This window comes from Gopherus flavomarginatus, chromosome 2 (assembly GCF_025201925.1).
Source record: "Gopherus flavomarginatus isolate rGopFla2 chromosome 2, rGopFla2.mat.asm, whole genome shotgun sequence".
NCBI classification, from domain to species: domain Eukaryota; kingdom Metazoa; phylum Chordata; order Testudines; family Testudinidae; genus Gopherus; species Gopherus flavomarginatus.
The window spans coordinates 14,275,632-14,563,989 of record NC_066618.1 but is presented as its reverse complement, the minus strand read 5'-3'; the positions used below and the strand labels follow the sequence as shown (position 1 = coordinate 14,563,989).

Here is a 288,358-nt window from a genome sequence, read left to right as displayed (position 1 = left end):
TACAAGGAGCTTGCTTCTGATCTTATTTGCACTAAAGTATAAATCCAGTGTAACTCTGTTGTATTCTCTATGGAATTACTCTGGATTTACATAGTGTGTTTTTATATGTGTGAAAGATTTCTCACTGTCCTTAGCCCTGATGCTACTCTGTGCAAAGGCAGATACCCACTGCATATTCACTTAACATCAGGAAAGTGAAAAGGTGGTTTAAAGCCACCTTTGCATCACCATCCCATCACCATCATAATAATTAGAGGATTGGGCCAAAAGAAATCTGATGAGGTTCAACAAGGACAAGCGCAGAGTCCTGCACTTAGGACAGAAGAATCCCATGCACTGCTACAGACTAGGAACCGAGTGGCTAGACAGCAATTCTGCAGAAAAGGACCTAGGGGTTATAGTGGATGAGAAACTGGATATGAGTCAACAGTGTGCCCTTGTTGCCAAGAAGGCTAACAGCATTTTGGGCTGTATAAGTAGGGCATTGCCAGCAGATCGAGGGACGTGATCATTCCCCTCTATTCGGCATTGGCGAGGCCTCTTCTGGAGTCCTGTGTCCAGTTTTGGGCCCCACACTACAAGAAGGATGTGGAATAATTGGAAAGAGTCCAGTGGAGGGCAACAAAAATGATTAGGGGGCTGGAGGACATGACTTATGAGAAGAGGCTGAGGGAACTGGGCGTATTTAGTGTGCAGAAGAGAAGAATGAGGCAGGATTTAATAGCTGCTTTCAGCTACTTAAAAGGGGATTTCAAAGAGGATGGATCTAGACTGTTCCCAGTGGTAGCAGATGACAGAACAAGGAGTAAAGGTCTCAAGTTGCAGAGGGGGAGGTTTAGGCTGTATATTAGGAAAATCTTTTTCACTAGGAGGGTGGTGAAGCACTGGAATGGGTTACCTAGGGAGGTGGTGGAATCTCCTCCCTTAGAGGTTTTTAAGGACAGGTTTGGCAAAGCTCTGGCTGGGGTGATTTAGTTGGGGATTGGTCCCCACCCAGAGGGGTGGATTAGATGACCTTCTGAGGTCCCTTCCAACCCTAATATTCTAGGATTCTAGGATTCTATGATCCCCCTTCTGACTTGAACTGTGCCAAGCACTACTTGGATGTTCAGAATCTTCCAGATGTAACCACTTGAAGTGACACAACAGTGGTTCAAAGAATATTCCATTGAAGGCACTGGATGAGTAAGAGGGTTGGTAATAGTATTTGGAACATTTTGGATCTAGCAAAGCAGTTTTAATACAGTCCCAGTTAGTAGTGACTAAAAGTTATTACCACTTGATGGTTGTTCAGCGCCTTATTTGAAATTCATTGGTGGTCTGAGTCCAATTCCAAGTGAACTGCTGCCTAAATCGCAAAGACATCATCACAATTGGGACCATTGTTGATGGTCTTAGTACAGAGACTAAATGTGTATGGAAGCAAATTACACTCTTGCTACTAGCTGTGCTCCCGTTGAGACAGGTTTGAAGAACACTGGCAGGTTGGTATGAGGATGCTTAAACCTCCAATTCCTTAATGCTTATGCTGTAATTTTAACGAGGACAGGACTTCAGTCTCTGACACGCTCAATTATTTATCATGCAATTATAGTTTTTCATTGTTTAAGGCTACACAAATCCTTTGGACTAGACAAAGTGGTTAAAATCATAAACTGTAAAAGACAGTGAGGAGCAATCTTTGCAAAATTAAAGGCCACATTGGCAAATGACCAGAAAACTTAGGGATGCAGTAAATTTACGTATGCATTTATTTACTTTAATTTTGTTTCAGTCTGAACAAAATAGAATAAATATTATCAAGCTAAAATATAACCATCTTTCTAGGTTAATTAGAAAATCACAAACTGCTCCTAAGATTCAATTTTTAAGCAGTATGTTTAGACAGAATAATGTATTGAAAATTATAATTAAGATCAATATGAATGTATGTATGTTTCTAGCCCAAAAATTAGCAACATTTTAAATTAGAAACTGGTTATATTTCTACTGTCTATTTAGAAGTTTTGGTTGAAACTGATAAAACTAGATAAAAATCCCACTGAATCAAAAATTTAAGATGAGGGTTTCTTAAATAACATACACACTGAAAATACCACAAATTTGTCACTTTTGAAGTGCTGAAAGTTGCTTGGAGATGGTATCTTTCTACACAGAACAGGAGTTCACACCTAGAGTACAATGTTTAGGAGTAACAAACTTTATGTATAATTTAAAGGAAAACATTTTTCTCACTGCCAACAAAATCTTAATTGTTACTTCTAAAAATGATTCATGCATTTCTTAGAATAAATGCAAAAAGCAAAAACCTAATAAAACATGAGAAAATTTTAAGCATATAGGAGTTCGATGCCTTGGTCTCAAATAAATAATCTTAGCATTAACTTTGGACACTTATAAAACGATTATTAAAAATCATCCAAAGTCTGAAAATTTTGACATCCAAATCTAAAAAAAAATCACAGTTTGTATCAAATTCTAGCCTAAAAGCATTTAATCACAGAAAGAAGCTGAAACTCATATGCGCAGAATGCAGCTCTGAAGGTCCCATTTTGCATTAAAGTAATCTGAAAAGGCTATCTAGACAATAAAAGTTTCCAGTTTGCCATAATCTGCATCTTCACCTAGCAAGGAGCCAAGATTAAAAAAATAAGCATTTTAACTCATAAAATAGTTTCTGTTAAAATCCGACAATTTCAAAAGAAAATTCAACAGTACAAAACACTTAAAACTATGAAACAAGCTACTGGAATGCATACCAGGACCATGGACTGAGCTCCAAAAATGCTCAGAGCTGGGTACATCTACAGGTTTACTTGTGAGGATTGACAAAGTGTATGTATGGCTTCTATTTCATTGTATAGCATCTTTCCAGAGATTTACCCCTAATGCAATCTTTAGGACCTTTCACCATCCTAACTGGTCAAAACAAACAGACCTCTGACTGCCATCTAGGTGTCTTTAAAAAGTTTATCTTCATTTCCTCAGTCAAATGCCCAACAAATATTTAATCTCAGACCCTTTCCCATTGGCTACATCATTCTTTAATTTATTTTCCCGCCAACTCTCTCTCATTGGAGTCATTGCCCTGGTCTTGATAAAACCATGATCACCAAATATCACCTTCCAAGTTTCCTACTGAATTATTTTGGTTTCAAATACAAAACAGAGACCTGATTAAGTCTCTAATTTAAAAAAAATCCACTTTAAAATAACATCTATTCTTTTCTTGTTTTCAGAGTATAAAGGTTAGTCACAGTCAGCATGTGGTGTTCTTAAATAAAACAAACATTTTCACTTTCTGATAAAATAATGAGGTGTTAAACTTTAATTTATTGAAATAATGCCAGATTCTAGGGGACCCTTTGGTTTTGAAGAAAAAAAATATAACTAAACAATCTTTATTTTTAACAGTCTTATCTCCAGCATCTCAACATCAAAGCAGATCAAATTTTACTGAACCATATACTCTGCCTTTTAAATATTATTTTGACCCTATCTTAAATCATAGGGATAGAATATACTAAAATTGGAGTGAGAGAAACTCCATTTCACTTCTCAAAGAAATAAACATTCACATTTTCTTTAACTCCTGCCCAATTTTAATGTTCTGTTTAAACCACTCACCTAGACGAAAGAGTTTGCTTAGCTTCTTGAATGTCTTTTAAGCAGGTAATACATCACTGAAGTAAGTAAAAATTCCCAACATTAATATTCCTATTCCCAAGAAGAAAGAGAAAGCATTAGGTACATAAAACTTACATTTTTTCCCAGTCCTTCTAAAGGAAGGCTCCAGAATTCATTTCATTGTTTCAAAGAGAAACAAGTTTCAGGCCAGTTACCTCCCAAGGGTTAGAAAATTCTCCTCCTTGTATCACCATCTTTATCTCCCCCTTAAGCAATTCCTCTCCACCCTGGCTAAGCTCTTAGTATTCCAGAGACAGTGTTATTTGTATGTGGGGTGTGTATATGGAGGGAAGGGAGGGAATGAAGGAGGAGTGTGTGTTTGTTTAGATGTGAAAGTAACTAATGTGATTTTACAAGATCTCATGGGAAAGGTTGTAACTGAAGTAAGCAAAGACTGGGGGAGGCTGGTAGCTGAGTATTCCTTTACAATTTTATTCTATCTCTGCAGAAATAAAAGTATCTTTGACAAAAAAACATTGTTTGCACTGAATCTGAACAAAGCAGATAGGAAATACAAAGGCAAAATCTGTTTTACAACCTCTTCTCTTCATGTAGTGGACTCTCCTCCCTGTCTGTATGGCAAAAACTTTCACCATAAATACTTTCATATTATTTGAATATTTTTCCATCTCCTTCCAATAGCAAAATAGTGCAAAATATATGGTGTTGAGTCTGAAAACTATATTGAAAGGATAAGGTCGAAATTAGAGGGGAAGAAAAGAAGAAAGGATGTTAATGGAAAAATATGTATAGCTTTTGCATTCGTGAAAGATTGCAATTCACCTTCAGTAATATGTTGTTGATATTCAGTTACTAGCCCAAAAATCATTAACAAATTCTAATTTTGAGGGCATAACTTTGTAGCAAATTCAGAATGAATGTTAGAAAGCACAGATTAATCAGCTGAAACCATAAAGTGTGTATGGCAGTGGTGGAAGGCTTCTCCTGCTCATGAAGTCTTGCCAGTTCTCCAGTGACTGAATACAGCTGTTGAATGAGACTGGAGAAAGAATTGATCTTGTGGGGCTCTACAAATAAGGGAGTCTGGTGGGGGAGGTATTGTTTCCTATAACTACCCTACGGAAATGTCCTTCCAGGAAGTATTTAAGCTATTTTAGTGCATTCCTCTGGGCTCCAACACCCCCCTCTTCTGTAATCAGCCATGTTGAATGCTGTGTAGAAGTTCAGGAGGATGAGACTGGAGATCTGACCTCTATCCATCATCATCAAAGGACTGTCCATCAGTCTATCACTGTTTCTGCTGTGTCTTCTTGGCCTGAATTTGGTTTCTGCAGGGTTTAGGATATTGGCTTTAGCTAAATAAGCTTGTTGCTACTTTTGGCCAGTTTCTCAATAAGCTTGATCATCAAAGGAAGGTTTGATAGTGGGCAATAGTTAGTCAGGTCCAGTGTATCCAAAATAGCTTATTTCAGAATTGGTTACTCTGTGACATGTTTTAAGGGGGAAGGAAGATTTCTTCTCCAAATGAAGCATTTTCTGTCTAAGTCAGAAGAGGCCCCAGTTGCTCATGACTCTCTTGTACCAAAAATGACAGGAAGGGGGCTGATTCACAGGTTTTGGCTCGTGTCTCATCCAGGGTGTCTGATAATATTTCCTCTGGTCAGGAAAGGCTGACCTCAAGGGATGAAAGCAATCTGGTAATTGGATATCATCATAAGGGATTGTATCTGCAGATCCCTAGAAGCTTTTCAAATATGAGTAATATTTTTAACTACAGAGGATGATAGCTCTTTGCAATGCTTGCTGCTAAGTTCTGCTGTGGACTACAGGCAGTCAGGGCTAATGACACAATTTACCAGAATTTATAGTTCCTTAGAGTGTATTTTGGCAGCTTCTGTGGAAGTGGAGAAGAAAGCTCTCAGGGCTTCTAATATAGCTTTGCAATAGGCTGGGAGAAATTCTATTTCAATTCCTATTTAAGCCTTAGTTTTCTGTCACTCATGCTCTGTCCTTCCTTCTTAGCCCTGGTCTACACTATGAGTTTAGGTTGAATTTAACAGCATTAGATCCATTTAACCCTGCACCCGTCCACACAACAAAGCCATTTTTGTCGACTTAAAGGGCTCTTAAAATTGATTTCTGTACTCCTCCCCAATGAGGGGATTAGCGCTGAAATCGACCCTGCTGGGTCAAATTTGGGGTAGTGTGGATGCAATTCGATGGTATTGGCCTCCAGGAGCTATCCCAGAGTGCTCCATTGTGACCGCTCTAGACAGCACTCTAGACTCAGATGCACTGGTCAGGTAGACAGGAAAAGCCCCGGGAACTTTTGAATTTCATTTCCTGTTTGGCCAGCGTGGCGAGCTGCTCAGCACAGGTGACCATGCAGAGCTCATCAGCACAGGTGACCATGGAGTCCCAGAATCGCAAAAGAGCTCCAGCATGGACCAAACGGGAGGCACTGGAACTGATCGCTGTATGGGGAGATGAATCTGTGCTATCAGAACTCTTTTCCAAAAGACAAAATGCCAAAACATTTGAAAAAATCTCCAAGAGCATGAAGGACAGAGGCTATAATAGTGCCGTATGAAACTTAAGGAGCTCAGTCAAGCCTACCAAAGAGCCAGAGAGGCAAATGGCCATGCCAGGTCACAGCCCCAGACATGCTGCTTCTATGAAGAGCTGCATGCCATTCTAGGAGGTGCCCCTACAACTACCCCAGCCCTGTGCTTGGACTCCGTCAATGGATTCACACGCAACAGGGATGTGGATTTTGGGGAAGAGGAAGATGATGAGGAGGAGGAGGTTGAAGATAGTGCACAGCAAGCAAGTGGAGAAACTGTTTTCCTCGACAACCAGAAACTGTTTTTCACCTTGGATCTAGTACTCTCCCAACCCACCAAAGGTGGACTTCGGGACCTAGAAGGCGGAGAATGGACCTCTGGTGAGTTTGCCTTTGTAAATATAATCCATGGTTTAAAAGCAAGCCTGTTTAATGATTAATTTGCCCTGAAGACTTGGGCTACATTCGCGGCTAGTACAGCTACTGGAAAAGTCTGTTAATGTGTATGGGAGAAAATCCTCCAGGGACATCTCAGTGAAGCTCTCCTGGATGTACTCCCAAAGCCTGTTAGCCATGCGGTGTGGGGAGGGGTGAAGTGATCATCCCAGAGAATTGAGTGTGTATGTGGGGGGGGTTAGTTGGGTTTATGCTGCACGTTAACCCGAAAACTGCAGCCCCTCCTTTTTAAATGGCCAACCCAACGGGTGCTTGGTATGTGACATGAGGGTGCTGCTGTTTGAAACCATTCCCATATCTTATAAAGGTTAAAGAAACCAAAAGACTGTGGCTTACCCTGGCTGCCTGCAAGACGAATTCTGTTGCCCGCCGGCCCTGCATGTGTGATCTCTCACATCAAACTGGCAGGCCCTCAATATAAGAGGCAAAATGCAACCTTGTAAAGAAAGCACACATGCTATGTAATGTTAACAGCTTGGTTCACCGTGAAAGAGTTTACCTATTGTTCTCTAAAATGTGTCTTTTAAAAGACCACTCTCCCTTTTTTTCCTCCTGCAGCTGCAAATGTTTTAATGCTCCCCGTATCATCTCTATCCCAGAGGCTAGTGAAGATTAGAAGGTAAAAAAAATGCACTTGCGATGAAATGTTCTCTGAGCTCATGCAGTCCTCCCTCACCGAAAGAGCCCAGCAGAATGCATGGAGGCAGACACTGTCAGAGTTCAGGAAAGCACAAAATGAATGCGAGGACATGTGATGAGATAAAGATGATAGGTGGCGTCAGCGTGATGAGAGGAGGCAGGATGCAATGCTGAGGTTACTAGAAGATCAAACTAATATTCTCCGGTGTATTGTTCAGGTGCAGGAAAGGCAGCGGGAGCACAGACCACCACTGCAGCCCCTGTGTAACTAACCGCCCTCCTCCTCAATTTCCACAGTCTCCTCACCCAGACGCCCAAGAACGCGGTGGGAGGGCCTCTGGGCACCCAACTATTCCACCCCAGAGGACTGCCCAAGTAACTGAAAGCTGGCATTCAATAAATAAGTTTTGAAGTGCAGTGTGGCCTTGTCCTTCCCTCCTCCCCTCTTCCACCACCTCACCTGATGCTTCCCTCCTTCCCCATCCCTTCCGGGCTACCTTTGCAGTTATCCCCCCATTTGTGTGATGAATTAATAAAGAATGCATGAATTTGAAACAACGACTGTATTGCTTCTGCAAGCGGTGATCGGGGCGGGAAGGCAGTTGGCTTACAGGGAAGTAGAGTGAACCAAGGGGGTGGGTTTTCATCAAGGAGAAACAAACAGAACTTTCACACCGTAGCCTGGCCAGTCATGAAATTGGTTTTCAAAATTTCTCTGATGCGCACTGCTCCCTGCTATGTTCTTCTAACACCCTGGTGCCTGGCTGTGTGTAATTGGCGGCCAGGCGATTTGCCTCAACCTCCCACCCCGCCACAAACGTTTCCCCCTTACTCGCACAGATACTGTGGAGCACACAGCAAGCAGTAATAACAATGGGAATATTGGTTTTGCTGAGGTCTAACCGAGTCAGCAAACTGTGCCAGCATGCTTTTAAACATCCAAATGCACATTCTACCACCATTCTGCACTTACTCAGCCTATAGTTGAACAGCTCCTGACTACTGTCCAGGCTGCCTGTGTATGGCTTCATGAGTCCTAGTATTAAGGGGTAGGCTGGGTCCCCAAGGATAACTATAGGCATTTCAACATCCCCAGTGGTTATTTTCTGGTCTGGAAAGTAAGTCCCTTTCTCCAGCTGTTCAAACAGACCAGAGGTCTTGAAGACAGGAGCGTCATGTACCTTTCCCTACCATCCCAGGTTGATGTTGGTGATATGTCCCTTGTGATCCCCCAGTGCTTGCAGCGCCATTGAAAAGTACCCCTTGCGGTTTATGTACTGTCTGCCTTGGTGCTCCAGTACCAAGATAGGGATATGTGTTCCATCTATTGCCCCACTACAGTTAGGGAATCCCATTGCAGCAAAGCTGTCCACTATGACCTGAATATTCTCCAGAGTCACTACCCTTGATATCGGCAGCTCAGTGATCACGTTGGCTACTTGGATCACAGCAGCTCCCACAGTAGATCTGCCCACTCCAAATTGATTCCCGACTGACCGGCAGCCATCTGGCATTGCAGGCTTCCAGAGGGCTATTGACACTCGCTTGTGAACTGTGAGGGCTGCTCTCATCTTGGTATTCTTGTGCTTCAGGGCAAGGGAAAGGAAGTCACAAAGTTCCATGAAAGTGCCCTTATGCATGTGAAAGTTTTGCAGCCACTGGGAATTATCCCAGACCTGCAACACTATGTGGTCCCACCAGTCTGTGCTTGTTTCCCGGGCTCAGAATCAGCATTCAATGGCATGAACCTGCCCCACTACCACCATGATGTCCAAATTGCCAGGGCCCATGCTTTGAGATAAGTCTGTGTCCATGTCCTCATCATGCTCATGTCCAGGGGCAGCTCCAGGCACTAGCATGCCAAGCGTGTGCCTGGCGCAGCAAGCCACGGGGGGTGTGCTCTGCCGGTTGCCGCAAGGGCGGCAGGCAGGTTGCCTTTGGTGGCATGCCTGCGGAGGGTCTGCTGGTTCTGTGGCTTCGGCGGACCTCCCGCAGGCTGCCGGCGAATTCGCAGGACCGGGGACCTCCCGCAGGCAAGCCGCCGAAGGGAGACTGTCTGCCGTGCTTGGGGCAGCAAAATACCTAGAGCTGCCTCTACTCGTCACACTGCCGTCGCCTCCTCACCTGCTTTTACAGGTTCTGGTTCTGGATATACTGCAGGATAATGTGTGAGGTGTTTACAGTGCTCATAACTGCTGTGGTGATCTGAACAGGATCCATGCTTGCCGTGCTATGGCATCTACGTGAAATGATAGTCTGCCATTGCTCTCATGGAGGGAAGGGTGACTCACAACATGGCAGCATTGGCTTACAGGGAATTCATATCAACAAAGGGGGCAGGTTTGCGAAGAAGAAACACACACAACTGTCACACCGAAGCCTGGCCAGTCATGAAACTGGTTTTCAAAGCCTCTGTGATGCGCAGCACGCCTTGCTGAGCTCTTCTGATTGAAACAGCCTAGTCAGCAAGCACCACCAGAGGGATTTTAAACTCCAAAGGCACATTCTACCACCATTCTGAACTGCTCCTTACTACTGTCCAGATTCATGGGAGCAAGGGGTAAGCTGGGGTAGGTGCAACCACACAGTGCTGCCACATGAGAGAGCAGCCTGAGGCAAAAGCATCCAGCTCACATGATATACCAGGCAGGACTGAATCTCCATTAGACGAAACCTAAAGAAGAGAATGACCTGGAGTCACTCACATTTATGTCCAGGTGCTCCTGACCGACTTTGCCGAGGCCCGTCAGGAGCACCCATATCTGTCCAGGTGTCCCCGATTGACCTCACCAAGGTCGGCCAGGAGCAACCAGGAGACAGCAGCAGACGGTATAATACGACTGCTAACTGTCTTTGCTAACTTGCAAAGGCAAGGAGCTGCTGCTATGTAGCACTGCAGTACCACATCTGCCAGTAGCACCCACGAGACATATGGTGGTGGTGAGCTGAGCGGGCTCCATGCTTGCCGTGGTATGGCGTCTGCACAGGTAACCCAGGAAAAAAAGGTGAGGAATGATTTTTTGCCGCTGCTTTCACAGAGAGAGGGCGGCCTGATGACATGTACCTAGAACCACCCGCGACAATGTTTTTGCCCCATCAGGCATTGGGAGCTCAACCCAGAATTCCAATGGGCGGCAGAGACTGTGGGAACTGTGGGCTAGCTACCACACTGCAACACTCCGAAAGTTGACGTTAGCCTCGGTACTATGGACGCACACCACCGACTTAATGAGCTTAGTGGAGAGGTTTCCAGGGCCTTTTATATTCTCTCTCTTGTGGGTGGAAAACCCTTTGTTCTTCTGTGCAAAGTCACAACAACAAGATGGAGTCTATAGTCACCTGGGCAAGTCACATGTCCATGAATTAGTCACCTTTTTGCAGGCAGATGCCATTGTTTACATGTTAGTTTGAACGTTTCCAGGAAAGCTCAGGTGTGGATTGGCATCTCCCAAAGTCCATTGTCAGTTAAGTGGTTCTTGATTGGGCACTTACTGAGAATTGTCCCTTCTCAAGAAGCTGATCAAATGCTTCACCGCGGCTACTTAGCATCAAACACATTGAGATACAAGCACATAGCCAATATTCATAACTTCAAATAGAAAAATGACACACACATACATACAGTATAATCATAACCAGCAAACTATAACCGTTCCATAGACACCCCACTTGATCTCCTCTCTATAAGGCCTGATGCAACCATAGGACCCTGGTTGCAATAATGATCTATAGGTTCACAGTTCATGTCAATAACCTCACACTGGGTTTTGGTTGTCTAGAACTCAAAGAAAAGGATGCTATATTAACTATTTAATTCCATGGGCAAAACATATACTTCTAAAATAGGTCAGCGTGGAAATCCAGGAACAGTTAAAGGAAGTCTCATGGTGCTGCTGAACTAGCCACACACATTGCATTTAGAGAGAAACAGCCAAAAGATTTATCCGGCCATTTGGTTTCACTTCCTTCACTATTATTTTCAATTAACAGCATAAAATAGGAGCAGATTGCACAGATCAATCAAACAAATCTCAGACTTCATAATATAAACTCAAATTATATTTGTTCCTTTCAATGTCTTATGCTATCAATTTACCTTTGTCCTTACATGGCCCTCATCATCACAGTATCTGACACATCTATTTACTGAATGGTGATTTTGTTCTCTTAGGGCTAGATTGTAACTTGGATTAGATGCCCATGTAGGAGAGTAAAAACCACCTTTTCCTCCCTGCATAGGCCAGCTAGACCTGGGTCCAGACACACAGGAGTAAAAAAGCATTGAAGGACAGATTTTAAAGGTATTTAGTTTTCTAATCATGCAGATAGGTGCCTAGTGGGATTTCAAAAGTGCACAACTCCCACTGAAAAAAATAGCATTTAGGTCATGTGCTGGGGTATTTACCCCACACTTGCCCTGAAAGGGTTAATGAAGACAAAGAAGACCCAACAGGCCACAGCTGAGAGGAATCAGATGACTAAGTAACCCCCTGATGCTGAGGTAAAGGAGATGAAAGCGCAAGTTGTGGATGTGCATATGAAAAACACATCACAAAGAACTCCAGTACTGTACACTGTGAGTAACTTCTCATTCTCCAGTCCACACCACTGGAGCCTTCAAAAGCAAAGACTCCTCCCCTATGCTTTTGGACTCTGAATGTCCCCACACAGCAGGGTCTAGCAAGCCCCATCTGAAGCAGGTCTCATGATGTGGTCATCAGAAAGACCCAAAGCCAGGCCTCCCTGTCCTTCCTCTTGTGAGAGCTGAAAGACTTACAGATTGCACTATTGCTGGGAACGTGTGAGTCTCCCAGACAACTGAGGCACTTTGAGTGTGAATCTGAGGCTGGGAAAGCTCCCTTGCATGACGGGCAGAGTTTGAATCTGAGAGAACCAGATAAAGCCATTCAGAAGGTGAGTCAGAAACTCTCTGAAGAACCCAGGGTTGCAACAGGCAGCCAAATAACTATAACTACTAACTAAACTATCAATAAAAGCTAACAACGATGTAGTAAAGAAAGGACTGGCAGTCTCTAGGACAGTCAGAGCTATGTCCCTAAACCAGGAGGCAATGAGTTGAACTGGGTGGCAGCTGCTGCGCTTTGCCATTATATAGCCTTGCTATGGAGCATGAGGATAGAAGACTACATGCATGCTGTATGGATACTGCTGGCTCAAAAAGGCTCCAATCTCTGGCACGTGAGCCAGATGTGTATCCATTAGTGGAATGTGCCTATGGAGAAGCACTCAAAAGATAATGCTGGCTCCACCCCATGCCCCCTCACAGGTCAGTGCTGGTGAAGTGGTGTTGGAATTTGCCGCTGGTAGAGACAGCAGATATAAAGGTCCACGTCTGAATCACGCTCCCTCCCTGAGTACTCTTGGGGTGACACAAGTTACTCAGCACCTCTTGATCAGGGCTGTGCCTAAAGACACAACCTAACTCTTGATAATTAAAAGTTTTAAAAAAATGTAAAAGAACATATTCTTTATCATGTTCCACTCAATCTGTATTTCATTACTCGTGTATATTTTGAAGGAAATAAATAGGTGCTGAAAAATCCATCCCTAGAAACTATCCATGAGAAAGAGAAAAGGAAACTACTTCAAGATGTCTGTCAGTTTCACCTCAAAAAGTAAGAGCCATGTGATCCTCTCAAAGAGGAAAATGTTTAAAGTCTTGTGGGAAGAACAGGGCCTGTGGGCCACAATCTCCCATTGAACCTCAGGATCAGTGTGAAAAGCAGAGCAGCAAGCTGAACAATCCTGGTCCATCTCAAGGCAAACTTTTCTCTTCTGCAATATTCCTTGGCCTTTCCCTAACACTTGGTAGCATTGCTCCCTCAAGAACTATAATGCCATTTGCTCTCCTCACTGCACCTGTGCCCTATCTCCCTCTGTCTCACCCACCTCCGAGGGGATTAGAAGTGTGGAGGAAGAGTTAATGCTACTTGGTGCAGAATTAATTCCAGTGCAGTTCCCTATTGAAAATCCATCATGTTCGGAGGAGGACATAATTTAGACAGCAACTGTTACTTGACTCAACCCTTTCCCATCTCCACTTGATTCACTCAACCTCTCCTTTTGAATCCCCAACCATGGTGTGAGAGGTATTTATCTGTTTATTTCTATGCTCCCCACTCTACTTTCACCTTGTTTTTCTCCACTCCAGTGCAAAGAAGAGAAGAACTTCAAATAAATAAGGTAATTGTGATAGTAACTGAAGGGAAGAAACAAAACTGGAGGAAATTTATGCTTGCTTGGGTTAAAGACATCTGGAAAGGGGGAAGGGTAAATGCTGCTTTCATAAACTGTAGTCTTTGCAAAAACAAGAAGTGGCAAACAAAATTCCACAATGGCAAGAAACCATTTAGATATGTTTTGCAAAATAATGAATGCAGAGTGCAAATGCATAAAGGTGATCCAGAGGTGCTAAAAGGCTAAGCAATACACCTGAGAATGGATATAGTTTTGAAAATGGCTTAATCTAAATGGACAAAGTAAATATTGGATGGATCTTAATGGATATTTGAATCTAAGATAAATTAATACTTAAAGACAAGAGAAACATTTCAGTATATATATTTGCTATCTGAAAAGAACAGCACTCATTAAACGTCAAGTAACATGATTTACAAGAAAGTTACATTTGGTTGAATTTACTGGATTCAACAACCTCCTAATTATTGCTCTCTCTAATGCAGCAAGAACCTTGGAATACTAAACTGAGATTTTAAAAAGCATTTATTCTAGTATCAGGACATTTCAGTTCCTAGTTTTCTTTAAACTGCCAGCTTAATTACTTGTGTTTGCTGATGATTGTATATACAGTTTATCTGTTGTATTATATTATTTTACAGAAATGTAGACACTTTGCAGTATGGATAGAAAGCCACAGTCCCTCCTATGAAGAATTTACAATTTAATTTAGAAGTAACAAGGAGTGGAAATAACAAGACAAGAGGAATTACACATATATTGCAGCTCCATGCAGTATCTATATAGCTTCTTATATGGCTGTCATCCCTGTAGTAGCCATGTCTAACTGGTCATTTGCTCATGCAATTACCACATTTGTGAATGCAATTGTCCTAACTGTGAGAGCAAATTAGATATCTATCTCACTGAACATCTGTGCATGCAGTTCTGAAAAGCTGGTATCATCAAAAATATTAAAGATAAACATTTGGTCCTGCCACATAGTCAAGACCAGTGGTTCTCAAACTGTGGGTTGGGACTTCAAAGTGGGTCGGGACCCCATTTTAATGGGGTCTCCAAGCTGACACAGACTTGCTGGAGCCCGGGACTAAAGCTGAAGCCTGAGCCGCACCACCCAGTGCTGAAGCCAAAGCCCAAGCGCTTCTGTACTGGGGGGTGAGACTTGGGTTACAGGCCTCCTGCCTGGGGCTGAAGACCTTGGGCTTTGGTTTTGCGTGCCCTCCTCCCCCCCCCCACGTGGGATGGTGGGGCTTGGGCTTTGGCCCTGCCACCTGGGGCAGCTGGGCTCAGGCTTCACACCCCTTCCTGGGGTCATGTAATAATTTTTATTGTCAGAAAGGGGTTGCAGTGCAATGAAGTTTGAGAACCCCTGGTCTAGACGTTAGTCAGAAACATCATAGTAAGTTCCATTCCCATTTCAATACAATCTGTTTTTAATGATATACAGTGGGGTTGGTAGCACAAACTGTATCTGGAAAGATGTGAACTTTTTGATAATGAAATAAAAATACCAAACCACAATTATGTCATGTTCTTTGTCTCACAAAAATGCAACGGTCGTAATTAGTGAAATTAGAAATTGTGAGTAAGGGGATCTTGTAACATTTGAGAAATGAGATATAGATGGAAAGTTTTAGTAATATGAAAGGTAGGGTTGAATTTCTATAGTAACATGCACTCAGAAATAGGAGATTTTCAATACGATGTTCTTTCGCTTCCACTGTTAAGACAAACATTTCAACTTACAATTCTCTGACAGATTTCAAGCTTTCAATGTTGAACTGTATAATCCTTAATCAAAAAAACCCTTGTATGCTGTAATGGGTTAAACTTAAAATAAAAATGAAGAGCTTCTTAACTGCAAACAATAGAATTTCTAGTTACAAAAAGATATAAGCTGCAAAAACAGGATTTTGCAATTTCTGCAGACGTATATAGGACAGTAGTTGAAATGAACTAGAAAATATTTCAAACAGTGTTTAATTCACATTTAAAGCAAAGCAAATAAAGGACCAAACTTTCCCCCATGTGGATTATTCCTTTGTAGGAAGAAGAGAACTCAGTGTGTTCAGTATCAGAGAGGTTCCACCTTATTGTTCTATGCAGTTGTTCTCAAATTATGTACTGGTGACCCCTTTCACATAGGAAGCCCCTGAGTACGACTCCCCCTTATCAATTAAAAACACATTTTTAGATATTTAACACCATTATAAATACTGGAGGCAAAGTGGGATTTAAGGTAGAGGCTGACAGCTCATGTCCCCCCCTCCCCATATATTAACCTTGCAATCCCCTGAGGGGTCCTGACCCCCAGTTTGAGAACCCCTGTTCTATTGGATGTTGTTGCAGGATTTGCTTTCATTTCCATAGAAACAGATGGGGGTTGCCCCCGAAACACAGTTCTCACATTGAAGGGTGGGGTCTATCCATTCATAGATGCAACTTCTAGCCTCTTCAATGGCCTCTGCTGACAATCCAACCCCATGGGGAGAGAGGGCTGCTGCACAGTGAGGAAACTCATAAATCAAAGCGGATGCAGTAAACATTAACTTATATAGAGATTTCTTACCCAGTGTAAAGGCTGGGGAATGATCTGAAGTAGCATTTAGTGATTTGCAGTGCTTTGTAATAACATAGAGATTAGAATAGCTCTTACGTTCTATTGTATTCAGCTTTCCTTTAAGAGGAAAACCTAAGCCATTTTCTAGTCTACATAATAGTGGAGTCTAATTATACAAAGTAGTTAATTGGCATCTCTGTCAAAATAAAGAGCTCGTATAAAGGATTCCCATTTCCTTCTATCAGAGAATGAAATAAGAAATCCAAACTCTTTTAAATGGATAATTGGTATTACAGAACAAGAGGAAATGACTTTCATTTTAAGAACATACTGAAACCATTCTGTGGCATACAGAAATTTTCAGTTTTCTAATGCACATTTCAAACAGTAGGAAAATGTATTTAAGTACTTAAGTAGAGTACTCTGCATTGCTCCATTTTTCTCCTCTGGGTGGTCTAACTACACAATATTAAGAGTTACAGTATTGAGTCAAAGTCAAGTTAAAAAGTAAGCATCACTAGTACTACTTATACAAACCAAGATTAGGTATATCTAGGGGTTTGCCCTGACAATACCAAGCACTTTACCACACAAAAACACATACAGAAACAAGAAAAAACATGTTTCAGAGTAGCAGCCGTGTTAGTCTGTATCCGCAAAAAGAACAGGAGTACTTGTGGCACCTTAGACACTAACAAATTTATTTGAGCATAAGCTTTTGTGGGCTACAGCCCACTTCTTCGGATGCATAGAATGGAACCTTATAACCAAAAAAAAACATATAACCAAACTGTAGAATCATTTTATTAATACTCTCCTTGAAGAAGCAAAAAGCAGAAACCTGATTTTTTTCTCACATGCATGGAAATCAGGAGTAACTTCAATTAAGTCAAAGGTCTTATATGCCTTTATGATCTTTGTGAGAAGAGAACTGGCTCACAGTATATAATATATGACTTTCATAAAAATGTGTGTGGACTTTGATCTTTCTATGAAGTGAGGAGAAGGTGAGAAGAGAAAACGCTGTTTGAACTTCACAGACTGTGGAACTGTTTCACTACTCTCATAATTCAAGAACTAGGGGTCACCAAATGAAATTAATAGGCAGCAAGTTTAAAACAAATAAAAGGAAGTTCTTCTTCACACAGCGCACAGTCAACTTGTGGAACTCCTTACCTGAGGAGGTTGTGAAGGCTAGGACTATAACAGGGTTTAAAAGAGAACTGGATAAATTCATGAAGGTTAGTCCATTAATGGCTATTAGCCAGGATGGGTAAGGAATGGTGTCCCTAGACTCTGTTTGTCAGGTGGTGGAGATGGATGGCAGGAAAGAAATCACTTGATCATTGCCTGTTAGGTTCACTCCTTCTGGGGCACCTGGCATTGGCCACCGTCAGTAGACAGGATACTGGGCTAGATGGACCTTTGGTCTGACCCAGTACGGCCGTTCTGATGGTCTTTTGCACTGCGTTACTACGGTTTTCCACCAATGTAATTTAGATGAAATTGACATAAACCTGAAGTAAATAAGTGATGAGGTAAGCACTGTATATTTAAATTACATGATTTATTCATTCTCTATTGCATACATGAGGGAAGAATGGGTCCTTCACTTAATAAAATAATGGATTTGATTCGCTTCTCAATTTCACTAGTTTTACAAGGGTGTAACTCCATTACTTAAACTGAGTTAATCTTAATGTACAATGAGAGGAAAATAAAGCCAAATAACTCTGAATTACAAAGAATTTTAATCAAGAGTGTGGAACCTGGTACAAAAAGTGCCTGATTCATGTTTCAAAGATAGGGAGGTCAAATCTTCTAGTCCTGTTTATGCTGTAAATTGTATTAACATTTCTGAAAAGACATCTGACTCAGGTGAGGAGGAGAGGGAATTTATAGACAGTGTGACAGGGTCAGGCCAGATGGCTACAGGAAAGTGTTCCTATTGGGAACCAAGAATACAGGAGAGTGTTAGACAGTAGATATATTAGTCCCTGATTAAGTAGATCCCTTTTCCCTGGGTAAGCTAATAGAGGCAGTTCCAGAACAAGCAGGAACTTGCTGGAACCAATTAAGGCAGGCAGGCTAATTAGGATACCTGGAGCTAATCAAGAAAAAACTGCTAGAATCAATTTAAAAAGGATCTCACTTCAGTTTGTAGCATGCATGTGAAGAGCTGGGAGCAAGAGGTACAAGGAGCTGAGAGTGAGAAGGCTTATTGCTAGAGGACTGAGGAGTATAAGCATTATCAGACACCTGTAGAAAGGTCCTGTGGTGAGGATAAAGAAGGTGTTGGGAGGAGGCTATCACTCTAGACAGCTGCAGTCCACAGGGCCCTGGGCTGGAACCCGGAGTAGAGGGTGGGCCTGGGTTCCCCCCAAACCTCCCAACTCCTGATCAGACACAGGAAGAGTTGACCTGGACTGTGGCTTCTACCAGAGGGGAAGGTCTCTGAGCTGTTTCCAGACCCACAAGGTGAATCTCTGAGGTGAGCAAATCTGCCAATAAGCACAGGACCCACCAAGCTAGAGGAGGAACTTTGTCACAAGAGGAAAAGCAGATTTAAGAAGAGGAAACAGATGCCTTCATGATCTTATCTAATGGAAGAAGGAATACTGCTTATGTTATATAAGGGTGATAAATTGCTTTTCACTTATGATAACCAGCCATGAAAGTAGGTCTCCTCCCTCCTTGAAATACTTTAATTTGTATTAGTGTTTTGCTGTCAGTGTTTTGCGGTTTGATTTAGAACTAAATAAAGACATATTCTGTATGCCCTCCTCCCACTCAAATGGAAGGACAGTGCTAACATGAGAGAATTGGATGGCATTCAGTATGCTTCTACACCTCTTCATTGCTTGGGGTTTTGCTCACCTTGAGTAAAATCTTTCAACTTCTCACCTGTGCACTTTGGACGTTTTTAAAGCTGACCATATAATAAAGTTAAATAATTATACTGCAGTTGCACCCATGCATTCTAAGATGAATGTATTTTGGGAACCACAGTAAGTTCCAATGGAATAGGTAATTAGCTGCATTCAAACATCCAGCCATATCTTTTCAGTTCATGTCATAAATATAAAAGGAAGGGTAACAACCTTTACCTATGCAGTAATATAAAGTCCCTCTTGGCCAGAGGTACAGAATCACTTATCTGTAAGGGGTTAATTGGTTCAATTAGCCTGGTTGTCACCAGACCAGAAGGACCAATGGGGAAAGAAGATACTTTCAAATCGGGGGAGGGGGGAGGTTGTTTTGTTTGTGCTCTCTTTGTGTTCCCTTTAAAGACAAAGGGAGAGACCAAGCAGGTAATCCAACTCCTACTGAATGATGCATCTAAAATTACTGAAATTGTAAGTAATAGCAAAGAAATGCATTAGATTATCTTTTGTTTTAGCTTGTGAATTTTCCCTATGCCAAGAGGGAGGTTTATTCCTGTTTTGGAACTTTGAAGTTGAGAATAGAGGGGAATCCTCTGTGTTTTTTAAACATTTTATTACCCTATAAAATTACCTTCCATCCTGATTTTACGGAGGTGCTTCTTTATTTTTTTATAATAAAGTTCTTCTTTTAAGAACCTGATTGGTTGTAGTGTCCTAAAAAATCAACAGTCTGGCCTGTGCTTACCTTGTTAACCTATTTGATTGGTATATTATTCTCAAGCCTCCCCAGAAAAGGGGGTGAAGGGACATGGGGGATATTTTTTGGGGGGGAGTAGGGCTCCAAGTGTCCCCTCCCTGAATGTTTGTTTAAATCACTTGGTGATGGCAGCAATACAGTGTAAGGACAAGGAAAGAACTTGTGCCCTGGGGAAGTTTTTAACCTAAGCTGGTGGAATATAAGCTTAGGGGGTCTTTCATGCAGGTCCCCACATCTGTACACCAGAGTTCAGAGTGGGGAGGGAACACTGACCGTTCAAGTATTTCTCTGTTTCATATAAACATTGACCAGATCCTGCTACCATTGAAATCAATGGCAAATCTCTCATTGACTTCACTTTTGCCAGGAGTACTACTAGGCAGCACACATGCCCCTGCTGTCCTCATGCACCCAGGTGAGGGCATAAAAAGGAGGTGTCCACTGCTTCCCTTTCAGTTCCTTCTCCTTGCTTATGAAACGTTGCCGAAGTATCAGGGAAGGCGGGAGGGTTGTGGAATGTATATGTACACAACACATCTCAAAGAACACATCTGCTGCAGGTGAATAACCACTTTTTCTCCTTCAAGTGATTATGCACATTAGATTCCACTTTCAGTGACTCTGTAGCAGTTCTCAAAGACTGGGTGGGACTTTGAGGCATGTGATGAGAGGCTGCAGTACTGACTTGCTGAGGTTGCAAGAGGCTTGAGTATGGCATAATGTCTTGAAAAAATATGAACAGATGACCATATTGCTACTTTGCAAATGTTCCTAATGGGTATGTTACTCAGAAAGGCTGAAGAAACAGACTGAGCCCTGGTAGAGTGAGCCTTTATTCTCTGTGGAAGAAGGGCTTTCACAAGATCATAATGGTTGACAGATCCAGTGTGAGATACACTAAGCTGACACTGGGTGGCTCTGGATTCTTTTGGTATAAGATAAAATGACTCTGGTAGAGGTTCTGAATGACTTAGTGTGTTTGATACAGAATGCCAAAGCTCTATGCATGTCTAAGATCTGAAATTTTTATTGACTTTAGACGTGGTTTTAGAAAGAAGACAGGAAGCTGAATAAATAGGTTCATGTGGAAAGCCTACACCACTTTTGGCATGAACCTACGATGTGGCCGAAGAAAAACCTTGTCCTTATAAAAGACTGTATTGGGAAGGTCAACTAGCAGAACTTGTAGCACCAGAACTTTTATGGCAGAAGTAATTGCTACCAAACATGCAATTTTCAAAGATAACAAACAGTGACGTAGTCACCAGGAGTTCAAATAGGGGCCCTATCAATTAGAATAGGACTAGGTTAAGATTTCATACTCATACCGGAAGGTAGAGATTGACTAAGCCTTTAAAACATCGGGGCACCAGAGGGTAAGAAAAAACAGAAACTCTCTAACAGGGGCTGTACTGTAGATATGAATGCTAGATGAACTCTTACAGAGCTAATCAAAAGGCCAGATGACTTCAAATGCAATGTGACGTTCTAGATGACTAATCTCCATCCAATGAGGTGACAAATGCTGAGATCATATTCAACAGAAAATCCTAGAAGAACCTTTCCTGATGCTTAGCAGGATAACCTGGGCATCTCTAGAGCACAGTTTATCATGATCATTTAGCCAGATATCACCCATGCAGTAAAGTGGTGAGATTGAAGATTAGGATGCAGCAACTGTCCCTAGTTCTGATATAGGAGATCCTTGATCAAGGGAATGGTATCAGAGGGCTGACGGAGGGTTGATGCAGGTCTGTGAACCAGGAGTCTCCCACCCATGTTGGACCTGCTAAAATGAATGTTGTTTTGTTTTTTATCAGCTTCCTGATTACCCTGGCATAAGAGGAACTGGAGAGAATGCATATAGTAGCCAACCAGACCACAAGAGGAAAAAGGTGTCCAGCATTGAACCTGGACTGCGGCCTGCCCAGGAGCAGGACTTCTTCTATTTGTTGTTGAGGTTGGTCACAAACAAATCTATGATTGGGTATCCCCACTGTTAAAAGTTCGAAGGAGGATGTCTTTTCCCACTCATGATAGTCCACAAAAACCTGCCGAGGGAGTCTGCAATGGTGTTTTTCACTCCCGGAGATGAACGACTTTCCTGATGCACAGTATCCAAAGGTGAAGAGCTTCCTGACATAAATGATTGGCTCTTGCACCCCTTCTCTGTTGTGGTAAAACATGGCCAGTGTTGTTGCATGTAAGCATTTGCACTACCTGATTCCTGAGGGTGGGTGTGATAAGAACATAAGAACGGCCATACTGGGTCAGACCAAGGTCCATCTAGTGCAGTATGCTGTCTTCCAGCAGTGGCTAGTGCCAGGTGCCCCAGAAGGAATGAACAGAACAGGTAATCATCAAGTGACTCATCCCCTGTCGCCCATTCTCAGCTTCTGGCAAAAGTGATGCTGTCTAACAGATTGCCAGAGTAGGCTAGAGCAACGGGGCAATTCAGTTGTGTTTGAATACCAAAGGAATGCTAAAAGGTCATAGTGATTCAAGCCACTTCCCTTGTTAGAATAGAACAAAGGAGGATGCTATCACAGTACATTTATATGGTATATGCTCCAGCAATTACATTTGCTCTAAATTATGAAAACGAGTGAAATGCTAAAGTGACCATTTTCACTTATCTGTAGCCTGTTGAATGCTGTTGCATTACTTTATGTATATCCCTGTACTTAATTAACCCTAGATCACTGTGCATATATTCAGGTGTTAAAGTTTCATGAATACTAATAAATGATACTTGTAGTATTTCACTTATCTATCCTTATTATAATGTAATGTCAGGCAATTGCATTATGTATATTACTGTAAATAAATTACTTGTGAATGCCAGGAAATAGAATGCTAACTTCAAAACAAAGGTTGTTGTGTTCAACAATGGAAATTCACAGACTCAATCTGCAATTGCTACTCATTAAAACCCACGTGGGTGAACACACTATTCAGATTGTGTTCCGTGAACAGGATCTATAAATACTGGCTTAAGGGAATGATCCTGCATCTCTAACCTGATGGATTCTGAAAGGGTGGAATACTGAGCAATTGGACAGAGATAGCCAAAATTATTTTGGGGAACCCTGAAAGACCTATGGAAAACTAGCAGATCGCTACATCTCTCTTATCATATTGGATTTACAAACTTTGACTCACCTGTTAAAATATTTTACCTGCTTTAACCTCTCAATAACTCTCATTTCTTTTTCTAAGCTAATAAACCCTTACTTAGTTTACTAGAGAAATTGGCTGTCAGTGTTGTCCAGAGTACCAATTTGACCTGGGGTAAGTGACTGCCCTTTGGGGTTAGGAGTAGTCTAATGTGATGTGGCATTTGGCATGGTGACCAATATCATAAAATCTAGTTTGTCTGGATGGCAAGTTAGGTTGGAAAGTCTAAGGGGACTGTCTGTGACTCCATGGTAATACTGGTATAGTGATCCAGGAGTGCACATATCGCCAGTTTGGTGTGTCTGCCAGTTTTCTGACAGTCTGATCTGAGATTAGCTCTCACAATTGTAAGACATACCAGATAGCGTGACAGTGGGCATAAACATTTCACATACTTAGTGACTCACCTGCAGCTCCAGCACATTAATGTGCAGAGAGACTTCTTGGGGTGACTAAAGAACTTGTGCCCACAGTGTGCCAAGGTTGGCATCCCAACCTGTCATGGATACATCTGTTGCTGGCAGCATGGTTGATTCTGGGGGTAGAAAGAGAACCCCTTTGCAAACATTGTGTGGTTGTACACACCTGCCCAAGCATTGAAGCACTTATGCAGGTATGCAAATGCACAAGTCCAGAGAGTGTCTTGATGGATGATAAACAAAATGGAGCCAGAGCTGAAAATAACTTAGGTGAAATTTGACATGAGAATCATGTACATTCATAAGGCCATGTGCCTGAGAAGCTGAAGGCAGGAATATACTATTTTGACTGGATTGGACTTTATAGTTTCAGCCAGAGATAGTATGGCTTGAAACCTGTCCATTGGTAGATAGGCTGGGGCAATAAGGACTGCTCCTATTCATGTTCTGTGTGGTATCAGTTGTAACTTTGACTTGCCGAAATTCAGTTTCAGCCTAAGACAAGTGAACAGCTGTCTGATAATGAGGATATTGTGCTGTACTTGGGGCTTGTCTACATTACCCGCAGGATCGACGGGCAGCAATCGATCCAGTGGGGTCAATTTATCATATCTAGTCTAGATGTGATAAATCGATTGCCAAGTGCTCTCCCATCAACTACGGTACTCCACCGGAGTGAGAGGTGCAGAGAGAGTCAATGGGGGAGCATCGGCTGTTGACTTACTGCAGTGAAGACACCACAGTGAGTAGATCTAAGGATGTCGACTTACATTATTCACATAGCTGAAGTTGCGTAACTTAGATCAATTTCCCCCCCTGCCCCAGTGTAGACCAGGCCTTGGACACATGAGGCCCTGCATGCCAGCCAATCATCCAGGTAAGTGAAAATTTGGATGCTAAGGTGGCACAAATGAGCCATTGCTGGCACCATGCACTTTGTGAAGACCGTTGGGGCCAATGACTGGCCAAAGAGAAGCACTGTATATTGGTAAGAAATGTCCTGTGGGATGGATATATTGCTACCTGAAAGTATGTGTCCCGCCAGGCGAGGGTAGCATACCAAAGATCTTGTAACTCTCTGGGGGAGGAGAGGCAGACTGCCTCATCTGGAAACAATGATATATGTGGAAGGACAACTATGAGTTCCTCCACTATTTCTCTTTCTTCAACAGGGTCCAAACCTGTTGGAGGAAAGACTGGTTGAGGAACTGGTTCAAGAGCTTCTCAGGATGAAAGGGCTTAAAGTGCTTGAATGAGATAAGGGAGAAGATGACGAATGATGTTTCTCATCTCATCCAACTGATGTTTAGAGCCCTGTGTAAAAGAAATGGCAGTCCTGATAGATTCTGGATCTGTCAGTTCACGGCAGGATCCAGTGCTTACAACAGATGCACAGGTCTCATAGCCTCCTTCATCAGATGAACTTTTAAATTACAGTCTCTCTGCTTTTATGGAGGTACAAATTGTGCATTTGTCTCTCAGATGCCCTGTGCAGATTGTCTTTCCTGTCTATCTGTGACAGGGAATACAACCCTGCAGGTGCCACATTTTTGGAAACGAAGAGACTTCATCATAACAAACCCCCAAAATTTAGTTTACCTAGTTTAGTTTTAGACTAACACTAAGATCTAACTAAATTATCAATAGTCTAAAGAATTGCATATAAAAAGAAATTCTTAGAAAGTTGGCTGAATTGTTAGCAAAGCTACGGGGAGCTCCAGCTCTCACCACGAGTGATGAGAAGGAATAGAGAGGGCAGCAAACATGCTCCTTTTATGTCCTTGGCTGAGCACACAATGAGAGTAGGGGCATGTGTGCTGCCTAGTGGTACTGCTGGCAAATGGCTCTGACTTGAGTGCATTGGGCACACAAATACCTAAATGACAGAGATGACCAAGACTACTTAGATCAGTGAGACCCAGATTGAGGCTTGTAACCCACAGGTGGCTCTTTACTCCTAGGGGAATTCTGTGCCCTGTGGGGAGTGCAGAATTCAGACCTGCTGCAGATTTCTTGGCTCCCCTGCAGAAAAATGGAGGAGCAAAGAAATGTGTGGGGAACACACACCCCTTTCACGGCAGCCTGGACACATCTGCTGGAAACAGCCAGCAGCAGACAGTAGAGTAGAGGGAGGCTGCCCTGCATGCTTGCAGCCATGGAGAGACGTTCAGGGGGTGGGGATGGGTACCTGCCTGAATGAGACTGAATGAGACAGATTCATTCTGACCCTCTCTTCACTGTTGCTGCATTCTGGGCTTGGAGGTGTAGGGCTGTGTGAAACAGGCTCTGTCCCTGAGGCAGAGCAGAAATGTAACAACTGAACAGACAGGCTGCTAATGTTCCCACTGTTAGTTAATTGATGCCATTCTTAGTCAATTAAGGCTCCTTTACCTTGCCAGAGTGGTGTAACGGAGCCTTATTGTAAATGACAGTAACGGAATCATCAGCTAGGAAGGTTTATGTGCTTTCTCCCTTTTTTCCTGTGCCAGAGAGGCACAATGGGGTTAGATTACAGCTCAGGATCTATTTTACTTATCCATTTTAAAAAAATGCAGGACAATGATTAGCAAAACTGTATAACTTTCTTGTGTGAAACTCTGAGCAATTTAAAGTGACATTCTACTTTACAGAACACCAAACACCAAAATAAAAGTAATGTAATTTAAATGAAAATCCAGGATTATAACTGGAATGCCAGGTCTTGGTTACTAGCATTTGTAACTTAATTTTCATGTGTTTAGGAAATGCTGAACAGTTATTGTGATTTTCTTTTTCTGTATGGAAGTTAAAATAAATTACCAAAATAAGTGAAACTGATGTGATTATATTGCATATTTTATTTGTCAAAGAATGCAGAATTTTTGGATATTTTTGGTGCAGAATTCCTTCAGGAGTAGCTCTTTAATGTGTTTCCTACAGCTCTTTGCAGAATATGATATTAACGTTATTAAACAACCAGGTGCTTTTACTATGTTATTAACCAAGTAAGTTATCAACTTTCACTAAGTTATTAACTTAGTTGCTATGATAAATTATATATATATATATATATATATATATATATATATATATATATATATATATATAAAATATAAAAACTAAATATTTTCCCTGTCATACTGTTTAATTATGAATAGTATTGTAGTAAACAAAACAATGAATTCACACTACTGTGGCTTTTTTGGGTAATGTTGATTGCTAATTTGGCTCCTGAACCACTGAGGTCTGCATATCACTGCCTTAGAAGTCATGTGCATCCTGTCCTTTTCTCAAAGCAGGATTGTTCTAAAATTAAAATAAAGAAAGATGTTCTCATTATTTTTTTTGTAAATAAGGAACTAAATCCATTACGAGAAAGCTACCCAGAATGTTAATAAATTAAGAGAAAAACAAAGTCCTTCAAATCACTGTGTAATTGTATTTAATGTTATTAATTACAGTTAATTACTTTGCCAAATATAAGAGAATGTTTGCTTTATCAATGATTTTTTACAGTTACGGTCCTGTAAGAACTCAGATCTTTTTAATAAAAAGTAATAAGAACTTTATGGAATAACAGGAAATGACTAGTATAAGTACACACTGAAATCATTTGATTACACAAAGGAATTTTCATCTCTTTAATGGACTAATGCATGCCGAAACGTAATGGGATAATTTGCTCAACACATACTTAAGTGGAAAACTCTGTGATGCCTGAATCTTCCCTTCTCTGGGGTCTGACGAAGCAATATATTGCATATATGAAAGCATCTGTGACACTTTGATAGATACTGTTAGGCTGAAGCCAATGCATAATTGGTCTCTGCTAAAAGAAATGTCTCCAACTGCCTCTTGGAAAACATACCTAAATATCTTTTTTTTTTAATGTAACTACAATTTGTTCATCTTACCCTCGTTTTTTATGATACCCCAGAACTTTACTTTCTCCTTTGACTGGTTGCATACATGTATCCCACTCCTGTGTGTGGGCGTGCGCCCAGAATGTTAAAACTGGAGAGTTTTCTGTAGCAATACTTGTTGAGGTGGGCCAGCATTGTGGCCCTTGCTGAGGAAATATAAAGGTGGCGCTGCCCGGTCCCCGATCATTTCCTTCTCATCACGTGTGGCCCAAGTTTGCACTCCCTGTTCAGTTTACTTCACATATGTTTTCCTCTGTGCAATCTGTGAGTTTAGCTTTCTACTTACCTGTAAATAGTTAAGTATGAGAGGGGTAGCCGTGTTAGTCTGGGTCTGTAAAAGCAGCAAAGAGTCCTGTGGCACCTTATAGACTAACAGACGTTTTGGAGCATGAGCTTTCGTGGGTGAATACCCACTTCGTCAGATGCATGTAGTGGAAATTTCCAGGGGAAGGTATATATATGCAAGCAAGAAGCAGGCTAGAGATAACGAGGTTAGTTCAATCAGGGAGGATGAGGCCCTCTTCTAGCAATTGAGGTGTGAAAACCAAGGGAGGAGAAACTGGTTTTGTAGTTGGCAAGCCATTCACAGTCTTTGTTTAATCCTGAGCTAATGGTGTCAAATTTGCAGATGAACTGAAGCTCAGCAGTTTCTCTTTGAAGTCTGGTCCGTGAAGTTTTTTTGCTGCAGGATGGCCACCTTAAGATCTGCTATTGTGTGGCCAGGGAGGTTGAAGTGTTCTCCTACAGGTTTTTGTATATTGCCGTTCCTAATATCTGATTTGTGTCCATTTATCCTTTTCCGTAGAGACTGTCCAGTTTGGCCGATGTACATACAGAGGGGCATTGCTGGCCTATGATAGCGTATACTACATTGGTGGGCGTGCAGGTGAATGAACTGGTGATGGTGTGGCTGATCTGGTTAGGTCCTGTGATGGTGTCTCTGGTGTAGATATGTAGGCAGAGTTGGCATCGAGTTTGTTGCATGGATTGGTTCCTGAGTTAGTTACTATGGTGCGGTGTGCACTTACTGGTGAGAATATGCTTCAGGATCGTGTGGTGTACCCGGGATGGAAGCTGGAGGCATGAAGGTAGGCATAGTGGGCAGTAGGTTTTCAGTGTAGGGTGGTATTAATGTGACCATCACTTATTTGCACTGTGGTGTCTAGGAAGTGGACCTCCCCTGTAGATTGGTCCATGCTGAGGTTGATGGTGGGGTGGAAGCTGTTGAAATCGTGGTGGAATTTTTCCAGAGTCTTCTTCCCATGAAGATGTCATCAATGTAGTGTAGGTAGAGAAGAGGCGTGAGTGGACGAGAGCTGAGGAAGCGTTGCTCCAGGTCAGCCATAAAAATGTTGGCATATTATGGGGCCATGCGGGTGCCCATAGCGGTGCCACTGATCTGGAGATATATATTGTCATCAAATTTGAAATAGTTGTGTGTGAGGATAGAGGCACAGAGTTCAGCAACCAGTTGTGCTGTGGCATCATCAGGGATACTGTTCCTGACAGCTTGTATTCCATCTGTGTGTGGGATGTTTGTGTAGAGAGCCTCTACATCCATGGTGGCTAGAATGGTGTTTTCTAGTTTTCCTAGACAATTTGACACCATCAGCTCAGGATTAAACAAAGACTGTGAATGGCTTGCCAACTATAAAACCAGTTTCTCTTCCCTTGGTTTTCACACCTCAACTGCTAGAAGAGGGCCTCATCCTCCCTGATTGAACTAACCTCTTTATCTCTAGCCTGCTCCTTGCTTGCATATATATACCTGCCCCTGGAAATTTCCACTCTATGCATCCCATGATGTGGGTATTCTCCCACGAAAGCTCATGCTCCAATACATCTGTTAGTCTATAAGTGCCACAGGACTCTTTGCTGTAAATAGTTAGCAGCTAGTACCCATTAGCAAGGTTTTTTTTTTTTGTATTTTAAGTTATTTTAATACTTTTTGGTGTAGTCACCAATGGCATGCAGCATTCATTGGGCTTTAAGCACTGCCTGTCATATCTATCCTGAATAGTGACCCCCATGTGCACTGCCTTTGTGCCTCAGCAAGGTACACATGCAGGTGAGGTGTAGTAGCTGCCATTAGGGTGTCCAGACAGCAAGTGTGAAAAATCAGGATGGGGGTGGGGGGGTAATAGGAGCCTATATTAAAAAAGACCCCAAAATCAGGACTGTCCCTATGAAATCGGGACATCCGGTCACCATAGCTGCCATTCTTTCAAGAAAAGGATGGTGATTTCCAGAGACTTGTGGCCTCAAACACCACCACAGGGAGCAGGCAAAAAGGCCTTAAGTGAGCACCCTGCCACGACAGACTGTGACTGTACCTGTTATTGTCTTTGACAGACCCCTGGACTTGGATTCTTCTCCATGAAAAAAGAAGGGAAGTTCTTCCCCTTCAGCCCCCACCCCACCCACCCCCGAAAGAGGACTCAGAGGACAGACTGGAGACTCCTGAAGTCAAAAGAAGAGCTCTTCTTCTTCCTTGAAAAAAGACTTGAAACATCATTGAGATTCTTCAGGTATTTAGTAAAACTGGGACATCTACCCATGTCTCCTGGATATCACGGCAGGAAGATATTAGTTCCACGCCATTGACTCTGGTACCGTCAGCAGAACAGCTGTTGAGTCTGGTAACAATGGACACTGTTTCAGCACTAATGTTATGGTACTAACTACACCACAAGCGTATAAAGCAGCAAACGACTCACTTTGCCTCTCCGTTCCAGACTTTATTGTGGTGCATGAGTCCATTGCATTGGTGGTGCATCCTCCTTTAGGGGCCTGTCGGTCTCAGCTCAGCTGCAGAGACTGTTAGCTGTATTAGTGTTGGCACCAGCTATAAAATACGGCAAGGACTTAGTGCCTTCCACAGTGCCCTCTTTGGCACTAGCACACACAGTGTCATCATAGATTCGCCCATCAGTGTTTGTACTAGTCTTTTTACCTGTCTCAATACCAACAACCTCAGTACCAGAACAGCCGTCAGAATGAGTCCTGACTACATTTTGCACTGTAGCACCAACTAAGAAAGACATGCCTTCAGTGTCTCTGTGAACCACTGTAATACCAGCTACCATAACTACCTAGGTACCAATGTTAGTATCTTCACAAAGGGCTCTAGATACAACAGATCACCTACTGTCTCCATCAGGCTTTGCACTCCAGATACCCATGGACTACTCAGATGGTTCTTCTCAGTCGAGCTCAGAATCTTATAGTATCTCACCATCCTCTCCTAGATGCAGTCACTCAGCTAATCATCTAGACTGCCCCCAGGAGAACATCAGTATTGGGGGCAGGACCAATCATTCAGCAGGAACAAGTCATCAGGGCCTAATACTTTTTGGCTGCCCATTGCCTTATGGTCTCCCTCCATGGCCTTATTGGAACCCTTTGGTGTTTCATGGTTCCCCATGTCTCAATCACTGGCCCAGTCTAGAGGAAGGTTGTCACTGCCTTTGGCAAAACAGCTTCCAGAACCATCTAAATTGGAAGCACACAGAGATTCTATTTGCCCCTGAGCTCCAGGCCTTACAAAGCCTTGGCTGGGATGATTTAGTTAGGGATTGGTCCTGCTTTGAGCAGGGGAGTGGACAAAATGACCTCCTGAGGTCTATTCCAACCCTGATATTCTATGTGCTGCAGGAGGAACCACTGCTGATGAACCAGTTCTATCACATAAGCATCCATTGGCTCTGATTACCCCTTCCTCCTTCTAACCCAAAGATTCCATGATCCTGGACTCTTCTTCTCTGGTTGCAGAGGATTTTAAGTCTTATCAGGCACTGCTGACAAGAATGTCTGGGGCTTTGAGCATAGAAGCTGAGCTTGTGCAAGAGGACACTTACATTTCAGCTGCCCTCCAAAATAATGAGGTTTTTCTAGAACTGACAAAGACCTTGTGGCATACACAAGTCTCCTTAGCTCCTACAACTAAGTGCATAGATAAATATCATATCCCAGTGCAAGGCTTTGAGTGCTTTTATTCCCATCCCGCCTCACTTGTAGTTACATCCACCAATGAGAGATTACACCAGGGGAGATTTAAATCAACTCCCACAGAAAAAAGAGCCCAAAAGTCTTGATCCATTTGGGAGAAAAAAATCATTCCATTTCTTCTCTCCAGGTGCATTCTCCAAGTGAATCAGAAGACAGCGTTAGCTAAATGTAACTTTGTAAACTGTGATGCAATGTCCAAGTTTTTGACAAAAAATGCAAGGGAGGAAATTAAAGCTTTTCTGGCAGAAGGCTCCATGGTGGCCAAGGTGTTGCTTCACTTCATGCTTGATGTGGCTGATGTTACTTCTATGGTGAGAGCCTCTGCACTAACAGTGAGGAGACCCTCATAATTACAGAACTTGGGCATAGCTTCTGATATCCAGCAAACTACAAAGGTCATCCTGTTTGATTAACTTTTATTTTCAGATAAAACCAGAGAAATTTTACATTATTTAAAGACTCTCATACTACCCTTTGTTCATTAGAAATCTATACCCCAGCCATCCACCATCATTACAGATCCAATAACAGCAATATCAACATCAGTATAATAGACAGCCTGCACACCCATCAAGATAGTAAAACATTTTGAAGAGAGAGCACAAATCACAGAGAAAGAGGCATTCTAACTTCAGCTCAACTGCATCCTCAGTTGTTAAGAAGCAGCCCATTTGATTTCTTCAAAGACAGCAATATAGTCAGTGATCTTCAGTCATCTCTTCTCTAGGGACAGATTGTCCCATTTCCTCACTGTTTGGGACTCTGTACCTACAGACAAATGGATCCTAAGCACTGTGAGACTGGGATATTCTAACCTATTTTTCTCCATCTCCCATCCCCACTCACCTGCACCATTGCTATTCAGGGACCAATCTCACAGGTCAATGCTCCATCAAGAAGTTCAGACACTGTTCACTCTAGGGCCCCTAGAGGAAGTTCCCCTTCAACATCAGGGAAAGGAGTTTAACTGACAATACTTTCTGATCCCCAAGTATAAGGAGTGTGGGGAAGATCTGAAACCCAGGGCGGACCTTTGAAATCACAGCAAGTTCATCAAGTACATAAGACTTCGTGTGGTTTCCCTAGCATCAATCATTCTTTCCCTAGACTGCAATGACTAGTTTGCTGCCCTCCATCTGCAGGATGCCTATCTCCATGTGACAATACTGCCAACTCAGGAAATTACTAAGATTTCTAATAGCAGCCCAAAACTATCGGCCTGTTGTCAACCCCATGTCTATTCACCAAGTACGTGGTGATCTACTTGAGGAGAAAGGGAATGCTTGTCTCCCCCGACCTGGATGTATGGTTAATGTAGGGCAGATCCAGACATCAGATTCTCCATCATATCCAGTTCATAGTTCATTCCTTCAACCATCTGAGATTAATGCTGAACTGGGGAAAATCCACATGAGTCCTGCCATGGAAAACCAAGTTTAGTGGAGCCCTACTCAACTCTAGGAATTCAAGGCTTTTCTCCTTCTGGAGAGATTTCAGACCAATCATCAACTATGCCTCTTTCTCAAGTCACACACCACCATCACAGTCTTGATGTGTCTAAAGATATTAGGCAGAACAGCCTTATGTACTTACATGACCCACAATGTCAGGCTTTGCCTGTGTATCCTTCAAGGGTCACCGAAGTCAGTCTGTTGACCAAACAGTCATCCTACAGACAAGTTCGTCTGGGTTCATCCTGCAGTCCTACAATCTTAACAGTGGTAGACTGATCAGAACATCATATGCAGGAGTGTACCCTTTTCTTGCCCACTTCCATCCAGGACAACCATTACTGATGACTCTGTGAAATGGTGAGGTGCTAGAGAACCTGAAAACACAAGCATTATGAATGGAGCTCTAAGAAACTCTTCATATTAATGTCTTTTAACTCCAGGTACTTCATGGGGCATGCTATACTTTGATTCCTTGCATCAGAGGCTTGTCGGTCCAGACACTGATGGACAATACAACGGCGATGTAGTAAACAGACAGGGAGGGGCAAAGTCCAATCAACTTTGTCAAGAAGAAATTAAGTGGTGGAACTTTTGTATCAAAGAACACATTACTCCCATTGCCATGTATTTATCAAGTTCCCAGAATCAGTTGGCCAATCACCTTAGAAAGAGATTTTCCCAAAATCATGAGCAGTTCCTGAAGAAGTGTGTGCTCGGAAACATTTTTGAGGTCTGGTGCATTCCATTAGTCAATACATTTGTGACAAAGGATAACAGAAAATGTCAACTTTGTTCCCAAGTGTGTCTTAGTCCAGCCTCACTAACCACAGCCTTTTCCTGTGGTGGGGACCAAGTCTCATGTATGCATCTCCCCTCCATTCCTCTCATCCTGAAGGTTGTCATCAGATTGAAATGAGAGAACGCCAAGATAAGTATTATTGCATAGTTGATACAATGCTAGTTCTTGGACTTTCACTGTCTCTTGATTCCACCTCTATGGCCTCTGCCTCCTCTCCCAGACCTGCTATCTCAGCAGCATGGGTAAATATTGCACCTGGGTCCAAACAGTCTGCACTTCATGACATGTTGGTTGAGTGGTTAGATAAAGCTGAGAGAGACTGCTCAGCGGCAATTCAGGAAATATTACTTACCAGTAGAAAACAGTCCACTAAAGCCACTTATTGAGCTAAGTGGATGTGTTTCACCAATTGGTCCATTCTCCAGGGAACATAGCCAACAGAAGCTAAGATTCAAGACATTTGAGTAGTTGTTACATCTCAAATCCTCGGGCCTTTCTCTAAGCTCCCTGATAGTTCACTTAGCAATGATCTCAGCTATCCATCCTCCCATTCACGGGAGACTTTTTCCTCCTGTTATAGATACAGTACCACTTTGGAATCTTAACATTGTATTATCTGCCTTGATGGGCCCTCAATGTAAGCCTATTGCCACCTGTTCTTGGCCTCACCTGTATCAGAAGGTATCTTTTCTCATTGCCATCATATCAGCCAGAAGAATGAGTAAGCTGCTGGTTCCCATGGCAGGACGTCCACATATGCTATTTTTTAAAGATAAAGTAACTTTGAGGCTACATCCAACATTTTTATCTAAAGTGGTATTGGCTTTTCATTTAAACCAGACAATATACTTACCTGTTTTCTCTCCCAAAGCCGCACTCAAATAGGGATGAGGGTTGTCTACATACTTTGGATGTGAGGTGAGCTTTAGCCTTCCATCTTGACAGAACTAAGCCTTTTGGGCTACAACCTCAGCTCTTCATTTTGTATGCAAGACAGAATAAGAGGGCAAGCACTTTCAGCCCAGATAGTTTCCGGATTGATTACTTCCTGTATCATGATAGCTTAGGGGGTAGGCCTCCAGAAAACCATGTCAGATGCTAGCGGACTGCTTGTCACTCCAGAAGACTCTGACAATGCTCTTCATCCCTGCTTATATTTAACAGCTAAATTTTAATTAAGTATTAAAAATTGAAGTATTCAGCTGAATTCAGTATTCAACAGTGCTCAGCTGAAGAGGAGTTAAAAATTGAACCATGGAAAAAGCAATAAGTAATAAAATGTTATCTATTATTTTATCCTTTACTGTAGCAGCATGTTAATAATCAAATCCAATGACCAACATCATATAACAGAATATATAAGCTCCTTCCTTCTTAGATAGAAAAGCTTCCTTTGCTTTCTTTCTTTTTCTGAATGCTGCAGAGGGGCATTTCTTCCTTCACTCATGACTGCTGTTCTGTGCCAGCTATAGTGGTTCTCAACACTCAGTTGAAGGGGACAAATAAGCAGGCTGGTAGCAGGGCCTGAGTGAGGGAAGATATCAGCGTCTTAAGGGCCTAACTGGCTCCTACTACTTCAGCTGACTGCCTGGTCTCCTCAAGTGGGTTCAGGGAAGCAGCAGGAAACAGGAAGCTCCCTGAGAAGCTGGTGTTAATCAGTCCAGGCTCCTGGGGGTGTTAGTGAGGTACATAAGAGACTCCTCCTCCTCTCTCCCTGCAGCTCCTGCTGCTTTCCGTTATTCCCTCTCACCTTTTCTCCTGCCTGCCTGTTATGTCTCTTGTGCCCTCCTTCCTCCAGGACAGCACTCTACCATCTCTGTGCACCTAGAGCAGAGAGAATACATATGCACCAGCTGCAGACACAATTTTCTACACTCTGGGTCCTAGTGGCGCCCACCCACAGTCTGGCACCTGAGGCGGCTGCCTCAGGTCGCCTCATGGTAAGGCCAGCCCTGGGCAGAATGACACACTAATAGCTAAAGTTAGTTACAGGTGGGGAATTGGTAGGAAAGGAACAACAGTAAGATTGTCTTATATAAACTGGTCATAAAAGAAGATTCATCTGGGTTTACATGGAGAGGCCAGAGAGAGAGGCTCCTGTCTCTGGATTACCCTAAGCCACCATCAAAACTGGCTTTCAGAAAAAAAGAGGAGAAGCACATGAGCTTACCAGGTCACATATATCATGGGAAGGGAACTGTGCCTCCTAACTATTCAGCTTTGATACAGGAGATGCCATTTAAAAATGCACCGTAGCTGACTATCACAGTATTTGTGGTATTTCCCATTCTAAGTATGGAAAATACTGTATGTTCTGTAGTAAAAGTAAATAACATTGTGATACATTTTCTTTCTTAAAATGATTTCCATCTTATTTAAAAAATATTTGGCTAAGGAAGAATATTAGAGATTTAGCAATACTTACATGAAGCCTGAAGTTTTGAACATTAGTTAATAGTAACATCTTACAAAACTGTAAACTTGGTGTCTTTTGGTGCTGATTTTGGACCAACACAGTAACCAAGGGGATAGTGACAGAGAATTTGGGCCTTTTAAAAAAAAAATATATGGACAGTGAAACCAGAGTTCATTGCTGCTATATTAAAATGTGTAGCCATTTCTTGTAGCTCCTGTTCAGTGGTTTGAGCATTGGCCTGCTAAACCCAAGGTTATGAGTTCAATTCTTGAGGGGGCCATTTGGGGCAAAAATATGTCTGGGGATTGGTCCTGCTTTGAGCAGGGGGTTGGACTAGATGACCTCCTGAGGTCTCTTCCAACCCTGATATTCTATGATTGTCCTGACTGGGACATCAACTGTTATTTCATCAATTTCGGTATTTGGGGTCCCAGCTTCTCTTCTGACCCTTCAAGAGCTTTTCCCAATACAACAGATAAAGCTATTGGTGAATTAGATGCTATTAATTTTCTTTACAAAATAGTTAGTCTTGGAACCTTCTGGTAAATCTAATGGCCAGATTCTTTGGTCTGGCTAAACTGTGCTTAGTACAGAACCACAAAGCTGAGGGGGAGAAAGGTGAGTTCCTGCCACTGTTGCAGCTATCCAGTCTTGGGACCACTTCAGCCACTGGTGGAACTTAGAGCAGCCTTAAGACTGCTATCAGTTGTGCCTGGCTGCCTATGACCCTTAAAGGCTAATGTGGGCAGCTGGGGAAAACTGAAGTGCAGAAATACTAAAGCCATGCTCTTTCTTCTCTGGTCATCCCACCTTCACAAGGGGCTAGGAAAGGGAAGTAACATAAAGCCACTAAAATGACCCAAAAATTATTCTTATGCAGGACAGGTCTGACTCCCAAGATCTGTGGGAGTGAGGGATCATCTTTCAGGATAGGTTGTAGATCTTTAATGATTCGCTGGAGAGGTTTTAGTTGGGGGCTGAAGGTGACTGCTAGTGGTGTTCTGTTATTTTCTTAGTTGGGTCTGTCCTGTAGTAGGTGACTTCTGGGTACTCTTCTGGCTATGTCAATCTGTTTTTTCAGATTTTTTTTCAGAAAGATGATCCCTCACTCTCACAGATCTTGGGCGACAGACCAGTCCTCGCTTACACACAGCCCCCCAATCTGAAGCAAATAGTCCCCAGCAACCACATACCACAAAACAAAAACACTAACCCACGAACCTATCCTTGCAACAAAGCCTCATATCTATTCAAGTGACATCATCATAGGACCTAATTACATCAGCAAAGCCATCAGGGGCTCATTCACCTGCACATCTACCAATGTGATATATGCCATCATGTGCCAGCAATGTACATGTACATTGGCCAAACCAGACAGTCTCTACGCAAAAGAATAAATGGACACAAATCTGACAGCAGGAATCATAACATTCAAAAACCAGTAGGAGAGCACTTCAACCTCTCTGGTCACTCAGTAATAGACTTAAAGGTGGCAATTTGGCAACAGAAAAGCTTCAAAAACAGACCTCAAAGAGAAACTGCTGAACTTGAATTAATATGCAAACTAGATACCATTAATTTAGGCATGAATAGAGACTAGGAATGGCTGAGTCATTGAATCTATTTCCCCATGTTAAGTACCCTCACACCTCTTGTGAACTGTCTGAAATGGGCCATCTTGATTATCGCTACAAAAGTTTTTTTTGTCCTGCTGATTATAACTCATCTTAATTAATTAGATGTTGGTATGGCTACTCCCACCTTTTCATGTTTTGTATGTATATATATTGTCTCACTATCGGTAGCGTAGCTGGGGGGGGAGCAGTGGAGCAGCTGCTCCCTCACTCAGCACGTTCCCTCAAGGTGGAGCCTTTTTAATTTTTACACTCACGTGGGGACGACGTTGCTGGCTGAGACCTTGTGTTCTGGAATCGCCTCCTTGTTCGCGCCTGTCAGCTTGCGGCGCAGTGAGCAAGCCTGTCCCTTTAAACCGGGCAGGAGGGGGAGTTCCCATGGTGCCTAGCAGCGGGCGCCTTGGATTTTAAATCCTAGCGGCCGGTGGTGAGAGCGGGGTGAGGTCAGCGCAGGGCGGGGCTCAGGAGCCGCGGGCAGGGGCAGGATCACGAGCGCGGTGGCCGGGAAGGGGTTGTGAAGCTGCTGGGCGCAATGGAGCCCAGGAGGGCAGCTGGGGCTGGGGCTGGGGCTGGGGCCGGGGCACTCACTGACAGCAGCTCAGGAAGTGGAGCAATGTGGCCCCAGCCTGCTCCACTCCACCAGCTCCCAGCCATGGCACTCCACTTCCCGCTGCCAGTGACTGCAGTGTGTGGGGAAGTTGGGGAAAGGATGCCCCCCGCACTCACCTGCAGCGGGAAGCAGAGCAACGCAGCCCCAGCCTATTCCGCTTCCCTTGTTCCTGCCTCTACCCTAGCCGTGTTGGTGGGGGGAAGGGAAAGGGGGTTAGGAAAAAAGGTTCCCCACCCCCACTCACCGGTGGCGGGAAGCAGAGAAACGCAGCCCCAGCCTGCTCCGCTTCCCTTGCCTGGGCCCCAGCCGCGTCACTGGGTAGGGGTGGGGATGGGGGGGGAATTGGGGAAACGTCCCTCCACACACACACACTCACCTGCAGTGGCGGGAAGTGGAGCAGCCCAGCCCCAGCCCGCTCCACTCTGCCAGCTCCCAGCCACAGTGCTCCGCTTCCCACCACCGGTGAGTGCGGGGAGGTTGGGGAAAGGACATCCCCCTGCATTCACCAGCGGCGGGAAGCGGAGTGACGTGGCCCCATCCCATTCTGCTTCCCTTGCCCCTGCCCCTACCCCAGCCGTGTTGCTGCGGGGCTGGGGAAAGGTCCCCCCTCCCCTGCACATACCAGTGGCGGGAAGCAGAGCGCGGCGGCTGGGAGCTGGTGGAGTAGAGCTGGCTGGGGCCAGGCTGCTCCGCTGCTGCTACTGCCAGTGAGTGCAGGGGAGATCCCTTCCCCAAAGCTCCCTCCCCTGAGCGACACGGCTGGGACTGGGGCGAGGGAAGCGGAGTGGGCTGCTCCCTGTCTCCCGCTAATCCCTTGGGCCACTCTGGGCCTGTGGGCCCCCAAAAGTGCCCCCCACAGTTCCTGCCTCCCAGATCCTCTGGGTTTTTGGCGGTGGGACCTTCAGTGCTGCCGAAGAAACCTGGAGTGAGTGAAGGGCCTGCCACCGAAGACCCGGAGCGCTGCCAAGTGAGTAAAAGCGCTGCAGTGGGTGGCACCTTTTTTTTTTTTATTGCTCCCCCTACTCCCTCCACCTGGCTACTCTGCTGCTTACTATGTTCCATTCTATGCATCTGATGACGTGGGCTGTAGCTCAGAAAGCTTATGCTCAAATGAATTTGTTAGTCTCTAAGGTGCCACAAGTACTCCTGTTCTTTTTGTGGATACAGACTAACACGACTGCTACTCTGCAACCTGTCATTAACCACAATATCATCCTTCCTCTGATGCTGGGACATAATTCAATGTGGACCAAAGCCACTTTAATACTGACATGAGAAGGAGGAGGAGAATATACAATTAGGTCAGACTTTTAAGTACACTATGGAATTTCTCATTGAAATTCTTTTCTATTACTAGAATTACGAATGTAATTTTGTCCAAAGCCACTGAATTGGCAGCCTCTACTAAATGAAAAAGTATTTATTACCTCTCATGTATTTCTACCTCAACAGCAGCAGATATCAGCCTCTGCTAGTTTAAAGTGTAGTTGTACTCAATAAACTCAAACTGTGACAGGTTCCCCCCAGGGTGCCACCTGGAACTGGGATATCACTGAGCCCTCTGATCTACTAGCCTGGGCTCCCTCTCACACCGTGCTGCTGTGACAAGCTGCAAAGCCCCCAGCCTGCACTTTCACCAGCATTCACACAGGTAGGGACACACCCAGCTGCAGTTACATGCAGGCTCTCTAACCACCAGCCTCCCAGCCTAGGGCCCCAAAGCAGTACCGTCCTGCCCTGCTGGGGTCAAATCTGACCAGTATATGGGTTTGATACATGGTCTACCTGTCCCTCAATGTGAAGAGAACAATACACACTTCTGGTAACCAAGAAGAGATTTTCCCCAAGCACTCCAGTCAAAGCTCACTGGTTTGGATTAAAACATAAAATATATTTAACTACAAAAGATAGATTTTAAGTGATTATAAGTGATAGTAAACAGATCAAAGCAGATTACCTTGTAAATAAACAACACGTAAACTAAGTCAAAGATACTAAAAGTTAGGATATGAATTAGCAGATTCTCATCCTGAGAAATTATACAAGCAGGATGCAGATTCTTAAGGGACAAACTGCACTTGCTTTACATCTTGGAATCTCTAGGTCTTTCATACACAGGACAGAAATCTGTTTAGCTTGGGTCTAGTACTTCCCCCAGTTCAGTCTTTGTTCCTCAGGTGTTTCCAGGTGTCTGCTTGTGTGGGGAGTGAAGAACCACAGATGATGTCACTCCCTGCCTTAGATAGCTTTAGCAGATGGCAGGAAAAGATGGTTACTCTCCTTTGTAACTGTTGTTCTTCAAGATGTGTTGCTCATATCCATTCCAGGTAGGTGTGTGCGCGCCGCGTGCACATTCGTCGGAAGATTTTTACCCTAGCAACACTTGGTGGATCTGCTGGGCGCCCCCTGGAGTGGCGCCGCTATGGCGCCGGATATATACCCCTGCCGACCCAGCCACCCTTCAGTTCCTTCTTGCCGGCTACTCCGACAAAGGGGAAGGAGGGTGGGTTTGGAATGGATATGAGCAACACATCTCGAAGAACAACAGTTACAAAGGTGAGTAACCGTCTTTTCTTCTTCAAGTGCTTGCTCATATCCATTCCAGTTAGGTGAATCCCAAGCCTTACGTAGGCGGCGGGGTTGGAGTGAGATGTGGCAGAATGAAAACTGCTGAGCCAGAGGCTACAGCATCTCTTGACTGTTGAACCAGAGCATAATGCGAAGCAAGGGTATGGATCGAGGACCATGGAGCTGCGCAACAGATCTCGTGGGTTGGTACATGAGCCAGCAAGGCGGCAGATGAAGCCTGAGCCCTGGTAGAATGCATGGTGATGTGGCTTGGGGAAATATGAGCCAAATCATAGCAAGTGCGGATGCACGCCATCACCCAAGATGAGATCCTCTGAGAGGAAACAGGTAGGCCTTCCCTTCGGTCTGCTACCGCGACAGAGAGTTGGGGCATTTTACGAAATGGTTCTGTCCGCGCAATATAAATGCGAGCGCTCTACAGACGTCCAGGGAGTGCAATTGTTGCTCCCATTGCGTTGAGTGTGGGTAACATGAAAGGCCGAAACCACCTTAGGGAGGAAAGCCGGGTGTGGTCGTAACTGCACCTTGTCTTTGTGAAACACAGTGTACGGTGGAACCACCGTAAGAGCCCTGAGCTCGGAGAGTCGTCTGGCCGATGTAACGGCTACGAGGAAAGCTGTCTTCCAAGACAGGTATAGCAGTGAGCAGGTCGCTAATGGCTCGAATGGGGGAGACATAAGTCTAGTTAAAACTAGGTTGAGGTCCCCGGTTGGGGCTGGGCGGCGTACTTGAGGGTGTAAGCGCTCCAAGCCCTTGAGAGACCTCGAACCCATAGAGTGTGAGAACACGGAATGACGACCTTAGCCTGGGAGGAAGGTAGAGATGGCTGCCAAGTGTACCCTCAGTGATGACACCGCTAGGTCCTGCTGTTGAAGGCCAGAGGTAGGCCAAATAGAGGGGATCGAGACCTCAGCAGGAGTAAGATCAAGCGTTTCACACCTGTAGGAGAAACGCTTCCACTCGGCCAGGTACGTTGACCAGGTGGAAGGCTTCCTGCCACCCCGGTTTAATCACGCAGCAGCCACACCGTGAGGTGAAGAGACTGCAGGTCCGGGTGACGAAGCCTGTTGTGGCTCTGAGTTATAAAGTCTGGGTGGAGTGACAGGGTAATTAGGTTGGTTATTGACAGATCGAGCAACGTGGTGTATCAGTGCTGCCTGGACCACGCTGGAGTGATCATGATGATGCGCGCTCTGCCCCTGCAGAGTTTGAGCAGGACCTAATGAACCAGCGGGAACAGTGGGAAGGCATAAAGGAGTTGGCCCTTCTACGGCATCAGGAATATGTCCGAGATCGATCCCGAGGAGAGACCTTGGAAGGAGCAGAACATCTGGCATTTCCTGATCTCGCAGTAAGCGAACAGGTCTATGTGGGGAAAAGTCTCCACTTCTGGAAAACAGAATGCATCACATCGGGGCAGAGCGACCACTCGTGAGACAGGAAAGACCTGCTGAGTCGAAGCGCCAAGGTGTTCCGAACGCCTGGGAGAAAGGACGCTACCAGATTCATCGAGTAGGCCATGCAAAAGTCCCAGAGATGGATGGCCTCCTGACAAAAGGGGGAGGACCATGTCCCTCCCTGGTTGTTTATGTAGCACATGGCCGTTATGTTGGCTGTAAACACTGAGACACCATGGCCTCGCAGCTGCTGCTGGAACTCCTGGCACGCCAGGCGGACTGCTCTCATTTTTGGGCATTGATGTGGAATGCCAGCTCCCGAGAAGACCAAAGGCCTTAAGCTCGAAGGTGACTGAGATGAGCACCCGAGCCGAGAGATGACGCGTCCGTCGTCAGGGGCAGTGAGGGCTGGGGCCGATGGAACGGCATTCCTGCCCACACCAGGGAGGGAGTTAGCCACCATTCTAGGGAGCCTAGGGTGCTCGAGGGAACGGTGACTATCATGACCATTGGGTCCGTGTCCGAGCGGTACGCCGAGGTGAGCCAGACTTGGAGAGGACGGAGGCGGAGCTTGGCATGTTTGGTTACAAACTTGCAGGCAGCTATGGACCCAGGAGACCGAGACAAGTGTGAGCCGAGGTCGTTGGGAAAGTCTGCTGACCTTGGATGATTGTTGCCATCGCTGAAACCGTGGCTGTGGTAAGCAGGCTCCGGCTAGGTCGGAGACCAGGATAGCCCCTAGGAAGTCCAACCTCTGCGTGGGAACCAGAGTGGATTGCTCTATAGTAATCATCAGGCCTAGACGTGTGAATAGGTCCGTGATGATGCCCACGTGCTGAGTGATTTGTGTCTCGGAGTCTCCTCGGATAAGCCAATCGGCCAGATATGGAAAAACGCATATCTGACATCGGCGAAGGTAGGTGGCGACTACGGCCATACACTTGGACAATACCCGTGGGGCTGTAGAAAGCCCAAACAGCAGGACCATAAACCAGAAGTATTGACGGTTGGCTAGAAAGCGGAGGTAACTCCTGTGCGGAGGGAAGATGGCGATGTGAAAGTACGTATCCTTCATATCGAGGTTGGCATACCAGTCCCAGGATCCAAGGATGGGATAATGGTTCCCAGGGATACCATGCGGAACTTCAACCTTATCATAAACTGGTTGAGTCCTCGCAGGTCTAGGAAGGTCTGAGACCTCCGTTCGAGTGGGGGACTAGGGCATAACGGGAGTAAAACTCCTTACCCCTTTCGTCCATCGGCGTCTGCACCTCTTGTAAGAGGAATTGCTCGTGAGGGGGTCCCCGAAGGGGGACAGGGTTGGAACAAATTGGAGGTGGTACCCATGCTCCACCATGCGCAGGACCCAGCGATCTGAAGTTAACTGGGGCCACGCCAGGAAAAAGTAGGAGTGGGATCCCGGCCTATGACTGGTACACCGCCCTTGGGCGCATCTTGGAAGGTTCGTCTTTGGTCCCGGTGGTGATTGCGAGGGACCTTGACCTTGGCCCTCTAGGGGTCCTGACGTTTGTCTGCGACCATCTCGGCCACGCCATCTGCCAAAGTCCTGTCTCTGGCTAGGCACAGAGTACGGCGGGGTGGCCGGGGACGGAAAGGCCTGCGTTTGCTGAGAGAGCGCATTAGGACCCTGTTGTCCTTCAGGCTTTGCAGCCTGGGGCTGTCTTTGCCGCGAAGAGGCCTTTACCATCAAATGGTAAGTCCTGAATGGCATACTGCAGCTCCGGCCGGAGGTTTGAAACCTGAAGCCATGAGATGCGCCTCATGGCAACACCCCGAGGCCAGAGTCCTGGCTGCTGAGTCTGCTGCGTCCAATGAGGCCTGGAGGGACGCTCTGGGCACCTTTTTCCCTTCCTCCAAGAGGGCAGCAAACTCTTGGCGGGAGTTTTGAGGGAGAAACTCCATAAACTAAACTACCACCACCCAGGTGTTATAATTATAGCGGCTAAGCAAGGCTTGTTGCTTTGCCACTCAGAGCTGTAAGGCCTCTGCAGAGTACACCTGGTGGCCGAGTAGGTTCATTCGCCTAGCCTCCTTCGATTTCGGGGCTGGCGCCTGCTGGCCATGCCATTCTCTCTCCTTAACGGACTGAACGACTAGTGAGCAGAGAGGATGGACAGACAAGTAGTCGTACCCCTTAGAGGGCACCATACCAGGTCCTCTACCTCTGGGACCTCCTCTACCTGGAAGTCCATATGGCGTGGTACCCTCCTTAGAAGGTCCTGAGGGGCTCTCAGGTTGTTGGTGGGCACATCAGAATCGCGGTCCTGAGCATAAGATCTGCCCACGTGGGATGACACGGATGCGTGTCTGGATGGCCATGGAGGTGCTAAAAAAGCATGGGCAGAGTCTCTGACTCTATCTGACCTTGCCCAACTCGGCACCAGGGACCGGTACTGGGAGGCGTACCGGTACCAGGAACGAGATCCAGACCTGCAACCAGAGCGGTGCCAGGAGGTCGACCGAGATCTCGAGGCTCGAGGTCGGGAGAGGCTACGGGAGTCATGGTACCTGTAGCGGTGCTGGGAGTTGGAACGGTGCCGATAGTAGCGGGTCGGCGAATGGGATATCGACCGGTGCAGCGAGTGCGACCGGTACAGAGGAGGAGAACAGCACCGGGAGTGCAAGTGGTGTCGGGTGTGCCGACGGGACCTGGAGCATCTGCAGGACTGTGATCATGAACGGTGCTGCTCTGCTGTGCTGACAGAGGATGGTCATATCAAGGGAGGCTTGCCAAGAGACTGTATTACCCGAACCGGAGGTGCCGGGGTCAGGCAGCATCGACTCTGTCATGGCAATGAGATCCCTCGCCATTGGGAATGTCTCTGGTGTGGAGGGAACAGTAGGCTCAACCACAGTGCATACTGGGGAGCTGTCAGGCACCGGATTCGAGGGCTCCCGTGGGACTGGGATCAACGGTACCAACGTCGTCAGAGCCTCGGCAGGTGTCGGTGCTGGGCGATCCAACTTAGACGAGCTCTCTGGCTGCGGTGCAGTTGGCACGGAAGCAGCAGGAGCAGGGAGCTCAACCACAGCGCGTGCCGGGGAGCCGTCAGGCACTGGATTCGACGGCCCTCGTGGGACCAGGATCGATGGCGCCGACGTCGTTGGTGCCTCGGCAGGTGTCAGTGCCGGGCGATCTGACTTAGACGAGCTCTCTGGCTGCAGTGCAGTTGGCACGGAAGCAGCAGGAGCAGGGAGCTCAACCACGGCGCATGCCGGGGAGCAGTCAGGCACTGGATTCGACGGCCCCGTGGGACTGGAACCGACGGTGCAGACGTTGTCAGTGCCTCTGCAGGCGTCGGTGCCAGGCGATCCGACTTAGACGAGCTCTCTGGCTGCGGTGCAGTTGGCACGGAAGCAGCAGGAGCAGGGAGCTCAACCACGGCGCGTGCCGGGGAGCCGTCAGGCACCAGCAGGAGTCGTAGGCTTTCTCGACCTCGGAGAGAGGGAGTGGTGCCGAGTCGACTTCGGTGCCGGCGATGGCCGGTGCCGAAATGCCCTGGCAGTACTGGCGGGGTCCGGTGCCGAGGAGGCACTTCCGCCCACCGCTTGATCATCGCTCGGTGCCAAAGGCGGAGGGGTAAGTGAAAGTCCGGCTCCTTTTTGTTCTCGGCTTAAAGGCCTTGCAAATGGGGCACTTAGCTGTCAAGTGTGATTCCCCAAGGCACTTCAAACAGGAGTCGTACGGATCTCCCATTGGCATCGGCTTGTGGCAGGCCGAGCCCGTTTTAAAACCTGGTGAGCCGGGCATGGGCTCTGGCACTGGGTGAGGGGAAGGGGCTACTTCCCGAACCCCGTTAACTATTACTAAACTAACTATGTTAGTAAAGAAAAAACGTATAACTATACAAATATATATATATAAAAGGATTATAACTACATAACTATATACACGAGAACTACGAGTAGCTAGGGAAGTGGAGGTCAGCTAAGCCACGCTCCACTGTTCCAACGACCGACACGGGCGGTAAGAAGGAACTGAAGGGTGGCTGGGTTGGCAGGGGTATGTATCCGGCACCATAGCAGTGCCACTCCAGGGGGCGCCCAGCCGACCCACCGAGTGTTGCTAGGGTAAAAATCTTCCGACGAACGTGCACGAGGCGCGTGCACACCTAACTGGAATGGATATGAGCAAGCACTCGAAGAAGAACTCTTTGTTTCAAAATGTGGTTCTGTCAAGGCAGAAGAGAAAGGAAAACAGTAAAAGGCAGCACTGGTGGCTGAAGAAATATGATCTTTGCATACAAAAGATACGCCAAATTGAGGGGACAAGCACCTGCAAAGATTTGCAGCTGGCTTGGGAGCATGTGTGGGAGGAGAGAGACTCATTAGCAAGACTCATACCGATCATGAGTTCATTTTCATATTTATTAGGCAAATAATTTTAATACCTCCAAACGAAGATTACAAGTTTTGCATTTTTTTCAATTAAGATTAACCACATTTTAAACATGGTAGATGCTGCCATCTAATGGTGTTTGGATGTTGAACAAAAGCTGGAGTAATCATGTAAACACCAAGTAAATAAAACAACTTCACTTAAAAAGTATTAGTTCTTTTTTCCACTTAGAAGAAATATAAAGTTGACATTTTTGATACAAATACCTTAATGTGTCCTGCAGTGTCTGTGAGGTTAACCAACCAGTGGAACAATTTACCAAGGAATGTGTTGGATTTTCTGTTACTTGAAGTCTTTAAATCAGAACTGGCTGTCTTTCTAACATATATCCTCTAGCTCAATTGGAAGTTATGCACTTGATTCAGGAATTACTGGATGAATTCTATAACCTATAATATTCAGAATGTGAGGCTAGACCGTCACAAGTGTCCTTTCTAGCCTTAAAATCTATGAGCCTATGAATCCACTGATCTTTTCTTGCTGTTTGTTATTTTTAATTCTTTATTCTGTCACCTTTAATAAATCAGTCAGGAGAAAACTGCTGCATCTATCATGCTTTCAGGCTGGCATTTTCAAAAGATTGTAAAGGAGAGATATACCCAAGTCTCTTTGAATTTCAATGTAATTTGGGCACCTAGCTCCCCTAATGCTCTTTACAAAATCCACCTTTAGATAGTAAGCAAATATTTTAAACAAGGAGGCAAAGTCATCAGTGGGGGGGAGGGCTGCATGGGATGTAATTCAGGGCAAAATTTAGCTTAATATCAGTGTACTTGGAGGTTACACCACTGACATACTGTTATAAGTATTTCCTTTAATAAAGACTTGCATAGAAAGTTACCTGAGGTTATATGGAAGTTCCAAATACTTCTGCGCTGCTGTCAGAGCTGGGCAGTCATAGAATGGCAGCTGCTGGCTGAGCACCCAGCCCTGAAGGCAGTTCTGTTGCCAACAGCAATGTAGAAGTAAGCGTGGCATGGTGTGGGGTGGGGGGAATCATCACAGCCTGAAAAAAAAAGTTTTGAGAACTCCTGGTGAAGTGATTGTACTCCTTCTCTAATAAAATGAAAGACAGAAATAGGGGATAGGATAGATTCTGACAAAATAGAAAAAGACACCTAGACATCTGAGCTTTTAAATAGAAAATCTTAAGATTCTCTTATCAATAATTTTATGGCAACCATCTTACTTCAGCTAACTAGCTTTATCACAACAAAGCATTCAAAGCAATGTTGATACGTACAGCCTACAAGTAAACAAGCTTATTGTGACGGTACCTCCCAAGGGGCTTTGTGGAAATGTGTCTGGAATGCGTTTTGTGGAGGTGAGCTTGAAGTGTGTTTTGTGCTACACGTGCCATGTGGCATATAAGAACATAAGAACGGCCGTACCGGGTCAGACCAAAGGCCCATCTAGCCCAGTATCTGTCTACCGAAAGTGGCCAATGCCAGGTGCCCCAGAGGGAGTGAGGCTAACAGGCAATGATCAAGTGATCTCTCTCCTGTCATCCATCTCCATCCTCTGATGGACAGAGGCTAGGGACACCAGTCCGCCATTTATGGACTTAGCCACCATGAATTTATCCAGTTCCCTCTTAAACGTTGTTATAGTCCCAGCCTTCACAACCTCCTCAGGTACGGAGTTCCACAAGTTGACTGTGCACTGCATGAAGAAGAACTTCCTTTTATTTGTTTTAAACCTGCTACCTATTAATTTCATTTGGTGACCGCTAGTTCTTGTATTATGGGAATAAGTAAATAACTTTTCCTTATCCACTTTCTCTACATCACTCATGATTTTATATACCTCTAGCATATCCCCCCTTAGTCTCCTCTTTTCCAAGCTGAAGAGACCTAGCCTTTTTAATCTTTCCTCATATGGGACCCTCTCCAAACCCCTAATCATTTTGGTTGCCCTTTTCTGAACCTTTTCTAGTGCCAGAATATCTTTTTTGAGGTGAGGAGACCATATCTGTACACAGTATTAGAGATGTGGACGTACCATGGATTTATATAAGGGCAATAATATATTCTCAGTCTTATTCCCTATCCCCTTTTTAATGATTCCTAACATCTTGTTTGCTTTTTTGACCGCCTCTGCACACTGCATGGACATCTTCAGAGAACTACCCACGATGACGCCAAGATTTTTTTCCTGACTCATTGTAGCTATATTAATTCCTACCCTTTGTTCCCTGTTTTTAGCCACTTCTCAATCCATGAAAGGACCTTCCTTTTTATCCCATGACAGCTTAATTTATGTAAGAGCTTTTGGTGAGGGACCTTGTCAAAGGCTTTCTGGAAATCTAAGTATACTAAGTCCACTGGATCCCCCTTGTCCACATGTTTGTTGACCCCTTCAAAGAACTCTAATAGATTAGTAAGACACAATTTCCCTTTACAGAAATCATGTTGACTATTGCTCAACAGTTTATGTTTTTCTACGTGTCTGACAATTTTATTCTTACCTATTGTTTCGACTAATTTGCCCGGTACCTATGTTAGACTTACCAGTCTGTAATTGCCGGGATCACCTCTAGAGCCCTTTTTAAATATTGGCGTTACATTAGCTAACTTCCAGTCATTGGGTACCAAAGCCGATTTAAAGGACAGGTTACAAACCTTAGTTAAAAGTTCCGCAACTTCATATTTGAGTTCTTTCAGAACTCTTGGGTGAATGCCCTCTGATCCCGGTGACTTGTTAATGTTGAGTTTATCAATTAATTCCAAAACCTCCTCTAATGACACTTCAATCTGTGACAGTTCCTCAGATTTGTCACCTACAAAAGCCAGTTCAGGTTTGGGAATCTCCCTAACATCCTCAGCCATGAAGACTGAAGCAAAGAATCCATTTAGTTTCTCCGCAATGACTTTATCATCTTTAAGCACACCTTTTGTATTTCGATCGTCAAGGGGCCCCACTGGTTGTTTAGCAAGCTTCCTGCTTCTGATGTACTTAAAAAACATTTTATTACCTTTGGAGTCTTTGGCTAGCCATTCTTCAAACTCCTCTTTGGCTTTTCTTATTACACTCTTGCACTTAAGCTGGCAGTGTTTGTATTCCTTTCTATTTGCCTCACTAGGATTTGACTTCCACTTCGTAAAGGAAGTCTTTTTATCTCTCACTGCTTCTTTTACATGGTTGTTAAGCCACGGTGGCTCTTTTTTAGTTCTTTTACTGTGTTTCTTAATTTGTGGTATACATTGAAGTTGGGCCTCTATTATGGTGTCTTTAAAAAGGGCCCATGCAACTTGCAGGGATTTCACTTTAGTCACTGTACCTTTTAACTTTTGTTTAACTAACCCCCTCATTTTTGTATAGTTCCCCCTTTTGAAATTAAATGCCACAGTGTTGGGCTGTTGAGGTGTTCTTCCCATCACAGGGATGTTGAATGTTATTATATTATGGTCACTATTTCCAAGCGGTCCTGCTATAGTTACCTCTTGGACCAGCTCCTGCGCTCCACTCAGGATTAAATCTAGAGTTGCCTCTCCCCTTGTGGGTTCCCGTACCAGCTGCTTCATAAAGCAGTCATTTAAAGTATCGAGAAATTTAATCTCTGCATTTCGTCCTGAAGTGAAATGTTCCCAGTCAATATGGGGATAATTGAAATCCTCCACTATAATTGGGTTCTTAATTTTGATAGCCTCTTTAATTTCCCTTAGCATTTCATCATCACTATTAGTGTCCTGGTCAGGTGGTCGATAATAGATCCCTAATGTTATATTTTTATTAGAGCATGAAATTTCTATCCATAGCAATTCTATGGAACATGTGGATTCGCTTAAGATTTTTACTTCATTTGAATTTACATTTTCTTTCACATATAGTGCCACTCCCTCCCCCCGCACGACCTGTTCTGTCCTTCTGATATATTTTGTACCCTGGAATGATTGTGTCCCATTGATTGCTCTCAGTCCACCAGGTTTCTGTGATGCCTATTATATCAATATCCTCCTTTATCACAAGGCACTCTAGTTCACCCATCTTATTATTTAGACTTCTAGCATTTGAGTACAAGCACTTTAAAAACTTGTCCTTGTTTATTTGTCTGCCCTTTTCTGATGTGCCAGATTCTTTTTTATGTGACTGTTTATCATCTGATCCGGTCCTTACATTATCCTCTTCCGTCCTCTGTTCCTGACTATAACCTGGAGATTCTCTATCATCAGACTCTACCCTAAGAGAAGTCTGTGTCCAATCCACATGCTCCTCTGCAGCAGTCGGCTTTCCCCCATCTCCTAGTTTAAAAACTGCTCTACAACCTTTTTAATGTTTAGTGCCAGCAGCCTGGTTCCACTTTGGTTTAGGTGGAGCCCATCTCTCCTGTACAGGGTCCTCCCATCCCCAAAGTTTCCCCAGTTCCTAATGAACGTAAACCCCTCCTCTCTACACCATCGTCTCATCCACGCATTGAGACTCTGAAGCTCTGCCTGCCTACCTGACCCTGCACGTGGAACTGGGAGCATTTCTGAGAATGCCACCATAGAGGTCCTGGATTTCAGTCTCTTCCCTAGCAACTTAAATTTGGCTTCCAGGACATCTCTCCTACCCTTCCCTATGTCATTGGTACCTACATGTACCACGACCACCGGCTCCTCCCCAGCACTGCACATAAGTCTGTCTAGATGCCTCGAGAGATCTGCAACCTTCGCACCAGGCAGGCAAGTCACCATACGGTTCTCCCGATCATCACAAACCCAGCTATCTACGTTTCTAATGATCGAATCTCCCATTACTAACACCTGCCTTTTCCTAGCAACTGGAGTTCCCTCCCCCGGAGAGGTAATCTCAGTGTGAGAGGTAACCCCAGCACCATCTGGAAGGAGGGTCCCAACTATGGGAAGGTTTCCCTCTGCTCCCATTGACTGCTCTGCTTCCCTGGGCCTTTCTTCCTCCTCAACAGCACAGAGGCTGTCTGAGCTGAGGTGGACAATTCTACAGTGTCCCGGAAAGCCTCATCAACATACCTCTCTGCCTGTCTTAGCTCCTCCAGTTCTGCCACTCTGGCCTCCAAAGTCCATACGTGGTCTCTGAGGGCTAAGAGCTCCTTGCACTGACTGCACACATACGCCACCCACCCACAGGGCAGGTAATCATACATGCTACACTCAGTGCAATAAACTGGATAGCCCCCACTCTGCTGCTGGGCTTCTGCCTGCATTGTCTCCTAATTAATAAAAGGGTGGGTTTAAAGAAAGGGGTTTTGGAATATGGTTTGGAGTATAGTTTTTAAGGGGTCTACAGGGGAACAGGTAAGACCGACAAGGGACCTCCCCCTCCCTTCCCAACTCCCTTGCGAAACTCCCTGTTAGCAGCCTCTGGTCGCTTGTGCACGGCTTTATAAAGCCCTGGCCTGAGTGAATGCCTGCCCACTGATTAAGGCTCAGCCAATTACCAGAGGCTTCGAGCTTTCAAACCTTCCTTTGAAGCTCACGGCCTCCAACTGCCAGCCACAGCACATGGTCCTTCAAACAACCAAACAAACAAATGAACAAACAGACTGACAAACACAAGCTCAGCACACAGCAAGTAACCCCCAAACACAAACACACACACACACACACTACAGACAGTCACTTACCCCACAGATGCTGTATTTGCTCCTCCTTCACCTGGAGAACTCCCTTGTGAAACTCCCTGTTATCTCCATAAAGGTTATGATCCACTGAATGTATTAATCCTATTTGTATGCATGTATCATTTTTGTATTCGAAGTTATGAATGTTGGCTGTGTACTGGCTTAATTTCTAAATAACCTTATTAGAGCATTGGTCAGTTCCTGGAGAAAGGAATGTTGAAATTAAGTACCTAATCAAGAAACACTTAAAGGACAATGGATCTTGGAATGCTCCAATCAACATAGGAAGTCTACTTGAGGACATTCAAGGTAGCATGTGAACAATGGGTGCTACCTGTAAAAACTGTAAGTCATGCATGGACATGTGACTTGCCCAGGTGACTCCTAAACTCCATCTTGGAGCTGGACTTTGCATAGAAGAGCGGAAGGGGTCTCCATGCACAAGAAAGAGTCTATTTAAACCCCTGGGAAACCCCTCTATTTTGTTTTTCAGCTGGCTAAAGAGAGAGCTTCTCCACCCCCCAGGATACTTGGAAGAAACTGGAACAAAGGGCAGTGACTGCAAGGAGTACAAGTGATTGCTGGACCCATGCTAAAAGGAGATTAGTTTTAAAGGGGAGCATTCTGGAACTGGTGAGGATCTTATCTGTATTCGATTTGGTTAGACATAGATTTGCGCATTTTATTTTATTTTGCTTGGTGACTTACTTTGTTCTGTTTGTTACTTCTTGGAACCACTTAAATCCTACTTTCTGTATTTAATAAAATCACTTTTTACTTATTAATTAAGTCAGAGTATGTATTAATACCTGGGGGAGCAAACAACTGTGCATCTCTCTCTCTCAGTGTTATAGAGGGCAAACAATTTATGAGTTTACCCTGTATAAGCTTTATACAGGGGAAAATGGATTTATTTACGTTTAGACCCCATTGGGAGTTGGGCAACTGAGTGTTAAAGACAGGAATACTTCTGTTAGCTGCTTTCAGGTAAACCTGCAGCTTTGGGGCAAGTAATTCAGACCCTGGTTCTTTGTTGGAGCAGACACAAGTGTCTGGCTCAACAAGACAGGCTGCTGGGGCCCCGAGCTGGCAGGGGTAGAAGTAGTCTTGGCACATCAGGTGGCAGCTCCCAAGAGGGTTTCTGTGATCCAACCCATCACACTTATCTCACAGCCAGTAGGGAAAAACAGCTACTCCCAAAATCTTCTGTCTAGATACACGTCTTGAATTTGCATCAGATTACCAGGTAACATTTTCTGTGACAGGTTGGTTGCAGTATGATGATGAACATAAGAACACAAGAACGGCCATACTGGGTCAGACCAAAGGTCCATCTAGCCCAGTATCTGTCAACCGAAAGTGGCAAATGCCAGGTGCCCCAGAGGGAGTGAAGCTAACAGGCAATGATCAAGTGATCTCTCTCCTGCCATCCATCTTGTTTACGAGGGGGGGTGCCGGGGCTCAACCCTCCCTGGGGAGGAGGGGAGCCACACCAGCCTCGTCTCGTCGTCTGAGGGCCTCTGCCCTCGGGATCACAGTCCACTCTGGCGGTTTGGACCCTGTGTGCTGGACCGAACAGCTACACAGTTAAATACTAGGGGCCCAGCCCTTGGTTCGGGCGGGGCACCAAACACAGTTATCAGCTCTGGCCCTTTGGAGCGGGGCAGAGCAGTGGTGAGTCAACAGGGGCCCAGCCCTTTGTTCGGGCGGGGCACCAACAAACACAATAACAGTTAGCTCTGGCCCTTTGGAGCAGGCAGAGCAGTGGCAAAGTCAAAGGGGGCCCAGCCCTTGGTTCGGGCGGGGCACCAACAAACACAGTAACAAGCAGCTCTGGCCCTGTGGAGCAGGGCAGAGCAGTGGCAAAGTCAAAGGGGGCCCAGCCCTTGGTTCAGGCGGGGCACCAACAAACACAGTTATCAGCTCTGGCCCTTTGGAGCAGGGTAGAGCAGTGGCAGCGGGAGGGGGGGAGTCTGCCACCCGGTTACGGGTGGCAGGGGGAACGCAGGCCCACCCACCCCTCTGCGTTCCAGCCCGGGGCCCTAATAGCGGCTGACGCCGCTAGTGGCGGTCAGTGGGGAAGGGGGTCCTGACCAAAACACACTGACATAGGCGCAGGGCCTTCTGCAGCCTGACTACAATCAGCTGCCCGCGGGCTACTTCCAGCCTCTCCCCTGGTTCCTACCTGGTCCGTCAGGGTGTCCAGTACCATGGGCTCCTCCCAGTCCCGGCAGGGCGGTAGGTCCGGGAATACCTCCGGGACAGCGGACCAGGTCTGGTCTAGCGGCTCCTCGGGGCCGTAGTGGGGATGGGGCAGCTCCAGCAGCTCCTGGTCGTAGCGACTGCGGGGCAGCTCCGGCAGCTCCTCGTCGCAGCGACTGTGGGGCAGTTCCCACCGGCCTCAGGCCTCAGCGGCTTCCCGGTGAGGAGGGTCAGCGGGCACGTCTGCTCGTGCTGGCAGCCGGGCCCTGACTGAGGGCTGAGGCCCGGCTTTTATCCTTCCGGGGCGCCGCCTGACCCTTTGAGGGGCGGGACTTCCTTCCAGCGGTTTCGCCCTGGGTGGTGATTGACGGGGCTCAACCCTCCCTGGGGAGGAGGGGAGCCACACCGCCTCACTACAATCTCCATCCTCTGATGAACAGAGGCTAGGGATACCATTCTTTATCCTTCCTGGCTAATAGCCTTTTATGGACTTAGCCACCATGAATTTATCCAGTTCCCTTTTAAACATTGTTATAGTCCCTCAGCCTTCACAACCTCCTCAGGTAAGGAGTTCCACAAACTGACTGTGCACTGTGTGAAGAAGAACTTCCTTTTATTTGTTTTAAACCTGCTACCTATTAAATTAATTTGGTGACCCCTAGTTCTTGTATTATGGAAATAAGTAAATAACTTTTCCTTTTCCTACATCACTCATGATTTTATATACCTCTATCATATCGCCCCTTAGTCTCCTCTTTTCCAAGCTGAAGAGGCCTAGCCTCTTTAATCTTTCCTCGTATGGGACCCTCTCCAAACCCCTAATCATTTTAGTTGCCCTTTTCTGAACCTTTTCTAGTGCTAGAATATCTTTTTTGAGGTGAGGAGACCACATCTGTACACAGTATTCGAGATGTGGGCGTACCAGGGATTTATATAAGGGCAATATTATATTCTCAGTCTTATTCTCTATCCCCTTTTTAATGATACCTAACATCCTGTTTGCTTTTTTGACCGCCTCTGCATACCGCGTGGACATCTTCAGAGAACTATCCACAATGACGCCAAGATCTTTTTCCTGAAAAATCGTATATATCACTTTTTATTTCCAAAGCACTTTAAAAACTTTAATGAATCCACACAACATCCTATAGCCTTCTCCCCTGCCCCTATGTCCCCCCTCACACACACCTTTTCTAACAAATTGGGATACAGATGGGTTAAGGGCAAATTTTCAAATCTAGATGCCTAAAGCGAGGCACCTAAATAAATACAGTCTGATCTTCAAAATGTTCTGAGCACCAATAACTCTCTGAAATGAGTGGAAGATGCATGTGTTCTGCAATCTGAAAACCAGGCCACTTTTACTTAGGTGCCTAAACATAAAAATTAGGCAATACCATTCAACATATACAGTAAATTTTGCCTTTTATGTGCGATAAACCATGTTTTTTAAACAAACACAAGGTCATATAATGCTATTAACAAACATACTTGTATTACTCACAATAAATGTATACAGCCAGACTTTATCTGTGGATAGATATAACCACATTTATTGTTTTACAGTCTAATATGTTTAGATGCAACCACTGATATAACTGGTATGATCTTGTATAATAGTAAGTTGAAAACTTTACTTCGGTAGCTAAAGATAAAATTGCCATTGTTTGATTTGCAACTAATATTTAGGACTCAGTTGCGTAACTCCTGCTCATGTTGGGGAGAACTCGCAAAGGTAAAAATTCATCATTGTAAGGATTAGGCAATCATTAACTCTTAATAAAGACTATTATAATTGTTAAGTTATAGTATTATATTCTGAAATCAAAAGGTTATTTCCATTTAAGTTAATTGGCTTTGCTTGACTCTGTAATTGTCACCTGCAAGTTATCATTAGTGGCCTCAGCGACACTATCATAAGATGGAGGGAAAGAAATGGAAGATGCAGTTTGTGATTTATCTGACTGACTACTTTCCTTCTCAGATACATCTTCTTCAAAGATGCTACTGTCACATGTTCTGTGTTGGTATGAAAAAGAACCCTGTTTCATAGAACACTGAATCAAATAGGACCGGAAAGCCCTTTGGATAATAATGGCAGAAAGCTCCTCTCGTCTTCTTCTAAGGGTAGTTGTGATTGGTTTATAAGCAAGCTTGGATGGAATGGCAATCTTAAGCTTATTCTCCATCATTAGTTTGTCCATTTCCCCAGATTCTCCTAACACTCTTTTGATAAAAGCAAGCAAAATATCCCAGTAGTAGATCCTATCTCCACTAAATAAAGGAAGATCCATTGCTATAAGCTGAATTTTGTTGGGTTTTGATACACGTAAGGGTTTTTCCAAAGCATCTGCAAAGTCTGAAAGTGCAGAATACTCAATAAACTGAGTCGCCTCAGAATCAAACTTCCCCCATATTTCATAAAACATATCAAAGTCATCTTCACATAAAGGCTCTCTACTTTCCTCAGTAGCAACATTCAAGTTCTCTAAAATAACAGCTATATACAAGTTTATAACAATAAGAAATGATATAATGATATAACTTACAAAATATATAATTGCTACAGAGCTAGGTACACAAGAAGTATCGTTTGTACGTTGTATATTTAAATTTGGAGTGCGAGAGTCAGATCTTGTCCCTAAGAAATGGTTAAGAAGGTCGTGCCAGCCAGCTGACGTTGTGATCTGGAAGAGACAGAGCATGCTGCCACCGAAGGTTTGGAAGTTGAAAATGTCATCAATCTTATCATCCAAATCAGTATAGGCAAAGAAAGCCATGCCCAAAATAGCATAAATATACATGATCAGAAAAAGCAGGAGACCAATATTGAACAGAGCAGGAAGGGACATCAATAATGTAAAAAGGAGAGTTCTAATTCTTTGGGCTTGCCGTATTAGTCTGAGGATTCGGCAAACCCGCACCAAACGAACGATTCTCAACAGTGACGGAGACTTTAAAACAACATCAACTCCAACACCTTTAAAATGAAAGAAAAAGAAATGTTTTATTGTTAAATGTTCAGTGTTAAATTATCAAATCAAGAAAACTAGATATACATATGTACGTTTGATTATCTTTTATGAAATTGCCAGATGACGTCAGAAAATGTTTAACGCTTATTTCTGTGTTATAAGGGAGAATGATAATGTTCTGTCAATGCCAGCAAAACTGCTAGCGTCCTTGGCACTTAAAGAGAAAGTTACACTGTTAAAAAGGTTATATTATACCTGCAAAAGTTTAGAAACAAGCAAACAAACAAAAGACCCTTTTAAATGTTACAAAATTAAAGTTCCTAGATAAGTAACATGCATATGTTTCATTGTGCTGATAAAGGTTGTGCCTAAGACTCATGTCATTGTGCCTAAGACTCACGTGACTTGTTGAAATATACTTCTGTGTTGGATGCAAGATACCTCACTGGATGTAGTACTACAGCAATTGTTGATGTAAATATTTGCAGTTTGAAGAAATCTCTGGACAACAGTTTTAAATCTGTGTGCCTACCAAGTGCCCTTTTTTGCATCACAATGATTTTTTTTAAAGGAGGTCTAAAAGGCTTTGCCTTTTCCTTGCAGAGAAAAAAGTTTATCAAAAATGCTAAGCCTTGTCCTTCCTTTTCTGTTTGGGGGATAAGGAAAGGATCTAACATAGTCTGGTTTTGGCCAGGATATAGAACAGAATCAGTACAGTTACTGCTAATGGAAAATCTCTTACTATATATAAAGAACAAATGTCAATTGTCTCCCTTCTGGACCTCTCCATAATATTCACTATGGCTGTTGCAAGCTATTATTATCCCATCTAATTCCCATCTAAGGGAAATGACAGTGGTCCAAATAAATGCTCTCTAATTATATGAATCCTTTCTTCAGAATCACACAAAGAAGCTACCTTTGCTACCAGATTTCTCATTTGTGGAGACCCACATGGATTAATTCTCTCCCCAACTTCAATCAGTATTTACATTTAGCCAATGGGAGAAATGGGGAGACTTCATAGGCTCTAATGTCAACAATATGAAAATGACCCACATTTGTCATTTTCAACCTAGGATAACAAAATGGTCACCCTGTTTTCCCAGTGACTGGCCAACATCAGCACATGGCTCAGGTAGAGCTTATTAAAATTTAATCCCAAGCAGACAGAAGTTAACACTTCAAACAGCTAGCCATCAAGTTGCAGCTCTCTTCAGTCGACAATGCATACCCACAGAACATCAAGACAGTCCACATCTTGGCAGTTTTTCAAGCCTCCTTCCTAACACAAAGTTCTTGCCCAAAAAAAAAAAAAAAAAAAAAAAAAAAAAAAAGGATGGATGGCACTTTTTCTATCACCACCAAACAATTAGGAAGATTTTGTCCCATTCTTGCTACCATTGACCTGGTTATAAGAATACCTTCCCAACTGAATTATAGTAATGCAATTTACTTGAGCTCAAAAACATAAGCCTTGAAAAAACTGCAGTGGGTGCAGAATGCAACAGCACGCCTCACTGAGGGCACAGATTACCACCAATACAATATCCTGGTGCTTCGCTCTCTTCACTGGCTTCCCATAGAGTATCACATTAAATTTATGGACTTGGTCCTTATTTCACAGTACTGTGTGACCTGATCCCAGGATAATATGAGAGGATGTATGGTTGTGATTGGTTTATAAGCAAGCTTGGATGGAACGGCAATCTTAAGCTTATTCTCTATCATTAGTTTGTCCATCTCCCCAGATTCTCAGAGTGCTAGTCTGAAACTTAGGAGATCTGAGTTCAATTCCTTGCTCTGACACAGGCTTCCTGTGTGACCAGGGGAAAGTAACTTGGTATCTTTGTGCCTATCTTTAAAATGGGGATAATAACACTTTCTTATCTCTCAGAGATGTTGTGACAATGAATACATTAACAGTTGCAAGATGCTCAGATGTTACAGTAATGAGCAACATGTAAGTACTCAAGATACATGGAACCTAAAAGATTGCCTTACTACCACAAGTCCCCCTATGTTTCAGTGCAAATGCAAAGCATGCTTCAATATTGTCTTCCCTAAGAACAGTACACTGCATATTAATTTACCACTTCTAACCCTCTCAAATAAAAAAAAATTCCTCTGTGACATTACCCAGGATACAATCTGGACTGCTGAACAGCTGTATCCTCTCAAGTCTTGAGCCTGGGGTGCCTTTTACACTGCACTGTGGGAGCAACCATTCCTGTTCTGCTCACACACCACCTCCAGAATGTAAGTTACTCCCAGCTATGGTGTATGAGTTCTATAACCAGCCACTCTTGAATTACACTGCAGAGCAACACCAGCAAACTTCCAGTCCTAGATTTTCCTCCAGAAATGTATGTCTTATATTGTCCTGTCTTCTCCTGGACAATATAAGCTCATATAAAGTCTCTCATTTTATTAATAGAAAATGATATGCACAAAAATTGTTATCTCAAATGGAGTTTCCCAAATACATCAATCAGATAAAACAAGTTTATTAACTACAGAAAGATAGATTTTAAGTGATTAATGTCAGAACTGGTTACAAGAAAATAAAAAGATAACACACAATATCTAACTTAGCAAGCTAAATGCTTTCAAAGCAAAGGCCTTTCTCGCCACATGCTTCGGCAGTCTTACTGTCTGGGTTCCATTCAAGCTGACTCTGGCTGAGTCAGACACAGTCTGTATGTGAAATAAAAACAAAGCAGACCCCTTCCGGGTTACAATAGGTGCCTCTCTCAGCGCCCTCTGTAATGTTTCTGGCAAGCTGTCCCTGCTCCAATATAAAGCAGTGTCCCAGGGCTCCCTCCCAGGAGGCAATGTTTTCACCCTCTCAGGCTGCAGCTCTCCAGCTGGGCTACTACAGTTCAGTCCCCCTTCTGGGGTGTCTCAAAGTCCAGGCCACTTTCCCAGTGGCTGGTGGTGGGAACCCAGGCCCACCCTCTACTCTGGGTCCCAGCCCAGGGACCCTATAAGATAGCAGCCATCTGCCATGTCCCTTTAAATAAACTGCATTGCTGCTACAATTCCCTGGGACACTCCCCCAGGGCTCCAGAACATTTTCCACCCTTACCTCAGCGCCTTGTCCTGGTGGCATTCCAGCAGCCAGCCCATAGCACCATCCATTCTCATTCAGCTTTAGCAAGGAGCTGAACTCACTCTGGCCCTGCAGCGTTTATTATACTAGCCTGCTGGGTACTGATTGGCTGCTTCCCACACAGCCGCTCTAGGAAGCATGGAGGAACTCTCAAAGGCCCTTTTCTGGGAAGGAGTGTGGCAGGGCCATAAGGGTGAACATAAGGGTAAAGATTGTCACACTCTCTCATTCAATTTCCCTCCAGTGAGAGTGGAATGGAAAGGAACCACATTTGATAGTCTTTTATTTAATCTCCTTACTCTGGAAAGTGCACAGATGTCACAAAGGTGGGCACTGTCAAATGAGCTAAGTAGAACAGAACAGAACATAATTTCTTTTTTTTAAGAAGCAACTGTAGGAGTAAACTTCAACATTGAGTCAAAAATAGTGATTGATTAAAGTATTATACAATTTATTCAACTCCTTGCCAAAATCCATGATATACATGGCTTTTTTAATGCAGTTAAAACCATTTATGTCCTGTGCATCTGGAGGTAAACCTGAGAGGAGTTGATCAAAGAAATGGAAGCTGTCAATGCACACAGGAAGGAACGTTTCAAAGATCTCCTCAATTGGGACTCTGCTGTTGATGACTGTGTCTTCACCCTCATCCCACAACACCCGATCAGAGCTAAACTCAGAATACCTCCAACCATGGAAGAAGTGTGTAGAGCTGTTAAACAGATGAAGAACAACAAGGCATCTGGAGTCGATGGAATTACTGCAGAAATCTAAAAGCAGTGGGGAAAGGATCTCACCTTACAGCTTATTCTGAAAATCTGGAACCATGATAAAATTCCAGATGAACTTAGAGATGCTATGATTGCGATGATCTTTAAGAAAGGAGATAAATCTGACTGTGGAAATTATAGAGGAATCTCTCTGCTGGCAATTTCATCAAAAGTCCTTGCTAGATTTTTCATGAACTGTCTTCTTCCTCTTGCCAAAGACATTCTTCCTGAATCTCAGTGTGGGTTTAGACCATCTAGAGGCACTACTGACATGATCTTTACTACTTGCTAGCTGCAGGAAAAATGTAGAGAACAACACAGACGTATTTGGCATTCATTGACCTGACAAATACCTTTGATGCTACAAACAGGAAATCCTTCTGAAGTATGGATGTCCACTAAAATTTGTCAGTACTCTTCATCTCCTTCATGATGACCTGCAAGCAGTGATCCTTTATAATGAGTCTACTACAGCTCCTTTTAAGGTGAAGACAGGCATTAAGCAGGGCCGTGTCACTGCCCTGAGTCTCTTCTTCATCTTCCTCACTGTGATGCTCTATTTCAGCAATTCTCAAACTGTGGGTCATGACCCCATTTTAATGAGGTCACCAGGGCTGGCTCAGATATGCTGGTACTCTGTTCAACCTGGGCTGCTTCCGATCCAGAACCAAAACGTCACCGACCTTAGTCATTGAGCCTCGGTATGCTGATAACACTGTAGTGTGTGTTCACTCAGAAACAGATCTTCAGACGACTATCATCTTTGCTGATGCATACCAGAAAATGGGAATAACACTCAACATCCAGAAGACAAAGGTCCTCTGTCTGCAAGCTCCTGGTGCACAACTCCCAGAACCAGCAACACAGATCCATGATAGCCTTCTAGAGAGCATTGTGCATTTCCCGTATCTTGGAAGCCATCTCTCACGGACAGCTGACATTGACCAAGAAATCCAGTACCAGCTCAAATGTGTTAGCCGAGATTTTGGACTCTGAGCTAAAGAGTGTTTGAAGATTGCGACATCAGAATTAAAACCAAACTTATGGTTTACAAAGCTGTTGTGACCCCCACCCTATGGTGATGGGCTGAAATCAGGACAACATATAAGGGACATCTTAAGTCACTGGAGAAATACCATCAATGCTGTATGCATAAGATTCTTCTAATTAAATGGGCTGATAGACACATTAGCATTGGTATTCTCTCACAAGCCAATATCACAAGCATTGAGGCGATGATTATCTATCATCAACTTCACTGGGAAGGTCATTTTCTTCAGATGCCTGATTCCAGACTGCCAAAACAAGTTTTCTGTTCTCAATTCAGCCAAGGCAAACATGCTAGACAAGGGCAGAAAAAACACTACAGAGATGTTCTCAAGCCTAATATAAAAGTGAATGATACCATATCTCCCAGGAGCCTGAGGCAGTTCCTTACTGTGATTCAGGGTTGGCCCTTGAATGGTGCACAGAGATCTCATATAGCTAGAAACCTGTGTTGGGGCAGAAAAGCCCCAAAGTTTGAGTCCAGGATCACCCCAATAAACTAGTCTCTGTAGATGTGGAGGTGTTCACTTCCAGGCTTAGGCACTGGGACAGAGCATCCGATGAATACTGCTTTCCACCTACTGAGAGGAATGACCCCACACCAACCAATCAGGGCTCAGGTCAGTGTAATGCCCTCAGGCACACCATGTAGACAAGCTAGTGTTTATCCCAGACAAAGACTTGTCATCTCTGGTTTGGTGGACCAACCAAGACAATATTCACTTATGTGACACCCCCTAGACGCTGATCTTGCTCTGCTGATGAAGATGATAGGTCTGAGGCAGGTTGTGAAAGGTTTCAGCAGCTGCTCAGTACTGACCATGAGCAACCTCTCTGTACTGTGTGGGAAACCTTATCTTCTCAGCAATCTACTTCAGTAGGTTAGCAGCAAAGTGGATCTTGAGTGTGGCCAGTGGTGGGGCTGGTATGGTACTGAAGGCCAGTTATGCCTAGACCAGGCACTCCAGTCTGTAGATCTGCTCTTGTCAGAGTGTCATCTGTGAGAGAAGGAATAAGTCCTGGAGGACACTCTGGATATTCTGAACTGGGTGACATAACAACCCACTTCACCCTCTGATGAGGAATAGCATCCTTTGAAGGCCCAGGTGGTGTGGTACTGAGCCACATCATCAGAATCATGGAGTCATAGACATTGGTACTGTAACAGACCCCAACATCAGTGCCAAAGTCTGCATTGCATAGGGTTGGAAGAGACCTCAGGAGGTCATTTAGCCCAACCCCCTGCTCAAAGCAGGACCAACCCCAACTAAATCATCCCAGCCAGGGCTTTGTCAAGCCAGGCCTTAAAAACCTCTAGGGATGGAAATTCCACCACCTCCCTAGCTAACCCACTCCAGTGCTTCACCACCCTGCTAGTGAAATAGTGTTTCCTAATATCCAACCTAAACCTCCCCCACTGCAACTTGAGACCACTGCTCCTTGTTCTGTCATCTGCCACCACTGAGAACAGCCTAACTCCATCCTCTTTGGAACGCCCCTTCAGCAATCAGAGACTAGGGCTGTGGGCAGGTCTACAATACAGCAGGGATCGACACGCTGAAATCAATCCACTGGTGGTCGATTTAGAGGGCCTAGTAAAGACCCACCAAAACAACTGCAGATCACTCTCCAATCGACCCCTGTACTCTACCCCCAAAGAGAAGAGTAAGGGAAGTCAATGGGAGATTTTCTCCCGTTGACCCCCAGCGGTGTAGACCCTGTGGTAACTCGATCTAAGGTACGTCAACTCCAGCTACTTTACTCACATAGCTGGAGTTGCGTAGCGTAGGTCGACTTACCGCAGTAATGTAGCCATAGCCTGTGATCTACATAGAAACTGTAGTACTGGTGGTAGCAACAGGGGCTTTCTATCTATTTGTACTGTGAACTGCGGTGGAACAAGGGACTGGAAATCCAGGTGCCAGCATTGAGGAAGCTGAGGAAGATGCTACTAGATCTTAAGTTGTGGGTTCTGTAACAGACCCTAATATCGGTGTCAAAGTCTATACTGCATGTGATGGCCCCAGTAGGGCATTGTCAGCCTTAATGTGTGGTGAAGGCAGTTCCAAGCGGCACAACAGATCCTTCATGGCTGCATAGGCCTCTGGTGTTGTCTGCACCAATAAGATCCGTTACCCTGCAGAAATCAAGGGTGATGGCTCCTCAGTTGCCACTGATGAAATAGCCAGTCTCAGCAAGCCCAGGATGGGTACCAGAGTCAATGGTTCTGTCCTATGAGAGGCCCTATGTGGTGGTTCTGGGGAGCAGTGAGCCAAAAGGTGTGCTCTGCGTTTGGTACTAGAGCGGCTAACATCTGTGGCAGAGGTGTCCCACATCAAAGACTCTGAGAAAATCAAAACTGTCTTTGATCTCTGTCCTCAGGCAACACCAGGGAAGCATTTCTACAAGGAATAATCAAGGAACTCCTGCGTTCTGACCAAGCAGGCTTCAATGCTGGGTGAAGAGTGGTTTCCCTGTGGATGTATATAAGTCACTCTTCTCTCTGCTGCTTTGTTCTAGTTTTGAAGCCTCAGAAAACTGGACACCTGTCTCTGATGTAAACCTCACTCAAACACTTCAAGAGCAAGAATGATGATCATTTATGGGCATCGGCTTATGACACCTGGAGCAAGGAATGTAACCAGGTGTCCTTAGCATATGCTCCCCCAGTACTCGGCAAAGCTTAAAGAGGACACTTTGGTCTGATAAGGACTGGTAAGAAGAAAGGACAATAATTTACTTGATGACTATTCAAATTTAAAGACTTCATAATTTATGTTTTAAAAGATTATTTTAAGAGCTGAAACCCCTTTCTATAGGGAATAGTGGTGTTGAGATGAATTTGAAACAGAATTTTAAACCCTATTAATTCCTGAGCTGAAAACAATGACCAGAACAACTCCAGGAGGGTGTTGAGCCAATGAGAGGGTGACAGTGGCTGATATTTGAATCTAGTCACACTTCTAAAAGAGGTGTGTTTTCCTCCTTCAATGAGATTATAAATAGAATATTATAAATCTCTCTGAATTGAGCAAGAAAGTAGCAACACTTGGTCCCATCTCTCAATTTCAACAGCAACACACTTCACAGCACCCTTATCTAAGCTCAGCAGCTCATCTCAGCTCTCTAAGAAAACTGCAATATTAACCAGATAGAGAAGAAGAACAGAGAACTAAATAAACCAAGATGCAGCATAAAAAAGAGGCAACTTCCCAGTCCAGCATTGATTTTGCAACATATACTGATGAGATAGAGTTTGCAAAAGCACTGCCAAGGGATTAGATTCAATTTTCCTTGTAATTATTTTAATGGGCTATTGAAATGCTATTGCAATGTAAAGTATTAACTACTTGTCCTGGCACACCAGGTCATTTGGACTACATATTCCTAGAGAGGACACATCAGCTAACCTTGATAAAGTGAGAAAAATAATGGGATTTTATTCAAGTTTAAGATTCTTAATATTTATTAATTTTCCTTTCTCAAGACAGCTCTTTGAATAACTTCTTTTAAATAACTGCCTAAAATATTGGTTTCATGATACATAGGGCTTGTCTATGCTTGAAATGCTACAGAGGCACAGCTGCACTATCTCCCCGAAAGGCGTAGTTAGGTCCATGGAAGAATTCTTTTATCGACCTAGGGCTGTCTACACCAGTTGTCAGCACTTAGACTTAGGTTGACTTAACTACAACACTTAGGGTTGTACTGTAGACCACCCTTAGTTAAGAGTACTCAACTTTATCTGTGATAAACTAAACAGGATTCACCTACCTTTAAATGAAATTGTTTTGCCCCTCTGTAAACTGTGCTAGTTACCTATGCTACATTGAGTCAATAATCAATACTGATATTGGGAACCACATACTTTGGTTTATGTTTACCTAAAGAAGAACATCTCCACTCAGGGAAGCGCAACTCTCAAAGATGTAATCTCTGTTGTAAATTCTCCCCAGACATGCATTAAGAAGAGATTGTAACTGAAATAACCATTATCTGAGGCTTGTTTATGATTTGTTTTTTCTTTCGTTAATAATAAAATGGTCATAGTTAATAATTATGATTACTTTGTCTTTAATCGTGATGTACTCTCAGTCATGGAAAGAACCCCAAGTAACTAAAATATTGGGAGTCATGTCCCTGAATTGACAGTGAGAGAGACCATTATCAAGATTTGGCTTACCATTTCTTGTTTCTCTGTTTAGACTACAATATTTTAATGATTCTAGAGATAAAATTAATTGGCACTCAACCAGTTAAAACACCCACTTTCTGCCCCTCAGGCCTCATGTGCAGGAAGCCGGCCATATGGCTTGCACCTCACTTTCAATATTTTATCTGAAACTGTGACCCATGACTCCTTCGCCAGGCCCACCTAGATGCTAACTGAGGGACATCCATTAATTCCTGGTATAGCTGGTAATTCCTGATGGAATTAGCAAGCAGTAAATATAAAAATAAAAAAGAGCAGCAGATTAACCCTTTCATTTCTAATCCCCCACCACGCATGACTATGCTTCTATCACTCACTGAATTTAAAATGAAATTAATGGCATATTAGGATTTAGAGTAACTGGTACATTCAGCTACACAGCAGGGGTATAAATGTCAGATGTCATGTAGCTACTCATCAGAGAACTAGACATTTTTTTGAGGTTTGTGGGATAGCTTAGTGTGCTATGCAGAAACAAGGAAGGAAGTTGAGAGCAAGTGTTTTGTCTGTCAGTTCTGGTGAACGATCCATTATACAATCTGTGACTGGGTAGAAAGCATACACAAACCAGAGGACTGGTGAGGAAACCAGAGACAGGGAGAAAGTGGAAGCAGCACAGATAAAAGCAGAAAGGATTGGCCCAGCAGAAGGGGAAGATTGTAGTGCTTCACAAAAAGTTGTGGAAGATTTTAAGAGGTGGGTGGTTCACTGTTGTGGAAAGAAAAAGGGATGGTTTAAGCAACTAGAAACATAGCGGGAATTCTCTTTAGATGGGACAGGCAAGGAAGAACTGAAAATAAGTATATCCACCTTGAGTTCTCTAATAGTAATTATCTACCTTCATCTGCTAATACTATATTTTACTGTCACCCAGTTTTATTTGAAAAGACCAAGTACAATTATATTCTCAACATTCACAAATAACGGGCCAAATCCAGAGAGCTGCTGAGCAACTCCAACTCTCGTGAACTTCATGGTTCAGTACCTGTCAGGAGGTAGCTTGATTTTTTAAACAGAAATTAAATAAATATCTGAATTTTCTTATAAAATTCACACAGTGGCTATCATTAATATCTTCACATATGTATCTTTTTGTCTAACTGGCATTACTGTGATATTTCTTATACTTTATACTGGGAAAAATGCAGTAAAATTAATTATTTGCTAGCTGAGAAAGTAAAGATTTTTAAGGTCAGCCACTGTTTTAGTACTAATAACTATATGAAAGAGTTACTCTAATATAACAGACCAGAACTGCTGCTTACCATATTATTTACTCAATAAAACCCAACTTGTTCTTTTCCCAAAAAGCATTTATGGGTAGATTGAAAACTATACCCGTTAGTATATCTCTGCTCTTTTCCAAAGACACTAGTGAAAGCAATGTGGTGGATTTTTTTGTTTGTTTGTTTCTTGGGCGGGAGATGAGGTGGGAATTATTTGCTTTTTTATTTGCTTGCTTTGTTCATTTGGAACGAATTGCCTGCACCTGGAATAGAACAACTCCAAAGAAACCAGAGTTTGTCTATGTGATTTACATGAACATTTACTACTGGTCAAACAAATCTCCATTTTAACCTTTTCTTTGCTTGGTGCTGGCAAAACAAAATTCTTGACCTAACAGCAAATTTTACTTACCAACTAATGAAAGGATCACAACCAGTAAATCAAATCTATTCCAGCAATCAGTGAAGAAGTAGTGTCTTAGAGCCAGTATTTTCATGATGCACTCTCCAGTAAATATGGCAACAAAGACCTTGTTGATGATGTCAAGAATATCTCTGGTTTTTTCATCTTGGTCTTCACTGGTCAACATCAGAATGATCATGTTAAGGCAGATGAGAGTCACAATGGTAATCTCAAAAGCTTTGCTTGATACAATGTCAAAAAAAAATCCTTGGTATTTGTTCTGATAACAAGAAAATAGTCATTAGTGCTAGTTATAAGAATCAAGCAACACAAAAGTGGTAATATAATTAAATCTCTACCTTCAGGAAAGTAACTCAAAGGAAAATAAATATCACAATAATGTTCCTGAAACATATTTTTAGGTGACACTATAGACATCCAAGATTGAAAGCTGCACCTAGTATTTCCACCTATCACACAATCCTGGTTCTTTAATGGAAATTACACAGCAGAGAATTTCCAGAGTGTATTATAACTTATATTTATAAACATTGTTTTAACAAACATTATTAGTGTAAACAGTTCTTATTAGAGCTAGTAAAACAGCAAAAACCTGATTTACTAATTAATTTATGAAACCAAACTCCAAGTTCAATTTTGCTACTACTTGTGGGTATTGTTATGGATAAGTATTCAGACAACCATCCATTCATGAAAATGTTAATGAATCCTGAAATTTTCAAAAATTTGAACATAGAACAATTACCTGCCTTTACAATAACTGGAATTCTTTAAGATATGCTGTCCATATACAAATACCACTCTTGGTAGTGCGCATGTACTTTGTGACCTTGAGATTTTGTTCAGCAGTGCCTGTTGGCAGGGCTGGCTCCAGGCCACAGCGCGCCAAGTGCGTGCTTGGGGCGGCACGCCGTGGGGGGCGCTCTGCCAGTTGCTGCCAGGGCGGCAGGCGGCTCCAGTGGACCTGCAGCAGGCGTGCCTGTGGACGGTTCGCTGGTCCTGCGACTCCGGTGGACCTCCCGCAGACACGCCTGCGGCAGCTCCACGGGAGCCGCGGGACCATCGGACCCTCCGCAGGGCCGCCTGCGGGAGGTCCACCAGAGCCGCGGGACCAGCGAGCGGCAGAGCGCCCCCTGTGGCGTGCCGCCGTGCTTGGGGCGGCGAAATTGCTAGAGCCAGCCCTGCCTGTTGGTCCACATAGGCACGCTGGATGCCCTTGTACTCATGTTCCGAGGGCCTAAAGGGCAGTGTGGGATCAACCACCACTTAGTTCCTGATCTACAACAAAATCCAATTTACGATGGGATTCTGTAATAGTGAGGAATGACTGTGTAATGTGTGTGTACCTCTGTGTGTGTGTATACCTGGTACCTGAACCAGGCTGTGGAGTGGATTTAGATGAGGAATGAAGGGAAGAGGCAACTGTGACCAATTTTTTGCAAAAGCTGTATGAAGAGGTGTGCTTCTGATTTTAGAGGAATACAAAACATAAGAATGGCTATACTGGATCACACCAATAGTCCATCTAGCCCAGCATTCTGTCTTCCGACAGTGGTCAATGTCAGATGTGTCAGAGGGAGTGAACAGAACAGGAAAATTATTGAATGATTCATCCCATCATCTGGTTCCAGCTTCCTGCAGTCAGATATTTAAGGATACCTGGAACCTGAGGTTGCATCCCTAACCATCTTAGCTAGAAGAAGCAAAGAGTCCTGTGGCACCTTATAGACTAACAGACGTATTGGAGCATGAGCTTTCGTGGGTGAATACCCACTTCGTCAGATGCATGTTATCTTAGCTAGTAATCACTTATGGACCTTTCCTCTATGAATGTATCTAATTCTTTTTTTGAACCCAGTTATACTTCTGGTTATACTTCACAACATCCTCTGGCAATAAGTTCCACAAGTTGACTGTGTGTTGTGTGAAGAAATACTTCCTAGTTTTAAACCTGCTGCTTATTAATTTCATTGAGTGACTTCTGGTTCTTGTGTAATGTAAAGGGATAAATAACTAGGGCTGTCAAGCAATTTAAAAAATTAATCGTGATTAATCACACTGTTAAACAATAATAGAATACCATTTATTTAAATATTTTTTGATTTTTTCTACATTTTTAAATATATTGATTTCATTTACAACACAGAATATGAAGTGTACAGTGCTCATTTAATTTTTATTTTTGATTACAAATATTTGCACTGTAAAAAAACAGAAATAGTATTTTTCAATTCATCTAATACAAGTACTGTAGTGAAAACTCTTTATCATGAAAGTTGAACTTACAAATGTAGAATTATGTACAAAAAATGGATTCAAAAATAAAACAATGTAAAATTGTAGAGCCTGCCAGTCCACTCAGTCCTACTTCTTGTTAAGCCAATCGCTCAGACAAACAAGCTTGTTTACATTTGCAGGAGATAATACTGCCCAGTTCTTGTTTACAATGTCTCCTGAAAGAGAGAACAGGAGTTCTCATGGCACTGTTGTAGCTGGAATCAAGATATTTATGTGCCAGATGCACTAAAGATTAATATGTCCCTTCATACTTCAACCACCAAAGCAGTGTGTACCGACGCATGTTTATTTTCATTATCTGAAACAGATGCCACCAGCACAAGGTTGATTTTCTTTTTTAGTGGTTTGGGTTCTGTAGTTTCTGCATTGGAGTGTTGCTCTTTTAAGACTTCTGAAAGCCTGGTGCACAGATTTTGGAAGGCACTTCAGAATTTTTAACCTTGGGTCAAGTGCTGTAGCTATGTTTAGAAATCTCACTTTAGTACCTTCTTTGCATTTTGTGAAATCTGCGGTGAAAATATTCTTAAAATGAACATGTACTGCTGGGTCATCATCTGAGACTGCTATAACATGAAATATATGGCAGAATGTGGGTAAAACGGAGCAGGAGACATACAATTCTCCCCAAAGAGTTCAGTCACAAATTAACATATTTTTTTAACGAGCATCATCAGCACGGGGAAGCATGTCCTCTGGAATGATGACTGAAACATGAAGTGTCATTCAAATGTTTAGCATATCTGGCATGTAAATACCTTGCAGTGCTGTCTACAAAAGTGCCATCCAAATGCCTGTTCTTACTTTCTGGTGACATTGTAAATAAGAACAGCGCATCATTATCTCCTATAAATGTAAACAAAGTTGTTTGTCTTAGTGATTGGCTGAACAAGAAACAGGACTGAGTGGACTTGTAGGCTCTAAAGTTTTACATTGTTTTGTTTTTGAGTGCAGTTATGTAACAAAAAAATCTACATTTGTAAGTTGCACTTTCACGACAAAGAGATTACATTACAGTACTTGTATGAAAAGAATTGAAAAATACTATTTCTTTTGTTTATTGTTTTTACAATGCAAATATTTGTAATAAAAAATAATATATACTTTGATTTCAATTACAACACAGAATACAATATATATGAAAATGTAGAAAAACATCTAAAATATTTAATAAATTTCAATCGGCATTTTATTAACAATACAATTAAAACTGCGATTAATCGAGATTGTTTTTAATCATGATTATTTTTTAGTTAATCAAGTGAGTTAACTGTGATTAATCAACAGCCCTATAAATAACACTTCCTTATTCACTTTCTCCACATCATTCATGATTTTATAGACCTCTATCATATCCCCTCTTACTTGTCTCTTTTGCAAGCTGAACATGCCCAGTCTTTTCAATCTCTATCCCTATGGAAGTTGTTCCATATCTGTATTCATTTTTTCTGCCCTTCTCTGTATTTTTTCAAATTCTAATATATCATTTTGAGATGAGGTGACCAGAACTGCATGCAGTATTCAAGGTGTTGCATACCATGGGTTTATATAGTGGCATTATGATATTTTCTGTCTTATCATCTATCCCTTTCCAAGTGATTTCTGATGGGTCTGTTGGCTTTTTTGGCTGCTGCTGCACACTGAGCTGGTGTTTTCAGAGAACTCCTTCCCTTCAAAATCTTTTTAGCAAATATGAACAACAAAGGCCTAGCCTGAGACTATTGTATTTAACGTTATGAATGTTATCTGAATGTTTGAGTCAGCCTTGAAAGCATGAAAACTTCAAAGACCATTATATTGAGGTGGGCCAGATGATATAAGACCACAGAATATTAATAGCCCTTTGTATCAATATATGTTATATGTATGTGTGTGTTATGGTTTACTAGCAGGTGATTAATACCAAATCTCAAAGCTGGTTATGTAGATATGACTGTGCATTGTGTGAAGTAGTACTTCCTTAAGTTAGTCTTAAACAGGCTGCCTATTAATTTTAAGGCTTGACCTCCCAGGGAGAAGGGCAGAGACTGGTTGAACCTGTTTTCAGGAGACTAGGAGATAAAGCAAGAGTTTTGGTATAAAAGGCTGAGTTTATCCTGACAGAGAAGCTTTCTTTTTAATTCAACAAATGGACGTAATCCATTGCTTAAAGAGGAGATAGGTTAGAAGGACCTGAACCTGTCATCAAACTGAAGGCTGATTTCTGGAAAATTTAGTGTGTGTTTACACTTTTTCATTATTTTATATGTTTTCTCTGTATGCTTTTGTCTTTAAATAAATGTACTAGGCTTTGGAAGAGCTGTTCAGTTCCTGATAAATTACTGTCATTGTCCTTCTGAGAGAAAGCAAAGAGGAGGGGCCAGGTGTTAGTCAGACCTTATTGGGATAATCACAGTGGATTGCAGGGGATCTGCAGCTCTCTGGTTAAGAGGAAGTGGAACGTGGGTCCTTGCCTAGAGAGAGGTGATGGCTAGAGGCCTGAGATGGCATTCCTTGAGCAGACCTCAGAAGGCAGATTAAAGGAGCAATTGCCCCAGAACTGTGACAGTCTTCTTAGAACTGTCCCACCAGAATCCCTGCAAGTCTGTGGCTTAGTCAGTGGCACCCTGGAGCTAACTGAAGCTGAGCTCACAGGCGCATCTCTGGACACAACAGGCATGTGTGTGTCAGTCAATCAGTCAGTATGACCTGGATCTGAGGCAGGCTGCATAGTGTGGTCAAGCAGAAACATTTTAAGCTTCACCTCTCTGGCTTTTAAAGTTCTTTTTGAAAAGGGCTTGTACACAGTGTATTTACTCAGGATATGGGTCTTCCTCAAACCAAAAAGGGACCTATTGTGCTCATCATTAATAGAAAGTACAACTCACAAAAGGGGCAATATTTAAATCCAGGAGACTTTGAATGCGACAACCTCATACCCTGATGCTGGCAAGATCCTGATCAAGAAATATTTACAAGGGAAGGTACAAGTACTAAAATCTTCCACCCAAAAAATGAAATCTATTAAAACAGAGGTATCAACAGGCAACTAAGTATATGAACTATATTTTTATCAAAAAGAAACAGTGTGGTACATGGATACTGGAATCCTGTCTCAAAGCTATAGGTGGTGAGAAAGAACAGAATAGTGGTTAGTCCTTCATGGCCTCTCAGTAGCTGAGCACAAGCGGGCACAGGGTGTATGCAAGCCCTATCAGACACTGCTGGCCAAAAGACCTCAGTGTCGAGTACATGTGCACTCCCCAAAAATGGACTATATATATGGACAAGCAGTCAAGGGCATGAGTTATTTGTTAATCACTATTCACCTGTTTTAAAAGTTGCAGTAACTTAATCAAGGAACACAAATCATATTTGTGATTTAGGACAGAGGTCCTCAAACTGTCGTCCGTGGACCACCAGTGGTCCACAAGCTCCATTCAGGTGGTTCGCAGAGAGATCCCTCTAAGCTGCGTGCCTGGACGGCCGCACACAAAAGAACGAAGGGTCACCCACTTAATTAGTGGAGCTGCGCAGGTGTGGCTCCACTAATTAGGTGCCTGGACCTGGAGAAGATGCACACATAAGGTGAGGTGGTGTCCTTGGGGAAAATAGGGAGTAGGTGGGAGGGCACAGTGGGATGAGAAGAGAGCGGGGAGGGGGGGAATTTGGGATGTGCAGGGCTGTAGTGGCCAGAAAAAGATGTGACTTTCCCCAGTTCCAGAGCTGGGGCTGCCGGGGAGAGACAGTCCTCCTTCCCAGCCTCAGCTCTGTGGCTGCTATGGTGTGGGAGAGATCCCCTCCTTCCCAGCCCCAGCGTAGGGGCTGCCGTGGCAGGGGAGAGAGGGCACATCCATCGCATTAGAAAGGTAAGACTACTGATATTAAAATATGAGTTGTGTGCTTTTATTTGTAGAACAAAAAAAGTTAATTATAAAGTTTTTTTATATAGTGCTCTTATCCAAAGCACTTTATAATAGTTAGCTAATGGTAAAAACACCATTTGGAAAAATCATTAAGTGGTCCGCCAAGACCCTCAGCAATTTTCAAATGGTCCATGGAAAAAAAGTTTGAGAACCACTGATTTAGGGTATGTCTTAGCTGGAGCTAGAATTTCTAGCTCGAGCAGATATATTCTGCTAAAAATAAGAGGGTAGCTGCAGCAGTGCAGGTGGCAGGATGGGCTAACTCCCACGAGTTTGTAGCTAGGGTTCAAAACAGGATTGCACTTGGGGTGGCTACACAGCTATTTTTAGCACACTAGCTTAGTCAGAGTTAGTGCAGGTGTGTCTACCCATGCTGGAAATTACATCTCCAGCTCCAGTGTAGACATACCTTTAGGTGACCATCATCATACTGTGAGCAACAAATAGTCAACCCAAACAGTTCACAAACCCCTGATATGATGCCAATATTTTCCCTATGTATTTGGTGAACACTTAGAAATAAAAATGTTAGAGGAAATTAGGATCAGTTTGCAACTGAGTCACAAATAGAAATAGGTCTGAATTAGTGAAGAATATTAATCACAATGCATAATTTCATCAGATCTCATTTTGAATGTATGTTTCCAGCTGATATATAGGTCTAAAATAGTCACTGATTATGCAAATTTGTATTAAAGTGATTCAGGATGGACTTACCAATGGCCGTGGGATGGGTTTTTGGGGTTTCTTGGATCCAAGTTTCTTCAGGGCATTATAATACTTTTTCTGTTCCTTTGTCAAAAAGAGATGATCTCCGCCTAAGTACAGGAAAATCATACTGCTATTCATTTTAACTGAAGACAGTTAACTGGGGGGGAAATGCACTTTTGCAAGAAAATATTTACTTAGTATTGTTATAAATAGTACCTAAGAGAGATTAGAGAAAAATATGGTTTTCTGCCTATTTTTTCAGTTGGTTACATTTTGCTTTGGACAGTTTATTGTCAGAATAGTCAGCTAGGGCTTGATGTTAAAACTCTTACTCATTTGAGTTGCTCTTACTTACATAAGCAAGGGTTTGTTTGCAAGCTCAAGCCCTTAGTCAGTTTCCCTTGTTATTTGTGAGAGTCTTTTTTGAAAACAAATGATGGAAGCAGGGTCTGAATGAGTTCTCTCCTGACATCTTGTGAGACATATGCTGGGAGAAAAGATTTCACGTGCAGACTGTGTTTGCATAAACATGCCCACTCTACCTAGGTGTGCAGCAAATGGAGCTGCTTTGCCAAAATGATCAGTTTTGACTGGTTTGGGTTACAATCAGAGATGAAAGTGAGCTGGTACGGGCCGGTACAGTATACCAGTAAGAAGCCGGTACTGGCCTGTACGCAGCCCACATTAAAGCACTGCCCTTTTGCTTCCCCTGTCGGCGGCCCTGCCAGTATGGTCTGTACCAGCAGGGCCGCCAACAGGGAGGTGGGGAAGGGACAACAACGTTTAAGTGTTGTTGCGGCAAAGGACCATCCTTAAGGCAGTGCTTTAACGTCATTGCTCCTCCACCCCCCGGCTGCCGACAGGGGGGGAGGCAAAGGGAGCTGTTGCCCCAGGACTGGCGATTTATAAGGGCCCGAGGCTCCAGCCGCCACTGCTGCCATTTAAATCACTGCTGAAGGGCTGGCTGGGAGATGCTCACCCACCAGCCCTGCCCCTTCTGCCTGAAGCCCCGCCCCTTCCATGGGACGGAGCCGGCCCCGCCATGGTAAGTCTTCAGAGTTACTTTCACCCCTGGTTACAATCACTCTAGTATTTGAATGCAGAGATAACGAAATGTTGTTATCCTTACTGTATGAGCAAAGAGCAGCAGAACTGTGCTTAGCATGCCCTGATTGAAGGGATCACCCTAACTTAACCTCACTTGCTAGCAGGGGGTAAGGATTCCAAATCCCAGTGGAGAAGGGAGTGAGTGAGGAGTGGTTTTTCTACCTGGTGGTGTGGCCTCTGCCTACAGTGAACTAGATACCATTTGACCTGCCCCTCTCCAGCATTTAATGACAAAGCTGATTGGACTCATTTAAGAGTTCTGTTTGGTGATTCCTAGAGTGGTTCTCACTGCTAAGCAAGTCTAAGGGCTATATTTTAGACTTTATGTGGGAAAAGTGAAAGGCAACAAAAAAATTGCACTGCCATTGGAGGTTTCCCACTGCCTGCTGAAATCACAGAGAGTTGGGTTAAGCAGTGAAACCTCAGAATATGACACTGCAGTAGCACCTGGTGGTGGTGGTAGAAAGTGGCAGCAGATGCTGTGAGCTAGTTGCAGTGGCGGCAGCAGCAGAGGCATTGTTCAACATGCCCCCCTCTCGAGCTGGGAGATGAGCCCCCTCCCTGTGAATGCAGCTCTGAACTCTGGGTCTTCACTGACCATGGACTGCCAACTGTGGGAGTGGTGCCATGCAGGGAAAGGGGAGTGGTGTATTAAAGGACATTAGTTTGTTGGACTTTCACACCACAAGATGAGAAACTGCAGCAAAGAACACTGTCCACCACACTGTGGGTAGGTGTTTGCCTATTGTCACATCCATTTGAATTGAGGTTGTGATGTCTTCCCAAATTAATGGCTTACTCAAAATGTGCTTGCAAAGCATATTGTCCCAGGTATCCTGGACAAGCCCCCCAAAATGTAACCCTTCTGCCAGGTGGTCAGCAGCAACAAGGGCTGAGTAAGATGTTCCTCTAAACAACAGAAAATAGAACTAGCTCGAGCTCCCACCCAGTAATCTGGGAAAACTAAGCACAACTCCTGGGCACCTCTAAGGGTATGTCTATATTGCAATTAAAAACCTGCCACTAGCCCATGCCAGCTGATAGGCTCATGGGATTGGGCTAAGGGGTTATTTAATTGCAGTGTAGATGTTTGGACTTGGGCTGGAGCCCAGGCTCTAGGACCCTGCAAGGTGGGAGGGTGAGTGTGTATGGGGGGTGGGAATGGTAGTGATAGAGGAAACAGGAACCTGGAGGTTGTTTTGGAGGGAGAACTAGGAACCTGAATGAAAGTGCGGGGTGGAATAGTGGTGATGAAGGAAGCAGGGATCTGGAACAGGTGGGGAATGGAGTCGTGGGGGGAAAGGCGGGACCCAGATTGGGGGAAGGGACTGTTTATAACAAAATGCTAGGTTTCTCAGCTCAGCCTTTACAAATATTGACCCTGGAAGGTGTTAGTAAATAAAGTAAACAAACATAACCCTTTGATTCTTTGTAGATGAGCCAAAGTCCTACCATGACTTGTGTTTATAATTCAACAGTATTCAACAGTCACAGGACTGATGGGCTTATTTAGGGCTATGAAACACAGTTGATATGCAATACTTATCTTTTCCCTTTGTTCGTTAAAATTTTTGATAACAACTCCAACGAAGAGATTCAACATGAAAAAAGATCCAATCATGATAAAACACACAAAATACAAGTACATGTATAAACGGTGTTCATATTTTGGCTGCTGGTCTACCTATAACAAATAAATAAACAGAAAAAACTGTCAGAAAAATTGCTGTCATTTCAACTTTGTAATAATTGATCCTTTTATCATCAGGAAGGCCCGATTGTTTAAAAGCATTTATACACTTACATTTGCAAGCACAAGTATAACAGGTCTGCACAAATGAAGACGTAGACAGATACAGATATAACATAAAATCCTGATCTAAACAAAAAAATATTAATGCTGACCTGAAGTTATGCTTTCGTTACACTCAATCCAAGTATGTTATCTGCTGGGAACCCAATAACAATGTTTGTCTCTCGATACCTGTTGCATTATTTTGCTAGGAATAAAAAACTAATCTTAAATGACAAAAGTTGCCAAAACCACTCTTCTTTCCTTTTTGAAGGTTAGCACTACAATTGCAATTTTCTATTCTTCTGATACCTAAATAGTTTTCCATTATTTTTCAAAAATAATTGACAGTAAATACATTAGTCAGTTCCTATGGATTAGTCAGTGCCTAGGATGCATATCATCAGGGCAGATAGATACTATGTGTTCAGATAAATGCACAGAAGTTCAATATTATCTTCCTAGAATTTCCTTAATACCCAACATCCCAACCAGTCAATATATGACACAATGTAGGAAGAAATGCCACAGGAGGATATTTTAAAGGCACAAATGCAGCTAGGCATTCATATCCAATGAAAGTCAACAGGAGTTATGCACCAAAATGATATTTGTGCCTTTGAAAATCTCATTCTCCATGTCCATTTTTTCAAAGGTGTATAAAATGACTGTTTCATTAAAGATAATTCATACTTTAATTGAATTAATTAAATAGTTTTATCATCTTACACCTGGTTTTGGCTCATTTTTGTTCCTTTTCTCCTTATATATTTTCTCTAACACATTTTTAAAATATCCTTAAGTTGTTCTTCATTATTGTCTAACTACATGGCACCCATCTCTTTCCAGTTATGGATTTTTTTTTCTTCTGTGATCCTGGTTTTGCTTGAGTTTTTTAAATCTACTTCTTGCTCCTTAGCAGCTTCTTTTCATTAAGCAATTTTACTTCAGTTTATTATTATGTATCTTCTTAATTTTCTTCTCTTCCTCTTCCCTGTGCACTCTGCTCTCCTACTTCTTACTTTCCTTTCACCCACCCATGTTGGGTTCTAAAAAGTGGAAGTTAAATTACAAAGTGGAAGTTAAATTCTAGTGAGGAAAATAGAAAGGAGCATAAACACTGGCAAATGAAGTGTAAAAATACAATTAGGAAGGCCAATAAAGAATTTGAGGAACAGTTAGCCAAAGACTCAAAAAGTAATAGCAAAAAATTTTTTAAGTACATCAGAAGCAGGAAGCCTGCTAAACAACCAGTGGGGCCACTGGATGATCCCAGTGCTAAAGGAGCACTCAAGAACGATAAGGTCATTATAGAGAAACTAAATGAATTCTTTGCATCAGTCTTCACAGCTGAGGATGTGAGAGAGATTCCCAAACCTAAGCCATTCTTTTTAGGTGACAGATCTGAGGAACTGTCCCAGATTGAGGTATTATTAGAGGAGATTTGGGGAAAAAATGATAAATTAAACAGCAATAAGTCACCTGGACCAGATGGTATTCACCCAAGAGTTCTGAAGGAACTCAGATGTGAAATTGCAGAACTACTAACTGTAGTCTGTAACCTATCATTTAAATCAGCTTCTGTACCAGATGACTGGAGGATAGCTAATGTGATGCCAATTTTTAAAAAGAGCTCCAGAGGTGATCCTGGCAATTACAGGCCTGCCATCTTGACTTCAATACCAGGCAAACTGGTTGAAACTATAATAAAGAACTATATTGTCAGACATATTTGTTGAGGAAGAGTCAACATGGTTTATTAAAGGGAAATCATGCCTCACCAATCTACTAGAATTCTTTGAGGGGGTCAACAAGCATGTGGACCAAGGGGATCCAGTGAATATAACGTACTTAGATTTTCAGAAAGCCTTTGACAAGGTCCCTCACCAAAGGCTCTTACACAAAGTAAGCTGCCATGGGATAAGAGGGAAGGTGCTCTCATGGACTGGTAACTGGTTAAAAGATAGGAAACAAAGGGTAGGTATAAATGGTCAGTTTTCAGGATGGAGAGAGATAAATAGTGGTGTCCCATAAAGGTCTGTTCTGGGACCAGTCCTATTCAACATATTCATAAATGATCTGGAAAAGGGGGTAAACAGTGAGGTGGCAAAATTTGCAGATGATACAAAATTACTAAAGATAGTTAAGACCCAGGCAGACTGCAAAGAGCTACAAAGGGATCTCTCAAAACTGGGTGACTGGGCAACAAAATGGCAGATGAAATTTAATGTTGATAAATGCAAAGTAATGCACATTGGAAAGCATAATCTCAACTATACATATAAAATGATGGGATCTAAATTAGCTGTTACCACTCAAGAAAGAGATCTTGGAGTCATTGTGGATAGTTCTCTGAAAACATCCACTCAATGAGCAGCAGCAGCAGTCAAAAAAGCAAACAGAATGCTGGGGATAATTAAGAAGGGGATAGATAATAGGACAGAAAATATCATGTTGCCTCTATATAAATCCATGGTACGCCCACAGCTTGAATACTGTGTGCAGATGTGGTTGCCCCATTTCAAAAAAGATATACTGGAATTGGAAAAGGTTCAGAAAAAGGCAACAAAAATGATTAGGGGTATAGAACGGCTTTTGTATGAGGAGAGATTAATAAGACTGAGATTTTTCAGCTTGGAAAAGAGATGGCTAAGGGAAGATATGATTGAGGTCTATAAAATAATGACTGGTGTAGAGAAACTAGATAAGGAAGTGTTCTTTACTACTTCTCATAACACAAGAACCAGGGGTCACCAAATGAAATTAATAGGCAGCAGGTTTAAAAACAAATAAAAGGAAGTACTTCTTTGCCAGAGGATTTTGTGAAGGCCAAGACTATAACAGGGCTCAAAAAAGAGCTAGATAAATTCATAGAGGATAGGTCCATCAATGACTATTAGCCAGGATGGGCAGGAATGGTGTCCCTAGCCTCTGTTTGCCAGAAGCTGGGAATGTGCAACAGGGGACGGATCACTTGACGATCACCTGTTCTGTTCATTCCCTCTGGGGCACCTGGCACTGACCACTGTCTGAAGACAGGATATTGGGCGAGGTGGACCTTTGGTGTGACCCAGTAGGGCCATTCTTATGTATTGATTTCCTGAAACATCCCACCCTGCTATCAGGTACTGGTCCTGCTGAGATTAAGTGGGTTTTGCAGACTCATTGAGGCAAGTTACTAAAGAAAGGATATAGGGCACTGAGACAGGCAGTGCTGATGGAAGAACTAAAGGAAGCAATCAAGGCTGGGAAGAAGGTTTGGGTTATTCTTTGTTCTCTTTTTTAATAAAATCAAATCCCAGGAAGGGGGAAAGTTTGGACTTTATTAAACTGTTCTACAAACACAGTGCACATGTAAAGGCATGTTTCTGACAAGGCCCCTATTTCAGTTCATTTCTCCACCCTTTCTATTCTCCTCTGGCTCTTCCCACTCAACTTTCCCTCTCTTTCACAGGCACCAGTTATATCCTTTGTCACCTCTACCAGCTCCACATTTGACCCATTTTCTCTTTGCCCAACCAATTCCTGGGTCAGCTCCCTCTCCTCAGATAAATTTCTGTTAGCAACTTCTGTCCTCATTCATCACTAATGGGTAATGCTTGAATCTGTGGAATCTGGAGGAGCTCCAATACTGTAGAATTCAGGACAAAGCCCTGGCTTTCAGCTCAGGCCATCAGAAGTTTTTTAAAAGATTTAGAAACAGTTCAGCAAGTGATTATTAGCATTAAGACAATACCTTGATATAAAATATTAATTTACCTTAATGACATTTATATGTCTAAGTCTCCCCTTAGAGAAAAAATTCCATTCATTACAAATTGTATTCTAGTCATTTATCAAACTACCAGGGTGAGTTGAATAAGGAGAGAAGCTGCTAACCAAAAGAAAATTATTAAGTAAGATATTTCTCATTCTGCTGCACAGCTTCTCTGCTCACTCATCACTAATGGGAAATGGTGAGGAATGAATCACAGCAGTAATGTGGAAAGGTTAAGCAGAGTTTTAATTATTATTGGAGTAGAATAATAGACAGAAGTAGAATTCTCCCCATATAAACCAACAGTTTTGGGATTTAATAAATTATGTATCATAAATTAATAACACCTTCCTATCAGTGGATGCCTCAGTGAAGTGTAGCTTCCTCATGAATAGGGGAACTAATTCCAAACCCCGTCTTCGGAGGTAATGGCAACAATAAAGTCCAGCCCAGGCTTCTCTCATCTGTCATTCTGATTAATCTTGACACCTGAGTATACTCAGATGTGGTGCTTGATGTGCCTACCTAAAGAATTCTACTAGGGCTGTTTATTTCTCCTTGTTTTATGGTACTTAGTTGTAGGACTCCAATCAACCATCCTCAAGAAACTGTAGTGTAGCTGAGATCACCAAAGCTTTGCGGTCAGGTTATTTATTATTAATTATTATTATTATTTATTATGATATTTTAACAGAGTAGCATTTAGAGGTCAGAGTTCCGTTGTGCTGGGCACTTTACAAAGAGAGAAATCCCTACCCCAGACAGCTTTCTGTTTCCCCTCATATCAGAAACTTAATTTGACCAGCTCAATGAATGAAATTTTCTGGTTGAGTTCTGTCTGGATACTAAAAAGTATCAGTAAGGTTAATGGAGAATCCCTGCTGAAGTACACTTCTCTTCCAATGCCTGGGGTGTTAACTGTAGGTGTTCCAGATCCAGATGATGATGTCCCTGCTTCAAAAAGACTTGGTCTTTTCTAGAGGTGCAACAGGTGCCTTCTGGGCCAGTGGAGGACTAGAAAGGAGACTTTAAATCTCATTTATCCTTTTTCTGTATCCTTTCTGTGAACTGTCCTAAAAGGGAGCAGATTCTTCTCTGGCCAGGACATTATTTTCATTGTCACAGAGAAGCTTTGACCTTTTGCTTTGGAGGAGATATAAAACACTCATGCTCCAGTCATAAGCCAATCTCTTAATGGTTGGTAGGAGGAAACTTCCCCTGTGAGCACCATAATTGCCTAATATGTGGTGCCCTGCACCTTCTTCTGGAGCAGCTTATACTGTCAGAGATTGGATACTGGATTCAATGGACCACTGATTCAATCCCATATGGCTATGTTGATGATTGTGTTCAGATACATCACTGATAGAGCTGACAAAGTTAACTAAATCAGATTTTGGAAATCTATCTTCCAGGAATGCTCCCCACCCTGCAAGGCTTGCTTCCATAATGAGCATGCAGTGACAAAAGGGTTGGTTTTCAGCATGTTTGTACTTATCTCCCCACAGAAGTAAATTTGGATGTCATCCAGGAACAACATCTAATTTTGCATTGCCTCAGGTGACTATTTCCATGTCCTCACAAGTAATTTCTGGAGGTACATTTTAGGAAATCTCACTCAGGATGAAAAAGATTCCAGACATCAGCAATCCTAACCACTGGAGATAACTAGCTATGGATTGGCAACTTCCAGGAAATGGCTGATGCAATAAAGTTTTGGATCTTTGCATATTTTTACCAGGATGTTAAAATTATAGCCACAGCCATGCCTCCTTTGATCTCTGGGTGAGCAATTCTCCGTATTGAGTTTTAAAAGTTCTTGATTTTGAACAATGGTGAGTATAAATCTTTTCCAGCAGCTGGACAGTTATGTATAGATCTCTTTCTCTAGACAGGGCACTGATTGGCATATTGTCCATGAATGCATATAGATGCATAACTTTCAACCTGAACCTTGCTGTGACTCTACCAGCTATTTCATAAGATTCTGGATGTAAAGGACAGATCAGAAGGAAGAGTCTTGCATACACATTGTAAGCCCTCAAACATAAATGCTCATTTTGTCTTTATCATGCTGAGAAATTTGTTGATCTGTAAAGAAAATTTATCTAGGTTTCCTTGTCAGCTACTGCTCCAAATATTTTCTTTGCTAAGGCATCAATCCTTTCTTGAATGCCGTTGGTAATGGTAGTGGCCAGCAGACTGCTATGCTGGCTTTAATAGTAAGGGTTTAGATCTCTCTATTTCAGCTACTGATTTCTCTAATGTTTCCCCAAACAGCTCATCACCTGTACCTTTGAATGCACAAGATATCTGTTTGGGATGACTGATTGCTTTTCATAGGTGTAGCATGGCTTCCTAGTCACCACTTTAGAAGCCATCGCTCATCACAAATCACATCAAGGATTTTACTGGGACAAAAGCCCATGGATGGAGCATGCTCAGTCACTCTCTGGGCTTGGCAAATGCACAGTCTGGTCTGTCAGAATTGGAGTAGAGAAGTCAAGGGCTGTTGGCTTCTTGAGGAGAAGGAAAGTGTGGATGTAGAGTAGTGTGGTGCAGGAGCTATTCTTTTACAGTAAGCAGTACAGAAGCCAGATGTTTTCATGCTCATGAGTGAATGGCTACTTGTGAGAGGGAGTGAGACTGGGAGAGTCTTTATGCATGTCTAGACTAAGAATATAAATTGTGTTTAAAAACATTTTTAGTGTAGACAGGGCTTAACGCCTTTAAAAATATATTGGCTCCTGTAGGGTTGACCACAAACAGCTAACATGTTTTTAAATACTATGTATTTTGCTAGACAGGGCTTGAGAGAATGAAAGAGGGGAAGTAAATGAGAGTCAAAAAGAAGAGAGTGCGAATGAGGTCAGCTGGACTGAATTTAGGTCAGAGAGTGGGAAACAACACAGGAGAATAAGGAATAAAAAGGAAGTGTATGAATGTAGGTGGTGAAGAGCTGCAAACATATGTGTTAAACATGTACCAGTAATACTCTTATTGTACACACACAAAAGAGAGAGAGAGAAGGAACTTGGTGCAATTCCTCCAGGACCTTTCCCTGGAGGGGCTGCACTCTGTTACTACCACAGGACCATACATCATTTTACACAACCTGGCCCTTAAAATTCTCTTAATGTAGAAGGGGTTTTGTATGACAGTACTCAAATTTGACAATGTTGTCGCTAATCTATCCTCTGAGTATTTACTCTTCCAATGTCTATTAATTCCTTATCTTTTTTAGAGTGTCCACATACTGGTATTTTCATCTTGATACATCTAACTAGACTGAAAAGTGCAACACACAGCTAAAAAGGGGACAATGGCTATAATACAGAAAATTTTCATTTTGATTATATACCTCACGTGAATCCACTGCGGCATACATAATGTCCATCCAGCCTTTAAAAGTTGCCTAGAAAAAATAACAAGCACATGATTATGAAAAATGTATTATATTTATTCTCATTAAAGTCAAAAGCACAGTGTTTTAAAATTAAATCATGGGTTCAAGTGAGTTTAAATGAGCTGAAAGAATTCTACAATGTTAAGGTGAAATGTTATTCACATACACAAAATTAAAGAGTTCAGGTTGGAAGTATGTTTCAGTGGAATTCACGAATACCTAAAATCAATATTATCTGTAACAAAAAATGCTGCACATTTAATAAAACCCCAAACATTAGAATATCTGGAAATTAACAATTATGGAAGCCCATGAAACAAGCTTTCAACCTCAAATATTTTAAAACTAAGTTATTTATTTACAAATTTCCCATTTTTAGAATTAGCACTAAAAATGTAAGCCAGGTTAGTGTATAAAAGAGGGAAGAACAACTCTGACAGAGATAATGAGGCCAACAGATCAAAGAATGCCACTCCCCTCCTGAAGACTATAGCAACTCTGTAAGAACTATGGAAGGGTTGTGGGGGCCGGAGTGAGTTATACCTGGGTGAGATACAGAGGTAGAAAACACTGAAGGGTATACTTTAAATGTTTTAAATGGTTTCAGTTTTAGATCTATGAACTTTCTAAAAATTTAAAGTTTAAAAGGGTAAGAGTCTCATTTACTAGTTACTAGTACCACTAATGTCTTTTACTGGAATATTGGGTAATAATGGCACACTGGGAGGATGGATAATCTTGTGATTAAGGCATCGGATTGGGACTCAAGAAACTTGGATTCAGTTCTCAGTTCTATCACTGACTTCTTTTGTGACCCTGGGCAGGTCACTAAATCTTTGTGCTTCAGTTCCTCATCTGTACAGTGATGATGATAATTCCCGACCTCACTGGGGTACTGTTTGTGAAGTGTTCAGATGCTACAATAGTCAGAACCGTATTAATACAACTAGGTAGAAAACATAGGTTATGCTACATTTTTTCTGATCTGTGCTAAATTTAACATTAGAATACAGAAAACAAAAGTGGATTCAGACCCACTAAAATACAAACTGTCTCAGGTTTAGCACTCTTGTTAGAAGATTAAAACACATTTGATAAAATATGGCCCTGGGAATGCCTACACTCAACACAAAACATGCAGTTACAATGCAGGGTTTTTAAATGGTTGTAGCGGCTCAAATAGACATCATTTTCACAGTTAAACATTCTGACTTTTGGTTATCAGGATAAATAAAAGTACAACTATGACTGGGATGCCTGCCTAACACATCTCCCTGCAAAAGAAGGTGTTTGTAATAGAACTTACCACCTGCAGAAGAGCTAAGTACCCCATTCCAACATGATCAAAGTTGACTTTAGCATTCTCCCATTTTAAGGATTGCCTGTGACTATGGATTTCACAGTCATTTCTGTTATTAATTTGATCAATCAAATCACTTGATAGGGGAGTGCATTTCCAAAACTTTCCACAAAATTCTTTCACTCCAAAGATGTTAAATGGGAGCCAGACAACAAGGCAGACAAGCATAACGTTCATGATGGAAGGAATAGCTCCTACCAGGGCATACACAACTACCTGAAATAAATTAAATGAAGGGAGTGGAAAAGAAATGTAGTTATAAGCAATCACCAAAACATGTTCCCGAAAAAATGATTTTTGAGAACTTTTTTTTCATCTTTGCATCTATCAACTTCTCACTATTCATAAATTAGGTCTTTATAGTGGCTGGCATCTTTAAAGCCAATTTGGATCTGTTAAATATTCCTTTTAAAATAATTTATATATTTAATTTAAGTAGGATTCTTTTTTTAAAAAAAATTTGATTTGGTTTTAGAAAAGAAGAATCAACTACATTTTCTGTAAAGAAAGTTTGACTGTGATCAGCATGAAAGACATACACATTGCAAAGGCACATAGTGTACAGAGGACTGGACTAGATGACCTCTCAAGGTCCCTTCCAGTCCTATGGTTCTTTGAAAATAGTTATCTATACCTTTATTCCTTCCAATCTGGATAAGGCTCGGAGGGGCCTCAATGCCCTCAGGGTTCTGAAAGACTTGATGTTTAGGGTGGCACATAATTCTGTTCTTTTAAATTCTTCCTCATTGCTAACATTTACCAATGAAACCTGTGTAGATTGAATTGAAATTAAGATTAGTAATCACATCAGAAATGGTAAATGGAATAAAGGGGTTTACTGAATAGATGATAGTAGATATGGCCTGAATGTTATATTTTTTTCTTAGGGAATGAAATGGAGTATACATGCCTGTTCTTACTGAACCATAATTACTCTCTAACCCAGGGGTGGGAAAATGTTGGAATTTGCATGGTGGGCCATGAATGCTCATAAAATTGATGGTTAGGGTGCAGGAGGGAGTGAGGGCCTCCAACTGGGGTTGCGGGATCTGGAGTGGGGCCAGAAATTTGGAGTTCAGGGTGTGGAAGGGGGCTCTGGGCAGAGGCAGGGGTGTGCGTGTTTGGGCTTCAGCCAGGGCTGTGGGCTCTGGGGTGCAGGAGGATGGGACCAAGGGGTTTGGAGGGTGGGAGGGGGATCAGGGCCAGGGCAGGGGGTTGGGGCGCTGGAGGGGGTCAGGGTGCAGGGTCTGGGCAGCACTTACCTCAAGCAGCTCCCGAAGCAGGAACATGTCCCCACTCCAGCTCCTACATGAAGGCAAGACCAGGCAGCTCTGCACTCTGTCTGGTCCACAGGTGCCACCCCTGCAGTTCCCATTGGCCATGGTTGCCAGCCAATGGGAGCTGTGGGGGCAGCGTGCAGAGCCCTCTGGCTACCCCTACTCATAGGAGGCAGAGGGGGGACATGTTGCTGCTTCCAGGAGCTGCACAGAGCCATGGCACACGTGGAATGGGGCAGACCCCACTCCATGGAAGGAGCTGGAGGACCGGATTAAAACACGTGAAGGGTCAGATGTGGCCCCCGGGCCGTAGTTTGCCCACCTCTCCTCTAACCCTTTCTCATATTCATCTACAAATAATAATTCTGAACTGTAGAATAAATCTAAAATTAGAGAATTGAATTAGCTTGAATTTGGTTAAAGAAATCTGTGTTGCAAAGAAAGGCCCTAACTAGATTGGTACCAGGAGGCTTTGTATCTCCTGTCTCCTGTCCTGAGGAGATGATGGTTCCTCAGGTGGTTCAGATTCTCTTGAGGAAGAGAAAATTGAGTCCATATCTGTCAGCAGTACTCACAGTTCTGATGGAGGAAAAACACAACTGCTAGATGGAAGAGGGGATAGACCTCTGTCATAGGTAACAGCTCCTGGTGGAGTCAAAATCTCTCCAGTGAGAGAAGACAGGAGAAACTGAGGCTTGGGAAAAGGAAAAAATATCCTCTAGGGTTGTTTAAGTTTCTGTCCTCCCTAGCTTGTGAGGGGTCCAAACTGCTCATGCTGACAGAATCAGCGGAGGGAGACTCTGTGCTGACAGTAGATGAGACAGTGACGGCACCATTGGCAGCTGACTCTCTAGCTGTGCTGGAACTGATGGATCCTGGTGTTTTGGGCTTGGACAGTACAAGTGATAGTGTCACTGGTACAGGGTCCAGTACTGATAAAGCCCTGGTTTTACGGGCTTTTAAGTCACAGCCCTAGGACTTAGGATGTGCTAAGTTATCAGGTGCTGAATGAGCAGATTTGCTTTATTTAGGCAGAGTCCTATAGATCATCTTCAAAGCAGGCTTAGAGGGAGACCTGTTCTCTGCCTTCCCAATGAGATGCTGACAGAGGGTCTGTGGGTATGGATTCCCTTGCACCAGAGCCAGTCCTCATGGTGGGAAGTGCACTCTCTGTTTCAGGCCAATGTACAAGAGGGGATCATTCAGCCTTGGTCTGACTGTGGCCTCATGGCCTTCTCCATGAGATGCTTTTTAAGTCAAAATTCTCATGCCTCATGGGTGTTTCTAGGGAGAGAGTGGCAAATATTGCACCTAACTGCAACGTGTGTCTCCCAAGACAGTACAAACAGCACTGATGGTTGTCACTGACTGAGAAGGAGTTGAGGCAGGACACAATTTTTTGAAGCTCAGCATTCTGGAAATAGTCCAATACCTGTAATGGGGGTTGGGGTGCAAAGTGTTCCCAAAGCAGGTAATCAATCTAACTAGAAAACTGTGATAAAAATATTTAAAAATACTAAAATGATTAAGAATTATGTAATACTAAAATGATTAAGAATTATGTATAACAGGGGTTGGCAACCTACGGCACATGTGCCGAAGGTGGCACACGAGCCGATTTTTGATGGCACGTGGGGCAGGCTGAGCCACTCAGCCCGCTGCAGCCCTGGGGTTCCCGCTGTTGGCCCCTTGCCAGCTGGGGTCTCACCACCGATCTCACTCAGCACCCGCTGCTGGGCTGGGTGAAGGAACCTCAGATTGGCAGCGGGCTTTGATCCCAGCTGGCTGGAGCCAGCAGCCGGAACCCCAGAGCAACGGCGGGCGGAGATGCTCAGTCTACCCCCAAAACCCCAGAGATGGGTGGGCTGACCCGCTCAGCCTGCTGCTGTTCTGGGGTTCTGGCTGCTGGCCCCTTGCCAGCCAGGGTCTCCGCCACAGCCCCACTCACCTTGTTTCCAGTTGGCGTTCCAGCACAGGCCCCCTGCCAGACAGCGTCCAGACTTCCGGCCCTGCTCAGCCCTACCAGCCACCAGCTCCACTCACCTCAGCTGCCAATCTGGGGTTCCAGCCGCTGGCCTCCTGCCAGCTGGTTATCAACTGATCACTGAGAAGCCTGTGTGCAGCTTAAAGTATCCAAATACGTGCCACCAGACACTGGAGAACTCAGCAAGGAAAAGCAAGAGCAAGGATCACACTAAACTAATAAGATCTGCATTTTAATTTAATTTTAAATAAAGCTTCTGAAACATTTTGAAAATCTTGTTTACTTTACATATAACAGTAGTTTGGTTATATATTATAGACTTATAGAGAGACCTAAAAAAACTTAAAAAGCATTACGGGCATGCAAAGCCTTACATTAGAGTGTATACATGAAGACTTGGCACACCACTGCTGAAATGTTGCCGACCCCTGATGTATAATGTGCACTAAAGGCAATCTTTGAAATATTTACAACTTGAAGAAAAATGATGAAAAAGTAGCTCTGGACACTGGAACTTCCAACCCAGGCCATGTAGCAGTAAGAAGGAGCTGTAGTTTCCTTCAGGAGGAAACATGAGGAGGGCAAGGGCAAGGGCGAGGGTGAACCAATGGATACTGCTTGCAAGAATTCTCTGACTCTGGGCACATGGAGCATATGTGCACTTAGGGACCAGAACTCAGAAGCATTGATGCTTTGCAATACTAACACAAATCAGCATGAGAAGTATATGACTAGCAGCAACTCTGGTCAGGTTTATAGATTCCAAAGCCAGGAGGAACCATTGTAATACATTAAATTGACTTCCTGCATAAGAAAGACCACAGAATTTCACCCAGTAGTTCCTGCAGTAAGACTAAATCTTGTGACTGAGATAGAGCAGTTTTTTTCCAGAAAGACATCCAATCTTGACTTAAAGACTTCATGTGATACAGACCACACCACAACCTTTGATTAACTGTTGCAAAGATTAACTGCCCTCTTCAAAATTTGCACCTTAATTCCAGTGTGATAGACTAAACAGATTGAACTCCTAAAGTCTCATGAAATAAGACATATTTTCCAGTTCTGGAATCATTCTTGTGGCTCTTTGAATTTTTCAACATCCTTTTTGAAGTAAAAACACCAGAATGTGATAGAATATTTCAGTAGTGGTCTCATTAGTGAAGAGGGAGCCTCCCAAAAGTCTGGTGATGGTGATCTAAAGACCCATTTCCAATTATGAGCATGGATGTCTCTTCGCTTCTAGCCTTTCTGGTTTGTTCTTCACTGCGGTGCCAAAGGAAGCTCTCCATGGCATCTTTTCATGCTTTTGCATGGGCATCCTTTTTAATCTCTTTCATCTATGTGCAAATACAAGGTGGTTGCAGCACTGATCCAGGAATTGCTCTATTCCTATGACTCTGCCTTGGTGGCACACTCTGAAGCAGCACTGTGAGATCTTACAAACCATTGTGCTGTGGTAGCTTGGAACTTTGGCTTTACCATCAAAACTGAGGCTATGTTCCAGCCTGTTCCTCAAAAACTTTACCAAGATTCATCAGTAAGCCTGGAAGTTACCATGCTCCAAACCATCAAACAGTATACTTATCTCAACAGCATGTTTAATAATGGAGCAACAATTGATCACAAAACAGATGCACAAATTAAGAAAGCCAAAGCCGCACATGGTCATCTTTATCACTGAATCTGGAAGCAACACAGAATCTGTCTACAGATAAATATCAAAGTGTATAATGCTGTTGTCCTAATGACATTGCTCTATAAGTGTGAAACATGGACCTGTTATCAATGGCACATTAAAAAGCTTGAGAATTTCCACTTGTGATACTTGCAACAACTTCTGGGCATAAATGGCAGGACCGGGTGTCCAACACAGAAGTCTTGGCAAAAGCTGGTTTGGTTGGTATTGAGGCTCATTTGATTTGTGACAAATCGAGATGGACTAGTCATGTAATTTGTATGCCTTAGACCTATCCACCAAAATAAATTCTATATTCTGAATCGAGTTCCAAGAACTAGAAGTATGGAGGGCAAATAAAACACTTCAAAGATACTTTGAAACAAAATCTGCACAAGATGACTATTTCCAACTTAATCTTCGAGCAATTGGCAACTGACTGCATTGCAAGGTGCCATGCCGTAAGGGTGGGTTTCCAAAACTTTGAGAGGAACAGTAGAGAAGCTGGAAGCACAGAAACTACATGCAGCTCAATCAACAAAACCAGTCAAATGGCTTTGTGGTCAGGTCAGTGTGGTAAATGGAGCCATGCGAACGGGTCTATGGAGCCATGCGAACACCTATTAATATAAACTGTAACTGTCAATGTCCTCAAAATCAGGGTGACTAATAGTAGTAGTAGTATACAGAGTTAATATAACCTCCCTACTTCTTCTCAGTATTCCACTGTTTATACATCTAAGGATTTCATTAGTCTCTTAATCTGGGACCAATCCTATTCAACATATTCATAGATGATCTGGAAAAAGGGGTAAACAGTGAGGTGACAAAATTTGCAGATGATACAAAATTACTAAAGGTAGTTAAGACCCAGGTGACCTCAAAGGGCTGCAAAAGGAGCTCTCAAAACTGGGTGATTGGGCAACAAAATGGCAGCTGAGAGATAATGGGGGGGAGGGATAGCTCAGTGGTTTGAGCACTGGCCTGCTAAACCCAGGGTTGTGAGTTCAATCCTTAAGGGGGCCATTTGGGGGAACTGGGGTAAAAATCTGGGGCTTGGTCCTGCTTTGAGCAGGGGGTTGGACTAGATGACCTCCTGAGGTCCCTTCCAACCCTGATGTTCTATGAAATTTAATGTTGATAAATGCAAAGTAATGCACATTGGAAAGCATAATCCCAACTACACATATAAAATGGTGGGGTCTAAATTAGCTGTTACCACTCAAGAAAGTGATCTTGGGAGTCATTGCAGATAGTTCTCTAAAAACATCCACTCAATGAGCAGCAGCAGTCAATAAAGCAAACAGAATGCTGGGAATAATTAAGAAAGGGATAGAAACAGGACAGAAAATATCATATTGCTTCTATATAAATCCATGGTACACCCACATCTTCAACACTGTGTGCAGATGTGGTCACCCCATCTCAAAAGAGATGAATTGGAAAAGGTTCAGAAAAGGGCAACAAAAATGATTAGGGGTATGGAATGGCTTTCATATGAGGAGAGATCAAAAAAACTGGGACTTTCAGCTTGCAAAAGAGATTGCTAAGGGGAGATATGATTGAGGTCTATAAAATCATGACTGATGTAGAGAAAGTAGATAAGCAAGTGTTGTTTACTGCTTCTCATAACACAAGAACCAGGGGTCACCAAATAAAATTAGTAGGCAGCAGGTTTAAAACAAATAAAGGGTAGTATTTCTTCACACAACACACAGTCAACCTGTGGAACTCCTTGCCAGAGGATGTTGTGAAGGCCAAGACCATAACAGAGTTCAAAAAAGAACAAGATAAATTCATGGAGGATGGGTCCATTATTAGCCAGGATGGGCAGGAATGGTGTCCCTAGTCTCTGTTTGCCAGAAGCTGGGAATGAGTGACAGGGGATGGATCACTTGAGGATTACCTGTTCTGTTCATTCGCTCTGGGCACCTGGCACTGGCCACTGTCAGAAGACAGGATACTGGGCAAGATGGACCTTTGGTCTGATTCAGTAGGGCCATTCTTATATTCTTAAAGAGGGAATCCCAGCCCTGCATTAGGAGTTCATGTTCAATTAGTCATCCACTATAACCCCTAAGTCCCAGTCTGAGTCTCTATTTACCAAGATACAGCTCTCATCCCAAAACTATGGCCTATACATTCTTTTTTTCTAGATTTATGACCTTGAGTTTGGTTGTATCAAAATACACCTTGATTGATTGCACTCATTACCAAGCAATCCAGATTTCTCTGTCACAGTGACCAGTCTTCATTATTTACTACTCCATCTGCACATTTTCTTAACTATGATTTTATATTTTCTTCTACACCATAGATAAAAATATTTAACCGTGTTGGGATAAGAACCAAGTTCTATGGGACTCCACTAGAAACAATCCGCCAGATGATGATTTCTCATTTACAGTTATATTTTTAAATCTATCATTTAGGTAGTTTTTAACCCATTTAATAGATGTACACTGGACCCCCGCTTGAATGCGAGGGTTTGGATCCATGAGCAGTCCCGCATTAATGTGGGGACTGTGTTATAGCGGGGACCGTGTTACCATGGATCCCAATGTAATTAATTAAATTCGGGATCCATGCGCTGGGATCCACACCATGGATCCTAATGTAATTAACTGAATTTGGGATCCATGCGTGATCCTGCGCTATAAGCGAAATTGCGCTATACAGACGTGCATTCAATATTGTATTATGCTAATTTTAAATCCGAATGTTTTGTGGTACTAGGTCAAATGCGTTTCAGAAATCCAAATATATCATATTACCGCAGTTATCTTTATCAACTAAACTTGTAATCTCATAAAAAATATCAATTTCATTTGACAATTCCTAAGTTCAATAAAACCAAGTTGACTGGTGTGAAAGTAGAATGAATTATATTGTAAGAATAGAAAGGATTAAAGAAATGTTGTCTGTACCTTTAAGCAAAATTGTTGGAATGTTGCAATCCAGGTATCAGGAATACAGACATTAACATAGAACAATTGCACCGTTTAAGGGCAATTGGTGAAGTATTAGCCTTAGATCCATAACAGTTAGTAAGGAAATAGGATATGCATGCTGTGCCCCAGGTGAATTTTATTGTTTTGCTTTCTTTGTCCCTTTGTCTAATTCCTGCTCTTTTATCTGTATAAATAAGACTGTTTGGGCCTTGCATGGCCACTTACATTATCTGGGTGTTATTTGCGGAGTGCTGCGCTAATAAACAGAGTGGTCTGACAAATTGTGAGTCCTGATTCTAACTTTGACAATTTGGAGGTTCCACTGAGATGGCAACCGTCTTCACTGGGGCTGTGTGATTCCTGACCATTTTTGTAAGACGACCGTGGCAGCCAGCACCTGGGCACTTGGCCCAAGCGGTCCTCCACTAGAATGGAAAGGCGCACGACCACAGTGAAGTCTACGCCATCGAACCTGTTGGTTCCCACTCTGTTCTGGTAGGGATCCCGGGATCTGACATCTGGAATCTGGTCAGGTAATTATTTCTGTGTTTTGTCCGGACTAAGGACTGTCCTGTCTTTGTGTCTATCCGTCCTCCCTGTGGAGTGTTTGAGTCTGGGTGCCGTTTCCATCCGGGGATCGGCCGACCAAGGGGTTCCTGTCCCCACGGTCTGAGTGAGTGAAATCTGCACAATTGCAGCCGCACCGCACCTTGGGTAAAACCCTTAGTGTGAAAGCAAGGGCGATTGAGGCAGTAGCCTGTGGGCTCCTTTTGTGTGTTGCACTGGGCATCGCTCTGACGAACCCTAATTTCCTTCTTGTGTGATTGGTGTGTGAAGTCGTCCTGTGTGGCTAACCAGACGTCTAAGCCGGAGCAGTTCCCTAAAGGACCTCTGGCTCATTTTATGTATTTTAAGAAGGGTCTGGACTCCTGTAAGTTTCTGGAAAAATGGTCTAGGCTAACTCAGAGAGACCCCAAAACTCAGTGGCCACTGTTAGGATCTTGGGACAAGGATTGAGTAGATGTCTTAAAAGACAAACTCGGCCAATATAAAACTAAATTGGCAAAAGGAGAGGTCAATTGTTTCATGCAATGGTGGGAAGAGGCAAATCGTAGATGGACAGAATCGAAACTCGACTCTCTCAAAGATTCAAATGATAAGTTAAAAGCTTTATTGGAAACCTCCTCTCCCACCACTAGACCGAGCACTCACCTTTACCCTGTTCTCCAAGCAGACCCCCCTTCATACTCCTGTCTCCGTGTGGGAAAAGATGAAGAAAATCCCTTGCTGGATTCCGGGGACGAGGATGAAGAAGACGCATTAATTAGCCTGGCAGCCTTGCATCGAATCAATAGATGGCCACCCACGCCCCCAGCTCAGGAACAACTGTTACCAGGTCTCCCAGATCAGGAACAATTCCCAGAGATCTCCAGTTCAGACCCGTCCGGATCATCCGGTACTGCTGAGGCCCATTCCTCTGGACTCACCCTGCCTCGTAAAAGCTCGCGCTTGGGCCTTAAAAATATCCAGGCTCCCCTCCGAATCCTGCATACTGGCGGCCAGGACGGGGGTCCCACTTGGAGCTATAAACCCTGGACTCACACTCAGCTCCTTTCAATTGTAAAAAGCTTTCCAAAGCCCCGAGAAAATCCTACCAAATTTGCAGAGGAATTTTTGTTAGTGTGTGATACCTATGAACCCTCTGAGGCAGACCTCCTGCAGCTGTGCAAGCTACTTGTAACAGCCTCTAGTGAGCATGAAAAATGGCTCACAGCAGCAGATTGGCTCGCTGCTGACTGCCACTCTACTTTGCCAGACACTGGTCCTAATGCTGAATACCGAAAAAAGTGTAAGGAACGAGCTAAAAATCTATTTGAAGCCATCCCTCGGGTATGGAGTCCTAAAACCAACTGGACGGCCATAAATGGCTGTAAGCAACGACAGGGAGAAAACCCGGGTGACTATTGCACCCGGCTAACTGACATTTTTCTGCAACATTCTGGTATACAGCAACCAGATGCAAATGGACAGGGCGCCCTGTCTAGTGCATTTGTTAATGGCCTCCTGCCTGCTATTAGCAATTTGCTAAAACAAATAAGTGTTGGATGGGAGACCGAAACCATGGACAAATTGCAAACAGTGGCAGAGCACTGCCAACGTACTTTAAAAGGAAAGGAAGAAAAATCAGCTCAGCAGTTAATGGCCTTGCAAATACAGCATTATTCAGGGCAGGGCAAACAGTACCAGGGATGGGGAAAATACCAGGGACAGGGACGTGGCCGTGGGAGGGGCCAGGGAACTGGATTTTCGGGTTATGGGGATGTTTGTAATTACTGTAAACAGCCGGGACATTGCAAAAATGAGTGTCCAAGCCGGCCTGGTAACTCTGTGAACAACCAGTTAAACCCCCTGCCAGTGCAGCCAGTCAGCCCCCAGACTTACTTTGCCCCACAACAATGACGGGACACCGGGGAATCTCAGGAAATTTTAGCCCCTTTACTACCTCTCACTCCCACGGGTGAGTGTGTGTTAACTCTCAATTATCTTTCTCTCCCTTTCCTTGTTGATACAGGAGCTTTGCTCTCTGCAGTTCGTACTACCGACCTGCCTGAGGTTCCCCGTTCCGGAAAAACTGTGTCCGCTGTGGGTATTATGGGAGTCCCAACCCCTTATCCCCTTTCAAAACCTCTACCGGTCCAGGTTGGTCCCCTTTCTGCGGATCATGCCTTCCTTCTCTCTGATTCCACTCCGGTAAACCTTTTGGGTAGGGATCTGTTATGTAAGCTTGGCTGCACCATATACTGTTCCCTGGATGGGGTCTATTTACAAATTCTACAGTGTTCCCTGAAAAAGCAGCAAAGAGTCCTGTGGCACCTTATAGACTAACAGACGTTTTGGAGCATGAGCTTTCGTGGGTGAATACCCACTTCGTCAGATGCATGTAGTGGAAATTTCCAGGGGCTGGTATATATATGCAGGCAAACTAGAGATAATGAGGTAGTTCAATCAGGGAGGATGAGGCCCTGTTCTAGCAGTTGAGGTGTGAAAACCAAGGGAGGAGAAACTGGTTTTGTAATTGGCAAGCCATTCACAGTCTTTGTTTAATCCTGAGCTGATGATGTCAAATTTGCAGATGAACTGAAGCTCAGCAGTTTCTCTTTGAAGTCTGGTCCTGAAGTTTTTTTGCTGCAGGATGGCCACCTTAAGGTCTGCTATAGTGTGGCCAGGGAGGTTGAAGTGTTCTCCTACAGGTTTTTGTATATTGCCATTCCTAATATCTGATTTGGTTCCGTTTATCCTTTTCCGTAGCGACTGTCCAGTTTGGCCGATGTACATAGCAGAGGGGCATTGCTGGCATATGATGGCATATATTACATTGGTGGACGTGCAGGTGAATGAACTGGTGATGGTGTGGCTGATCTGGTTAGGTCCTGTGATGGTGTCGCTGGTGTAGATATGTGGGCAGAGTTGGCATCGAGGTTTGTTGCATGGATTGGTTCCTGAGCTAGAGCTCCTATGGTGCAGTGTGCAGTTACTGGTGAGAATGTGTTTCAGGTTGGCAGGTTGCCTGTGGGCGAGGACTGGCCTGCCACCCAAGGCCTGTGAAAGTGTGGGATCATTGTCCAGGATGAGTTGTAGGTCCCTGATGATGCATTGGAGAGGTTTTAGCTGGGGATTATATGTGATGGCCAGTGGAGTCCTGTTGGTTTCTTTCTTGGGTTTGTCTTGCAGTAGGAGCCTTCTGGGTACACGTCTGGCTCTGTTGATCTGTTTCCTTATTTCCTCATGCGGGTATTGTAGTTTTGAGAATGCTTGGAGGAGATTTTGTAGGTGTTGGTCTCTGTCTGAGGGGTTAGAGCAGATGCGGTTGTACCTCAGTGCTTGGCTGTAGACAATGGATCGTGTGATGTGCCCGGGATGGAAGCTGGAGGCATGAAAGTAGGCATAGCGGTCGGTAGGTTTTCGGTATAGTGTGGTGGTAATGTGACCAGCACTTATTTGCACCGGGGTGTCTAGGAAGTGGACCTCCCGTATAGATTGGTCCAGGCTGAGGCTGATGGTGGGGTGGAAGCTGTTGAAATCGTGGTGGAATTTTTCCAGAGACTCCTTCCCATGGGTCCAGATGATGAAGATGTCATCAATGTAGCGTAGGTAGAGAAGGGGCGTGAGTGGACGAGAGCTGAGGAAGCGTTGTTCCAGGTCCGCCATAAAAATATTGGCATACTGTGGGGCCATGCGGGTGCCCATAGCTGTGCCACTGATCTGGAGACATATATTGTCATCAAATTTGAAATAGTTGTGTGTGAGGAGTCTTCCCTGAGTGATTCTGTAGCCTCCCTGCTGTCTGAAATGTCCCTTTCTACTCCGGTCCCTTGTTGCCCACTGGTCCCGTCCCTTGAGCACCTAATTTCGCAGGTCCCATCCTCTCTGTGGCCAACCCATCCCTCTGAGGTGGGCCGCTTAAATACTGATCCTGTCTGCATTACTGTTGACTCTTCCAAACCCCTGCCTCGCCTATCCCAGTACCCTTTAAACCATGAGGCAGAGGCTGCCATTGCTCCGGTCATAACTGCCCTGCAGGAGCGAGGCATTATTGTTCCCTGTTCCAGTCCCAATAACACTCTTATCCTCCCCGTTCGAAAAGCTGACGGCAAATCATGGTGATTTGTTCAGCACCTTCGAGCCATTAATCGTATTGTCATACTCGCTTTTCCTGTTGTCCCAAACCCAGCAATGATCCTGGCTTCTATCCCACCAGCTGCAACTCCTTTTACTGTTGTTGATTTGTGTTCTGCTTTCTTTTCTGTTCCGGTTCACCCTGATTCTCAGTACCTCTTTGCCTTTTCCTACAGGGGACAGCAATATACATGGACCACGCTCCCTCAGGAGTATACGGAAAGTCCATCTTATTTCTCCCAGGCATTAGCCCGAGACCTAGCTGACCTTGTTTTCCCATCCGGGTCCACTCTAGTCCAGTATGTAGATGATCTGCTCCTCTGTTCCCCCTTGTTATCTGCCTCAGAAACTGATTCTTTAGTGCTCCTTACTGCCCTAGCAAAGAAAGGTCACAAGGCTTCTCGCTCTAAACTACAGCTCTGTCAAACCTCTGTCACATACCTTGGTTTTCTCCTCTCCCAGGGTTCCAGTACACTTTCTCCCACTCGCGTCCAGGCTATCCTTAGCTTTCCCCGACCCTGCACTCCACGCCAGGTCCGAAAATTTTTGGCATGGCTGGATTTTGCAGGCAATGGATTCCCCAATATGCCTCCCTTGCAAAACCTCTCCAGGAACTCACTTGACTCTCTGTGCCTAATCCCACACCATGGCCACCTGAAGCAGACTCTGCCTTTGTTTCTCTCAAACAAGGTTTGGCTTCTGCCCCCGCTCTAGGGCTGCCAGACTGTTCTAAGCCTTTTACCCTTTTCTGCCATGAACAATCTGGATGTGCACTTGGAGTTCTCACTCAGGTGCATGGAGGCAAGAACTGCCCAGTAGCTTATTTCTCTGCCACTTTGGACCCTTTGGCCCACGGTCTGCCCCCCTGCCTGCATGCTGTGGCTGCCGCAGCACGCTTAGTCGAAATGTCTGAATCCCTTGTCCTTCACTCCCCCCTTACTCTCATGGTCCCTCACTCTGTAGAAACTCTGCTGTTACAATGCAATACAAGCCACCTCTCCTCCGCTCGCCTTACCAGGTATGAACTTCTACTGCTGTGGGCCTCATATATCACTATAAAGCGCTGTTCTCAGTTAAATCCTGCCACTCTCCTTCCCTTGTCTAATGAAGGTGATCCTCATGACTGCCTTGCAACTGTCTCTGCTATCACCGTCCCGTGCTCTCACCTTTCTGATGTCCCTCTCCCGAACTCTGACCTTGTTTTGTTTACTGATGGTTCCTGTTTTCGAGACAACCAAGGTCGTCTCCTTGTAGGATATGCTGTAGTGTCACTCTGAAATCCTAGAAGTTGCGCCTTTACCTTCTGTAACCTCAGCACAAGTTGCTGAATTATTGCCCTCACCCGCGCCTGCTTTCTGGCGGCGGGACGCTCCGCTACCATTTACACTGACTCCCGCTATGCTTTTGGGGTTGTACATGACTTTGGTACCCTCTGGCAAGCTCGGGGTTTACTTACATCTGCCGGCACCCCTATTAAGAACGGCCCCTATATCGCTGCTCTCCTGTATGCAGTTTTACTTCCCTCTGCCCTGGCCACTCGATGGCAGACACTGATGTTGCTAAGGGTAACGCATTTACTGATGCCTCTGCTAAACATGCTGCTGCCATAGAACCTTCCCCAGATGCATTTCTAGGTTCCCTCTCTGTTTCTATACCACCACCGTCCCTCACTGACCTCACCCTGCTCCAGGACTCTGCCCCAGAAACTGAAAAAGACTCCTGGGTTGCCCAGGGTTGCTCTCTACATCCTGATTCCCTTTGGCGTTTGCCCACTGGTGTCTTTGTAGCCCCCTTTTCATTCTACCCATCACTGGCCACCCTGCGGTGTTTCACTTGTCGGAAAGGAGGGGATGGTCTCTGCTCTAACTAAGGCGGGATGGTGGGCTCCCCATTTCAGCTCTTTTGCAGCCCGCCACTGTGCCGCCTGCACCACTTACCAAAGCCACAATATTGGTAAACCTGTAAAAGTGACTCAGGCATTCCGGGGCTTGCCCCAAGCACCCTTCTTGCATTGGCAACTTGATTTTGTACAAATGCCTAAGTGTCAACGATATGAATTTATTTTGGTTATGGTATGTTTATTTTCTAGTTGGATAGAAGCCTTTCCTTGTCGCAAGGCTGACCCACTGTCCATTGCTAAATGTTTGTTAAACCATATTATGCCTGCCAAGGGAATTCCTGCCACTCTGTCCAGTGACCGGGGTACACACTTTACTGGACAAATTGTTCAACACCTGGATCGTATATTACATGTCACACACCTGCTGCACTGTCCCTACCACCCACAAAGTGCTGGTGCTGTGGAAAGGCGAAATGGGGTACTTAAGAATAAAATTGCTAAGATTTGTGACTCCATAGAGTTAAACTGGCCAGCAGCTTTATCACTAGCCCTTATGGAAATGCAATCCACTCCATCCCAAAGGCATGAACTGAGTTCTTTTGAAATCATTATGGGACGCCCTATGCGAACTGTGGCTACCGTTACTCCAGTCCCAGACTTGAATTTAACTCACAGTATGCTCCTTCACTATTGCAAGGGATTAATGCAAGCTGTAAGTCACTTCCATTCACAGGTTCAAGCCGCCTGGCCGACGGAACCCAACTCTGACGCCTGCCACAATCTTGAGCCAGGTGACTGGGTCTACGTATGGCACCATCATCGAAGACACGCCTTGGAACCTCGGTACTGCTTACTACCCAGACAGCTGTTAAGCTATCTGGCATCGCAGCGTGGATACATGTTTCACAGTGTAAGAAGACACCCTCCCCGGCAAATCATTCAACAACTCAGGACTGCGCAGAGTCAGTTTTGACTCCAGAAGAAGACGTAGAGGAACAGCCTGCCATACCTTACAATCTACGCTCTCGTAAGGGTTGCCAGAAGCAGACGACGACCTAAAGCAAGGCCCAAGAAGCAGCAGTAGTGAGCCTAGCGCCTGCTGCCTGGTGGACATAAAACCGCGACTGCGGTTCCCTCAGTTGAGGTTGTCAGAACCAGAAGGGCCCTGCCTCCAACATGCGCCTCTGGTGGTGCCTATTCCTCGGCTGCTGGTGTCTTAAGGTCTAGGGAGCCCACAATGACAATTCTTTTATCCAGCAGCAAGTGTGGATAGCTCAGACCCTTAATATTTCCAAATGCTGGGTCTGCAGCCACATCCCAGCCCACTCTCAAGCTGGTGTTCCTGTCCTGGCTATCCCACTGAATTCCCCAGACCTTACTGGAGGACCTGGTCCATTTAACAAAACATGGAACAGCAATGACACTTAGGAAGCAGTGGGAATAAATGTATCTAAATGGATATGTGTGGTGGGGAGAAAAGGTCATTGGTGTTGGGTGTGTAATGGGACAGGGCTGGATCTGGGAAAAAGCCGTTGCCTTCAGCATATTGTGGCAAATGGTGTATGGGATTATTCAAACAAAACTAAAGAGTGGCGAGCTGGGTATGGGGATATGAATTTTTTCTCAACCTGGGATCAAACAGAAAAATCAATCTCATGTTCCCCCTACAGTAATCTTAGTAAAAATAATATAATCTTCCAATGCCATACAAACACTACCACTCCTCAAAAGGAGGATTACCCTGTGCCCTTTGGAGGATATTACTCCTCATTTGTAGATACCTATGTAACAAATGGATGCAATCGACCTTTCCCGGTCTTAATAGGCCATCATTGGGTTTGTGGAACCAAAGCTTATACTGTATTACCAGCTAACTGGTCAGGTATCTGTTATCCCGCCCAACTCTTCCCACAGTTCCGAGTACTAGAGTCCCTCCCACAAGAAGGCCTCCGTAATTTCAGAAGAAAAAGAAGGGATTTACTAGATGCCCAATGGTATATACATATCATAAGCCCCTTAACTTGGGAAGAGGCCATTGGCACTTCCTTTATCCCACTTGGGGGAGTAATACAACACGCAAAAAGACTCCTAAGGTTACAAGCAGTGGTTGAAATAATGGCAAATGAAACCGGAGAAAGTTTAAAAACCCTGGCCAAAGAAACAGGGGTGATCCGACAGGTGGCCCTCCAAAATCGTCAAGCATTAGACATAGTGCTGGCGGCCAAAGGAGGGACCTGTACTCTCATTGGGAAAGAATGTTGTGTGTTTATACCTGACAATACCAATGAGGTAATAGATCGCGCTAGCTACTTAGAACAAATCGCATATCTTCCTCATGAAGAGCCGAGTTCTTTATGGAAGTGGCTAAGTAACCTGTTCAATTTCTCTGGCATAGGAAACTGTTTGTTTCAGGGAGCCCTAACTATCCTGTTTGGAATCTTAGTGATTTTCGTATGCTTTCAGTTAATTTCCTGTTGTATCCAGAATTGTGTCACCCAGATGACTGCCCCAAAACAGAGTGCTAATATGATGATTTTGAATATCACTGATGAACAAAGAGATAAGGAACGGTTAATTTGTGGAACCCAGTAATGGTTGGTCATGGCATACGCCTGACCAAAAGGAGGGATTGTGAAAGTAGAATGAATTATATTGTAAGAATAGAAAGGGTTAAAGAAATGTTGTCTGTACCTTTAAGCAAAATTGTTGGAATGTTGCAATCCAGGTGTCAGGAATACAGATATTAACATAGAACAATTGCACCATTTAAGGGCAATTAGTGAAGTATTAGCCTTAGATCGATAACGATTAGTAAGGAAATAGGATATGCATGCTGTGCCCCAGTGAATTTTACTGTTTTGCTTTCTTTGTCTCTTTGTCTAATTCCCGCTCTTTTATTTGTATAAATAAGACTGTTTGGGCCTTGCATGGCCACTCACATTATCTGGGTGTTATTGGCGGAGTGCTGCGCTAATAAACAGAGTGGTCTGACAAATTGTGAGTCCTGATTCTAACTTTGACACTGGCATTAATTATATTTCCATTCTTTAACTCTTCATTGACAGAGTCTTATACCAGCTATTCTATTATTTTGCTCACAACTAATGTCAGACTAATAGACCTGTAATTACCAAGGTCACCCCGTTTATTATTTATTATAGACACATTTGATCTTTTTTTTACAGTCCACCATAACTTCCCCAGTATTTCAAGATTTATATAAAGTTATTATTAATGTTCCAGAGAGCTTCTTAGCCAACTCTTTTAAAACTCTTGGAAGCAAGTTATCTGGACCTGTTGGTTTAAAAATGTGTAACTTTTTAGTACATGCTTTTAACATCCTCCTTAATTACTGTTGAACTATAAAAGCATGTAATCATTACATGATATGACTATATAATTCAGCTTCTTTCCAAATACAGAGCAGAAATATTTACTGAACATTTGTGCCTCTTACACCTCATTGTTGACAATTTCACCATCTCTATGTACACCTATACCAATGTTATATATCCTTTTGTTCCTGATATATTTTATAGATTCCTTCTTACTCTCCTTAAACCTATTGTCCATGTTTTTTTATTTATACTTTTAGCTTCCCTGATTAACTGTCTGCATTGCTTAGCTTCTAAGTTATATTAACTGCTATCAATTTCCCCTTTTCATTTGATATACACTGTCTTTTCATTTTTATCACTGCTTCATCTTCCCTCTAAACTAGGATGGTTTTTAAATCAATGTTGCCTTGAGTGATTGTGGGATTGTGAGTTTTGGGGCATCTAGTAAAATGTTCTTAAACTCCTCCCAATTCTTGTTCACAATTTTCTATTCAAATTTTTCCTCACAGTCAATTTTGCTCAGAATTAGTTTCAGCTTTGGGAAATTGGCCCTCACACTTGTATGTGTGCCTAATCTCATTTTCTGTGGCTTTGTATTTGGCTACATAATTCAGCACACTGAACAAAACAGGTTAAAAGTAATACTTACACATACAATAAAGAAATCAAGCAAACACCAGACATTTGTGAAATACTTCTGGAAACCATAAGCCACCCACTTCAGAAACATCTCCAGTAAAAAGATGTAAGCAAATATTTTATCAGCAAGCTTCAGAAGGTTTTGAATGGTTGGATGTTCCTGAAGGTAAATATCTTCAAATGCCTGGAATTTGAGAATTTAAAAGTAAAACAGTTCTGTAGTTTTATAATTAATTCTTTTAAAATTCTGCTAAGATATAGTACTCGTTGTTTGACTTATTAATGTGCCACAAGAATGAGCAAACAATCTACATTTTCTTTTAAAGTCTACATTTTAAAAAGTGCTTTCTATTTTTTGTACCTGAGATATTGGGGGCCTATTTTAAGGCAGCTATGGCCTGATTTTCAGAAATTTGAAAATCAGATATGTTGAGTGCCTGCAGCTCCCACTGAGTCCAGCCACTGTTGTAGAAATCAGCTCCCACGGTTTTCCATGTTAGTCTCCCAAAAACTGGGACACCCAAAGTTGTTGTGGAGTTAGTGAGTAGATCTGTCAGGAATTTTCTGATGAAAAAGGGTTTCACTGGAAAATGCTGATTTGTCAAATACAAATGTTCACAGAAGCATTGTTTGTTCTGTGAACTCCCAGCAGAACCCTGCCTTGTTTCCTGTTAGCTCCCCTGGCTGCTAGCTGGGGAGCCAAAGCTTCTAGAATTTGTAGCTCTAGAACAGCTTCGCTATGCAGGCTGCCTCAGATCTGGGGACCCCCAGGCACTACATACACCCCGCAAGCCAAACCTTATAGGAGAGTAAGCTACATTTACCAGAGTTGCACTGCTCAGGAGAATTATGAATATGATAAAAGTTTCAAACCAGCTATTCTGAACAATTCGGTAGCAGGTTTTCCTGAATCGCCACCAAGTACTTCCTGGAAACTTTGTGATATCCACTGCACAGCATAAGGAACATTGGACACAGCCTGAAAAGAAAAAGCACAGGATAACCTGTATCCATTTTCAATCAATTTTCTGCATCCTCAGTAAGGGGCAAGAATAGCAGCAGGAGCTCTTACTGAACACAACAAGCCACTACTGCTTCTAACATCAGCAGCTCAAAGTAGGAGAACGGAACACAGGGCAAGAAAGAGAAGGACAGAGGCAGCAACACAGAAAAAAATGTACCAAGATATACAGTTGAACAAGAGAAAAAGCGAGGGAAGGGATAACAAAAGGCAAGAGATGTACAGGTTGGTTTTTCATGGTTTAATACATAGCTAAATGTCATGATGTTATAATTATTATGTTTGATTCTACTATATAATACATATTCCTACACTTAAAGACACAATAAAGGATCTAGTGAATTGAGGGAAGGAGTCCTATTTTTGTATAATTGTATGGGTCATTCAGAAGATATCGACTGAGAAGTTTGTATTCAATGGATTCTGGGGACGACAGGGAAAGGACGTAGAAGTGTTTGTTGGCAGGGAGAAATGTCTTTCTTAGGTGAAGGAGGGGAACCCCTGTAGCGCTTCTGAGAAGAGGCCTAAGAGCACCATTTAATGTTGGAGGTATCAGCAGAACCAAAGAAGTTCAGATGAGGTCAGCATTACACAGAGGGCTATGGAAAGAGAGGGACTGATGTCAACTAGGAAGGCTTCTGGATTTGAAGAGAATAGATGGAAGTCTGAAGGCAGCCAAGAAACTACAGCCCTCCTAGGTTATTCTTGCACTACCTCTGAAAAAGCTCTGGGTCCATCACAACATTTACATATGATCTGATAAACAGGTCCAAGAGTTCCGTCCCAATCTCAAAGCCTTTTTACATCTTGGCAAAACAGAAAAATCAATTAAGCAGGTCAAGAAATAGCTTGCTAATGTAAGCAATAGAGTACAGAAGACTATCAAGGTAAAAGCAGTGTAGTGGTTTAGTGAGTGCTTCTTAGTTTGACAACAGGCAACAATTCACCAAGTCATGTTAACATGTGTCTTCTGAGTATTACATGTGTTCTGAGAATTATCTGTACAAAGAAGTGACTCAGAGAAACACAAACACAGGTTGCCAGAATGCCTCATAGCTAATATGAAAACATTTTCTAAAGCAATGCCTCTGGAATATTAGTCACACTTCGTATCACTATGAAGCAAGCAGATTCTTACCTTCTGTAAGACAGTCCTTAGGTTCATCTAACTTTTCAGTCGATAGGATGATCCCCGCCAATTCCTGCACAACAGTTAGAACAAATAAGGAAGGCAATTTATGAATTTTCCCTTAATGCAGCTGCATTGTCCTAAAATAAACTGGACATAACAGAAGAAAACATCAAGAAAACAAGTGATTTATCCAGCTATTTCAAAGGCTCTATCACAATGGTACTAAACTGCCAAGACATAATTAAGAATAACATAATAATAGAACAAGGAAACGCTTTTCTGTATTCTTTGGTTCAGTGGCTATTACTTAAGGCATGTTTAAAAATACATGTCCTTCTCTTGCTTGTTTTTTCCTCTTCCTTGTCACCTGCCCAATCTTTGTAATTGAGGGGAAGGCTTAGAAGATAAGGTGGGTATTATATTATGTGGTAGGTAAAATCATTAGATTTCCTTTAGAATGGACTTCCACAATCAAGAGTCCTTTGCTGAGAATGCCCTGACCCCCACTTTTACCACTTCCACACTGGGCTGAGTGTTCACAAGGTTCTGACTGAGAATAGTTGCCTTCCTGTGGATAGAGATATGAGTTTTCTATGATAGCCAAGCCCTTATACAGCAGGACTGTGTTCTTTAATTTGGATGATGAGACAGTGGAATGCATAGTACTCTGGTATGATGCTTCTCATCTGCCTTTGTTTCTTAGATAGTGGACCGCTGTGTGGTCTACAAGCTGTAGTTTCCTTCCTTTTGTAAGGGGACTGGTATCCCCATCCTAACATTCATTGGGGGTGTTTTGGTTGCTAGCTCCCAGTACCAAAAGGGGAAGGGTCAATGGGAAATCAGGGACCTGTGACTGACTGTCCCCAGGAGCAACGGGGAGAGGCCAATCTAGGAGTCAGGAGGCCAGGGGAGTCCTGTCCTCCATGTGCTGAGGCAGAGTAGAGCAGTCCAGAGCTGGGTATGGTGAGCAGCTGGGGAGAGCGAGGGGAACTCGAGGCAGTGGGCCCAGCACAGGGAGATGCCGGCCAGACTTGGAGAGGGATTGTAACCTTGACAGGGTGTGGGGGGGACACTGGGAAGAAGGGTCCTGCCACATAGAGCCTGAGAGCGTGTGGCCACCACCAGACCAAGTGTCCAACCAACAGCGTCCCTGCAGCACAGCCAGGGCCTGAGAAGGAGGCCTGGGACCTACAAGAAACAGACTGTGAACTGCCCTGACATTCCAGAGACACTGTTGGTGGTGTTCCCTGCCACAGAGCAGGGTGATGTGTTTCCTTTAACCTTTCCCATTTTTCATTATTCCTTTTTAAACTAATTGTTAATGAAATAAACTGTATTGCTTTAAATCGTATGTAATGATCAGTGGGTCAGGAAAGCATCCAGTGCAGAGAGAGTACCCCGGAGTGGGGACATCCTAGCCCCTGACCTAGGTGACCACAGCAAGGTTGGGGGTTGAGGCCCCCCAGGAACCCTGGGCCCAGCCTTGTTGGGGTTATGAGAACTCTGCTAGACAGGAGAGTGCAAGGGTCATCCTCGAGGGCAGGGAGGCCCCTGGGTAAAGGAAGTGGGAGTGAGGACTCAGATCCTTCCGCTAGCCCATTTCACCAGGATAGTGCAGAAGTCAGGAAAGTTCCGCACAATAGCAGGATCATTCCCCCGCTTACACTTTCCTTACTCTCCAGGAAGTGTGTGCTTTATTTATTTCTCTATATCTATTTCAACAGCTTGTTCAGAAGCTGCTGGTTAGTATTTCACCTTCCCTAAGATGGAGTGTGATGATCTGTCAGTAGTGGGTCACATGCTCATCACTGGCCTCCTGCAATCAAGAGGGACAGAGTCTTCTTTCACATAAAGGAACCTGGATATCCTTTAAAACTCCTACAAATTGCATTTGTGTTAATGGGCTAAACTCCAACAGGGAAGGTAGAATAATCCTCTCTCTTTGCTCCAGCTTAATTTACGTGATCCTGGTGAAATCATCATGGATTTGAACAATCTAATTGTTAACGTAGGTTGAGAGCTCTTAGGAGGTTGGGTGAAGGCAATCTGAGTTAGGTTAATCATCTCACTGTTCAAAAAAGTTCCACTGGCTATGATTGCAGAGATACTATGGAAGAGGGTAAAGAAGGGTCGCATGGCTTCATTTAAAGCTGGGGCATACAAGACTGTCAATAGTCATTTACTTCACCACCCCAGTGGTTGATAACTACAAACAAAATCATTCTTATTTGAGAGCCATTGCCTAAAGATTTTACCAAGACATCAAACAAAGTTCTTTTTTTCTAAATAGAAAATAGATATTTAGGAGTTCTGTGACTTTACATATTTCAATTATAGCAGATGTCCTTCCCCTGGCTCATATAAGGAAATGTTACCACCATAGTAAATAATCACTCTCAGGTCTAACAGGTCTTAAAGACTACCTCAAAATTGTAACTTCTTATATACTAGGATATGTGTGACATGTTGTTTGAAGATTAATTAGTTAGGACAAGGAAGAATAAGCTGGTCTGGGTGATCATACCGAGAGATCTTATTTTTCAATATCAGGACTTCAAGTAACTATGCCTGCAGAGTAGTTTCAAAAATGCTATTGTTAGAGCTATGTGCTCTTTTGAAGGTGGGGAGTCCATACACCTATCTGAACTTCCATTTTATTTTCTATATTGCCTAGAATGGAGACATGCTTCTCCACCTTTTCTTGACAGTCATGGATGGAATCAACTGCAATTTAGAAATTAGAGGTACAGGTTTTGAGGATCCACAACTAAACATGCCAATAATTTTGCACAAAACTGAATATCAGATACAGGATACCTTTTTAAAAATAGCCCTTAAAATTTGGCATTGATCCTAGATTATTTCCTTTGCATTTATTTGGTATAGTACTGTATGTTGTTCTATATTAATAACCTTAGCTGTTTATTCGAAATACAAAATGTCTTTTCAGTTTGGACAGCAATCTCCACATTCTGAAAGAACTATTATGTCTATTTTATCATTAGAGAACGGCATTGTTTCTTGCATTGCATAAACTTATTACCTCTAGGGAACCACCTCATTCTTCAGCACAGTAATAATGGGACAAATAAAATAATCATTATATCTAGAGCCTTTATAATAGATAATAAAGTTATTATCATTACCTCTGTTTGTTTTTCCTTCTGTGTACTGGTGGAAAACACACTTATGGTATCAGAAGTCTCAGAGGCCTGACTTAAGACTCCTGAGCTTTTCTGTTTCTCTCTCCTATGCTTTAGTTCATTTTCCTGCTGGAAATAATCCAAGATGGGATTATTTTCTTTATTTTTATTTGGTGGCATACTTATTTCTAAAGCAGAATTTTTTTGACAGAACAAAACATGCTGAGATACTCATAAATATTTTTCTAGGGATAAGGACATTCAGCTTCCTCTAATAACACCCAAAACAAGTTGAGGAACTCATAGTTTAGAAAAATAATCGTGTCAAGTATCTTATGTTAGAAATACTTAATCAAGGAATTAACAGCAGTACTCAAATGACTGATTCTTTTTATTTTTCCCTAAAGTAGGTAACCATGTAGAATCCCATATTATTTTACAAATTTTTACTACTCATTGGAAATAACAGAAAAAATTGAAAACACAAGGGTAAAGAACCACAGATAAGAAAAGAAAGAAAATAAAAGAAAAATAAAAGGTGCAGGAGACATACAGAGGAACAGGAAATGTTGGTAAAATGCAGAGAAGACATAAGGTAACAAGATCAAGGGACATACTAAAGGCATGGGGGATCCTCAGAAAATCCAAAAATGAGAGATAGGTACCCAAAAAACATCCCAGAAGTTGAGCTAGAGAAGGGAAAAGTTAGAAATAAATTGCTTAATTTTCATGGTGTAGATTTTATTTGAGTATCCTTTGGCTATCAATCCAATGAATTATCACTATTAACTGAATAGCTGAGAGAAATTCAAATAAAGCCTCCATCAGAAAATTGTGAATCCCACCTATTTGTAAGAAGAGAGGAGGAGGTAGCAAGAAAGTAATTTCTATCTTGATCAAATTTCATTTAAGGTAATTGGCTTTCATCCAGGAGTAAATGGAGACAAAACAGATAGAAACATAACTATGGATAGCAAGGGAAAAATGGAATACAACTCAGTATCAACAGCCTCTTCCCCCTGAAGCCACTGGCAGAACAAGGAAGCAGGAAGTTGGTTGTGTTGAGCATTGTCCTGTTACACCCAGGGTTGGGAGTTCAATCCTTGAGGGTGCCATTTAGGGAACTGGGGTAAAAATCTGTCTGGGGATTGGTCCTCCTTTGAGCAGGGGGTTGGACTAGAGGATCTCCTGAGGTCCCTTCCAACCCTGATGGTCTGCTTGTATTATTGCAGGGCCAGCAAGAAGGCAAATATCCACACAACTAACCCCTTTTTCACATGGACAGAAAATGCACATCTTTAAACACCTACCGGAATGGATATATCACAGGCATTGTGAAATGTACCACACCGAAGTCTTGCTGCACAAACTAAATCCTGCCAACTTTCCATTTTCAGATAGACTCTTCCCTCACCCTTACAAAATATTCAGATGCCTACTGTTCATTCTAGCAAGACTAGGACTCAGAATAATGGAGGTCCATGGGTGGAATTGGAACGAAGTCCATCTTGGACATTAATTAATTAGATATATGGAAACCACAAAAGGGAAAATGGGTTAAAGTTATAATTTACTGTTGAGTCCTGGACACGATTTCTTAGAGGTAGAAGTATAAAGAGATATCAAAACATTTAGGCATCTTACCATTGCTGTATATTCCATTTTGGTATATGTGCTATTCTCATCATCATAATCCTCACTGTAACACTCTGCCTCAGCAAGGGGGACACAAACAAATGTGTTAGAATTGGTCAGAAAATCCTCATAGTCCTTTGCCATTGGGGATTTCTCTTTGTTTTGGTAAATCCCATTATCAGTGTAATTTTCCCCCATATCTATAGCGGCATGGTCATTCCCGCCAAGGTTCTGTGTGGTAACTTTCACCATAACCTTCCTGCTGGTCATTGTTTTCAGCCCTTGTCTGAGTATTTTGCAACACAAATCTCCTGTCATCTGAATCACAAACTGCAGACCCATGTGAATCCGAGAAAAGGCAAGCTGAAGCTTGGTCCTATTTTCAGCTGCATCTGGTGTTGCTGGATCATCAATATTCCAGGAATTCACCAGCAAGGCAATGAATAGGTTAAGCACCTGAAAACAATTGAAGTGAAAAGTAAGTTGACGATACTATTTTGTAATTGAAAAGGCAGTCTTGGAAACTCCTTTTTAAATTCCCCTCCCAATATTTTTTCCTTATTATAACAACATGGTAACAAGAAAACATTTTCTACTACACTATCTTATTTAGTGACTACTTAGCTAATGCATGAGCTGAGCATGGATGGATTCCCAAAAGGTGAAACTTAACAATACGACATAAAGACAAAAAATGTATGTCAAAGTTAGAGAGAAAGTATGCAACATGAGGTACAGAAGGGACAGGAAGTAAGTTATATGATAGATCAGTTGTGGTGAAAAATACGTATGTCAGAAACGCTTGGCAGTGTAACCTGCTAAAAGATGCAAGAGCTGACAATAATTAATTGTAAGACTCACTGAAGAGTATGCTAACCTTGCCATAGCAAAAGAAGAGAGGGAGAAGGGAACCATGGGCATAAATACTGAAGACAAAGCTTCTGTGATATAATGTATACAATAAAACACTGAATTATCCAAATGGTTTGACCAGCAGTACCCTCTCAAGTCAGGAAGACACCTAAAAAATGGCATATCTACTAATACGCATCTTGCAAAAAATAAACAAACAAATATGGGGCATGCATTCAAAAAACAACACATTTGCCTCATGGAAACTTCACACTTTCTAGAAAAAATGGCAAGGTAGTATATTTGCATATGAATAGGGCCCTACCAATTTCACAGCCATGAAAATCGTGTCACGGACCATGAAATCAGTCCTTCCCTGTGAAATCTGATCTTCCCCATGCTGCTAGGAGCCTGGGACTCTTAGATGCTAGTCCAGCCAGGCTGGGGAGGGACAGGAGTTGTCCTTCCCCTGCACACCACGCTTGGTGGGGAGATCAGACCCACCTCCAGAGACAGAACAGAAATTAGGGTGGTACACCCTCACTTCTGTGCTGCAGCAGCCCGGGAGCTGGGCTCTGGACTTTCACTCCCCTCAACCTGCAGCTCCTGCTGGGACTCTGGGAGCAGACCTTGGGGTTTTCTTCCCCAGTGGCTCCTGAGACTGAGGACTTCTGCTCCCAGTGGCTGCAGGTGGGGCTTCCACTCCCTGCTTCTCCAGGGGCTTCAGGAACCTCCTGTAGCCCAGCCCTGAAGGCAGCACAGAAGTGAGGGTGGCAATCTTGGGACCTCCTCACAACAACTTGAACCACCCCCCAATCCCATTTTGGGTCAGGACCTCCATGGTTACAATACTGTGAAATTTCAGATGTAAACATTGGAAATCATGAAATAGACCAATTAAAAAACCCTCTGGCCATGAAATTGACCAGAATGGACCGTGAATTTGGTAGCTCCCTACATATGAGTAATACAAATAGAACAATATTAGGAAACTCACCACTAGTTTTCCTACCATCAGGACCAGCAAGAAAAAAGGAAGACACGACTGTTTCTCAGCTACTTTCATGCAGCTCCACAAGGTTTCAATCCATTCTCCACATAGAATTCGGAATATAATAAGGAATGAATGGAAGAAATCATTCATATGCCAGCGTAAATTGCAATCTGTGCTTATTTTAGTGAAGTTGGAGTAATGTTCTCCAAAAACCTGCCTTCCTACTAGAGCAAAAATAAATATAGTGATACACAATACCAGTTGAAGACTACCCAAGGCACCAACTGACAGATACATGATTTTCACAAGTTTATTTAAGGCTTGCCATGACCTTGACAATTTGAAGATCCGCAGCTGTAAGACAAAACGAAATAGTACAATGTCAAATAGCAAAAAAAATTAAATAATGTATTTCTAACATTAATTTATAAAAAACTGAGCCCATAATTTTGAAATATTTGTCATACTCAGGAATGTATATTTTCTTGTAGTTTTTTTCTGACTTATCAGAAACACACAAATTGCAATCTAGTAATAAGTAGAACTATTTGTTCTCAATTTAGTCCTTTTGCTCTTTAGAGGATGATTTGCAAACTAATTCTGATTACATTATTTGTGCACTTAAAATATTCTTTATTCACAACTATCCGCCAAATAGTTCAGATGAATAATTTTCAAACTATTGGCATTTCATGAACAGTTTGAGTTTGCTTATTACTATTTTTTATTTGTGTTGTATGGCTGCATCATCTATGTCCCATGGTGTTGTTATTGTTCCCTGACTGACTGATAGAAACTTATTAACAGAAAAATGCATTTCTGAAAATTCATTATGAAGGAGTCATTCATGCTAAAATTCAGGCTTCATGATCGTTTTCTTTAACACACAGCAGTTGTCCAAATAAAAATATGACTTCATGAATCAAAGGAAATCATACTTGGTGCTTTTATTTTGGACTATAATTGCAAATATATTGTATGTATTATTTGCACCATTTGACCAGCTCAAGAAATAAGTATTCCTATATTACTAGAAATGGTCAAATAATTAAAAACAAATTATGATTTGTGAATATTTTTGTGAATAAAAATGCTCTGTTTACACTTTGATTCGTGGAGTTCTATTATTCATTAATATTCTAAGCATGGCTATGTCAACTATAACTGGCTAGTAAGTCCCAGTGGGGTGGGGACTTACTAGCTCCTTTGCTTCAAGTTGTATGGAAACTTACAGGACTGTGTCCTATTACATTACCAAGGACCCAAGCTTTTAGGGCCTGATCAAGAATTGATTGAGTTCCATGAAATGGAAACCAATGGAAATTATCTGAAAACCAAGCTCTTCCCCACGCCCCCAATCTCATGCATCATCACCAGTAATGAGGGTTTTGCATGCCAAAACAGGACTTTAGTGACCCCCTTTTTACCCTGTTAGGGCTTTAAGTGGCTCCCCATTGTCTTCAGTGGTTTGCACAGATGTCACTGATTATCGCAGTAACCACTTTTGGTTCTGATGGACAAGAAGAAATAGCAGCAAAGAATCCTGTGGCACCTTATAGACTAACAGACGTTTTGGAGCATGTGCTTTCATGGGTGAATACCCACTTCGTCAGATGCATGACGAAGTGGGTATTCACTCATGAAGGCTCATGCTCCAAAATGTCTGTTAGTCTATAAGGTGCCACAGGATTCTTTGATGCTTTTACAGATCCAGACTAACAAGAAGAAATAGAATTCAAATGACTCCACCTTAACTGTGGAAGGCTAATAGGAATAAACAGCAGTAAGCACTTATTTTAGTCATAAAATCAGCAGATGTGACTCTGAATACATACAAAAAGGGAACAGATGTGCTGAATAAGAGTGACATTTTTATATAGGGTTACCAGAGCCTATTTTTCCTTGCTCTAAACTAGGAGCAATCTTATGAGGAGGCTGCAGGACCATCTTTCCTTTGTCAGCTCAAAGTATTTCTGGTGAGGAAACCTCACCCATAACCCCACCTAAATATCCCAAGAATATTCTTGGGGAGCGAGAGGGGGAAGGCCCTCCAAATCCCCATCTCCGCCAAAAGAAAAGGTCTGGAATGACAGAGCTGATCCTAATCCTTGTAGAGAAATGATAAGGGGTGAAGAGTGAAAGCAGCAGAGCCCCCTGCAGCCAGGGTACTCAAGAGAGACAGCTTCAGAGGTTTTGTAGTATCCAGTATGGACCATTTGGTAAACTTTTAAATGTGCTTTTTGATTACTCGACATATAGTTCTTGTTGATTTATTATATACTAACACACAGTATCAAGTTTACAAATCCATCAAACAATTTAGATATTAATTGGTCACTTGGATGCAGTCTAGAATTTTCATTGTACCTATTCATTCTCTAAAAATAGAATTATTCAAGGGAATGTGGACCACTGAAATAATGCAAAGCGTTTATTGTTTAGTCAAACAGATAAAAGAGAAGAATCATTACCAATCTGAAAAATGCCAGATTTTTCTTCCTAATTATACTTATTAGGCCTATCATAACAATTATGCTGTCAAAAATATTCCAGCCCTGCTGAAAATAGTAGTAGGGATCTAGAGCGATGATTTTGAAGATCATTTCTGCTGTAAAAATTCCAGTGAAGACCTGTGAAAGGGAAAGCGAAACTGATGTCAGCCTAAAGGTACGAGGAGCTTGTCTCCTGGCAGGGCTGCCTTCTTATAAATATGACTAAAATATTATTAATGTTATTATATTATTATTAATATATTAGCCCACACTAATCCACCCATGCAGGCACCAAAGGGCAGAGGAGGTGCAATACAAATTCTCCATTACCCGCAAGCTGATAATTTATCCCTTCCTCCACCCTAAGGAAAAAAAACACATGAACAAATGAGCAATGAGCCTTGCAACCTGACCTGAAGAACAACAGTTTCACACACTGGTGAACTAAGTAGGAAACAGTTCTCTAGCTGAGGTGCACACAGTAAGAATATCCTGCTCCCTTTCTGCAGTTAAACTGGGTAGCGTTAGCTGAGAGGACTCAGATTGTCTCAGTTATTCACAGTATCATATGAAGAGAAAGGTGATCTTAAAAGTAAGAGGACCCAATCCATTTAAAGTTGCATCTCCAAACAAATCAGCAGTCAATGCAGATTGTGTAGCATACATATAACATGCTGTCTCAGAGAAGCACCCCTTAAATGGTATTCTGCTCCAGTGGATGTTTCCAGAATGGTCAGTAGCCCCATGTAAAGCACATTACACTGACTGCATATGGCAATGACAAGATGTCAATCATTCTAGTTCAACATCCTGGCCAAGAATTCATGATGAAAGGCCCTCTGCTGTGATCTAGGCACCCAGAAAAATTCTCAGGTTTCAAACCTGAGTAAGGAACACTGGGCAAACCCCCCAAACTGAGGAAGAAGCTATCTTCTCCAATTCCTCCAGCCTGTCCCCCTCTTCCGCTCTCCTCCACATAACTATAGTCTTAGCTAGACTGAGCCACGACCTGCCTACCCTCATCCAAGCCTTATTCTTGGCATAACACTGGGTAAGACTGTGGGACTAGCTGTTGGAGCGAGGACTCAGATCCTGTCACGATCTGATTCCATTGGGTCAGTATAGATGTCTGGAAAGTTTCCCACAGTATGGGGACCATTCTCTGGCTTACACCAAGGGATCCCACTCCTGTAGTGATGAAAACACTGGCACGAAGAGGCAAAGGAAATTTTTGCCATCACAAACACCTCTCGGGTAGTTGGCACTGGTATCGTTTTGTAGTGCTGAAAAAGATGATGGTGACACTTCTCGCACCAGGCTTGACAGTGCTCTCTGCAGTGCCAGAGCCAACTGTGCCAACTTAGGCACCAATTTGGAGGAGGAGGGCTTAGGTTTTAGGTATACTCTACTCAACTCCTCGCCTTCTTACCAGACTTAGAGGTGGAGACCTTCCATTGGCCAGGGCCTCTTTGGAAGTCTTAAGTTTCTTCCTCTGCACAGGTGAGTGAGATCAGTGCCAGGATTCCACTAAAGCTGGAGGCGCACTTCTCATTGAAGCTGTAGCGCTTGGTACCGAGTCAGCACTGCCTTCATCAACAGTGGTTTCAGCCTAGCCTCCCTATCCTTCTTCATTCTAGGCTTGAGCTCCCTGCAAATCTGGCACTGGTCTTTTACATGTGCTTCACCCAAGCACTTCAGGCAGCTATTGTGCAGGTCACTCACAGGTATAGGCCTCCAGCAAAAAGCACACAGCTTGAAGCCCGGTGGCTGGGGCATACCTCGGTACTGCAAGCAGAAACACCCCCAAACTGGAAAAACAACAAGTCTGAAAAAAAATATTTTTAAACACAACTAAAACTTACTAACTATACTAATCACTTGATTAACTGTATTATAGACACTATTATACACAAAAGCTGAGAGAGAGAACTGTTCTGATATTGAACAGGGTTCCAGCGACCATCACGGGTAGTAAAAAGGAACTGATGGGTGTTAGGGGCAGCTCTGATCTTTATACCTGCACATAGTGGTGTATGGCAGCAGAACTCTGCCACCTGAAATAAGGTAGTAATGACTGTAGCAGTATGTTGTTTTTCTCTAAGCAGATCAGCCCTAGAGGGGCATGGGACACTTTGAAAACAGATTTCATAAATATTTGCCAACAGAAAAGGAATGGTGAAACTCAAGGAACTTGGGTTCCATTCCAGGCTCTGGAGGGGAGTGTGCTCTAGTGGGCACAGACTCTTCTGCCCCATCCCCTCCAACCTGTCCCTGTCCCAGCACTGTCTCTTCCCCACCACTGGTTCTTTATCACAATGCCATTCTCCTCATCTAGACAGTTCAGGCTTCTGATCCCAGCCTTTGCCAGTATCTCACCCCTCCAGATGCCCCATCAGAGTCTCCCCCACTCCTGCTCCCAGTGTCCTTGCCTAGCTCCTTGTCCCCCAGAGAGTTCTAGCTCCTTCCCCCACTCCTTGATCTCTCCCTCTTTCTCTCCCCCAGCCTCCAGATGCTGCCTGCCCCGCTAGACTCACTTTCCCCATTGGCTCACAGTCCCAGTCTTTCTCCATTGGCTTCTCACCCAGTCTCACTATCCTCTTATCTCCCCAGCTAGTTGTCAAAGTATCTTTGTTCTGCCCAGCTGTCTCCCTACACCCTGGTTCCTTGGCAGATCTTCCTCCCACCACATGTCCTGTCTTCCCCCATACTTCTTTCTCCTGGCTGCCAACCCCCAAGCTCCTTGTCTTAAACTACTCCCCACGCCTGCAACATCCTAGGGTCTGGCTCTTGTCCCCTCTGCAACTGCATCAGACAGCTTCCTTCTCCACACTCTTTGGGTGCTAGCAAAAGGTTCATTGAGAGCACCTGACTTACAGGCTCACATTACAGGGAAAGCCCTGCTTTGCCCTGTGTTAGTACCTGCAGTTAGAAACTGGGACCATGGGGGTTATGAGCCACTGATGCCTCTGCATCACACCATTGGAGGCTTAGGCTGGGCTCCCACAAGAGGACCCCTTGAGGTTGAATTTGGCTGGAAGTACTGCCCAGCAGGTTCTGATTGGTGGCCCCCCACAGGCTCCTGACTGACTGATACCAGTATTTCAACCAAGACACCATGAAGGGGAGCTGTCTAGGCAACAATACAGACTGCTTGGCCATCTCTGCTCCAGATCTTACTTGTGAAACACCCTAGACTTTGGTTTATGACTCTGCTTTGTTCTCAACTTTACTATTCAATTGCTGTCTGTAACCTGATGCCTGACCCTGCCTGTCTTCTGGCACCTGACTCTTGGTTCACCCTCTGGCCCTTCTCAAACTCTGACCTCCAAACTCTGTCTTGGTCTAACTCCTGCTCTGACCACTAGATCTGATTGCCCTCATCCCAGTCCCCTCAGACCATCTTTACCCACCCCCCGAATCCATCCAACCCCTCCACAGATGACGCAGGGGATGGGCCACCCTCCGACCAGCAGCTCCCCAAGGGCCTGAGACCCAGAGGACCAAGTCACCCATCTGCAGGTGGAGAACCTTGCACTACAGATCCATGCTATGCAGTGTGCACTTGAAGAAGACCCTGTACGAGGAACTATCCCTGTCACAAACTCAGGTGGAACAGCTCAGTGTTGAGAGAGAAGCAGTGATACTACGTGCCTGAAGAGATGATTTATCACCAGACTCAGCCCCCGTGGTGCTGCTGCCCAAACAGTTTGATGGGGATTGTTGGAAATACCAGGGTTACCTGAACCAATGCAGGCTTCTCTTCCTACTCCACCCCTGAAATACTCCACACACCAGACTATGCTGGGGCTAGTAGTCAGCCTGTTCTCCAGCGAAGCACTTGATTGGGCCTCCCCACCATTGGAGCAGAACAGCCCTTTGCTCTCTGACGGGGATGCCTACCCGCAAGCTTTCACAACCATCTCTGATTATTTGCATTGTATCCACTCTTCAGAAGCTGCCCTCCAGAAGTTTTGCAAGGGACATGGGCCAGTCACCTCCTACGCTGCCCATTTACAATGGCTTGTGGCTGGTGTTGAATGGAAAGAGGCAGCCCAACTTTATTATTTCTGGTGGAGACCCAATGATGAGGTAAAAGACTAACTAGCCAGCATGAAAAATCTCACCTGCCTAGGCACCTTTATTGACTGTGCCTACACATTGATTTTCGATTGAATGAATAGAAGGAGGAAAGGATGGGTAGCCTGACATCTTCACGCTTGCTCTCCACACTGAGGCCTGTAGAACTGAGTCCTAAACCCATGTATGTCAACCTAGGTCACCGGCATCTGACCCCAGGGAAAAGAGCATGTAAATAACAGCTGAACCACTCTTTTTACTGTAGGAGACCAGGACATTTTCTTACCTCCTGCTCAGCTTGGAAGAACTCAGAAAATGGACCAGTCTAGGCCCAGTATGGAGGTACAGCCTGGGCACCATCAGAGCTCCATGCTCTGGAACCACTCACCCTCCGGTCCACCCTCAAGTAGAACCTAGCCTGGGAACTATGGTGCCTCCCTGCACTTCTATTTGCTCCTCTGGTTGCAGGTCTTGGGACAGGCACAGAAGATCTCCCCACAACTACCAATGATAGACTCCAGGGCTGCTGCTAACTTTATAAATGCTGAGGAAAACAAAACCCTCCAGATCCCTTTCCAGCTGAAACTCACACTGGACCTTGTGGAGAAGATGGATGGGTTGCCCCTATTATAGGGACCAGTGACTCAAGAGATGGTCTCCTTAGAGGCTGCAGTGGAAGGGCACTGCAAAACAATATGCTTAGATATGATCCACTTCTCATTAATACTTGGCATTCCTTAGTTGGCATGGTATGACCCTTGTATTTCCTGGTGGTGGAAGAGCATTAGCTTCTCCTCCGAATACTGTCAGAAAGTGTGCCTCCAAGGAACAACCAACCACCAAGTGACCCACACCTGGGGTCCCTGGATGAGAGGAGACCTTCAGAAGCAGAATCTCAAATGTCGGGGGCTAGCCATATGAGAACAGATTCAGTCCAGAATCTCAGCCTCGATGACAAGTACTACAACTACCTGGATGTGTTCAAACAGAAAAATGCAGACTCACTGCTCCCACACAGAGACTACAACTGCCTGATAGACCTACAGCCTGTGGCAAAGGTGACCTACCTACGGATATATTTCATACAGCAGGAAATGCTCCATGGATATATCCAGTAAAACCTTGCCAAGGGCTTCATTTGGCTATCTATCTCTCCATCAGGTGCACCAGTCCTCTCTGTGAAGAAGGATGGGTCACTAAGTCTCTGTGTAGACAATTGTGCTCTCTGACTGGGAATCAAGTGATTATTCATAACCAGTACCCCTTGCCCCTAATTTGAAATTGCTTGACTGCCTGAGGACTGCCAGGATCTTCATAAAACTAGATCTTCAGGGAGCATACAATTGATTGCACATAAGGCTTGGGGATAAATGGAAGATTGCTTTTCGTACTCAGAATGGGTATTTTGAATGCTTAGTGATGCTGTTTGGCTTAATCAATGTCCCTGCAACATATCAACATTTCATGAACGATGTGTTCAGGGATATCCTGGATCAGTATGTGATTACGTACCTCAACAATATTCTGGTATTTTCCAAGAATCTGGAGCAGCACTACTAGCATATCCAGTCTGTCCCAGGGAGACTACAGAAACATGGGTTGTACACCAAATTGGAAAAGTACACCTTTGAACAAGCCACAATTTAATTTTTTGAGTACACCATCTCCCTGGAGGGAATCTAGATGGATCATCAAAAGGTGGAAACCACTTGCAACTGGACAGCACCTTGGGCCCTCTGGTAACTGAAGAACTTCCTGGGCTTTGCAAATTTTATAGGAGTGTCATCATTAACTTCTCCCAATTAATAACTCCCTTGACTTCCCTCCTCTGCAAAGCTGTGTAATTTTTTCAGTTGACTGAAGGCCAACTCACTTTTGCCCAGCTAAAGGCTGTCTTTACCATGGCCACAGTCCTGGCACACACAACTTGTCCATTTATAGCGGAAACAGATGCATCCAATGTGGCCCTAGCAGCGGTACTATCACAGTGACTTGGATCCCATCAGTTCTGCACCCTTATGTATTTTAGTCTCAAAAAACTTACTCCCACAGAGATTAACTATGAAATACTGGATAGAGCTGCTCACCATAAAAACTGAATTTGAAGAATGGCATCCCCACCTTGAGGGAGATTGGCATCCAGTACAGGTCTTCACTGACCATAAAAACCTCAAGTACCTCTGCAAAACCTATTGAACCAGAGGCAGTTAAGGTGGGCCTTGTTCTTTTCTTGGTTTGAGTTTACAACTACCTATTGCCCAGGAAAGTGAAATGGGAAGCCAATATTCTATTGCAGAAGTAGGTATACTATCAGATAAGTGAAGAACTGACTTCCAAGCCTTCCTACCACCTCAAGTCCAGTAACTTTGCCAATGTCACAATTCAGGGAGACCTACTCTTCCTCATTTGATCCGCCTCCAAAGAAGACCCACTTGCCCAAGGGATGCAGTTCATGCCACTGGTAGCTAAGATGCACCGTTCCCTGCAGGATGGAATAATATACTTTGATGAGCACATATATTTGCCCCCAGGGCAACCCTGACTGGAGGTGCTATGGCTGTGCCATGATACTCCAATGGTGGGTCACTCTGGCTACCGGAAGACTCCCGCATGGTTGCCCATTTTTTCTGTTGGCCCCACATGTGGGCTGAGGTTCAAGCATACACAGACTCCTACGAATGGTCTGCATGTACTAGGATGCCCCAAACCAGAACCATTGGCATCTTGGCAAGCCAGGAGTCTCCAGGGTTACTATCAGCCTAGTCTTCACTGTGGAACTCCCAGTGTCTGATGGCCACACTGTAGTCAGAACGGTTGTGGACTGCCTAACCAAAATGGCCCACTTCACCCCTGCAACCATCTGCCCTCTGCTGAGGCTACTGCCCAACTCCTACTGCACAGTAGGACTCTATGGATTCCTAGACCACAAAGTTTCTGACCAAGACCCATAGTTCACCTCATGCTTCTGGCATGAAGTATTCAGGCTTCTGGACATCCATATATACACCTCCATTGCATACCACCCCTAAACAGATGGACAGCCTGAACAGGTGAACCAAGGACCGGAGCAGCATTTGAGGTGCTTTGTAAATTATCATCTAGCTAACTGGTCCATACTGCCATAGGCAACATTTTCTTACAATGCTGACCATGCCTCTATGGGTCGGAGTCCCTTCTTCGTTAATTATGGGTTCCATCTCCGTTTCCACTCAGTATTACCAATAGCTTCCCTGAACCCTGCCACCACCAGCTTGGTCCATCAGATCCATCTTATTCAGGAAGTACTCAAGAACCACCTAGAAGAGGTGAAGAAGGCCTACAAAATGCATGTGGACCATCAGCAGGAAAAAATTCCAGTATTTATGGTAGGCCAGAAGCTGTGGCTTGTGGCCAAACACCTCCAGATCAAATGACCTTCCTGCAAATTGGACCACCAGTTCTGGGGATCCTTCCCAATTATGTCAGCAGATTAACTCAGTTACCTTCAAACTCCAGCTTCCCCAATCTCTCAAAATACACCCAGTTTTCCATGTTTCCCTTCTGAAGCCCTACACCAAGAACCCGTTCCTTGACTGAAACACATTGCCACCTCCACCAGTCAAAATCCAGAGTCACAAGGAATATGAAGTGCATGCCATCCTCAGTACCCAATGGATATGCAGCTGTCTGCACTATCTGGTGAAATGGCAAGTTTACAACTACCAAAAATACACTTGGGAGCTTGCCTCCCATGTCCACGCCCTTGACCTGATGGAGGAATTCACCAGTCTGAATTGGCACTGTCTCTGACTCTGACCTCCCAGTACCTGATTCTGCCTGCTTCCCAATTCCTGCTCCAACCACTAGGTATGACTGCCCTTGTCTCTGTCATGACATCCTGGGTTGGAGGGAACATGTTCAGATATTCTGTGGGGAAAATGCATGCACAGTCTGGCACGCACTAGGAAATGTGAGACACTGGAGCATGCTTAGTTAAATGAAAAAATGAAAAAACCTTCAGCCTGAGACAGGCACTCAACATGAAAAAATTTCAGCCTAAACAGCTAATTGACCAAGTTATAAGCAACTAAAAACAGGGTCTTATATGGGAAGTATCAGACAACCTTAATAATAGGCAGTTACTAGCCCTGTCTATAATGAGCATAAGATTTCACTTACGTAGTTGGCCGTAAAAATCATGTTTCTAAGAGCTTCTGACATCTTATGGTGCTCTAGTGCCATGAAGATGGTATTCACCACAATGCAAACAGTGACAGTGAGGTCAGCAAATGGATCCATTACTATAAGCTTCAGTTTCTCCTTGAATTGTATCCACAGTGGGTAACAGTCCCAAATGAGATATTTTTGGGCAAAGCGATTCCAGCATGAAGGACATTTCCATTTTGACTCTTCCAGTTTAAGTGGGAAGGAGGACAAAGGGACAGTTAAGTAATTTATGCTGAATTATATGCCAAGAAAAGAATTTTAGTTAACCATAGCACATATAATTTATTTTAATCCCTCCACATATGACCAGGAAAGTATGGTCTTTAATCAAATTGGTGCTAGCATTGACTTCTCAGGCATTCTGAAGTAAAATTTCCTCTCTTTGTTCCAAATTAAACTAACTGAATTAAGAAACTACAAGTTGTCTGCAAAGACTGAACAGTAGAAGTGAGAGAGGTTCCTAATGTTCTATGTTAGGGGAGAAGGAACTCAGGTGGTTGGGGACTGCACTCCCTCCTCAATAAACTCAGTGTATGTTTACACTAAAGTGGGAGGTGTAATTTTCAACTTGAGTAGACATGCATATGCCATCTTGTGTGGCCAAGGAAGCAGGGGCAGTGGCTTGGGGTATATGCCTGAGTACATAATTAGGACCTCAGACAGATTGTACTCTGACAACCAGCTTAAACTGCTGCCTGTGCTACCATGGCCACACTGCTATTTTTAGCATATTAATTTGATTAAAGCTCCCTCTTGACGAAGGTATCCTTCTGGAATCCCAATGTGGTTTAAGATCATCTTCGGGCACCATCAACATGACAAATGTTGCATGACAGATCCAAGAGAAGCGTAGAGAACAACACCAGCCACTGTTTATGGCATTTATTGACCTAAGGCCTTTGATTCCATCATTTGTGAAGCATTATGGAAGGTGCTGTCTAGGTTCAGTTGTCCACTGAAGTACATTTGTGTTCTCAGGCTACTTCATGATGGGAAGGCTGCCATCGTCCTCTCTAATGGGTTGGAGATGGAACTGTTCACCATCCATACTGGTGTTAAGCAGGGCTGTGTTATTGCCCCCAGCCCTTTTTTCCATATATCTTGCTATAATCTTGATTCTTATTCATGAATGCCTTTCTTCAGGAATTGGGATTATCGCATCATATGGACGGCCAACTCCACAATCTGCAGAGTCTTCATTCTAAAATCAAAGTCACCAGGACTGTTATTACGGTATGCTGACAACTGTGCTATTCTCACGTACACTGAGGATGACTTGCAATCCACCCTAGATCTTTTCTCAGGCTCCTATCATAGCCTAGGACTTTCCCTCAACGTTGGGAAGACTGAGGTCCTCCACCAACCTGCCCCAGCAAAAGTTGCCCACCTTCTCCCACAAATTATCATTGATGGTGAACCCCTGGAAAATGTTGAGCACTTTCCTTACCTTGGTAGCCACCTCTCTCAGACAGTCAAACTTGGTTTAAAGATCAAACACAGGATCTATTGTGCCAGCGTATCCTTCAGAAAGTTGTTTCATTATGTCTTTATTGACAGAGATCTGCAGATGGAAACTAAGATCCTTCTACAGCACAGTAGTCATCTCCACTCTTTTTGTGGGTGCAATACATGGGTGACATAATCAAGCCCTCTTAAGCATCTAGAATGGTACCAACAGTGCTTCCTTAGGAAGATTATCTGTATCAGATGGGAAGATCGTCGCACCAATGCCAGTGTTTTCTCTGCAGCTAACATCGCCAATGTTTAGACAAAGATTGTGAAACATCAACTTTGCTGGGCTCGTCATTGTGTGTGGATGGCTGATACTCATCTTCTGAAGCAAGTCCTCTTTTCTCAAATTAGTCATGATAAGAGTACCCAGGGGGGATATAGGAAATGCTACACGGGCACCCTGAAAGTATATCTTAAGAAGGGAGGCATTGACCCCACACATTGGGAAGAGCTGGCTGGCAATAGACTACAATGATGTCACATCATTCATCAAGCCTCAGCATGTTTTGAACAGAATCGCATTGCTCAAGAGTCTGAGAAACAGCAAAGGAGGAAGGAAAGGGTACAGCATCCTGACCAGCAGTTGTGCCTTCTCCAAGCAACTACCTGTCACATATGTGGAAAAATCTGTACAGCATGAATTGGACTCCTCAGCCATCTTAAGTCTCATCAATGACTTTTCCCCTGGCAGACATCATCGTTGTATCGAGGGATAGCAGCCAACAATTACTAATTTGACTAGAGCTAGCATGTATATGTCTATCCAAGCAGTGTAGACATACCCTTAGATGTTGAATGCTGATGTCGCTGGAGGGCATGTGTGCAGCCCCAACCGATATAGCTCTGACAGAGGTTCTGTGAGCTTGATGCTGGGGTCACCAAGCATCCAAGTGAAGGTGGAGGCATATGTTTATTATTTGTGATGATTTAAAATTATTAATAATGGCTAACAAACTGGGTTTTGAAGATCTGAAGTCAGAGGAATGTCATATGTTTATAACCAAATCTCATTTTAATTCCAAGCAACCCAGAGTCTTATTTTCATTGCCAAGAATTCAAGAGTAAAGTTGTCCCGGGTTTTCCCCTTTCTGGCTTTTTTCAAGTCAGCTACAGTAGTTCAGTGCCATGTACAAGTAAAGTGGAACTGCAGAGTATATGTTTTCCACATTATTTTTCGCCATTTTAATTGACAAGGAGTTTTTCTTCTCACACTTCTAGTTTTGATGGCTATTTAATAGTACAAGAATCCTATCTCTCAACTATACCTTATTTTGAGGGATGTCACTCATTTTTGTCCCTACATCCAATTCAAATTTGATGTTACATCACTTATTATTATTAACATTAGAAATAATCATGAAACTGAGGTTAGATAATGAATTATTTACACTACTGGAATAAATCCCATAGCACTTTTGGGTCTCTGTCACACAATGTCCCACATTTAGGCCTTGACAGGAAGGTGACTTATGACAATAGTTGTTTTACTAAAACTTATCTTTATTTACAGTATAGCATCCATATATGCTCTAGTAATTTTTTAAATTACATTGATTATTTATTTATAACAATTTGATTTTTCAGATCAACTTATACTAAGTTTGCATTAAAGAACACTGAAGAATGACTTACTTTTGGCATCGGCAATAATATTGGTTGCGCTCATTATCCTTTGTCTTTGAACTGGATTGTTTACAGAGTCTGCTGATATCTGCTCCTTTGGTTAGGAAAATAATATAAAATAAGAGGCAGATGTGGCTAACTGTTGTTTAGTATACAAGTATAATGGAGCATAAGGTAAATGGATCACATTAAATAAGGATTCCAACACAACTTTGCATTATTGTATGGATGTAAAAACACTAGCAATAACAAAAAGTCATATGAAGTCAAAGGGCACTTCTGAAATAAAACCTACTATGATTCAGAAAACACCTTCCTTATGAAATCATTCATTTAATAACAATAATTTTGTCATTATTCTGAAAGTGTGAAAACTGAAATTTGATTGGAAACCAATTCTTTACTAGGCATGAACTATTTCATGAATATACTGTAACATATTAAATAATTTTAGGCTAGGAATGGAATTAATAATTTTCCCCCAGTATTTGTTGAATACTGAAGTTAGGATTTAGTATTCGGAGAACACTGAATATAAATCCCCATCCTGCTTCAAGAAATGGGAGGAGCAGGTAGATAAACTGCAACATCACATTGGACATATTCAAATACTTACCAAGATTCATCACATACCATGTTATCACATGCAAGCACATTTTATAAACTGAAAGATTAATGGATAGATCAGATGCAGGGAAGAAGGTAGACACCTGGAATGCAGGAGCAATGCCGGAGTTGGGGAAGAGGAACAGAAGCTGGGACTACAGATTTAGAAATGGGATAATAAGAGGAAGCCAGTCAAGTAGGATGGAACTGTTGATAGGCCAAAGCATAACCTATGGTAATAAGGGGGGCAGTTATTTTAGGCATTCAGTGTTTGTAGAGGTTAAGGGTTTTTTTGATAGGGGAAAGGAGGGAATATTTTAATCCAATCAAAGATTCATCCCATCCCTACTTGAGACAATTTATTTACAAAAATGCAAATGTCATAAAAACTGAGCATTTTCCTCATATTTTTATTCAGAAAGTGAATTTATCATTGAAATTAAAATGATTTAAGATGTTAGTAGATTTGCATTCTGATACTATACAGTTTATTTTTGTCTATCAAATATTCTGATGACTTTAAGTGCTAAGGAAAACTTGGTTGATATGTTAAGACTAAGTCCCTTGTTTTCATCAGTGGTCAAGAAGTTTTGTTAAATTGTTATAAGGCCTAATAAATTCACTTACAATGTAGTGCCATGCAGGAGCCCTGCTTCCTTCCTCAGGGAGCTGGGGACCCACTTTAGAATGTGAATGGTTGGAGGTGTGGGGGTACTCTGTATCCTTCCCGCCCCCCTCCAGCCCTGGTCTTTTGCAAGACTTACCCCTGAGCTGTCCAGATAGTTTCCTCCTCATCCTTGGACTCTCTCCCCCAAAAGCTCAGAAGTTCCTGATTATGCTTTTCTCTGTTGGAGTCATAACTCCTTGGGGCTGGGTGGGGATCGAACATGATGATCTGACCCTCATCCCAGTACCCTGGCAGGGCAGGGATCAGCTGACTGGAGACAGGTGGGACTTAATTCAATCTCTGTAGAGCCTGTAAGTGCTGCCTCACATAGGGAACAGTACTTAGATTTAAGCCAGGTGTTTGTAGGACAGCTCTGACATGGCTGAGATGGGGCAGATGAGTCTGGCAGGGAGGCACTGCAGTGGCAGAGCCATACGGTTAAAACCACCATGCTGCTATTTAACCAATCCGAGGAGGTGGAGGAAGATTATAAATCTTAACAGCACAAAAATGAATAAAAATAAAGGTTTTAAAACAAAATGATTAGGCGAAACTAAACCACTAGTTTGTTCCACCACCAAGGCAAAGAGAATCTGGTGACTGAACTCAAGGGAGGAACTTAGTCCTGGGGCCTCTAGCAACAATACTGGACCACTTCCAAATTCCACAGATAGGAGGCATTAGCCTGTGAGAAATGAATAAAGAGAGAAGCTGTGCAACAGAATGTATGTACCCAGAAAGACCAAATAATTAAGAAATCAATTTGCAAACATCTAGAAGACAATAAGGTTATAAGTAACAGTCAGCACAGATTTGTCAAGAATAAATCATGTCAAAACAACACAATCACTTCCTTTGAGAGGGTAGCAAGCCTTGTGGATGGAGGGAAGTGGTAGATGTGGTATATCTTGGTTTTAGTAAGACTTTTGATATTGTCTTGCATGACCTCATAAACAAATAAGGGAAATATAACCTAGATGGAACTATTATAAGGTGAGTGCATAACTAGCAGGAAAACTGTTCCCAGAGAGCAGTTATCAGTGATTCACAATTAAGCTGAAAGGGATTATCTAGTGGGGTCCCACAGGGAACATTTCTGGGACCAGTTCTGTTCAATATCTTCATCAAGAATTTAATAAATGGCATAGGGAGTACATTTATAAAGTCTGTCGATGACACCAAAGTAGAGAGGGGTTGCAAGTGCTTTGGAGGATAGAATTAAAATTCAAAATGATCTGGACAAACTGGAGAAATGATCCGAAATAAATAGGATGAAATTCAATAAGGACAAATGCAAAGTACTCCACTTAGGAAGAAATAATCAGATGCACACATACAAAATGGGAAATGACTGCCTAGGAAGGATTACTGCAGAAAGGGATCTGGGGGCCAAAGTGGACCACAAGCTAAATATGAATTAACAGTGTAACACTTTGAAAAAAAAAAGCAAACATCATTCTGGGATGTTAGCAAGAGTGTTGTAAGCAAGACACGAGAAGTATTTCTTCCGCTTTACTCTGCACTGATTAAGCCTCAGCTGCAGTATTGTGTCCAGTTCTGGACACCACATTTCAGGAAAGATGTGGACAAATTGGAGAAAGATAAGAGAAGCACAACAGAAAAGATTAAAGGTCCAGAAAACATGACCTATGAAGAGAGATTGAAAAAAACTGAGTTTGTTCAGTCTGGAGAACAGAAGACTGAGGAAGGACGTGATAACACTTTTCAAGTACATAAAGGATTGTTACAAGGAGGAGTGAGAAAAATTGTTCTCCTTAACCTCTGAGAATAGGACAAGAAGAAATGGGCTTAACTTGCAACAAGGATGGTTTAGGTTGGACATTAGGAAAACCTCCTGTCAGGGGTGGTTAACCACTGGAACAAATTGCTTAGGGAGGTTGTGGAATCTCTGTCATTGGAGATTTTTGAGAGAGGTTGGACAAATACCTGTCACGGATGGTCTAGATCAGGGATCGGCAACACGCCCATCAGGGAAATCCACAGGCGGGCCGGTTTGTTTACCTGCAGAGTCTGCAGGTTCAGCTGATTGCCGCTCCCTCTGGCTGTGGTTCACCGTTCCAAGTCAATGGGGGCTGCGGGAAGCAGTGGCCAGCACATCCATTGGCCCACGCCGCTTCCCGCAGCCCCCATTGGCCTGGAATGGCAAACCATGACTAGTGGGAGCTGCGATCGGCCGAACCTGTAGACACTGCACGTAAACAAAGCGACCTGGTCCACCAGCGGATTTCCCCGACGGGCCACATGCCAAAGGTTGCTGATCCCTGGTCTAGATAATAGTTAGTCCTGACTTGAGTGCAGGGGACTGGACTAGAAGACCTCTTGAGGTCCCTTCCAGTTCTACAATTCTGTGAAAACACCAACATATCTGCAATCCATTACTGTCTGGTAAAATATCAGGTCTACTGGATTTGAAAGTGTTACTTTAATTTTAAAAGATTTAATTATAGTTTGGACTGATGTTCCATGCTTCTATCACACCAATGCATATGTTGTTGTGTGAGAAATTACCACCATTGTTCTTGAAAACAAACAAAAAATTATGACTAAGATATGAGCTGTATTTGTTTTAATCAATGACTGTTTTACATAATAAAAAGGAAAGAAAAGGAGTGTTATGTGATGTGTATTCTGTACTGTACATAATAAAGTACAGACCTGCTCTTTCCTTAGTAGTTCCTCAGCTTCCTGACACAATTTCTTCTTTGCCTGTGTTTCAGCAAGAGTGGCATTGTTTTGCTCTTCATATGCCATGATTACTACAGCCAGAATCAAGTTGAAGAGATAAAATGAGCACAGGAAGATGACCACCACAAAAAAGATCACGTAGGTCTTTCCAGAAGTTCGGATGGTCTGTGGGCACAAAATAAATGTTGTCACAGGTATTTTAAAACAAGCATAGTTAATTACAGTCTCCATATTGTGACGTAAGTCAACATATAGTACTGTTTTCTTAAAACAAACTTTCGGCAACTTGTTTCCTGGCCTGTGTTATCCAGGAGGTCAAACTAGATGATCTAGGAATCCCTTTTGACCCTCAAGTCAAAGACTATGAATCTATGACTATCAAGCTGTCTGGAGTAGCTCATGAACATGAGTGCCAACCTCAGGGCAGACTCTTACAAATCAGGCACAAACTCCAAATTATGTTCCATAATTAGACTTCACCAACCAAGTACCAAGTGTGAACTCCTCAAGCACTATAACAGCTTTAACATGGAGTCACAGCCAGTCCTCTTGGACACTCAGGTCTATCTTGCCACCCAGACAAGCCTGCCTTTGTGACAGATGATCCTGTACACAAAACATCACAACAATTATTCAGGGTACTCCCAGTCACAAAGGACCAATCACTTACCCCAGGTCAACTATACCTTAGATCTCTCACTAGACACAACACTTGTAGCCAATCCTGTAATAAACTAACTAAAGTTTTATTAACTAGGAAAAAGAAATAAGGAAGTTATATACTTGGTTAAAGCAGGTAAGCATATGCAAACAAATGAGCTACAGTCTTAGGTTCCAAAAGGTAATAGAAACTGCCGCAATATACAAGCTTTCTATGTCTCTAGAATTAACTGAAGCCAAGCAGCACAGGGATTACACTTGCTTATACTTAGAAATATTGCCCTCTACAAATTCCCAGCAGCACAGTGATACAGTTCCTTCTGGTCAGGGCTTTTTATTTCCTTCCCTCAGAGTTCAAACTGACAGGACAAGTGTTGGCTCCTGTCTCCTTTTCATGGGAGGGGAGTGGACCAACAAAGTCTTTGTCCTTTGATGTTTCTCAATGGCTCATTTGGTTTCAATGGGACTTCTTGTGTGGATGACCAGCACTTTACATTAATTAATTCTTCTTTCATGTTTGGTGAGTTACATGGTTACATAGTTTAGAATGCAAGCACTCAACATAACTTTATACCATGGGATACAGGTGTTATAAGTAAGATCAATACATGCTACCCCCTACAAGCATTTCATCAAGTCTAAACACTAAACACATTCTTATAAGCTTAACATTTGTTTTAACAATACACACAGGTGAACCAGACTGTTTTCTAGCTATGCATTTGTCAGTGAGGCTTAAGGAACTTTGCATGAGTTGGCACTTGGTCTGCCAACATAAATATTCTTTTGTGCTCATGCAATAATTTACCTCTCACATAGTCTAGTGCAGAGGCACCCACGGGGGCATCTAAATGCGCCCGCATCCTGGCTGGCGGTCGAGCGTCCGCCAAAATGCCATTGGAATTTGGCGGCATTTCGGCAGTGACGCCTCTGGATGACGCTGCTTGCCGCCGACAAGTGATGTCATCCAGAGGCATTGCCGCCAAATTTTGGCTGCATTTCGGTGGATGCTTGACTGCCATCATGGTCCTTCATCTGGCGCCTGCCAGACGAAAAGGTTGGGGACCACTGTCTAGTGCATATCATTCATAATGGCAGCACATGCAATTAAGGAGAATAGACTAAAACATTTTAAGTAAATATAATTAAATGAGATATCTCCCAAAAAATACAGCCAAACAAGCATCAGAGTTAAATTGTACAGAAGACAACTTTATGATCCATTCTAAAAGACACTATAATTAAAGGACAAGAAACTACAGTTTGTTTGACAAAGAAGAATGCAAGAAATAAGAGGTCAACATGACATCAAAAGGGACTGCTCAGAATTAATGAATGAGATTTAAACAAACCAAATACGTAACCTGGAAATGGACAAGGGGGGATACAACCAGCAAGAGAATCAGCCAATTAAGGCTAGCAGGAAAAAGATAAGAGGTGGGATTTTATCCTTTATCCGGTGGCCCACATACACAGCTGGGATGGCATACAGGAACTGTAAAAGCTCGAGAGTCAGCCAAAGGAGAATTACCACTCCCTGCAGGCATTGCAAGGGCAGCCACAGACTGCTCAGTGAAACCCTTTCCCACACATAACGCTACTGGCATTCTTAGCAGTACTATTCCTGAATAGGGCATCCTGAAGAGGTTGCTGTAATATAGGTTATGTCTATACTAGGAACTGTACAAACCTCCATGTGCATTGTTAAGAACATAAGAACAGCCAGACTGGATCAGACTATTGGTTCATCTAGCCCAGTATCCTGTCTTCTGACAGTGGCCAGTGCCAGGTGCTTCAGAGGGAATGAACAGAACAGGTAATCATCAATCCTGTCGCCCATTCCCAGCTTCTGGCAAACAGAGGGTAGGGACACTTCAGAGCATGGTTTTGCATCCCTGCCCATCCTGGCTAATAGCCATGGATGGACCTATCCTCCATGAACTTATTGAGTTTTTATTTGAACCCTGTTACAGTCTTGGCCTCCTCAACATCCCCTGGCAAAGAGTTCCACAGGTTGACTGTGCATTGTGTGAAGAAATACTTTCTTTTGTTCGTTTTAAACCTGCTGCCTATTATTTTCATTGAGTGACCCCTGATTCTTGTGTTATGAGAAGGAGTAAGTAACATTTCTTTATTTACTTTCTCCATACCAGTCATGATTTTATAGACTTCTATCATATCCCTTCTTAGTCATCTTTTTTCCAACCTGAAAAATCCCAGTCTTATTAATTTCTCCTTATATGGAACCTGTTCCATAACCCTGAACATTTTTATTGCCCTTTTCTGTACCTTTTCCAATTTCAATATAGCTTTTTTGAGATGGGGCAACCACATCTACACATAATATTCAAGGTGTGCACGTACCATGGAAGTATATAGGGGCAATATGATATTTTTTGTCTTATTATTTATCCCTCTCCCAATGATTCCAAACATTCTGGTTCACTTTTTGTCACTGCACATTGAGTGGATGTTTTCAGAGAACTATCCACAATGACTCCAAGATCTTTCTTAAGTGGTAACAGCTAATTTAGACCCTGTAGACGGGTTCCGCCGGGGCTCGACCCTCCCTGAGGGGGAGGGGAGCCACACCGGCCTCGCTGTCGTCCCTGCAATCACAATCAGCTCTGGCCCTTTCAGAAGGTCAGAGCAGTGGCAACGTCAAAAGGGGCCCAGCCCTTGGTTCGGGCGGTGCACCAAGCACAGTTACAAGCAGCTCTGGCCCTTTGGGGCAGGGCAGAGCAATGGCCAAGTTAAAAGAGGCCCGGCCCTTGGTTTGGGCGGGCACCAAACACAGTAACGAGCAGTTCTGGCCCTGTGGGGCAGGGCAGAGCAATGGCAAAGTCAAAAGGGGCCCAGCCCTTGGTTTGGGTGGGGCACCAAACACAGCACAATCAGTTCTGGCCTTTGGAGCAGGGCACAGCACCAAATCCAGTTACAATTAGCTCTGGCCCTTTGGGGCAGGGCAGAGCAGTAGCAAAGTCAAAAGGGGCCCAGCCCTTGGTTCGGGCGGGGCACCAAACACAGTACAATCAGCTCTGGCCTTTGGTGCAGGGCAGAGCCCCAAACACGGTTACAATTAGCTCTGGCCCTGTGGGGCAGGGCAGAGCAGTGGCAGAGTCAAAAGGGGCCCAGCCCTTGGTTCGGGTTGGGCACCAAATACAGTTATAAACAGCTCTGGTCTCTTCGGTTGGGAAGAGGGGCTGTCTGCCACCTGGTTACGGGTGGCAGGAGGAACGCAAGCCCACCCACTCCTCTGCATTCCAGCCCGGGGCCCTGGTAGCGGCCGTCACCGCTACCAGTGGTCAATGGGGATCCTGACCAAAACACACTGACATTGGCAAGGTTAGCTCTGCGGCCTGACTGGAGTCAGGCTCCCCCAGGCTACTTCCTAGCATCCCCTCTACTCCTATCTGGTCCGGGGCCTCTGTGCCGGGGACGCCCAGGACCATCAGTTCCTCCCAATCTGGGCTGGGCGGCAGGTCCGGTAAGGTCTTGGGGAATGCAGGCCAAGCCTGGTCTGGGGGCTCCTCGGGGCCATAGTAGGGGTGAGGCAGCTCTGGCGGCTCCTCGTTGTAGTAAGGGCGAGGCAGCTCTGGCGGCTCCTCGTCATAGCGGACTCGAGAATGCATCGGCAGCTCCTCGTCGTAGTAGAGGTGAGGTAGCTCTGGCAGCTCCTGGTCTCGGCCTCTGGTTCGGACAGCCTCCCAGTTGCGGGCGTCAGTGGACACGTCTGCTCCTGCCGGTGGCAGACCTGCAACTGAAGGCTGGGGCCCGGCTTTTATTCTTCCGGGTCGCCGCCTCACCCTCTGAGGGGCAGGACTTCTGCTCAGTGGCCCCGCCCCCATGGATGACTGATGGGGCTCAACCCTCCCTGAGGGGGAGGGGAGCCACACCGCCTCGCTACAGACCCCATCGTTTTATGTGTATAGTTGGGATTATGTTTTCCAGTGTGCATTACTTTGCATTTATCAATACTGAAATTCATCTTCCATTTTGTTGCCCAGCCATCCAGTATTGTAAGATCCCTTTATAAGTCTTTGCAGTCAGCTTTGGACTTAACCATCTTGAGTAATGTTATATTGTCTGCAAACTTTGCCATCTCACTGCTTACCCCTTTTTCCAGATCATATATTAATATATTGAACGGTACTTGTCCCAGTATAGACACATGGGGGACACCACTATTTACCTCCATTCTGAAAACTGACCATTTATTCCTATCCTTTGTTTCCTATCTCCATGACAGAGCCTTTCCTCTTATCCCATGACAGCTTACTTTGCTTAAGAGCCTTTGGTGAGGGATCTTGTCTAAGGCTTTCTGAAAATCTAAGTACACTATATCCACTGGATCCCCCTTGCCCACATGCTTGTTGATCCACCTCAAAGAATTCTAGTAGATTGGTGAGGCATGATTTCCCTTTACAAAAAACATGTTGACTCTTCCCCAACAATCATGTTCATTTGTGAATCTGATAATTCTGTTCTTTGCTATAGTTTCAAACAATTTTCTTGGTACTGTGCTAGACTTGCTGACCTATAACTGCCAGGATCACCTCTGAAGCCTTTTTTAAAAAAACTACCCTCCAGTCACCTGGAGTCATTGTGCCATTACTTCCCTCCACGATTGTTCACATCTTAACCCCTGAAGCACATGTCTGAAGGAGAGTACAGTGAATGAAAGCTAGCATTCATGAGGGGTGTGGGTATGCACAAGCTTCTAATGTGGCTTAGCCCCATACAAGTGCTACAATGTAGTGTGGATGGGGACAAGGGGCATGTACCAAGTCCCAAGTTTCAATAGCCCATTCTCACAGTGCACTGAACCCTTTTTAGCCTGACCCTTACCCATTGTATCAAGGTCCCTGGCCCCTGTTGCCAGTGGTAGTAGCGAGCTGCACTGACCACTTTAAAAAAGTTTTCCAGTGCACTCTTGATCAGTACAGGTGAACACTGATCATGTTCCAAAAGCAGCCCTTGGTCTGCCAGGCACACAAGGGTGCTGATCAACATGTGATCAGAATACACTATCCTCCATGACAGGACCTGGAGTGGCAGGAACATTCACAGATACCAGAAGATTCCATGGAGGTGGAGAAGGCATGCATTCAGCAGACTCTGGCCAAGTGCTGGGAACGTATGAAGCACCTGAGGCTCCTGTACCGAAAGGTAAAGGACTTGAACAGCCTCTAAGGGAGGGACTGCCCTTTGAGCCTGTCATAAACAGATAGCTAAGGGTTAATGTCTCTTTCACCTGAAAAGGAGTAACCTGAAACACCTGACCAGAGGACCAATTAGGAAACAAGACTTTTTCAAATCTGGGTGGAGGGAAGTTTGTGTCTGAGTTCTTTGTTCTTTGTCTTGTGTCTGTCCCTCTCAGCTATGGGAAGGATTTTTCTGTCTCCTGCTTTCTAATCTTCTGTTTCCAAGTTGTGAGCACAAAGATCATAAAACAATAGGGGTTATTGTTTTTTTTCTTTTGTATTTACGTGTTTGTAGTTGCTGGAGTGTTTTGAATTGTGTTCTTTTGAATAAGGCTGTTTATTCATATTTCTTTTAAGCAATTGACCCTGTATTTGTCACCTTAATACAGAGAGACCATTTTTATGTATTTTTCTTTCTTTTTACATAAAGCTTTCTTTTTAAGACCTGTTGGAGTTTTTCTTTAGTGGGGAACTCCAGGGAATTGAGTCTGTAGCTCACCAGGGAATTGGTGGGAGGAAGAAGTCAGGGGGAAATCTGTGTGTGTTAGATTTACTAGCCTGACTTTGCATTCCCTCTGGGTGAAGGAGGGGTGTGGGGGGAGCTTGGCTCTCTCTCTCGGTACTTGTATTCCCAGGACTGGAAATAGAGAGGGTGGAGTCCCTCTGTTTAGATTCACGGAGCTTGCTTCTGTGTATCTTTCCAGGAACCCAGGGAGGGAACACCTGGAAGGAGGAGGGGGAAGGGAAATGGTTTATTCCCCTTTGTTGTGAGACTCAAGGAATTTGGGTCTTGGGGTCCCCAGGGAAGGTTTTTGGGGGAACCAGAGTGCCCCAAAACACTAATTTTTTAGGTGGTGGCAGCTTTACCAGGTCCAAGCTGGTAACTAAGCTTGGAGGTTTTCATGCTAACACCCATATTTTGGACGCTAAGGTCCAAATCTGGGAAAAATATTATGACAGAGCCCATGCTGCAATGAGCTGGACCAGGTGCTCTCTAGAGCTCCCAGGACAGAGCCTGAAGTGGCTCATGACAACCACCTCAAACCTGCTGGCCTCGTCAGATAACAGTACACCGATGAGAGGCAAGCTGAGGATGCAGCTGGGACTGTGGAGGAAGCTCTGGGAGACCTGGAGGAAAAGGAGCATATGATTCTGCACCTCTGTCTGGAGGAGCTAGTTGAGCAAGCCACCCTGAGGAACCCAGGGAGGACCCAGAGCCAGGGCAGGAACGATAATCTGAGGCTTGTAAGTTTTACAATGGACTCCCCAACTCTCTTCCCACCAATATCCCCTTTTGTTCTGGTGCTCCATTACTGTCACCCTGCCCCTGCTCCATGCCACTCGAACAAGAGACACCTAAAATTTTATTGAACTCCCATGAACCACCATTGAACATCTAGTGGAAGATATAACAAAGATTATTAATGCACTGTCATTGTGCCCCGTGCCTGCATATTTCTCAGCCAGCACACTGGCAACAATAGTTACAGGGTCATGCTGTCCAGGGGAGAGTGTGGGAGGGAGGTGGGTTTGAAGAGAGACTTGTTGGGGATAGGACAGCTGTAGAAAACACAACTGTTCAAAGTTCCAGCCCCCGTGCTCCCATCCCACTCCCTTGTTCTCCCATTTCCCTATGAACAGGAGCCACATGGGAGGTGTGCGGTGGGGGTGTTAGGTGCAGGCCCCTTTATATCTGGGAAGAAAAAGGCGATCCAAGGAACATCCTTGCAGTCTTTTCTCCTTATGAAAATTAAAAATATTTTGTACTATTCCCACTCCCTGGTGTCTGTCCTCTCCCCACTCAAAGCCACTCTGCAAAAGCCGGGAGAATAGGGAGTGGGTGAAGGTTCCACTCTGGTGGTTGTACAGATACAATGCCAAGTCCCTTAGCAGTGGAGAGGCGAGTGGCTTGTGGTGTTCATTGGAAAGTTCAGGGCACAAAATAAAAATGTGGTGTAACTCTTTCTTTCCCTGTCCCTATCGCTGTTGTTCACTGGACACAGAAGCTGGATTTTCTGGTGATGCAGGGGGTGGTTAGCTATTCTTAGTGGATCATTTTTCCTCTTCCACTGCCTTCCTCTTGAATTGCCTTCCAGTTCTGTAAGCATATTTCAGCAAATGTTTGGTTTAGCTGAAATTTAAGCTGATTCTTCAGATTTAAAGGCTGTGCAACTGTGCTTGGCTCAACTTCATAGCCAACCACATCCCTCCATTCAGCAATAAGTAGAGATGTATCCATTAGCAGTAACATCTCTCTGGTATAGATGGCCAAATCTCCTCCACAGGACTGGAAAGTCACCTCTCTTTTCCATTCCATACCTTGAAAACTGCTATGTTCTCCAAATGGTGATCAGCCTTGAAAAAAGTAACTGGTAATATAGACCCTGGAAGCATTGTAATTTTTAAAAATGTTACTACAGGCATCTTACCATTATTAGCCTTTGCTCCTTCCTTGGAGGCTGCAAAAGTTTTCTGAGAATGAAGGGGAGCGTAACAGTCACATTCCTGAATTGCTAAAAGGTATCAACAGTGTGGACTTCAGCAGCACAATTCATGGGGGGATTTCTTAGCTTCCCTCAAGGGAAAATAGATATATGATGTTGTTTTGTATTTGAATTAGCAGGACTTGCCACTGCTGAGAGGGAAACCATTCCTTCAGGAAAGAAGGAGCAGCACCCAAAGGTAGCAGAGGCAGATGGAAAAGGACCCAGAGGACCTGCTTCTTGACATACACAGAAGGAAGCAGGGGCAGTTTGAGTTCCTCAGGGCACAGGAGGATCAGGCTCTTCGGCTGGAGGAGGCACTAACAAACCTGTTTCTGCAGCAGGAATCCACAAGCCACAGGGAACAGCAGTACACCCAGAAGGAATGGGAGATTGCCAAAAGGGAACAGAATCATGCCCAGATGCAATCACTCATTCAGCTAGTGGCAGAATGAACTCAGGGCCTGACTGCCACTATGGCTGAGGCTCCTCTCTGGGAACTGGCACCACATCCTGCTCCTGCTACTCCTCCTTCAGCTGCTGCTCAGATTGCTGCTGAGGTGGAGGATACAACCCTTCCTCCCCCCAACTGACCGGGAGCAGCCTGCTTGACTCGCAGCACAAAACATTCCAATAACACCTGAAAACCCTTACAGGGGAACCAGGAATATGGGCATGAGGGTGGCTGCCTGTACAAGCTTTGGAAACCTGTTCTGTCCTAATCAGTCTGTAGATGAGTTCCCTTCTGGGTGAGTCACTGATTTTGGGTATGGCTTCATGATCCAAGTTAGGAGTAGGTATACAAGGTCCCCCAAAATAACAGTTGGCACAGGAATACTGTAGAGAACCATGTCGTTTCTGGGAAATAGTCCCTTCTTACCCCTGTAGCAAGGTCAAGACTCACTGGTGCGGCACCTCCTGTTGGTCGTCTTGGGAATTAACTCTTTTCCAGCTTTGAAGCACCCTCTGCTGGCTGGTGGCTCGCCTGCCTCAGACCCTGTGTCCCTCCCAGACCCTAGTGGCCTTTGCCCTGGGGTTCTGCCCCAGCCAGTACCCCCTTGCTCTGGGTCTCCCCTCCCAGGGGAACCCCCAACCCTCTAACACCACCTTGCCTCAGTGACTACTGCCAGTCATTATCTAGCCCCTGTTCACTGGGGCAGACTACAGTCTGTCATGGCCACTCATCATTGGCAATGGGTTAGGACCTGCTGCCTTTGCCTCTCCCCAGGCTGCCCCTCTGCAGCCCCGGTATCTTTTCATAGGCCTTCATCAAGGCCTGCAGTCTGGAGATTTACCAGGCTGGAGCTCCCCAGCTCCCTTGCCCTATTCCTCAGCACTGCTCCAGTTCCTCCCAGGCAGCTAGCTCTTCCCACTCCAGGGCTAGCGTGAGACTTCTCAGCTCCTGGCCCACAGCCCTCTTATCAGGGCCAGCTGGGCCCTGATTGGGCATGGCCACAGCTGTGGCTGCCTCCCCAATCAGCCTAGCTTTGTTGCTTTTAACCTCTGTTCTCCAGGAGTGGGGCAGCCGCCCCACTACAAGCCCCTGCAGTACAATCCTGATCTCCTGAGTATCCTGGAGTCATGAACCTTTCCTGTGTGTCTAGCTTTGGCATTCATAAACTGACCCCGGTGGTCCACTATACCTTGCAGAATGAGTGAATAGTAACATTTTCGGTTTAAATATTTACTCGCCTCCTTCGGTGGGCCAAGTATGAAGATGTGGGTGCCGTTAATTGCACTTGCACAGTTCAGAAACCCCGTTTTCTGAAATCAGTTATAATTTCTGGTAGTTGGGTTATGTCAGCTACCTGTGGATAAATGTCAGTACTGATTTCCTGCCAACCCTATACAACTACCACCCTAACGGCAGAACTCCCAACCCTAAACTGGTTTGCAACTGACGAGAAAATATCAGGTATTGCCAGCTTCAAAACGGTAATAGCCACCCACTTCTGCACTAGTATGGGTTTTTGAAAACAAGTGGTCTGGCACTGCAGGGTTAGTGCAAGCTCGCACAGTTCCATGAAGGTCTGCTTCCTCATTCAGAAGTTCCAAAGACACTGGTCATCAGCCCAGGTTTCCAAACAATGTAATCCCACCACACCATGCTAGTTCTGATCAGAAGCAGCAGTCCATCCATGGGAATACCATGGCAATACTGGCAGTCACAACATCTATTCCATGGGACTACAGTGGATTGTCACTCACTCTCTTGGTCAGCCATCTTCGGTGTGTCAAAAAGTTCTGACCCAATTCTGTCCACTAGCTTGTGTATTGAGTACTTCCCCACATGAACAGTTGTTTTGCAAGAAGTAGCTGGAGCAGAACCACATCATTGGTGAAGCAGGAGCTGCCATCACCAAATGTGTGAAGGCAGCGGATGGTACCAGCAATACACAGTAAGGCAGTTCCTGCAGTATCTCCTGTGATGCATATAACTCAGAGACACCATCCCTGAAATGGCAGTATGAATGTTGGATACATGGAGAATGTATATGGATACTTGGCGCAGGTATGGGGTACATGCACTAGCAATACGCAGACAACTACCTGAGAATATGTGCAAGTGTAGACAAAGGCTTAGAGCATTGCCCTTGGCTGAACCAGTTCTGATAATGTTTTGGTCTGTACTTTCCTAATACTTAAAATGTTTTTTAAAATAAATGTGACTACAAAAATGTTAAAAAATAAAATAGTGTATTACAACATTTTCAGCATAGACATCATACTAGACTGAATGACTGGCTTGCTTAATTATCATTTTAACAGCTAAAATACTTACTTGTCTATATAAACGCTCCCAGTTATCTTGTGTCATCAGACGGAAAACAGAGAGGAAGGCCCAGCCAAAATGATCAAAGCTTGTGTAGCCAAAATCAGGATTGTCCCCAATTTTCTGGCAGGAATAGTTCTCTGGACATTTCTTACTAATAACAGAAGAGACATTATATTATACATGACTTCCATGTAGAACTGGTTTCCTTACATATCAGATTGTTTAAGTTGCTCCTGAAAGTGCCAAGCACACAATCTCAAATACACACTCCTTTAGTTCATCTGAAAGTTCACATCCTCCTCCTCAAATATATTTCTGCCATCAAGTGTCATTCAAATCTCCGATTCCCTGGTAAGTCATGTGGTGGACCTCCTACTACAAGATCCAAGACTTAATATGTGACCCAGTGGTTTTCAACCTGTTGTCCACAGACTATGTCTAAGATTTCTACAGAGGTCCACATCTCTCATTTGACATTTTATGGGGTTCACAAATGAAAAAATATTGCTAACCACTGATGTAGTTTGATTCCACACCTCTCCTCCAATATACACCCACCCACACCTTCCCCAAACTCAAATGCCAGCTGGGACAGATGTATACAAGCCCAGGAAAAGCAAGGAATATGAAACTTCTAGGCATGAATATTTGTGGAGGGAGTTGGAAGGATGATGGGATGAAGATTAGATCTTAAACAGTTGGGTAGAGGGAGAAGGAAAGAGAGCCTACAATGTGCCCAAACCAGAGCTGTACTGAAAAGAGAAACAACCTAATTCTTCAAGCAGCTCAAGTTATCACCACCACAGAGACACATGTGTAAGCAGGGTCTGAATGAGCTCTCCCTTGACATCTAGTGATCAGCTGGAAGAAAAGACTTCAAGTGCGGACTGTGTTTACATAAATATGCCCCTCTGCCTAGGTGTGCAGTAAATGGTACTGCTTTGTGAAAATGATCAATTTTGGCTGGTTTGGGGTCACGAATCACTCTAGTATTCAAATGCAGGGATAACAAAATGTTGTTATCCTTATTGTATGGGTAAAGGACAGCAGAACTGTGCTCACCATGCTCTTATTGAGGGGTCACCCTAAACTGAACCTCACTTGCTAAACAGAGGATAGGGATGTCCAATCCCAGTGAAGATGAGAGTGGGTAGGGACAGATGTTCCTACCTGGTGGTTTGAACTTTGCTTAGAGAGTGCTAGGCACCATTTCATCTGTCCCTCTCCAGTGATTAATGACAGAGATGATTAGACTCAACTGAAAGTCCTTGTTTCTGGTTGGTGATTCCTAGAGCTGTCCTCACTGCAGAGCAAGTCTAGGGAGTAAGCTTAGATCTTGTGTGGGGAGAGTGAAAGACAACACAGAGACAGCATTTGCTGTGAGGTTCCTCACTGCCTGCTGAAATCACTGAGGTGCAATCACTAAGAGCTGGGTTAAGTGGCAAGACCTCAGAATGTGACATCATGGAAGCAGCAGCAGGGAGGCAGTAGCCAGTGGTGGTAGAGAAACAGTAGTGGCCGCTGTAAGAAAACTGCAGAAGCAGCTGCAGAGACTTTGGTTGATGCCCGCTCCCGGATGAACCCTTGTGAATGCACCCCTGAACTCTGAGTCTTTGCTAACTAAGGACAGTCAGCTGTGAGTGAGGTGCATCAGAGGGAGAGGGGAGTGATGTGTTAAAGACACATTCATTCATCGGACTTTCCCACTGCAAGGTGGGAAACTGAGACAAAGAACACTGCCCAATCCACTGTGGCATCACATGCTTTTGAATCCGGTTGTGGTGTTTTCCCAAATTAATGCTTGGCTCCCTTTCCCTTTTAATAAAAGTTCTCTTTAGTTTTACACAGACTCAGTGCTGTGAACAGGGAAGTATGACCCCTTACAGGCTCCCAAGGTGGTGTTAAGTTTTCCCAGATAACTGTGTGGGAGCTCAAGCTGATTCTCTTCTGTACGAACCTCTAGATATTGAACCTGGCCCTTGTTTGTTGCCGACTCCACCTGGCAGAAGGGCTACATGTGTCAATGGACAGCAGCTTGTATTTCACACCACATGGCATGGGAGCAAGAATAGTGATAATCACATCAACATTTCAGCTTAGTGTCTGTGAGGTGAACACCCACCCACTCTCATGACCAAGGTGTTCCCTGAAGCTGCAAGTCTGGCAGCACGGTGTGAATCAGGTCTGTAAAGCCCTACAAGTACATATAAAAGAGTCTTCATGACTATTCATTCCCTCCTAAGTCAGATATTTTATAATGTGTGTAAGATGTCAGTCAAGCCACATAGTGCAGCAGCAAAATAAGTGTAATTTATCAAGGTGGTTCCCCACCTCATCTCCAAGTCTATTATCCATGCAAAAGATACCTATTTCTGGATCCACATTTGATAATTTTGATATTACATAAAACCTCCAGTCTTTCAGTGTGCTTGTACAGTACCTAGCACAATGGGGCTCCAATCCTGAATGGAACCTTGGGGGACTACTGCAATTAAAATAATAAACAGTATATGGTGCTTGCTAGAGGCCTCTGCACTGAGCTTAATTTCCTCAAGTGAATAAAATGTAAATATATAAATAAAACAGGGTCCTGGGCCCACCACCTGACAAAGGGGTTTTGAAGAGGGGAATGGATAGACTCAGCTATGCCCTCCTTCATATGGACTGACATAATAACTTAAGACACAGAGTGGTCTTTGGAAAGAATAATGTTTTTTTGTTTTTCTATACAAGAGGAAGGCCCTTCTTGGAAGGGGAGACACAGACTTTGGAGTGAGCTATCAAGAGAGGAAGTCAGTGCTAGGAACTGACTACAAACAAGTAACAAACTTTGCACTTTAAATTTCCAGACCCATGACCAGCTTTATCACTATAATTTTACCTCCCTCTCCCACTCTCTCAGACCACTTATCTTCACTACATCCCCAATGTTTAACAATAGACTACAAGATCATTTTCTTAAATGGGATTTTTCATTCTCCTTATTATGCAGCCTCACTCTTCCCCCAAAGTGAAAGGAAATCACAGCTTCCAGGAAGCTTACAGTGTAGTTTGTCTACAGCCAAATACAAAACAACAAAAATAGCAAAGAAAAGAAAGAACTAAAAATGGATGTTAGCTGTACTTACTCAGGTTTCCAGCCGCACAGTAATATATCCTGGGAATTATTCATTCTGTAGCAGATATCTATTGTTAAAAGGACAGGATTATAAAATCACAGGTTACTTTCTTGTAAGTACCTTCCAAGGTTAATGTGATTGGTCACAAATAACAAGTGAATAGTGTATACACAATACATATCATAATCTATGTATTAATTTTTTTTTTAAAAATCAAGAGGAAATATACATTTCTTTGCTGTATGTGCACATATGTCTGAGAATCTCCTTTGTAAAATTTACTATATAAAGCTACATTTCTCTGACAATCTGTGGGTACTACCGTTTGCTTTGAAACTTCACTAGTAATTGATCAATAAACAGCATATGTCCCTGTTTGTCCTCATATAAGCACAGAAATGTCAGTCTTATGCTCCTTCCAGCTATTCCTCAAAAAGGCAATCTGCATGCCTGGAGAGAGACCTTTATCCTTCTATCTGAATGATTGCAAGATTCTAATTAATCTCTGATAAGGAGTGGGATCGTCTTCCTTCATATGCGTCAAAAGCCAGTATATAGATTGTTCAACCTAGATGACAAGAGTGAGATATCTAGATTGTAAAGTCTAGATGACAGGAGTGGAATGTGGTAGTTTAAAAGGTAAAAGCACAATCACCTAGAAATATTATCTCTTGATCTATAAATGATATGCAATTATGGTTGGAAAGGTACCAGGCACAGTGTGCCCTTTTTACCTGGCTTTTCTCTAAAATTACATTTCTATTAATCATGGGCTGAAGGGTAGCCTGGCAGCTCATTTCCCAAATGAAAAATCTGCTTCAGTGCTGCCCTCTTTAAGAGTGTCGAGGAGATATAGCTCATCAACTCAACTCCATTGTGGGAGGATTCTTGCCTGGAATAATGCCACAGGGCATCCCATAGGTAATAAGAGATAGAGGTTTCCAAAAAGGCAAAATAGCAGTGGAGTATGTCTTTTTCTACTTAAGTCGAGCTAAGTGTGCACCATACATTTCTGAAGCCTGTGAATGCCTAGTGCATTTACTTGGACAAATTAAATGTCTTCAAGTCACCAGGGCCTGATGAAATGCATCCTAGAATACTCAAGGAGCTGACTGAGTAGATATCTGAGCCATTAGTGATTATCTCTGAAAAGTCATGGAGGACGGGAGAGATTCCAGAATACTGGAAAAGGGCAAATATAGTGTCCATCTATAAAAAGGGAAATAAGGACTACCCAGGGAATTACAAACCAGTCCGCTTAACTTATGTACTCAGAAAGATTATGGAGCAAATAATTAAGCAATCCATTTGCAAACATCATGAAGATAATAAGGTGATAAGTAACAATCAGCATGGATTTGTCAAGAACAAATCATGTCAAACCAACCTGATAGCTTTCTTTGACAAGGTAACAAGCCTTGTGGATAGGGGGAAACAGTAGATGTGGTATATCTTGACTTCAGTAGAGCTTTAGATACTGTCTGACATGACCTTCTCATAAACAAACTGGGGAAATGCAACCTAGATGGAGCTATTATAAGGTAGGTGCAAAACTGGTTGGAAAACTGTTTCCAGAGAGTAGTTTTTGGTGGTTCACAGTGATGGCAATCAGATTACAGATTACACTTATACATTTTTGCAGACAATACCAAGCTGGAAGGGGTTGTAAAGTGCTTTTGGAGGATAGGATTAAAATTCAAAATGATCTGGACAAACTGGAGAAATGATCCGAAATAAATAGGATGAAATTCAATAAGGACAAATGCAAAGTACTTCACTTAGGAAGGAACAATCAGTTGCACACATACAAAATGTGAAATGACTGCCCAGGAAGGAGTACTGTGGAAAGGGATCTGGGGGTCATAGTGGATCACAAGCTAAATATGAATCAACAGTGTAATGCTGTTGAAAAAAAGCAAACATCATTCTGAGATGTAGTAGCAGGAGTATTGTAAGCAAGACATAAGAAATAATTATTCCGCTCTACTCTACGCTGATTAGGCCTCAACTGGAGTATTGTGTCCAGTTCTGGGCACCACATTTCAGGAAGGATATGGAAAAATTGTAGAGACCAGAGAGGAGCGACAAAAAGGATTAAAGGTCTAGAAAACATGACCTACGAGGGAAGATTAATAGAATCATAGACTTTAAGGTCAGAAGGGACCATTATGATCATCTAGCCTGACCTTTAGCACAATGCAGGCCACAGAATCTCACCCGCCCACTCCTGTAACAAACCCCTAACCTATGTCTGAGCTACTGAAGTCCTCAAATCATGGTTTAAAGACTCCAAGGTGCAGAGAATCCTCCAGCAAGTGACCTGTGCTCCACGCTGCAGAAGAAGGCGAAACCTCCCCCATGGCCTCTGCCAATCTGCCCTGGAGGAAAATTCCTTCCTGACCTCAAATATGGAGATCAGCTAAACCCTGGGCATGTGGGCAAGACTCACCAGCCAGACACCCAGGAAAAAATTCTCTGTAGTAACTCAGATCCCACCCCATCTAACATCCTATCACAGGCCATTGGGCATAGTCAAAGATCAATTAATTGCCAAAATTAGGCTATCCCATCATGCCATCACCTCCATAAACTTATCAAGCTTAGTCTTGAAGCCAGATATGTCTTTTGCCCCCACTGCTCCCCTTGAAAGGCTGTTCCAGAACTTCACTCCTCTTATGGTGAGAAACCTTCGTCTAATTTAAAGTCTAAACTTCCTGATGGCCAGTTTGTTTAGTCTGGAAAAGAGAAGACTGAGAGGGGACATGATAACAGTTTTCAAGTATGTAAAAGGTTGTTACAAGGAGGGAGAAAATTATTTTTCTTAATCTCTGAGGATAGGACAAGAAGCAATGGGCTTAAATTGCAGCAAGGGAGATTTAGATTGGACATTAGGAAAAACTTCTCAACTGTCAGAGTGGTTAAGCACTGAAATAAATTGCCTAGGGAGGTTGTGGAGTCTCCACCATTGGAGATTTTTAAGAGCAGGTTAGACAAACACCTATCAGGAATGGGCTAGATAATACTCAGTCCTGCCATGAGTGCAGGGGATTGGACTGTATGACCTCTCGAGGTCCCTTCCAGTTCTATGATTCTAAAAATGGCAATTCCCATAACCCAGTTCCTTTATACATACCCATGCTTGGGCACACATATGCTTTGTAGTGTAGCTGCCCTCTTTGAATATTCTATAGGCATTTATCTCCCTGGCCTTTCAGTTTGTTGAAGAATAAGCCATGTTGTGAGAATTTTTATTCAACCATATTTTCAACATTAACTATAACATGTAAGTTTAAACAAACATATACACCTAAGGATATGTCTATACTGCAGTTACTGGGTGTGACTGCAGCTTTAGTAAATACACCCATACTAGCTTTAATTTAGCTAGCTCTAGTCCCAGAGTACTGCAGTGAAGCTGAGACAGCAAGCATTTCAACATGAGCTGTACAAGCCTGCTCAGAACCCTGGGTAATTACTTGCGGGGCTAACCTATGCTGAAGCGCACATTGCCATGGCTTCTCTGTCGTGGGACCCGAGCTAAGTAGATTAAAGCTATCTCAGTATGTCTACTTGAGCTGAAATCACACATTGCGATTGCATTATAGACTCTTATTTAAAGGAAAAAAGAACAAATATTTACCTGACTCGTTTACATAACTTATCTTGGGAACATCACATAATTTCTCATCAAATATAGTATTGTTACGGACACATTTCATTTTCAAGTTACCCATAAAGAGCTGGAGGCCTACAAGGGCAAAAACACTCAAGCAGAAAACAGTCAGGATCATCACATCAGCAAGTTTCTTAATAGACAGGAAAAGTGCATCTACGACGACCTTTAGTTCTAGAAAAATAAAATTGAACAAAATGTAGTCTGAGAAGAGAAAATAATATGTAGGCCCATTTGACTATGTACCACAGCTTCAATTATGTAAACAGGGCCCACATGCACTGCACATATTTTTACAACTATATACCATAAAATGAGGTACAGTAAAACACAGGACTGGGAATAATTTAGTTTTATTGTAATTTTCTCACTAACCTTGGTTTTTTACTTCCCTCTGAGGCTGATCCTCACTCCCCAAGGTTCTGATTTGGCAAAGTATGCAAGCACATTCGTAGGAGTTTTGCTGAATAAGGATAGACTTTTGCATGTGCTTAAACTTAAGCAAGTAGTTTGTGTTTTATTGATCTTGACTTTTAAATCAAGGTAAAACTCTTACAGACTTCAAGGAGTTTTGTCTGAGAAGATAGTGCATAACAGGGCCCACTATTTTAAAAAGATAAGCTATTTAAGACAAAGGAAAGAAAAAGTTGCTAATTATAAGTTACAGGCACATAGTGAGGCACGAAGTAATCAAATCAATGGGCAGTAATAATTCAGAATTTTTAATGGCTTTTCTATCTGGAATTCAGAATGCATATTGAAAATAAAAGTTAAATATACAATTTTAAGACATTTGTCACTATCTCTTAAAGGTGTGTTAGGATATTGTTTACTGTACATAGACTTTATGAAGGCGTTAGGGTTGTGAGTGTAAACACTAGAATTTGGAGGGGTTTTTTTAATGATTTTTTTGCAAGTGAATTTAGCATTCATGTAAAAGGTATTGAGTGCACAAACTTGGAGATTGTAGTGATCTATTTTCCATATTCAATCAGCAGTCCCATCCTTAAATACAGTACTTATAGAAGCGTTAGAGAAGATCTGTGCAAAAACAGTCTCATCATCTGCAAAACTAATGGCAAACTACACTGAGGATTTTTAAAATGCAAACCTTATTACTATTCTTCTGAATTTTTTGTGGAAATGGTAGCTTCCCCCACAAAAATGAGAGTTAATTTTAATCTTTGTACTCAGTGTGGTGAAGGCAGGAAAACCAGTCTGATTTTTTTTTTTAAAAAAGCACTTATCTCTGTTGCAGCATACATTTACAACAGAATTAAAAGCTTTATCGGTAACAATTCTGAAATGACAGAGATAGTCAACACTACTTCCATGCGCAATGAGACCTATAATAAAAAAATTAAGATTTTCAAATATGAATGTTGAAATCCATATTTAGGCACCTAAATAAGTGGCCTGATTTTCAAACGTGCTGAATGTCCAGAAATCATACCGAAGAACATAGATATGTCAGACCCTCTGTCTGCTTTATTAGAGATATGGATTCCATTATTTGTAAATATGTCAGATATGACCTTGTGCAGTTACTTTTTCTGTAAAATGGGTAGATGATCAGAAACTAGCACTTGGCTGTTTCCTGGTGTGGGGATATAAGGGCTTGCTCAATATTAAGGGATCATGAAGGGCATGGAGTTATTAACACCAGTGTGTAGAAAACAAGAGATTAGAACTCATAATCTCCTATCCTCTTTCACTGAGGCCAAAGGTTGAGAGTAGGAGGAGGAAAAAGATCCATTTTCTCTGCATCCTGTTCAGAGGTTTAAATTGGTGTGGCTGCTTTAGCAGGCTCAATGAGTACGGAACACATGGAATGTTCAGAGAATTTAGGAGCAAGACTAACAATTTTTACAGCATATGTGCAAATGGTAATTTTCCTGACACTTATAACTTAGCCAAATGAGAACAAATTTTCATGCAGACAGCAAGAGCTCTCCATAAACATGGCTGGAAAATCTTATTAATATTGTCCAGACTGCCTATTTTTCACAAATCTTGCTCTTGAAAACAGCAGCACAACTTTTACCTATATTTTGAAAAAAAAATCAACATGAGACAGAAGCCAAAGCGTGGAAAACATCTGCCTGAGCAATTACACTTTGGCAAAGTTAAACGCAATTGAAAATAGGGGGTTAAACAACAGTGTTAATCAACTTTAATACAGTGATTGCTACCAGGCCCCAATATGATACAGGGTGCTTCTCAGTTTTAGAAGTATAGGGAAATATTCACTTGTGCTCACAGATCAATGTTGTAAAATATATTTTATTGATATATTACCTTCACTCACCTGTTCTCAGTGTGTGTATTGTAGTGAATTATTTCTATTTATAGTGTTTGCTAAAATAAATAGTATGTAAATTTCAACTGCAGATTTGGGTATAACCTTGAAGTCCTTACTCATGCAAAACTCTTATTAGCTTTTGTTTTGGACCAAGTAACAACTTCAACACTGGACCCTTAGTGCTTAACTTCATTTTCTCCCAAAATTGTTTTCAGTACTTGACATATTCTGAATACTTTTAAGACTAAGGATTTTGCTCATGTAAGGATAGCCATACATAAAAAGTGACAGAATGATTGAAAACAACAACAGTGAAGGAATAAGAGAGAGAAAACATTTACAGCTGAGAGTCAGATAGCAAGAATCATTGCTTCTTACCTGGGATTACTGATATAACTTTTAAAAATCTGAGTAGCCTGAAAATCCGAAGAAATGGAACATTCTTTTTGCGTAAACATAGGTTCACATACCTGTAAAATCAAACCATAGTTATTTAAATTACATGAGAGAAAATACTACTGAACCGAATGAACTGGGCAACCATTTTGTAAGGCTGTTTCAGATATCAGCTTTCAGAGCGTATCCTGATGCAAAATATTTTGAGACAAACATGCCATTTAGTCAAGGATTAGATCTAATATTTTCAAAACTGTCTGAAGTCAAGCACCTAAATACATATTTGGGAATTGAAATAAAAGGATGGGACCTTGTCCAGCAGTTCTGAAAGACAAAAAGAGCCAGAAATTTTTATTTTGGTGCCTAAATATAAATTTGGCTGTATAACTTTAGGCACCCACATTTGAAAAATTTGGCCTTAATATATACATTTTTGTATTTACATTCATTTCCTGATTGCTTGAGACAAGGCTAGCTCTTAGACTCATCGATTGTTGACTCTGTGTGTGTGTGTATTCTCTCTGCGTGCTGCACTGGCTCTGGCCAGCCAGCCTGTACAGCAGGCTCTCATCAATTGCCCAAGAAAACCACAGACTCCATTCAGTAAGGAAGGCCTGGTTTATTGTTAACGAATCATGGTCCAAGCTCCCTGGATCAATGTCTACAGTTACATGGACAGGTATGCCCATTACAAATGGACTCAGCTCTGTGAATGGCAGACTTTCCATTCCCTCCTCGGCTGGACGACTCCCCCTCTAAGACCCCTCTTTACATACTGATACAAACAAGTTATGTATTGTCCCTCTGGTGTGGTTAGTTACCACCCTTTACCTTGTACCTGTTGATTCGAACAAAATATCTCTATCATGCCGTCATCCTGATCTTATCTTTAGGAGGGGTTAATGTGTCCCTGTTATCTTTGGGGAGTGTGTTTATGCCATACTTGGTATTGAGGTGTTCTGGTACTACCCTTCTGCAATGTGTTTACATGAGTGTCCTATGCCTACCACTTCATAGGAATGTTTTTGCAATACCAACTCTGCTTCCACCAGGTTCTGTGAATTTGCAAATAGACATGTTTTGTGACAGGGCCTGACTTTTGCTTATAGCTTTACTCTTGCTAACTTTGCTTTAAATCAGCAGGGCCTGACTTTAGTTCATATCTTAAGCCTTACACTAGACCTGCTGTCCCGTTTCTAGTACATGAAGGATCATAGAAATGTAGGGCTAGAAGGGACCTCAGGAGGTCATCTACTCCAGAACCCTGCAGCGAGGCAGGACCAAGTATACCTAGACCATCCCTGACAGGTGTTTGTCTAACCTGTTGTCAAAAACCTCCAATTATGGATGTTCAACCACCTCCCCTGGAAGCTTATTCCAGCGCTTAACTATCTTTATAGTTAGAAACGTTTTCCTAATATCTAACCTAAATCTCCCTTGCTACAGATTAAGCCCACTACTACTTGTCCTGCCTTCAGTGGATATGGAGAACAATTGATCAAAGTCCTCTTTATAACAGCCTTAACATATCTGAAGACTGTTATGAGGTCCCTTCTCAGTCTTCTTTTCTCAAGACTAACATAGCCAGTTTTTTAACCTTTTCTCATAGGTCAGGTTTTCTAAATCTTTCAGCATTTTAGGTGCTGTCCTCTCCCCAGTTAATCCACATCTCTATTAAAGTGTGGCGTCCAGAAATTTACTCAGAAGTGCAGCTAAGCCCTCATCAGTGCTGAGTAGAGCAGATAAACTTCCCATGCTTTACATACAACACTCCTGTTAACATACCCCAGAATGATATCAGCCTTTTTTGCAGCTGGATCACACTACTGACTCATATTCAATTTGTGATCCACTATTACCTCTCGATCTTTTTCTGCAGTCCTACTCCCTAGACAGTTATTCCCCATTTTGTGTATAAAGAAGAGACAGAGAGAGAGATTCTTTGAAAACACAAAGATTTATTAAGGAAAGGGAAAAGGGAATCGCAATCTAGATAAAAGTGATAAATTGCAATTGTGGTTGCCTCAGAAAGGTAGGCATGAAGTCTGGTCCCTCACAACTCCTTTGGCAATAACTTCCAACAGAATAAACCCTGAAAAAAAACACCCCAAAACTATACTGTGTCATGACTGATGCCCTTGGTCTGGATTAGGTAGCTAATGGTGATATCTGTCCTTGCAGCTCAGGTTCATCGAATCCTGGACCTACGACTGATCGATGGGGTAGCTCTTGATCCATAGAGGTGATCCTCGAAGACCGCACAAACAAATCTGACACCGACTGCCTCTCAGATGAACAACCCATCGATTAGGGCATGCAGTCCTTTTATATATTCTATGGCGCAAACATTCCAGGTTTGAACTGGTCTGAACTGGACCCCTGGTGACCGTTACTCCTTCCTGCCACAAGTGACAAGAAGAAATGCGACAAATATGGAGTTGGAGTTGTTAACTGTCCAGACTTCATTTTGAATCACAGGGTTCTTTAGCCACATTACCTAAATTAACACAGTTCCTTATAACTATATGTTAAAAATAAATTAAATTCAGTATAGACATCAACATGGACATAACTGAACATTTATACAAGGAAACTTTCCTACACAGTGGAGAAGATGGATGATCAACTTTTACTGTACATGACAGGGCGAGATCAGGGCACTGAGGTATAAGCCCTCTTCGAGTGGTTAAAGGCAAGTTGCACTTCTGGGGATCGACAAACAGTTTCCTTCTAGGGGAGTGCAATCAGCAGAGCTACCAGATGCAGAAAGTCTCAAATAATCCATCAGTAAAAGCTGGAAAAGCTCAGGAGCCACTGCACCCTGCATGTATCCGTCAGGGCTGTCTAGTTAGAGATGGTGGCAACTTTGCAGGGATCCATAGTTAGTGTCCCAGGGGAAATAATATAAAAGACGGTTACTCACCTTTGTAACTGTTGTTCTTCGAGATGTGTTGCTCATATCCATTCCAGTTAGGTGTGTGCGCCGCACGTGCACATTCGTCGGAAAACTTTTACCCTAGCAACTCAGTGGGCTGGCAGGTCGCCCCCTAGAGTGGCGCCATCATGGCGCTTGATATATACCCCTGCCGGCCCACCCGCTCCTCAGTTCCTTCTTGCCGGCTACTCCGACAGTGGGGAAGGAGGGCGGGTGTGGAATGGATATGAGCAACACATCTCGAAGAACAACAGTTACAAAGGTGAGTAACCGTCTTTTCTTCTTCGAGTGATTGCTCATATCCATTCCAGTTAGGTGAATCCCAAGCCTTACGTAGGCGGTGGGGTCGGAGTGAAATGTGGCAGAATGAAAACTGCTGAGCCAGAGGCTACAGCATCTCTTGACTGTTGAACCAGGGCATACTGCGAAGCAAAGGTATGGACCGAGGACCAATGGAGCTGCGCGACAGATCTCGTGGGTAGGAACACGAGCCAGCAAGGCGGCAGATGAAGCCTGAGCCCTGGTAGACTGTACGATGATGTGGCTTGGGGAAATATGAGCCAAATCATAACAAGTGCGGAAGTCCGCCATCACCCAAGATGAGATCCTCTGAGAGGAAAACAAGCAAGCCCTCCCTTTGGCCCGCTACCGTGACAGAGCTGGGGCACCTTACGAAATGGTTCTGGCAGTGCAATATAAATGCGAGCACTCCACAGATGTCCAAGGAGTGCAATGGTTGTGCCCATTGCATTGAGCTGTGGGTAACATGAAAGGCCGAAACCACCTTAGGGAGGAAAGCCGGGTGCGGTCATAACTGCACCTTGTCTTTGTGAAACCTAGTGTACGGCGGAACCCCTGTAAGAGCTCTGAGCTCGGAGACCCGTCTGGCCGATGTAACAGCTACGAGGAAAGTTGTCATCCAAGACAGGTATATCAGAGGGCCAGTCGTGAACGGCTCGACTGGGGGAGACATAAGTCTGGTTAAAACTAGGTTGAGGTCCCAGGTTGGGGCTGGGCGGCGCACTCGAGGGTGCAAGCGCTCCAAGCCCTTGAGGGACCTCGAACACATAGAGTGTGAGAACACAGAACGTCCACCTTAGCCTGGCTAGAAGGTAGAGATGGCTGCTGAGTGTATCTTCAGCGATGATACCGCCAGGTCCTGCCGCTGAAGGCCAGAGGCAGGCCAAATAGAGGGGATCGAGACCTCAGCAGGAGCAAGATCGAGCGTATTGCAGCTGTAGAAGAAACGCTTCCACCTGGCCCGGTACGTTGACCAGGTGGAAGGCTTCCTGTCACCCCGGCTCAGTTACGCAGCAGCCACACCGTGAGGCGAAGAGGCTGCAGGTCCGAGTGACGAAGCCTGTCGTTGCCCTGAGTGATGAGGTCTGGGTGGAGTGGCAGGGTAATTGGGTCTGTTATTGACAGGCCGAGCAACGTGGTATATCAGTGCTGCCTGGACCACTCTGGAGTGATCATGATGATGCGCGCTCTGCCCCTGCGGAGTTTGAGCAGGACCTAATGAACCAGTGGGAACAGTGGGAAGGCATAATGGAGTTGGCCTTTCCACGGCATCAGGAATGCGTCCAAGATCGATCCCGAGGAGAGACCTTGGAAGGAGCAGAACATCTGGCATTTTCTGCTCTCTCGGTGAGCGAACAGGTCTATGTGAGGAAACATCTCCGCTTCTGGAAAGCAGAACGCCTCACATGGGGCAGAGTGATCACTCGTAAGACAGGAAAGACCTGCTGAGTCAAAGCGCCAAGACATTCCGAACGCCTGGGAGAAAGGACATCACCAGCTCCATCGAGTGGGCCATGCAAAAGTCCTGGAAATGGATGGCCTCCTGACAAAAGGGGGGAGGACCATGTCCCTCCCTGGATATTTATGAAGCACATGGCCGCTGTGTTGGCTGTAAACACCGATATACAACGGCCTCGCAGCTGCCGCTGGAACCCCTGTCACGCCAGGCGGACTACTCTCATTTTTGGGGCATTGATGTGGAATGCCAGCTCCCGAGAAGACCAAAGGCCTTAAGCTCGGCGGTGACCATGAGCACTTGAGCAGAGAGATGACGCGTCCATCGTCAGGGGCAGCGAAGGCTGGGGCGGATGAAACCGCATCCCTGCCCACACCAGGGAGGGAGTTAGCCACCACTCTAGGGAGCCTAAGGTGCTCGAGGGAACGGTGACTACCATGAACATTGGCTCCCTGTCCGGGTGGTACGCCGAGGTGAGCCGGACTTGGAGAGGACGGAGGCGGAGCTTGGCGTGTTTGGTTACAAACTTGCGGGCAACCATGGACCCAGGAGACTGAGACAAGTACGAGCCGAGGTCGTTGGGAAAGCCTGCAGACCTCAGATGATTGTTGCCATAGCCTAAAACCGCAGTTGTGATAAGCAGGCTCCGGCTAGGTAGGAGACCAAGATAGCTCCTAGGAAGTCCAACCTCTGCGTGGGAACCAGAGTGGATTGCTCTATAGTAATCATCAGGCCTTGACCTGTGAATAAGACCGTGACGATGCCCACGCGCTGAGTGGTTTGTGTCTCAGAGTCTCCTCGGATAAGCGAATCGTCCAGATACGGAAAAACGCATATCTGACATCAGCGAAGGTAGGCGGCGACTATGGCCGTAAACCAGAAGTACTGACAGTTGGCTAGAAAGTGGAGGTCTCTCCTGTGCGGAGGGAAGATGGCATTGCGAAAGTACGCGTCCTTCATATCCAGGGCGGCATAGTAGCCCCCAGGAGGCAAGGATGGAATAATGGTTCCCAGGGATACCGTGCAGAACTTCAACCTTATCCTAAACCGGTTGAGTCCGTGCAGGACTAGGAAGGTCTGAGACCTGCGTTCGAGTGGGGGACTAGGGCATAACGGGAGTAAAACCCCTTGCCCCTTTTGTCCATCGGCGTCTGCACCTCTTGTACGAGGAATTGCTCGTGAGAGGGGTCCCTGAAGGGGGGACAGGGCTGGAACAAATTAGAGGTGGTACCTATGCTCCACCGTGCGCAGGATCCAGCGATCTGAAATTAACTGGGGCCACGCCAGGAGAAAGCGGGATTGGGATCCCGGCCTGTGACTGGTACACCGCCCTCAGGCGCACCTTGGAAGGTTCGTCTTTGATCCCAGTGGTAATTGCGAGGGACCTTGACCTGGGCTCTTTAGGGGTCCTGACGTTCGTCTGCGACCACCTTGGCCTCGCCGTTTGCCAAAGTCCTGTCTCTGGCTAGGCACAGAGTATGGCGGCTGGGGACAGAAAGGCCTGCGTTTGGTCGCTGGCATATGCATGCTGAGAGAGCGCATTAGGACCCTATTGTCCATCAGGCTTGGCAGCCTGGGGCTGTCTTTGCCGCGAAAGGCCTTTACCAACAAAGGGTAAATCCTGAATGGCATACTGCAGCTCCGGACGGAGGTTTGAAACCTGAAGCCATGAGATGCACCTCATGGCGACACCAAAGGCCAGAGTCCTGGTTGCAGAGTCTGCTGCGTCCAACGAGGCCTGGAGGGATGCTCTGGGTACCCTTTTGTCCCCCATCCTCCAAGACGGCAGCGAACTCTTGGCGGGAGTTTTGAGGGAGAAACTCCATAAACTAAACTACCTTCACCCAGGTGCTATAATTATCGCAGCTAAGCAAGGCTTGTTGCTTTGCTACCCAGAGCTGCAGGGCCTCTGCAGAGTACACCTGGCGGCCAAACAGGTTCATTCGCCAAGCCTCTTTCGGTTTCGGGGCTGGCGCCCGCTGGCCATCATATCAGAATCGTGGTCCTGAGCATAAGATCTGCGCATGTGGGATGACACGGATGCGTGTCCGGATGGCCATGGAGGTACTAAAAGAAGGCACAGGCAGAGTCTCTGACTCTATCGGACCTTGCCCAACTCGGCACCGGGAACCGGCACCGGGAGGCGTACCGGTACCTGGAATGAGATCCAGACCCGCAACCAGAATGGTGCCTGGAGGTCGACCGAGATCTCGAGGCTCGGGGAGAGGCTACAGGAGTCAAGGTACCTGTCGCGGTGCTGGGAGTCGGAACGGTGCCGATAGCGGGTCGGCGAACGGGATACTGACCGGTGCAGCGAGTGCGACCAGTACCGATGAGGAAAACAGCACCAGGACTGCAAGTGGTGTCGGGCGTGCCGACAGGATCTGGAGTGTCTGCGGGACCGTGATCATGAACGGTGCCGCTCTGCTGTGCTGACAGAGGACGGTCACATGAAGAGACTGTATTACCCGCACCGGCGGTGCCGGGGTCAGGCAGCATCAACTCTGTCATGGCAATGAGATCCCTCGCCGTTGGTAATGTCTCCAGCGTGGAGGGAACAGCAGGCTCAACCACAGTGCATACTGGGGAGCTGTCAGGCACCGGATTCGACGGCCCTCGTGGGACCGGGATCGACGGTATCGAGGTCGTCAGAGCTTCGGTAGGCGTCGGTGCCGGGCGATCCGAGTTAGATGAGCTGTCTGGCTGCGGTGCCGTCGGCACGGAAGCAGCAGGAGCAATAAGCTCAACCACAGCGCGCGCCGGGGAGCCGTCAGGCACCGGATTCTACGGCCCTTGTGAGACTGGAATCGACGGTGCCGACGTTGTCGGTGCCTCAGAGGTGTCGGTGCTGGGCAATCCGACTTAGACGAGCTCTCTGGCTGCGGTGCCGTTGGCACGGAAGCAGCAGGAGCAGTAGCTCAACCACGGCGCGTGCCGGGGAGCCGACAGGCACCGGATTCTACGGCCCTTGTGGGACCGGGATCGACGGTGCCGACGTCGTCGGTGTCGCAGCAAGTGTCGGTGCCGGGCGATCCGACTTAGACGAGCTCTCTGGCTGCGGTGCCGTTGGCACGGAAGCAGCAGGAGCAGTAGCTCAACCACGGCGCATGCCGGGGAGCCGTCAGGCACCGGATTCTACGGCCCTTGTGGGACCGGGATCGACGGTGCCGACGTCGTCGGTGCCTCAGCAGGTGTCGGTGCCGGGCGATCCGACTTAGACGAGCTCTCTGGCTGCGGTGCAGTTGGCACGGAAGCAGCAGGAGCAGTAAGCTCTACCACGGCGTGTGCCGGGGAGCTGTCAGGCACCGGATTCAATGGCCCTGGGGGACTGGAATCGACGGTGCCGATGTCATCGGTGCCTCTGCAGGTGTCGGTGCCGGGCAATCTGACTTAGGCAAGCTCTCTGGCTGCGATGCAGGTGGCATGGAAGCAGCAGGAGCAGGGGGCTCAACCACGGCGCATGCCGGGGAGCCGTCAGGCACCAGCAGGAATTGTAGGCTCTCTCGACCTCGGAGGAAGGGAGCGGTGCCGAGTTGACTTCGGCGACGGCCGGTGCCGAAAGGCCTTGGCAGTACCGGCGGGGTCCGGTGCCGAGGAGGCGCTTCTGCCAGCCGCTTGATCATCGCTCGGCACCAAAGGTGGAGGGGTAAGTGAAAGTCCCGCTCCTTTTTGTTCTCGGCTTAAAAGCCTTGCAAATGGGGCACTTAGCTGTCAAGTGTGATTCCCTGAGGCACTTCAAACAGGAGTCGTGTGGATCTCCCTTCGGCTTCGGCTTCTGGCAGGCCGAGCCCATTTTAAACCCGGTGAGCCGTGCATGGGCTCCGGCACCGGGTTCATGGAAGGGGCTACTTCCTGAACCCCGCTAACAATTACTAAACTAACTATGTTAGCAAAGAAAAAACGTATAACTATACAAATATATATATAAAAGGATTATAACTGCATAACTATATACGAGAACTACGAGTAGCTAGGGAAGTGGAGGTCAGCTATGCCGCGCTCCACTGTTCCAACGACCGACACGGGCGGTAAGAAGGAACTGAGGAGCGGGTGGGCCGGCAGGGGTATATATCAAGCGCCATGATGGCGCCACTCTAGGGGGCGACCTGCCAGCCCACTGAGTTGCTAGGGTAAAAGTTTTCCGATGAATGTGCACGTGCGGCGCACACACCTAACTGGAATGGATATGAGCAATCACTCGAAGAAGAACCTAGGAACTTCGTTGTATTCTGATCAAATTGGCTTCTCCAGGATGCAGTGCACATGTTGATTATGAAGAGTCTGGTCTTCAGAAAAGATGAGGATATCATCAAGGTATATCACAACAAACTGATCCAGCATAGCCCTAAAGATATTGTTGATAAAATGTTGGAAGGTCACTGGGGCATTACATAGTTCAAAGGACTTCATCAGATATTTGGTATGGAAGGAAGCCTTCCACTCATCCCCTTCCCACATCCAAGCCAGGTTATTGGTTCCATAGAGATCTAATCTGGTAAACACTCTAGTGGAGTGAAGTCTCTGAAAGAGTTCATTGATATACAGCAGGAGTACTGATTCTGGATGGTTATTTTATTCAATGCCTGGTAGTCCACACGAGAACAGAGAGCCATCTTTCTTGGCCATAAAAAAGTTCGGGGCCCCAGCCAGTGATGTGGAAGGGCAGGTGAACCTCTTTTCTGAGTTCTCTCAGAGATAGTCTCTGAGTGCCTATAGTTCCCGTCCAGTTCAAAGGGAACCTCAGCTCCAGGCCTACAGGACAATCATAGTGCCGATGAAGGGGTAGAACGTAGCCTTCTTCTTGTCGAAAATATCCGCAAACTCAAGGTGTTTGGCAAGCATCCCAAAGGCTGCTAGGCAGGCTTTTGGGACCTAGAGGGACCCCTTCAAGCTGGGTCCCCCTGTTCCTAAATCTGGCCAATCAGGTGATTTTGCTGCATGTCAGCTACGATTCAGCTACGAGTCCCATGTTGCTTATTAGGCAGGTGAAGCTGAAGCCCTAATTCCGGATATGCTATTGTAAGTGCACCACGCCCTCTTCTCTGCTCCCTTCACCGGTTCCCATAGAATTATGATTCACGTTTAAGATCTCAATCCTTATCTACAAGGATATCTAAAAGGCCACCTACATTCTAGAATGAAAACCATGGTCAACAACTTCGCTCCTCAGGCACAATGAAACCCTCTATTATAAGGTAAATGCTCATCTGTGTGAGACAGAACTTTCTCAGTGTTTGGTTCAAGACTGTCATATGAATTCCCCAGGAACCAAGGACCATCACAAACCTTACTATCTTACGGTCCATACCAAGGAACATTTCTTTAACCTTGTCTTCTCTAACATAATACATAGCAACAGGTATATTTAGAAAAAAATCCCTGCCAAAACAGGGAATTCCACTGCACGCACTTCTCCCCCGGTGAGAGAACAAATAACATGTGACAGATGTTGGTCACATTGCAGCTGATAGGAATATACATAGCTAATGCAGGGATTATTGCACTGTGGGGGAGGGAGTAAAATGAAGTCCAGTCAGGACCACCTTGACCCCCACCCCAGCATCCCTCTGGACACATAATTGTGCAGAAGAGACTCCAAACACACTTTGAGGTCACTAGGACCCACCAGGCAGTGCCACCCCTAAGTACATCCTGTGGCAACTAGGGACAATTGCAAGAATAGCCTGTCAGAGACACTAACCAGCAGGAAGAGCTGCAGCGAAAGCAGGGATCCCTGGACATTCCAATCAAAACTGCAGAATATTCTAACTTTCTCTGTCTTGTGTGGATTGGCTATTTGTTCCAGGTCAATACACATGCTTCCATCAGTCTCTTCACCTCAGCTTCAGTCCACATCTGCTCTTCCTTTTCTGCCTCACTTCCCTTTTTTTAATTTAGCTGATCCTTTCCTAAATAAACCCATGCGAAAAATCATAGCACTAACATGTTTGCCATCCATCATATTGTTCACTCTCCTTGAATTTTTACCTCTTTCCCCACTAAGTGTCTTTTCTATTTAGACAATATTGTCTCATTGTTTCCTTGTACTCCTTCATCTGTCTGTAGCCATCTGTTTTAATTTGCCTTATATTTAGATTGCAAGCTCTTTGAGACGGAGACTGTCTTTTGTTCTGTGTTTGTAAAGAACCTAATACAATGGGGTCCTGGTCCATGTCTGGGCTCATACACAGTACAGTAGTACAAATAATAATAATAATAATAATAATAATAATAAAATAGGTAATGAATGCAGCATAAGGACGTACAGAGAATAGAAAGTGAGCTCCACGACAGACATGAGATACAAGATAGCAGTTCAGCCACAATCAAAGTCAAAAGCATGTGGGATATCCAGTACTCCAGAGAACTTCAACACAAGCAAAATATAGTTTAACTGAATGTTAGCCCCTTGGGGAAAAGAGTGTTACTTACATTATAACAGTAACAATTAAATCCACAATGTTCCATGGATCGCGAAGGAAGGTGAATTGATTCCAAACAAATCCACTTGCTAAGACTTTTATCAATATTTCACAAGTGTAAATACCAGTAAAAGTGAACCTGAGAAGCAAAGTATTCAAGAAAGCATATATTTTAGTATTTAAATCAGAAGGGTTTCAAGGACACCGTGTTTTCTTATGTTGTGAGCTATTCCCTTTGTGGATGTAGGGAATTCATGAGAAATGGGACAATACATATGCAGACTACTGCCAGCACTGTAATGTGTTCAAGTTTGAATATGGCATTCCCTTTCTGAATTCGTAGCCTGATTTGCATGCAGTTGTGGAAACAGTATGCACAAATTTGTGCATATTTCTGCACTGTATTTCAAGCCTATTTACAAAAATAAAAATTAACAGTACAGATTTCTTTATCTTGAACACTCTAAAAGGACTGTTCCTCTTTAAATATACTCAAAAAAACAAAAATAAACCAAAGGACCCAACCTCCCACTAGCACCAAACTAAGTCATATAAATATGGTAACCCCAAAATGCTAGAGGTGAAATCCAGGCCCACTGCAGTCAATAGCAAAACTTCCATTGACTTCAGTGGGGCCAGGATTTCACCCGCAAAAACTAACTATGGATGTAGTGCACAGTTACAAAATGTAACAAGACACTACAATAATCTTTGTTTTATAATATTATGGGCTAAATTGAGGCTGTACTCAGCACAGGTGCACAAAGCAGCAGGGATGGTGCAAGGAACTTTCCTCTCTTTATAGCCCCCGTACAAGGGCTGATTATAACTGCAGCTCTGAGCTCCCCGAAGTATAAGGTATACTGAGGGTTAGAACTCCCATGTGGAACTGCTTCTCCAAAGGGGGTGAGGAAGAAGTGAACATCTTGCATCAGCCAGCGAAGTTAGGTGGCAGAGAAGCTATGCTCTCAAGTTTCAGAGTAGCAGCCATGTTAGTCTGTATCCGCAAAAAGAACAGGAGTACTTCTGGCACCTTAGAGACTAACAAATTTATTTCAGCATGAGCTTTCGTAGCTCACGAAAGCTCATGCTGAAATAAATTTGTTAGTCTCTAGGGTGCCACAAGTACTCCTCTTCTTTATGCTCTCAAGGAGCTCCCAAGCTGTAGTGACTCCTAAATCCCCAGAGGCCAGGAAGGAAGACTCCACACACCACATCCTACCCTCATTTAATCTCTTAGTTCAGTTCTTTATTCTCCCTACTTTGGAGCAGGAGAAAAAGTAAACAAGTACTTACTCAATGGTTTTGTTATTCTCCAGAAAGTCTTTTTGAATCATCACTATACAATTGAGCAGAACAGTAAACATAATGAATGCAGTAAACCATGTAAATAATGAGTTAAGGAAAGAATATTATATTTTAAAATAATAGAAGTTCGTTAACAAACTCAGTTATCACTGTATTGAAGAAATTTTCAGGTATAAAGATTTCCATTCCTGAGAACTTCATGTCCAACAGTCTTCACATTGAGTTGTCCTTCTTTACATTGCACTTGAAGGCATGTCAGGTCTTTGCTGAGATGGAGCTAATTTAATGAGAAAAAATGATAACAAATTATCCACATTTGTAACAAATCCTTTCAATCAAAAAAGAAAAAAATCTTCCTCAAGTCCTACTGGATGTTGTTCATGTCCAACGGGTTGACCCACATGAACATGAGCATGTTGCTTTGATTCTGAAAGTTCCTTTCCCAGACCTGAATAAGAGATCTGTGTAGCTCGAAAGTTCTCTCTCTCACCAACAGATGTTGGTCCAATAAAATATATTACCTCACCCACCTTGTCTCAACTGAAGACAGTTGGCAGTTTTTCCGAGAGTCATTATTAAGGGCACAAGAGCAAACTATCCCACTGTGTAGGAAAGATAAGAAGTATGGCAAGAGACCATCTTGGCTTAACCATGAGATCTTCAATGATCTAAAACTCAAAAAAGAGTCCTACAAAAAGTGGAAACTCGGTCAAATTATAAAGGATGAATATAAACAAATAACACAAGTATGTAGGGACAAAACTAGAAAGCCCAAGGCACAAAATGAAATCAAACTAGCTAGGGACATAAAGGGTAACAAGAAAACATTAGAAGCAAGAGGAAGACCAAGGACAGAGTAGGCCTGTTACTCAATGAGGGGGTGGGGAGATAATAACAGAAAATGTAGAAATGGCAGAGCTTGTTTGTTGACTTCTTTGTTTTGGTCTTCACCAAGAAAGTTGGTGGTGTTTGAATGTCTAACACAGAGAACGCCAGTGAAAATGAGGTAAGATCAGATCTAAAATAGGGAAAGAACAAGTTAAAAATTACTTAGACAAGATAGATGTCTTCCAATCACCAAGGCCTGATGAAATGCATCCTAGAATACTCAAAGGAGCTGACTGAGGAGATACCTGAGCCATTAGCAATTATCTTTGAAAAGTCAGGGAAGACGGGAGACATTCCAGAAGACTGGAAAAGCGCAAACATAGTGCCTATCTATAAAAAGGGAAATAAGGACAACCCAGGGAATTACAGACCAGTCAGCTTAACTTCTGTACCTGGAAAGATAATGGAGCAAATAATTAACAAATCAATTTGCAAACACTAGAAGAAAATGAAGTGATAAGTAACAGTCAGCATGGATATGTCAAGAACAAATCGTGTCAAACCAACCTGATAGCTTTCTTGGATGAGTAACAAGCCTTGTCGATAGGGGGGAAGTGGTAGATATGATATATCTTGACTTTAGTAAGGCTTTTGATACTGTATTGCATTACCTTCTCATAAACAAATCAGGGAAATACAACCCAGATGGAGCTACTATAAGGTGGGTGCATAACTGGTTGGAATATCATTCCCAGAGTAGTTATCAGTGGTTCACAGTCATTCTGGAAGGGCATAATGAGTGGGGTCTCACGGGGATCAGTTCTGGGTCTGGTTCTGTTCAATATCTTCATCAATTATTTAGATAATGGCATAGAGAGTACACATGAAATTTGTGGACAATAGCAAGCTGGAAGAGTTGCAAGTGCTTTGGAGGATAGGATTAAAATTCAAAATGATTTAGACAAAGTGGAGAAATGGTCTGAAGCAAATAGGATGAAATTCAATAAGGACAAATGCAAAGTACTCCACTTAGGAAGGAACAATCAGTTGCACATGTACAAAATTGGAAATGACTACCTAGGAAGGAGTACTGTGGAAAGGGATCTGGGGGTCACAGGGGATCACAAGCTAAATATGAGTCAACAGTGTAACACTGTTGCAAAAAACCAATCATCATTCTGGAATGTATTAACAGGATTATTGCAAACATTGATTAGGCCTCAACTCAAGTATTGTGTCCAGTTCTGGGCACTGCATTTCAGGAAAGATGTGAACAAATTGGAGAAAGTCCAGAGAAGAGCAACAAAAAGGATTAAAGGTCTAGAAAAGGTGACCTATGAGGGAAGATTGAAAAAATTGGGATTGTTTAGTCTGGAGAAGAGAAGACTGAGAGGGGACATAACAACAGTTTTCATGTACATAAAAGGTTGCTACAAGGAAGAGGGAAATAAATTGTTCTTCTTAACCACTGAGGATAGGACAAGAAGCAATGGTCTTAAACTGCAGCAGGAGTGGTTTAGGTTGGACATTAGGAAAAACTTTCTACCTGTCAGAGGGGTTAAGCACTGGAATAAATTGCCTAGGGAGGTTGTGGAACCTCTATGATTGGGGATTTTTAAGAGCAGGTTGGACAATCACATGTCAGGGATGGTCTGGATCAGTGGTCCCAATCTTTTCGTCTGGTGGGCGCCAGATGAAGGACCGAGGCGGTGGTGGAGAATCCACCGAAATGCCACCGAATTTCTGTGGCATTTCGGCGGCAATGCCTCTTGATGACATCGCTTGTCAGTGTCAAGTGGCATCATCGAGAAGCATCACCGCCTAATTTCTGCAGAGTTTCGGCGGTGACGTCTCTCAATGACATCACTTGTCGGCAGCAAGTGACATCATCGAGAGGTGTCGCTGCCGAAACGCCGTAGAAATTCGGCGGCATTTCGGTAGATGCTCAACCCCCGGCCAAGACGTGGGCACATTTAGATGCCCCCGCAGGTGCCATGGCACCTGCGGGCAAGCGTTGGGGACCCCTGGTCTAGATAATACTAAGTCCTGCCATGAATGCAGGGGACTGGACTAGATGACCTCTCGAGGTCCCTTCCAGTTCTATGATTCTACGAACAACTCAAGAAAGGAAAGACTCAGGTGAGAAATTTTCTTTGAGGGCAAGTCTTCAAGTAGGATGTTAAAAGTAGTACAGCATCCCAGAAAGGAGGAACTTCAAATATGGTATGTACCTATAGCTACAACCTGTGACTGAGACACATGAGGAGAGGTTACTGAAGCACTACTTGCTGTAGCACTCTCCTACCAAATAATGTGTTCATCAACAAGTGGATATCTAACCTCCATCTCAGAAAGGTGAAGACAATCCTCTACAGATCTCTTCATAAGGTGCACGAATCATTTCCATCCAGGGCACAGCTGTTTCCCTTTCTGAAGTAAGCAGTAATCGCTCTGGGGAGAGCTAGTTTCTTTACCTTATAAGCCTCTCCCATATAACCTTGATCTATCTGCTGCCTCACTTGCAAATCCTATATCATTCTGCAGATTTTCTTCTTGGAATCTAAACCTCATCTCACAAGATCTAAACAAGACCCAGCTCAAACCACTTACAACAGCATCCCTATATGTTTTGTCTATAAAAGTGTCTTTCCTGGTCATGATCATCTACACCATAAGTACCTCTGAACTAGGAGTGCCTTCTAGACAATGAACATACTGGACCAGAAAAAGCTAGTCCTACATGCTGACTCTGTTTTTATTCCAAAAGTTTACATTCCATTCCCTAGATCCCAAGAAATTATCCTACTCTCTTTCTGCTCTATTCCCAAACACCTCAATGAATTTTGAGTGGCATAGTATGGGTATCAGAAGAAATGTCTGAATAGAACCAAAATTTATAGAAAGTCTATGCCGCCTTTGTCATTTTTCATTCAGAAGTGAAGGGCAAGAAAAAGCCTCTTCTCTGGCAAGTTAGTTCCAACTAATTTCTACAGTAGGTGTCTCTTTGTTGGTGCTGTCCAGAATATTTGATCATGAAAGAAGGTCTGTAACAAAAGGAACAGTGACAACCTCTTCGCTGAAATTCTGAGGAAGGCAAAGGCTTCATTTTTGGCAGCGACCATAACTGCTTCATCTAGAGGCTCCTCAATGAATTTACCTCCAGTGTACTTAGACATTCATTACATCATTTGGTCTGCATGCCCATCTTCTTCCAGAGGCAGAACCAAAAGGTATCTACAGCTTACAGCACTCAAGGCCATAGACAGAGCAGCAAATCTAAGAGAACGCAAGGAAGTCCCTAAGTGAATGAAGCCATCACAATATCTTCTAGCAAACCAGTTTCCTTTTTTTATTCTTACAGGGAGCTACATCTCAGTGTTCAATTGCCTATACCATAATACCACCACTGAAGAGCTGAAGCTAAGGTCTCATCGTTTTGTCTAAGAGACAATTCTGTTCTCCCAGCCTTTGGTTCTTGCGCAGAAATATCCCTTCCAAAGGAACCAGCATATCCTTATGCAAACTTTAGAAGCTGCCTGTTAGGTATATGCCTCACTCAGGCACTCCCATTCCTCTCTGATATCATCTTCAAGGGAGGTATACAGAAGAATGCAAATCTCCTTCTTAGATTGGGAAGGAAAGTACATATTGGTGAAGTGAGTGTCCCTATTAGCCTGATCCGTGCTTCTGCCAGGGACAACTGAATCCCAAGCATAAATAGGTCTTTTCACAGCATAAGCTCAAACTCCTGAGGAGGAAAATGTCTGTCTTGGATTTCTTCCTGACCAGATGCAGACAAGCTATCTTTCCTCCTCTGAGAACACCCAAGAATTACTAAAATTAGACACTTTTCTTTGGACTTGTGACTACAAGAGTGATGATTTGAGCAAGATCTTTTCCCTGACTTCTTGCTTCTGTTAGAACAAAAGCTTTAGAGCCCAACAGTTGCTACTCAGGGGAGAGGAGAAGTGGGAGGGAAAGGCAGGCTCATACCTGTCTGAACACAGATCAACTTAAACTCTTCTGTAAAGGCTAGAACTGGGAGTCTGGGTCTTTGGAGTTATAGGGGTCAACAGATGTGCAGGCTTTGATTGCAGGCATTTTCTTCTTTAAACAAAAAATGTTTGGCCCCTGAATTAGTCAGTTTTGCCTTTGAAGGCTGCAGGCCCTTATTGGAAATCGGAGGTACCTGGAAGGTTTCAGTCTCCCCTCAGGAATGATCAGGTGGCGCAACCATTATGTTTGGGGAGTTCACTTCAAGGGAGCTGGATGACGGAATGGAAATGGAGAAGCCTCAAAAGGGAAGGAAAGTGAGGTGTGGTAAGGGACTGTGTGACTGATAACCTAGGGGCACACCGAATGCATGCTTCCCAGAGGAAAACAGTACCAGTGTCACTTATTCAATGCGCACAACCTTCTTGTGGTTTATGTTTGCTTGTGCCTTAAATTTACAGTAGAACTCCATTTATCCAATCTAATTGGGACTGGGCTGTCAGCCCCGGGCCACTGGTGGTTCAGTTACTACAGAGAGATGGATAATGGAGTCTCAGATAAATAGGGTTCTACTATATATATATATATAGTGGCTAGGGAAACTAAAGTTCAGCATTTCATTTTAGTCGCAGAAAAATGTGGATCTATATGGGAGTATTTTAATCAGATAATTTTGGGTTTTTTATCACAGAAAACTAGGATCCCTGAAAATTAACAAGGCGAAGACAAGAGATTTTTCTGGTAGGAAAGGAGTTTAGAGGCAATAATCTCTTACACTTACACAGTCTCAAAATATGTTTTAAAAATGGGTAAACTTCACTGGATGATGAAGTAACTTGTTGGTTGTCACAATACAGATACAATGACAGAATTAGAAACAGATTTGAGGTCTCCTGACCCACAACCTCATGTTCAGTCCATTAAATCATAGCCTCCTTCTTGTTAGAGAGGGAGAAGCAACAGGATTTGGTGTGAGTTTGGATCTGTGAAAAGAAGCCAAGAGAGCACTGACATATAAAAAGTGAGGTCATAAGCCTGTGGAGTGGGAAGAACACTGGAGTGTTAAAAAGAGATGGAGAAGTGATGGTTTGGAGTCAGTTTTGGAAGAAAGATAATAAATTCAGTGTGATGTTATATGATTAAAATATGACCACATAGATCATTGTTGCTACCACTGTTATACAAATGAAACAAGGCTTGTACAAATTATGTCATGTACGGTGTCAATAGAAAAGTTATGGTTTGCTAAATATGATTATCCTATTTGTATGTATGTATCACTTTTGTAGCTGAAGTTATGAATATTGATTATGTACCTGCATTTCAAATGTGTCTGCTCCTGTGGTAACACCTATTAAGCAGTTTACATTCATTTTAGCCGGCACATTATGAATGGAGTATTAGAGCTGATAGCCTATCAACAAACACAACTGGCCATGGAAAAAGCCATGAACTTTCCTGTGGACACTTCAGCCAGACTATGGGTAATGGCTGCCATGACTCATTGAATCATGCAATGGCATGTGACTACCTCATGTGACACTAAACTCCATCTTGTGCCTATACTTTTCCACAAACTGTGCTGAGGGCTTTCCTTGGAACAGTGAGTTTCCCTCCACATGTCAGAAGCTATAAAAGGCCTTGGTAACATCTCCATTTTGTCTCTTTCCTGCTCTGATCTCTGGTCTATGGACTTACACTAATGGGAGCATTCTAACCAAAGGACTGAGGATCTTCCAATCATTTAGAAACAACCAGAGACTTAACAAGCCAGCAAGTTTATTTCATCACTGCTTCAAGTGTGATCTAAAAACTTGCAATTATTGTATGTATTTGATTCCTTTAATCAATTTAAACTCTGACTTCTTTCTTTTCTCTTATAAATAAACTTTTAGATATTAAGTACTAAAGGATTGGCAATATCATGATTCTTGGGTAAGATCTGAGTTATATACTGACCAGGGTAGGGATCAGAAGAACCCTTTGGTTGATGAAATTGGTTTTAAAAAAACATTCCTCATTAAGTCTAGTGTCTGGGTGTTGAAGCAAAGACTGGAATACCTAAAAAGGTTGCATTTCTGACTTCTTGTTAGCCAGTGTGGTGAGACAGAAGTTTACTTTTGTTGCTGGTTTTGTATATCTTATGGAAGAATAACTACCAGTTATGGGGTGTGTCTGCCTTATTTCTCAGCAGTTTGTCCTGAATTTGGTATTCTGAGTTCTGACCCACTGAGGCATGGTGACATTCAGGTTTTCCCTTTTTCACGATGGAGCAGTGGTAGGACAGTCAGGTGGAGATAAAAATATTAGACTGAACAGAAGGAGATAGGATCAGAGTTCATTAGTCAAACTGGGAGTCCTTCGCAAACATATGATAGGTGAAACCATGGAAACATGAATTTGCCCTGGCACAGAACACAGCAACAGCAGCAGAAGAAGAAAAGGGAGGGACCATGAGCAGAACCCCAGTAGTTCGCAATGTATCCACAAACCACATGAAAACCAGCCTTTTATTAAACATCACTCTCCACCTAATAACGGTTGCATTTTTAATAAACAATACATCCAATTTAAGATTAATTCTGTGTGAACCAGAACAGAAAATAATATATGCCAAATACAATCTCAAAGTAACTACTAACAGCATTCAAACCGAATACTCATTTAAAGGCCGATTGGAAATCTTTTCTACCTTAGGGTATATTCTTTCAACTTAATGATCATAAAAGATATCGGATAACTAGGACGATAATGGAGTAGACAACTTGGTGGTCTCCATTTCTGCACCTGCAAATTGTGGGTGCAAATAATAGCAGGTGCTATTTTTTTAGCCACCCCTTTAGGTTAGACAGACTCAGACTTCTAGGTGTTTTAAATGTCACCCATAGGTTTTCAAGCACAAAAAATGGAGGCCTTCAAATATATTCCATCTCTAACTTCAATTATCTTTCCTTAGAACAATACCAGATGTACTCACCAAAGCACTATTGCAATTCGCATTCTAGAAGTTCTCAATCACTGCTGATCAGTTGTCTTCGAACTTGAAATTTTTGTGTCCATCACAGTATAGGTGCAAGTTGTGTAGAAGGTTCTAAAACAGCATAGGGTGATCTGTACATGTATTTTAACCCTAAGTCTCTGACAATAATATCTGAACTCTCAATCTACGAATCATCAGAAATGTGATTCATCAAATCTAATCAGTTCTGCACACTTCCAATTTTGTGCAGTAGATACATTTGAATATTATTATTTTTGTAAAGTTAGATCCAGTATATACTACTAACAATTACACAATATTATATCCACGTATCTTGTATCTAACCCCCTATACACAGACAGTCAGAATAAGGGAAACTTGTCTAGTATTTCAAAGCAGTGTTAGAATGAGGGAAAAAAACAGAAAGGATATGGATGGACAAAAACTTTAATTGCAGCTCTTCTGATAGGATGGAAAGGGCTAAATATACATAAGGCACGTGTGGCAGTAAATCGGAAGATTGTCTTCTTTTTATTTAGTACCATAAAAGTCTGCAAGATAAAAGAGACTCATAACATTAGAAATATGCCAACTAAACAATGTTTTTCGCAGAAACTAAACATCTAGGCTTTTAAAATTTATGCCCAGAACTGCAGTTAATTCTGCATAAGAGTGTAATTTTGCTGTATTCTTACTTGGAGCTCAGTCTTATCGATACTATTTGCTATCATGCCAGTACATTAGTGTAAGATCATTCTTATTTCCTCCTCCTGCCTCTTCCTCCAAGGAAATAACTATTATAGGAAACAAACCCCCACAATCACTTTGCCAAAGTAATTAAAGGCTATTAATTATGGGCCAAATTCTGCCACCCTTACTCATGCCCAGTAATACCTTATTCTTTCCCAAGTCCCGCTGATTTCAGTGGGCTATTCACAACCCTATAGAACTACTCAGTTAAGACTGCCAGAATATGGCCCCATGAAAATAGGAGTTCTAGCAGAAAAATCCCTAATTTTTTGTGCAACTCTGTCAGCTCTCACTATGATATACCCTACTCCAAGAATGACCAACATTCTTGTCAGATACAGACAAAAAATTAAACAAATACCCTAAATTCAAGATAAGAACATAAGAACAGCCGTACCGGGTCAGACCAAAGGTCATCTAGCCCAGTATCCTGTCTACTGACAGTGGCCAATGCCAGGTGCCCCAGAGGGAATGAAGCTAACAGGCAATGATCAAGTGATCTCTCTCCTGCCATCCATCTCCACCCTCTCACAAACAGAGGCTAGGGACACCATTCCTTAGCCATCCTGGCTAATAGCCATTTATGGATTTCACCACCATGAATTTATCCAGTTCCCTTTTACACGCTGTTATAGTCCTAGCCTTCACAACCTCCTCAGGTAAGGAGTTCCACAAGTAGACTATGCGCTGCACGAAGAAGCACTTTCTTGTATTTGTTTTAAACCTGCTGCCTATTACTTTCACTTGGTGACCCCTAGTTCTTGGATTATGGGAATAAGTAAATAACTTCTCCTTATCCACTTTTTCCTCATGATTTTATATACCTCTATCATATCACCCCTTAGTCTCCTCTTTTCCAAGCTGAAGAGGCTTAGCCTCTTTAATCTTTCCTCGTATGGGACCCTCTCCAAACCCCTAATCATTTTAGTTGCCTTTTCTGAACCTTTTCTAGTGCTAGAATATCTTTTTTGAGATGAGGAGACCACATCTGTACGCAGTATTCGAGATGTGGGCATACCATCAATTTATATAAGGTCAATAATATATTCTCAGTCTTATTCTCTATCCCCTTTTTAATGATTCCTAACATCCGGTTTGCTTTTTTGACAGCCTCTGCACACTGCGTGGACATCTTCAGAGAACTATCTATGATGACTCCAAGATCTTTTTCCTGACTCATTGTAGCTAAATTAGCCCCCATCATATTGTATGTATAGTTGGGGTTTTTTTTTCCAATGTGCGTTACTTTACATTTATCCACATTAAGTTTCATTTGCCGTTTTGTTGCCCAATCACTTAGTTTTGTGAGATCTTTTTGAAGTTCTTCACAGTCTGCTTTGGTCTTAACTATGTTGAGACATTTAGTATCATCTGCAAACTTTGCCACCTCACTGTTTAACCCTTTCTCCAGATCATTTATTAGATAATGCTTATGTTAACATTCCTGTAACTTCTTCAAATGAATTAGACTCCTCTTCTCTACTCTAAGAATCCTAGCCTGTAACAGCACTTGAAGACAAAGTGAATCTACTTACACATTACAGAAATGTCCTGGGAGTTTTATGATGAAATGACTTGTACATGATTAAGTGACAGTATGACTATGATGTACTTTCTCATGTACAATGTAGCCTACAAGCTGATTCAGTACAATTTCTCCTTCAACATATCAAATATACACATATGTTTTTCAAACTACACTCTTATATCCAAATTATATTGCTTCTTCTTGGGAATACTGTATTTACATAGCCACATATCACTGCAGGTTGAAAATAAATTCTTATCTGATTGAGCTAAAAATCTACTGCCCTCTTGGATTTTGAGTTTGTTTTTTATTCTATATATAAAACTAATGTGCGCTAATAAAAATGTTCTCATTACAGCAGAAAACTTGTTATTAATAAGGAAAAATATTCAAAAAGGAGGAATTGAAAGATTTTGATTGGGTGGACTAGGAGCTGAGGGCCCCCAGCTTGGAGGCCTCATGACTCTGCCACACCCTACCCCAGAAAAGGGCAGTAGAGAGGTCCTCCAATATGCCTGAAGAGGGTAGTGGGAAGCAGCCAATCAGAGCCCAGCAGGCCAGTATAAAAAGAGCTGCAGGGCTAGAGCAAGTTCCATTCCTAAAGGTGGAAGAGAGGGGATGGTGCTCCAGGTCAGCTGCTGAGACTGTACAAGGACAAAGCGCTGAGGTAAGTGTGAAGAATGTGTTGGAGCCGTGGGAAAGTGGCCCAGGGAATTGTAGCAGCAATACAGTGTATTTAAAGGGACATGGTTGATGGCTGCTATTTATAGGGTCCCTGGGCTGGGACCTGGAGTGGAAAAGTGAACTGGACTTTCATACACCCTGGAAGGGGAACAAACCCCTTTTAGTGGCCCAGCTGAAGAGCTCAGCCAGAAAGGCTCAGAAAGGTGAAGAGTCTCCAGGGAGGGAGCCCTGGGGGACATGGCACCACCAGACCGGGACTGCTTAAAGGGCAGGTATAATTCGAGGGAGCCCAGAAGGGGCTGAGAGACAGTTTGGACAGGGTACTGTGATAGACCTTGCTGGACTGATTGAAAACTGAGCCCTAGGATAGGGATTCAGATCGAAGGATCTTACAGAGGGTGCACATAGGCCCCTGGGTGGACTTATACCCTGGAAGGGTTTTGCTTTGCTTTTATCACACAGACAGACTGTGAGAGACTCGGACAGAGGGCTGCATCACTGAAGACCCACCACAAAAGGAGACAGAGAGATTGCAGGCACATGCACTCAGCCAGGGGGTGCTCACGAGAGGTGAGTTCAACCCAGTTACAAAGATATGTAAAGCATTTAGTTGTGTTGTGCTATTTTCTCATTACTCTTACAATGCAGGAAAACTCACTACAGTAGGCCATCAAATATGGAGTGATCAATAGCTATCAGAGAGAAGCTATTTGCATTGCTATGATGTCAGTCCAACTAACCTGCACAGGTCACAGGAAAATTTATTACATAATACAATGTCATTTGCCTAATAAAATATTTTCTGTTCAAGAAGTTGTAGTATATTTTCATAATCAATATAATTTGCTCACTGGGTTTTAAAATTAAGTTTTCGTTATAATGAGTTACCATTTAACGTGGTGTTAGGTAACCCCTAAAGTAAACCAACAAACATTATTCATATAATAACAGCTGGTAAAGGAAAGACCAAAAGAAGAACCCACTGACTGAAGCATTTCTCATCTTTTAACATCTTAACAGACAAAATAAAATCAGTAACACATGATGACTTTAACCTTGTGATCACTGTAGTACGGATCCAAATCTTCCAAGGGTTCCCCGATGAGCTCCAGAGGAGGATTCCCAAACAGAGCAGGCAGCTTTTTGCAAGCTCTCAGATAAGGTCGGGGCTGACGTTTTTCTACTTCAGCCTGTTGAACACGATTTTGCAGCTTAGCCTTGACTTGCTCTGTTTTTTTTCTCAGCAATCCGCTTCTCAATTGTGGCCAATGATTCACGTGTGAAAAGACGGAAACCAATATCTTCTGATGATAAACTGAAATGATCCATCTTTTCATTCTATTTCTTCCACTTCCAATATTGGGAATAACTAAAAAGAAGGTATAATTAAAGAGATATAAGTAAAGGGAAGCTAACAGAAACAACAATATCATTAGGCTTAACAACTGTAAGATAACTATTTCTACATTCACATCTGACAGTTGAACCATTAGGTAAAAATAAAACAAAACCAACTGGAACCACATTCTCATAGGAAGAAAAATAATCTTTGTGGTTTCAGTTTTAAATTCATGAAAATGATTCTGGATAGATTTTTATAATTATGCTTCTAAAACACATTTTGCCATTTTTTCCCTGGGAAGTGACTGGGAAGTGATAGAATCACATCTGTGTCAGAGCTCTGACAAGCATCTTATTTTTATCCTGTGCAATACCCCCACCATATTAAAGTCCTTGCACCCAGCCACCATTCTTTCTGCAAAGGATAATTAATTAAGTATCTAGCAACTCTCTCCTACATAGTCCAAAGGGGTAACTATATAATTCTGCAGTGTAGTCACTTCTTGCAGTAGGAATAACAGGGTCTTGCCTTATAGATCTTGAGTCATTAATGCTCCCTCCAAGGACCACCCCCTCCACAATAGCACAAGCAATAAGGCTATTTTCCATACCATTTTCTGCCTCTGTGAAAACTGAATTTGCCCAGGATATATAAAATTACATATAAAAACTATAAGACTATTATTAAGCTTACAAAGTCAAGCACTCGTAAGTTGGAAAAAGGAAGAATTAAGGTTGTGACAGGTTGGGTCACAGAAACTCCCTCAAGACTGTCACTAGATGTGCTGGGATACCACTGAAAACAAACCCCCCTGCCAGAAAAGGCTTCCTCCACTCCCGTCTTGCTGAGCTAGACACACCAGTCAGCTCCAGCACAGACCTCCCTGCAGTTCACAGAAACTAAGATTCACTTAGCCCAGGGGCTTCTCAGTTAACAGGGCCTTTCCCAGCACTCAGTATTAAGTCTTTCTGGGAGCCTAAACCCTGAATAAATCTGTTTTATTCTGTATAAAGCTTATACAGGGTAAACTCATAAATTGTCCACCCTCTATAACACTGATAGAGAGATATGCACAGCTGTTTGCTACTCCAGGTATTAATCACTTACTCTGGGTTAATTAATAAACAAAAGTGAGTTTATTAAGTATAAAAAGTAGGATTTAAGTAGTTTCAAGTAATAACAGACAGAACAAAGTAAGTTAGATAATAAAAGGACTGGAAGGGACCTTGAAAGGTCATTCAGTCCAGCCCCCCTGCCTTCACTTGTAGGACCAAATACTGATTTTTGCCCCAGATCCCTAAGTGGCCCCTTCAAGGATTGAACTCACAACCCTAGGTTTAGCAGGCCAATGCTCAAACCACTGAGCTATCCCTCTCTCAAAATAAAACAAAACATGCAAGTCTAAGCCTAATGCATTAAGGAACGGATTACAGATGAAATCACACTCTTAGAAATGTTCCAATAAGTTTCTTTCACAGACCGGACTCCTTCCTAGTCTAGGCCGAATCCTTTTCAGACCAACGTTGCAGTTTATGGCCTGGGTCCAGCAATCATTCACACCCCCATAGTTACACTCCTTTGTTCCAGTTCCTTTCAGGTGCCTCTTTCGAGCGGAGAGGCCAACTCTTGAGCCAGCTGAAGACAAAATGGAGAGGCTTCCAGGGCCTTTTATATTTTCTCTCTTATGGGCAGAAACCCCTTTTTCTTCTGTGCAAAGTCACACCAACAAGATGGAGTTTGTAGCCACCTGGGCAAGCCACATGTCCATGAATGAGTAAGCTTTTTACAGGCCGACGCCATTGTTTACATGTTAATTTGAACGTTCCCAGGAAAGCTCAGATGTGGATTCGCATCTCCCAAAGTCCATTGTTATTTAAGTACTCCCGATTACTTGTATAACCCCTTCACGCTATGTTGGCCAAATCTGCCTTACGTGTTTCCTACAGCAAATACTTTAAATACAAGCATAGAGCCAACGTTCATAACTTCAGATATAAAACTAATACATGCATACAGATAGGATTAATATATTCAGTAGATCATAACCTTTGCAAAGATATGTTACATGGTATATCTAGCATAAAACATATTCCACTTCTGTCATATTTACATGCATAAGCATATTTCTATAAAGCATTATGGAGTGCAACATCACAAAGGTTCCTGTGCATCCCCCAAAGGCATAAGGGGCAGGGCTGGCCCAGCTGCCCCTCATTTCCTTCACCATCACAGGAATTTTGATATAGATAGACTCTGGAGAACAGAAGTCTGGTCGTGGAATACATATGTGGACAACCTAACTCAAAGAGTAACAATTACTGTACAGATAAGCAACTATTTCTTCTACTTCAAGTGCTTGTGCACATATATGCCAGTGTGGGTGATTCCCAAATAGTGTCCTTCCAAGAGGTGGTTACAAGGAGTCTATTTAAAAAAGGGCTGTGAGACAGCTTTGCAAAAGTTCACACAAGCTTTAGATACTTTCACAATTCCACAATGCAGGGTAAATGTATGGACAGAAGACTGTCGCAGACCTACAAATATCTACAATAAGAATATTTTTCAGGGAGGTCAATGAAGCAGCTTGAGCTCGTGTAGAATGGACTATCTCTTGGTAATGGAGTAGTACTGACTAGCTCAGAACCCAATTTGATGCATAATGTTATCCAATAAAAGATTCTCTGAGCGGTAACAGCTTGGCTCTTCATTCTCTCTGCATATGTAACAGTGTCTGAGAGAAACTCTAAACTGCTTTTCCTGACTAAGTAAAAGGAGAGTGCCCTACAGCTGTCTAGAGAATGCTGGCTCTCTTCATCTTTCTGAATACATAGTTTAGGGGGAAATTTTGGCAGATGGACGGCTTGATTTAACTGAAAGTCGGCAATCATCTTTGATAAGAATCTGGGATGTGGTTTTAGTGTGACCGTATCCTTATGGAAAATAGTAAGAGAGGGTCCAGCGATAAATGCCTGCAGCTCCTCCTCTCTCTTTGCTGAAGTTATTGCCACTAAAAATGCTTTCTTAGCCAATAGATGAAACAGGGATCAAGAGGAACAGGTTTAAAGGGGGAGCTGATGAGACCTGCTAGGACTTAATTAAAGTCCCAGGGATGGACAGGCTACCTTACAGGGAGCTCAACCCTTACTAGACCTTTTGAAAATCTTGCTATCATGGAGTGGGGAGGAACAGAATGACCTTTAGTCAGAGTGTGGATAACAAAGATTGCTGAAAAGTGCACTTTCAGTGAGCTAATTGACAGATCCAAGTTCTTCAGCTCCAGCAGGTATTCCAAGATGTCAGGGACTTGAGATCTGGAAGGAGATAACTGGTGGTGATAAGCCCATATTGATAATCTCTTCCATTTAGTCATGTTTCTATTCCTAGTAGAATCTTTCCTATAAAGAACGAGACTGCTCTGTACCCTCAATGAACAAGCTCTCCCTGATTAAGTTAACTATTCAAAATTTATGCTGTGAGGTGAAAAGAGCATTCATGGCTCAGGGTGTAAGACTTGACTATGACTCTGAGATAGTATGTCCAGAGCAACAGTAAGGTTATGGGAAGTTGAATGGACAAGAATTGGAGAACCAAGGATCAAAACTGTTGTGTATTTGGTTGTCATGGTTTCTGTTCCCATGGCAACTGAGTTAGATTATTAGGGGATAGCCTACCCTGCTTCAGCTGGTTAGGTGAGCTCTGCGTGTGTAAATAAATGGTAGTTTTGTTGCAGGCACAGAGGCTGCCCGAGGCAAGCAACAGTGGTTCGTGCCCGGAGTGCTTAGCGCCAATAAACACACCAGGGTGGAGAAGCAAGCGAAGTTTATTTGAGATCTCAAAGCCGTGCTGGGAGACTTGGCACGCCTCAGATCCAGCACACCTAATACAAGCAGTTTACCTTTTTATACTTTACTTTTAGCTAGGCCTGTCCCTTCTTTCCTCCCTCCCCCTTTTCTCCCTTGTAGCAGTTACATTAAGCAGTTACACTAAACAGTTAATCAAAGTTGGAGACTACAAGTCTATCTTGTTAGGTCCACTCCTTTGAATTATGACCTTGTCCTTCCTTTCTTCTTTGTGAACCGTTATCTTCTCTCCCTCGGCCAAAAGTATGCAGGCCTCATTAGTTCTGCCTTATACTGGTTTGAGCTGTATGGCAATTGATAACGGAAGTTGCACCTGGCCTTTTCTATTTATTGGCCTGTTAGGTCAATTCGAGTTTAAACATAGGGGGACTTTTGCTCATCTGAGGCCTAAACAGGGAGATTCCATATCCTTATTGCATTTTACCTTTTAAGTTACTTAGGGTTATGCTTTGTGACACCAACAGTTTTGTTAGTTGTCTGCTCTCTGCCTCAAGTGATTTCTCCCTAAATTGGCTGCCCCCAAGGATATAACAAGAGGCGACGATGGATGGGATTCCGGTGCTGCTCCAGTAACAGAAGGAAGTAGAAGTCAAGGTAAAAAAAACAAACAAACAAAACACTGCTTGTTTGCACTGACTCTGAAAACGAAACTAAAAATCATGGCTACTCTGACCAGGCCACTGGAACCTTTTGATGAGAATACAGAGCAGTGGCATGTGTATACTGAGCGTTTTGAGCTTTTTGTTATTGCAAATAACATTACAGAAGCGAAGAAGGTGCCAATATCCTTAAGTGTTGTAGGAGCTAAAACATACACCCTGCTACGCAGCTTACTACACCCTGTTAAGCCTGAGACTAAATCTTACAGTAACATTATGGAAATCCTGGGCTCTCATTTTTCCCCAAAACCACTGGTAATTGCTGAAATATATAGGTTCCACAAAAGAGACCAAAAAGAAGATGAAACAGTTGTACAATTTGTAGCAATTTTAAAAAAGCTAGCCGAACACTGTGAATTTACAGAGATGTTAAATGATGCCCTGCGTGACAGGTTAGTGTGTGGCCTGTACAGTGAAGCTATATGGAAGCGCCTACTGACAGAGGCTCAGCTTACATTACAGAAGGCGGTTGATATTGCTGTCTCCATGGAACTGGCTACAAGGGAGGCGCAATACATCGGTGCATCCCCTAGGATGCAAAAAGTGTCATAAGAACCTACCCACAAAACTGTGCAGAGTTAAGAATGCTATCGCTGTGGTAAGCCGGGTCACCAGGCATCAGAATGCTGGTGTAAGGACCTGGTGTGTCGACACTGTGGCAAAAAGGGACACATTGAGTGTGCTTGTAAACAAAAGAAAAAGAGGCCTGTGGTCTGGCTGACAAAAAGAGGAACCCTGCACACCCTAGAGCAGACCCAGGATGATCAAGGTGACACCTCATCGCAATCAGAAGTGCCACTGCATGTCTTGTCTTTGGCAGTGGGCAGTGGGCTCACATGAATACTGAATCCCGTTGTTGGATGGCAAACCTATACGCATGGAACTGGACACAGGTGCAGCTGTCTCGCTGGTCTCCGAGACTGTGTATAAAGAAAAGCTACAGCATCTTCTGCTTAAGGCAACAAAAACTGTTCTGAAGACATATACGGAAGAAGCTGTGCCCATGTTGGGCACTATTGATGTTAAAGTGGAGCTCAATGGACAGGCTGCTAAATTGCCACTATTTGTGGTGAGAGGTAACTACCCAGCCTTAATGGGTAGGTCTTGGCTTGGGAAGATTCAGCTGAACTGGGCAGAAGTGCACTGGATGACTAAAGAAGAAAACAGTCTAACCCCTATACTAAGGAAACATGCTGCTGTTTTTGGAGATGATTTGGGAAGTATGAAGGGAATCACTGTGCCATTGAACATTAAACCTGACAGTCCACCAAAATATATGAAAGCCCGAACTGTGCCATATGCCATCAGGCCAAAAGTTGAAGCAGACCTGGAGTGCCTGGTCACCAATGGAGTCCTAATACCAGTTACCCATAGCTCATGGGCCACTCCTATCGTCCCAATAGTGAAGAAAGATGGCTCTCTCCGGATTTGCGGTGATTTTAAAGTCACTGTCAACCCAGTGTTGTGTGCAGAGCAATACCCACTTCCCCGCATCGATGACCTCTTCGCAGGCCTGGCTGGCTGGAGGACAAAAGTTCAGTAAGATTGATCTGAGTCAAGCATATTTACAGATGCACGTTGATGAAAAGTCCCAAGAGCTGTTGACTATTGTGACTCATAAGGGGCTTTATCGATACTGTCGCCTACCCTTTGGAATAACATCTGCTCCCGCCCTGTTCCAGAGGGCTATGGACCAGTTCTTTAAAAGCAGCAAAGAATCCTGTGGCACCTTATAGACTAACAGACGTTTTGGAGTATGAGCTTTCGTGAGTGGGTATATATATGCAGGCAAGCTAGAGATAATGAGGTAGCTCAATCAGGGAGGATGAGGCTCTGTTCTAGCAGTTGAGGTGTGAAAACCAAGGGAGGAGAAACTGGTTTTATAATTGGCAAGCCATTCACAGTCTTTGTTTAATCCTGAGCTGATGGTGTCAAATTTGCAGATGAACTGAAGCTCAGCAGTTTCTCTTTGAAGTCTGGTCCTGAAGTTTTTTTGCTGCAGGATGGCCACCTTAAGATCTGCTATAGTGTGGCCAGGGAGGTTGAAGTGTTCTCCTACAGGTTTTTGTATATTGCCATTCCTAATATCTGATTTGTGTCCGTTTATCCTTTTCCATAGTGACTGCCCAGTTTGGCCGATGTACATAGCAGAGGGGCATTGCTGGCATATGATAGCGTATATTACATTGGTGGACGTGCAGGTGAATGACCAGATCTTGTGTGGCTTGTCAGGAGTTCAGTGTTATCTGGATGATATCCTGGTCACTGGAAGGAATGAAGAGGATCACTTAAAGAATTTAGAGGCTACCCTACGAAGACTGGAAGAGTATGGCCTACGAGTTCGCAAAGACAAGTGTGAATTCTTCAAGCCCTCTGTTGAATATTTGGGACACATCATTTATTCCGCAGGTCTTCATAAGGCCCTTGCAAAAGTTAAAGCTATTGTGGAGGCTCCCCCACCTCGAAATGTAAGCCAGCTGCGCTCGTTTCTAGGACTACTGAACTATTATGGAAAGTTCATCTCACAGTTAGCCACACTGCTAAAAACACTTCATGAGCTCCTTGGGCAGAACAAGGCCTGGAAGTGGACTGAAACCTGTGATGTTGCATTTAACAAAGCAAAGGATGCATTGCTAAATTCTGAAGTTCTAACGCATTTTGATCCATCCTTACCCCTACAATTGGCCTGCAATGCCTCCCCTTATGGAGTGGGAGCAGTCGTGTCACACATTATGCCTTCAGGAGAAGAGAGACCTATTGCTTTTGCTTCACGCACTCTAAGCAAAGCAGAAACTAACTACGCCCAAATCGAACTTGAGGCATTAGGAATTGTTTTTGGAATTCAGAAGTTTCATCAGTACCTGTCTGGGCGAAAGTTTACTCTTCTCACAGACCATCGACCTCTGACGTCAATTTTTGGACCCTACACAGGCATTATTCCATTAGCTGCTAGTCGTATGCAACGTTGGACATTGTTACTTTCAGCACACACATATGAAATCAAATATAGGAAATCCACTCTGCACGGCAATGCTGATGGCCTCTCAAGGTTGCCTTTGCCAGTCAAACATCAAGATAGTGCCCAAAAGGAAATCTTCTACTTTGAACAGGTAAAGAATACACGCATCACTGCTACTCAGATAAAGAAGGCAACTCGCGTTGACCCAGTATTGTCCCAAGTTATGGACCTGGTGACGCATGGAAAAGCTCGACAAACCTCTCCAGTCTCACCCAACCTTGTTACCTACATGTCCAGGAGGACGGAGTTATCGGTCCAATCTGGTTGTTTGTTGTGGGGGAGACGTGTCATTATTCCACCACCACTGAGATCACAGATATTAAAACAGCTATATTCCGGTCACTGTGGAATAGTGCGCATGAAGAAAATTGCATGAAGCTATTTTTGGTGGTCTGGACTGGACAGTGCTATTGAAGAGAAGGCAAAACTTGTATGTCATATCAGGGTGTGAGGATTGCACCCCAGTGGGCGCCCCTATACCCATGGGACTGGCCTGAAAACCCGTGGCAACATATTCACATTGACTTCGCTGGCCCCCTTGAAGGAAGCATGTTCTTGGTGGCAGTAGATGCCCATTCTAAATGGCCAGAAGTCTCTATAATGCAGTCCACTACTGCAGAGAGTACTATCCAAAAACTACGGGGACTCTTTAGTCGTTTCGGTCTGCCAGAACAACTTGTGAGCGACAACGGACCGCAGTTCGTCTCTCAGGAGTTTCAGAATTTTATGAAGGCAAATGGGATACACCACATCACGTCAGCACCATATCATCCATCCACCAATGGATTAGCTGAAAGATTTGTGCAGACAATGAAACACGCTTTGAAATCAGCAAGGGGACAACACTCCATTCAAAAGCATCTGGATACCTTCTTACTTTCCTACAGAAACACGCCTCATGCTACGACCCAGGCATCCCCGGCCTTTCTAATGATGGGACGACAGCTGCGCAGTTGCTTTGATCTGCTGAAACCTTCTGAACCCCGACAACTTGTGCAACATCAGCAGCAATATCAAGTCATCAGACGGGCACCCAGAGCAAAAGACCGAACCTTTAGCCCAGGACAGCCAGTTTTGGCTCGGAATTATACTTCCAGAGCTAAATGGGTCCCTGCCACAATCATCACTCAAACAGGACCTGTTTCCTACACAGTCCGGACTGCAGAAAATCTTACTTGGTGGCGACATGTAGATCAGCTGTTGCCAGGTCATGTCAGTCCTCAGGACACATCTTCAGTTGAGTGGTCTGACTTCACCTCTTCTGGTGAGACACCAAATCATGAATCACCTGTTTCTGACTGTTCTCCTCCATCACTGCCTGCGGCTCAGATACCTCTTTGTCCAGCACGAGCTGATACCACCTCCTCACCTGTTCGTGCTGCGGACCATGAGCCCATGGTACTTTCGGGTGCAACAACACCAGGAGTTCGCCAGAATCCACCTAGAGACAGAAGGCCTCCTCATCGGCTGGATCTTTAGCTAGAGCAAACCCACGGTTATGGGGCAAAATATTCCCCAGGGTTTAGCCAGGAATGGAGGCAGTCTACCCTCCTTCTCTAGTCTAGTGTGTGTTTTATTTAGGGGATGTTCTTATTGGGGGGGAAGAATATGTTGTGTATTTGGTTGTCATGGTTTTTGTTCCTATGGCAACTGAGTTAGATTATTAGGGGATAGCCTACCCTGCTTCGGCCGATTAGGTGAGCTCTGTGTGTGTAAATAAAAGGTAGTTTTGTTAGTTGTCTGCTCTCTGCCTCAAGTGATTTCTTCCTAAACCGGCTGCCCCCAAGGATATAACAAAAACTGCCTTGGGCATGCCTGGACTATTAATAACAGTTTGGCTGCTTGCTGCTGTGAATTTTCTGAAAAATCAATTGAATCAATGTGATCAGAGGAAACACATTAAAGGGAAATCTACACTGCACACTCCCCTTGGTAGCATGTAGAGTACATACACTACTTGTATGAATAGCATTGTAGACAATGAAATACTGCTTAGGCAAGCAGGTAAGGACATGCCTGAACTCTGTGGGGAAAGTACACCATTTGCCCAAGCAGTGCCTTCCCAGTCTACATTGCTACTTTTTAGGTTGCAGGTAAAGGCTCCAGCAGTGGGGGAAAAGAGACTTTCACTGATATGTGTAGCTACACACCAAAAGCAGGACCAAGCCTGCTCTTCACTACAGCATATAGCTCCGCATATGCTACATCCTGCCGCCAGTGGCATGCAGTGAACATGCAGTCACAAAAGATCTGTGACCCAAGAAATCAGAAATGCATCAGCGATTGATCCTGGGCTCTCACCCCTTTTGGAGCAGAAGCAAAAAGATTTTCTGTTTTCTCTGGTCACATGCAGGACTACCATGGCGAACACCCACTTGTTGAAAAAAAAACTGCTTGAATAACCTTGTCCTTTCTTGTCCATTTGTGGTTGCCAACAAATTATCTGCTGACGTGATCTACTGGAACATTCTACAGCTGCCTTGAGTATGATCCCATAATATATGCAAATATGTATCACCTCCTGACACAGGGGTGTGGATCTTGCCCCACTCTGCTTATTCAGGTAAAACATGGCAGTCATATTATCTGGTATGACCTGTATGGTAAGATCCTGGATGGCTGGTAGAAAGTCTTGCGATCTTGATCAATGGCCCTTAGATATAGGCTCCTTATGTGAAGAGTGGATTCCTAAGCTGTCCACAACCACTATGTTCAAACCGTGCCCACATGAGCTCTCCAGCCCCGTGTGGATGCATCTGTCACCAGAGTTTTTGACAGAAGCTGAGGAGAAAAGAGAATCCCTTTGCCAGTGTTTACTGAATCCGCTCACCACCTTGACAATTACAGTACTAGAGGAAGAACATAAACCAGTTTGTCCAAGTGATGCTTGTTTGTTTGATACATAGACTTCAGCTAGCCCTGTACACAACACATGTGAAGGCTGGCATGCTGAGTCATGAAGATACAGGATGCCATATGGCTCAGCGATTTGAGACATGATCTCACAGTTGTTCTTTGGTATACCTGTGGATTGTTGCAGAGGTTGTGAACAACTTGAAATCTTTCTGGAGGTTGATAAGTCATTGCTATCATCAAGTCTAGAATGGTCCTGATGAATTCTATCTTTTGTGTAGAAGATAGTACTGATTTGTCTCTGACTAGTCTCAGACCAAGGCAAGTAAAAAGTAGCTGAGGTTGATGGATACAGTCCACAACAGTTAATTGGAACTAGCCAGTCAGCAAAATATGGAAACACTGGGATTCCCCTCTTCCTGAGGTAAGCAGCCATTACCATCAGACACTTTGTGAATACTCTGGGAACTGACGATAGGCCAGTACTCTGTATTGGCAGTGGACAGTCACAACGGTTTTGGACAGCTCAGGAATCCACTCTTAACAGAAGCATCCTCACATACTTTCTGTGGGCCAGGTGGATTGCAATGTGAAAATAGGTGTCCCATAGGTCAAGAGCACTGTAACAATTCTTCAGATCTGTTATGAGAGAATTAAACTTGACATTACTGCCATCAGCCATTTTATGTGTCTAGCCACTGTTAGCTGAAAACCAGTTATCACACAGCTAGGAATAATTGTGAGTACTCTGAGAGGCAAGGCCAAACAGCTGCATGATTGCAGTTTTGCTACTCAGAATGGGAGGATGGAACAGAGAGATAATGAACCACGAGAATGGAAGGGAATGTTTGGTTTTAAGTGCCCTGACTCATATGTTTTATTGTTGTTATGACTAAAAATGCTTTGATGATAAGAGATAATGAGAACTTTGGTGAAGTTAGGAGAATTGGTGACCCACTAGGAGTTACTATCGTGAGTTATGTGCTTTGTTTAAGTTAGCTATAAAATATTAAGTAAAAGAATACAGTTTGAGGGAGCTTGTCTTCGAGCAAAGACTGACATCCTCTACCCAGCAACTGAACGGAAGGAGGGCACCTGGAAGCCTGACTGTTGATCACTAGAAACCATCTCAGACTTTGGGTAACTATAATTTGGGATGATCTAAACCTATTGCTATGGCATGTGTGTGTGTGTGCTTAAGACTCAATAAAGAAGGAACTTTGGGTGAAAGCACTCCTGTTTGTACCAATCATTTATCAAACATAAGAAATGTGTCCCCACTGATTTATTCCTGACACTGCCTGGAGAAAACAAATTAAGTTACCACAGTTTGGGTTCTGAAAACCCCGGGTAACAGACCTGGGGATGGGGAAAATGGAAGCAAGAGACACCATCCTGAACTTTAGTTTTTTGATGCAAGTGTTTAGTTGTCTTTGGTCCAAGATAGGCCTTACGCCCCCTCTCTTTTTGAGAAAGTAACTGGAATAAAACCCTTTTCCTGAAGGGGAACCTCCTCTGCTGCTTTGGACAGTGAACACAGGTTGAATCTCTTGACATAGTAAACTCTCATGAGATGGCTCCCTGAATACTAATAGGAAAGGTAGATAAGGGTGTAGTAGAGCCTGGAATTGAATGTTGTATCCCAGTTCTACATCTAGACACCCAATTGCCAGTGGTAATGTTCCAGAAACTGCAGAAGCGGCACAACCTGTTCCCAAAAGGGAGGAGATGGAATGGGAAGATCTGATCTTGTATCGAGTGAGCAGTCAAACTTACAGCCTGAATGTTGATTGAAAATGATGGATGGGCACCAAGACTGTAGTGGAGGACTTCCTTCTAGTGAACTTTTGATATTTCTTTGAGGAATCAGTTTGTCTAAACTGATGTAAGCCCCCACTCTAGGGCTCTAGAGAGAAGGAGCTCTCTGCATCATCTATTGGTGAACAGGAAGAAGAGAGAAAATAAGCAGATTTCATTTGCATGGGTGATACCCACCAAGCCAGTGTGACTATTTTAGGTCATTTTGGTTAAAATTAATTTAAGTTTTTGGTGTAGGGATAATGAAATGTTATATCCTTATTGCATCCCCGTAATGATAGAAGCACTTTCTGGTTGAGTACACTGGTCAAGCAATCCAGCTGTGTCTTGAATCCACTCCTGGAAAAATGGCTCACCTTTATTCTCGCAGACATTATGCAGTGTACGGCAGGCCACAGTAATATGGATAGCATTGAAAACATTGGCTTCCAAACAACTTTGAAGGCAGCGGCATCACTGAGGCTTCAATCTGTCAAACACACATTCCATCACCATCCTACAGCTACTAAGCATGTATTTGGCCTTCTTTTGCCAGGCACTTGTGATCCATGTATTCGTTCATAAATCGTGGCATAAGGGGGCATGTGGGTCCCCTAGAATTACAGTGGGGACAATGACTCCATTTATAACAATGTCACTTAGTGGGAATAGTGTCCCTGATTGTCCATGAAGGTAAACACCCAATCTTTGGAAAACCCTGGTATCATACCTGCCAGTACATCTCATATTGGTGTCCATGAGCTGCCTCTGTATTTGACTAGGGCATGCATAATGATGGAATAGAACCTTTGTAGATTATGTACTCATATGCTCTTGGCAGAGGACAAGTTATGTGCATGTCCCATTTTTAGCCCTGACAGAATTTGGAAAGCCTAGTCTCTCAAAGCCAACAATTATTTCAGCAACATTGTTTATGCCCACCACCTTTGGTTAAATCACAGACTCTCGCCTCACAAACCTCCACCATCACAAGTCCCACAACTGACCTGCCATCACTAGCTAGCCATGGACCTGTAGCATCCTAGAATAGCCTGCTTCCAGACAGCTATAGTGACCCACTTATGGACGAACATGGCCTCTCTTGTGCATGTGTCCTGACACTGCAGGGTTGGTGCAAGCTGATCACACAGCTCCAGGAACAACTGCTTCTTCATGTGAAAGTTCTGGAGCCGCTGCTGTTCATCCCAGATCCACATGATGCTGTGATCCCACCAGTCTGTGCTCATGGACATGCTCCATGAGTGCTGGTCTACATATGGAGAATCTCTAGCTATGGCAACAGGCATAAGCAGTATCAGCTGGGCTGTGGCTGCTGTATCAGAATCCATCCCCAGGAGATGCCTTTGATAGGACTAATACTGCTACTAAAATGTCCATCAGCATCTCACAGATGCTCTACTTCCCAAAATAGGACTGAAAACACGAACAGAAGTTCTTTCACTTGTGCTGGATCTGTGTTGCTGGATCTGGTTGCAGGAATGTGCAGACCCAAAAATGGCTCAACTGGACATGCTGATGGGCTATGAGCACTTTTGGTTAAATGCTGTGGGATGGACTGACAAGATCTCCCACAATACTCCATGAACCAAAACCTAGGGCAGCTACAGCTAATAAAGGCACTCAGAAACCTGTGATACACCCCCATAACTAACAAGATCTGATTCAGGTCTGTGTAGTGAAATATGGACACATCAGTGTGGATTACTCCTGGGGGAACTCTGCGCCAAAAAATTAAAAATTCTGCATCAAAAAATTAAAAATTCTGCAAATTTAATTTGTCAAAAAATGCAATATAATCACACCAATTTCAATTGTTTTGGTAAGTTATTTAAACTACAATACAGAAAAAAGTCACAATAACTATTCAGCCTTTCCTAAACACATGAAAGTTAAGTTACAAATACTTGGTAACTAATACCCTGTATTCCAGTTATAATCCTGGATTTTCATTTAAATTACATTACTGAACACCATACAGAAAAAAAAGTAGAATGTCATTTTAAACTGCTTAGACTTTCACATATGAAAGTCATACAGTTTTGCTAATCATTGTCGTGGATCTAGCTGGGTACTTTGGGAAGTGCTTGGTTGTGATTGTCCTGTTGTTTTATTGACTGGTTGGTAAATGTTTTATTTGCCCTTGAAAGTCTTTTTTTTTTTAAATGGGTAAGTAAAAATCTAACCCCATTGTGCCACTTTGGCACAGGAAAAAAGTGAGAAAACGCATAGATCTTTCTAGCTGATTCCCTTACTGTCATGTATAGGTTTCAGAGTGGTAGCCGTGTTAGTCTGTATCAGCAAAAAGAACAGGAGTACCTGTGGCACCTTAGAGACTAACAAATTTATTTGAGCATAAACTTTCTTCTGCTCAAATAAATTTGTTAGTCTCTAAGGTGCCACAAGTACTCCTTGTTCTTTTTGTCATTTATAAGGCTTTACATCACTCCGGCAACGTAGGGGCCTTAAAACTTTTACAGGTTTTTATGCTTCTGGGGAAACTGACTGAGAATGGGAACAATTAACTAACAATAAGATCATAAACAATATTACTATGCTACATTCTGCATGGGTGCCAAATTCTGTCAGGAGTTGTGGATATGAGGCTTGCGTAGCAATGCAACTGTGGATGTTCAAGCATGAGCTGGAAAAAACAGGTCTGTAGGCATGGGTCCCAGTAGACTTGGGTAGACCAGGCAGGGGTGGGCAAACTTTTTGGCCCGAGGGCCACATTGGACTTGCAAAACTGTATGGAGGGCCAGGTAGGGAAGGTTGTTCCTCCCCAAACAGCCTAACCCCCGTCCTCTATCCGACCTCTCTCATTTCCCTCCCCATGACTGCCCCCCTCAGAACTCCCAACCCATCCAACCCCCCCTTCTCCTCCCTAACTGCCCCCTCCCTGGACCTCACCCCCATCCCCTGCTTCCAGTCCCCTGACTGCTCTGACCCCTATCCACACCTCCACCCCTTGACAGGCCCCCTGGAACCGCATGCCTATCCAACCTCCCCTGTTTCCTATCCCCGACCCCTATCCACACCCCTGCCCCCTGAGAGCCCCCCCCGGGACTCCCACACTTATCCAACCCGTTCCCCATCCCCTGACTGCCCCCAAGAACCTCCACCCCATCCAACCACCCCCTGCTCCTGTTCCCTGACCACCCTCTGGGACCCCCTGCTCCTTATCGAACCCCCCTGCCCCAGCCCCCTTACCATGCTGCTCAGAGCAGCATGTCTGGCAGCCGCACCGCCTGGTCGAAGCCAGACACACTGTCGTGCTGCTCAGCAGGAGCACGCAACCCCGCCACCCAGAGTGCTGCCCACGTAGCAGCGTGACTGTGGGGGAGAGGTACAGTGGGGGAGGGGCCAGGGGCTAGCCTCCCTGTCCGGGAGCTCAAGGGCCGTATGTAGCCCGCGGACTGTAGTTTTCTCACCTCTGCCCTAAGATGTGTGCCCTGAACTATCTCTACTGGGATATCTAAAGTAGAAACCACTCTTCTCATGAAGTGTTGGCATAATTTATAGTCATGCGAAGTGGATGAAGATGATTCTGGCAAACAGCCTTATCTGGAGACGAAGAAATGTTGGTAGCGATAGGTTGTCCATCTTCCTGTAACTCCTCGTCTAACAGAGCAACGGTGATGACACACTGTAGCATTTGTAGAGATGGAAGGTCCTTAAAATGGTGAGGGGAGAGAGACTGATCTGGGGGATCTGGAGTGTGACACTGAAACAGTCTTTTTAGAATGAGGGATGCCAAGGTGCTAATGGGCCAAGGGTAATGGTAGGAATATGAAGCTGGAGGCCAAAGAAGAGGATAGCATGGACCTGTGCGTTTGGTATCCAGATCCAGCTCTAACATCCCTTCCTGTGAAAGAGGATGTGAGTACCTTGAGCCAGCTGATCTTGTTGGACAGATTTCCCTGATGCCCCCCAATTTTGAGGAGGAAAAAGTGTACTTCTTAGGCATACCAAGGGCTGTACCCATAGGTGTTCTTGGTACTTGGACAGATGTGTCTTGTGGGTAATGAGGATGGAACCAGTATTGAGGCGACTACCACAGTGCCAGTTGTGGCTATTTTAATGATGCCAGTAGAGGAGAGTCCAACATCAATGATACCAACAAGTTTTTAGTAGCCATATAAGCTCTGAGGGCTTGTCTATACAAATACTTAGTTCACATCATGCTGGGGTGTAAATCTATCCCACATTAGTCTGCTGCACACCAGATGTCTGTATGGACACAGTTACTGCACACTAAAAGTTCTTTAGTGCACTTTGAACTATCCCTCTTTGAAATGAGAATAGATTAAAGCACACTAAAAGTCTGTGGTTCTGACAGAAGTGGAAGTCAGGGCCCTCTGTGAAGAGGAGTAATGAGATAAATCTGCTCCAGGCACGTCAGGATCAGAGGTCAGGCACATTGAGCTTTCCGTTAGGAACATGTTGAGTCAAGACTCTCTAACTGACTATGTTTAGAGAATAACTTGCAAATAGCACATAGGTTGGTGATGTGCCTTTCACAAAGGCAAATGGGCAGTCCTCCCATAATTCAAGAGCATTAGTATCTCACAGGAAAGGCAGTTCTTAAAACCAGAGGATGTGTGTTCAGTCATCATGACTGAAGTGGTACAAAGAGTATGTGAAAGTAGAATGAATTATATTGTAATTATATAGTGAAAATAGAAAGGATTAAAGAAATACTGTCTGTACCTTTAAGCAAAAATTGTTGGAATGCTGCAATTCAGGTGTCAGGAATACAGACATTAACATAGAATAATTGCATCGTTTAAGGGCAATTGGTGAAGTATTAGCCTTAGATCAATAAGAGTTAGTAAGGAAGTAGTATATGCATGCTGTGCCCCAGGTGAATTTTACTGTATTGCTTTCTTTGTCCCTTTGTCTAATTCCCGCTCTTTTTATCTGTATAAGACAGACTGTTTGGGCCTTGCATGGCCACTCACATTATCTGGGTGCTATTGGCGGAGCGCTGCGCTAATAAAACAGAGTGATCTGACAAATTGTGAGTCCTGATTCTAACTTTGACAAGTAGTTCCCTGCTAAAGGGCAAATAAAGATAGTTTCCCTTGAAATCCTACACAATTCCCAACACTGACCTAACTACTGAAATAACTACTTACCGTAATTGCTAACTATTTAAACTAATCTACATAAGAAAACAATAAAAAAATCGAGAAACAAGGCATCACTGTGAGTTTCTACTTCTAGCCACGGGTGCTGAGAAGTAACTGAGGACAGTTGGATGGCCCTGCCTTCTATACCCTCAGACGGAGGCATAAGGACTATCAGCAAATGTACTGTTTCATCAGGTATTACTGACCAAAGGTCTCTGGCTCAAGTACCTTGGGTGCACATGTGGACAAGCACTCAAAGAAGAAACAAATTCCATAACACAGCATCATAGTGACCCCCTACATGCATCATCAGCAGGGCTGAATCTTTATATCCACCACCCAGACATCTGCCACTTGCGCTAATGAAGTAACTGATGATAGTAGTAGTAGACCAGTCCTACAGGGCTGGACTCAGCGATTGTGGTTTTCCATTCCAGACTGTGGATGGGAGGGTGCTTTAGTGGCAACAGACTCTTCCATTCATTTCACGCAAGCTTGACCCCTTTTTGCCCCACCCCCTCCAACCAGTCCCTGTCCAATCCTGTGTCTATACCACCATTGGCTCCTCATGCAGTTCCATTCTGATCACCTAATCAGCATCAATCTCACCTCCTCAGACTTCTGATCCCAATCCTAGTCTTCTTGTCCAATCAATGTTAATCTCGCCCCTTGAGACTTCCCATCAAAGCCTCAGTCTCTCACCCTCTCCCACTCAGAGTGTCTTTATCCAGTCATCCCTAGCTACAACCCCAACCCATTGGCTCCTCATCCTCAGTCTCCTTGCATTAGTCCAAATTCCTCTCCCTACTCTCCTACTTGTCCCTCTCTCCCCACCACCAGCCTACAGTCATCCACCACTCTGCCCACATTCTCCATCCTTATTGGCTCCCAGTTCCACTCTGACTCCCTGAACTTCTCATCAATCTCAATGCCCTAGCCTTCCCCAGCTTCTTGTCCAAATCTTTTGGGCCAGTCAGTCCCAGTTCTCCTCCAGCACACTGGCTCCTCAAATCTGTCTCCCCATCCCTCATTCCCCCACCTCACTGGTTCCCAGTGTCAGTCTCCCACCCTAGGCTCCTAATTCAGTTTCAATTTCCACTCTACCCACTGGCTCCCTGTCTTCTCCCTGACCCCATTTTCATTCCTGGCTCTCAGATCTAGTCTCCTTGCCTAGCCAGTCCTACTCCCCTAGGCTCCCTACTCCCCAGCACTCTCCTGAAACTCCCTAGGTCTGGCTCTTATCCCTTCTGTATTTGAGTCAGGCAGATCCCTCCATGCTACCAAGGTATCAGTATTGGGGGACACAGAGCACAGAAGAGGCAGGCTCCCTGCTCTCAGTTTTGGTAACTGGCCTCACTACAGCCCAGAGTGGAAGAGAGCACCCATCACAGAGAAAGTCAAGCTTTGCCTCTATAGTCCTGGGCATGAGGAGGCATGCTCAGTCACTCTTTGGAGACTGTGCCTGTGCAGTACTGTCAACGGAATGGACCAAGCTTGGTTTTTCGGTGGGAATGGTGCATGCACAGACTAGTCACACATAACAGCACTGAGAAGATTGACCACACTCAGTTGCTCTGTGACTGGCCAGTGCATGCACTGTATGGTCATATATAGGAGTGGTGAGATGATGGAGCACACTTAATTGCTCTGTGGGAATGATGCATATGCAGTCTGGAACAGCTCTAGGAGCTGTGAGAGGCTCAAGCATTGTCAATGAGAATGGAATATTCTGAAATTTTAGTTGCTAAACTCTAGCAAATCTCTGCTGAACATGTGTGAACTGTGATTTTTCAAAGACTTATGAGTTGGCCAAATTTGGCTAGATTTTCAGGGGGTGGCAAAAGGCCACCTCCTTTCAATTCCTTGCTCCAAATCATAAGGGGGCTAGAGCTTTCTGTCAGACCTTGTGGGTCTCAAACTTGGGTCCTGAGAGCCATCACACTTCAATCCTCCACCCAGTAACTCACAGACAGCAGGTAGGACTCAGGGCCACATAACCCAACTGGGGTACATGCTACACCCTTATGCTCTGACTGAGAGAACTCCAAGGCTCCTGATTAGGCTGTAATCCCTATTTAAGCCAGAGAAGGAAACCAGAGGTTGTTTGTACAACTGGGCTTCTCCCTGCCATGGACAACTGGTCAGTTCTTTACCTGTTCCTCCCTTCTGATCCTGACATCCTGGTCTCCTGACTCACCTAGAACCAGAGTGTATTGTAGTGCCAAGTCAGCTTTTGATCGGCCTCTTCTGCAGGTGCAGAGAGAATATTTTCTTCATTTAAGTTTATTCAGCAAGTTCAGTTCAATTACTAGCTCATTTAAAGTTAAGTAAATTGGGAGTTGAAAAAGCAGTAAAGTATGTTTTCCTCTTTCAATCTATGAAAAAAATAGATTCATAGATTCTAGGACTGGAAGGGACCTCGAGAGGTCATCGAGTCCAGTCCCCTGCCCTCATGGCAGGACCAAATACTGATAGACATTTATCTAACCTACTCTTAAATATCTCCAGAGATGGAGATTCCACAACCTCCCTAGGCAATTTATTCCAGTGTTTAACTACCCTGACAGTTAGGAACTTTTTCCTAATGTCCAACCTAAATCTCCCTTGCTGCAATTTAAGCCCATTGCTTCTTGTTCTATCATTAGAGGCTAACGTGAACAAGTTTTCTCCCTCCTCCTGATGACACCCTTTTAGATACCGGAAAACTGCTATCATGTCCCCTCCAGTCTTCTCTTTTCCAAACTAAACAAACCCAATTCTTTCAGCCTTCCTTCGTAGGTCATGTTCTCAAGACCCTTAATCATTCTTATTGCTCTTCTCTGGATCCTCTCCAATTTCTCCACATCTTTCTTGAAATGCGGTGCCCAGAACTGGACACAATACTCCAGTTGAGGCCTAACCAGCGCAGAGTAGAGCAGAAGAATGACTTCTTGTGTCTCGTTTACAACACACGTGTTAATGCATCCCAGAATCACGTTTGCTTGTTTTGCAACAGTATCACACTGTTGACTCATATTTAGCTTGTGGTCCACTATGACCCCTAGATCCCTTTCTGCCATACTCCTTCCTAGACAGTCTCTTCCCATTCTGTATGTGTGAAACTGATTGTTCCTTCCTCAGTGGAGCACTTCGCATTTGTCTTTATTGAATTTCATCCGGTTTACCTCAGACCATTTCCCCAATTTGTCCAGATCATTTTGAATTTTGACCCTGTCCTCCAAAGCAGTTGCAGTCCCTCCCAGTTTGATATCGTCTGCAAACTTAATAAGCGTACTTTCTATGCCAACATCTAAGTCGTTGATGAAGATATTGAACAGAGCTGGTCCCAAAACAGACCCCTGCAGAACCCCACTTGTTATACCTTTCCAGCAGGATTGGGAGCCATTAATAGCTACTTTCTGAGTACAGTTATCCAGCCATTTATGCACTCACCTTATAGTAGCCCCATCTAAATTGTATTTGCCTAGTTTATCGATAAGGATATCATGCGAGACCGTATCAAATGCCTTACTAAAGTCTAGGTATACCACATCCACCACTTCTCCCTTATCCACAAGACTCGTTATCCTATCAAAGAAAGCTATCAGATTGGTTTGACATGATTTGTTCTTTACAAATCCATGCTGGCTATTCCCTATCACCTTACCACCTTCCAAGTGTTTGCAGATGATTTCTTTAATTACTTGCTCCATTATCTTCCCTGGCACAGAAGTCAGACTAACTGGTCTGTAGTTTCCTGGGTTGTTTTTATTTCCCTTTTTATAGATGGGCACTATATTTGCCCTTTTCCAGTCTTCTGGAATCTCTCCCATCTCCCATGACTTTCCAAAGATAATAGCTAGAGGCTCAGACACCTCCTCTATTAACTCCTTGAGTATTCTAGGATGCGTTTCATCAGGCCCTGGTGACTTGCAGGCATCTAACTTTTCTAAGTGATTTTTAACTTGCTCTTTTTTTATTTTATCTTCTAAACCTACCCCCTTCCCATAAGCATTCACTATGTCAGACGTTCCTTCAGACTTCTCAGGTTATGAAGGTATAAGATAAACTACTTCTAAAGTCTTGAAACTCATGGTGATCAGAAACAACAAATTATGAACTACAGCTACTTCTTTCTTTAATAAATCAGTTATATTTTGCACTTAAAACTGTTTGATACACTTACTTTTTTATTTATCCAACATATTTAAAGTAGTTTTATTTAACTAAGAAGTTTTATTAAATAATGCTGATTTTGTGCATTTTAATGGAATTCCAATTTTCATCCAAATGCAGGTTGATACAGATCACAAATTCAAAATTAATCGTCATCTTGAAAATAAGAAATGAGTCAGTCATTCACCATTTTCTAACAATATAAAAATTAAGAATCCGAATTAATGTATGTGATGCTATATAATTGCTTAAATAAATATGTATATAGTATTCTCCTGGTTAGCAAAAAAGAAATGCTAAATTATATTAATGAGAATTAACTTTCCATTAGGAAAATAACTAAACAGTATAAACGCAGAACAAGATTAAAATGGATTATTTAAATCAATCCACCCTACCACCAAAATGCAAGAATTTCAAACCACATTGATGAAACTTCCTGAATGCTAAAGTTTACAAAGAAACACTAGAAAGAAATGAATCAGAAGATGTTATTAAATCCTTTACAACATGAAAAATCCCATACCCTGATGATTATGGTACAAATGTCTACAAAAACTTCCTGCCCTTTCAGGACAATTTCTTCAAGAACATTAAAATACTGCCAAAAGAAGGGAATGCTTAAATAGTGTTTTGCACATACAAATTACAAAATCAAAGGAATGTAGGGCTGGAAGGGACTTTGAGAAATCATCATGTCAAGTCCCCTATGCTGTGGCAGGATCAAATAAATCTAGACCAGGGGTTAGCAACCTTTCAGAAGTGGAGTGCCGAGTCTTCATTTATTTACTCTAATTTAACGTTTCGCGTGCCAGTAATACATTTTAACATTTTTAGAAGGTCTCTTTCTATGTCTATAATATATAACTAAACTATTGTTGTATGTAAAGTAATTAAGGTTTTTAAAATGTTTAAGATACTTCATTTAAAATTAAATTAAAATGCAGAGCCCCCCGGACTGGTGGCCAGGACCCGGGCAGTGTTAGTGCCACTGAAAATCAGCTCGCGTGCCGCCTTCGGCACGTGTGCCATAGGTTGCCTACCCCTGATCTAGACCATCTCTGAGAGGTGTTTGTCCAACCTGTTCTTAGAAACTTCCAATGATAGAGATTCCATAATCTCCCATGGAAGCCTATTCCAGAGCTTAACTACCTTTATAGTGAAAAAGTTTTTTCTAACATCTAACATAAATCTCCCTTGCTACAGGTTATGCTCACTAATTCTTGTTCTAGCTTCAGTGGATATGGAAAACAATTGGTCATCCTTCTCTTTGTAACAACCCTTAACATATTTGAAGGCTGTTATCAGATCCCCTCTCACTCATCTTTTCTCAAAACTAAATATGCCCAGGTTTTTAACTTTTCCTCACAGGTCAGGTTTTGGAAACCTTTGATAATTTTTGCTGCTTTCCTCTGGACTCTTTCCAATTAGTCCACATCTTTTCTAAGTGTGGAACCCAGAACTGGACATAGTACTCCAACTGAGGCTTCATCAGTGCTGAACAGAGTGGGTCAATTGCCTCCCATATCTTACATATGACACTCCTGTTAATATACCCCACAATATTAGCCTTTTTCACAACTACATTACATTGTTGATTCATATTCAATTTGTGATCCACTATAACCCCCAGATTTCAACAGAGCTACCACTTAGTCAGTTATTCCCCATTATAACTAAGATAACTCCTTTATTGAACAACTCCATGTACTTCGATTAAAAAGTCGTGGGAGGCAAGGCTAAGATAGCTAAAAAAGGTCCAAGTCTTATGTGCAGCTCCTGAGTTCAGTCCAGGTGAAATCCAGAACTTTCTTCTACATCCTAGTGTTACCAGAAATGGGTACTCCTTACCCCTAGTACTCTTTGTGTTACCAATCGAACAGTTAGCCAACAGACTATTCATTAAATCACAAATATAAATACAGAGGAATATGTAAATTGATAGAATTCCTCAGCAAAAAATGTCACAGTCAGGAAGGTCTTTTCTTCAGTGGTTAATGTTTATAACAAGAAAGTAAAATAAGTTAAAACAGAAAATAGAAAAATACCAGTTTGGGGTTTAACTCAGACCTAACCATGAGCGCAGATTCTGACCTTCCCAAATGTGTTCACTCTCCTCTGTGATCACCAGCAGCCACTCTAACAGACTTTCCTATGAGCACTTGTGCAAGGGGAAAGGAAGAGGGAGTTCTGTGGATCAGGATCACAGGGTGCTTCTGCACCCTGTCATAAGGGAATAAAGAACAAAACTTCTGTTTATATCAATTACATTCTGATATACATCACAAAATCAAATGCCACTGAAGATTATTGAAATAGAGAAATCCAGATCTAATTTTTTTTAAAGTCTATGATAGAAGCCACTATAATTAGTCCAATTCTATAAATTTGTTATCTCAAGTCCTATAAATGGAGTAAAGGAGATTTCCTAAACCTGGAATAATAATACACTTGAACATAAACAGTAGAGAACTACCTCAAAACAAATAAATAAATAAAAATTAAGCACTTGGCTAAATTTACCACTAGCCCTAGTTGGTAGAGTAGGACTCATTAAATAAAATATCTTATCAACATTCCTGTTTCTATTTATGTATTTAGACTATTAATAAAGCATCTGGAAACATATCACCACACAGTAGCCAGTTTGAGAAAACCCTATAGATACAATGGGCTAGACTGTGCAGCACTTATCGCACAAGGAGTCCTATTTTGTAAGTGTTCACCAATATTTGTAATAGTATGGTTGCAAGTTCTAGTCCAATATTACCAAACAAATTGCAGATCAAACTAGATAGTGCTAAAATCAGTTTGAGGAGTACTGGGCATTAGCCAATGAGCTACATGTAACACATGAAATAACAGAACAAACAATAGTCTTAAGTTAACACTAGAAAGATGTCAACATTTAGAAACATGTCACATATAATCTTAATAAATAGCTGAATAAATAGCTGCATATTTACTGAAGTACAACAATTCTGTACCATTTACAAATCTATGTTTTTACCTCTATATAATAATACCATGCCTAAAATCTGTCTTACTGCAGGCATATACTTCATGCACATTTACGTGAGAATTTTCTAGTAAATTTTTCTGTAAAAGACAAGTAGTTTTTAAAATTAACAGATCCCACTATTACAAGATTTTCGTACTTGGAAACAAAAAGACTTACATTTTTCCCTTCTAAACAAAAGCCTGTAGCTTCATTTCATCATATCCAAAGTGTCTAGTTAATATCTCCTAAAAAGTAACAAATCCTCCTTACTTTGTTACCCTCTCTATTGTCTTCTTGAGAAAGTCCTCTCAATCATAGCTAGCTACTGACTCAGAAAGCGAGGCTTTTGTATGGGCTGGATGGGGTGGGGGAGAAGTGGAAGGAGTATGTTGTTATCTTGAAAGTAGTTAATGTGATTTTAAAGACTCATTAGAAACACTGCAACCTGAGGAAATAAGTGCAGACAATAATCATTTAAATATTGCTGAATTATTTTATCCCTGAAGAAATGTTAGTGTTGCTGATAAAACACAAAAGGCTCATTGTTCAATGTAAAGCAAAACGTAGAAAAAAACAAAAGCAGAATCTGTCTTGCAATCTCTTAATTGTATACAATGAACTTTCAGTAAAAATACTTTTGTATTAATATTTATTTTCAGTGTTTCCTTCACTTTCCTACAACACTTCAACACACACAGGATTCATAATCTACAATTGCTACTTGAAGAATACAGTACCATAAAAATTAGAAAAAGACACAATATTAATTGGGGCAAAAATAAGTGTGTGTAGTACATGCATGAATACAATTCCTATCCAAAAGCTTTTAATACAGAAAAAAAGTGTGTGTCAAATGTTTAACATATGTAAAAAGATCAACAAGTGGAAACCAGTAAAAAAAAGTTTGTGTTGATGAGAGAGGTAAAAGAAATTGAAGTTACTTGTTGACCCTCTATTCTCGCCATTACCTGAAGATTTACTATTATCTTGGGCTTTATAAACTAGTCCAAAACATACTACAGAGTCATCTGATACACACAAAACCAGAACCTGAAGTACATTCACGATTATGTATTTTCACAGCCACTTTATGAAATGCATGCCTCGTTTAATTTAAGGTTTAATTACAAGGTTTTTACCATAGTTGAGACCATGACAGCACTTTTAAAAATAAAAGTTAGCTGAGAAACTTCCCCTTGAAATGAGTGTAAAGATACTAAAGTATTATTACTTACCACATTTGTTCCAACAGCTCTCACTTCTGTCCAAATATGGCTTTGCTCTTTATCAGATAGATTCTAAACTTTTTCTGCTTGATGAACAACATAGTTATGTGAAATGTTTTTGCTGGAAGAATTATGTGGAAAACTACTCTGCCTCTAAGAGCAAGGTCAGTCCTAATGGAAGAAAACAGAAAAAAAAACCCAACAATTGTGATCCACCATTTTGCCTGACAGACACCCTCAGCTATGAAAACAATGAGTTTTTAAAAATAAATAATGAGTATTTTGCAAGACAACAAACAGCAATAAGCCATTTTCACACCAAGCATAAACTAGATGCTTCAAATGAGTACTAGTATATGCAAAAGATTACTTCAATTAATAAAACAGAATCTCAATATATTTCTGTAATGCACCATTCTGTTGTGGCATTATTTCTATTGCTTTCAAACCAAGTCATATTTATGTGAAATATCAGTAAACAACACTGAACATGGAATTTATCCTTACCTGAAAACTGATTTTCTGCAGCTGCCACTACATCATTTTCCATTTGTATGGTTACATTTCATTGCCAGCAGGAGGAGACAGAAACAAAACTGAAGTTACGGACTGTAGAATCACAAAAAAATGAATGGGGGAAAGAAGGGAGGAAAAAGACCACTATAGCTGTTAATAAAAATCTCCATGCCTTTTATCAGCAGCAAATCATAAAGAAAAAGATAACTTTCCTTGTGATACTATGCAGAATTTTCTCTTACCCAATATAAAGGTGAGTTCTCAGACTGGTACAGAAAACCAATTGTATAGCAGGACTGGAGATACTTAACTAGACGCTTTCTTCATTATTCCTTAAAACAAGGAAAGAAAAATAAACTAAAATTTAGGGAGAAAACACTCTTTGTAAAGCATTTATTTACAAATCTTACAGTCTCTCTGCCTTTTTCCATAACTTCAGAATCCATCCCTCATTTTTTCTCTTCTTTATTACTCTAAGACAGGGCATTTAGTTTTCCTGAGGTAGCATCAGAAGGTTGCTATGGATCTAGTGGCCAAGAATACATAGTTGCCATCATTTGAAAACCCAATTGATTGCACAATTTTTCAAATATACTGGGGGGAAGTGGGGATTTGGGTACTTGCGCATTGTAGGCAATTTCTGATTTAAATTACTTTTAAAATAAATATTTATGCCCTCAAGATGCTTGGAAGTTTATCCAAACTTCAAAATGCCTCATTCCATCCCCATGATCCTTCAATCCCACCAAACTCTCGTCTCCAGTATCAGGTTCTCCCTACCTGTGATAGTTTTTTGGAGTAGGCCCAGTAGCTCATTTTCCCATAACTTGACATTCTGGTGGCAGAATACCCATTCCTGCCCTCCCCTTCTACCTTCCTGAGAAGGGGGTTGGTTCAGGACTTCTCCTTCATTACCTTAGAGAGCCAGGGGCTTCTACTACTGGGGATCTCAACTGCACTTGACCATGATATGCCGATTTCTTTTTTTCACTGACATTCTCCCATTGTTATGTTTCCTTTTCCAGCACTGCCACCCAGTTGACTGGGACTCATCTTCAGTTGCCTGCTTGAGGGCTCACCAGTACATGCACAGTTCTGAGACCAAGAACTTAGAAAAAACAAGTCACTTTCTCTCGCACCACGCAAGTTTTAAAATAGGCTGTCCTGTTGTATGTTTGTCATGTCTAGAAGGGATGTCAATCATCCAAGCAACCCATAAAAAAATCAGATGGTTGGATAATCCACTTTCTGGACATTGTCAAATGTGACCATTTTGGGTAGAGGAATAAATTGTTGGGGATCACATGTTACCCCACAATTTGGACCCAAGGCACTCAAATACTGGCTACATAAACTAATTGTCAATTTGTTCCACCCAAATGGGTAACAAGAAGTGGCTTGCCCTAGAGGAATTGCCAGGGTTTTACCATGGGGTTGGTCTCTGACCCACAGAGGACTCCCCAGAGCAGGCTAATCTTGTTAACCCATGGGAGGACACAGATATAGCCCTCCACTCATAGGATTGACATTCAAGCAGTAATTCTTCAAAAACAATGTATCATTTATTTAAAGGAAATAATCAGTTACAATACATTCAATAAAGCAAGAAAGAAAAAAAAACCCAAAAATCAGACTTATACTCCGTCTTCTTGAGTCCCTCTGAACCATCTAAGTCCTTTGAGTCTGTCTACTGCTCTCTGTCATCTGCTCTCTGATCTTCATAGACTCATAGACTCTAGGACTGGAAGGGACCTCGAGAGGTCATCGAGTCCAGTCCCCTGCCCTCATGGCAGGACCAAATACTGTCTAGACCATCCCTGATAGACATTTATCTAACCTACTCTTAAATATCTCCAGAGATGGAGATTCCACAACTTCCCTAGGCAATCTATTCCAGTGTTTAACTACCCTGACAGTTAGGAACTTCTTCCTAATGTCCAACCTAAATCTCCTTTGCTGCAGTTTAAGCCCATTGCTTCTTGTTCTATCATTGGAGGCTAAGGTGAACAAGTTTTCTCCCTCCTGCTGATGACACCCTTTTAGATACCTGAAAACTGCTATCATGTCCCCTCTCAGTCTTCTCTTTTCCAAACTAAACAAACCCAATTCCTTCAGCCTTCCTTCATAGGTCATGTTCTCAAGACCTTTAATCATTCTTGTTGCTCTTCTCTGGACCCTCTCCAATTTCTCCACATCTTTCTTGAAATGCGGTGCCCAGAACTGGACACAATACTCCAGTTGAGGCCTAACCAGCGCAGAGTAAAGCAGAAGAATGACTTCTCGTGTCTTGTTTACAACACACCTGTTAATGCATCCCAGAATCACGTTTGCTTTTTTTGCAACAGTATCACACTGTTGACTCATATTTAGCTTGTGGTCCACTATGACCCCTAGATCTCTTTCTGCCATACTCCTTCCTAGACAGTCTCTTCCCATTCTGTATGTGTGAAACTGATTGTTCCTTCCTAAGTGGAGCACTTTGCATTTATCTTTATTGAACTTTATCCTGTTTACCTCAGACCATTTCTCCAACTTGTCCAGATCACTTCTCCATTTGCTTCTCCTGCTGCTCTACTTCCTCCATTCTGTTGTCCTATCACTCTGCTGTCTTCCTTTGCTGCTATCTTCTCTGCTCCCTCACACAAGGCTGCTGACTGTCAGCCTTATATTCAGTTTCTGGCCTTCTCTGATTGGTTGCTTTCTCAAGTTCACTAATTAGCATGGAACCTCCATGGGTGGGTGGCAACTGCTCAGCCAATCAGTCTTGCCTAACACTTAAGCTGAACCTCCTCCTTATCCCTCCCTTCAGGTATTTTGGAGTGAGCTGAGTCATACCTGCTGAGCTTTATTTCACTACTGTTTCATATCTGTTATTGGTTGATTTGCTCTGAGTCCTCCATTTTGGATTTTCAGTAGGGCTGTCAATTAATTGCAGTTAACTCACGCTATTAACTCAATAAAATTAATCACAATTAAAAAATTTAAGTGATTAATCGCAGTTTTAATTGCACTGTTAAACAACAGAATACCAACTGAAGTTTATTAAATATTTTGGGTGTTTTTCTACATTTTCAAATATATTGATTTCAATTACAACACAGAATACAAAGTGTACAGTGTTTACTTTATATGATTATTTTATTACAAATATTTGCACTGTACAAATGATAAGCAAAATAAATAGTATTTTTCAATTCACCTCATACAAGAACCGTAATGCAATCTCTTTATCATGAAAGTGCAACTTACAAATGTAGATTTTTTTTGTTACATAACTGCACTCAAAAACAAAACAATGTAAAACTTTAGAGCCTACAAGCACAAAGGGACATATGAATCTTTAGTGCCCGTGGCATGTAAATATCTTGCGACACCGGCTACAACAATGCCATGCAAATGCCTGTTCTCGCTTTCAGGTGACATTATAAGCTAGAAGCGGGCAGCATGATCCCCGGCAAATGTAAACAAACTTGTTTGTCCATGTGACTGGTTGAACAAGAAGTAGGACTCAGTGGACTTGTAGGCTCTAAAGTTTTACATTGTTTTATTTTTGAACAGTTATTTTTGTACATAGTTCTACATTTGTAAATTGCACTTTCACGATAAAGAGATTGCATTAAAGTGTGTGGAGAAACTGACTCTGTTCAGCGGATAGAGTTCCTAGGGGCAGTACTGGATTCAACACAGGCCAGGGCATACCTGGAAGCAAGGTTTCGGGCTCTGAATGACATCATTCGAAGTCTCAGGCAGTTTCCCACCACGACAAGGAATTGCCTGAGACTGCCAGGACACATGGCGGCTTGTACCTATATAGTACAGCATGCCAGACTTCGATCTCTTCAGTCATGGCTGGCGTTAGTGTATAGGCCAGTGTGGGATAGTTTGGACAGGATAGTAACCCTGCCTTGCCCGGTACTAGACTCCCTCCTGTAGGGGTTTGACACCAAGGGAGGGATAGCTCACTGGTTTGAGCATCAGCCAGCTAAACCCAGGGTTATGAGCTCAATCCTTGAGGAGGCCACTTAGGGATCTGGGGCAAAATCAGTACTTGGTCCTCCTAATGAAGGCAGAGGCTGGACTCAATAACCTTTCAAGGTCTCGTCCAGCTCTGTGAGATAGGTGTATCTCCATATATTTTCCTTTTGGCTGAATTTTGCACCTAATATTTATTCTTCTGACATTTTAAGTATGGGAAGGAAAAATCACACTATGGAAAATATGGAACTAAATTCAACATAATTGGCCCAATCCTGCATCTGTTATGAGAGTAAACATCCACTGAAGTTTTGTCTGAGGAAGGACTAGAGGACTGGGGCCAAGATAGCTAATTGCAAAAACTTCTGAGATAAACAAAAGGTATTCTCTAATCCATAATGTAGAAGGATCTAATATAAAGTAGTTAACTGATAACTTTGACAAGATGAAGGGCAAATTTAAAGGAATTCCATTTCCTTTCATCATTCTGTATAACGAAATAAGAAATCACACTGATGTGAAATTTCAAATCTTTTAAATGGATAATTGGTTTTACAGAATAACAGGAAATAGCTTTTATGATAAGTACACAAAGTAGTTTTCTGCCCTAATGATCTAGCACACACTGAATTAGCTTAGCACCTGAAGTCTGAGTTCCTCCATGTCATAAACAGATAGTTAAGGGTTAATGACTCTTTTACCTGTAAAGGATTAAGAAGTTCACCTAGCCTAGCTGACACCTGACCAGAGGAACCAATGTGGGAACAAAATGTTTCAAAGAAAGGAAGGTTTTTTCCTTTGTTAGTTTTCAGTTTCAGCCGGAGTAAAAAAGATCAAGGAATCAGCCTCTTATCAGAGTAGTAAGTTTTAGAAAAGAATAAATAGGTTTATGTTTATTTCTTTGTAACCTGTCTTGTGCAATCAGGGGTAGAATCAGATTGGGTATTTTCATTGGTGTACTAAGTTTTTGCCCAGGGGGAACATCCTCTGTGTTTTGAATCTGTTGTCTGTGAGAGTAGCTGGTATGCTAATCTCTCCCAGAGGGTTTTCTTTTACCTTTCTTTTCTTTAATTAACAGCCTTTTTCTTAATACCTGATTGATTTTTCCTTGTTTTTAGATCCAAGTGGGTTGGATCTGGATCCACCAGGAGTTGGTGGGAGAAAGGAAGGGGGATGGTTAATTTCTCCTTGTTTTAACATCCAAGGGGTTTGGATATGTGTTCACCAGGAAATTGGTGAAGTTTCTCAAGGCTACCCAAGGAAGGGAGTGCTTGTGAATGGTGGCAGCCAGACCAGATCTAAGCTGGTAATTGAGCTTAAAGCTTCTCATGCAGGTCCCTCACATCTGTACCCTAAAGTTCAGAGTGGGGAAGGAAACTCGACACTCCATATCTCTCTTTTTTTAGCATTCTAATAAAACAACAGTCAGAATAACCCTGTGCAATCCTCACATGTAAGATGCTGTAGGAGAGCAAAATATCACTGTTACTATCTAGGTAGCAACAAACATGATGTGGAGAATCTGCGGATTTGACTTGCCAATACCTAACATTGGAACTTCAGTCCTGATGAAATTCTGCATGCTCTGATCCTGTAGTAAGATGTGCATAGTCACACTCCCTCACGTGTGGAGCCTCAATGAAGTCTGTGGGACTTTGGGCAGGTACAAGGGTGTACATGCATGCATGCATGTATCTTACTACAGGTTTTGGGTTTTAATCCTTCTAAAAACAATAAAAAATATAATTTTAATAAGTGTCTTGTTCATGGAGAAATTGCAGGAAAAAGCATATATTCATACATTTCAAGGGCAGAAGAGACCATTCTGATCATCTAGTCCAGTGGTCCCAAAACTGTGGGGCATACCCCCCTGGGGAGAGAGTGGAAACATTTGGGGGGGCATGTGTCAGGGCCTGGGCCAGCCCCCGTAGTGAGCAGGAAGGGAGTGCCCCCCAGCTGCAGCTCTACTCCACCCCCAGCCCAACTTCAACACCAGCCACAGCTTTGCTCTGGCCCTGGCCCTCCTCCAACACCAGCCCAGCTCTGCCTCTAACTCCAGCTCCTACTCTGTCCCCAGTTCTGTCCTCAGCTCCACCTTCAGCACAAGCTCCTCTGTTGAGCCAACAGAGCTGTAATGGAGGGAGGACGTGGACAGAGTCTATTACTGATGGGGGGGCACAATAGGAAAAGTTTGGGCACCACTGATTTAACCTGACCTCCTGTATAACACAAGCCAAGTAATTTCACCCAGCAATTCCTGCATCAAGACCGTAACTTGTGTATGAGCTAGGATACATATTTAAGAAAGACATCCAATCTTGATTTGAAGACTTCTGCAAGTCTTCTGGTAAGTTCATCGAGTGGTTAATTAAATAAAATGTGTACCTTATCTCTAGTCTGAATTTAACTAGCCTCATCTTCCAACCTTTGAATCTTGTTATGCCTTTCTCTGATGAAAAAGGCAGAGGAAGGAACAGAATTCAGGGTGGCATTCAATTGCCTTAACTATGAAACCATTCTTTCTCTTCCTGAAATCCCCTGCCTCATTCACTGCACACATTCCAGCTTCTGTTACAAATGAGATACAGGTCCTACAGATAAGTGGCTAATTAACTACCCAACCCTGATTCATTCCAGAACAGATCCATCTTCATAGGCGGCAGGTTTGTATAATTTTTGGTGGTGCCCAAAATGGTAGTGACCCCCACCCCCGGCTCCCGCCCTGTAAGCCGACATAAAATGAAGCTACAACACGTCAGCACCACAAGATTATAAGGGTCAATTAAAAGTGGAAAGTCAGAAACAGCACTTGCCTGCTTCAATATATGGTATTATATTTTGTTGCACCTGCTATGACGAAGTGGGAATGTTCTTAATGTTTTCTCTGAATACTGTGTGGGTACCTCAGTTTCCCCTGCAAGGTGCCAACTGAAGGTGTTGGGGACTGTCAATAACCTAGTCCCAGATTTGGACCTTAGCGTCCAAAATATGGGGGGTTAGCATGAAAACCTCCAAGCTTAGTTACCAGCTTGGACCTGGTACTGCTGCCACCACCCAAAAAATTAGAGTGTTTTGGGGCACTCTGGTCCCCCCAAAAACCTTCCCTGGGGACCCCAAGACCCAAATCCCTTGAGTCTCACAACAAAGGGAAATAAACCTTTTCCCTTCCCCCCCTCCAGGTGTTCCTGGAGAGATACACAGAAGCAACCTCCATGGATCTAAACAGAGGGATTCCACCCTCCCCGTTCCCAGCCTGGAAAACAGAATTACCGAGAGTCAATCTCTCTTCCCCTCTCACCCAGAGGGAATGCAAAGTCAGGCTAGTAAATCTAACACACACAGGTTTCCCTCTGACTTCTTCCTCCCACCAATTCCCTGGTGAGTACAGACTCCATTTCCCTGGAGTTCCCCACTAAAGAAAAACTCCAACAGGTCTTAAAAGGAAAGGTTTATATAAAAAAGAAAGAAAAATACATACAAATGGTCTCTCTGTATTAAGGTGACAAATACAGGGTCAATTGCTTAAAAGAATATTGAATAAACAGCCTTATTCAAAAAGAATACAATTTAAAGCACTCCAGCAACTAGAGACAAGTAAATACAAAAGAAAAAAAACCATATAACTCACTATCTGATCTCTTTGTACTTACAACTGGGAAACAGAAGATTAGAAAGCAGGAAACAGAAATCACTTCTCATCCGAGAGAGCATACAGGCAGACAGAAGACAAAGAACTCAAACACAAACTTCCCTCCACCCAGAGTTGAAAAAATCCTGTTTCCTGATTGGTCCTCTGATCAGGTGCTTCAGGTTACTTTTTTTTTTCAGGTTGAAAGAGACACTAACCCTTAGCTATCTGTTTATGACACGCCCCCCAAATTGCAGACAGTGGGGAAGCTCACTGGCGGCGATTTCCTTCTAGAACTTTAAAATAAACAGATTACTACAACACATGCACCTTTACATATACCACTAAGTATATAACTAACAGACTTCTACATTTTAAGAACACTTTTTAACTACTAGATTCTGGGAAACTCTCACGGGATAGTGCATCAGCTACTTTGTTAGAAGCTCCTGAGATGTGCTGAATTTCAAAATCAAAATCTTGGAGAGCTAAACTCCAACGAAGAAGTTTCTTGTTGTTCCCCTTGGCAGTATGAAGCCACTTTAGTGCAGCATGGTCAGTTTGTAGCTGGAACCACCGTCCCCACACATATGGGCATAGCTTTTCCAGGGCGTACACAATGGCATAGCATTCCTTTTCACTGACTGACCGTGACTTTCCCTCTCAGACAGTTTCTTGCTGAGAAACACGACAGGATGGAAGTTGTGATCCGTTGCTTCCTGCATGAGAACTGCTCCTATACCACGCTCAGATGCATCCGTGGTTACTAGGAATGGCTTGTCAAAATCCGGGGCCCTGAGTACAGGGTCAGACATGAGCGTCGCCTTAAGTTGGGTAAAGGCCTTTTGACACTCATCAGTCCACTTAACTGCATTCGGCTGGGTCTTTTTTGTCAGGTCGGTCAGTGGGGCAGCCATTTGGCTGTAGTGTGGTACAAATCACCTGTAGTACCCGGCCAAGCCTAAGAAGGATTGGACCTGTTTCTTTGACCTTAGGACAGGCCACTTTTGGATAGCATCCACCTTGGCCTGTAGGGGGTTTATGGTTCCTAGACCCACCTGGTGCCCCAGGTAAGTCACTCTGTTTTGGCCTATTTGACACTTTTTGGCCTTAACAGTTAGTCCGGCCTGCCTGATGCACTCAAAGACCTTTTCCAGGTGTAGTAGGTGTTCGGGCCAGGAGTCTGAAAAAATGGCCACATCATCGAGGTAGGCAACTGCAAATTCTCCCAGTCCTGCTAGTAGACCATCTACCAGCCTCTGGAAGGTGGCGGGTGCATTTTGAAGGCCGAAAGGAAGGACATTGAATTCATAAATCCCCGCATGGGTGACGAATGCTGACCTTTCCTTGGCAGGTTCATCTAGCGGTACTTGCCAGTACCCTTTGGTTAAGTCTATTGTAGAGATGAATTGAGCACGTCCCAACTTCTTCAATAGCTCATCGGTGCGTGGCATTGGATAGTTGTCTGGACGAGTTACCGCATTTAGCTTACGGTAGTCCACGCAAAAGTGTATTTCCCCATCTGGTTTGGGTACCAGAACCACTGGAGATGCCCATGCACTGGTAGATGAGCGGATTATACCCATCTGTAGCATGTTCTGGATCTCCCGTTCTATAGTAGCTTGGGCATGAGGAGAGACCCGGTAGGGTGGGGTTCTGATTGGGTGAGCATTACCTGTGTCAATGGAGTGGTATGCCCGTTCAGTCCGTCCCGGGGTGGCTGAGAACAATGGGGCGAAGCTAGTGCACAGCTCCTTGATTTGTCGCCGCTGCAAACGTTCCAGGGTGGTTGAGAGGTTCACCTCTTCCACGCCACCGTCTTTTTTCCCGTCGTAGTAGACACCTTCAGGCCACTCAGCATCATCTCCCTGGACTGTAAACTGACAAATCTGTAAGTCTCTGGAATAGAAAGGCTTGAGAGAATTAACATGGTACACTCTAGGCTTTAGTGAAGACTTGGGAAATGCTATGAGGTAGTTCACAGTTCCCAGGCGCTCTTGGACCGTGAATGGCCCTTCCCATGATGCTTCCATCTTATGGGCCTGTTGCGCCTTCAAGACCATAACCTGGTCTCCTACCTTGAAGGAACATTCTCTGGTATGTTTGTCATACCAGGCCTTTTGCTCTTCCTGAGCATCCTTTAGGTTTTCTCTAGCAAGGGCTAAAGAGTGTCGGACGGTGCTTTGTAGGTTGCTTACAAAGTCCAGAATGTTAGTTCCTGGAGAAGGCGTAAACCCCTCCCATTGCTGCTTCACCAACTGTAATGGCCCCTTAACCTCGTGACCATACACAAGTTCAAACGGTGAAAACCCTAAACTGGGATGTGGTACAGCCCTGTAGGCAAACAGCAACTGCTGCAACACTAGGTCCCAATTACTGGAGTATTCGTTGATGAATTTACGTATCATGGCCCCCAAAGTTCCATTAAACCTTTCCACCAGGCCATTGGTTTGATGGTGGTACGGGGTGGCAACCAAGTGATTCACCCCATAAGTTTCCCACAGTTTTTGCATGGTCCCTGCCAGGAAATTAGATCCTGAATCTGTAAAGATGTCTGTTAGGGCCAGGTACACAGTGTTAGCCCTGGTGTTGCCTAGAGCTACTGCTTCCGGCCATCGGGTAGCAAAGTCCACTGAAGTCAGTACGTACTGCTTTCCTCTGGGTGTCTTTTTTGGGAAAGGACCCAGAATATCCACAGCTACTCGCTGAAATGGGACCTCAATTATGGGGAGTGGCTGGAGAGGGGCCTTGACCTGGTCTTGGGGTTTTCCCACTCTTTGGCATACTTCACAAGACCGGACATACTTGGCAAGGTCCTTGCCCATTCCCTCCCAGTGGAAGGACTTCCCCAACCGGTCCTTGGTTCTGTTCACCCCAGCATGGCCACTGGGATGATCATGGGCTAAGCTTAAGAGCTTCCTCCGGTACTAAAAGCCAACTGTTTTTGCGGCTGCCATTCTTCCCGGTGTCCACCAGAAAGAATCTCCTTGTATAAAAGTCCTTGGTCTATAACAAACTGGGATCGATTAGAAGAGCTGAGAGGCGATGGGGTGCTCCGTGCCACCGCCCACGCTTTCTGAATGCTGTCATCTGCTTCCTGCTCAGTCTGGAACTGTTCCCTTGAGGCTGGGGTCACCAGTTCTTCCTCAGACTGGGGACTTGGGCTTGGTCCCTCTGGAAGCGATGTAGGTGATGGGGTGGTTTCCGTTGCTAGTGAACCGCTCTCCGCTGGTGCACCTGAGGGTATTTCAGGCTCGGGCTGAGCCTTTTGGGTATGGCTGTATGTTGCTTCTGCCAGTTTTGGCTCGCTGGCGCCTCTGGCGTTGAGTTTGAAGATGTGGTTGCAATTGCTGGTGCTGGTTGCTGTTCCAGTTCCGGGCCTGAGACTGGAGGCGCTGTGGCTGTTTCAGTGGTTGGCATGGAATCCGGGTCCACTACCTCTGTCTGGGTCTCTGGTAACAGAGACGGGGCGTCTGTGGACGGCTCATGAACAGGAATGGGTCTGGAAGCTTGCCTGGTTTGGCTATGCGTAACCATTCCCACTTGCTTGGCCCGCTTCACCTGGTTGGCCAAGTCTTCCCCCAGTAGCATGGGGATAGGATAATTGTCATAGACTGCAAAAGTCCACCTTCCTGACCAGCCTTTGTACTGGACAGGCAGTTCAGCTGTAGGCAAGCCTACAGCTTGTGTCATGAAGGGGTAAATTGTCACTTGGGCCTTTGGGTTGATGAATTTGGGGTCTACGAAGGACTACTGGATAGCTGACACTTGTGCCCCATGTCTCTCCACGCAGTAACCTTCTTTCCACCCACTCTCAAATTTTCCCTTCGCTCCAAGGGTATTTGAGAGGCATCTGGGCCTGGGGATCTTTTGGGTGATGGTGGTGTAATGAATTGCACTTGGATGGCGTTCTTTGGACAGTTGGCCTGGATATATCCCAGTTCATTACACTTAAAGCATCTTCCATATGACGGATCACTGGGCCGAGGCGAGTTACTGGAGACTGGTGAGGTGGAAGAATACGGTGTCTGTGGCTTTACTTGGGTTGTAGGTGGGGTTTTTGGCTGCCCTCGGTTGTAGGGTTTATGGTCGGTGTGCCCCCTGGGGTATTCGTTCCCCTTGACAGTAGCTTTCTTGCTTTCTGCCACTTCCATCCATCTGGCTCCAATCTCCCCCGCCTCAGAGAGATTTTTGGGTTTTCCATCTTGTATGTACCGTGTTATGTCCTCAGGAACACCATCCAAGAACTGCTCCATTTGTATGAGGAGGTGCAGTTCTTCCAAGGATTTAACATTGTGTCCTGATATCCAGGCCTCATAATTTTTCCCAACGTAGTAGGCGTGTTTGGGAAATGACACATCTGGTTTCCACTTTTGGGTTCTGAAACGCCGACGGGCATTATCCGGGGTTATCCCCATTCTGTATCTGGCCTTGGTTTGAAAAAGTTTATAGTCGTTCATGTTCTCTTTAGGCATTTCAGCTGCCACCTCTGCTAAAAGTCCACTGAGCTATGGCCTCAATTCTACCATGTACTGGTCTTCAGGGATGCGGTACCCAAGACAGGCTCTTTCAAAATTTTCCAAGAAGGCCTCGGTGTCATCACCTGCCTTGTAGGTGGGAAATTTCCTGTGCTGTGGAACAATCATTGGCGCAGGGTAATTAGGGTTGGCTGTGTTTTGCTTAGCCTTTTCTAATTCCATGGCCTGTCGGTGGGCTTCCCTCTGGAGTTCCAGCTGTTTTTGGTGGTCTGCATCTTTGGCTGCTTGCTCTCTTTTGTAGGCTGCCTCTCTTTCTCTTTCTCTCAGCTCCATCTCTTGTAGTCTTTTTTCCAGTTCTCGCCTGTGTTCAGCTTCTTTGATTTGTTCTTCTGCCTCCATTTTTGTATTAGTAGGCATGGTTCCTGTTTTCTTGTGTTGGGGTGCCCTCCGGTGTTTATCTTCTGAACTGCAGGCTCTGTTGCCTCCTGGGGTCTGCCTAGCAACAGTGCCTTTTTCCCTTTCTTCCTAGCTAATTTTTTCAATGTAAAGTAAACCAGAAAAACCACTTTATTTGCATGTATATAGTGCTGGTATTTGCCTCCTAATGGGAGTGCTATTGTGTGACAAAAGACCCTTAACAGTCTCTTAATGGTTGCTTGCTTAATATGCAAGCCATAGCTGCCAGAGAGAGCAGAAAAAAAAATTCTCTCTGGTTCCTTTTAAAACCAAACTGTTCCTCTCTGCTTAAAGCCCCTAGCAGAGAAAAGAAAAATATAATATTCCTACTGGCTTCTGGATTCTATCCCACCGCTCCCACCATGTCAATAACCTAGTCCCAGATTTGGACCTTAGCATCCAAAATATGGGGGTTAGCATGAAAACCTCCAAGCTTAGTTACCAGCTTGGACCTGGTACTGCTGCCATCACCCAAAAAATTAGAGTGTTTTGGGGCACTCTGGTCCCCCCAAAAACCTTCCCTGGGGACCCCAAGACCCAAATCCCTTGAGTCTCACAACAAAGGGAAATAAACCTTTTCCCTTCCCCCCCTCCAGGTGTTCCTGGAGAGATACACAGAAGCAACCTCCGTGGATCTAAACAGAGGGATTCCACCCTCCCCGTTCCCAGCCTGGAAAACAGAATTACCGAGAGTCAATCTCTCTTCCCCTCTCACCCAGAGGGAATGCAAAGTCAGGCTAGTAAATCTAACACACACAGGTTTCACCCTGACTTCTTCCTCCCACCAATTCCCTGGTGAGTACAGACTCCATTTCTCTGGAGTTCCCCACTAAAGAAAAACTCCAACAGGTCTTAAAAAGAAAGCTTTATATAAAAAAGAAAGAAAAATACATACAAATGGTCTCTCTGTATTAAGGTGACAAATACAGGTTCAATTGCTTAAAAGAATATTGAATAAACAGCCTTATTCAAAAAGAATACAATTTAAAGCACTCCAGCAACTAGAGACAAGTAAATACAAAAGAAAAAAAACCATATAACTCACTATCTGATCTCTTTGTACTTACAACTGGGAAACGGAAGATTAGAAAGCAGGAAACAGAAATCACTTCTCATCCGAGAGAGCATACAGGCAGACAGAAGACAAAGAACTCAGACACAAACTTCCCTCCACCCAGAGTTGAAAAAATCCTGTTTCCTGATTGGTCCTCTGGTCAGGTGCTTCAGGTTACTTTTTTTTTCAGGTGAAAGAGACATTAACCCTTAGCTATCTGTGTATGACAGAGACAAAGAGATCAGGTGGCCCCATTGTCCAGAAGAGACACAAAGGCTAGAGGAGAGAGTGTCAGTTTGGAGCTGGCTGGGGAAATGGAGAGAGGCCCAGAACTTGGGTTTAGGCTCCCCACTCTCCAAGATGGACCTGACTGAGGGGTCCTGTTTTCTGTACCTATAGGCTATGTTTTAGACTGTGATCCTGTCGTCTAATAAACCACCTGTTTTACCGGCTGGCTTAGAGTCACGTCTGACTGCAGAGTTGGGGTTCAGGGACCTCTCGTTGCCCCAGGACCCGCCTGTGCAGACTCGCTGAGGAAAGCGCACAGTGTGGAAGGGCATGCTGAATGGGTCTGACCTCAGGAAGGTGTAAGCTTCTTGCCCTGGAGACAGTATGCTCAGAGAGAGGAGGCTCCCCCAGAGTCCTGACTGGCTTTGTGTGGAGCAGTTCCAAAGCATCCCAGCATCCTTTTCCACACCATACACTTCCCAGAAGTCCGCACAGGCACTGATACTCTCTCCTCTGGTCTTTGTCTCTTTTCCAGGCACTAGGAGGCTACCTGATCTCTTTGTTCTCCAACACCTTCAGCTGGCACCTTGCAGGAGAGTGGCCCAGGCCATCAGTTGCCCTGAGACAGGGTTTCAGACATTCTCTGTGCAGACAGCATCACACTGGCACTCTAGGGCTCTACAACAATCACACACCCTTATCCCACCATTTAGATCCTTGAGAAATGCACAGGGGAAACTGAGGCACCCACACAGTAGTCAGAGAAAACATTAAGAACATTCCCACTTTGTAACACCTGTATACTTTAAAGGGTGTAAAATAATCAAGAATTGTGCTAAACACAATGATACTCCAAACTGACCACCAAATTTAAGTTGCACATTTTTCCCCTCAAGTGAGGGCTCTGGGGTGGGGCTGGGGATGAGGGGTTCACAGTGCAGGAGGGTGCTCAGGGTTGGGGTGCTGGGGACACAGGCTCTGCGGTGGGGCAGGGCTGGGGATAAGGAACTTGGGATGCAGACAGACTGCCCCGGGCTAAGGCCAGAGAAGACTCCTCCCACTTACTGCAGCAGCAAGCTCCAGGGGAGGGACCCCTCCTCTCCCCCCTCCCCGCCCCCGCAGCACACTCACTCTGCACCACAGTCACTGCACATGCTCCTAGGGACTCTCTCAGGTCCAGAAAGCCCACTTGCCTTCCCTATGGTGGGTACCGGGGGGGGGGGGGTTGCCATCATGTGTGGCCTCCCCTGCTGCTGCCCCTCACCATAGCCTCACTGGGGATGGGACTACCCCTTGTCCAACATGGGGCAGGAGTGGGGACTGCAGGGTGGTGGCTGGGGTGGGGGGTAGAGTGTCACAGATTTCACCCAAGCCCCAGCTGCTCAGGTTTAGGAAGCTCCCCTCCTCCATCTCCCCTGTGGTGGATGGGTGCTGGGAAGTGGGGGTTGTCATCCTCTCTATGGACCAGAACTAGAAGGAGATGCTCCACATTTTGCCAGTAGGTTTAACAATAATTTGCTAATAGCAGAGGAATGGTGAAATTTAGGAATCCTGTGTCCTATTTCAGTTCCAAGGCCAATGTACTCTTAATAGTTACAGGTTCTTTTGCCTGTCTCTCTAAGTCTTGCCACTTCTATACCAGTTTCTTTCATCTGTCCTTACCCCAGTCTATTATCCTCCCTCAGCTCCTCCCTCAGTTCCTTCTCCTGAGTCCCGCCCCTCTTTGCTTCACAGCCCAGACCAGACCCAACCTCTCACAGAATGTTTTCAGAGGCTCACAACTTGGCCGACTTAAGGCAGATTTTCATGAGGATAGCAGAAAGACATATCCCTGATGCCAGCCTATGTGTTCCGCCCTCTCACCAAATTTCAATTCTCTATTCCTACACTTGGAAGCACTACAGCTTCTCAACCAAATGGTTGTACAAAATTTTTAACCTTAGCAAAACTGTGTATATTTCCTTAGTCTGTTTCTGAGAAATGATTGAATTATTTTCACTGAAATTTTCCCACAAAATGCATCCTGAGGGAGACAGCCTGCATGGAAAATTGAAGTCTAAATGGTTAAAGTTTGTCAAAGTTATAAGCAATTGAATATAGGTTCTTATAATGGAAAGTGTTGGGCTGACTTAACAAGAGGCATTGCTACCTGTACCATTTATAATTCTAGTTTAATTTGTTTTTTAAGTCATTCTTTATTTTATTAACTGAAAAATATAGCACTTCAAAAGTTGCAACACCACATCTAAATTTAAAAAATCACATTATCTAGTGATTTAGATCTACATTCTGGATCAAAGATGACAGATGAGATTCATCCCTAGTTGTTCCACTTACTTTAATTATGTTCAAATCCTCACACAGCTGTAATTTCATAGAATCACAGAATATCAGGGTTGGAAGGGACCTCAGGAGGTCATCTAGTCCAACCCCCTGCTCAAAGCAGGACCAATCCCCAACTAAATCATCCCAGCCAGGGCTTTGTCAAGCCTGACCTTAAAAACCTATAAGGAAGAAGATTCCACCACCTCCCTAGGTAACCCATTCCAGTGCTTCACCACCCTCCTAGTGAAAAAGTTTTTCCTAATATCCAACATAAACCTTCCCCACTGCAACTTGAGACCATTACTCCTTGTTCTGTCATCTGGTACCACTGAGAACAGTCTAGATCCAACCTCTTTGGAACCCCCTTTCTGGTAGTTGAAAGCAGCTATCAAATCCCACCTCATTCTTCTCTTCTGCAGACTAAACAATCCCAGTTCCCTCAGCCTCACCTCATAAGTCATGTACTCCAGCCCCCTAATCATTTTTGTTGCCCTCCGCTGGACTCTTTCCAATTTTTCCACATCCTTCTTGTAGTGTGGGGCCCAAAACTGGACACAGTACTCCAGATGAGGCCTCACCAACAGGGCCGGCTTTAGGCCGATTCGCCCGATTCCTGGGAATCGGGCCCCGCGCCTAACAGGGCCCCACGCTTTAGGCGCCTATTAAATTTTTTTTACTTACCCCGGCTGTGGTCTGCTCCGTGGACTTCCATGGCTCTGCTCCCCTGACTAAAGCGCCAGCGGGAGCACGGCTGCCCCACAGCCCCGCTCTCCTGGCTGGAGCTCTGGCCGGAGCGCGACAAGCCCCGCGGCCACGGCTGGAGCTTCGGCAGGAGCGCGACAAGCCCCGCGGCCCCGGCTGGAGCGCGACGTGCCCCGCGGCCCCGCTCTCCTGGCTGAAGCTCCGGCTGGAGTGCGGCAAGCCCCGTGCCCCTGGCTGGAGCTCCGGGCCCTTTAAATAGCCCCCAGAGCCCTGGGGTAGCGGGGGGCTCTGGGGGCTATTTAAAGGGCCAGGGCTCCAGCTGCCTCTGCCACCCCGATCCTTTAAATAGCTGCTGGAGCCCCGCAGCCCCCATGCATTCCCCAGGGCTCCCGCAGCTATTTAAAATGTCTGAGGAGGGGTAGAAGCAGGGGAGCCCCGTGCCCTGTCTCCAGCCAACCCCTGCTGCACCCCCCTGTGGCCCTGCCTGAAGCCAGCCCACCCCACATTCCCCTGTCTCCAGCCAGCCCCGCACCCCTTGTCCTGCCTGCAGCCAGACCCTACCTCCAGTCAGACTCTGCCCTGCCTCGAACCAGCCCCATGTCCACTGCTGCCCTGCAGTTCCCAGGCCAGTAACCTGCACACCTGCTCCAATGAGGAGGGCAGGAAGCAGCGGGGACCCAAACATGTGCACACCCCCAGGGAGTGGCGGGGACCCACACATGTGAAACTGCAGTCATTAATAACCAATCAACAGCATATATGATGCAATGTACATAATATACAATTTTATTATTTATATAGTTATGGAAAGTATATAATACATGGAAGAAATGGAAGGCTTTTTTTTACACTTTTTTCTTTTTAAGTCATCCCTGCCAGGGCCCTGCCGAAAGTGTTCGAATTGGGCCCCGCACTTCCTAAAGCCAGCCCTGTTCACCAATGTCGAATAGAGGGGAATGATCATGTCTCTTGATTTGCTGGCAATGCCCCTATGTATACAGCCCAAAATGCCATTAGCCTTCTTGGCAACAAGGGCACACTGTCGACTCATATCCAGCTTCTCATCCACTGTAACCCCTAGGTTCTTTTCTGCAGAACTGCTACCTAGCCATTAGGTCCCTAGTCTGTAGCAGTGCATGGGATTCTTTCATCCTAAGTGCAGGCCTCTGCACTTGTCCTTGTTGAACCTCATCAGATTTCTTTTGGCCCAATCCTCTAATTTGTCTTGGTCCCTCTGTATGCTATTCCTACCCTCCAGTGTTTCTACTACTCTTCCCAGTTTAGTGTCATCTGCAAACTTGCTGAGGATGCAGTCCACGCCACCCTCCAGATCATTAATGAAGATATTGAACAAAACCGGCGGCAGTTAGCATTTTTATTAACTTTTCAAATTAATGAAGTTAGATTAAATAATTTCAAAAATCAAAAAGACAACAGATCTAAAATATGTCATATAATAAAACCTGGGCTAGAAAAATAAATGTTTAGCCACAAAGATATTTTAAAACTGTATATTAGAAAATGGTTATCCATTTGATTAGACATATCAGTCAAAAGGCAATTAATTAACTTATTAACCAGCAATTAACTTGTTAATTCAGCATTTCTTAATCAAGATCTGATCCTGCCCTCATTGAATACAGAGAATTTGGAACTAAGCAGGACTGCAAGACTGGTCTCTGCCCATTAAATTAAGAACTACTACTTGTCAAACTAATTTAACCCTCTGAAAAATTATTTAATGATTTGAGATGGGCCAATATCCTGAAAAATGTGATAAGATAAATAATGCCTTTGAATATGAGGAAATGGAAATTCACTTTTTTTCTACAGCGAAGTAATGTTTAATTACCACATGTGTTATTAAGATACATTTCAATACTATTCCTCTTACAATATTGTGTAATTGAGTTGAAATCTGAGAATTTTTGAGTTTATTATTAAAATCTTAACTCTAAAAGGACATTTAAATTAAGAAGAGATTTTTATAAAAATGAATATGAACAGATATGGTTTTTGCTTTTTAATTGTGCTTTAATTTATTTAAAATTAAAATAATTCACTTCTTCTGTGGGGACAGGTTGATTGATATTCTTCTCTTATGCCACTGTTTCTCAACAGACGGGCCATGAGAGATAAGAAAGGTGTCAAGAGGCACTGAAAATTTTATCATCTAAAGCAAAGAAATCAAGTATTCTCTGTCAAACTCTCAGAATACACCCATAAATAAATTATATAGGCTTATCATTGATATACTTTTACTATTACTTTTATAGTAAAGGTAATGGAATCATAATTTTTTTTGTCTTCAGATAAGGAGTTGCCAACCTAAAAGGATTGAGAAACACTGTACTATACCACAGAACAACCTTGGAGCAACAGCAATGACCGTCTATGAAGAATCTACATAATCCCCTGACGTATGAAGACAATCAAGAGGAAAATTAATAAAAAACCCATGGAATGATGGAAGCTGGAGATGTTTTACATTATATCCTCAAGAAATAGCAAAGTTCTTATAGTAAATAAATACTTTCATTGTAAGAAAAAGTGTAAAAACTTCCAGGAAAATATGAAGATTGTCCTTCAAGACATAGAAAGTTAGGAACCATTAAGAAACAGATAATAAAATAAAAAAAAATCATAATGACACTATATAATCAATGGCAAGCCCGCACCTTGAGTACCTGAGTTCTGTTCTCCCTATCTCAAAAAGATATATTGGAATTAGAAAAGGTACACAGAAAGGCAACAAAAATGATTAGAGTATGGCACAGCTTTCATGAGGAGAGAGTAAAAAGAATGGGACTGTTCATCTTAAAAAAGAAAAAACTAAGGGGAGGAGGGAGATGCTAGAGGTCTAAAAAAAGCCATGAATGGTGTGGAGAAAGTGAACAAGGAAGTGTTATTTATCCAGTCACATAACTAAAACCAGGGGTCACCCAATGAAATAACAGGAAGCAGGTTTACAACAAATATAAGGAAGCACTTCTTCACACAAAATGCATTGCCAAGGGATGTTGTGAAGGCCAAAAGTATAACTAGGTTAAAAAAATAATTAGAAAAGTTCATGGAGGTCCCTCAATGGTTATTAGCCAAGATGGTGAGGACACAACCCCATACTCCAGGTGTCCCTAAACCTCTGACTCCCAGAAACTTGGACTGGACAACAGGATAGATCTTTCAATAATTGCCCTGTACTGTTCATTCTCTCTGAAGCTTCTGGAACCAGTCACTGTCAGAAGACAGGACATTGGGATAGATGGATCATTGGTCTGACCCAGTCCGGCCATTCTTATGTGAAGGAGTTTAATTTAATTAATAAAAGAATCAGTTGGTGACCAGGGATGGTATAAAGGATTACTTCATTTTATCAGAGGATACTACAAAAATTCACACCCACATAAACATTTCAATGTTTTTTAAAAACACAGGATAACGGGAAATGACTTATAAGAACAGAGTGAACCCATTATGTTACAAAAAGGAATCTTCAACTTTTTAATGGACTAATCCATGCTGAAAAGTAATGAGGCAATTTGCTCAATATCTACTTAAGCAGAAGACTCTGAGGTACCTGATTCTTTCCTACTCTGGGGTTTGAAAAAAACATATTGCATGGGTGAAAGCATCTGTGATACTTTGACATGTACAGTAGATGCTCATTAATAGCAATATATTGGTGCCCTTTGGCTATGTTGCTCCTAAGCAGCTGTTGTTGTTATGGGAAGTATCGACAATTCGCAGTAGGGAATGTGTTCCCAGGGGAAATGTTGCTCGTAAGTTGCAGATGCTCTTACAAGGTGTTGCTGCAAACAAACATCTACTATACTGTTAGGTTGGAGTCAATATATAATTGGACTCTCATAAAAGCAATGTCTTAATTTATTTCTTGGAAAACATCAAATACATTACACAGAATGAAAATGCTGAACATTTGTTTAATCAATTACCTTAAAGTTGTGTGCTTCCCTCTGCTAACACAGGATGAGCAGAGCCAAACCTGTTTAAAGCTAGTTGAGGTTACAGAGTTATGGAATGGGTTGGAAGGAGATTTGATCACGAAGGTTCTCTCTGAAGAAGCATGACTTGTCCTCTAACTGTAATAAAAGCACAACACATTCAGGAATGCTAGAAACAGACTGATTTTTATTTACTGGGCCTAGTTACATGATCTAGGTCAGAATTACTAAAGGATATACCCTCGTCACATAGGAGTGGTAAGTACCCACCCTGTCCCGTCATTCACTCTCTCCTACTCCATTCATGAACTCTCATTCACTCTCTATATCACTTTTTCTTACCCTCACTCCATCACCATCATCCTTCTCTCTGCCCTTTTACCTCTTTGCAGTTTCCTCTTCCATATTAGGCAGTGTCTGACTGAAGTTTCAATAAGTATGCCTTACCAAAAAATTCTGTGTGAATAAGGGAAGAATTTTAAAAACTTATCTTTCACTTTCTGCTGTGGCTGTAAATCCAATAATACATCTGTCTGTTTTATCTGTAGCTGCTGCTGTTGTGGCCTTCAGAGATGTCCCTCCACACCAGCAGAACACCTGAACCTGAGGAGGAGGAGAAAGAACAGGACTAGGGAGGATACGTTTAGCGAGATCCTGCAAGTCAGTTTTGCGTTGGACTGTGAACAAAGGGCCGGGCTGGCCAAAAAGGCATATGGCCTGGAGAGGGACAGAGATGACACCAAAAAATTAAGAGCCAGGAATCCCACAGGAAAAGAAGCGGGAGTTGCACCAGGACATAATGGGGCTTTTTAGGCAGCAAACACTAATACTGGAGAGTCTAGTTGACATACAGGTACAACAATCATGAACTTATCACCCTTTACAGTCCCTGGAGAACTCCATGATTGCAGCTCCCTGAACCCCCTCAACATTTCATGTGATATCATGGATCACACTCCCTACTTCTCCACGCCTGAGAATACTAAGGACAACCACAGCTTCACATACCCGAACCATGCCTCTTACAGTGTAAATGTAGCCAAAATGAACTCCATTTGTGCACTGGAATGGGCAAAAATGTTTTCTGCCTCTTTAATTTTAAAGTTCCATTCTGTTAATTTGTTAGAAACTTCTATTGTATTATTCTTTTTTATTTGTACACTGTTGTTTTTCCACTCCTTTTATCACTAATTTTTTAAAAATGAATCAATCTTTATTAGTTCACCACAAATATTGCAGAATGTATAAAAGTACTAAAAGCACCCAGTACTTGTAAGTGTATAGCATCACAGAACGCATAGGTTCAAGAAAACACCTACTCATGTGCAAAAGTTCAGCAAGCACTGCATAATTCATAGGTTCAGTGACAGACTTGATATAATAATTATAAATGTACAGCAAGCATCAAATAATTCATAGGTTTCTTAAAAGACAGAGTATTCTATGTATAAATGTACAACAAGCACTACCCAATTCCTACTAGCCCACAACCTTCAGGTCCACAGAACAGTCAAGCATAGTACATTAGTGCAACTGACCATTAAAGGGCTCTTTCAAAGCCTCCCACAACTGACTCTTGTAAAGGCCCTTATGTCTGGCGCTTCAAACTCAGCAGATAGCCACTCCACCACTGCCTTTCAGTCTAGCAGCAACTTTTTTCATTTTCCCTTACAGATATTATGAATGACACAACAGGCAGCTATAACTAATGAGATATTTTTCTCACCGAGAGCCAATCTTTTGAGTAAACACCACTAGCATTCCTTCAATCTACACATCTATTGTGCACCTCTTGAGCCAGTAGCTGAATCTTTTCTTGGTGCTGTCAAGGTGGCCAGTGTATGGCTTCATGACCCTAGGAAGCAAGAGGCAGGGTGGGTCACCTAGGATCACTATTGACATGTCAATATTTACTCCCGGGGGAATTCTGCGCCACTGCGCACGCATAATTCATGTGCCACACATATTTTTCTTTCCACAGAAAAGAACTTCTGTCAAAAGTTGCTGCAGTTCTGCCTTTTGACCACCAGAGGACGGTGTGGTGCTGGAACAAAGCTGCTCCTCCCCACCAGCCCCAGTTACCATAGGGAAGAGAAAGAACCTGCAGTGCTTTCATCACAGAGCCTGTGGAGCCAGGTCAGAAGACAGGGGACATGGGGCTGCAGGGGGGTCACAGACTGGGGTTCATAAGGGCTAGTGAAGGACAGACTGGGGCAGGGGCGGAACGGGAGTGGAGGTGCAGGGCCACAGTGGGGAGGGAGGTGCAGGCTACATGGCAACAGAGGAGGGGGTGCAGGGACACCTGGAGATGAGGGGAAGGGTCTGGCTGAGAGGGTGCAGGGCCACATGGGGAAAAGGGGATGGCTGAGTAGGGGCACAGAGACATATGGGGACGGGGGGAGGGATGCAGGGACACAAGGGGATGGGGGGGATGGGTGTCTGAATCAGGGTGGGAGAGTCTAGGGGTGAGCCAGCATCTGCATGGGGGAAGCTGTCATAAACAGATAGCTAAGGGTTAATGTCTCTTTCACCTAAAAAAGGGTTAACAAGCAGTGACCTAAAACACCTGACCAGAGGACCAATCAGAAAACAAGATTTTTTTCAAATCTGGGTGGAGGGAAGTTTTGGGTGTGAGTTCTTTGTTCTTTTGTCTTGTGTCTGACCCTCTCGGCTCTGAGAGTGATCTTCCTACCTCCAGGCTTTCTAATCTTCTGTTTCCAAGTTGTAAGTACAAAGATAGTAAGACAATAGGTTTATATTGGTTTTTTTGTATTTACATGTGTGTAGTTGCTGGAGTGTTTTGAATTGTATTCTTTTTGGATAAGGCTGTTTATTCACTTTTTTTTTCCTTAAGCAATTGACCCTGTATATTTTCATCTTATACAGAGACTATTTTTAATGTATTTTTCTTTCTTTTTCTAAAGCTTTCTTTTTAAGACCTGTTGGAGTTTTTCTTTAGTGGGGACTCCAGGGAATTGAGTCTGCAGCTCACCAGGGAATTGGTGGGAGGAAGAAGTCAGGGGGAAAATCTCTTTGTGTTAGATTTACTAAGCCTGACTTTGCATACCCTCTGGGTAAGGGGGAAGGGAGATTAGCTCTCTCGGTACTTGTGTTTCCAGGAGTGGAAGCAGGGAATCTCCTAGGGTCGTCCAGGGAGGGGAGCCTGGGAGGAAGTAACCAGGAAACAAGGGGAGGGGGTTATTTCCCTTTGTTGTAGGACTCAAGGCATCTGAGTCTGGGGGTCCCCCAGGGAAGGTTTTGGGGGGACCAGAGGGTATCAGGCCCTAAAAATTCCTGATTGGTAGCAGCGCTATCAGATCTAAGCTGGTAATTAAGCTTAGGGGAATTCATGCTAACACCCATATTTTGGACGCTAAGGTCCAGATCTGGGAAGAAATGTTATGACATGGTGGCACAGCGGTGTGGATAGATAGAAGAATCCAGAAGCCAGTAGAAATATTATTTTCTTTTTCTCTGCTAGGGCTTTTAAGCAGAGAGAAACAGTTTGGTTTTAAAAGGAACCAGAGAGAATTTTTTTTTCTGCACTCAGTTGCAGTTTTTGGCTTGCATATTAGGCAAGGAACCATTAAGGAACTATTAAGGGTCTTTTGTGAGACAATAGCACTCTGATTGACAATCAAGTACCCAGCACAATACACATGTAAATAAAGTGGTTTTTCTGGTTTACTTTACATTTAAAAGATTAGCTAGAGGAAGAAAGGGAAAAAGGCACTGTTGCTAGGCAGACCCCAGGAGGCAACAGAGAACCTGCAGTTCAGGCAGTAAACACCGGAGGGCACCCCAACACAAGAAAACAGGAACCAGAATGTCACGAAAACCAGAAGCAGTACAGCTGGAAGCAATGGAAAAACAGATAGAACTACTAAGAACACAAATGGCCAGAGATGAGGCAACTCAAAAACAAGAGATAGAAAGGCTACAAAAACAACAAGATGCCAAAAATGCAGCCCACCACAGAGAAATGGAAAAACAACAAAAAGAAAGTGAAGAGAGGGAAAAACAGAGAAAACATGAACTGGACCTAGCGCAGGCTGGGCAACATGCTCCAGCAAATCCTAACAACCCTTCGCCAATTATGGTTCCACATCCCAAGAAATTTCCCACCTACAAGGCAGGTGATGACACTGAGGCCTTCTTAGAAAATTTTGAAAGGGCCTGCCTTGGGTACAGCATCCCTGAAGACCAGTACATGGTGGAATTGAGGCCACAGCTCAGTGGACCTTTAGCAGAGGTGGCAGCTGAAATGCCTAAGGAGAAAATGAACGACTATAAACTTTTTCAAACCAAGGCCAAATACAGAATGGGGATAACCCCGGATCATGCCCGTCGGCGTTTCAGAACCCAAAAGTGGAAACCAGATGTCTCATTTCCCAGACACGCCTACTACGTTGGGAAAAATTATGAGGCCTGGATATCAGGAAACAATGTTAAATCCATAGACGAACTGCACCTCCTCATACAAATGGAGCAGTTCTTGGATGGTGTTCCTGAGGACATAACATGATACATACAAGATGGAAAACCCAAAAATCTCACCGAGGCGGGGGAGATTGGAGCCAGATGGATGGAAGTGGCAGAAAGCAAGAAAGCTACTGTCAAGGGGAACGAATACCCAGAGGGCACACCGACCATAAACCCTACAACCGAGGGCAGCCAAAGGAAAGAACCTACAACCCAAGGAAAGCCACAGACACCCAATTCTTCCATCTCACCAGTCTGCAGTAACCCACCTCGACCCAGTGACCAGTCAGCTGGAAGATGCTTTAAGTGTAATGAACTGGGACATATAAAGGCCAACTGCCCAAAGAACGCCAACTGAGTGCAGTTCATTACACCACCATCACACCAAAGATCCCCAGGCCCAGATGCCTCTCAAATACCCTTGGAGCGAAGGGAAATTTTGAGAGTGGGCGGAAAGAAGGTTACTGCGTGGAGAGACACGGGGCACAAGTGTCAGCTATCCACCAATCCTTCGTCGACCTCAAATTCATCAACCCAAAGGCCCAAGTGACAATTTACCCCTTCATGTCACAAGCTGTAGACTTGCCTACAGCTGAACTGCCTGTCCAGTACAAAGGCTGGTCAGGAATGTGGACTTTTGCAGTCTATGATAATTATTCCATCCCCATGCTACTGGGAGAAGACTTGGCCAACCAGGTGAAGCGAGCCAAGAGAGTGGGAATGGTTACACGTAGCCAAACCAGGCAAGCTTCCAGACCCATTCCTGTTTCTGAGCCATCCACAGGGGCCCCGTCTGTGTTACCAGAGATCCAGACAGAGGTAGTGGACCCGGATCCCATGCCAACAACGAAAACAGCCACAGTGCTTCCAGTCCCAGACCAGGAACTGGAAAAGCAGTCTGCACCAGAACCGTTGCCAGCACTGACGACAGTGCTTGCAAATCCATCTTCAACCCCAATGCCAGAGGGCGCTAACGAGCCAGAACTGGCAGAAGCAACAGACAGCCATACCCAAAAGGCTCAGCCAGAGCCTGAAATACCCTCACGTGCACCAGCGGAGAGTGGTTCACCAGCAACGGAAACAACCCCATCACCTACATCGCTTCCAGAGGGACCAAGTCCAAGTCCCCAGTCTGAGGAAGAACTGGTGACCCCAGCCTCAAGGGAACAGTTCCAGACTGAGCAGGAAGCAGATGACAGCCTTCAGAAAGCTTGGGCGGTGGCACGGAGCACCCCACCGCCTCTCAGCTCTTCTCACCGATCCCGGTTTGTTATAGTCCAAGGACTTTTATACAAGGAGATTCTTTCTGGTGGACACCGGGAAGAATGGCAGCCGCAAAAACAGTTGGTGGTTCCAACTAAGTACCGGGGGAAGCTCTTAAGCTTAGCCCATGATCATCCCAGTGGCCATGCTGGGGTGAACAGAACCAAGGACCGGTTGGGGAAGTCCTTCCACTGGGAGGGAATGGGCAAGGACGTTGCCAAGTATGTCCAGTCTTGTGAGGTATGCCAAAGAGTGGGAAAACCCCAAGACCAGGTCAAGGCCCCTCTCCAGCCACTCCCCATAATTGAGGTCCCATTTCAGCGAGTAGCTGTGGATATTCTGGGTCCTTTCCCAAAAAAGACACCCAGAGGAAAGTAGTACATACTGACTTTCGTGGACTTTGCTACCCGATGGCCGGAAGCAGTAGCTCTAGGCAACACCAGGGCTAATGCTGTGTGTCAGGCCCTAACAGACATTTTTGCCAGGGTAGGCTGGCCCTCCGACATCCTTACAGATTCAGAATCTAATTTCCTGGCAGGGACCATGCAAAAACTGTGGGAAACTCATGGGGTGAACCACTTGGTTGCCACCCCGTACCACCATCAAACCAATGGCCTGGTGAAAAGGTTTAATGGAACTTTGGGGGCCATGATACGTAAATTCGTCAACGAACACTCCAATAATTGGGACCTAGTGTTGCAGCAGTTGCTGTTTGCCTACAGGGCTGTACCACATCCTAATTTAGGGTTTTTATCATTTGAACTTGTGTATGGCCACGAGGTTAAGGGGCCATTACAGTTGGTGAAGCAGCAATGGGAGGGGTTTACCCCTTCTCCAGGGACTAACATTCTGGACTTTGTAAGCAACCTACAAAGCACCCTCCAACACTCTTTAGCCCTTGCTAAAGAGAACCTAAAGGATGCTCAGGAAGAGCAAAAGGCCTGGTATGACAAACATACCAGAGAACGTTCCTTCAAGGTAGGAGACCAGGTTATGGTCTTGAAGGCGCAACAGGCCCATAAGATGGAAGCATCATGGGAAGGGCCATTCACGGTCCAAGAGCGCCTGGGAACTGTGAACTACCTCATAGCATTTCCCAATTCCTCACTAAAGCCCAGAGTGTACCATGTTAATTCTCTCAAGCCTTTCTATTCCAGAGACTTACAGGTTTGTCAGTTTACATCCAGGGAGATGATGCTGAGTGGCCTGAAGGTGTCTACTACGACGGGAAAAAAAGACGGTGGCGTGGAAGAGGTGAACCTCTCAACCACCCTGGAACGTCTGCAGCGGCGACAAATCAAGGAGCTGTGCACTAGGTTCGCCCCATTGTTCTCAGCTACCGCAGGACGGACTGAACGGGCATACCACTCCATTGACCCAGATAATGCTCACCTCATTAGAACCCCACCCTACCGGGTGTCTCCTCACGCCCAAGCTGCTATAGAACGGGAGGTCCAGAACATGCTACACATGGGTAAAATCCGCTCATCTACCAGTGCATGGGCATCTCCAGTGGTTCTGGTACCCAAACCAGATGGGAAAATACGCTTTTGCGTGGACTACCGTAAGCTAAATGCGGTAACTCGTCCGGACAACTATCCAATGCCACCGATGAGCTATTGGAGAAGTTGGGACGTGCCCAGTTCATCTCCACAATAGACTTAACCAAGGGGTACTGGCAAGTACCGCTAGATGAACCTGCCAAGGGAAGGTCAGCATTCGTCACCCATGCGGGGGTGTATGAATTTACTGTCCTTCCTTTCGGGCTGCGAAATGCACCCGCCACCTTCCAGAGGCTGGTAGATGGTCTACTAGCAGGACTGGGCGAATATGCAGTTGCCTACCTCGATGATGTGGCCATTTTTTCAGACTCCTGGGCCGAACACCTAGAACACCTGGAAAAGGTCTTTGAGCGCATCAGGCAGGCCGGACTAACTGTTAAGGCCAAAAAGTGTCAAATAGGCCAAAACAGAATGACTTACCTGGGACACCAGGTGGGTCGAGGAACCATAAACCCCCTACAGGCCAAGGTGGATGCTATCCAAAAGTGGCCTGTCCCAAGGTCAAAGAAACAGGTCCAATCCTTCTTAGGCTTGGCCGGGTACTACAGGCGATTTGTACCACACTACAGCCAAATGGCTGCCCCACTGACCGACCTGACAAAAAAGACCCAGCCGAATGCAGTTAAGTGGACTGATGAGTGTCAAAAGGCCTTTACCCAACTTAAGGCGACGCTCATGTCTGACCCTGTACTCAGGGCCCCGGATTTTGACAAGCCATTCCTAGTAACCACAGATGCATCTGAGCGTGGTATAGGAGCAGTTCTCATGCAGGAGCAACAGATCACAACTTCCATCCTGTCGTGTTTCTCAGCAAGAAACTGTCTGAGAGGGAAAGTCACTGGTCAGTCAGTGAAAAGGAATGCTACGCCATTGTGTACGCCCTGGAAAAGCTAAGCCCATATGTTTGGGGACGGCGGTTCCAGCTACAAACTGACCATGCTGCACTAAAGTGGCTTCATACTGCCAAGGGGAACAACAAGAAACTTCTTCGTTGGAGTTTAGCTCTCCAAGATTTTGATTTTGAAATTCAGCACATTTCAGGAGCTTCTAACAAAGTAGCTGATGCTCTCTCCCATGAGAGTTTCCCAGAATCCAGTAGTTAAAAAGTGTTCTTAAAGGTACAAGTCTGTTAGTTATATACTTAGTGGTATATGTAAAGGTGCATGTGTTGTAGTAATCTGTTTATTTTAAAGTTCTAGGAGGAAATCGCCGCCAGTGAGGTTCCCCACTGTCTGCAATTTGGGGGACGTGTCATAAACAGATAGCTAAGGGTTAATGTCTCTTTCACATAAAAAAGGGTTAACAAGCAGTGACCTAAAACACCTGACCAGAGGACCAATCAGAAAACAAGATTTTTTTCAAATCTGGGTGGAGGGAAGTTTTGGGTGTGAGTTCCTTGTTCTTTTGTCTTGTGTCTGACCCTCTCGGCTCTGAGAGTGATTTTCCTACCTCCAGGCTTTCTAATCTTCTGTTTCCAAGTTGTAAGTACAAAGATAGTAAGACAATAGGTTTTTTGTTTTTTTTTTGTATTTACATGTGTGTAGTTGCTGGAGTGTTTTGAATTGTATTCTTTTTGGATAAGGCTGTTTATTCGCTTTTTTTTCCTTAAGCAATTGACCCTGTATATTTTCACCTTATACAGAGACTATTTTTAATGTATTTTTCTTTCTTTTTCTAAAGCTTTCTTTTTAAGACCTGTTGGAGTTTTTCTTTAGTGGGGACTCCAGGGAATTGAGTCTGCAGCTCACCAGGGAATTGGTGGGAGGAAGAAGTCAGGGGGAAAATCTCTTTGTGTTAGATTTACTAAGCCTGACTTTGCATACCCTCTGGGTAAGGGGGAAGAGAGATTAGCTCTCGGTACTTGTGTTTCCAGGAGTGGAAGCAGGGAATCTCCTAGGGTCGTCCAGGGAGGGGAGCCTGGGAGGAAGTAACCAGGAAACAAGGGGGAGGGAGTTATTTCCCTTTGTTGTAGGACTCAAGGCATCTGAGTCTGGGGGTCCCCCAGGGAAGGTTTTGGGGGGACCAGAGGGTATCAGGCCCTAAAAATTCCTGATTGGTGGCAGCACTATCAGATCTAAGCTGGTAATTAAGCTTAGGGGAATTCATGCTAACACCCATATTTTGGATGCTAAGGTCCAGATCTGGGAAGAAATGTTATGACAGAAGCTCCCTAACAATCCCTCCCCACCCCCTTCAAAAAAACTGTTCCATACTTTTCCCACCCATACCCAACAACCCTCCTAGTTCACACCTAGGCTTCTTCCCAGGAATTACTTCCCTCCCTTTCAGCTCGTCTGTTACCCTTAACTCCCCCATGCCTTTGCACTGGTTCTGAGAGGTACAGAAAATACAGTTCTGTATTGTAGTTTAAATGTATTACTCAGAGTTCTGTATTAATATGCCTAGTAAAGAATCTATTTGCCAAAAAACATTTCTTTAATCTTTTTTGTTGTCTGTATTGTTACAGACGTACTTGCTGACAGGTATTTTGAAGTCAATTACCAAAATAATTGAAACTGGTGTTATTATATTGTGTTATTTTGACAAATATAATATGCAACATTTAAAAATATTGTGTGCAGAATTTTCAACTTTTAGGTGCAGAATTCCCCCAGGAGTAAATATTGCCAATGTTAATCTGCAGTCAGGAAAGAATATCACTGCTTGATGCTTTCTGAACAGTCCTGTGGTCTTAAAGATGTAAGTGTTATGCACTTTCCCTGATCAGTCCACACTGATATTGGTGAAACATCCCTGGTGATCCACCAACGCTTTTATAACCATAGAAAAGCAGCCCTTTCTGTTGATGTATTCTGTGGCCAGGTAGTCTGGTGCCAAAATAGGGATATATATGCTGTCTATCCCCCCACTGCAGTTAGGGAAATCCATTAATGCAATTCCATCCACCAGGTCCTGCACACTGCTGAGAGACTTATCATACAGGAAGATCTGGATGACTATGTAAGCAAGAGTTTTAGTAATAGGATGAAATTTAATAGGGAAAAGTGCAAGGTCTTGCATTTAGGGATTAATAACAAAAAAATTGTTATAAGCTGGGGACGCATCAGTTGGAAGTAACAGAGGAGGAGGACTTCGGAGTATTGGTTGAACACAGGATGACTATGAGACTCCAATGTGATATGGCCGTGAAAAAAGCTAATGCGGTCTTGGGATGCATCAGGCAAGGCATTTCCAGTAGAGATAAGAGGTGTTAGATCTGTTATACAAGGCACTATATAACAGAGACCTCATCTGGAATACTGTGTGCAGTTCTGGTCTCCCATGTTTAAGGATGAATTCAGACTGGAACAGGTACAGAGAAGGAATACTAGGATGATCCAAGGAATGGAAAACCTGTTTAATGAAAGGAGACTCAAAGAGCTTGGCTTGTTTAGCCTAAACAAAAGAAGGCCGAGGGGAGATATGATTGCTATCTATAAATATATCAGAGGAATAAATATCAGGAAGGGAAAGAAATTATTTAAGCTCAGTACCAATGTGAGCATAAGACCAAATGGATATAAACTGGCTATCAGGAAGTTTAGACTTGAAATTAGATGAAGGTTTCTAACCATCAGAGGAGTGACATTGTGGAACAACTTTCCAAGAAGAGCAGTGGGGATGAAAGACATATCTGGCTTCAAGACTAAGCTTGATAAGTTTATGGAGGGGATGGTATGATGGAATAGCCTAATTCTGGCAATTAATTGATCTTTGACTATTAGCAGCAGATATGCCCAATGGCCTGTGATGGGATGTTAGATGTGGTGGGATCTGAGTTACTACAGATAATTCTTTCTTGGGTGTCTGGCTGGTGAGTCTTTCCCACATGCACAGGGTTTAGCTGATTGCCATATTTGGGGTCAGGAAGGAATTTTCCTCCAGGGTAAATTGGCAGAGGCCCTGGGGGTTCTGCAGTATGAGGCCCGGTCACTTGCTGGAGGATTCTCTGCACCTTGAAGTCTTCAAACCACAATTTGAGGACTTCAATAACTTGGACATAGGTTAGGGGTTTGATACAGGAGTGGGTGGGTGAGATTCTGTGGCCTGCGTTGTGCAGGAGGTCAGACTAGACGATTATAATGGTCCCGTCTGACCTTAAAGTCTATGATTCTATGACACCACCCTGTGCCACGAGACTCTGTTAATGACTCTACACACTTACAGGACAATGACCCCCACTGTAGATTTGCCAACTGCAAAATGATTTCCCTCTGATCAGTACCAATCCAACACTGCAAGCTTCTACAGTGCAATTGCCACTCACTTCTCAACTCAGTGCAGCTCTCTTTCTGGTGTCCCTGCACCAGAGGGCTAGAGCAAGCTCAGAACACAGATGCAGAAAAGTGACCTTTCACATCTGAAAATTCTGCAGCCACTACTCATCATCCCAAACCTGCATTACGATGTGTTCCAACCAGTCAGTGCTCATTTCTCCAGCCCAATAGCAATGCTCCCACCATCTCCAGCCACCAACAACCTTGAATTGTGTTTCACCGTTTCAACAATCTATCCTTCAAGAACTTTTCTTGTCCCCCATTCTTGCCGTTCTTTTTGCAGGTCTGCAAATACAGGAGAATTTTTCATCCTGTATTTGCAACAGTTATGTAATTAGTGGGCTCCCTGCTTATGGCAGAGATGAGATGGTGGCCTCAGGGCACTTGGAGTGGGTGGGAGGGGCCTTGGCTTAAGGGCACTGTGATGAGGCTGAGAAAGGGAGGTGATGCAGCCTCAGTGCACCAGAGCAGGAGGCAGGGCACTGTGCCTTGAGGTGGGAGACTGGGCACGGTGCCTTGGAGCATGAGGGCAGGAGGCAGGGCACACGGCCTTGGGGCGGCAGGCAGGGCATTAAGCCTCAGAGCCCCGGGGCTGGAGACAGGGCACGGGACATGGCCTCAGGGCACCGTAATGGGCTGGACTGGGGGAAGCCACGAGGCCTCGGTGATCCGTGGCAGATCATGAGGCTCGCAGCCTCAGGGCACCGTGACCGGGCGGCGGGAGGGGACGCGGCCTTAGGGCACGGTGACCGAGTGGGTTGGGGCGGGGGAAGGCACAGCGACGGGGCGAGTATCTCCTCAGCCCCATGGTTAGGAACCGGGTGGGGCAGCCTTACGCCCCCGTCTGCTAGGCGGAGACTCCTCCCTGTGGCGCGCGCAGGAGTCTAGCCTACCCGCCGACCCCCCTTAGCGACCCAGCCGCCCCGCGCGGGTGTAGCGGCCAGGGGGCGGGACTTCCGGGCCGGGTCGACCTCTTCGGAAATGACGTTAGAGTGTCAACATGCAAGATGGCGGCGCATCACCGACAGAACGCGGCCGGGCGCCGGAAAGTGCAGGTGCGAGGTCGGCCGGGTTTCCCGCCGGAGCGGCGTTGTGGGGTGACTGAGGGGCCTGCGGAAGAGGAAGCGCGGCCCCAGAGCGCGCGAGCACCCGGAGGGGCGGGGAGCCGTTGGGGAAGGCGCAGGGCTGCGGGCGCCGGAGGCGGTTTGATGATTGGGGCGGCAGGGAGCCGTTGGAGAAGGCGCAGGGCTGTGGGCGTTGGAAGCCGCTTAGAGGGTTGAGTCGTTGGAGAAGGAACAGGGCTGCGGACCCCAGAGCCGCTTTGGGGGGGTTGGGGCGGCGTGTGTGGGAGGAGCAAAGGGGGGTGGGGCGAGGAGAGGAAGCGGTGGGTCTGCTCCCCTCTTGCCCTGGGTGTCTCCTGGGGAAGCTGGTGGTGTACCTGGGGAGGGATGGGGCCAGCAAGGCTGCCTCTCCTGCTGCTGAGAAGAGGGAGAGAGAAGCTGGTAGAGACCCTCCCCAGCCTCGCCCATGGCCGCTCGGTCCCCGTCGGTCCTAGACATAAAATAATTAAGAAATAAAATGGAGCTAAAATATATTGCAGGCACTTGTTAGCCGACGGTCTGCCCTTTGCTCTCACCGTCTACCACTGGGATCTGGGGATCTGACGCGGAGGGTGGGGTGTTTCTTTAGGGGAAACTTGTGTCTGGCTTAACTGTGTCAGATGCTCCATATTGAAGAGGCAGAAGTGCTTGTTCAGCTTTAATTGCTGTCTTTTCATACTGTTTTTAAGGTGATAATATGCCTCAGCCATCTCATTGGGTCTACGCTTTGTTTCAACCTGGTGTGTTTGGGGCATACAGAGTATCTTTCAGAGAAAGAGGAGGAGGAGGAATTTGTGTGTGTGTGTGTGAGAGAGAGATCAAGTAATGTTTTGATGATCTTCCTGAGGATTGGATCCTCTTACTGAAATACATGCAAAAGCAAATACTCTTAAACAGGGAAAGTAGAACACTATGGATAATTATGCTTCTTCTTTTTGTTTGCTCTTGTAGAAACATTCTTAATTTCATTTTAATTAGAAGTGTCCATACAGAGGAGACTGGATGGTTTAGGGGATTGTTGATCTAGAGAGCTGCCTGTAGTAGGTGGTCAGTTCAAATCTGGCCTAGGTCTATCCACAATGACCAAAAGTTACCACTGGATGGTATTGGAAGTGTCAGTTCAGTTCCTGCTGGACAGGTGTTCATCTTACAGAAACCACCATGACAATTTACACCTTGGTGTAGACTGTAGACAGTCTATGGAAATAGAACTACTCTCATCCTCCTATGAAGTGGGTTATTTTTCCAGACCAGGGCATAATTAGCATAGACAACACCAAGGGCTCAAAAATCATGAGTGAGGTCCAAAAAATCATGATCAGAGATAAAAAGAATACTACATATATATATATACACACACACACACACTAATAAATTTGTTAAACTTTTTTTTTAAACAACCAAGAGGGATAGAAACTTCACTTTAAATTTTCTAAAAGTGTGATTTTTTTTTTCCATGCAACTCCATGATTCTGGAACTGCAGGTTTCAGAAAAACAACAAATATTGTGAGACTCGCAATAAAATCATGAGCTGATAACAGTTTGTAAGCACACAGCTGAGGAAGTAAGAGTCCTGTGGCACCTTATAGACTAACAGATAGCAGAGATGAGGAAGTGTTACTAGGGAAGTTTGCAATGCTATTACCTTAGTTGTACCTATTCTGTAGATAAACAGAGAACCTTCCAGGGCTGTCAATTGTTGTGCCTTACATGAGCATAAGTTCAAAGCTAAGGGCTCGTCTATAGTAGGAGGGTTTTGAAGGTATAATTGTACCAAAGTAACTGAATCGGTAAAACCCTCCTAATTTGGATGTAGTTACATCAGTGTAGTTTATATCTGTTTCTTGAACTTGCAAAGTGATAGTGGTATACACACAGTTATATCAATATAACTATGTACACAATGGGGGTTAATCTACACTTCAAAGGCTTGCGTGGGATAGCTATACCGGCAATGCTCAATTGTAGAAACAGTGTTTACCAACACAAATATTGTTTTGCTATTATAGTTAAACCATCTCCCTGAATGACAAAAATGATTCTCTTGCCTGTACACTTGAGGAATGGAGGTTGTTCATAACTGAACAAAACATTATGGTGGTTCTTTCAGAGGTTTACAACTGAACACTGACTTAATACAACTTTGAAGCTTTACGATGCAGAAGAAATATGCTGCTTTCCCGCTTTTTTAACACAGTACTGTACTGCATTTGCCTTTTTGTCATCTCTGCTGCTGCCTGATTGCATATTTCTTGTTCAAAATGAGATGTGTGATTGACTGGTTAGTTCGTAACTCTGGTGTTTATAATTCTGAGGTTCTGCTGTATAAGCTGCATCAACACAGGGGTTGAGATCGATAGCTGTGTTGTCTAGGTGAGTGATTTGAGTTTTGCTGGCAAAACTTTTTATTGTACGGCTTGTCTCGGGCTTATACTGAAATAGGTATGTTGGTTTTAAAACCAAACAAACAAACAAAAAGGCCCTCATCCTTAACAAATAGCTATATCAGTGTTACCTTTTAAGTATAGACCATGCATAAAATAAAAATGTCCAAATCAAGGCTCTTTGTACCTCTTAAGCTGCAGCAGAAAGGCTGCTTGAATAGAGATGATGTAATGTGGGAGCTATTTGAAATTAGTGGAATATATTAAAACATTTACATTTAGAAAATATTTTCAGCTGATGATTGCTACCGAAAAAAATAAATAAAATGAAGTTTGCTTTTAATAAGTGAAGATTTAATAAAGATTGGCAAATAGGACATGTAATTCTTGTGATACCTCGTGGCTTGTCTATACTAGAAGAGTTTTTACATCCGGTTAATTGATTGCCAGTTAACTCAAGGTAGCTAATATACTTGTAAAAATTTTAAGAATGTGTATTCTGGTGTCCATGGTTAAATTGGCAGTCAGTAACTCATAGTAAAAATTCTGGTGTAGACATACCCTTAGTGAAGAAACCCTATTAAGAAAAAAATCATTCTGGGATACCCACTAACTGCTACGGATAGAATGTTCTTTCCTGATGAACAGGCAGTCTGTCCGGTTGAGTAATTCCCTTCCTCGTGTTAATAAAATTTACTGTTGACAAAATTCCTAGTTGCTAAATGTCATGAAGTCCTCCAGTGACTGTGAAAGGTAATTTTTAACTCATCCACCCTAGCATTTGAACTCAAGTGTTTGCTTTGCTTTTTCAGGGACAAAGAATGCCTTGGAGATCAAAACTCTGATACATCTTGTCCTCCTCTACCATGGTCTTGTACTTGAATTGTCACTCAAAGTAGAGTTACAGGGAGGGGGCACCACTCATCCATTAGAAAAATATCTGCATTAAGTTGTGTTTTGCAACATGCTCTAAAGGTGGCAAAACTCTCTCTCGACTGAACTTGAGAAGAATCAGTTTCCACAGGCTCCCCTAAAAAGAACTCTCTGTGCGACTGCATAAAAATCTTCGCTGGGCTTTATCAGTCAAAATACTCCTAGTAAATGTAGCTTTAGAGCTAAGGGACTCAGGTGGCCACTGAGATAGCTAGGCCCTGTCCATTTAAGACACTGAAGAATACCATATAAGTTCTTTAGGACAGAGATTATCTTTTTCTGTTATGTTATGTGTTTTCACAGTCCTGGTCTGTGACTGTGGCTCCTGAGCGCTACTGCAATACTAATGATAAAAGATCCTTGTCATTATACTGTTTTTCAGATGTGGAATTGAATAAGCAAACCAGTGCAAAGTGTCAAAGTTAGAATCAGGACTCTCAATTTGTCAGACCACTCTGTTTTATTAGCACAGCGCTCTGCCAATAACACCCAAATAATGTGAGTGGCCATGCAAGACCCAAACAGTCTTATTTATACAGATAAAAGAGTGGGAATTAGACGAAGGGTCAAAGAAAGCAAAACAGTAAAATTCACCTGGGGCACAGCATGCATATCCTACTTCCTTACTAACTCTTATCGATCTAAGGCTAATACTTCACCAATTGCCCTTAAATGGTGCAATTGTTCTATGTTAATGTCTGTATTCCTGACACCTGGTTTGCAGCATTCCAACAATTTTGCTTAAAGGTACAGACAGCATTTCTTTAATCTTTTCTGTTTTCACAATATAATTCATTCTACTTTCACAAAATCATGAAGCATTGGTGTGCTATTAGTCTTTCCTGCTTGGCAGATGGGCCACGTCATGGTATACCTGGAAGTTACATACGGTGACGTTCATGGTCAGCCCTAAATATAGGACACTGCAGAAATCTAGCCAAGAGGAGAGAAAGGCATAAATCACTGTGACTAAGGGTATGGCTACACTTGAAATTTCAAAGCGCTGCCGTGGCAGCTCTTTGGAAGTGTGAGTGTGGTCGGAGTGCCAGCGCTGGGAGAGAGCTCTCCCAGCGCTGCACGTAAACCACATCCTCTACGGGTGTAGCTTGCAGCGCTGGGAGCCGTGCTCCCAGCGCTGCGGCACTGATTACACTGAGGCTTTACAGCGCTGTATCTTGCAGCGCTCAGGGGGGTGTTTTTTCACACCCCTGAGCGCGAAAGTTGCAGCGCTGTAAAGTGCCAGTGTAGCCAAGGCCTTAGTATTGAAAGAACTAACTGTGGTGGTAAACTTTTAAACCGCAAAGTACAGTCTATTACATGAACATTACATATCATGGCATATTCAGTGGCATTCCAACCAGAAAAATACTTTCAACACTTCTTTTTATTTACCAGAATTAGGGTTACAGCAAAGTTAAGTTTGTGTTACTAACAGCCATCCTCTGGTTGTGTTGTAAGAGGTTTAAATGCATTTGTATACTATTCTCTTATCTTACTACACAAACGTTGTCATGTCTTTTTATGTAAGTCACTGGGATTTTTTTTTTCTATTGATCCACTTTGAGTTCTCCAATTTAAGCCTTTTTTTTGTTACACATGGGTGTCTCCAACACCCGTTGGATCTTCTCCGGTAGATTCAGACAAGCCACTCTTCTGTGTTGACACTCTTTGGCATGTGAATGTGTAATTCATGTATTCTGGCTTACAGCCCCCATGTGATGTCCTGCAAATAGGTTTTGGTGCAATCGTCTCGTGGGATCACTAGTTTTTCTCTAGCAAAATCTTCTGCATGTGTCTTGACATGTTGCTTTCTTGTTTCATACATGTTCGTCCTTTCCTTAGTGTTTCCCAAACTGTCCGCTGTGGAGCACTTTCTTGTGATCTGCAGGAGCTGGCATGTCACATGACACTGATTCTTTGCATTGAGAGAAGTTAGAAATGCATGAATTATTTTTTATGTATGCAGTTGATGTAGTTGCCAAATGAATGTTATTAGGTCGTGGTTGTGAATGAAAAAAGACGTGTCTGTCATTTTCTCCATTAAGAAGTGGTTCATGCTGTTTGTGAATTCCTGCCTTACCTAGTTGTCCTAATAATAGGAGCACTGTTCGCCTGATATATTTCTAATGTTAGAGGATCCCTAGTAAACCTATCCAACACACAAACATTTTCTTTCTTTCCCCCCTCACCCTCTCCCAATCACCCCTATCCTCTTAACAAGATCTCTTCAAATGTGATCACTTAATACAAGTAATGGTAGGAGGAATACAGGAAGCATTTGCTTTATCTCCAGGAATATTATTATTGTAATTTAAAATGGATTATGACAGTTTCTTTTTATGAGAGGCAGAAAGTTATTGCTACAGGTCATTCTTTAGAGGATAATAACTTTTGTTCCTTTCTTACTCCATTTGTCTTAAGCTTAAAATATACTAGTCAGGAATAGTTTTCTTTTTAAAGAGGGGAAATCTTGCTACAGAGGTATTGTAAAAGTTGTAAGGATTTCTTAGGTAAGACAGGAATGTCTGTTTGAAATTCCACCTTCTAATGGTATCTGCAGAGCATGTGACCTATCATAAGTTCTCTTGAGCCTTGTCAACAGTAGCAAAATTACCTCTTGCTGACAGTGGGCTTCAGCAACATGCATCTGTGTTGTTGCTGACAAGACTTCGCTGACTGTCTCTGTTTTAAAAAAAATTCAGATAGTTCTTGCTCTGAAAACATTTCATTTACCTGTTAAATTCACATGACACTGCAGTCCCTTTTTTCCACTTTGACACTTGTGCGAGGAAAGTAATCGTGTGATTAAGCCCTGAACTGATAGTCAGGTGATGAAAATTCTGTTCCTTGGTCTTCTGGATTTTCTGTGTGAGCACGAACAAGTGAGTTGTCCTCTTCACCTCTGTTTCACCCTCTGGAAAATGAGGATAAAACCCCCCTGCCCCCAGTTTCCCCAGATATAACTATATTAGCAAACCTCTTCTAGTATAGACCTGTCTTAAGTATCCTACATTTATGTCCTAAGAATGGCCACACTGTGTTAGACCAGTGGTCTCTCTAGCCCAGTATCCTGTCCTCTGGCAATGGCCTGTGCCAGATGCTGCAGAGAGAATGAACAGATCAGAGAAATTATAAAGTGATCCATTCTCTGTCATCCAGTCCCAGGATCTGGCAGTCAGAAGCTTTGCCATCTTGGCTAATAGCCATTGATGTGTCTATTCTCCATGAACATATTTAATTTTTTTTCTTTTTTGAATCCAGTTGTAATTTTGGCCTTCACTGCATCCCCTGGCAATGAGTTTCACAGGTGGACTGTGCTGTTGTGTGAAGAAATACTTCCTTTTGTTTGTTTTAAATCTGCTGCCTATTAATTTAATTGGGTAACCACTGATTCTCGTGTTATTTGAAGGGGTAAATAACACTTCTTTATTCACTTTCTGCACACCATTCATGATTTTATAGATGGCTATCATATCTCCCTTTAATCGTCTCTTTTCCAAGCTGAACAGTCCCAGTCTTTTAAATCTCTCCTCATATGGAAGCTGTTCCATACTCTCATCATTTTTGTTGCACTTATGTACCTTTTCCAATTTTAATACATCTTTTTGAGTTGATGTAACCAGAATTGCCTGCAGTATTCAAGATGTGGGTGTACCACGCGTTTATGTAATGGCATTGTGATATTTTTTGTCTTCTTATCTATCCCGTTCCTAATGGTACCTTTCAGTCCATTCACGTTTTTTGACAGCCGCCGCACATTGAGCAGATGTTTTCGGAGAACTGTTCAAAAAGATAGCATTCAAGAAACTGTGGAAACAGCTAATTTAGATCCTATCATTTTGTATGTATACTTGGGATTAGATTTTCCAATGTGCATTACTTGGCATTTATCAATGGTGAATTTTGTCTTCCATTTTGTTAGCCAGCCACCCAGCATTGTAAGATCCCTTTGTAACTCTTTGCAGTCAGCTTTGAACTTAACCATCTTGAGTAATTTTATATTTTCTGCAAACTTTGCCACCTCACTGCTTACCCCTTTTTCCAGATAATTTTAATAAACGTGTTGAATACCACAAGTCCCAGTACAGATCTTTGGGGGACCTCGCTATTTACCTCTTTCCACTGAGAAAACTGACCATTTATTCCTACCATTTGTTTTCTGTTAAACAGTTAACTGATCCGTGAGAGGACCTTCCCTCTTATATCATGACTGCTTATTTTGCTTAAAAGCCTTTTGTGAGGGACCTTGTCTAAAGTTTGTCTACAGTCTACACATGACTTGCCAGAGTGTGTTCCTTTCTATTTTACTCATTAGGATTTGACTTCCAATTTTTAAAGGATATTTTTTTTCTCTATTCTATTACTGTGTTTTAGCTATGGCGGCATTTGGAGGGAGGGGGTCCTCTTACTGATTTTTGGTTTTTTATTTGGGGTATACATATAGTTTGAGCCTCTATTATGGTGTTTTTTAAAAGTTTCCATGCAGCTTGAAGGCATTTCACTATTATGACTGTTCCTTTTAATTTCCATTTAACTAGCCTCCTCACTTTTGTGTAATTCCTCATTTTGAAGTTAAAGGCTACTGTGATGGTGCGGGGTTGGTATTTTTCTCCCTACAAGGTTGTTAAATTTAATTACATTATTGTTGCTATTACCGAGAGGTTCAGCTGTATTCACCTCTTAAACCAGATCTGTGCTCCACTTAGGACTAAATCAAGAATTGCCTCTTCCCTTGTGGGTTCCAGAACTACTGCTCCAAGAAGTAGTTATTAATGGTGTCTTAAAATTTTTATCTCTGCCTCCCTGAGGTGACAAGTACCCAGTCAATATGGGGAAAGTTGAAATCACCCCTTATTGTTGAATTTTTTGTTTTTGTAGCCTCTCTAATCTCCCTGAGTGTTTCAAAATCACTATCCTTTTGAGGTGGTAGGTAGTATATTTCTACTGCTATACTTTTATTGTTCATACATGGAATTTCTGTCCATAAAGATGCTATGTCTTTATTTTCTTTGTTGTTGTTCTTGATTGCTTTAATTGTTGACTTATTCAGGTATTGTACGATTGCACAATATACTGAAAAAGACATAATGCTATGCTGTGTTAGTCTACAGTGGCTTCTTAATAGTATAATGCCTTGTTTTGCCTGAGTTCCCCTGTATTTTCACTTAGAATTTAGATCAATATGTTTTCAGGTCTCATGGCTGAAAGGAACTTTAAAGATCCTTATTTAAATCTTTTGATATGGTTTCTATTTTATGAAAGCAAGAAACAAGTACAGTCTCTGCCTGATGAGCATTCTAGTGACAAAAGTTAGCTGTCCTTAACAGTTCTCAGTTCCCTAAACAGGTGTGCATTTGAACAATGTGAAAAAGCAACTGCTTAGCCAATAACTAATATTTCAAGGACCTCTAGAGCAGAATAATTTAATTGCCGTGCCTGATCAGTCACAGAATAAAGCAGAAATGACTATCTTATTATCTCCTATCTGTACGAAATGATTTCATTACCATAGTTTCTGTGCCAATAGTATATAAGAATTGTATGCTGGTTGGTGGGGAAACCTGGAATGAGAAGAGATAAGCAACTATAAGATTAAGTTTTGCAAGTTTACTTGTGTCGGTTTGATCAAGAAATATATGAACCTTTTCTTCACTTAATCCCATAAAAGTCTCACTCATGTGCAAAAGTAACCAGTTATCCTCCCACCCCAAACACTCTTCATAAATGGTACTATTGGAAGGGGCTATCATTTTTTTTTTATTTTAATGTTTAATAAAATTATAGGTGCTCTGGGTGCCTGTCACATATATTTAAAAATTACAACATGAATGTAAACAAAGGACTGCCCATAAACATGTCCATGTCAGCCCATACTATCTCACCCTCCCTCCATTAGTGCTGCCTTGTAGATTGTGAGGCTACATTAACAAAAATGTGTTAACCCTTGAGGGCTCAGCCACGTGCTAGTTTATCATTTAGCAGTAAGGCATTCCCTGGGAAATATCCCACCTTCTTCTACCCTCTGACTTCACCACTTCAACCAAGCTTCACAATCATCATTGCTGTGTACAGTATTAAATTGTTTGTTTAAAACTTGTACTGTGTACATTATATAGAATAGTCTTTTGTCTGGTGAAAATTTTTTCCCAGGAACCTAACCCCCACCCATTTACATTCATTCTTATGGGGAAGTTGGATTTGCTTAACATCGTTTTGCTTAAAGTCGCATTTTTCAGGAACATAACTACAGTGTTAAGCGAGGAGTTACTGTATTTAGGTTAATCTTTCTATCTACTCAATGGGACTCAGTGCTCAGTCTAGAAGATACCATCAGAGATGCTTAGTTTTGCAGTTCTTAAACTGTTTATTTGTGTCTCCGGAGGTAACATGCTTGTTAACAGCAAAAATATTTTTAAATAAATAAATAATATATAGAGGTGAGAAACAACAGACCTCAACTCTGTTGTCTTTCTGCAAATTTGTGTACACAGAGTCAGTCCCTTTGTACCTCTCTCTAAAAGTGGAAAGTTTCAAAAAGCTCAATGAATAGAAGATTTTGGGGGGCGGAATAGATCTGGACAAGGAGAAAGTCTGGAGATAAATGTGAGAGGCGAGGGACATATGCTTTTTTGTTAAAATATTATATGCTTGCTGTTGAAGAAAAAAATCCAGAATACATAACGTTGTTGTTTTAGTTAGATAAAACAATTTAAATATCTGTCTGGTTATGTTCTCCTCCTAAGACGGCATGGCAAGAAAATCCTCCAAATATTAATGATTAACCTGTTGAATTGGAGATAGTTCACCTCCCAATGACTTCATAAATATCTGCTTCAGTTACCTTTGGTAAATGAAATAACCAATCATTCATTTTCTGATATAGCTGTAAAACTAAACTGAAAAGTTTTCAAAATAAATCACCGTTTAAAAACGTATAGTGTGTACCTTCTAAAAATGAAACCTACATCTATTGCTGAGTTGTGAAGAATGTGTATTAAGGTTATAACAACCACCAAGAATGCACTTTTATGTAGAAAACCATGATTAAATCGAGTCTTCCTGACTAGTGATTTAAATCAAATCTCCCCTGCAGGCAAAACAACAGAAGTTATAGATTTTACCATCACAATCATTGAGAAGTGTTTTCTTGCCAGATAGAATGCTATCAAGCAAAGTTTTCTTTAACCATCTTAAGATCTGTTTCTTTATCTGGTGATGATGGTTACTATTAGGACAGGATCACCTTCTTAACAGCCCAATATTAAGAACATAAGAACGGCCGTACCGGGTCAGACCAAAGGTCCATCTAGCCCAGTATCTGCTTACCAACAGTGGCCAATGCCAGGTGCCCCAGAGGGAGTGAAGCTAACAGCCAATGATCAAGTGATCTCTCTCCTGCCATCCATCTCCATCCTCTGATGAACAGAGGCTAGGGACACCATTCTTTACCCTTCCTGGCTAATAGCCATGTATGGACTTAGCTACCATGAATTTATCCAGTTCCCTTTTAAACATTGTTGTAGTCCCAGCCTTCACAACCTCCTCAGGTAAGGAGTTCCACAAGTTGAATGTGCACTGTGTGAAGAAGAACTTCCTTTTATTTGTTTTAAACCTGCTACCTATTAATTTCATTTGGTGACCCCCTAGTTCTTGTATTATGGGAATAAGTAAATAGCTTTTCCTTATCCACTTTCTCCACATCACTCATGATTTTATATACCTCTATCATATCCCCCCTTAGTCTCCTCTTTTCCAAGCTGAAGAGGCCTAGCCTCTTCAATCTTTCCTCATATGGGACCCTCTCCAAACCCCTAATCATTTTGGTTGCCCTTTTCTGAACCTTTTCTAGTGCCAGAATATCTTTTTTGAGGTGAGGAGACCACATCTGTACACAGTATTCGAGATGTGGGCGTGCCATGGATTTATATAACGGCAATAATATATTTTCAGTCTTATTCTCTATCCCCTTTTTAATGATTCCTAACATATTGTTTGCTTTTTTGACCGCCTCTGCACACTGCGTGGACATCTTCAGAGAACTATCCATGATGACGCCAAGATCTTTTTCCTGACTTCTTGTAGCTAAATTAGTCCCCATCATATTTTATGTATAGTTGGGGTTATTTTTTCCAATGTGCATTACTTTACATTTATCCACATTAAATTTCATTTGCCATTTTGTTGCCCAATCACTTAGTTTTGTGAGATCTTTTTGAAGTTCTTCACAGTCTGCTTTGGTCTTAACTATCTTGAGTAGTTTAGTATCATCTGCAGACTTTGCCACCTCACTGTTTACCCCTTTCTCCAGATCATTTATGAATAAATTGAATAGGATTGGTCCTAGCACTGACCCTTGGGGAACACCACTAGTTACCTCTCTCCATTCTGAGAATTTACCATTAATTCCTACCCTTTGTTCCCTGTCTTTTAGCCAGTTCTCAATCCATGAAAGGACCTTTCCTTTTATCCTATTACAGCTTAATTTACCTAAGAGCCTTTGGTGAGGGACCTTGTCAAAGGCTTTCTGGAAATCTAAGTACACTATGTCCACTGGATCCTCCTTGTCCACATGTTTTTGTTGACCCCTTCAAAGAACTCTAATAGATTAGTAAGACACGATTTCCCTTTACAGAAACCATGTTGACTATTGCTCAACAGTTTATGTTTTTCTATGTGTCTGACAATTTTATTCTTAACTATTGTTTCGACTAATTTACCCAGTACCGATGTTAGACTTACCGGTCTGTAATTGCCGGGACCACCTCTAGAGCCCTTTTTAAATATTGGTGTTACATTAGCTAACTTCCAGTCATTGGGTACCGAAGCCGATTTAAAGGACAGGTTACAAACCTTAGTTAATAGTTCCGCCACTTCAAATTTGAGTTCTTTCAGAACTCTTGGGTGAATGCCATCTGGTCCTAGTGACTTGTTAATGTTGAGTTTATCAATTAACTCCAAAACCTCCTCTAGTGACACTTCAATCTGTGACAGTTCCTCAGATTTGTCACCTACAAAAGCCAGTTCAGGTTTGGGAATCTCCCTAACATCCTCAGCCGTGAAGACTGAAGCAAAGAATCCATTTAGTTTCTCTGCAATGACTTTATCGTCTTTAAGTGCACCTTTTGTATTTTGATCGTCTAGGGGCCCCACTGTTTGTTTAGCAGGCTTCCTACTTCTGATGTACTTAAAAAACATTTTGTTATTACCTTTGGACTTTTTGGCTAGCCGTTCTTCAAACTCCTCTTTAGCTTTTCTTATTACACTCTTGCACTTAAGCTGGCAGTGTTTGTACTCGTTTCTATTTGCCTCACTAGGATTTGACTTCCACTTTTTAAAGGAAGTCTTTTTATCTCTCACTGCTTCTTTTACATGGTTGTTAAGCCACAGTGGCTCTTTTTTAGTTCTTTCACTGTGTTTCTTAATTTGGGGTATACGTTGAAGTTGGGCCTCTATTATGGTGTCTTTAAAAAGGGCCCATGCAACTTGCAAGGATTTCACTTTAGTCACTATACCTTTTAACTTTTGTTTAGCTAACTAACAAATTACTTTGTTTTAATGTAATATAGATGGAATGTGAGAATGACATGTTCTGCTTTTTAGTTCATGGCTGCTGCTTTCCTAATCTGGCTGCAGATAAAGACCTCAGACCTTACAGTATGGCTACAGGAAAAGTTCTTATCCTTACAGCAGGGTGGTAGAAAGTGCAGGTCAGAAGATGGGCCCAGCTCTCCAGAGGAGGTGGTGGATTGTTGTGACAGACTAGGGAGGTAGGGTATATTGTGGGGACCTTAGTAGGTGGACCTGAGAGATTGTAGATGGGATCCAAATAGATAGGAGAATCTAGCAGTCTTGAGAGCCAGGCCACAAAGGATGGAACAAATGGGAGAGGGGCTTGGGGCTATACAGGGAAGGACGGTGGCTGATGAACAAGAAAACTGTGAGGGGAGGAATGTTTGTTTTTTTGTATTTTTAATAGGTATCTGTTCAAGACCTTAGCACAGTGGTGTCTCTGATCTAGTTTGGGAACTCCTGGCTTTGTTGTATTAGATAAGCACCATATATACTTGTTCATAAGCCCAATTTTTTTAGTAAAAAAGGGAAGCATCAGAGAAGGGGGTCGGCTTATGAACAGGTGTAGAGAGGGAGAGGTGGGACACAGCCCCTCCCCCCAACAGAGGGGGCAAGGTAAGGCAGCAGAGCCAGAAGGGAAGAGGCGGAGCCAGAGTCTCTGCTTCTGGCCACGCTGCTCTCCCCCGAGCTTCCCAGCCTCCGAAGCAGCTGCAGCTCTGGGGCTGGCAGGCTGCAGCTGTGCTGCTTGGCCCCACTCCCAGAGCAGCTCCAGCCAGGTCAGAGACATCCTCCCCTGTCCCACCCCAACTAAGATGAGAAGGAATGGGATGGGGAGAGTGGGGAGGTCCCAGGTTAGGGGTGCGGTCATGTGAGGGGTGGTCAAAGGGTTACACACCCCCCCAAAAGCTTCCCCTCCTCCCGTGCCCCCCCCAAAAAAAATCTCCACCAGTTGCAGTCCTGGCCCATCAGGGTAAGCAGCTGGTGGGCCAGGACACTTTGTTTACTTGGGTTTACCTCCGTGCCTGCAGACGCTCGAGATAAACAAACCGTCTCAGCACACCAGCGGCTTAGCCTGATGGCCCAGGAGCCAAAACTTGCCAACCCCTGAATTATAGGGTCGGCTTATGAATGGGTCATAAAAATTTTCCATTTTTACTTATCCATCTTGGGGGGGGGTGGCGGGGGTTGGCTTATAAACTAACTGGCTTATGATTGAGTATATATGGTAATAACGCAGGGACCGAATGTTTACTGCTTGTAAAAAGTTTACGGATGTTGGAAAGACTTGTGTACGTACATGTTTCTTGCTGTGGCAGGATGTATTATAACAGACCTTAAAATCATGTTGTTTTGATTACAGCTTGTAGAGATTGTGGAAGATGAAACACATAAGTTTCCCCCATTGCTATTTATGAGTGATGTCATGATAGTGAATAAGACAGACATACAGCTGATCATCAGCAAAATAGTTTAATGAACAATATTCACAGTCCTGTCAAATGCAAGAGTAAATAAGCTGAAAAAATAACCATTTTTCATGTATAGTAATCTTATGAGTTCTGCGTAACAGCAGACTTTTTCAGAAGGAAATAATTTTCAAGGTTGTCCCCCTTTTAAAGCATAGGACTAAGAGTAAGGAGAGATGTGTTCTTCCAGTCTTAGATATTATAGCCCCCATTGCCTGAGCACCTCATAATCTTTAATGTGTTTGTCCTCACAAAAATGGTGTGAGGTAAAGAGATACTTTTATCCCTACTTTACCACTGGGGAGCCAAGGCACAGACTAAGTGATTTGCCCGGGGACATATGCTGTGTCTGTCGCAAAACAAGGAATTAAACCCATGTCTCCCAATGCCTAGGCTAGCACTTTAACCACTGAACTGTCCTTCCTTTTGGTTTTGTTCCAGACTCTGACAAAGTCATCTTTGTGACTTAGAAAAAATCTCTTAACCTCTCTGTGCCTCAGTTATTCTGTCTGTAAATTGAAAATAATGGTTGTCAGTATCACAGAGGATGTTGAGACTTGGGTATTTATTGTTTGTAAAGTTCTTTGAGATTTTTCAATGGAAGGTGCTATTAAAAATGAAATGGCTATGGAGTCACTTCTTTCATGTAGACTAAATATCTGAATACCATAATCAGATTAGTATAAATATATTTTAGGTCTCCTATGTGATTAGAGATGAGGTAGAGAAGTATAATCGAAATGGCGTAAATGCACTCCAGCTGGATCCAGCATTAAACAGACTCTTCACGGCGGGTCGAGACTCTATAATAAGGATATGGAGTGTCAATCAGCACAAGGTAAGCAAAGAGACTTAGTCTTTTATTAATTTAAAAAGTCACTTTTAACATTAGCAGACTCTGTCAGATTGACTAATTTAAACCAGATTACTACAATGTTGATATCTTGCTAAGGGTTTATAGCTATCGTTATACTATTTATACTATTAAAAACTGCATGGCATTTTACAGACAAATAAGATGTGAGTCATAACCCAAATTGCTTACTTTCTATGTTAAGAGAATACAACAAAAGTAGGTAATAAAGGTATATAGTTTGGGGGAAATTACATCAAGTAAGATTATGGAGTTGCTTTGCTTATTAATGTACTTCTTTTGAAGGATCTAGACTTTTTTCATAGGTTACAGCTATTTAGGTTGATCATATATTTTGTGTGTATCCTAAGGAGACTCCTTTTTCCACTTTTCTCTCTCCCCTTTATATTATCAGAATCTGTCTCCATTCTTCTCCTCTGTCATGTTGTTTTACTAACCTGTTGTCTGCCTTAATTAGGGTCAGATCTTGCAAGGTGGTGAGGGTCCTTAGCTCAGCATTTTTCCTAGATTTTAAGTTGTGAGCTTCTTTGCTTAGGAATCTTGTCTTAAGTTTACTTAGTGTCTTGCACAGCTGTCATGCTGTACAAAAATAAGAATTATAAAATGGTATGAGATTAAACTTTAATATAACATCTATTCCACATATAAAGTGTTTTAAAATATGAGTTCTACTAAAGACCAAACTGTGACCCACTTACTCATATTGCTGGGTAGTTATCACAAGTAGCTCCATTGACTTCAGTGGGGCTATTTGAAGTAACTGCTAATCAGAATGAGAGGTAGAAGGGGATATCACAACTGAGTCCAAAAACCAGTTTAGTCTTTTCCAATGTTGAAGGGACCTCATACAATTTATTTTTTAATTCCAGCAAGACCCTTATATAGCATCTATGGAACATCACACTGATTGGGTAAACGATATTGTACTTTGTTGCAATGGTAAAACATGTAAGTATCTCTTTACTTTGTACAGTATTTAATAGCATAAAATGGGAAAATATGGCATTCAAAAATTTATTAAATACATGACTGTTACCTACTGCTTCACTTCCTACAACTTGGGTAACTTTTTGCATGCTTTCTTAGTATATAAAATAAGTTTTGGTAAAGTGTATTGTATGAACAACAAAGATATACAATTCTTCTAATTTTTAAAGAGAAACTAAAAGATATTAAGAGCTTCACATGGTCTGATGAAATAATCTGTTAAAATGTACTAATCTTTTCCATTTAGTGATATCTGCGTCTTCAGATACTACTGTTAAAGTGTGGAATGCACATAAGGGATTTTGCATGTCAACACTAAGGACACATAAGGTAAAAGGCATGAATTATAATTGCATAAATGATCGTTACTGTTCTAAAAAAAATAGTGTACGTATTTAGATTCAGACTTCATACTGAAGGTTATTTGCTAGTTCTGTATTGTCATGTTGCTGTACCCATTTTATTGTAGGATTATGTGAAAGCCTTAGCATATGCAAAAGATAAAGAACTGGTAGCATCTGCCGGGCTGGACAGACAGATATTCCTCTGGGATGTAAATACTCTAACAGCACTGACTGCCTCAAACAACACTGTCACAAGTAGGTACATGGGAAAAACTAAAATATAACGCCTCTCTTAACAGTTTCCACTAGTTCAGTTTAGGACAGTAAACTCGAGTTTTTGTGTGTGTATTGTTACATGTTTGAATTTTAATAATTTGAAATGATCAAATAACAGGTTCAAGTGGAATTATTTAATCAAAGATTATTAATTGGAGATTAGTACAGCACTATACAGAAAGAATAGATACATTACCACAGTGGTTCTCAACCAGGGATATATGTACCCCTGGGGTACTCCGAGGTCTTCCAGAGGGTACATCAACTCATCTAGATATTTGCCTAATTTTATAATAGGCTACATAAAAAGCACTAGCGAAGTCAGTACAAATTAAAATTTCATATATACAATTACTTGCTCATACTGTTGTATATACTATATACTAAAATGTAAGTTCAATATTTTTATTTGTTTATTTTATGATGATATGGTAAAAATGAGAAAGTAAGCAAGTTTTCAGTAACAGTGTGCTGTGACTCTTTTTTGTATTTTTAAATCTGATTTTGTAAGCAAGTAGTTTTTAAGTGAGGTGAAACTTGAGTGTATGCAAGACAAATCAGACTCCTGAAAGTGGTTTAGTAATTGGGAAAAATTGAGAACCACTGCATTACCACACTTGGTGTAAGGCAAAGAGATGACCTTTGTCTTTCTCTTCTCTGCGTCTGGTAAAATGCCAACGATTTTGCATCCTCTACCTAATTCCCAGTATCTCTGTCTTTTTATAGGATATGAGACAAAGAAACCCCTTTTGTGGATAGAAAAATATTTTCCCATGATCGATTTCTCTGTATATTATGTTTTAATGGTTTTGTTTCTTGTTACTTATGGAATTTCCTTTATGGTATCTTTAGGTTACATGATTGATAAGCAAAAAGGGAATTCTAATCTGGTCATTATCCCTAACAGCTAGGACAACTGACATTTCCCAAAACATCTTTTAATGGATTCCCATTTCATCATTGCAGAAAGCTTTTACAAAAACAATTGTTCCTTATCAATCCTGCTTATATTTCTGTAGACCCTTTTGGTAGTTTGAGAAGGACTCTCTCTGGACATCAGTTTTCTCACAGATGAGGAGGTGCCAGCAAGGATGGGTTATAGTGTAATAATAATGAGAAATTCCTGAATATAAGTTATTCACAGGTTATGGACCAACACCCTGGCCTTACTATTCAAATACACTCTTTGCTAATATCTTAAAGATTTTGGGAGAGTAGTTAATACACTGCTACCTCAATATAACGCCACCCGATATAACATGAATTTGGATATAATGCGGTAAAGCAGTGCTCTGGGGGAGGGTGGGGCTGTGCACTCTGGTGGATCAAAGCAAGTTCAATATAACATGGTAAGATTTTTTGGCTCCCAAGAACAGCGTTATATTGAAGTAGAGGTGTATATCAAATTCATTTACGTACTAAAAACATTGTTATTTGCTAACAGGTACTAATAGTATATATAAATTATTCAAGTAATTCTCATCATTTTAAAAAAAAAGATAATCAATCTCAGTTTATTGCAATACATACTCTTAACTGAAAAACTAGAGCAGCTGATAGCTACAGAATCTAGAATACAGGGGAAATCTCTTTGAACATAATGTAATGAGCCTGTATTTCATCTGTACTGAATAGAGCTTTAGCCTCAAAAGCTCTTCGCTTCTCAATTAATACATTGTAGTATTTTTCCCACAGGATATTAGTTTAGTGCTTTTTCTGCTTATTGTACTTCTCATCTTCTGTATTTAGGCCAAAGCAAAAATGAATACAATTAATCTTTTAAAGACGAACTTAATAAATATACCTAATGTCTACTAATGGAAGGACTAAAGCTATATAGTCTACAGCTATAGGCAGATACAGATACAAAAGGAGAGGGTGAGATAAGGTGGGAGTGAACACTAAGGTCTAGGAGCAATGCCCTGGTGAATCCCAGTTAACCCCAGCTACTGGGAAAGCACTGTCAGCAGATCCTTTTATTTATCAGAGAAGTAGCTGTGTGAATCTTAATCACAAAAACAACGAGGAGTCCGGTGACACCTTAAATACTAACAGATTTATTTGGGCATAAGCTTTCCTGGGTAAAAAACCCAGTTCTTCAGATGATGGAGTGAAAATTACAGATGCAGGCATAAATATACTGACACATGAAGAGAAGGGAGGTTACCTTACAAGTGGAGAACCAATGTTGACAGGGCCAATTCAATCAGGGTGGATGTGGTCCATTCCCAATAATTGATGAGGAGGTGTCAATACCAAGAGAGGGAAAATTGCTTTTGTAGTGAGCCAGCCACTCCGAGTCCCTATTCAAGCTCAAATTAATGGTGTTAAATTTGCAAATGAATCGTAGCTCTGCAGTTTCCCTTTGATGTCTGCTTTTGAAGGTTTTTTGTTGAAAAATGGCTACTTTTAAATCTATTGTAGAATGTCCAGAGGATTTAACTGTTCTCCTACTGGCTTTTGTATGTTACCATTCCTGATGTCTGATTTGTGTCCATTTATTCTTTTACATAGAGACTGTCCGGTTTGGCCAGTGTACATGGCAGAGGGGCATTGCTGGCACATGACTGTATCTGTCATATTAGTAGATAGATGCCAGCCAATGCCCCCCTGGACAGGATTGGTCTTGCTTTGAGGAGTGAGTGGGGTTGGACTAGATGATCTCCTGATATTCTGTTATTCATGTGTCAGTATATTTATGCCTGCATCTGTAATTTTTACTCCATGCATCTGAAGAAGTGGGTTTTTTACCCACAAAAGCTCATGCCCAAATAAATCTGTTAGTCTTTAAGGTGCCCCAGGACTGCTCGTTTTTGTAGATCCTTTTTTTTGTGAGTCGGTGTTTAATATCCGCCTCTGTTTAGTGGATGTCTTACATGACGCACTTCAAAACATTACCCCTGCAATAAAAAATAAAGCGGTTAAGAGAGAAACTTTCTCTTTTTCCTCCCTCTAGAGCATTCTAGCTGCTGAGAAGATGGGTGGGTCTTTCCTGCATTGTTGCCCTAGGGTTCTGAATAACAGCAATGAAAATGACCTATTTTGTTAAGTTTAGTCCTGCACTGCTTGATAAAGTAGACTCAGGCCTTGGCTACACTCACACTTTACAGCGCTGCAACTGGGGTGTGAAAAAACACCCCCCTGGGCGCTGCAAGATACAGCACTGTAAAGCGTCAGTGTAATCAGGGCAGCAGCTCTGGGAGCGCGGCTCCCAGCGCTGCACGCTACACCCGTAAGGGATGTGGTTTACATGCAGCGCTGGGAGAGCTCTCTCCCAGCGCTGCTGCTCTGACTACACTCACACTTCAAAGCGCTGCCGCGGCAGCACTCCCGCAGCGCTGCCGGGGCAGCGCTTTGAAATTCCAGATGTAGCCATACCCTCAGGAAGACTGTAGTTTTGGTTTCCATTTAGTTCACATTGGAACGTTAGGTTACCATGAGGAGTAGAAACACTTTTTTTTGTTGGTTTTTTTTTTTTAAATGAAAGCTAATATTCTGCAGAAATTTATGGCTGAGGCTCTGGCTAGAGAAGAGTAGCTCACTAATCACTGGTGAGTGGATTTTTTTTCAAGCCCTATTTTAAAGATTGTGTGCTTGGAATGAATGTAATGTAACAGAACATATAAACAGCTTGCAGGAACGTTAAGTTTTTTAAAGACAATGTATACACTTCTTGGTGGTGTTGCAGGTGGATATTTTCTCGTCTTCCCCAAATGTCTGGCAATGATCTCTTGCTTTTGTTTTTGATGGTTTACTCCAGTAAGTCCTTCTGAAACCTGGTTATTGTTGAAGTAGTTGGGAGTTTCTATTTCCAGGTAATCTTTGCTGACAACCATGGATAGGTCATTTTCTAGCCTAATGGGTGTGGTTGCAAGAGGAACTTTGAGATTTACTAGCTGTCTCATAGGAAAACATTGTAAGGCTGTTGTAGGTGAAGTGAAGATGGGCTTATTAGAAACTTCTGTAGTGATATTGGGACAAGCTGAAGCAAATGAACATTGCTATAAATAATTCAAAGGCCATTTTTTGACCCGAGATCAAAGAAGGTAGAGAGAATGTCTGTCTGTCTCAAAGGCAGTAGAAACAAATATGTGCCTGTGGAGTTGACTCACTAAAGATTCCCAAAAGAAAAAATGCTTTGTTTTTTTCACTCTTCTTAAGCACTTGATTGTTCAGTAGCTAATGTTCCTAATGGGTTAGAGAAAAACACACTGTATGCCCCAGAGGCCCTTTGATCCATGGGCTAGATGTAGAGCTAAATTCTGCCCTCTCCTCCTGCCTCAGGGTATGGCTACACTTGAAATTTCAAAGCGCTGCCGCGGCAGCGCTTTGAAGTGTGAGTGTAGTCGGAGCGCCAGCAGCGCTGCACGTAAACCACATCCCTTACGGGTGTAGCTTGCAGCGCTGGGAGCCGCGCTCCCAGTGCTGCAGCACTGATTACACTGAAGCTTTACAGCGCTGTGTCTTGCAGCGCTCAGGGAGGTGTTTTTTCATACCCCTGAGCGCGAAAGTTGCAGCGCTGTAAAGTGCCAGTGTAGCCATGGCCTCATTCTACCGACTTCACTAAGTTTTACAAATGTAAATGTGGGCAGAATTTGACCCTTAATTTCTTACCAGACTGAAAGGAGACATATAAGGAGCCTGACAGTAGACAAACTCTTGTTAAAAGGGTGTATCCATCAGTCTTTCTAGATGTAGGCACTCTAATTCAGATGGAAAAGTGCTTATTTTTGAAGGCCACCTTCAAGAGAGAAGGTGTGAAATTTCTGTTTCTGACAAGATTTGTACTTTTGGATGCTTTACAGTGGAGAGACACACTATCTGTTCTCCTTTGCTCATTTGTGTATGTTAATCAAATGCTGCATATTATGAAACTGGAAGAATAAATTTTTTTTGACTGGTAATATCCTACCACAATATGATCATGGCTGCTGAGCAAACAGAACAGTAATTTCCTAATATCCTATAATATAAATATATATATGTATGCAAAGTTCAGTGAAATCAGGCATGTTGTTTTGCTATACATATGTTGTATATCTACTCAATGTTTCTCAAATGCAGCCACCAGGGGCTTTTCTTGCTGCCATGGCCTCATGAGCAATGACTGGGGGGAGGAAGAAGTGAAAACAGTGGCCCTCTCCGCAAGAGCCACTAGCAGGGGTTGGCTCCTTCCCTCCTCTGAAGCCACAAAGGTCAGAGAAGCAGACAGCCAGTGAATTCCCCACCTTCCTGGGTGCAATGAGGCTCTGGCCTCAGGCTTCAGCCCTGGAGGGTCGGGCAGCAGGCTCCAGTCGTGGCTCCAGCTGTGGATGCCAGCCCTTGGCTCACCACCCCCCACCCCCTGTATCATCCCTGGCCCCTGCTTCCTTCCTAGCCCCCCATCCACCTCCTTGGCTCCCTCTGTCTCTCTGCCTACCTCCTCATCCAGGGCTTAATTTGTCGTCTTACTCGACAGAGCTGAGTAAGTCTGCTGTGACAATTGATATTTGTATGTATGTTAATATCACTTTTCACAGCCTCCCAGCTAGCTAGTAAGTCTGCTGTGAAAAGTGATATTAACAAACATACAAATATTGCTTTTCGCAACAGCAGACTTAATAGCTTAGCAAATTTCTTTTTTTTTTAAGCAACCTAAAAAGCAAAAGAAGCAACAAAAAAGAAGATGAGAATGTGTGTCTGTTCTGTTTTGGCCCAGTAAAGAAGAGAAATAACTGTACATTATTTTTATGATTGAGTCTGCTAAAAAAGCTCTACATAAATAAATTACAATGATTTGGATATGTATATGTGCATATTTATCTGTTTTTCCTAAAGTTAGTTGAGTATTTTAGGGAAGATTGTCAGAGCGGCCACCAGCAAGAGTTGGTGGCCGCACTCTGAGACCACCAAAATTTTTGTTGTGAGAACCCTTGACCTATATTATGGATTACATACAAAACTGGGGGAACCTGGGGTTTTTAATATCAAAGAGAAAAATATCTGCTCCATATGTATAGACTAGACTTACAGAGTAAGACCAGTTTTCATTTAATATAAACTTGGAAATGACTGCGTTGGCAAATCTCATTTGAGGGGTTTGGTCCTATTTGTTGTTCTTCCATTGGTTCTGCAATAAGAGTCTGAGCCAAAGCATCTTGATTATAAATGACAAAAACGTCTTTGCATGAAAGGTTATACTTCAAATAACAAAAGCAGATTAAGAGGATACTGAAATGAAGCCACAAGTTTTTCAACTAGACAGAATCTTTATGCTGCTGCATGGTGAGCCATGTGTTAAAAACCTGGTGGAGAATTTATGTACTGTACAGAAATATCTACAATGCCTTTCGTTGCAATAAAGATTATGATAATTGCTATCAGTGCCATTATCACCATTCTAGTCGTGCCTATGCCTTAGCTATTGAATTTCTTTCTGAAACTGACTAAGTTTGAGGGATGGTTGACACTGATCTCCTCAGATGTTTTGTGTCCCTGCTCCTCCAGTATTGAGAAATAGAACACCTACACTGATGATGGGATCCTTACAGCCTTCTCCTACACACACCCCTACATTTTGGAGAAACAGCAAGTTCTCTGACACACACATCCCCACCCCACACTACAACTTCCCAGGTGCCCACATCCCTAACCTAAAAGTGCTATGTCTGCTCCACTGGACTAAGGAGAAGGTTCCTTAATCTATAAAATACAATTTTAGAAGTTGTGGGATGGAATTTCCATATGCAAAATGTTATAGTCTGTGTTTGCAACACAAATCCAGTGTATTTCAGTCTCTTGTAAATCACTCTCTTACAGTGGAGTTAACAGAGAGAGTCAGAGAAGAAGCTGCAGACAGCACTCTAATGATCCTAATGCCAATCAATGGTGTTGCAGTGGTACCATGATTATAGTGATTCTTTTACAGAACTGCGAACCAGGAATTGAGAAGGCTTTTTCTAGCAATGTTATTCGTATTCTTTTTCTATTAAAAGTAATTCTAGATACTTGGGTGGGGACACTGCTGTATTTCCACATAGGACTGTCATACTGAATCAAAACCTGCAGTTGGCTCTTAAGTGCAGCATTTTCAAGTGTATGGTAAGTGTTTGTTTTTTGACAAATGGAGAAAGCAAAGCATTAATACTGTTATCTTATTTTGCAATAGCTTCTTCCCTAAGTGGGAACAAAGATTCCATTTACAGCCTTGCAATGAATCAAATGGGAACAGTAATTGTATCGGGGTCCACTGAAAAGGTAAGCAGGATCTGGTAGAACTTTCAACCTTACTAAAATGATTGCTAATTTTTTGTAGGCACTGAGTTCTAATCTAATTCTGAATTGACTCTGAACTAAATATCCTCTTGCTGCAAATATGCCTGATAGCAGATAACATGTTAGGTGTTTGTGAGTTTAATAAAATATAGGTATCTTGCAAAAGTATCAATATTTTTTTTTAACTTTTGGAAGAATCATTTATTTGAAGAAATGGGAGTTACTACAAAGATCTTTTCATATGTAGGCAATGCCAGTGTGAAAAGAACGACATATGTAATTATCTTGTCTGCTTTGACAGGTTTTAAGGGTATGGGATCCAAGGACTTGTGCAAAGCTGATGAAACTTAAAGGGCACACAGATAACGTAAAAGCTTTGTTGTTGAACAGAGATGGCACACAGGTATGGGTTTTCATTTGAAGCGCAAATACCTTTCACTAATCTTTTTCTTTAAAGAGCTATAAAAATTGTTACATTTTCAGTGCAGAACAGTTTTTCCACCTTTTCTATGTAGAATATAGAAAGTCTTTTTTAAATAAAACTTAAAGTAAGTTGGTTTAAAAGTGAGTACTCTAATATAAATATTTTAAACTAAATTAATAATCTAACATTTTGCTTTACTTTTGAAGCATAATTGTGACCTGTAGCTAAGAGAATTGACATAAGTATACTTTTAAAGAAATGAATTTGTGATTTCACATCTGAATATTTTATCCTTTATTTTACTTGTAAACAAATATATAGGTTAGTTCATGTTTGGGAGAGGGAGACTTGGAGGAGGGAATAAAACAATTACCGTATATACTCATTCACAAGCCGAATTTTTTTAGTATAAAGGGGAAGCATCGGAGAAGGGGATCAGCTTATGAACTCGTATAGAGAGGGAGAGGTAGGACACAGCCCCCCCCCCCCAACATAGGGGGCAAGGAGAGGCAGCACAGCGAGCAGAGCCAGAAGGGGAGAGGCGGGGTCAGAGTCTCTCTGCTTCTGGCTGCGCGGCTCTCCACCCCCAGCCTCCGAAGCAGCTACATCTCTGGGGCTGGCAGGCTGTGGCAGTGCCGCCTGGCCCAGCCTGCTGGAGCATGATGTGGCCGCGCTGCCCGGTCCGGCCTCTGGAGCAGGCTGTGGCTGCACCTGCCCAGCCTGCCAGAGCAGGTCCAGCCAGGCCAGAGACATTCTCCCCGGGCTCTCCCCACCCCAGCTAAGGTAGGAAGGGATGGGATAGGGAGAGTCCCGGGCTAGGGGTGGGGTCATGTGGGGGGTGGTCATACAGGTTACTCCCCTGACCCTTAAATTCTCCCCTCCCCCCAATTTCCCCACCAGTTGCTGTCCCAGCCTGTCAGGGTAAGCAGCTGGTGGGCTGGGACGGTTCGTTTACTTAGGTTTACCTCTGTACCTGCGGACACTCGAGGTAAACAAACCATCTCGGCCCGCCAGCTGCTTATCCTGATAGTCCGGGAGCCAAAGTTTGCTGACCCCTGAATTATAGGGTTGGCTTATGAATGGGTCATAAACATTTTCCTATTTTACTTATCCATCTTGGGGTGGTTGGCTTGTAAACAAACCACCTTATGATCAAGTATATTTGGGAATATTGTCTCAGTCTCTCTTGATGTAATGTACAATATATGCATCAGGTAAAGAAAAATGTGACCAGAATTTTGACTTTGCAATTCTCAGTTTAACACAGTCTTAATGGAAAAATATGAATGTAAGATTTCTAGAGCCTCCATACAAGAACTGGTTTTGGATTTGTTTTTTTTTTACAGTCACTTTTTTCCAGGTACTTACTTGTATAGTTTAAGTTTAAATGCAATGTTTGTTGCTCAGTGTCTTTCAGGCAGCTCTGATGGAACTATTCGTCTGTGGTCCCTTGGCCAGCAGAGGTGCATAGCCACATATCGAGTCCATGATGAAGGTGTTTGGGCTCTGCAGGTCAATGAACCCTTCACTCATGTTTATTCAGGAGGAAGAGACAGAAAGATTTATTGCACAGATTTACGAAATCCTGATATCCGCGTGCTCATCTGTGAAGAAAAGGCACCAGTTCTTAAGGTAATTGATTTACTTAAAAGATTGCTACAAGTTTGATCTTCCATAAGAGCTTTTGGTAGCTCCTAAAATGCAAGATGGTAAATGGAATGACCTTGCTGTTTAAGGTATACCATCTTATAACATAACAAAGCTGGAAATCCTTTGGACCATTGCATTTGTTCTTAGGACCAGTAAAATTTTCTAATTACTAGTCCTGAAGAGAGTATTTTGATCCCTGGTAAAATTTTGAATCTAATGACGATTTGCAGATTTTCATTCTCTGAAAAGGACTTTTCAGATCCTTGCATTAGGGAGTGAGTTGCTCTGAGAATTATTTCCATTAAGAGTTATGGAAAGAGAGTTAGATTCAGTGGTTAAGTACTCATGTGTTTGGAAACACACTTGGCTCTCCCACTTGGTGTGTATGTATTTCAACAGCCTTTAGTTACAGTATTGGTTACATGCTATTTCTCAAATACACTAATTGGATGCTTTTTTCCTACAATATCAGATGTGGGTAACAACTGGTAGCTTTGTATGCTGTTCAGTATCCTGGACCAGTGGTTCTCAAACTTTTTTTTTTCATGGGCCACTTGAAAATTGCTGAGGGTTTCAGCAGGCCACTTAATGATCTTTCTAAGTGTTGTTTGTACCGTTAGCTAACTATTGCAAAATACTTTGGATAAAATCACTATATTTTAAAAAAAAAGTAATAATAATGTTTTTTGTTCTAAAAGTACACAACTCGTATTTTAATATCAGTAGTCTCACCTTCCGAATGCAATGGATGTGCCCTCTCTCCCCTGCCGCGGCAGCCCTCTAGCTGGGGGCTGGGAAGGAGGGGGGTCTCTCCCTCACTGTAGCAGCCTCCAAGCTCTGGCTGGGAAGGAGGGGGTCTCTCCCCCTCCACAGCAGCCACAGAGCTGAGGCTGGGAAGGAGGGCCATCTCTCCCCGACAGCTGCAGCCCTGAAGCTAGGGAAAGTTGCCTCTTTCTCTGGCCACTACGGCCCTGCATGTCCCAAATTCCCCACCACCACCACCACCTCTTCTTCTCACCCCACTGCACCCTCCCAGTTACCCCCTATTCCCTTCAAGGCCACCACCTCACCTTACTTGTACGTCTTCTCCAGGGTCCGCTAGTAAAGTGGGTGGCCCTTCATTCTCTTGTGTGCGACTTCCCAGGTGCGCACCTTAGAGGGAACTGTCACAGACCACCTGAATGGAGCTTACGGACCACAGTTTGAGAACCTCTGTCTAGACAATCCATAACTCACTCATATGAAAAGTGTAAAACATAGTTATGCTTAATCTGTGCCATGTTATATAACAGAACAGCTGCAAATGTAACTATGTAAGAATATATGTAAAACAACCAATGTTCACTAAATTTAATTTTTATTTGAATGCATGTCTGATGATCCCACTATAGGTGTGTATGTGTGTCATGGACACAGGCTCAGAATTGTTTGAGTAGTAGTGTCCTTGGGTGCTGTGCATGCACCTTATTCCTCAGTGTCCTTCCATCCAAGGGCATGAAGGGCAGAACAATGTCAATCCTGCCTCAGTTCCCTCTTACTGCCTGTGGCAGCAAGACAGAACTTGAACAGTGTCAAACCCACTGTAGCTTTTAAAGCTTCAGTCTCAAACCTCTTGTGAAGAAATTCTTCTTCACCCTCATTTTTTTCTTATTACTCATTGAATGTTCCAAACAAAGAGGGATAGGGAGACCCTCTATACGCTACTTCACAGCAGGGTGAAGTAGTTCACACCAATCACCAGTATGGCAGACTGTAAAGCCACAGGATATAGAGCTAGCCCACCGTGTGATGTCTTTTCTGTCTCAGAAGGACATATCCAAAGGTCATGTCCAATCCTGGAGAAGAGAGATCCTCCAAGCTGGAGTTGAGGAAGCTAGCTATGGCAAGTGCCCCTGGGCACCATACCTCTGATGCCAGCAGGGAGAAGAAGCCCAGAGGAGCCAAGTCTCTTTGCCCTGGGGTTGATGCCAATGCACTTGGTGCTCAAGCAGTCCATGCTGATGATGCCACTAGCACTATGCCATCCACTTCAGACACCAAATGATGTATCCATACTGAGCACAAGCACAGCTCAGTGCACAGTGGGCTGCACCCATAAGGAAGACTTGGAGCGTTCCTCCAAAGGCAAGTCTTCCAAATCGTTTTCAACATGAAGGATTGAAAGAAAACCATCCGCCACAGAGAAGTTTCGGGAGACAGTTTGGCCAATAAGTGTACAATTTACCATTGGGGCCTGCTGGCAGTATTGGGGCCCACCCTCCCACAGGTCCCAGAGTAGAGCTCCATTAGTGTACCAGAAAACAGGAGGTCTCAGTCACCATCTGCTTTAGTAGCCAGGAATTTGGCACCAGAATCAGAAGAACCTCCCTGTGATGGAGCCAATGTGGTTTAGAACACTCTCCAGTTGCCTTCCCGATCTAACGAATCCTTCTGTTCCCCGAATGAGGCTGTCACCTCAGCCCTGACTCTGGTCATCAGTAACTTTAGGGCTGCTCAAGATCTGTTTTGGAGGATAGCTGAAACTTTGGATGTTGATACAATGGTGATTCAAGCACAGACTGTTCAATTACCTCATTTCCTGGATGCTGACAAGAATTGTCCTTCCAATCAATGAGACTATATTGGACTCAGCAAAGGGACTGTTGCATACTGCAGTCTCCCTTTCTCCTACTTCAAAGTGAGTAGAAAAGCTCTATCGAGTCCCATTTGAGGGCTTCAAACATTTTTTATGTGCAACCAACATAAGGTTCTCTTGTGATATCTGCAGGTCCAAGGGGGGGAAAAAAAAAAGGTCCACCAAGGGGATTCTAAAAGATAAGGGCTCTGAGAAATGAATTCTTTGTCTCAAACAATAGAGTAAACTGTGAACCAGGATAGAGTCCACAACTGTAAGGGCTTACTTGCCAGGAGACAGATTCCTCTCCCTTTAGTCATTCCTGAACAATGTGAAATCGCAGCCAGCTATGATGGTACAGACTTGTCTCTCATTATTAGGCTATATGTCTGCCTGTACATATGTGAAGCCATTTACCAGACTTGAAAGGAGACTGCTACATCATTCGCTCAGATGAGCTTACTCCCCTGCGAAGCATCCATTTAGCAAGAAAGTCCTAATTCCACTCATGTCCTTGAGCTACTGAACTATTAGCTGCATCCTGATAATATGCAGAAAGAGAGACAGTTCATGACCTTGTAACATTCCAGGGCATTAGTCATAGACACATCTGGGATGGGGGAATCCTCCTGGACCCATCCACAGATACAAGGGATATGGGTTTTTTTTTTTTGCTTGCTTGCTGAATGCCTTCCTTCTGCAAACTCCCCTCCTTCCCCCAGCTTCCTGCACCCATCGCTCCTCAGCTTCAGAGGGAGGGATCTCTGTACAGGGAGCTGCTTCCCCATCCTCCCAACCCCCACGCATTCAGACCCTCTCTGCAGATTCCCATTACTGTTGCATCCAGAAACCCCCTCTCCCCCAACAAGCCCCTGTGCATCCAGATCCCACCCTCTTCCCCCACACCCGGATCCCCCATTGAGTCGCCTGCACCCAGATTGACCCACACAGAACCCTCTTGACCCATACCTGGATCCCCCCACACTAAGCCCCTCTATACTTGGATTCTGCTTGTTCACACCTGATGCACAAGGCCCTGGGGTGTTTCTGGTTCAGGTCTGGTTCTTGTGCTATGTCAGAGTTGGGTGCAGCCTCACCTCTGAGTCTGTGTTCCAGGGGGGAACTACACAATGATCTCCCACTTCTGTAAAGTCAGTGACCTGTGCTCCCCAGTGCCATGCTGGAGTCTCCACATTTTTTTTGACAAATAAAATTTGCAGAGTTTTAAAATATTGTATGCAGAATTTTTATTTTTATTTTTGGTGCAGAATTCCCTCAGGAGTAGATAAACTTACCCGTGTTTTTCCATAAATGCTTTCCACGCAAAAAAGCTATGCACTCTGGGTGTATCCATGTACCTAGTAATGTAGGTATTCAAGGGGAGGGGGGAATGACAAAAATTTACAACAGTGTTTCTAAATCGCGAAGAAAAAAATGTATATTGTATTTGAGAAATAGTATATGATCATGTAACTAGATTGTACTGTGATGCATACTCACAAGAGAGAGCAGAGTTAAGGTTGTATAGGGCTTTGGAGTATCTAATTTTGCAACAGTAACGTTCTCTTAATTTAGGAAATTGCATACAAAAATCTAAGGTCTTATTTTTAAAAACAAGGAAAAAAGATGAGGGAAGGAGAATGTCATAGGTGGTCACTATTTGGCTATGTACGATTGGAACAGCTGGGACCCCAAATGGTGTATATTCTAATGCACAGCTAAAATGCATGAGCAGTCTGGTTTCCTTAGCTGCATGCTTTACTGGCTTAGCAAAAGAAACATATTCAGAATGTACTGTGCATATCTAAAGTTTAGTTTTTAAAGGGGTCAAAACCTGGACAATTTCAACTGAAAATGCAATTTAAAAAATTGTGATCACACATAGGGCTAGAATGGAAATGTTCTATGATCCTTAACTAGCATGGGTCACTACTGCTATAGGAGACCAGCAAGTGAATCTAAATGTTCTGAAATTCTACATATTTAGTAGTACTGAGCTTTAAGTGTATCTTTTTTAAAATGATCATGTCAAATATTAAAATCTTAGATAATGTATAAAAATACTGTAGTTTTGAAACATTTTAAACTACAGCTGATTAGCTAAAAACAACTTAAACATATTCAATATTTATTTAAACTACACAATTTCTAGTCACATCTAAAATGTTTTTAGAGATTTAAAATAGTTTTTATTGTTTGTAATGAAATTTAAAATCACTAATAAAGTTAAAAATTGAAATTAGCTATTTACTGTATTGAAACTTGTATTTCTTCAGTAAGCTTGAAGGTAGTACTGTTTCTGGAGCACATCTGACAATGAGTGAAAGTCACTCGAAAGCAAAAAATTCTTGAAAAGGAAAAAGTGAAACTTGGGTTATTTAAAAGTGTTCTGTGGTTTAATTATTCAGATGGAACTTGATAGATCAGCTGATCCTCCTCCAGCTCTTTGGGTTGCAACAACTAAATCTTCTGTGAATAAGTGGGTGAGTGATTTTCTTTCCTCCATTATATGGCTAATATTTAAGTTCAGTATGAGTTTAGTATAGGGCTGTCAAATAATTTTTTAAAAAAATCACAGTCTCACAATTTAAAAAGAGTCGCAATTAATCTGTTTTAATCTCATAGATAAATAATAATAGAATATCAATTAAAATGTATTATAAATATTTTTGTTTTTTTCTACATTTTTAAATATATTGATTTCGGTTACAACACAGCATACACAGTGTACAGTGCTCACTTTATATTATTTTTATTACAGATATTTGCACTGTAAAAAATGAGAGAGTATTTTTCAATTCACCTCTATCATGTAGTGCACTTTCTATTGTGAAAGTGCAAATTACAAATGTAGAATTTATTTTACATAACTGCTGTCATGGAGTCATCAGGGCAATGCTCTGGAACTACTCCATATGAAGCCAGTCAGGACTCTGGAGGAACATGCCTCCTTTCTCTGAGCATACTGTCTCCAGGGCAAGAAGCTCACACAGCTTGTACCTTCCTGGGTCTGACCTCAGCGCATTCAGCATCCCCTTCCACATCATGCACTTTCCACAGCGAGTCCGCCCGGGTGGGGCTCCTGGGGAAGCCAGGGGGCCCTGCACCCCAACTCTGCAGTCAGACGTGACTCTCAGCCAGCCAGTAAAACAGAAAGTTTATTAGTCGACAGGAACACAGTGTAGAACAGAACTTGCTACCACAGAAATCAGTGACTTTCATCCAAGTTCATCTTCCGGGGGAGAGGAGCCCAGAGCCTGCACTCTGGTCGTCCCCCTGTGCCCCAAGCCAGCCGAGATTGACTCACTTCCAGCTGCCTGGCCCCTGCCCTGCCCATTGCTCCTCCTCCGGCCTTTGTCTCGTTTCCTGGGCCAAGAGTCACCTGGTCTCATCCCCTTCCTGGGTCTCAGGTTATGAAGGGATGTCCTGAGCATCCATTCAGGCAGCTGGAGTAGCCCCGCAAAAGTCACACACCCTTATTCCCACCACCTAGACACTGGTGCAGTACACAGGGAAACTGAGGCTCACACCGCATTCATGCAAAACAGTAAGACACACAGGCTCACATACAACATAATGGAAAATCCCCACTATGTCACATACGCATTCAAAAGCAAAACAGTATAAAACTTTAGTGCCTACAAGTTGAAGCACGAATGGGCATACAAATGTTTAGAATATCTGGCACGTAAATACCTTGCAACTACAACAGTGCCATGTGAACACCTGTTCTTACTTTTAGGTGACATTATAAAGAAGTGGGCAGTATTCTCTCCTGTAAATGTAAACAAACTTGTTTGTCTTAGCGATTGGCTGAACAGGAAGTAGGATTGAGTGGACTTGTATGAGGTGAGAGACAGGCTTTTGAGTTAGCACGAAAGCTTGTTTCTTTCACTGACAGAAGTTGGTCCAATAAAAGATGTTACCTCACTCACCATGGCTAGCTGTGTTCATAGGTTTTAATGATCTCTGCAAATTATGACTGTCATGCTTGTGTCTCTTCTTTTAGACTTTGAAGGGAATTCATAATTTTAGAGCTTCTGGTGACTATGACAATGACTGTACTAATCCTATAACACCTCTTTGTACACAGCCTGACCAAGTTATCAAAGGTAAATGGGTCTTTCAGAACATCTCAAAAAATAATTAATATTCCTAGCAAAAATGGCAGGTGAAGAAGATAGCGTGACAAATACAGGACCTGTTCCAAAGCACATAAAGTTCTTTTGGAGCCTTTCCATTGTCTTCATGGGGCTCTGGATCAGGCCCATATTTATCTGAAAATGCAATATAAAAAATTTGCAGTATAAAACTTTAGTATGGTATGTGAACATTAAGTGGAAGAACAACAACAGAAAATTCCACTAAAAGCATTTAAACTGTTCTTTTATAAACTTAGTGGGGCGGGAATGTGTTGGAATGGGAGGGGTTTGGGAGATGGCTCTTCTAGATACCACCCGTTCAGCCTAGCTGCTCATTCTAACTTGGTTTATCAGAGCTGATGGACAAGACCTTTTGAGAAAATAAGGGATCAGTCCTATGGGTTGGGTGCTAGCCAGGAATGCTGGAGACTTGGGTACAATTCCCTGCTCCATCACAGGCTTCCTGTGAGACCTTGGGCAATTCACTTAGGATGTATCTCCACTGCAGAATAAAGGTATGGTTTTGGGGTTAGCTAACTCAAGTTCTCTAATGCTGTTTAAAAAGCAATGAAAATGTGGCAACTTGGCTTTTAACTTGGGTTAGCAGCTCAAGATAAAGCCTATAAGGAAACCTGGGGTTGAACTTGAGCTGCTGACCTGAGTTAAAAGCAGAGTTGCTGTGTCTTCACTGCTATTGTAACCTGAGTTAACTAACCTCAGTTAAAAACACACCTTTTTCTGAAGTGTAGATATACCCTTAATCACTTCCTTACATTACCTCACAGGGGTATTGAGGCTAAATATATTAAAGATTGATTTCAGAGTAGCAGCCGTGTTAGTCTGTATCCGCAAAAAGAACAGGAGTACCTGTGGCACCTTAGAAACTAACAAATTTATTTCAGCATATGCTTTCGTGGGTTACAGCTCACTTCTTCGGATGCATGAATTCCTTGGTATTTTGTCTTTACTATAACCTGAACTATAGAAATTAGCATATTTTGTATAATAGTATCTTACCACTGTGTGTGTCAGGCATATTTTTAGCTTGTGAGTTGAACGATATAATTAAAAAAAAAATCACTAACCCTTCTCAGCCTTTGATTTTAGGGTTATTCTGTTGGTACTTTGTTAACGATGACCATAATGTAAGATCTGTGAGTGATGAAGAGTTGGAAATGTGATTAGTTATTTCAGATAAATGTCAAATACTGCTCCCTGTTAAGTACAATTTCAAAATCATTGCCACAGTTAAAGCCTATAAATGACGTAAGACCTGATCTAAAGCCCACTGAAGTCAATATGGACCTTTCCATTGATTTCAAGGGGCTTTGGATCAAGCCCATATTATAGTCTCTGTATAGAACCTTTTTCTTGTATTATATTATCATTGCTGTGTAGCAGCGGTTCTCAAACTGTGGGTTGGGACCCCAAAGTGAGTCACAACCCCATTTTAGTAAGGTTACCAGGGCTGGTGTTAGACTGGCCAGGGCCGAAGCTTAAGCCCGAACCCCACCTCCCGGGCCCAAAGCCCAGGGGCTTCAGCCCTGGGCAGCACAGGGCTCAGGTTACAGGCTCCCCGCTTGGGGCTAAAGCCCTTGGGCTTCAGCTTTGCCCCTCCCCCTCCCCGCCCAGGGCAGCGGGGTTTGGGCTTTGGCCCCCCTCCACCTGGGATGGCAGGGCTCAGGCTTCAGTCTCCCCTCCTGGGGTCATGTAGCATTTTTTTGTTGTCAAAAGGGGGTTGCAGTGCAATAAAGTTTGAGAACCCCTTCTGTATAGCAATAAACTTGACTGAAATTGGTTTTTTTATCTTTTGAGTATATTTCATAACAACCCAAAGTGGTTTAAACAATTGACTGTACAATATATCAACATCATTGTTCAAATGCATGTGGGTATGTATACATGCCATATATTCATTATGTGCTGAAATGGCTTCATGCCAAATTGGTGGAGCTGAGGAATAGCCCCTACTTTTGTAGCAGTCTAACATTGTTGTTTTTTTAATTAAATGAAATGGCATTGCTGACTTTATTTCTTCTTTATGACTGCTAGGGGGTGCTAGTATTATTCAGTGCCACATTCTTAATGACAAGAGACATATATTAACCAAAGATACAAATAATAATGTGGCATACTGGGATGTATTGAAGGTAAGTGTAAAATTTTGGATTAGACATGTATTAATGGGTTTCTGGTCTTCTCTTCCCTTTGCAATTTGTCTGCATGTGAGGTGATGATTGGAGAAAATAGGGTCCTCATTGTGCCACAAAACATAGCGCAAGTGTTTTTTTAAAGACTCTCATTGCTAAAGGATGATATTTGTCTCTTCTGTTGCAATACTGTTCATTCTTACGTGAATGTGTTTAAAATTCTGTCTTTAAAATAAAACACTGAACACAATAAGAATGTATGGGAGGAGGGGAACACATGGACATCAGTCAAAGCATTATAATTAAAGATACAATTTTTTCACGGAGTTCACAGAAGTCACAAAATCTGTGACTTCCAGTGACCTCTGTGACTTCAGTCCATGGTGGCCAGGAGCTGTGAGGGGCCCCCCACAGCTCCCAGCCATCGCGGACGGTGAGGGCTCCCTGTGGCTCCTAGCTGCCGTGGAGGCTCTCCCATGCAGCAGGGGCCCACAGAGCTCCGAGCGGGCCCCTGCAGCTGCCTAGCCACTGTGGGTAGTGTGGGAGCCCCGCAGCTGAGCTCCCCATTTTGTCATGGACATTTTTAGTAAAAGTCACGGACAGGTCACAGGCTTTCATGAATCTTTCAGTATTGCCCGTGACCTGTCTGTGACTTACTAAAAATATCCATGACAAAATCTTATCCTTATCATCAATAAGCAGCACAAATCAGGAAATGCCAGTTCAGATTGCATATTTGTGCATATACCTTCTAAAAAAACTGACTATTGTGGGATCTGCTTGGATCTTTGGTAACACTTTAAAAAATGCCTGAATTCCAGTTACAAAAGTGACCGGCACTTAGGCTCCTAAGTCTCTCCAAAAGTCAGTGGGATATGGGCTTTTAAGATGTGTAAGGGCTTTTGAGAAATTGACATTTTCTCTTGATACATGGAATGCTCCAGACAAGGTTCTATAACAAAGTACGGTACCCTACAGTGCCTTAGAATCCATTGTAGACTGAAGAAACAGGGATGGAGGTTGAAGAGTGTATTTTTAATGTCTGCTTGAAGAATTCCAGAGAAAGTGAGTAACTTTTCTTTCTCCCTTTGTATACTGTCAGTACAAATTGGGCAGATTCACTAGCAGTAGGAAATTGATGAGGAGGCTATCTAATCGCACAACTATAGAAAACTGATCTCCTGAGGTAGGCATTAGATCTCTTGGCCAAGTCCAGAGATCAATGCTGTGTAAAGGATGAACTGAGCACCTGATAGCGTCTTTACATATTTCACTGTTGGAACATTCCAAAGGCATGTAGTTGAATGCACCTTGCTTTCAGGGACTGGGATACCCACTGACTCACAAGAAGTTTCTATATAGATTCAGTCCACTTTAAAACTGGGGATCTGTACTGACTATACTTAAAGCAAAGAGAGAGGAGTTACTCACTTATGACTCTGCCCTCCATCCCTACTTCCTGGAACCTATTTTCAGTTCTGAGAGAGTGTAAGGAACTGAGAGTATATGATAGTTTTGGTGGTGAGGAGGGTCATGTTTACTTATACCAGAGTTTTCCATGACTCAAGAGAGTATCTGAGAGCCATAGCACTGCTCAGACCTTACTAGAGGTTCCAAACTTAGTGTGCAGGTGCACTCCAGTAGTAGGGGGAGGAGAGAAGGGTGTCTTTACTGACAAGTCTAAGAACAGGTAAGTAATTATTTCAGATTAAAAAGGAAGTTAAAAATAAAAAGAGCATTTCAAAATCCATTTTTGTATTAATTTGTCAATAGATCAATAAATACCACTATCAGATTATCATTTTTATAGAGCTAGTGGATGCTGAACTTGTAATGAATAGTATTAATATTCATTTTGTTCCTTTTTTCTTTGATTCAGTCTGTTTATTTTTTTAAAATGAACTACAGTTCAAGGCAAGACAACGTTCAACACTGGGGAAGAAGTTTGTTGCTTTGAAGTGGTGTTTCCATACTTCTCTGGTTTAGTATTTGGAGGGCAGTGGCATCAAGCTATCAAGAAAAATAAAAAGCTTACTTAGCATACAATTTCTGATATGCAAATTAAAGGTTTTAACAGTGGATATGACTGCATATTCAGTATTAAGAAACTTATATATTTTTTTAATCTTCTGGTGTACAGGCATGTAAAGTTGAAGATCTTGGGAAAGTAGATTTTGAAGAAGAAATTAAGAAGAGATTTAAAATGGTGTATGTGCCAAACTGGTTCTCAGTAGACTTAAAAACTGGGGTAAGACACAACTTAAGTTTTTTCCTAATTTGGGCGTTTGTCATTTCATATGACTTTCATGAAAGTATTCACACATACGCTGTATTAAGCAACCCTTCTGTGAGCCATATAAAGCTTTTACTCTAAGATTTAATTTAATGTGTATATGGCATAAACTATATTTGAATTATCGGATGTATAATTTATCTTTCAATCAACATGTCAATGAATGCTTCTTTGGATCTTGATAACTTGAAAAGTAGTTAATAACAGAATTCTTTGTAAGGAGATAATGTTGGTTTAAACTAATCTTGTACACTGCAATTACTAATGTAATAAAATTTGACAAATAGAGTGTTTGTAGACAGTCTGTGTATTATCAGACACTGCCATATTTTGTAGTTGCAGTTTAGTGTGTCTTCTGTATATAAAAGAAACCTGCAGGATTCTTAATACAATATTCATATTGTATTCCTCCCAATGGTCTTCTTTTGACAGATGTTGACAATTACTTTAGATGAGAGTGACTGCTTTGCAGCTTGGGTTTCAGCTAAAGATGCTGGGTTTAGCAGTCCAGATGGATCTGATCCAAAATGTGAGTTTTAATTGAAATTAACATTTCATTCAAACAATACAAAACCCCATTACATAAATTAGTATATTTCTGGTAGATGGTAATTTTGTACTTGCTTAGACTTCCCCACTTTTCTTGAGACTAAATCCTTCAAATGACTCTCCAATGAAAATCCACTGAGATGCTTTATAATGGCAATCTTATGTTCACTTTGTCTATTTCGTTTGTCCATTTCATTTTCCTTCAAAAAGCAAAATGAAAAATGCTAGACTGGAATTATTACATGAAAGATCTGAGCTAGAGAATAATATTGTAATAAACTCATATCTTAAAATAATTGTTAAAAACAATTCAAGCTGACAGGAATTATAGTAAAATTAGCTTTTTCTATAAGTCTAAAGACTTAAGGCCAAATCCACAAAACAATTTAGGCATTGCAACACAGAGCACAGGAGCACCTAACTTCTAAGTGCTTTGCAACCTGTTGGAATCCACAAACCAGAGTTGGGCACAGGGCTCCTTGCTTAGTGCATGGAGAGATTTAAGCACCTAAGAATGTGATCCACAAAAACCATAGTGGTAGGTGAGGAGCCGCCTAAGCTAGCCAGTAGCAGATGCCAAGGAAAAAGGTGTGTCCTAAACCCTGTCCCTCAAAGGGAATTAGGTACCTATCTCCACTCTAGGATTCCTAGCTGTAGATCCCTTCTTGGAGTCAAGCACCTAAGCTGTTTCTTACAAGAAAAATGGCAGCACACACCTAAATCCATGCAAAAGCAGGAGAGTGGGTGTGTGGGGGGGGAGGGGGTGTACAGGAAGTGGCAACCTCCCTTATAACCTTTAGTCCAGTGGTTAGTGAAATCACCCAGGAAATGGGGGACTCCGGTTCAATTCCCCCCTGTGCCTTGAGAGAAGAGAAGATTTGAACAGGGTTCTCTCATGTCTCAGGTGAGTGTCCTAGCTCACTGGTTCCCAAATGTTTTACCAAAGGCAACCCACCAACAGCTTTGTCTTTCTTTTGTGACCCATCATTTATGTATGCACCCTCTGCCCTGTTACCACAACCCTAACCCTGGCCCAGCATAGAGGGGAGACCTAGATGGGTGGGGGTGGGGTTGAAAGGCAAGCCCTCCTGCCCTGTGCAACCTGACACTCAAGGTCTCAGCACCACTCAGGTCTCTCATGAGGGACGGCTGGCCAGACCAAACCTGAGTGGTGCTGCAGCCTCGTGTGCCAGGTCGCAACAACCAGAGTGGGGAACTGGACCCAGCCCCACTGTGGGGTGAGTGCAAGGCAGGCTTGCTCACCAGTCTCCTCTTCTCTCCACCCCCACCTGAGGCTTTCTGGCCAAGCCAGGCCAGGTGAAGTGTATGTTTGCCTAGGTCAGGATCAAGTGATGAGTTCATCTGGCCCTGGATGTGGCAACCATCTAAAACTTTCCCATAATGCACAGGTGAATTGGGATCAACTATTTGGGAAACACTGTCCTAACCACTGGACTAAAGGTTAGGGAGGTTGCTGCAGGTGCCTCTTCCTCCTTTCCCTCTCGCAGTTTTGTTTGGAATTAATGTTCTCAGAAGATGTCCACCATATTGGGCCCAACCAGCACGATAGGCAAAGGAATACCTAGTTTCACATGGTTCAAAGATCCTCCTGGGGCTTAGGCATGAGATAGGTATTCAAGCTCTTTGAGTGAGGCAGCAGTGCACGTACCCAGAAGCAGAAACTTAGGTATCATAAAGATTTTATTGGAAAACTAGGTGCCAAAGGATTTTAGGCACCTTCAGGGTTAGTAGCCAGAGTTTTGAGGATCTCAGTGGTGCCTACAGTGGAAGTTAGACACCTAACTCCATTTATGGATCTGGGCCTAAGCCCCTGAACCTGAGATGAACTCCACATCAGTGGACCTCAGTGGCAGCATGGAGTTAGTTGCAGGATTGGGACCTAACTTTTTTTAAATGTTTAATTTCTCCTGGATTAACCTCTTAAGCTTTGATAAGAAATACAAACTATTGGCTTATATTAACCATCTGTGAATTAAAAACCTGGAGAGTTGTCTTTTTCTCTAAACTGGCTATATATATCAGTGATTTTACATAATTGTATTCTATGTTTTTGATCATGTGTTATAGTGAATCTTGGAGGGCTTCTACTACAAGCTCTTCTAGAGTATTGGCCTAGAACACACATCAATCCAATGGATGAAGAGGAAAATGAAATAAATCACGGTTAGTGTTCACCTGTACAATATAGGAATCTTTCAGTCCTTTTGTCTCTATCATTCATAGCTATTTTGTTCTATGTGAGTTTTTATAGTTGTTTCTACACATATAAAGCTTTTAATATGACATTGCTTTGGAATGTTTCAAGTAGCGCTTCTCCACTGACAATAGTGCTGTTTGAAAGCCTTTGGAATGCCACAATAAAGAGGAAGCAATTGAAAAGCTGATCCTGCATTGAGGGTGAATTTACAGAAACGCTATTAGTTGGCAGTGAAAAAAAAATTCTGGTAAAATTAAGAGGCTGGGCTTTTAAGGGAGAGAATAAATTCCTTAAGTTCTAGACAGGGCAGAGGAATGAAAATAATTCAGTTATGCTTTTCTGCGTAAGCGTCCAGGGCACATTGCCTAATTTGCTTATAGACATTACTGGGTAGTATAAACTAATAAATAGCAGTCATGTTTGTTGGAATGTGTTATACTGAACGGGTGTTTGAAAATAGAATTGTGTACTCACCCAGGAAGCTACCTTCTGGAGTAATCTACAAAGGAAAGGTGAGGTTAACAATAGAGTTATGTAAATGACAAACAAGATGGGGTGGATTTGGCAGAAAATAAGAAACTGTAGCTCAAAGGCTTGGAAGCTGATTGGTAGAGCCTTTCACTGGGATACAAGTTCACATCCAACCAGAGCCAAAGCAATTCAAAAGTTTTCTGCGTCCATTGGCTATTTAATGGTCTTCATAAAATGAGGTGGTTTAAATTCAGATGTCTTACAGATGTTTATCTTACAAAACTACTAGTTTTGGTAATCTCTTGGTTCTTTTGTCAGATTGGCCTTCAACTGAAATCCTTGTCATGTGTTGGAATAAATTTAATGTGGAAATTGGAAAAAGTTTTCTAGCAATTGGAGGAGTGAAATTCTGGAACAACCTTCCAGTAGGAGCAGTTGTGACAAACTAAGATGCAGTTTGATAAAATTATGAATGAGATTATATGATAAAATTGCTTGCTATAGCAAGTGACTGGACTTGGTGACCTAGGAGGTCCCTTCCAGTCCTATGTTCCTATGGATTATGTGGGTTTAACTAGTATTTCACTCACAGTATGGTCTCAGAATGGGGTTGAGGCACTCTGTTAGGCTATTTTGGAGGCTCTTGCATTGTTACTTCCTGTGCTGTGTATTTAGAAGGCTTAAGGGCTTGTCTTCATTACTGTGCTAAATTGGCGCCGCTGTGATTGATGCAGCCGTGTCAATTTAGCACACCTGGTGAAGACATGCTATGTCAATGGGAGCATGCTCTCCTGCCAATATAGTGCAGTGTAGACACCATGTTAAGTCAATATAAATTACATTGCTCAGGGAGGTTGCTTTTTCACACCCCTGAACGACATAACTTACATCAACTTAAGCAGTAGTGTAGACAAGCCATTAGTCTTGGGGTGGGAAGAACGAGTGGCAATTTACAAACTTTCCAAGTTATTAGAGGCGTGATTCTCCTATAGACTCGTGAATAGTAGTGTACTTTAGTAGTACTAGTCAGGTAAATAAGTATTGTAAAACCAGGTTCTAAATTTGCCTTTAAAATATTAAAATTTAACAATACAAAGCAAATACTTAATAGTGGCTTAGGAAATCAAAAGTGCACTGGAGGTCTCTTAAATCAGTGATATTGTTAATAGAGAGCTGAGGGACCACACAAAGACTGTGGCTAGGCAAGCTGAATACTAACTATTTTAGTAATAAAATACTTCATTAATTTTGTAATCTGGCAAAAAAACTCAGGGAGAAAAGTGTTCATAGTTTCCCTGGAGTCACCATTATGAAAAATAAGTTGGAGGACACAGGTTTGAAATTTGCTTATTAACATAAAGGGATGTCTATTGGCATCTATGTTTCTTTTGAAGCATTTAAGAACAGGGTCCTGATGCGTGCTGAAGTAGCACCATTCCCCTACTTTACATCCAGTGGGATTTTTTTTTTTTTAAGCCGAAATTTCCACTGCCTCCAAAAAAGTTGGATTTTTTTTAAAATAAACAATTCAGGCAGGTAACAAAATAATATTTTAAAGAAATTTCTAAAACCCCCAAATTTCTCCCTTCTAATTTCTAGAGTGATTTTATTTTGTTTCTGATGAGCTCCAGGCATGGGAATATACAATAGTCTTATCTCTAGACTCTACTCTTGGCCGTGAATTCTGCTCATTCTTTTATTTTATGTTCTGCTCATAAATGAGCTAAGCAGTCTTTTTGGACCTCGTATCACCCACAGGAACCTATATTATTCAATTTTCTGGTATGTTGTAGCATTCAACAGAACATTAAAATTTGGTAATTGGTGGATTTCAGATACCACACAGTAAGTCTGGGTTCTTTTGTGACTGAAAGGCATTGCACCTGAACAGTTTTTGTCCACATTTTTCAGAGAACTTTACATTGCACTGCAAAATAATAATAATTTATCAAATAATTTTATTTTGAAAGCTGTGGTCAGTCTGTAACAAGTGAATCGCCAATACTGCTCTTTTAATCTGACCCTCTGCATTTAAAATGTCATCAGTCACTTCTAGTTGTATAGTCCATAGACATGAACCTGATCAATAATTAATGGAATGTACGGTGCAGTGAAATCGAGATGTCTCTGTCAAGTTCTCCTGGTCCCCTGTTTTAGAGTGGTAGTTAGGTGGGAAAGCAAAGAAGATGCTTTTTAGGACGTTGCTTTGTGGTGTTCAAGGCTTTGGATGTGCAATAATTGCCTTTGCACAATCATTCTATTTCTTGTTCACCTCTAAAGTAAGGGTCATTTAGTTCCCCCAGATACTTACTCCTCTGTATTGCTCAAAAACTGGGGTAAATTGATAGTAAATCAATGTCCCACTCCTGGCCCCTATTCTCTTGTACATCAGACATTTGAGATCTGCCTCCTACAAAGTTATAATGTATTAATTGTGCTTTGATATTTGTCATGAAATATTTAAGTGTTGGAAATTTTAGTTTATGAGAAATCAACACTTCATCTTTGCATGTGTTTTATTTCCTTTTTTTTAATTCATCACTGTATTGAAAAGAGACAAAAATTTATGTTAGTCTGTATACTTGGCCCTAAAACTAGGTATATAGTCTTGGTGTATATTTTTCCATAGTGAATGCTGAGCAGGAGAACAGAGTACAGAAAGGAAATGGATACTTTCAGGTACCACCACATACACCAGTTATCTTTGGTGAAGCTGGAGGACGCACTTTGTTCAGGTACAGAAATTCAGAGAATGCAGTGTGGCTAAAGCAATAGAATAATTTTTTTTTGGGCTCTTGGACAATTTCAGAAATTAATCAATGTCCAGGAAATAGAAGCTTGACCATACAAAGTTGGTTTGTGGCTGATAGTATCATTCCATAGTCACACTAGGAACATCTAGATTCCAAATCATCAAGACATGGTGTATTACAAGGTCATGAATTATACAATAACTCTTACAAGGACTTGTTGATTTATAGCTCTGAGAGCACTTCCTGTACACCATCCTTCCTATAGGCCAATTAACAATAACCTAAAGCTGATCCATTTTCCTCCTAAGACTATTTAATGTACCCCTTAAGTTCTAGCAGGGCTTAATGTATAATTATCGTCTTTTTTTTATGGTACTGCAGTGTTAGTCTGCAGAGCTGAGATTTTTTTTTTTTTCTTTTCTTTTCTGATCCACTGGTGTGGAGAACTTCTCCTAAAAGTATATTTGCTGGCCTATCAGAGTACTCTTAAGTCTGACCAGTCAAGTAATATGAGATCTTATCATGCCACTCTGATTACCATCCGTCTTGTCTTTTACACCACTTTGATTCCAGCATGACTTTAGCAGCTAATATATCATGATGAATATCCCTGGGATGCCAGGCTTTTGAATGTCATAAAGCATTCGTGTTTATCCCTGGTAACTGAGTAAATCCGTTCTTAAATTAAGACTGTTTTTTCAGTCTAGGTTTCTTCATTTTCCAGAACTTAATATAGCATATCCCAAGCCTGGGAACAGTGTAACTTTCAGATCACAGGTCATTCAAATAAAATGAGGTATATTTTCAATTTAAAATGAACCCCATTCCCGCAGCTCTTAATCCTTTTGAGTTATAACTAAGGATTCCAGACCTTCAGTTTGATCTGCACTGGCAGATGCTTATGTCTACAGAAAGTTCCATTCAATCAGTGGGGCTCTGCGCAAGGGCAAGGGCACATATCAAACTTGAAGAATTGGAGCTAGAATGTATATACTTGTTTGGTTGGTTTTTTAAACAATTTATTTTGGATTTAAAGTTCATTTAAACAAAATTCCTAAAACACTAATGTTGCTTAACTGGTGATTATGGAACTATTATTTTTTCATCTGATTAACAGATTATTTTTCTAATATCTGTATTTGCCTATCACTGTTTGTGCAGACTTTTTTAATCTTTGCACTTAGGTTCTGTAATTTATGTGCTGTACAGCAATTTTCTTCTCGATGCTTAAATGTATTGTTTACAAAACTCATTTCTGTGTATTTTAGATTATTATGTCGGGATTCAGGTGGTGAAACTGAATCTATGCTGCTTAATGAAACTGTGCCACAATGGGTAATTGACATCACTGTGGATGTAAGTGTCATTAGGTATAGACTTTGCCCTTCTTTTAAAGGTGAACTGCAAAGGAATTTAACTAGACTCCAGCATCTCAAGTAATGTATATTGAATATCTTCATTAATCAGACCTAACAGGGTATCAAGGCATTACTAGCTCTTCTCATATACCGCTGAAATTCAGCCTCACTACAGGTTGCTGGCACCTGCCCATTGTAAACCCCTACTTCCCAGCATGCACTGTGCTTAGGTTCCATAAACCAATAGGAACCAGGGTGATGTGTCAGACAGAGGTCTCCTTCAGCCTAATTTTAAAGCCTGACCTTGACTCAGACCCAATCCAGGAGTGTCAGTTTGTCATTTTCAGAACCAACCCAAACCCAACACTCCGCACCCCGAAACCTATGTTAGCATTGTCACATGTGGTTTGGCCTAGTGGGGGCTTGCCACTCCCCCATGTTGTGTGCCCCACTTCTGCTGGCTGCTGCCACTGTGCAGTGAAGTAGGCATGCTGACAAATCACAGCCTCCAAGTGCTGGTGACAGTGCTGACAGGTTTAGGGGGAAAGTGTTGGGTTCAGGTTGCGTCAGTTCTGAAAATGGCTCAGCACTAGCAGTTTGGGTCTGGGTCAGGTTTTAAAATTAGGCCTGTGAAGATCTCTATCTTAAACACCACCTTGGCGTCCTCTGAAACAAACCAGCTTCATGGGGTCTCCTGGTTGACGGGGAAAATGACCAATGTTGTGTCTATGGGGGTGTCGCTTGCTGGCATACTGAAATAAGAGGAATTTGGGGGAGTCCAAGAGAAGAAAAGGTACATTTTTTGAGTTAGAACCATACTAAATGTCCCTCATAGCCTGGTTGGGCTGAAGTGTTCTTCACATGTGTCTGGAATTTGATTCGATTTCTTAACAAATCACCTTCTAGGAAACCTGATTTTTGATGCTGTATTCCAGATACTCAGTCTTTTTTCTTTAAAACTTAGTTGTTTTTTAAACAAAATATTTAGTGTTTTGACTTAATCGTTTAGAAGTGTTGTACACTTTACACCCACCTGCTTCCGCTGAAATGAGCTCCAGCTTATATAAAAGCTAGGTAAACAAAGGACTTGCATGAGATAGATCTGAGCTCCTCAGAAGCTTAAGCGGTTCAAAGAAAAGTTGTCCTCCGTAGTTGTGCTAGAGAAAATCATTTTTATTTGATATAATAATACACATATTAGGTAAATACACTTTCCAATTGGAAATAATGACGTGAATATAATTTGTGTGATGCCAATTGGTACTAAATGTGACATTTTGTTTTCTTTTAGAAAAATATGCCCAAATTCAATAAGATTCCCTTCTACCTTCAACCTCATTCATCTTCAGGGGCAAAAACTTTAAAAAAGTACGTATATATTTTTGACTCTTAATATTTCAGAGATACTGATATTACAGACTCGTAAAACGGTATGCCAAAGAGAATAACAGTACCCTTGGTTAATCCAGAGAACGACATTGGACGTGCTGTCTCCATTCTTGTGAGAGAAGGTATTTAGTGTTACAGGACAATATTCTGCTCCACTGGATGATATAAAAATATTTTAAAGATCTGGGAGATAGTGTAGTTGTAAATAGCAGTGGCTTAAATTAATTGTACTTTAGAAGGTTTTACCCTAGTATTAATAACAAGATTTGAGTTGGTACCATAACATTTTTGGCTGGATCAAACCCAATGTTTTAACTAATCCTGTGTCCTATCTCAAACAGATGATTTAATCAGAGAGAGATGCAAGAAACTCCAGAGTAGACAGGCTTGGGAGAACCTGCCCCTCACATTAGATGTCATCCTGGTCTCTAATCGTTAGAGATTGGCTTGAGCCCTGAAGCATGAGTTTTTTAAATGTTTACTATCTTTTAATTAAGACAACCGTGTGTATTCTTGATATTCATATAAACATCCAGTCCCTCTTTGAATCTGGATAAGTTTTGGCCTCAACAGCTTGCTATGGCATGAATTCCACAGTTTAATTACATGTTGCCCATAAAAGTATTTCCTTTTATCAGTTTGAATTTTCTACCCCTTTAGCTTTATCGAATGTCCCTTGTGTTATAAGATAGAGAAAACAGAAATTCCTGACCTCCCTTCTGTTTACAAGTCATAATTTTATATACTTTTATCATCTCCCCTATTATTCATCTCTTTTATAAGGTAAACATTCCAAGTCTTTTCAGTCTCTCTTCATCTGAGTTTGCCATGGAAGATCTTGATCATTCTTGTTGCTTGTCTCTGAACAACCTCTAGTTCTGCAATATGCTTTTCAGATAAGGTGCCTGGTACTGCACACAGTATTCCAGATGGTGATGAGTCTTCACCATTGATTTATATAAAGGCATTATTATAAAGATATTATTTTAAATTATAAACAATATAATACAAACCAACAACTGCTATAGCAAACACCATTGCACAGGATACTGTGAAGATAAGTGTTTGAAAGGCTAAATCTGGTGTTTCACAACTTTTAATTACCTTGTACAGAGATCGATTGTCAGCTAGTGACATGCTGCAGGTCAGAAAAGTGATGGAGCATGTTTATGAGAAAATCATAAACCTGGATAATGAATCTCAGACAACTAGCTCCTCCAATAATGAAAAAGCTGGAGAACAAGAGAAAGAGGAGGATATTGCTGTGTTAGCAGAAGAAAAGATTGAACTCTTGTGCCAGGATCAGGTAAGTTGACATAAGCACTCATTTAGGCCTTCTTGCAAAAATAGGATGATCAATAGTAAATCATTTGTGAACCTCTAGGTACTGTTTGTAAAATGTGCTACAGGTATACTATTTTAACAGATGCCTTTGAAACTAAATGTGATGTTATGAATTCAAATGTTAACTGATACAACTATTTTGCTTTTTGCATCTAAAGCATGGGTGGTGTGACAAAGTTCCTCCTCTACCTTGGTGGGTCCTGCACTTATTGGCGGATTTGCTTGCCTTAGAGATTCACAGCCGTCCTCAGTTTGGCCACTTTTGCTGTTTAAATCTGCTGTTTTATTCAGATAACCTCATCACTGGCCAGCATGGGGAAAAGGAAGGAGAACAATCCCCGCAGTCTCTGCTGATCCACCATGTGGGTCGGGGAACAGCCCAGAGACCTTCACCTCTGGTGGAACCCACCGTCCAGGTCAATTCCTCCTGTGTCTGATCAGGAGTTAGGAGGTTTGGGGGGAACTCAGGCCTGCCCTCTACTCCAGGTTTCAGCCCAGGGCTCTGTGGACTACAGCTGTCTAGAGTGCCTCCTGGAACAGCTGTGTGACAGCTACAACTCTCTGGGCTACTTCCCCCATGGCCTTCTCCCAACATCTTCTTTATCCTCACCACAGGACCTTCTCCTGGTGTCTGATAATGCTTGTACTCCTCAGTCCTCCAGCAGTACACCTTCTCACTCTCAGCTCCTAGTGCCTCTTACTCCCAGCTCCTGTCAAGCATAACATAAACTGAAGTGAGGTCCTTTTTAAACTCAGGTGCCCTGATTAGCCAGCCTGTCCTAATTGATTCTAGCAGTTTCTTCTTAATTTTCTCCAGGTGTCCTAATTAGCCTGCCTGCCTTAATTAGTTCCAGCAAGTTCCTGCTTGTTCTGGAACTGCCCTGTTACCTTACCCAGGGAAAAGGGATATACGTCATCTGGGACAAATATATCTACCTTCTAACACTCTCCTGTAGCCATCTGGCCTGACCCTGTCACAATGGATAAATGGCATTACCAAATGTCTAGATCACAGAATTTTGGTGGTTGAACTGTATTCTCTTTTGGGGCCTAATACTCCAAACCCTTGCTTGTGCTAATAATCATATTAACCATATACTAGCTATATTAATATGAATAGTAAACATGGATGACAGTACTTTGTTATTCTTGGAGATCACAGGCTTTAAAGAAGAGTTCCATTGAGGAGGGCCTTAAGCTACTCATATTTGTTGGATACCAGTTAGTGTTGTGTAGAGTATACCTCTCTTCCAGACAAAATTATTTAGAAAGCTGTAAAACCAGACTAGGAACAGATTAGTTTTAAAAATCATTTCACATTTTCATCTATTGTATGCCTCCTAGAATTTGATATCAGTCAGAATGCTCATCTGCAATAAATTGTAATCACACTTCTGTATAACATCATTAAGATTAACTAAGCAAATAAACCATGGGGTTTAGAATATTGTTACATTTCTAGTCATGTTCAAAATCTGTGTAACTTCAGAGCATATCTTTATATTGACTGTTAGGTTTAGTAGTAAAATTTAGTGGCAATATGTGCAATAGCACAGCAAGAGGCATTGCTACTTTGGAAGCAGGTTTCAAACTTCCTTGGATCACAAGTGAAAGGAGTGTAATAGTCTCAGTTGTGGGGGGAAGACAGTAGATATTCAGATTCAATAAGTTAAAGCCACCTAAATGGCACCACTGCTCCAACTCCACTAATACCAGTATTACAGTACATTTTATAGACAGTAAGGTGGGACTCAAGCAGCAACATTTTCTTATTTGCCTATCTCTATACATGTTGATGTTTACTAACATTTACTGATAATCATTCCAAACCTATATATGCTGCTGGTGGTGCTCTCTAATGTATATTAACCCGTTGGCACCAGTCCTCCTTAGTTTGGTGTACCGCTGTCAGCCTAGAATATGCTTGTCTGAAAATCAAAACTTCCAGCATCCGAAGATTTAACATATCTACCAGTTTTCTGCAATAAAATATAAATTCTCTTATATTGCAGGTTTTGGATCCAAATATGGACCTTCGAACTGTTAAGCACTTCATATGGAAGAGTGGTGGTGATCTGACACTTCACTACCGACAGAAATCAACGTGAAAGGAATGATGGACTCAAATGGTTGTTCATTTACTTGACCTTACTGTACTGGTTCCAAGAGTAGTACTATAGAAGCCCACTGAACCCTAAGGTAGATGAGACTTCTAATGACTCAGTATGGACCAGAGAGTATACATTTAATAATTGAAGTGACTAATAGATCTGTAATATAGAGAAAAAAATCTATATGACTTAAACTAAAGTCTGTCCTAGTTAAGGCACAGCAAGTGAAATGAGAAGTCCCTAGTGGTTCATGTTATGTGAGGTGTACAGAGAACAGATGACGATCCAGTTCAGACTTTTGCTTCCTTCTTGTTTTGTTTTTTCCAGAGCATTAAATTTTCATCTGCTCGGGCTTGATATGAAACATGGTTTTGGCCATATTAGTCACTATGTTCATAAGGCATGCACTGTATTTTTTTGAATACATTCCATTCGTACATTACCTACAATGATTTTTCACAGGTTATTCATAAAAATAATTTTTACCACTTTGAGAAATCTCAAAACACCGAAAGCTATTGCACACTTGAAAGTAGCCCATTTAATTGTAAGTCAAAAGTTAACATAATTAGAATTGTTTTAATACTGCAGTTCAAACGTTCTTATATAGAGAGCTATTGACATTCAGATTAAGAACACTAGAGAAATATTATAGCAGTCAGTCCAGTGATGCTGTGCATCATAATAGAATAAACATGTTTTGCAAAATTTAACAGATTTTTTAAAGAAATTTAATTCTTCCTGCACTGTGTCCTTATTTTAAAGACACGCTAGTTGGAATTCCAAGAAACTGCTCTATACTTCTGTGGCATTTTGTTAAAAAACTTAAGACCATTCTGAAAATTTTAACTTTATTTGTTGATATCAGCAGCAAATTTCATATCTATGATATAAAAGCATGTGTTCTTTTTTTCCCAAGTTTTATATGCAGATTTTGTTGTTATAGCTGTACACATCTTTTCATGTTCTTTCTAAAAATCTAAGGCTTTCATGTATTAATAGTAGCCTTGTATAAAGTTTAACTTACTGGGGGAGGGAAGCATTTCAGCTTTTGGCAAGAAAATTTGGGACTGTCCCAAAAGACTATTTGTAGCCAAAACAAATTAAAAATCCTCACCACAAAATTGTGTAAAATGATTCTTGTCTGAAACAGAAGCACAAGTGCCTTCAGAGGGCAATATATTTATTCAGGTTTCTTCAGGAGATGTGCTCTTGCCCTTCCTGTGTTTTGCTATCAGGATTTAGGCTGGGGCCTACAGAAAGTCCCAGATACATTAGTTTACTGGGATTTTATAGTGATCAAATGACACACACAAAAAAATCCACTATCATATGTTGTTTGAAAAATATCCAAATACATTATGTCCTGGACAAAGTCACCACTTAAACAAGAGGGTCTGGTTAAGAATTAAGCTAGCATGTCTTTTTCCCTTCTTGAAAGAAAGTCAAATTTAATTTTTAAGCCCCATTTCTGTGCATAGTCCATTTGGCACAGTTGTGCTATATTGCACATTTTTAGTGATATTTGTGAATTAAATGGTTTAGCAGAACTGTGTAACTTTTATTAATAAATTGTCCTGAATTATATTTATTAATAGCAGAGGTCTATGCTTTGTTCTAATAGACAGTGATTCTTTCTGGTTGTCTTGCTGTCCCTTTGTATACATTGTAACTGCTCCCAGTTCGTTCATTCGTTTTTTTTTTGTTTTTTTTGTTTTTTTTTGTCTGAAATCAGCCAAGGTTACTGTTCCAAACATCCCAATAATGCAGTTTCAGGAAAGATTGAAGGGAGTCTGCAATGCCAAAAGGGTAAATGATCTGTATTTCACAGTTGTACAGAATAAAAGGCTTTAGTTAAAATATTTAAAAGTTGTTTTGATCATTCATTGGTTCACTTATGCAGCCCTGGGGTTGTCATTTTTTTTCACCCTTTTCCCAAAGGACATATAAATCCTTTTCTAATTTTTAAGGAAATTGCACAGTCGGGTTTCCAGTAGCTTAAAAATAATCGCAGTGAAGTGCACACAGTAATTTATGCAGATTTTGTAATGCAGGATAAGATGGTTGAATGTGACTACAGGAAGAAATATATGCTGTTTCTCCAGGGATAATGCTTGCAACAAGAAAACAAAATTAAGAGAACATAAGCAGGAAAAAGTGGAAAAGACTCCTTAGCGTGTGGTTCATCCCAGGCTTACTGACCCTGGGAGCAGAGCTCTGTTTTCCCAAAGACATTGTCCCTACTCTGTTGCCAAAGTAGCCCTTTACCCCGAGCATCTGTACAGTGAGAGGAGGCAGTAGAGCTGAGTTTAAAATCTCCTTTACCCAAGAATACATTTACAAACAAGTTCACTTGCTGAAGACCCTGATGGAGGGTGGGGGCCTGTAGTGAGGCGGTCTGGCTCCCAGCTGCCTCAGAGAGGGACGAGCCCCTGCAGATGCCAGAGT

General features: G+C 43.0%; 2 protein-coding genes across 2 annotated transcripts; one reads left to right on the top strand and one right to left on the bottom strand.

The window, feature by feature from the left end:
- Positions 1-55,930: 55,930 nt before the first annotated feature.
- Positions 55,931-202,417, bottom strand: LOC127045480 (sodium channel protein type 5 subunit alpha-like). Its single transcript, XM_050941523.1, is given in 27 exon segments — positions 55,931-57,318; positions 68,094-68,364; positions 75,023-75,123; positions 77,666-77,807; positions 85,034-85,087; positions 86,385-86,654; positions 87,073-87,207; positions 104,833-105,006; positions 105,647-105,801; positions 106,982-107,045; positions 110,122-110,247; positions 111,763-112,209; positions 113,603-113,953; positions 116,071-116,229; positions 124,327-124,556; positions 127,519-127,603; positions 131,459-131,653; positions 142,618-142,762; positions 145,740-145,797; positions 149,371-149,577; positions 152,084-152,175; positions 163,225-163,353; positions 164,511-164,600; positions 172,756-172,874; positions 176,341-176,517; positions 176,519-176,654; positions 202,357-202,417. Coding segments are annotated over 26 exon segments (5,205 nt in total). The 5' UTR covers positions 176,615-176,654; positions 202,357-202,417; the 3' UTR covers positions 55,931-56,185.
- Positions 202,418-236,243: 33,826 nt separating this feature from the next.
- Positions 236,244-287,779, top strand: WDR48 (WD repeat domain 48). The gene is made up of 19 exons (XM_050941527.1): positions 236,244-236,310; positions 251,407-251,547; positions 252,453-252,531; positions 252,818-252,900; positions 253,040-253,169; positions 260,338-260,426; positions 260,746-260,847; positions 262,276-262,500; positions 267,541-267,615; positions 269,142-269,244; positions 271,327-271,424; positions 273,565-273,672; positions 274,150-274,246; positions 276,355-276,450; positions 279,585-279,690; positions 280,977-281,064; positions 282,358-282,434; positions 283,569-283,761; positions 285,812-287,779. Exons 1-19 carry the CDS (start codon positions 236,263-236,265, stop codon positions 285,905-285,907), a joined length of 2,034 nt encoding a protein of 677 aa, XP_050797484.1. The 5' UTR covers positions 236,244-236,262; the 3' UTR covers positions 285,908-287,779.
- Positions 287,780-288,358: the final 579 nt, after the last annotated feature.

Coding starts and splice junctions, on each gene's coding strand:
- WDR48 (XM_050941527.1), top strand. CDS start 236,263: ATGGCGGCGCATCACCGACAGAACGCGGCCGGGCGCCGGAAAGTGCAG. Junction 260,848..262,275: donor TGAACAGAGATGGCACACAG/GTATGGGTTTTC, acceptor TTTGTTGCTCAG/TGTCTTTCAGGCAGCTCTGA. Junction 262,501..267,540: donor AAAAGGCACCAGTTCTTAAG/GTAATTGATTTA, acceptor TTAATTATTCAG/ATGGAACTTGATAGATCAGC.